The 288358-nt window shown below is 39.7% G+C and overlaps 2 protein-coding genes and 1 long non-coding RNA gene across 5 annotated transcripts; 1 reads left to right on the forward strand and 2 right to left on the reverse strand.

The window, feature by feature from the left end:
- Nucleotides 1-8050: 8050 nt before the first annotated feature.
- Nucleotides 8051-33655, reverse strand: HSPH1 (heat shock protein family H (Hsp110) member 1). Of its 2 annotated transcripts, XM_041766618.1 has the most exons (18): nt 33150-33655; nt 30659-30716; nt 28283-28423; nt 27456-27578; nt 25219-25318; nt 23920-24053; nt 23250-23494; nt 22259-22487; nt 20491-20597; nt 20098-20231; nt 17847-18055; nt 16067-16198; nt 13389-13526; nt 12398-12523; nt 11115-11222; nt 10899-11018; nt 10340-10501; nt 8051-8949 (listed from the first exon to the last, which is right to left on the reverse strand). In XM_041766618.1, exons 1-18 carry the CDS (start codon nt 33254-33256, stop codon nt 8743-8745), a joined length of 2580 nt encoding a protein of 859 aa, XP_041622552.1. In that variant the 5' UTR covers nt 33257-33655; the 3' UTR covers nt 8051-8742. The 2 variants fall into 2 exon arrangements, with proteins under 2 accessions (XP_041622552.1, XP_041622553.1); XM_041766619.1 differs by lacking the exon at nt 16067-16198.
- Nucleotides 33656-47460: 13805 nt separating this feature from the next.
- LOC121496934 lies at nt 47461-67405 on the reverse strand. The gene is made up of 4 exons (XR_005989373.1): nt 67228-67405; nt 50892-50970; nt 49174-49203; nt 47461-48372 (listed from the first exon to the last, which is right to left on the reverse strand). It is a non-coding gene; the product is annotated as an uncharacterized LOC121496934 (long non-coding RNA).
- B3GLCT (beta 3-glucosyltransferase) lies at nt 66913-193139 on the forward strand. Of its 2 annotated transcripts, XM_041765841.1 has the most exons (16): nt 67200-67238; nt 81561-81610; nt 91185-91224; nt 95186-95313; nt 97103-97212; nt 110531-110607; nt 111081-111192; nt 118846-118982; nt 131766-131829; nt 137072-137191; nt 138849-138918; nt 146118-146231; nt 148961-149060; nt 166454-166573; nt 173620-173764; nt 191009-193139. In XM_041765841.1, exons 4-16 carry the CDS (start codon nt 95205-95207, stop codon nt 191174-191176), a joined length of 1446 nt encoding a protein of 481 aa, XP_041621775.1. In that variant the 5' UTR covers nt 67200-67238; nt 81561-81610; nt 91185-91224; nt 95186-95204; the 3' UTR covers nt 191177-193139. The 2 variants fall into 2 exon arrangements, with proteins under 2 accessions (XP_041621776.1, XP_041621775.1); XM_041765842.1 differs by lacking the exon at nt 95186-95313 and having other exon boundaries at nt 66913-67238.
- Nucleotides 193140-288358: the final 95219 nt, after the last annotated feature.

Below are 288358 nucleotides of genomic sequence, written 5' to 3' on the forward strand. Positions count from 1 at the left end.
TTCTTTCTTTCTTTCTTTCTTTCTTTCTTTCTTTCTTTTCTTTCTTTCTTTCTTTCTTTTTTCTTTTTCTTTCTTTCTTTTTAAGATTTTATTTATTCATGAGAGACACAGAGAGAGAAAGAGGCAGAGATACAGACAGAGGGAGAAGCAGGCTCCATGCAGGGAACCAGATGTGGGACTCGGTCCCAGGACCCCGGGATCATGTCCTGAGCCTAAGGCAGACGCTCAACCGCTGAGTCACCCAGGCATCCCTCTGAAAATGGGATGGAAAATGGGACCATTTCCATTTTCAAACTCAACACGCACCACGGTGAAGTCAGCTCTCCTCATTTCCCCCTCTAGCCTGGTCTCCTCCTCTGGGCTTCATGTTGAGGAATGGCATCACTTCGCCCTGACACCAAAGTCAGAGACCTAGGAGTCAGCCTGGCCCTGCCCCTGCTGTTCATCTGGAGCCCACAGTGCACCAGGGCAGAGCGGAGCCCAGGCAACAGATGAGTGGGCTGAGATCGCAGGGGAGGTGAGCCTTCTGGGGCAAACCGTGAGGGCTGAGTTCAGAGAAAGGGACATTTATAACTAAGGAATTGCTTCGTTATTTCCCATGATTCCCAGTGACAGAGAAGAAGTAAGAGCTGTCTGCTTCCCTCTCGGCATGGCAGCCCATCTTTCCTGTGTACAACTTCAGGATTATCCGTGGGAGGTGGACTCCTAAGGCTGCCCAGCACGCACTGAAGAATCACTCTAGCCACTTCCCTCCGTGCCCTGTTAGGGTGCTGCATATCTGCTCTGAGCTGCTGGGGGGAGCCCAGGGAAAGCAAATTAGGAGCTGGCAGGCACTGGCTGGGTGTGCCAAGCATCCTCCCATTCTTCTGGGAGCAGCAGCTCCTGCCCTGAGAAGTGCTCCTCCCTCCACTTTGCCTGGGGCTTGAATGGAAGTGCTCATGTTCTTACAGAGCTCACCTGTGGGCACAGTTTGGTCCCCAGGATGGCCCCTGTCACAAGTTTCCCCACCCTCTGACTCCTTGACCCAGGGAGGTGTGTGTCAGCACAGTCTGCCAGGGGACTTCTCGCCCTGCCCAGGATGCAGGTGTGCATGCAGAAGGCAGAGCAGATATCAGCGAGGACAGAGGAGAGGCATGCCCTGCTCACACCAGGCCCCGCCTTCTGGAAGCCCAGTTGCCCCAGGTTATCCACACGCTGGTTATTCAGTGCCCTTTAATTATGTGCCATCACTCCTCCCATAAATTCCCTCCTTGAACCAAAGTTCTTTAGGTTGGGTGTCTGAGAGGACTGATTAGTACAGTGAAGGCAGCGCCTCCTCCTGAGGATCCAGCTCTCATACCCGGAATATATCAGCTGTGTGTGTGGAAAATGTAGCGACCAGCTGTGTGCAGGACACACCTATATCCCACCGAAACAATGATTATAAAGTGGAGATCTGCTATTCTGGATTTGTTGTTTATTTTATTTTATTTGTTTATTCATGAGCAGCACACAAAGAGAGGCAGAGACACAGGCAGAGGGAGAAGCAGGCTCCATGCAGGGAGCCTGGGATCATGACCTGAGCCAATGGCAGATGCTCCACCACTGAGCCACCCAGGTGCTCCTGGATTTGATTTTTGTAACTGTTAAGCAATGGGCCTCTTTACTCTTGGATGTGTCTTATCTACTAATGGAAGAATGTTATGACCCAACTCATGAGATCACCCCCAATTTCTTTTATAAAGATGCAGTTGATCTAAGTGAATACAAGTACTATCTAATTATTTGACTAATAAAGAACCATCTTCTAATTCTTCAATAAAGCTCTTCTTAGGCAAAACACAAACATTATTTCTGTAAAATATCCAAAGTTCTCATACAAATTTAATTTACATCATTTAAAAGAAGGTTGGCAGTATGACAATCAAGGTGTACAATCCTTGATTGTATCCTGGATCCAAAAAATAGCTCTAAAGGACATCTGGGAGACAAATGTACCTGATAATGCTATTGTGCCAGTGAGGGGTTCCTTGGGTGTGGCAACAAACTTGTGGTTTGGGAGAAGGAGGTCCCTGTTCTGAGGAGGAAGGTGGGGAAGAGAGAGGTGAGTGGAACCATGACTGGCCAAGTGTTCACTGCAACATTGTTAACTTTTCTAAATAAAAAGTTAAGGCACTTAAAAAGAATGCTACCTTGGTATTTATTGTTGTTTTAAGGAAAGGGATGTTATTTAGGCAACTCTTTCAGAGGTATTTGGTTTTTGTTTGTTTGTTTGTTTTTTAAGTAGTCTCCATGCCCAGAGTGGACCCCAGCATGAGGCTTGAACTCAAGACTGTGAGATCAAGACCTGAGCTGAGCTCAAGAGTCAGATGCTTAAGCATGTGAGTCACCCAGGCACACCCCTCTTTCAGAGGTTTTTATGATAGTAAACAGGATAATTCATAAATCCTGACAACCACCCCTTCTTCGGAACTGGGAAAATATTGTCCTCTGCTTATGGATTATAAAGCCATGGTTCCCAAGAGTGGTTTTGGGCACCATCTGTCTTTTAGAACATTCCTATCCTGAAGTGGTTAGCAAAAGGGTAGCCCTGGGCACCCAGCAATAATAAATAGACCGAATTCCCACTAACCCCACAGCAGCTGGTTGGTTCACTGAGCAGCAAGATGGGCATGCTTTGACTGCCTATGTCTATTTAAAGAGTCACGCTTTTCACAGAAAACATGAAAGGGAGGAAATTAAAAATATCAATGTGTTTGTGTGTGTGCAGTAATAACAGTAAGTAAACAGTATATGCTGATAGTAGAGAGGAAAAGTAGCAGAGGAAGTGATTCTCTACTCTTGGTGTGGCAAAGCCTTCACTGGGTGCCTGCACTGTGGCAAGATCACCAAATGCTTCATGTATAGAAATTCCTTTAATCCTCACAACCACTTTATAGAGGGAGAAACTGAGCTCGGAGGAAATTGGCTGGAGTGGGAGGGGTGGGTGTCAATGCCAAAACCATGCTGAATGTAAAAAGTGGAGCCAGAATGGAAACTGCAGTATGTTTGACTGAAAAGCTATGCAAACACTTAATTTACTATCCCTTACAACCCCCAACTGAGTTAGAGCCAGTACTGGGTAAGTAGGAGATTGTTTCCTGATTCTACTATACTTATTTGATTTTTAATAATAAAAGACCAAAGCATCTAAAAAGAACATATTTGTAGGAGAATATGCAGAGGATGTTGGGGTGAGGGGTGGTGGTGATGCTGGGAAGGACCCCCAAGAGCACTAGCACAAATAACTACTACCATTCATTCAGTTGGCTGCACAATTGGCTCATTCTCAATATGACTCAAGCCTTAAGGGATGAAAGCAGAAGCCATTAAAACGATGTACACAGCCCTATGGAAAAGCTCGGCAACCATTTCACATCAGTCCCCAAATTCTCCTACTGTGAAGTGACAGGACAGGTGTAAAGAAGTTGGAATTGAACATCCCTAGCCAATGAGAAAAGGCTAAGTACAGAAAAATGTAAATAGATGAACATATACCAGTTTACAGAACACAGTATCAATGCTTGGGAAATGGAACTTCAAATTCTTAGGGCTGAAATGTCGGTTAACATAGATGCCATATAGTCAACAGCCCAGTGGTTCTTGCACTTGTACATTAGCCTCATCTGGGAAGTGATGAAAATCCTGATGCCAGGGTCCCATCCCAGATCAACTAAATCAGAACTTCTGAGTGTGTGTGTATATATATATTTTTTATTTTAATTTTTAATTTGTTAATTAAATTAAAGTTTTTTTTTTTTTTTTTAAGCCTCTGAGATCTTTTAAGTTGCAGCCAGTGTTGCAAATCACTGCTTCTAGGGCAGAGTTTAATGAAAAAGGCAAGCTTGGTTTTTGTTTTTTGTTTTTTAAGGAACAATTGCAATAGCCTAACAAAAGCGTGATAAACAATTGCAATTGTCTCACAGAACCAATACTCATCTTGACTGTTTTAGATTCACTAATATTTTGCTTAATCCTTGTCCCCATCCCCTCTTCTTTTCTGTCTCTCTCTTGATCAGGGTCAAAAACACTGGATTAAGAGTCTGTATTTTGTAAAGAAAAGCTTTGGTGTTTCATATAAGCATGAGTTTAGGAAGCTATATACAGCCTGGTGAAAAAAAAACAGCAAATCTTAATATGGTTGAATTCAACATAATTTCAAAGAACAGAATGAGTCCTCTCATGAAGCATTTGCAATGATGCTAAAAGTGTATTTTGACAGTGCTGACCAACTTTTACACCTAAGTGCATGCTAACATTTATCACTCTACTGCCACAGAGAGAACAGAGGCTTTGAGTCCATCAGATCTAAGTTAGTTGGACTGTCTTCCACCCCATTTCTCCACTTGTAAAATGGGAAATAAACACCCCTCAAAGGATTGTGAAGCCTGAGTAAGAGCACCTGGCAGAGTGCTGGGTCACTTAGAGGCTGTTAAGTGCTAATTTCCATCCTTCACTTTTTGTAGGATTTTGAAGTTCACTTTCCTTAGAATGGATCTCAAGGTACAGGGGTCAGTTTTGGTTGTCACAACAGGGGCATCTAGTGGCAACTAGTGGATGAGGGATGCTGTTCAATGTTATACACGTACAGGGCAGCCCCCGACAACACATTATCCAGCCCCAAGGGTCAGTGGTGCTGAGGCTGAGAGATGCTGCCATCGAGGGATGCACAACATGAGAGACTTTGCCAAGGGTATGTGATGTAGCTTCGGATAAGGAAATGGGAGATTCAGGAAAGTCAGGTGATCTAAAAACCATAGTATTTGGGGAGGGGCCTGAGGGAAGCACAGTTTGAACCCTTGGAAGTGAAACTATATCCTTTTTTACCTAAAAAAATGTTCTTTCCACTATATCATAGTGCCACCTGTCCTTAAGCAGAATAAGAATTATTAAGGGACCCACACTATGCTACAATTCTGAGAAAATAAAACCAGTAGACACTGGAATAGCGAATTATTCTAAAGCTTTCAAATGTGTCACACATGCTCATATTATTTACAAAACACATGCAAATACAGATTCAAAAGTAATGAATTTTGGCTGGTCGTCCTTCAGGAAGTACCCCAGTCTAGCAAAGCTAGACAGTCATAGCACATTTGCCACTGATAGCAGCAATGGCATAGCAGAAACTTCCTCATCATCCTGCCCACTACAAGAGCTTAACCATGCCCAAATTACTCAGTTCTTTGGGAGAGTGAATTTATCTTGCCAAATACCTTTGAATCAAGACTCAATCTCTCCAGAAGAGTATGATATGGTTGTTTTGTGCTGATTACATAGAGATAGTGTGATATTCCTTCACAGAAAATACCACAGGCAAGACAACAATCTGGGTATAAATTGACAAATGGTTATGTCCAAAAAAAAAAAAAAATATATATATATATATATATATATATATATATATATATATATATATATATTGAACACTGCTGATAAAAGCAAGTCATCGACAAGAGCTAAAGTTTTTTTTTTTTTTTTTGGCCTTTCTAAAAGTAACCCTTGATAGATATTTTGTAAAGAAGCATATACTTTTTGATGAGAAATCAAGGACAAGAAAAATCAAGTAAATATTGAGGAATTTTACCCAAGAAAGTTAATCATTGCTCAGACTTCACCAATGTTCATGATGAACTAGACTTCAGGGGTCCATTAATGATTACTAAAGTCAGTATTTTTATTTTTTCAAGTTTTTATTTAAATTCTGATTAACATATACTGTAATATTGGTTTTAGGAGTAGAATGTAGTGATTCATCACTTACGTATAACACCCACTGCTCATCACAAGTGCCCTCTTAAATGCCCATCACCCATCTAGCCTGTCCCCCTGCCCACATCCCTATAGCAACCCCCAGTTCGTTTTGTACAGTTAACTGTTTCCTGGTTTGTCTGTTCATCTGTTTTCTTAAATTCCACTTATGAGTGAAATCATATGGTACTTGTCTCTGACTTATAATACCCTCTAAAGAGCTCCATATACATTGCTAATGGCAAGATCTCATTTTTTGATGGCTGAGTAATACTCCATTATATAGACCACATCTACTTTATTGGTCCATCAGTTGATGGACACTTGGGTCTCTCCATAGTTTGGTTATTGCTGATAATGTTGCTATAAACATCAGGGTGTTTATCTCTTTTCAAATCAGTATTTTTGTATTCTTTGGGTAAATACCTAATAGTGTGATTGCTGGATCATAGGGTAGTTCTATTTTTAACCTTTTGAGGAAACTCCATACTGTTTTCCAGAATGGCTGCACCAGTTTGTGTTCCCAACAGTCCAAAAGGGTTCCCCTTTCTTTGCATCCTCGCCAACACGTTTCCTGTGTTAATTTTCCATCCTGATAGGTGTATCTCATTGTAGTTTTTAGATTTCCCTGATGATGAGTGATGTTGAACATCTTCTCATGTGTCTTTAAGTCTTTTTTGGGAAAATGTCTATGTCTTCTGCCCATTTTTAAACTGGATTGTTTGGGTGTTCAGTTTTTTAAATTCTTTATATACTTTAGATACTAACCTCTCATCAGATAGGTTATTTGCAAATATCTTCTCCCATTCCAAAGGTTGCCTTTTCATTTGTTTCCTTGCTGTACAGAAGCTATTTAGCTTAATGAAGTCCCAAGAGTTTATTTTTGCTTTCGTTTTTCTTGCCTTGGGCCTATCTAGTAAGTTGTTACCACCAGTGCCAAAGAGGCTAGTTACTACCTATGTTCCCTAGAGAGTAGACATTTTTAAAAATAATTGTCATGAAGTTACAATTTAAGTGAAAATCAAATATAAAATTCAACGCTTTGTTAAAAAGAGCACTTACCCAAACTAGTCCATGTCCTGAGGATTCTAGGTGATTACTAGATATATCTAATGCAGGCTCACACAATTGTTAATATATACCACAAAGTAGTCAACATTGACATTGTGTTTTTCCCCCACATCCAAAAAAAAGGTCATTTTATAAAAGACTTTACAGAAAAGTGATACTACAGAAAATTTCTAACCTTTAATTACAACAACTTAGGCCAGATGATAGTTCCTTTATCATCACCAGGTACTTTTCTGGGGTGGAAGAAAAAGTTCTCCCATTCATATTTTTAAAAATCTTTCATTTTTTATGGGCTTCCCAATAGTACACAGATCACTAACCTATCTTCATGTCTCAATGGGGGCCACATACGCAATGAGTATATATTAATATGCACTAAGAAATAAGAAAAAGCACAAGAGACAGACTCTATATGGTTAAAAAAGGTGCAAAGAAATTACAAATTGGAATTGGGAAAATGTGTGAAGTATCGGCAAATGGTTAAGAGTGTTACTAAGAACATTTTCTAGAAGATCAACATTCAAACATTATCAATAAGAATAAGATATTTATGAACTACAAATAGGAACACTTACAATGCTAAAGTGCACATCACATACACAAAAACAAACTACTTAGTACTTAGTGGCCATTTTTGGAGTATGGGCTTTAAAATTTGAGTAACTGGAGTGCCTGGAGTATTTCAGGACTGTATCTAACCTAAGCATGCATGTCTTCCCCAGCAAGTCAACCCTTCTTGTCCTTAGAAAATAAGCAGATAGGATCCATTGCAGCCTCAGATAACAAAAACCTCTCCACCAACACTGGGACTGGTTAAATATGTCTTTATATTGGGACTCAGGAAAGCAGTGCAGTTGCAACACCTGACTATATTCACTTCTTTCCTTGGTTATACAGTTTTAAAAAACAGCCTACACAAACACGTAACATGCATACCTGTCCCAACACATCCCCATCATTAAGACAAGGCTTGAAGGATATGCAACAAGTTAATGTTCTTCTCCCCCCTCCCCGTGCTAGGGCTATATTCAACTTTATATATTTAAAAAATTTACTGTAATAAATATATGCTACTTTTCTATCAGGAGAAAGCACATGTAAGAACAGCAAAAAAGGAGAATCAGATTTTCATACTAAATAACTTCATTTCTGCTACAATTTATACACCTTCCCCTCCCCTGATTTCATTTTGGAGTTAGTGACAAAACCGTTTAGAAATAACACCATAAGATGAACTTTATTTTAAAGCTCATAAAAGGCTTCACAATATCAGTTACAAACAGAATCAACATTTCTTCCAATTTACACCTCCACATGACAATGTACTGTATAACAAGAGATATAGTTGAAAGTTTTTGTTCTGCATGCTAACATTTCACTAGCTTTTGCTTTACTCATTGATTTTTAATATCAAAGCAAAAAGTTGTATTCTATTTTTCAGAATTAATATTAGAAAGCCCTTATGAAGTCAGACTTAGTCTTGTTTATAAACATCCACACCCACACACATGCTGAAATGGGAGAGCAAAATGCAAGAAAACTACCTTGGCAGGAACAAATGCCTCAAGATTTTAATCACAGCCTTCTTGAACAAGCAGTACAGTTTTAGTTTCTCCAAAAGACAAAAGTCAATTTCATCCTTAGTGATGCAAATGGTAATACTGCACAGAAGCTTAGTATGAATTCACAATTCCACAGGAATCTGAAAGTTACCAAGGCAATTTTCCCTTTTAGGATCATAAAGACTACAGACTTAAGCTTTTTTCTCTTTCCATATAATACACAAAATTTCTAAACATCCTTAAAAAAAGAAAATATAAATAGTCTCAGTATGTTATGTAGAATCACATACTATGGCAAAAATATTTTATTCATTGAAGGACTAAGCCAACATAATAATATCTAGTCCAAGTCCATATTAATGGAACTCTTCTCATTAGGGTAACATTCCCCATTCTGATGTGGAGGCTCGGCACCAAAATTTTCTTTGCCTTCTAAATCTTCTTCCTTTTTATCAATATTTGGGCCATTTGGAGTTCTTTCCAGTTTGGGCGATTCAATTTTTGGCTTGGGTTGTGTTACGACGGGTTCACAAGTGTTATTCAACTCCTAAGCAAGGAAAAGAAAACCAGTAAATAGGTTAACTCTGATCCATCTAGTCATTTTCAATTACTTTCCTAACACACCTGAACTGTTATTTTTCTACCAATCCCAATTATACACATCTCAAGGAATTCAACTTTCCCATTACACTTGCCCAAACCTATGGCTTGAATTCTAATCAAAAGAGAAAAGAGCACTGAATATTTTTCTATGATGAGTCAGAAACCTGCAGAGTACTAAAAGTACTAACTCAAATGTTATTACTTCATTTAAACCTCACAACAATATTGAAAGGTAGAAATTATTATCCCCACCTGTGCAAGAGGAAAGATGGTTCAAGAGAGGTTGGGTAACTCAACCTCAAGATCAAGAAAACTAGTGAGTGAAGAACAGGGATTCAAGCTTATAGCCCTCTGACTTCAAAGGCTCATGATTCAAAGGCCAATGATTCTTGGAGGCACCTGGGTGGCTCCCTCCATGGGTTGAGCTTCAGGGTCTTGGATTTCAGCCAACGTCAAGATCTCAGGGTCCTGGAACCGAGCCCCATGTCTGCACGACTCCTGGGATACTCTCTCCCTCTCCCTCCCTCCCCCAAACTAGCATGCATGCTTGCTCACTATCTCTAAAATATGTAAGTAAAATCTAAAAACAAAACAAAAGGCTCACAACTCTTTCACTGTGTTTGAACATTTTTCCAGATGGAAAGCATTCTTTGGTTTTCTACTCAACTTTCTTCAAAGCCTCACACACTCAGCATGGCCTTTCTTGATAAAATACCATTCTGAGTCCTCCTCCAGTGTCCAGAATCTCCTAATCCTTTTGACTACTTTATTTTTGTCTTCAGCATGTGACACCATCTGATACACTTCCTCTCATACTTGTTGCTGACAAGCCTTCCTCGAACCAGATGACTGCTACAGGGGCAAGAACTGACTTTGTCTGAAATTAACCTGAGAACAATGGCTACCATGTGGTAGGGGCTCAACAAATATGTTTTTGAATGAATAATGAAGAAATGGAAATTTTGAATGAATAATGAAGAAATGGAAATTTAAGAAAAGCATATAAGGTCGTCAATATTTTGTAGTATCAATGATGAACTCAGAAATCTGGTCTCAATCAGGAGGAGGTAAAAGATTGATCAAAGAGCTTATTTAAGGTTCACATGATTGCAGGATGCCTGGGTGGCTCAGTGGTTGAGCATGATTCCAAGGTCCTGGGATCGAGTCCCATATCAGGCTCCCCACAGGGAGCCTGCTTCTCCCTTTGCCTGTGTCTCTGCCTCTTTCTATCTCTCTCATGAATAAATAAATGAAATCCTAAAAACAAAGTTCACATGATTGCAACTTGAGTCCCAAAGAATACACAGCAGTAAACATTAGACAGTAATGCCTACCTTTATTTTTGCTTTAATTTCCTGAGCACGTACAACTGGATCCTGATCAAGACTCTTTTTAGCCTGAGCATTCATGATATTATTCATCCATTCCATCACTTCATTAACAGACTTCTCCACCTTTTTCATCTCAGACTCATCAATATGATTGTATTTCTCATCCTGAACGGAAAAAGGCATGGTCATTCTGTAGACTTAATTACGTACAGTGGGGTGCCTGGGTAGCTCAGTTGGTTAAGCATCTGCCTTTGGGTCAGGTCATGATCTCAGGGTCCTGGGATCAAGTCCCGCATTTGGCTCCCTGCTCAGCAGGAAGTCTGCTTCTCTCTCTCCCTCTGGCCCTACCCCTGCTCATGCTCTCAAATAAATATTTTTTTTTAAAAAAAGATAAGTATTTAACAGTAACCTCTAATCTGGCCCAATTTTCCATGAAGTTCAAATCTACCTCTGGTCTGAAACACCAAATTTCTTATTTAAGAAGATGTGTTCACAGTGAAGGTTCCGCAACTTACTATTAGCTTATTAAAACCTAAGGTAACTTACAATATACAAGACTTACATTATTTCGGAAGTCTGCTGCAATCTTGGCATAGTGCTGCAGCCTCTGTCCCAATTCTTCAAACACTGTTGGTCGTTCCTCAGCTTCTTGAAACCGAACTTTAACTGGAGTGCCAATTTTCTAAAACAAAATGTAATAACTTAACATTTGTTTAACTGCATTTCCAAAGTCTGTAGTCTAAAACACAGTGCTTTCTAGGGGGAGAGAAGGGCCTACCATTAATTCTTCCAACTTGTCCACATAGGCTTGTTTAGCTTGGTCCTCTCCTTCTTCATAAAGCCAGTTTTCTGTCTCTGTAAGCAGTCTCAAAAAATTTTGGTGATCCTGTATATGTAACGTGAGAGTCAGTGTATCAGTGGTTACTTTGAAAGTTTTCATAACAAAACAGAGTCATCCTAGATGTGTTAAAAACGAAGTCACCAATCTTATTTCTCAGAAGGCACTCTGATTAGCTGGATTCTCTTTATGGAAAAGGATCAAGGAGCAATGAACACTAGTAGCTCCATACTTTTTACATGATGGATTAACAGTAATTCCGCTTACTGACTTAACAATAATATATCTCAGAAGTCCACTCTAGGACAATCTGTACATTGGAATCGGGGGGGGGGGGGGGTTATGGAAGAGCAACGATCTTGCTCTCCAAAGCAATTAGGTCTTAAGTAACTTTCTAATCACTCCCACAACTATCCAATACTGGAAAGGAAAGAGACAAGTTGACAATTCCATCACTGAAAAAAAATCATTCCGAACTAACTCCTGTAACGTATTTCTACTCTATCCTTAGGGGGCCTATCCTGCTTTGGGTCATCTCTCCTTCAGAATCCCGATTATAAGAAATCCAGGAAATGTCAGAGCAGAGCCAAAAACTAACATGTATTACAAGGTAGCCCAAGGATCCTAGAATTAAAATTGACCCTTAAGTTTCAATTCTTTTAACTCCAGAGTTAATCCCAAAACCATCCCAAATTTCTACCTGCCAATTGTTTTCCAAGCCCTATTTTCACAGTTGTGCTTTTGGGATTTACTCAGAGCCACACAACGACTGTGGGAGCTTAGAAAAGGCCTAAAGGGAATAATGTGCCCGATCAACTTTGGAATGACTGGAGGAATAAGTCTTATGGGATAAAACAATGACCATGACCAACCAAGGGAACCAGAATCATAACAAAAAAATAGAAACAAAAGGTCTGAGGTGTTTAAAACCAAGGATTTTCTCTTTTTCTCCTTCTAGCCCCCATACCTGTAGTGTCATGACTCTGAATAAATGTTTGATAGGTTCTCTCTGGATGGTAAAAACTAAAAAGTCATTGGGACGAGTTAGAGTAAAACCACACCTCACTAATTAGCCTCTCTTCAGGACTTTGTTTATACAATCTCTGTTTCAAGTTTTCTGTTCTCAGAAAGCTCATTAGATAATCTAGTAGAAACATACATGTCAAATTTGATGTGGAACACTTTATGAGATTATCTAAATAAGAACAGAGCTCCACACATACCTGCTCAGATATAAATTTTTCATATGGTCCACACAGCTTGTCCCTGAACTCATACACATATTCCTCCACTGCATTTTTAGCATCGTTCCTTTCCTTTTCCAATTTATCCTGCATTATCATCTTACCCTGTCAGAAAACAGAAAAGGTTAATTCCAGCCTTAATCTTCTATTGTCTGTAACTAAACGTTAACTAGACTCTAGTGTAAATCAACAATTATGCCAAAAAAACAAAAAAGTGTTAACAGTTCTAATTTATAACTCATGAAACTTATAACAAATCTTACAAAGTTCCTCATTTACTAAATACATAGTGGGTTTCGATTTTTTTAAAGTTATGTAATAAATTACATAGCTTTTGCATCTCAGGTTTAATACCAAGAAGGAAAAAACCCAATTCGTTTTAATTTTCTTTTAGATCATTCTATGGTTGTCTCATATTGGGATTAATATTGGCCAATATATAATGTTCACAGGATGCTGGAACCATATTTGAAATCAAGGACTATAAGTAAATTTATTTATTTATGAAATATTAACGAGCTATGATTATTAAATTTTAAACACATTGCCATCTCACTAAAACAAAACAAAACAACAAAAGCAAATCTCAAATTATTTCACACACTCTAGACTACAAAGAGGTACAATGTATTTTAACAGAAATATTTAGTGTGGCCTGAGATACCAACTGTATTGTGCCCTGTGCTAGGACATCCTGGCATCCAATTTCTTCCAAGAACTTGGGCTATCAATTATCTATCACACAGAATGATCTATGGTATACATCTCTCTCATAGGATGCAAAACTGTGATTAAAACTTGTTAAAAAAAATTAAAGAACCACTGGTTTTGGATTCATGTTATTCCTAAAACTGTATAAAACTTGGGGTATGAGAAAGAAGTACAGCTATTTCTCTATTACAAATATGGGTAATAGGGCCAAACTACTTAATAGATTCCAGAATGGAAAATATTTACCTGAAGTACTTACCTCTGTCTCAATATACATGTTAAGGAGGTCTTTTCCTAACTGCCAGACCAAGTTGGCTTCAATAGGCAGCTCAACATTCACCACCTTTATTTTGGGCTTTTTAGCTTCTGGAGGCTGGTCAACTTTCTTTTCATTTGCCTTAGAAAAGGGGTAAAAAAAAAAAAAACAAAAAAAAGGGAAAATTCTTAATCCTTAAAAACAACAACAGCAAAATCTCCCTATCATACTTACTAAAGACTTAGGCAAAAATAAAGCCCCTATAATCCTAAGTTAGAAGAGTCCAGATCATCTAATTCCCACCCACTCCTTTTAAGCTGGCCTGCAATTACAAGTGAAATAGGTCATATTTTTCCTCAAGAATTCACCAGGATATTTTTCTCTTTGCATGTTAAATTTAATCTCTCCTGCTAACACTTTTCTTTATAGGTCCTTAATTTTTAAGCCCCATAAGCAATGTTCAAGACTCCAAAAAAGCCGAAACTATTATTAAATTATCATATCTTTAAATACCAGTCTAGAATCTAACAGTAACTAAGATAGACTGTGACCAATGCTAAGCATAATAGAATCAATTCTATTCCTGTGATACAGTCCTGAGTCCCTATATCCCAGTATTATATCTGCTTCAATTACAATTAGCACTACACTGATGAGTGCCTTCTGAAGTTTCCTCCTGAATTTGGGGATTGTATATACACACGCATACATACATATATATGTATATACATACATATACGTATGTATACATATAAATATCCTTATTCCCACTATCTGCCTTTCAGTCATACCCCTTTTCACAAGCAATTCTGGGATGTAAAAAGAGATAAAAGAGCCTTAAAACAGAAAATGAAATGATGCAGCAAATTCTAATGGTTTACTGCAGATTTTTCAAAATACATAAATACAGGGCTAAAGAAGTAAGTATCTCCTATGGCTTTTAATTTTCCAAGACTTTTCTATGTATTTCCCATTTCTACAGGTTCCTACCAGCTGAGAGGACGAAGACCACAATTTAGGAAACTCAACTGCAGAACAGATCAGAAAATAACCGAGGGAATAAAACATACACCCTGACTGGCTGAACTGGTCAAGCAGGAGGGACTCATCATTATAATGAGCACCACCACTGGTTAATTCTGGCAAGTTAAAAGGTTGTTAGAACTCTAAGCAATTCATAGAAGAAACTGGAACTTGAAAGCGGTTCAGTGGCTTGCCTAAAATGACAAAGACAGATGTGGGACTAGAACTCCTTTTTCTCAGACTTCTAGTTCAGTATTCCTATAAGTCACAGGTCTCAGAAGTGTAGCCAGTTGTCTCACCAGCAAGGATCTAGTCAATCAGCAGCAGTCCCCATGTCTTCTTCACCCTAGAGCACCTGAGAACCCATCAATATACTGTGTATGCTCTGGGGGCACAGACCACAAGGAAAATGAATTAGAGGACACCTATACCTCGCAAAACACAGGCGTACGACGGATATTTGATAAACAAATGGATGACAGTACACATGTGGCAGTTAAAGTCAGCATAAGACTCTGACGGTACAACATTAGACCAACTACTGACTAAACCAACATTATTACAAAATGGCACTCGACAAGGCATGGATAAAGAACCCTCCAAAGGAGTGTGTGAGAACGTTCCAAAAGGCCTGACGCCAGCGGTCCCACTTACAACTAAGAACATTAGATAGTACCCAATGGCATGTTCCAGACAGGCACTGAGACTACCAGCACAAGTCAGTTAATACTCAACACTAAGTGAAGGGGAGGGATGGGACATTAAGCTGTTGTGGCAAAGAAAGCAATGCTGCTCTACCACCATCATTGTGGAGGACAGAAAGGCAGCTTTCAGAGTCAGGAACTAAAGCTCATAGGAGGATCCCCACAGGACCAGTCAGGGCACGGTAAAAACTGGAAACTTTACCAAGTGTAAAATGTATATTTGCCAATGAACAAGTCTGTAATTCATCTAAAGGTAAGAGAAATACAAACCACTAATGAAAGGCTAGTAATTTAACAAGCAACCTGTACAAAGAGTGAAGTTCTGCAAAGCACGGAATGATCTGGAGTAACAATAGGAACTTTCCAGTATCTGACTATGAATTTTAAAAGTCTGATTAGAAGCTGTTGTTTTTCAAGGGACAAAGCACAAATATTGAATTTTGCTTCCAATACATACTGTGGAAGCCTGGCAAAGAAAAAGGACTTTGAAGTACAATCTGGTTAACAGCAGACCATCATCATTAACTTAAATTTGACAGGTGATTTGACAGGAGAAAAAGTTTACTAGACTCCTATAGCCCATGTATTTATCATCAGACTAATTCAAGTGAAAACTCATCACACAGCACAGGGATGTATCGATTTCTGTCCCTCACATGCAGATACCTCTGGCATTAGAGAAGACAAGAAATAATATGCATTTGCCTCCTGGTGCTTGAAGTGGCAGTTAATCAAGAGAAGCTTTCATGTCTAAAGCAGGATATTCAATTCTCTTAGTTGAGTTTGAGCACCTCTAACTCATTTTAATTGAAAAACATGTAAAAAATTAGAAGAAAAACCCTATACAGAATAAGGTAACTTGGTGCTTGCTCTTGAAACTGCAGATTTAATGATATCATTAATGATCACATGTTGCAACATTGTCTAAAGGAATGAACTAGAAGAGTCACTCACTTTGTCAGCATCTGGGATTTTGTTTTCTTCTGAGGTAAGTTCAGGTGAAGGGGGAGACTGTGAGGTTTGTTGACCATCAGTTTGTACCTGGGGCTGTGTTCCAGCTTCACTGTTGTCTTGCTGGATATTTTTCTGAAATGAAAGCCCAGGCACAAAGGATGTAGAAAGCAGGTGTACTTATAGAAATTTAAAAGGTTATAGGGCACCAAAGACAGTACACTCAATTTCTGAAATCTTAGTAGGTGGAGGAGAACAGATACTGGATAAAAGCAAAATAAACACAAAATATTTGAAAACTCCTTATGAATCTTAAACCTGTAAGAAATTCTTTGAGTGATAGCAGTTAATATTGTTAAATAACCAAGCAGTAGGCATTTTGATGTGATGACAATCAAGAACTCTCCTTTAAGAAACTTTCACCTCACTTTACACAGCTATTAACTCTCAAAAGCAGAAGAAAGAGGTTAACTCCAGGCCTCTCTCCCAGAAACAAGATTCCAAAACTTAAGTTCACCAGCAACCATCAGCAGCTCGACTTACTGCCATTTCAATGAACTGAACAGTTGCATAAAGGAACCAGCTATCAGTAGTTCAGGGACTCATCATTTCAGCTTACAGATAGATACCCAAGACTCCTCTCTTTTCTCACCTTCTTTTTGTGATCCAGCTACTTCCAACTCAGAAGAACTCAGGATAAAGAATATGCACTACAACATGTTAGTAGACCTCAATCCCCAATAAATCAGTGCTTGCTATAGTCTTCTCATCTTTGGGAGAAGCCCAAAACATTCTAAGTTACCTACTTTCTGCCCACCCTGAAGTCTCTCAAATTTTTCTTTCAGAGCTTCAAGATTCTAAGGCAGGTACTGAGTATACTGAAACAAGGCACTCATGATGTAAATAGATCCAAAAGATACTAAGAGATTGATACAACAGGCATTAGAATAATGGTGTCTGTAGCCAAATGGAAAAGTACAAGGCACTGATCATTCAATGCATTATTTTGAAATTTTTAAAAATGAGAACACAACGAAGGCTCAGATTATTAATGTTCCTGAAATGTTCTAAAAATGATAATTAGGGATAAGAGTTGTCTGACCACAGGATACCATAATCATATTCAACTAGAACACTGTTCCACTTGCCTCTTCGTTTAAGCTACTTCTGATTATTATCCAGAAGTAAACTCTAAGAGCTAATTTATTTCAAAGTTTCTTTAAATTCTTCTGCACTCATGCTCACTGGAAACATATAAATGGTAACTTTCTATATTCCATGCAGATAATTCTCTCCCTTCCCTCTCACAATATATCTCCTTTCCCTCTCACAATATAACAAATCATGTAAATTTTTTAAAAAGTCTTAAAATACTAAAGTCAATTTTGCAATAGTTTTTTATGAATCAGCTTTAATATTTGGTATGTATTTCACCAAATTAATTTTTTAAGTCTTTTTCTTTTTTTCTTAATCATCAGTCAACACTGTTTTCTCAATATGTGGTCAATGCCTTATAAAAAATTCAGAGACACTTTATTATTTTGTGATCAATTATTACAGTCTTATTATATAATGTGCCTGTTCAAATTAAGCTATACAGAATTTAAGCAGAATTCACCAAATTCTGGGCTATACATTATCACCATCTAGCAACTGCTATCATCATTCCCCAAAATTCTAAATAAAATTAAGGAAAACATTTTTGAGAACCCTTCTCTAATTCTTTTCCTCTGGAGTTAAGTCAAATATATATTCAAACTCAAAGGCTTATACACAAACTTACATCAGTGTCCAAGTTTTCTGCTGGTCTCGGATTTGGACACTCCATGTCTCCTTCAACAGAAGACACTTCATTCTCCTCAGTTGGGATTTTCTCCACCATAGATGCTGTAGAGATGGTGAAAATGCCATGTGTATTGACTCGCACTTTGACTTTCACTCTAGATTTTTCTCCATCTTTCTGAGCAGAAACATTCTGAACTATGAAACGGCCTGGAACAAAAAGAAATTGACAATTTTTGAAGTGAATCTAAATGTCTGTAAAGAAGACAAAGGCCAAGAAATACAGTTGAAACTACGGCTATTCCCAAATCCTCCCATTTTCTCTACCAATTGAATTAAGACATAAACAACAAACATAAACTTAGTTGTATGGTATACTTCAATGCCTGGAATTATTCTCAATGTGCCAGAAAACCTTCAAAGGTAAAGCACTCTTGGAATTTTTATTTAATACATACTGTAAGACACTAATGATAAATAGTCCTTGCATTCTCCTACCCTATTTCTCCAGATGGGTAAGCACAAACTAGACATGAAAATCTGTTACACCAAGTAAAAGGCAGAGATCTCAGGCAGTATCAAGCACCAGATGCATTTTAAGCCTACAGGGTCTTTAGGGAATACTGTTTTTCTGACTGAATAATCAAAACATTTCTTATGCCTTCAATAGGAGAGGTTTGATAAAACCTATTATCAAAACCTGAAATAATTATGCAAAATACAATAGCTCCAGAGCATTACTGAGTAGGAGTTAAGAGTATGGACTCTGACCCAGAGTCTCTGGACTAGAATCCTAGCTGTGTAATCTACTGCAAGTTACTTAACCTACGTGTGCTTCTGTAGATAGAGTTGGTAAGTATTTACAGTGAGCACGTAAAACTACAGAACCAAGAGGTAGGTGTTAGCTATCATCTCCAATGGTCTTGTTATTCCAGAGGCTGCTAAACCAAAATGAAGTATTTGGAACATAGTATGTGCAAAGCACTATGTATGGGGGTTTGACATCTTCAAATTTCAGGTGCTGTCTACACAAGCACAGAAAGTTGCAGATCTAATTACCAGGTCAGTGAAAGATGCTGGAATAGGTATTCAGTAATGATCAAATCAATGGACCCTCAGGAAATAATTACTGTAAGACCCATCTAAAGTAACAGCATTTACTGTGGGGCTTCCAAGCGAAGATGAGTTAAAGGAGAGAGAGATGTAAGATCATTCTTCAGGTATGTGCAAGCTTTTCAGTTTTGGTGATAACCTATCGATTTAATGTCATACTGAAAAGTTTGGATTTCATTCTTTGCACAATGGAGAATTAATGCATAGAATCCAACCTATTAAAATTTTAGTTTCTATTCAACGATTTCTCTAATTTCTTAGCAATAAATTTGTAAAAATGGTTTAAAAACATAACAGCAAAAAACTCTTCTGCATCAGAATATTTTTAGTGTTAAGTAGTAAGAAAGAAAACGTAACTCTTCATGTTAGACTTCTTCAAATTATGAAAAGGTGTGGGGCAAGGGTGAGTCCTCAACAGATGTAGCAATACTGGCAAATTTTACCCTCAGCCTGGGAAAGACACATGGCCGCTGAGGAAGATATCTCCCATAAATTTTCAGTTACCAAGAGTCAAAACAGATGGATATTATCAAACCTCTCAAAGAAAAATGTACCAAAAAACCTGTACTTTTAAAAGGATTACAATAGAAAGGTACATTTGAGAAGTTGTCACAACGGTTTTAAACTGGAAGTAACAGTCTACCTAGAAGAAAGGTTAATATTAAAAATAGAGAGCGACTGCGTGGCTCAGTTGGTTAAGCATCTCCCTTCAGGTCGGGTCATGATCCCGGGGTCCTGGATCAAGCCCTGCACTGGGCTCCCTGGTCAGTTGGGAGTCTGTTTGTCCCTTTCCCTTTCCCCCTGCTCATATTGTCAAACAAATAAATAAAATCTTTAAAAAAAATGAATAAAAATAAGTGGTAATCCTTTAAGTAGAGACTGTATCAGAAGAGAAAAAGAATACTAATGTGTCTGTCCCTAAACACAAACACATGGAAGAAACAGCAGCACTATAAGCAAGCTGATCTCTACAGGCCAATTTATTCATGAATAAAAGGAAGAGATTTCTCCATCATCATTATTCTAAACTGACAATGCCTTTAACAAGGAATTATGTTCCATTCAACATCACTGAGGAGAAAAAATTTTACATTGGCACACCAAGTCTTTAAAAGTGTAAACACACAAAACTTACTTACCTATTTTTGCTTCGGGATATGGAACTCCCTGAGGATCAGAATAGAAAGCTTCTAACTCAAAAGGCCCCCTTCTCAAGAAAGTGAGAACTTTGGAGAAAGGAGCAGCATGGTTTCGACTAAACACTTCATGGACCCTAGAGGAAAGAAAAAGGCATTCAGTATTCCAAGCACTTAAGCTTATTATGCTACACAAAATGAAAGAAATGCTCTGAAATCTTCACCAATTCTACTTCACGATTTATTTACACCAAAAGGAGAGAGACATTGATAGGTTTGGTTGTTAAAGATCCCAAACAGATTAATCAGACCCTCAACTGCAAAAGCCATTTGTGTCAATTTTTCTTCTCCATATTAAAATACAGTATCTGAATAAAGTTATCTTCCATTACATACCCTTCAGTATCTTCTGAATCATGGTTCCACACCAGAGAGATTGGAAAAGGAACTGCATCTGTGATGGAAAATTCCCTAACTTTAAATGCCGGGGAAAGAATTGCACACTTTAAAAAAAAAAAAAAAAAAAAGAGAGAGAGAGAAGAGGAGAAAAGAAAAAGGATTACTGTAAGATTATGAAAAACTACATTCACCTTTTAATACAAAACTCAATTCAAATTAGATGGTATGTTTAAACTCAAATTCAGAATTGCTTACAGTAGAAGTCATTTTAAGTACAAAGGATTTTAATATCTAAGTACTAAGCCAATCAATAAATATAGGCAGATAATGTAATGACTCTTAGGGATCCCTGGGTGGCGCAGCGGTTTAGCGCCTGCCTTTGGCCCAGGGCGCCAATCCTGGAGACACAGAATCGAATCCCACGTCGGGCTCCCAGTGCATGGAGCCTGCTTCTCCCTCTGCCTGTGTCTCTCTGCCTCTCTCTCTCTCTCTGTGACTATCATAAATAAATTTTAAAAAATTAAAAAAATATATAATGACTCTTAGGACAATTATTAACTAATAGCAACTTTCATAAGAGCTTAGGAATAAATCACTGGCCTTGCCAAAAATGCCCTGATAACAATTTCAATCATAAGCTGTATCGCTTTTGAATCTCTGTATATACCCACAAACAGCTCTGCCCACATCACCTTTCAAATGTTTAAGAAAGTCAAAAAAAGATAAAACCCAAAATGTTCGTATTTTTAGGTAATTTTATAAAAGAAGCAATGGTAAATTCAAATCTGGGGTGGATAACACCCATCGACACATGCATTTAGATTAATCATATAAAACTGACTACACGACTAAACTAAAAGTTAATCTCTGATTAGCACAGGATCCTTCAAAAGAGAGGCCAAAATAGCTCTACATCTATAGACATACATTTCCAATGTTCTGGGGAATTAGAGAAAAAGGCATACTGCATTATCAAGGAAAAAGCAAAAAGGAAAACTCCATGATGCACCCCAAGGATCCAGTGGATTTATCAGCAGTCATGAGCATCAACATAGTCTTCCTTTTTTAAAGTACTAAGTATACTCCTTCCAAAGATCTTTGTGTACAAAGACTCTTGCTGTTTTGTATTAAAAATAACTGTGCTAACTAGATTAAAATTTAAGAAGTTACCTTGAAACTTTAGTTAAAACTACTTAGTGACTATATTATTATCCTAAATATAAGTAGTCATTTTCCTATCCGTAACTTCCAGTTTTGGTGCTTTTGCTTTGGCTGAACAAACTTAAACCTCTGAGTGGCCCTCTTACTTGATAAGGAAGTTACAATCAGTTTGGAGGAAAATGAGTTATTTTCTAGAATCACTTGTTAACAAATACTTTTAGCACTGCAAATCTTGTCCTAAATCATTTCCTTATTACACCATGTTGCAGTTCTCATTCTCCTCTCTGCGCTTGGGAACTACTGTCACCACCACATAGCTAATTCGTGCTTTACTGTTGTTTCCTGTGTGCCCTCAGAATCATGCCTATTCCTTAAGAAACATCAGCTGCCAATTTCCATTAATCAAAAATTTCCTCAATCCTCCAGATCTGAAGATCCTTTTTTCCCCACAGCCATGTGGATGTGCTTAGAAGTGAACTCCCTTGTGTTACCTAACTAGACACAGGGTCTTGCTTATTACTATATGACCCCACCACAATGATATAAAGTAGAAATGGGTTTAAAGAATTAGCCCCAAGAGAAAGAAGGGCCGAGAAAGCAGTACCTGTAGTGCACACCCTCTAGCTACTGCTTCATCTGCATTGAGTGTTGTGCTAATGTCCTTTCCGAAGAATCTGGCAATTTTTTCTTTCACAGCTGGAATTCGCGTAGTGCCTCCAACTATCTCCACAGCACTCACATCTTCAACTTTGAGCTGAGTTTGTTCCATCAGTGAGTGAAGGGGAACTTCTATCTTCTGCAGGAGGTCCGCACAGAGTTCTTCAAATTGTGCCCTTGGCAAACAAGACGAACACTATAAATCTTTAGAAACATGATCTTAAACCAGTATCCTATCCAAAATTTTTTAAAACAGTATTAACTCCGTGAATTGTTTTTTTTCCTTAGACAACCTTGATTCCAGATGGGCCAAGTTTAACGTATTATAATTTGTAACTTTAAAAAAATATATACATCTACAAAACAGGTACAGAAAAGAAATGGGGGAGAAAACTAGTTCTACTGGTATTACTGGAAAAAAAAATCACTTTTATATTAAGATGGCTGTTTTACTCCAAAAACTTTTATGAAACCATTATTCAATTACTGGCCTAAAAATACTAAGAGATGATAAATACAAAAAAACAACAAAAAAACAAAGAAACCTCCAACATGAGGGCACTTAGCAAAGATCTTTCTTAAAAACCTCTTTGCATGGGGCGCCTAAGTGGCTCAGTTGTTTAAGCATCCAACTCTTGATTTTGGCTCAGGTCATGATCTCAGGATTGTGGGATCAAGTCCCATGTCAGGCTCTGCGCTGGGCAAGGAGACTACTTGAGATTCTGTCTCTCCCTCTGCCCCTCCCTGCCCTAAAAAAAATAAATAAACCACTCCTTTGCAGAAGTGACCCTAGTTTCTAGTGATGTGAACAGTCCTAGTGTGTAGATACAATCTTGAAATGTGGGCCACGACACTCAACACCACAGCTAGATTAACACCTGGGCTGTAGTTTCAGCAAGAAGTTCCTTCTATTTAATCTAGCAGAATGCAAGACGCACCTGTTCATCTTTCCTGAAACATCTTTGTCATTCATAAAGCACTCGATATTCAGTGGTAGGTCCGTGCTGTTAGAGCTCATTAGCTTTTTCAATTTTTCACACTCTTGATACAGACGAAGAAGTGCTCGAATTTTAGATTTTGCATCTAACTTGTACTTAGTTTTAAATTCTGTACAAAAATGTTCCACTAATTTTGCATCAAAGTTTTTTCCTCCTAAGAAAGGATCAAAAGCTGTGCCCAGTACCTAATTTAGTTAAAACAACAAATAATCTGGTTATTTTCAATCATATTTTTAATTAGAATCTTAAATATTGCTACTCAAACACTAATAGAATCAAAACTTTTATCTAAATTACAACACGAAATCCAAGTCAAGAGAAATATTACTACCAAATCCAAACGAAACGCTAAATCGCTGATTTCTTTTTAATGATTACATACAAGACCATCTTAAAAAACTGCTCTTTCTTAAGCAAGTATACTTACAAATATGCTAAAATAATTACATCATCTTTATAGACAGCAACCTTAGGAATAATACCTTGTTGATATTACCCAAAACTCTTCATTACCAAGAACCACAAAGTCAAGAAGCTCAGTCGCTTAAAGTAATGACAAATACAACACATTTAATATGTTTTGGTCACTGAGTTCCAGTTTATAACTTACCTTCAATTTTCCCTTGTTAAAGGCACAGGCAGACACTTGAAAAGCGGAGTGTCCCATATCAACAAAAACCACTATCCGAGGTTTCTCATCCAGGCCTGGAAGATCCTGCTTATAAATTCCATAATTCAAAGCAACTACAAAAAAATAATTATTTCAATTCTTTGGCTCACATTTTCTCAGGAATTTCATCATTACCAAAATTATTATACATGCAGAAAACTTGACTATACTTCAAACACTTAAAGGTGAACACATTCCTTTTTTTACCTGACTTTGAACTAATTTTCATGGCATCAATACTTTTTCCCTTTCTGATTTTAGAACAATGCTCTATCACTTTCCAATGTATGAAGAGATGTGACAGAGAAAATGTACAAGGTGCAAATACAATGAAATGTAACCACAAACAGTAGCAGGCTCATTACACAATACTTACATTTGAACCACAACCTGCCAGGAGACTGCTTATCCAAAAAGATTAAGAATTTAATACACAAGCTACAGCAACTGCAGTTCCTATTAGTTTCTTTTTAGACCCAAGGCAAATAAATGATCTACCTTAAAGAGACTGTTAGCTTTTTCCAAACTCTGAAACCACTGAATTTTTAGATACATATACCTTGAGAACACATCTTTATTGATGCTTTGGGAGTTTTAAAAAACATATATATTAGATACACAACGGAAAAAAAGTCTTACTTGCTTTGTCTGAATACACTAAATTGTAACTGACTTTTTGTTCACCTATAATCATAAAAAGACAGTAAAGGCTCTAGGAGGAACAGTGATTGCTTTGCTTACCACTATATCTGTATACACAATACCTGGCAAATGATACAGTTTAAGTCAATATTTGACAGAAGATGAATGATCAAATGACTAACTGCATATATGCAGGAAATATAAGAGGGAAAAATTTTTTTAACTTAACTAATATTTATAGTGAAGGCAGTTGTGAAACCCCAAATTCTAAGGTTTTGAGAAAACTAAAGTATAAAAACCATGTAAGGAAATAAAAAACTAAATCCAAAACACGTAATTTAAAGGATTAAAATACATACATAAAAGAATTTCTTAATGAAAACAGATTCTCACATCTGGTAAAGTGACAATTTCTCATTAAACAAAAGCATTGGAAAAGTTAGAATTCTTTACTTTCAAATCTAACCCGTATTTTTTAATAGGCTAGGTTTTCTACAAATACATGAAAAAGTGTTTGGTGATGTACCTGATGTGTCTTAACTCTAATTTTGATAGTATAATTCATTACTACACAAAAATATAGTTTATTTTCCTTACCAGCTGTCATGTCATTCATAAGTCTTAGGCAGTTTAGGCCAACTATTTGTGCAGCATCTAATACAGATCGCCTCTCAGCATCTGTGAAGAAAGAGGGGACCTGGGAACAAGAAAGGAAAGAGTTTTAACTAGTCTAGAATACTCATACAAATTCCTCACAACCACTTACTTATAATAAATCAACAACAGTCCATCTAAATAGGTGCCTAGTGAAGCCATAAAACATTAGAACTTCAGACTTAGTCTCCAGTAAAAGCATCTTAACTTTCAGAAGAATAAAAAAAAAAATTGCCCCTTTGGGCAACCCCGGTGGCATAGTGGTTTAGCGCCGCCTGCAGCCCAGGGCGTGATCCTAGAGACCCTGGATCGAGTCCCACATCAGGCTCTCTGTATGATGCCTGCTTCTCCCTCTGCCTGTGTCTGTCTCTCTCTCTCTCTCTCTCTCTCTATGAATAAATAAATAAAATCTTAAAAAAAAAATTGCCCCCTAATTGTATTATTAAAGTAATCTTTACTGTAACCAAATTTTAACCCAAAATAAAAATTAATCAGGAGTATTTGCTAATATTGCCAATTCTATCTAATAGAAAAGTTTTTTGGGGCAGCCCCCCAGTGGCCCAGCGGTTTAGTGCCGCCTTTGGCCCAGGGCGTGATCCTGGAGACCCGGGATTGAGTCCCATGTCAGGCTCCCTGCATGGAGCCTGCTTCTCCCTCTGCCTGTGTCTCTGCCCCCGCCTCTCTCTCTCTCTATGTGTCTCTCATGAATAAATAAAATATTTTTAAAAAAGTTTTAAGTGTATGCAATACCATTTCTAAGCTAATCTTAAATTTCTGACAGCTGGAAATCACAATGCTAAGTCAAAATTTAATGTTAAATATATAACTGAACTACAGATAAATACTGCAGGACCTTAAAGATAATATGGAGCTAATTCTAGCATATGCCACTACCCTATAGTTTTGCTATTTATTGCATTCAAGCATTAATAAATGGTGGGGTACATTCTAATTCTGTAGACCTGTTAATATTACAAAAACATTTTTAGGCAAAGCCTGTGGATATTCTTAAAAGGAAAAAGAGCAAAAACAGCTCAAGGGATAGGATGTAGTTTCTTATGGTGCTGACTTGTGCTTACAGCTAGGTTAATACTTTTGATGACTTTCTAGGACAGCACTTTAACTAGGACACTCTTTAGGAGGAACATCTAACAATACAGCCACAGAATCACTTAACTAGAAAGTACCGAAGAGAAAACTTAGTATAGTGGCTTTCATTTTTTTCCCCAAAGTATTTGTAGCTGCTTCAGAAAGAGGCAAGAGCAGAAGTGGGTCTCTGCTCACCTTTCAAATCAGGAACACTGCTTTCATCAGTTTTCCACTTGCTTATTTAAACAAAGCAAAAAAGGAAGGAAGAACCACTGACTTATAATTCTTTAATTTTACCATATATTATTTTTTCCAAACAACAGCCAGATACTCCATTAGTAGAATACCTTCTGTCATGCACAGGCAATAGGAGAAATTTTTAAAGCCTCTGTCTCTATTCTTTCATATCCTAGGATACACTGCCGTAAAAGCTTCTGAATGGTCTGGGCAGGCCACCCTGCCTATGTTATAATACAAAGACCATGCATGATGTAGGTTAAGTCCAACACAGACGGCCTTAGCCCAGGGTATAATCACAGCGGATCAAAGAGTAACCACAGACATCTGGGAGAACAGAATTTACAGCTGCCTTTTTAGTGTCCAAATAAAAGATGACTTTTGTCCATTTCAAATACTCCTTGTTAACCTACCAACTGCCCATTGAGGGTAACAGGCTTGTCACTGTTAAAAACCTTAAGTTTTGTCACTACTGTTAGGGGACATTGTAAAGCTGCTAATCAACCTGTTCTCAACTGATGATTCTAATTTTGAAAATCTCCCATTAAGTATGCAAATTGTCTAACAATGTGTTAACTCAGTGTATTAGAACATCTCTTGATTCAACCAATCAGTCTTTTTTTCCAAAGAGCCTCACAGGAGATTCTGATTTGCAGCACATCCAGTCAAGAACCTCTGCAACTTCTGGCTAAAAACACCACTCAAACATTCTGAAATGCTCCTGAACACTATGGTAATATGGTCCAGTAGAATTCTGATCTCTAGTAATAGAACAGTTTCACACATTTGATACTTAAGAGTAGCAAAAAAGGCAAATTAAAATAAAACACATTGCCTTGCTGAATTCTACTTACTGAAATAACACAATCTGTTACTGGTTTCTTGAGGTTGTTTTCAGCAGTTTCCTTTAATTTAGTCAACAGCATGGCTGTGATCTGCTCCACACTAAAGAGATGTTCTTCATCCATGTACATTACCTACATTGAGGAAAGAAAACGTATAAAACATTATAGTACTTAAAGCTACATGCTAATACTAACTTCCAAATGTTATTACATATTCTGTTCCAGAAAATCTTTATTGTTGCAGTGGTTTAAAAAGAAAAAAGAAAAGGGAAACCAAAAGAACCCCCCAAAAACAATAAACTCTCTGAAAATGCAAAGGAGCAGAAGAAAAGCTAGGGCAGATTATTCCTCCACCCAAAGTACTAGTCAAAACATTATAGAAATCAGTAAATTTCTGCTCTAACTGAAGAAATGAATCACTATGACAAATACTATTTTGTGTAGATCCTTCTGCAAGTTTAAAAACAGATTTCTGGTTGCATTACACTACTGCTCTCCAAACAACCACAAATGGGCTGTCATGGAATAGACTTTAGTTTGATAAAACAACACAACTGAGATTTTTTTTTTTAACCACCACTAAGGTGACCTAAATTTTAACAGTTATAAAAGTTATGACACAAATTAAGTTACAGCAGTATATGCCACTTGAATAATTTTCAGACATTAGAACATACACCTACAGTTTACAAGAACTGGACAAAAACAAAAAAACAAAAAACAAAAACCTCACCTAATTAGGAAATTGAGTTAAATATTTATTAAGTATTAAGCGTTTTTTCTATAGGTGAATTCCATTGCCTACTAAGTATTCTAAGGTTGCTCGGTTATATTACCTTTATTCCAACTCCACCATTTTTCATTGGAACCAAATCGTAACTTAAGTTCTCCTTCTCCTTTTGAATGAAGGGGTCATTGAATGCTCGGCCATGAAATCTTTTGAAGTTAGACACTGTATTGTTTGCATGAGTGATTTGCTGCAAAAGAAATTAGAAATTTCATTTTTTTTCTAATTTGAACATCAGCAATTATAATTTTATAAAAAGTCAACTGTACAACTCAAACCATTAAGAATATAAATAACTTTCTCCACAACCCTGGGAAATGCCAGAAGGTAGGCAGTGAGAGTGAACAGGAGGCGATACTGTCACCAGACTTTTTAAAAATCTGCAAGATAAAATCTAAGATGGGGAAACTAGCACTAAAGCCCTGAACAAATCAACTGCATCTGTTTATTTCAGCCTTTCTCCCCACTAAGCTTGTAAACTTTATACCCAATGTATAAATGAATAAGGAGATCTAGAAGCACTACAAGTCAAATTACTTTTTTAAAAAAAGTTAATTGTGTGTGTGTTTTTTTAAGATCTTCTTTATTCATGAGAGACACAAAAAGAGGCAGAGACATAGGCAGAGGGAGAAGCAGGCTCCCTGCTAGGAGCCTGATGTGGAACTTGATCCCAGGACCCTGGAATCATGACCTGAGCCAAAGGCAGACACTCAACTACTGAGCCATCCAGGTGCCCCCAAAAAGGTAATTGTTAACAGCCTAATAAATTGCCAATTGGTCAAGATAAACATTTTGTGTAATAAAATACATAGATTGGGATAATAATTGGGAATGTTAATTATCTATACCAAAAAGCAAAAGAGGCAAGGAAAATTCAAGAAGTTTCTAAGTGAATGCCTTCAACTGCATATTTTTTATGATTAGGCTCTGGAATGAAAAGACCCATACTTCAAAGGATATTTTACTCGCAGAAGTCAGCAATGGGAACATTATTTAAAATACAGAAATAATTCAAAGATTAAAAGCTGAGACTTCTTAAGTAACGAAAATACCAAAACAATTTAGTATTTACTGTTTCCTCTGATCCACTTCTTTTAAAGGAAGACCACAAGCTGGCAGTGCTAGTTTTCCAAATAACATGGAATTGAAGCATATTTATACACTAAAATTCCCTGGAATTCTGAAACTGACTTGAAGTGTATCTAGTAACCTATAGACCGGATCTGAGCCTCAACTGACTCTCCTCATATAACCACAAAAAAATGCAAGAGAATTTTAGGTCTGGTTATCAATATTCTAAATGGCCATATTTAGGAAGAGTTACTTCACTAATGTGTCTCTATCCTTCTGAATATGTCATTTTGAGCATTCATAGCTATCTTTCTTTCCTTCCTTTTTTATCTTGTATCTCTCCCAACTAGCCTTATTATAGCATTCCAGGATTTAGAGTTTTGTTTCTGCTTCAGCAGTACTATTTTCTGTATCTAAAATAATTTTTTCAGGCTCTTTTCAAAAGCCTCTCAGGAGAGATTTCATACTTCGTGCTCTTTTAACTTTTATTTTTTCCTCCCCAACCGTAAGGGCCCACCAGTTATAACATGAGCATACATAAATTTTCTAATCATGTTAACTAGCAGGTGAAATTAATTTTAGTAGCCTATCTTAAAGCCTAATAGATCTAAAATACTGTCATTTCAATATGCACTAAATATAAAATATGAAGGAGATACTTATTTCCCTTTAAGACTTCAAAATCTCATGTGTACTTCATACGTACTTCACATTTGCACATTTCAAGTGTATCTGACAGATAACCCCTAAAGATAGCAAAGGTCTATATAGAAAGTTTTTCCAGTCTTACCCTAATTATTAAGTAACCTGAAAATGTTTTATTTATTTATTTATTTATTTATTTATTTATTTATTTATTTATTTATTTATGATAGTCACACAGAGAGAGAAAGAGAGGCAGAGACACAGGCAGAGGGAGAAGCAGGCTCCATGCACCGGGAGCCCGACGTGGGACTCAATCCCGGGTCTCCAGGATCGTGCCCTGGGCCAAAGGCAGGCGCTAAACCGCTGCGCCACCCAGGGATCCCTGAAAAGGTTTTTAAATACAGAACTTCTAGAAGGAATCTTTAACTCTTAAATGTGTATCATAAAAAAACCCATATGAAAGAACTTCAGAGGCCTTATTTATAATTTTTAAAAATCAAACTAGAAGGTAGTAAAATTACTAAAAATTAAAGTTGGCAGATTAGATAGTACGGCAGATCTTAGGAAGAGGAAGGGAACAGAAGGAAAAATATCTATCTAAGGGCTCATAAATACTTACATTACATTTCTAAAACTCAAATAAGCCAAGATATTTCATACTTTTGTATGCCTTTGAGATTTTACGTTGAAATTCTCTTAAAGAACATACCTGATTTTTGGCTGCAACTCCAATTGTTCTGTTTTTTGATCCAAATGAAATCACTGATCTAGAAGATATACAAACCACAATGTCTTAAAAACGTTAAAAGGCATAGACATAGTTACCTTTAAACTAACAAAATAGAAACTTCATCCATTGAGGAGGAGGGCAGCACAACTATAGCACAATTTTGAACTCTAAAGCTTTGGTCAGATACTCAGTGGAAGTCCACTTCATTGCCAATCCAGGTGGCCATCTTACCCAAGAACTCTGCTCATGGTTCAGGGGGCATTTGCGAATACTTCAAATACCAGTATAATTCTCCAGGTCCCCAATTATTAGGAAGTGGACACCAACTCTGAAAATACTCTGAATAAAAGATATTATTAACCTGTCCTTGGACACATAATTAACAAAATATATGTTATAATTCCACTTTTTGGTTGGCAACTCCACATAAATCTAAGTGTCACTGTCAAACCCACTGCTGTCTTGATACAGCATCAGCCTCTTTAGGATCAAAAGGTTTATATAAACCCAAAGAAGTGTGCCCAAGTGATGTTTCTAGAGTCTAAAAGCACAAGAGAGGGCCGGGCCTCTATGGAAGACTCTACTTAAGGAAGCCAAGTAAAAATGATGCAGAACAAGTACCACAGCAGAGCGGAGTTGAGGGAAAGCAGTGAATAATTAGTTACATTAAGTCAGCCTTGAAAAGATGAAAAATGACTTCTGTGAGACAGGCTTCTCTGCAATGGAAATGGAATGGTACCACAGAGCACACAGTCTTATCAGGAGAAGGTAAGCAAATCAGGTTTTAAATCAGAAAGTAGGTAGAAGTGATGAACAAAATGGGAATATGCTGAGGCTATTAAACATGAGACTAAATCAACTTCAAATCTGCTATAAAGGGAGATACCCTAGACCTAAATTATCTGAGCAGGTGCTAAATAGCATCCTAAAAGCCAGAGAAGTGTTCAAGCAAAGGCCAGAACCTTCCAAAAACAGTGAATCATTCCAGGCTCAGAATAACTATTCACTTGCAGAATGACTTAACTCATTTTCCACACTGAAATTAACAGTAGCCAAAGCAAATAAGTGAAACATCTATTATATCAAAAGATTAAAAGGAATTCCAATGCTGCCCCTGTTTACCTTTTATAGACATATCTGTCGTCTTTAGTTTCACAGTGGTCACTACAGCTACATACCCAATTTTTTCCTACTCTCATCTGAACAGCTTTTCTTCCTTTTATTGGATCAAAGAGAACAAAGATATAAACTGTACCTAAGCACAAAAGCCTGACATACTGCCTTTCCTACTACACTACAATTATAGAGCCCTTTACACAGCTAAAGAACAGACTGTAAATTTGCAAATAGATAAAATCACAGAATAAGTCTTTCCAATGCTACTCGTTGTCAAATATTTGCTTATTTTCCATGCACTTTCATAAATGGCCATCTGTACTCAAATAGTGATATAAATAGTCATTTTACCTTTAGGCTTACTCTCTCATTCTACGTTTTTTATCTTGGGTTTAAGGCATTTAAATACAAACATCTACATTAATTTTCCGGAGAAGTAAGCAATTATTTTCATCAATGTACACGCAGATATGTTTGCATGTATTATCTCCAGAAAACAAGCCCCTCGAAAAAGTTGCTTTAATAAAATGTTCTCTCTGTCCACCCCATGCCGCTGTAGAATATAACATTTAATTTAGTGACAACACTCCTCTCCGAGTTCTAACACAAAGCGTGCGATTTTCATTTTACCTCCTTTATTTAAACTGTGCAAAATTAACAAACTAGAACACGATTTAGGACGGCTCCCATAAAATGAGCAAAAGGACGTTTCCATCTTCACAAATGAGCCCAGGCACTAAGGCTGACACTAAGGATGGTGCGTTAGCAACCAAGAGGCATCAATGAAAGGAGAGATTCCGTGGTCGCTAACAACAATCCGCCTGCTCGCTGGGAAGCAGCAGCACAGAGGCTCTGGAAGCTTCCGTTCATTTCGAGATTCACAATGCGGAAGAAAAAACTCGCCAGCCCCGCATCTGCGGTGCGCAAAGATGTGCTCGGAGGGAGGGGGACAAGCTGGGGGCGGCACCGCGAGCTCAGAGAAGCCGCGTGGGGAAACGGGGGCGGCCGCGGAAAAAGCCAACCGAGGCTTGCCAAGGAAAGGAACCAAGTCGCGGGCTCGCCCGCAGCCCCGCGCCACGCCGCTCTAGGACTTCCGTGGACCCCGTGAACCGCCAAGACGCCCCCACCCCACTCCCGCTCGCGGCCCGACCGCAAGCCCCCGCCGCTCCTCCGGGGCGAGCGCCCGCGCCCGCGCCCGCGCCCGCACCCGCACCTCCGGAGGGGCGCGCCGCTCCCCCACACCGCCCTCCGCGCGGCCCGGCGCTCCGCAGCCACCCCGCAGGCTCCCCGGCCGCCGCCGGCCTCCTCCCCTCGCTCCAGAACCTCTCCCAGCGCCCCCGCAGGCTCCACTTACGGGGTGCACCGGTCGCTGAACTCGTTGGCGATGGTCTCGATGCCCCCGGCCCGGGCCACCGCGATGTAGCAGCTCTGCGAGCCCACGTCCAGCCCCACCACCGACATGGCCGGCTCGCGATCCGCCTCCGCCTCCGCCTCCGCCCGGGCTCTGGCTCTGGCTCTGCGTCCGCCGGGGGCCCGCCCGCTCCTTCGGCAGCCGCTTCTGCCCCGGCCGCTCCCTGTCACTCGGGCGGACGCACGGACTGTCGGCCTGGCTGGCGCCTCCGGCTCCCCGGGGACGGCGGCGGCTCTCGGAGGGGTAGGCGCGGGAGGGCGGCGATCGGCCTCCGCGGGTCGCTCCGCAGGCTCGGGCTGACTGCCGCGGTCTGCACCCACCGCTCACCCGCGCGGGGCTGAACTACAGACCCAAAAGGGGAGGTCCCAATGGCTCAGCCTTATGTATCGCGCTGATCAGAACTTTCCAGAATCTGCGGCATTTACTCACCGGCGCCTCCACCGGCCCCTCCACGTGCCACTTCCGCTTCCTTCTTCTCGAGCCTTCTCGAAAGATTCTACCCAATGGGTGGCTGGTCCCTCCGGGGACGGCCGCGGTTGCCATAGTGGCAGAGAAGCCGCTCCAGCGCCATTGGCTCGAGCCGACCAGGCTGGCTCACCTACGCCCCCGCCCGCCCGAGCCGCAGGCTCTGGGCCGTCCTAATAGAACGGACAATGGAGAACGACTGGGAAAATCGTAATCCTTACCACTGACTAGCGGGTGATGGTGTGCGGCCCTGAGAGGCCGGCCGGGGGGGCGGGGGGAACAAACCCCACGTCTGCGGAGACCCGAGACCCCGAGACCCCGAGACCCCGAGGGGGCCGACCCGCTGTCAACAGAGCATGTCGGGAACCGTAGTCCAACTGGCCGATGACGTGCGCCTTGCATGCCGGGATGTGTAGTCCCGGCCGCAGTGCGTGCCGGGACCGGGCTTTGTCTTGGGGGACCGCGGGAGAGGCCGCGCTCCCCGTAGTGGTTTTGCGCGCCTTGTCTGCGGGTGGTGTTTTGTTTGCTGTTTGTTCTGTGTTTGCTTCTGTTGTACAGATTCCGCATTAGAAGAGGGGATTTCGGCTTAAGCCGCTAATGCTAGGCATAGGGTGTGTGTTAAATGTTCCTGTATTCGTCAGAGGGCAGGATATTTTTTTGTGGAATAAATAGGGTTTTCGTTGTTTTGATTTGTTTTTAAAGAAATCGTTTTTAGATGTGGCGTGATTGCAGGGCTGTCCGCGGTATCACTTGCCGCTTATGTGTCATGTCTGTCTCGAGCGGACCTTGCTCTCCCCTGCCGCTTCTGGCCGTAAATTGTTAAGTTGTGCTTCTTGGTTTGATCAGAAAACAGCTTTTGTTTCTTTCCCTGAACAGTGATGTTGCTATCAACTTACTTTCAGTAAGGAGACAAGTATGAAAAGAAAATAAATAAATAAAAAGCGGAACTCTGTTGCTATGATCAGGTCTTTTTTTTTTCTCATGATAGTCACACACACACACAGAGAGAGAGAGGCAGAGGCACAGGCAGAGGGAGAGGCAGGCTCCATGCACCGGGAGCTCGACGTGGGACTCGACGTGGGACTCGACGTGGGACTCGATCTCGGGTCTCCAGGATCGCGCCCTGGGCCAAAGGCAGGCGCCAAACCGCTGCGCCACCCAGGGATCCCTGATAGGTCTTTTATACACTTCCTCTGTCTTAAGTTTTCCTAGAAACACAAGCAGGGTTCAGAGGTGTGTAACTGGTGAAGTTGGAGGAGCGGTGACCTGAGTCCGAAAATCTATCTTCTGAAGAGTATGACAATCATTAGAAGGTTGTATTAGAGGGCACCGGAGTGGCTCAGTAGTTGCCCATCTGCTGTCCGCCCAGGTGGTGATCCTGGGGCCCTGGGATCCAGTCCGCAAGGGACTCAGCACAGGGAGCCTGCTCCTCCCTCTCCCTCTCTCTCTGTGTTTCTCATGAGTAAATAAATAAAATCTTAAAAAAAAATTGTCTGCTAGAAGGTTGTATTAGAGGCAAGCTGGGAGGCCCAGCTTTTGTTAGATGTAAATTATACGTGCTTTATGATGGTTGGCCCGGCACTTAGACAAGCTACTGAAACTTTAGATGCTTCATCAGCTAAAAGTGATTGGATTCTTATGTTTGAAAATACTGGTAGCTGTAATTTTTGTTTTGCCTTGCAAAAACTTCTCTTGCCCCCATGTTGTTTTCATAACAAAATCTTATATTTTAAAATCCATGGAACCATAGCATTTTTGAGCAGAAATAGAACTTTGAGTTTTTTTGGCCTTCTCACTTTTTTTTTTTTTTAATTTTTTTTTATGAGGAAACCAAAAGGAGAAAGGAATGGTTCTTGGTCTTTTAGAACTAAACAGCTTTGAGTTGGGTTCAAATCCTAGGCAATACTAAAATATTTTATAGCTTAACCTCTACAAGTAGTACCAGCCTCCCAGAGTTAGACTTCATGGGCTTTAATTCTGGCTCTTTATATTTAGTAATTTTCCCGCTGTGAGATCTTGAGATAAATGCTAAGCCTTCTTGAGTTCTGCCTTATAAGTTGTATATAAGGACTGAAAATGTATATAAACCACTAAACATATGTCATTATTATGTGATAGCTGTGTAATCTTCCAATTCTTTTTTAGGCCTCTGTGTCCTCATATGTAAAAATGGAAATCATACTATCTCATTTGGAGTTTGGAAGGATTATACCTAAATAAAACATCTAATATGGTAGCAGGCACTCAATAAATTGTAGCAACAATAATATTTTTCAAGAAAAGCCATACCAGAACTTATATCTCAGCTCACACTGCTGTGAATTCTTAATTGTACATTTTGTAGTCCCCTTTTATTCAACATTAACTAATCTTTGGGACAGGTGAGTAAGTAGGGGCCATATGAACTACCACATTTATTGCCTAATTAGGTAATGCTACGTTTATTATCTAATTAGAATCCTTGTTTTTGTTACTTTATCATACTTTATTATTTTATTACATTCTTAATACACATAATCTCTCACTGTCATAGTGTCAGGAATTTGAGGATGAAACTAAGAACAGATAGAAATAATACCAACACATCATTATTATGTAATTATGGAGCCAAAGGTAAACAAGCAATTACGGTGACTTTACTGTAAATCTGCTAGCAGCTATCATTGCAGTTACTGGGTTTTTTTCCCCCATATTTGCTTTGGAGAATGAGACAGTCATCAAGATTGGAAGCAGAAACAGCTCCCAAAGAACAATAAAACAAAAATGCAAAGACAAAAGACGAAAAGCCCAAACCAAAATGCCATTCAAAGAGATAATGTGCAGTCAGTATAAAAAAGTTGTGATGGGCTTCCTTATAAGGAAGAGATGGTCAAAACAGTGGATATGTAGGTAGAATAATGAATATGAAAGTGCTCATGATCTTCAACTTCTGGTCTGAATCAGTATTATTGTGACCACCTCTGTATTCAGTACCGTGTCAGGTGGTAGGGGTTACAGAAGTAGGTAAAACTGGTTCTAAATCAAGATGAGTTTTGTATAGCTTCTCCAGAGTGCCCCTACATCTGAATACTCAACTATCTGAAATCCCGTCCACTTGAGTGTCTTTTTTTTTAAAGATTTTAGTTTATTCGTGAGACACACACACACACACACACAGAGGCAGAGACACAGGAATAGAGAAGCAGGCTCCATGCAGGGAGCCCAATGCAGACTAGATCTAGGGACTCAATTCCGGGACTCTATACCAGGACCCCAGGATCACGCCCTGAGCCGAAGGCAGATGCTCAACAGCTGAGCCACCCAGGTGTCCCCACTTGAGTGTCTTTCAATACTTGCTTTCTAAAGGATTTTTTCTTCTCATATATTAACTTGAAAATTATTTTTTGAAAGTTCTGATAAAACCTATTTTGTCTTACTTTTAAGTGACATTAGAAAGATTGATTACCTAAAAGTAGGAATGCATGGAAAAATGCTGAAGGAAATACTGTTGTTTTTCCAACCTAAAAAGGATCATCATATCTTATAACAAATGTGGTTAGCAAAAATCAAATTAGATGATACTGTTCATATCTGCCCTTCCAAGTTTACTGTGGACCACTTTCCCCTTGGAACACCATGGCCTCCTTTCCCCATCTCAAAACCTTTGTGCCCCATACTTCCCGCCTAGTTCCCATGCTCTTCCTTGGGCCCTTGACTACGCCAGCTCCTTCTCATTCTCCAAGGCTCAGTTTGAAGCTCATCTTCTACAGAGAAAATTTCTGAAAGCCACCCAGTAAGTAAGTCCCAAATTGACACCAAGTGTTTGTTTAGTTGTTGAGGAGAAACTGATTCCAGACCCCATGCCCAGGGTGAGCACTCTTTGGCTTAAGCCAATCAGCATATTCCATTCCCCTTGCCCACAGTCGTTGGTTCAGGGGTAGGTACGTGACCTATGCAGTCCAATCAGGTGATTCTCAGTGCTATTGCTTAAAGCGCTGGGATGAGACTGTTACCTGTGTGCACCATCCCATCTCCCTTGCCTTTCTGCAAGCACTATGATGTGAAGTTATGAGACCTAATGATTACAACCAATCTTACTACCATTCTGAAAAGGAAGCAGGATATAGACCCTTGGATAGACATCGGAGCCTAAGCATTAATTCAATCCTAAAACCCATCCTACTTCTGGATGTAAGAGAAAACCATATTTTTTCTTATGGTTTAAGCTGGCCTAAACTGGGAGTTTCTGTTATTCGCTGCTAAGAACATCCTAATTTCCTCAGCGATGTAGGTCTTCCTTGGTTATATTATCAAAAGCATCTTCTGGTTATTCTCTATTGGTATCCATTTATTTCCTTTACAATATATACCACATTCTGAAATTATACTGTTTATTTATTTAGTAAGTTTATTTATTTCCTCTCTTTAAATTGTATGGCTCAGGAAGGCAGTGACCTTGTCTTCTTTACAGTGCTGTAATGCTCAATAAATATTTGGTGAATGATTTGGATGATAGAAATATATCACAAATTTATTGGGGAAAAGGGGAAGCTTTGTCAAGCTTTTCTCAGACAGAGTTTCTCAAGCTTGGCACTGTTGACATACTAGGCCAGATCATTCTTTGTTATGTATGGGCTATCCTAGAGTGTTTAGCAAAACCCCCAGCCTTTACCCACTAGATACCAGTAGCAGAAAAAAGAAAAAGTGTCCCTGATTGAGAACCTCTGCTAGAATATTCCTAAGATGTTATTTAGGCTGAACTGGCACAAATAGAGCATAGATGTGTTTGAGAGAAAATAGAATAATGTTTGATTCCGAAACCAGAGGCTATATAAGAGATGAAAGAACAATAATAACACTATGAATAAGACAGACAACTCCATCCTGTATTACATTCAGTAGGTGAGGAGGGATGATGTGTCTCCCATTAGCTATAGGACCTGTTTGCTGTTTTGAACATGTGCCCTGCCCATTCCAAGGAGTTGATTTTGACAGTGATTGAGAAGTCCTCTTGTGATTATAAGACATTTCAAACAAATATATGTAATGTACCTATCTTCTTTGCCTTGGCTTTCTTACTTATGAACTAATCATTAGAATTCCTGCTCTGTTACTTAAAATTATTAAGCAATTCTTATATCATGGTTACCTTAACCATTCTATGATAGTAGATATAAGAGATTTTGTATTTGGATAACCAGGATCATTGTTGCTCTACATAATGTTCAGATTTCTCATCCCCAAAACTAAATTCATAGGCCAGAAACAGATTCCTCTTTTTGTTTTTCTTTTCTTTGTTTCTTCAGCACATGTGAGAGAAAGGAAAGGAAGGAGAGTTAGTATCCTGCATCTTCTCTTTTTTGAGCTATAATGGGGTAAGTTCAAGTCCTTGATCATAAAGATGAGTCGTTTCACTACAGACTATTTAGATTTGCCTTGTTGAAAGGATGCACCTTCATTTCAGTGGGAAACAACCACCAAAGTGTTAGTGTTTTTGTTTTTTTATGAATCAGGTAGATTCTGAGACCAGGATGTGTCTGAGTTCCAGAGATTTCAGCATTTTTATGGATGCTATTGTTAGATGGCACCTTAGAGTCATGGAACCAGAGTGTGTATATTCAGTTTCCCAAATGAATTAATAATCCAGTCAGGAGGGTAGGAGTGCTGACATGTTGAGGATTTCTTTTCATTGGGCAAGTTGGACTGTTACTTCATTTGTGCAGAGTGAAATGAAATCTCTCTTTCTAGATCCTTCAGGAAGAGTCGGCTACCTGATTACAAAATCAGATCTTGGAAAAATGGATATAATCACAAAAGATCAGTTGTCTAGCAGTGGACAGCTTGAATAGTTGGGAAAGAGAGACACATGAGAATTAAAATTGCTTTAATTCCCCAACAAAAAAGGAGAAATAGCAAAAAGGCAGCAGAAATTCTTGCCAACTCCAAATGGTGAGGCACTCCAAAATAATAGCACATGCTTTCCAACTGCTTTCTATATCAACAAACATAAGGTTTAAGGTATGTTATGAGTAAAGCATTAGAGAAGATAAATCCCTCCAACCTCCCAGAGAGGGAAAAACACAATTACTGTTAGGAACCTGATATTGCTAATGACCCTGAAACCAGCTATTTAAATTGTGAAATATTAAGTCTGTTTTTCCTGAGGAAGTTTGTGTGTTGTTATTTTTCATTAAAAAAAAAGTCCCCTCCACAAATATGTTCTTGTACTTTATTCTGTACTTGCAAAATCTCCCTTCTGAGGAGGTTTACCATTTGTCAACTGTTGATTGATTTTTTGACAATGTAAATTTCTCCTCCTTTGTCTCTCTTTTTTTTTTTAAAGATTTATTTATTTATGAGAGAGAAAGAGAGAGAGAGGAGCAGAGACACAGGAGGAGGGAGAAGCAGGCTCCATGCCGGGAGCCCTACGTGGGACTCGATACCGGGACTCGATACCGGGACTCGATACCGGGACTCCAGGATCGAGCCCTGGGCCAAAGGCAGGCGCCAAACCGCTGAGCCACCCAGGGATCCCCTCCTTTGTCTCTTAAGAAAGGAACAAGGTCAGCCCCAAAACAAAAGGTCGGGGAATGTCTATAGTTCCTGACTCCTGCCTTTTCATACCTGCCTCCAGCCTCCTCATTTGCTATTGATTGTGTTTCCTATGTGGCCCAGAATGCAAATCTCTGACCTGCCTCTGCTAAGGTTCTTAACATATGTATGTTCTGTTCCTACCTGATTTGTCTCTGACCTTCCAAGGCCTAAGAGGCTTACCTGCAAAAGGCAGCCCCAGTCCTGTTTTATATTATCAACTACATCAAAGCAGTGAAAAAGGGGCTTCTTTCTCCTAGAACAAACCACTACAGAACTTTATTTCCCCTGGCCCTGCACTGGTCTTGCTTTATCTTTCAATGGTAAGAACATCTCCTAAGGAGGAGGAAGTATTGACTATGGCTTGTTACCCTTGAGGGACAGAGATGAAAGAAAAGAACATTTTTGTTCCTCGGGAGTACAGGAAGCCCCACCCTTACTACTGTAACCTATGACCTGTCCTTGAGGATCACATCAGTCCTTGAACAGAACTCTTCCCTGGGGTAGGACTTATACATAAGAGAATGTGGAGGTGCTTGGCAGGGATGGTGGCAGGAAGACTGTAATATTGAGGAGTGTTAGGCTGTTTCCAAGAAGGATTGCAAGGATCTTGCTGACTTTTTTCAATAGCAGTGGGTCTTTAGGAAATTAATTACAATACAATAAAACTAATATGGCCAAAACTTTGTGCTTTAAATATGTCCTTACAGTTTACATAGTTAAAATGCCTATTGGCCTTCACCTTGAAATGCTCTTTTTCTAACTAGTCAACTTTGCACCTTGCTTATTTCAAAGTAGTCCTTACTATCACCTACAATGGATGAGCACCTTTGGTGTGCAAGGCCTTTGCTTTGTACTGAGACATGGTGGTGATCAGTCCACATCCACAGCAAACTGAAGAGGACAGAGCTCTTAGAACCAAGCTCTGGTAAGGTTCAGGGCCTGGCCAGCAGGGTTGTGAATTTTCCTTTACAGTGACAGTCACAAGACAATCCACCAGACTCTGTGTCTGGAATCAGATGGATCTGGGTGTAAATCTTTGCATCTGTAACATTTCTTGGGGAAATTTCTGAAATCTTATTGGTGAAATGTAGATAAGAAATCCTATTACATCATGGTATTGTGGGGACAGTTAATTCAATAATATAGCATAAGCAAAGGGAGCATAATGGACAGCAGCTATGATTGTTACTGCTTTGATTATTTAATCTCTTGGTTGCTCCAATTAGCTTCATCCTCCTCCTAATCCTCTCCTGGTAGGGGAACCTGAAACTCTTTACTTATCCTCACCTTTCACAGTGCGCTACTTATATAGCTTAGATGATCAACCATCCAGATTTCAAAATGTTAGATAGATCTGTGTTAATATCTCCACAGATAATTTAAAATCAGAGAGTCAGATTTTAGCAGGGACGTCAAAATGCCTCCTGTCATAAGAGATACTTAAGAATATTTTGAATACCACAGATTTTAACTTTGTCACTGTCCTGGAAAGATAAACTTTATTTTCTTTACCTTTACTTCTGTTAAATTGCTTTTAAAGCCCTTTACCCACTGTTATTTTATCATGCATTATTTTTCTGCTTAAGGGATTGCTACACTGATATTGTACATTTTCTAAAGGAGTAGTTTAATACCATGCACTAAATGGACCAGTCAGCCACCCGTGTTTATTCAGTACTGGAAGTTTCCCCTAGTCTAGTCATTCATCCACTCACCCAATAAATATTTGTGGAATTTTCCCATCGAAAGTCATTGTGTAAAAGTGTTACAGTTGATTCAAAGATCATGATCAACATAAAAAAAAAAAATTGCCTACCTGCTTGGGTGAGGAATATAGTGAGGCGTGGAAATGGAAGACTACAGGGAGGCATAGGTGGGGCCAGGGCATGGGGACCAGAGAGAGCTATGTTCAGATCTTAGCTCTCTCACTGTAACTGGGCGACTTCAGAAAGTAGCTCAAGCACTCTGAGCCTTCCTCTTCAGAATGTGGATCTACCATCATTCACTCAATATGCATGTCCATTTTGTGCTAGGTATGTCTGCAGGTCATTTATTTATGCTTTCTTGTTAAATTCTTACCACAGTGCTATAGGCATCTGGCCAGTAGGTCCTCACCAAATGCTATTTTATGTTTTCCTTTCCTTCTAAGTCATATATTCATTTAATAAACTTTGGGCCAAGCCCTGTGCTAGAAAGCACTTTTTAAAGAAAAAAAGATGGGGATCCCTGGGTGGCTCAGCTGTTTAGCGCCTGCCTTCGGTCCAGGGCGTGATACTGGAATCCTGGGATCGAGTCCCGTGTTGGGCTCCCTGCATGGAGCCTGCTTCTCCCTCTGCCTGTGTCTCTGCCTCTCTCTCTCTCTCTCAGTCTGTGTCTCTCATGAATAAATAAATGAAATATTTTTTAAAAATAAAAAAAGACATAAAGACCACACCTCAAGCTTCACAACCTCGTTGAGGAAACACAGTTTATAAGCAAGTAATTAATTATTCATGTAGTTGCTGTAATGACAGTGCTGCACATAGAACATCATTGAAAATAGAAGTGGGACACTTACCCCAACTTGGGCCAAGGGTGTACAATGGGGGGAGATAAGATAGATACACCTGAGCTGAGGTGAGGAGGATGGGGGAAGGATACTCCATTTCTCTATCAGAGTATGCAGATACGCAGGAGGTGAAGGATAACCTGTAAGGACAAGCAGGTTAGTGTTCCTGAAGTGCAAGAGTTGAAGTAAGGAAAGAGCAACAATTATGTAAAAAAATGTAAGCACAACAGAATGGTACATACCAAAGACATGTTTCCAGATGGTCTCTGAGTACTAAAAGGTTAGTGAGGGTTCCAAGAACGTTCTTGACTCTCCAGGAAATTGATCATAATAAAACCAGTACGACCAAACCTTTGTGTTTTTAAATGTGCCTTTACAAATTGTGTAATGAAAATGACTATCAGCTTGCACTTTTTTTCAATTCTGTACGTTCTTCATTCAGAGAAATTTGGATAAGGCCAATTCACACGGGCAGGGCTTTTAGAAGCTCAATAGAATCTGGGCTGGTTCACATAGTTGGTAGGTGAAACCTGTAATAATACCAAAATGGTGCCTTGTGTCCTGACTGTTTTTGGATGCTGGGGACCCTCTGCTCCCTTGACTTGGGTCGTTCACTAGGCAACTGACCCAAATCCAGTGGCCACCCCAAATAGGACCAGTGAGAGGATTTGACTTGCTCACTGCAGACACAGCACCAGCTCGTGGCGGTGAGGTGAGCGGGGAGTGGGGATCATGAAAAAGAAATCTCTGTCAAAGGATCTATGGGCCAAGAGTAAACCCAAATATGTCTGAGACAAGAGGCGCCATGTGAATAAACTGTAGAAATGAAAATGCTTATGTAGAGAGTAGGAATCCTAGAAACATGAATTTATTCTCTTTGCCACCCAGGGGAGCCAGAGACTCATGAAAATCTTATACGAAGCTGCCAAAGTTAAAAGTCAGGGCATGGAAAAGCAATTGCAGGCAACAGAAAAACCAACCAACCAAACAACAAAATAAAACTAAAGGGAATTTGTTGATTCACCTAACTTGGGAGTTTTGGGGTGCATCTGGTTTAGGCTTAGCCATATACAGGGGCTCCTTTGAGCTTATTAGGACATGTTCTGTGTTTCTCTATCCAACTCTCAGCTAAGCTCTGCTCTGTGCTCCTGTCGTCCTGTCCTGGGGATGAAGTCAGGCCCTTCAGCTCCAGGTCGAAATGCTGTTTACTGCTCAGAAGAAGAGAGCAAGTGTGTGTGTGTGTGTGTGTATGGGGTCACATGTGTTCTCCAGATTAGCTCCCAAGGCGCTTCTAAGATAGGTACCTTCTATTGCATCCTCATTTTACAGAGCACAGCCTCACTGGATTAAGTGATTTCCCAAAGGACAGCTGGTAAGTGGTGGAACCAGCTGTTATTTCGGGAAGTCCTTCCATGATCAAAAGGGGCGGGTAAGTGCAGAGGGTGGGTGGAGAAGAATAGGGGAAGGGTAGGGTAGAGGGCATTGCCTGGCAGGCTTGGGTGACAGAGGTAGTGGGCGTGGGTGCAAGGCAATAAGAGGAAGCAGAGCAAAGTGCTTCTAAGTAATTCCTTCCCTTTTCTTCAAGCACAGCCTAAGCCACAAACTTCCTCACAGGCGAATCCCAGAGAATGGAACAATGTTCCTCTCACTAAAAAGGCACAGGTTAATGTATCTGGTATTGTGCACTTTGTGGGTATAGAATAGGGTGAGGCCTCTGGAGTGTAGGTGGGGATTGTACTCCTCCTGTCTGAGCTCAGAGCAGATCCTAACCCTCCTCTAGGAAAGGGGCGCAGAGAGTCTGGAGCAGCTTTCAGATGGCAAGGCTGAGTTCTGAGGGGTCTCTTCTACGATTTGGGGCCAGAGAAGTGTATCTCTCCGAGCCAGTGAGGGCAGGGGAGGAGACTAACAGGAAGAACTGGGGATTAACTGCATTTAGAGAAACCATAAACTGAACTGAGGTCTCTAGCAAGCAAGGGTTTGTGGCTCAAAAAGTTGGCATTCCAGTTTCTCCTTGAATTGAGGGCAAAATTTAGGAGTGTACTGGGTAATAGGAAATGAGGGAACGCCCAGAGCACAAATGAGCTGGAGGCAGATGAAAGCTGAGGCTGGAGGGAGCCAGGCTTTACCCTTGAAAATTTAATCAATCTGTTCTGTGGCTCTAGTTATTGTAGGATCATAACCCAAGCCCTACGGTAATCGGTTTTATACTATTTGGATTTCTTTTCATTTTACCTAAGAATTTTAAAGCGCTGTATTCTGTTTTAATTCTGTTAAAAAAAAAAAAAAAAGGAAAGAAAAAAGGAAACACATACAAGAGATTTTTGTGAGCTATTTTAGGGTTGATAGTAATTGGATGGCACCTAGCATCCCCAGGTCCTGTCCTGTCCTTGAGTTTCTACAGAGAATAAAGTCAGGCAAAGGGGACCCCATTACTAAGAGGCTTTTGCCTGAAACCCCAGAGTAGAAATCTATTGGTGGGGAAGGAGATCCTTTTACTTAGGCTAGTGGCAAACCTCAGGGTCATCCTGAGCTTCTCCCCACTGAATCCACACACATTTACTGTTCTGATATTCATTCGTTCAATACATATCCATTAAGTGTTTACTACATGCCAGACACTGTTCTAGGCACTCGGTTGTCAGCAGTAGCAAATAGTCTTGCCCTATAAGTGGAGGAGCCCTATAAGTAAGTGGAGCTTACTTTCTAACAGAGGGAGACAGAAAACAGAAAAAAAAAAAAAAGAAAAGAAAAAGAAAAAATGATGACTTATGGTAAACCCTGAGGAAAACTAAAACAGAATAAGGAGGGAATAGGTGTCTCAGGAGATTGTGCATGTGTGTGCGTGTGGGTGCATGCATGCACTTCTACTCTGAACAGGGTGGTAAACAAAAGAGTAGAGACTTGAATGAAGTGAGGGAGTGGCATACCAATATCTGGAGAAAGGGATTCTGGACAGAGGGGAAAACACATGCAAAGGCCCTGGGGTAAAAGCGTGGTTGGCATGTTTACCAAGGAGACCAGTGTACCCTGAATGGAGTGGTAAAGGCAAAAGTGGTAGGAGAGGGGTTTAGAGCGGTAGCTGGGATCATCTATGATCACATAAGACCTTATAAGCCACAGTAAGATCTGTTCCTTGCCTCTGAGTGAAATGTAAAAAGCCTTTGGAGAGTTTTGAATAAAGGAGAAACATGATATTCATGATTACCAAAGAATGACTCTAGGTGCTGCATGAAGTCTAGAGCAGTGTTGTCTGATAGAAACATAACATGAGCCACAAAAATGAGTCATACATTTTTAAAAAATTTTTCCAAGCAGCCACTGTAAAAAGCAAAAAGAAACTGGTGAAAATAATTTTGGTATATTTAACTTAACCTTATGTCTAAATTATTAAAAGTATAACACCTATAATCAATGTAAAAATTATTAAGATAGAACATACCCATCTTTTAAAAACACTGAATCTTTGAAAACTGATGTATATTTCATACTTAAAGCAGAGTCACAGTTCAGAGGCTTAATAGCTCTATGTGGCTTGTGGTTGCCATAATGTGTAACACAGGTCTATGCTATAGAGGCCAAGGGTGGAAACAGAGTCACCAGTTTAGACATTCTTGCAATGGTACAGATAGGAGATAATGGTGAAGAAAGATGATGCTAAGGGCAAAAGTGCACCAAGCATAAGCAATCCCAAGAAATAATAGCTTCTTCTTAAGGCATAAGCTAGAACTTGCAGAATTGCTCACCCCTACCTCTTATAGGGAGAAGGAAGAACCACACTGGGAACAACTCCAGGCCTGACAAGACCTAATGGAAGAGAAGAATCCAGAAGTAGACTGTCTGTTCTGGCTTATTAGCATTGTAGCCTCTTCCTCATCACACTCTATCATGCAGCAAAGCTCCACTACCTCTTGCTTCTCAAATTATTATGTAGACCTTGAACATCTTTTTTTAACCCTCTTCCATATGTTATGCCTTGGGATAGGGAGCACGGGGACGCCCTATTTTCCCCCTGAGGCCAGAATTTCCTCATTTGTGTTCTTGGTTTATTAATCCCAATGTATTCAATGATTGGGTTGAGTCAACCATATTTCTATTGCTCTCCAGAGAGATTAGGGGAGAATTCTGGGATCCCCTTCCAGCATCACATTATGACTTTCATGTGTCTTAGCCACTTTTGTCTTCATGAGTGCCTACCTCCTAATAAAATAAAAATTATTTTACTAAAGCATTGGTAAAAAGATGAATATATTAATAGTATATGTGAAAACTTTTTCTTCAACATAGAAGCTCTCTTTTTTTACTTCTGATTTTAAAAGAACTTTCTGAAAGAACTAGGGGTCTCAGACTGCTGTGCCAAATGGAGAAGTTTACTCATGCCCTTCACAGAATTGTCCTATCTTCTCTGAATATCCCCCAAAGTCTGTAAGGTAAGTATTTGAGCCCCTCAGGCCTTTAGGAGGTGATTCCTACCATCCTCTAAACTGGATCAAGATGAGATATTGTTATACTCAGTGTCATACTGTATAATAGGCTGAAAAGTCATCCATAGTTTACTTCCTTGGCTAACTAGGTTTGTCTGGCAGGTTTATATAGTGAGCTCAGATAGGAACCCAGCCCACATAATGGAGGGCTAATATATAAAAATAATTCAAAATTTGCATCAACATATGAAACTTTAACCCTTTTATTTTTTCCCTACAGAGAAGTTAAAATTGAGGAGACATACAAAAGGTATACTTTTTTTTTTCATTGTCCCCTATTCTTTGCAATCTAGCCAAAGCAGTCACAGGTGGTCAGTAGATTCTGGAATCTTATTCCATTGCTCAACCCAGGGCAGCTTCAATACTTTCTGTGGTAGTCATCAGTTAGTTCAACTGTGGTTTGGTTCTCCTCCTTCCAAGCACATTGTGGGATAGTGCTTTCTCTTTAAATTTGGACATATTCATGTGATCTACTTTGGTCAACAGAATGGGAGTAGAAGTGTTATGTGTTACTTCTTGGTGAAAGTCTTTAGATAGAATGTACAAATTCTATGTTCTCGTTCCCTGCCATGGGTCCACCATGTTGCAGATGTGGGGGTGAAAGCCTCCGTCTTGGATGAGGACACCATAGATTAGACCACTTCTAATGGACCAGATGGACATATTGTGAGCAAAGATAAGCCTTTTAACTTTCTTTCTTCTTTCTTTCTTTCTTTCTTTCTTTCTTTCTTTCTTTCTTTCTTTCTTTCTTTCGAGTATTTGATAATGAAGCATATCTGGGGCTGGAATATGTCCTTAGTTGTATTTCTCCATTTCCAGATCTCCTATGAGTCTAACTTTTCTAAAGTTTTCCAGGGTTGATATAAAAAGAACGTAACAGCATGCATTAGACTATAATATAGTTTAATCATATTCAGTGACCTGCCTCTGGTGACCTCGCCTAGGAAGGATGACACATCCTATCACCCACATGTGTCTGCATAACTTCCTTTTCCCAGTGAAATGTGAGCAAAAGTGATGTATAGTTGGCTGTATTCTTCCCATCTTGCTATGGCAACTGCTAATGTCCCAGGTAGAAGCTGTTCTGTCACCTTGGGTCCTAGAGTCAAAACGACATAGTACAGAGGTACAGCTGACCTTTGATAGACACGTAATGTGAGAGATAAATAAATCTTTATCATGTAAACCTCTTAGGGTTTGGGGGTCATTTCTTACTGCATCATAACATGGCCTAACCTGACAGATACAACCTCAAACCCATGAAATTTAGAAAACCTCAGAAACTTATGGAACTGAATATTACCATTGAAGAAGAGGAATCTTCAGACCTTCTCATTGTGTTAGGCCTGCTTCTCCAGAGTGGATGGAATACTTTAACCGATTTTATCCTTATACTCAACTCTATTAGTACTTCTACAGAAAGAGGACTTGCTGGTCCAGTGGACTAGAATTCAGGGCATTACCTGGCCTATGATTTGCTTGTGAGCTGGTCTTAAAGGTCAGGCTGGACAAGAGGCACTGCCTTTTTTACATTTTGCCTCCACAGAACTAGGCTTTGGGAAGAGTATGTCAATCCTGCCCATTCAGTTGCTTGGGCAAGTGGACTCGCTGTGCTCTACAGATCCAGCCATCTAATAGTTGGAAGGAAAGCCTCCTGACCTCAACTTTACTCAGCTGTATTAACCATGGGTATATCCTCAACCGTATGCATCCAGCTTAATGATAGCTCAGCAATAGGGTTATTATTCAAGCAGTAGCTCATCTACTATTCCTCAGATGTGGGACAGTCAGGAATAAACCCCCATAGGAAAGGAGGAAATGAGTGGTCTCTTAACCCAAACATGAACTCAAACACTAAACAACTTCTTTCACTACTTTAAACTTACTATCAATTTCTTACCTGTAGGATTCAGCAGAAATTTAACATTGTCTTGAGGGAGAAGTAAACAGAAAAAAAATAAAGAATAAGTGCTCAATCAAGATTCTGTATAGACATATTTCAAATAAGCTTTTTTAAACGGAGTATTTGGAGGTTGGTTATTGGAACGATGCTGGGAAATGAAGCTATAGAACATCATGTGGAGTCAACATGCACTTACTGAGCCACCTTCCCATCAGGCAGGTGCATGCTGGCTTTCCTCCTAGAACTCATTTAATTATTAATACATAATATGTTGCCCACATAGCTTGGCCATCAGCATATAATTTAAACAAAGTAGGATGAACATTGGAGAGGACCACAACATAATAGTATTTTTTAAACATTCTATTTTTAAACAACTATTTCACAGTCAGATAATTCTCATAAGAAAAAGCACTGAGCCTTATGCCCAAAATGAATAGAATTTTCAAAAATGGGAATTGTGACTATTTAAAGTATATTCCTATTGGTTTTTTTCTTTGATTCAAGTCTTGCATGAATAACTGGGCTTTTGGCTTATTTGGGGAGACTTTCACATTTGTAAATTAATGACCCAGTACTAGCTGTGATGGTAATGTCCAAATACTTCATTTCAAAAACAAACTCAGATTCTGGAATTTTTAATAGCTCCAGATCCAGGATTGGATCATCATTTATTTGTGCTCTAAAGCATAAATCCAGGACTGACAGAAAGAAAACCTAACTGAACCCAAGATTGGGGCAGTTTAAATGAAGGAAGGTGATTCACTTGACTTTAAACTGTGGCTGTTTGGATAACTCAGTCAATATACCAATTTCTTCACTGTCATCCCTGAGAAATTATGGGAACTTGAAATAATTTATAAGAAGTGATTTCTTGTTATTAGGCTAATTCAACAGATATATATAAGCACCTAGTTTATGTGCAGATGGAAAGGCAAATTCAACAGGGTATTGAAACAGAATTGTAATAGGATACAATAGATGCTACACACGAGATAGAATTATGTACCAAGGGAAAAAAAGAATTGGGTACAAATGATGTGACTGGGCTGGGGGTGGGTTAGGGGCAAAGAAGAATACTAGAATTTGTTTTGTATTTTTTACCTCATATTTTACATTTTTCTGTTTTTGTGTGCTTTCAGATAATATATAGCTGGTATAGTGACACCCATGTAATTTATAAATAGATATAGATAAATATATTGCATAATTAATTGTTTAGAAAGCAGTGCTAAAGGAGAACAGGAACAGGAATCATTTGATCTGAAGTGTGGGAACTCGGGATGACTTCCCCAAATAAGCAATATTCAATCTGAGTCATACAGGAAGCCTGTGATTTTGCCAGGCAGAGAAGTGGGGGGGACCATCTTAGTCAGAAGAAAAATATAGCAGTGTTTTCTCCTATGTGTGAAAGAACATGTCACTTTTATGAATGGGAATGTGCTCTGAGAGAGTCCTGCTGCACTGGTGGGACATATGAGGCAAGGGAGAGGTGGAGCCAATGGTGGAAAGGTTGAGACCAGAGTATGAAGAACTGTGTATGCAAGTTCATGAACCCATCTTTTACCTCACAGGAAGCAGAGGAGGAGAATCAGATCTTTCTACTGCCCCCATTGGACCAATCTGTGGGATTCTCCTCTTGGTTGCGATCCTAAGAGTGGTCTCTCTCTGTTGGAGGAAGAAGGAAGGTGATTCAAAACACTCTCCAGCCTTACCTAATACATACGATGTAGCTCTGAACAAGAAAAGGTCTCAGGCTTTTCACAACTGGACTGTGATGAGTCCTCCAGCACTCTGTAACCAAATCAATATTGTTGGTTAGCACAACATCGATCTCAGACATGTGGTTAGGTAAGTATTATTATTGAACTCACTCTTTTTTCCACTGTTAATCATATTTTATTCCCATTACTAGATAGCCATCTAAAAATCACAAATAACCAAATCATGAAATTGAATGCAATAATCAGCAGTACATTGTTGGCAACTTTTTTATTAGCCATAGTTCATAGTTGCAAGCAGCAGAAGTCACTCTGGCTGATTTAAGAAGAAAAGGGACACAAAGGTATTGATTAGCTCAAATAATCTGGGGGGGAGGGTGATGGGATGCACATAGGGTGAGGGCATGGAGCCAGATTTGGAGGCCAGAAAGCCAAGAGTAAGTCCTCCAGTCATGCTGGAAATTGATCCATTGAATCTGCTGCCAGCCCTGGGTGTTGCTGCTTACATTGTTGGTGGTACCAACACTAGGGGAACCAGATGCTGCCCTCATTGTTCACTGCAGAGTGTATCCTGCAGCACCCCCAGCTTCTTGTTCAGAGCCTGGGGAATGAATGTCTAATTGGCAGAGTCTAGATTTTGCCCCTGCTTTCTAGCTGCAATGCAGCAGGGGAAAGTGATCAGGCTCTGCATATAGTATGATGAGGAATTTCTCAAATGGAGCAAAGGGACTCAGATGCTGGAAAGTAAAAGGGAAAGCTAAATGTCCACTTTCTTCCTCCATCTTATCTTCCTGGCACTGCCAAATCTGGTTCCTGCCCTACCTGTCAGATTGCTTTGTCACTAGCTTCTTTTCCTGCCCTTGACTCTTCTTTTTTTTTTTTTTTTTTTTTCTGCCCTTGACTCTTCAATGAGGACAACCCCGATGGTGTTATATAAAACAGCCATTTTGGTTTTCCTTGGTTCCTGGCACAGAGCTCCTAAAACCCTTGGAATTTCCTAGGTGATAAGGGTGACAGAAGTTTCTTTTGTTGAAGTGCTTCTTAGGGATCTCCTAGATAGCTTCAGGATAGAGGCTAGTTGCCAGAAAGATCAAGCCTTGATTAGAAGCTTGGAACTTTCAATCTCAATCCTTACTGCTGTGCCACCCCATCCCCTCCCCCCACCCCAGGAGAAAAGAGATTGAGGCTAGAGGCTGGAGATTGAATTAATCACCAATGGGCAGTTATTTTAATCCATCATACCTATGAAATGAAACCTCCATAAAAACCTATAAATGATGGTATTTGGAGAGCTTCCCTCAGTGAATGTATCTATGTGCTGGGAGGGTGGTGCACCCCAACTCCAAGAGGTCCAGAAGGATCCTGAGCACAAGTGTCTGCCTTCGGCTCATGGCATGATCCTGGGGTCCTGGGATCGAGTCCCACATCCGGTTCCCTGCATGGAGCCTGCTTCTCCCTCTGCCTGTGTCTCTGCCTCACTCTGTGTGTCTCTCATGAATAAATAAAATCTTAAAAAAAAACAAAAACAAAAACCTCTTGTGCTCAGGATCCTTCTGGACCTCACCTATATACCTCTTCATCTGGTTGTTCATTTGTACCCTTTATAATAAACCAGTAAACTTAGGCGAAGTGCCTGTATGGGTTCTGTGAGGTGTTCTAGCAAATTATTGAAACTGAAGAGGTTATAGGAACCTCAGATTTATATAGCCTATCAGTCAGAAATATGGGTGGCCCTGAACTTGCAATTTAGCATCTGAAGTGGGGACCATCTGTGGGAGCCTTTTAACCTACAAGATCTGACACATACTCCAAGTGAATGGTGTCAGAATTGAATTGAACTGATGGATACCCAGCTATTGTCAGAGACTGAAGGTGTTGCAAAAGACACCAAATATTTGGGATCAAGATGGAAAAAACCTAATAGCCAACAGGATGGTGCCCCTAACTTGGTGTCTTGCCATTCGCCCCTCTCTTTTCTTATTGACTCCTATGGATTTTTTCCAATTCTTTTATTTTTTTTTAAGATTTTATTTATTTATTCACGAGAGACACACAGAGAGAGGCAGAGACACAGGCAGAGAGAGAAGCAGGCTCCCTGTGGGCTGCCCAGTGCAGAACTGGATCCCGGGACCGGGATCATGACCTGAGCTGAAGGCAGATGCTTAACCACTGAGCCACCCAGGTGCCCCTTTTTCCCCCCAATTCTTTTGTGGTTCCTTTCAAATCTGTATTTCAGCCACTAACCCTTCTCTAAGTCCCAGTCCTCCCATCTATCTGCTTACTGAATGTTTCTATTTAGATGGCCCACCCTTACCTCACATACAGTTTGTCAGAAAACCAAAATCTTTTACATCAATGTGTTCTTTTCTCTCACTAATCTCCCCGTGGTACTTAGCAATGAGGATTCCCAACTTCAGAATCATGTTTAATTCCTTCTGGCTAATCCTAAATCTTTCTAATTTATCCTTCATGACAACTCTTGCATTCACTTTCCTTCCTAATTCTGCACCCGGGCTCCAGTTCGGCTCCTCTTTGACTTAAGCCTGGACTATTACAACAGTCTTCAACCCACCTCACTGTCGTCTGTACTCTTTCTCATGCATCCTACACTTTGCTACAAGAGTTTTCTTAATGGGCTACATCCATGAGTGTATCAGCCTCTTGACAATGCAATGGTTTCCTCCTGACTATTGGAGAAAGTCAGCCATCTTGATTCAACTCCTTTCCTCTGTTCTAGCTTTATTTGGTCTCTGATTTAACCTCAAACATTTAAACAAAGTAACAAATATTATCCTGCAGGAATCATGGAAAGAAGATGTTGATTTCAATCTTTCTGAGGTCCTCTAAATTCGATGCCTGCAGTATGTCTCCTTGCAGTCTCTTCTCTTCCACTACTGCTGCCCCATTTGATTTGTCCCCACTTTCAGCCAACCCCTGAGTGCTTCAGTGAGTCAGGGCAGCTTCCCTGAGCAGAGGCATAGCCTGCATCTCAAGTTTTGGGGTTTCCTTCCTTCTTCCCTTTCATTTTATATTCTTCCAAAGGAGACGTCAGTAGATGTCACAAAGCACGAAAACACACAAACAGGACTTGCCTATCTTTGAAAGCCACTGACAATTTAATTTAAGCAAGATACCCTGACATCCGCTTGACTTAAACTTACTGAAGCACTATTTCTGAAAATTGTATTTTCATTTGTGTAAGATAGTATCATGCCACAGCTATTTTATTATTCTAGAAGTTGAAGAATTACAAAGGAAGTACCTTTTTTTGGAAAAAAAAGAGATAAAAATTTGGTTCTATTTTGGCTCTAGTTTTTTCGATTAAAAATAAATGATGTCTGTATCTCTAAGCCTAACATTTCTCTTGTTGATTAATGAGAAGTAGTCAGGGCCCCATGGCCTACTTTCGTGGGGGCCTGGTCAGCTGTACCCTCCCTTCCTAGGGACTTAAGCCCTCAGTGGGGCCAGGGCTCCTCTCCTGGGCTTGATCCTATCCTCTCCAGACAACCGCCTGTCTGTTCTCCCCCTTGTGCCATCTTTGTGTACTACCAATACATTTTCTGACATGATCCCCTGTAGCCAATTAGTCTATTGGCTCTCTTGCTAATGTGTCTGTCACTTCCCTGGCTTTATGTCTTTTTCTCCCCCACCCCTTTTCCATTTCTACCGGTTTGGATCCTTCTCTCATTTCATGACTTCTATTCAAACCCTACCTTCTCCCTGAAATCATCCTTGATTATCCAACCCAGAACTTTCTTTTTCCCAAGAACACTCAAAACTCTTCAGTTCATCTGGACTTCCCTGCTAGCAGCCTCATTCAGCAATGATTTTCATGGTTATTTGATAAATAGTAAAGATCTGTACAAAGGTCAGCTACAGAGACATATTTGTAGTCTTTTCTTTCTATATAAATGGTGAGTTTCTGAAGGGCAGAGGCTAAGTACTGAGGACTGAACCTTACTCTTGCCCCCTAGCATCTAATGCAGCCTCTATTCAGAGCAGCTCCTGGGGTGATAGAAGATGGGCGGCTCACAGGGAGTGGATCCCGGACAGTCATTGGCAGGATCCAGCTCCCCTCTGTTCTGGCTATGAGGACGGCACCTGCCCCACCCTGCAGTAACGCAGAGATGACTGTTCACAGTTGCTGGAGGCCTTTGATGGCTGGTGTTTGGCTTTCCAGCAGGCGCCTCTACTACAACGATGACTGTGAAGGAGAACTCCAATTGAGATAGCAGGCAACCTGCCATCAGTGACAATGTAGCACAGCTGGCCTGGAGGGTCACCCGGGCCAGCAGCAGACTTGGCAGGACCAAGAAAGCCTTTGTAATTGTAAGCGACTGAAATGTTCAGGTTGCTTGTTACCACAATATAACTTGGCCCACCTAACTGATACTTATTTTAAATCCCTAATGATTAGGGGTTTAATTAGGCAACGGAAAGCCAAAGTGGTATCCTTGGAAATTAGGAACTTTTCACGCAATAAATCCAAAACCAAATGGAGCAATTTAGGGCAAGAGAAAGGATTTTGGAATCAGACCAGGGTCTGAGTAATGGCATCTACGGTTTACAAGGTGGTTTTCTTACCTTTTGGTCCCAGGACCACCTTAGACTCTTAAAAATTATTGAGGACCCTGAAGAACTTTTGTTTATGTGGGTCATTTCTATGAATACTTACTGCATTAGATATAAGACCCAAGAAATTATGATAAATAACTCTATTTTATATGATAAATAACTATATTTTCCAATAGAAAAAAGTCAGGAGGGGAGTGTCACTATTTCACATTTTTTAAAATAAATTATTTAATGTTTGGTTTAATAGATGAGTGGATTATTTTCATATTCGCTTCTTTACTGTATCCGGTGGGATATATTGTTTTGGATGAGAAAAGTGAAGAAAATCCAGCTTCACAGATACACAGTTGAGAAATGGAGGGATTTTAAGTAAACTTTTCATTTAATTGCAGACATTCTTTGATACTACACCAAAACTTGAGATAACTGGGAGTTTCTTAAACATTTGTTGTGACATGGAATCTGAAGCCATTATCAGTGAACTTTTATTTTATTTTGTTTATTTTTTTAAATGATAAATTTATTTTTTATTGGTGTTCAATTTGCCAACATACAGAATAACACCCAGTGCTCATCCCGTCAAGTGCCCACATCAGTGCCTGCCGCCCAGTCACCCCCACCCCCTGCCCTCCTCCCCTTCCACCACCCCTAGTTTGTTTTCCAGGGTTAGGAGTCTTCCATGTTCTGTCTCCCTTTCTGATATTTCCCACTTATTTTTTCTCCTTTCCCCTTTATTCCCTTTCACTATTATTTATATTCCCCAAATGAATGAGACCATATAATGTTTGTCCTTCTCCAATTGACTTATTTCACTCACCATAATACCCTCCAGTTCCATCCACGTTGAAGCAAATGGTGGGTATTTGTCATTTCTAATTGCTGAGTAATATTCCATTGTATACATAAACCACATCCTCTTTATCCATTCATCTTTCAATGGACACCGAGGCTCCTTCCACAGTTTGGCTATTGTGGACATTACTGATAGAAACATCGGGGTGCAGGTGTCCCAGCGTTTCACTGCATCTGTATCTTTGGGGTAAATCCCCAGCAGAGCAATTGCTGGGTCGTAGGGCAGGTCTATTTTTAACTCTTTGAGGAACCTCCACACAGTTTTCCAGAGTGGCTGCACCAGGTCACATTCCCACCAACAGTGCAAGAGGGTTCCCCTTTCTCCGCATCCTCTCCAACATTTGTGGTTTCCTGCCTTGTTAATTTTCCCCATTCTCACTGGTGTGAGGTGGTGTCTCATTGTGGTTTTGATTTGTATTTCCCTGATGGCAAGTGATGCAGAGCATTTTTTCATGTGCTTGTTGGCCATGTCTATGTCTTCCTCTGTGAGATTTCTCTTCATGTATTTTGCCCATTTCATGATTGGATTGTTTGTTTCTTTGCTGTTGAGTTTAATAAGTTCTTTATAGATCTTGGAAACTAGCCCTTTATCTGATACGTCATTTGCAAATATCTTCTCCCATTCTGTAGGTTGTCTTTGAGTTTTGTTGACTGTATCCTTTGCTGTGCAAAAGCTTCTTATTTTGATGAAGTCCCAATGGTTCATTTTTGCTTTTGTTTCTTTTGCCTTCTTGGATGTATCTTGCAAGAAGTTACTGTGGCCAAGTTCAAAAAGGGTGTTGCCTGTGTTCTCCTCTAGGATTTTGATGGAATCTTGTCTCACATTTAGATCTTTCATCCATTTTGAGTTTATCTTTGTGTATGGTGAAAGAGAGTGGTCCAGTTTCATTCTTCTGCATGTGGATGTCCAATTTTCCCAGCACCATTTATTGAAGAGACTGTCTTTCTTCCAGTGGATAGTTTTTCCTCCTTTGTCGAATATTAGTTGACCGTAATGTTGAGGGTCCACTTCTGGGTTCTCTATTCTGTTCCATTGATCTATGTGTCTGTTTTTGTGCCAGTACCACACTGTCTTGATGACCACAACTTTGTAGTACAACCTGACATCTGGCATTGTGATGCCCCCAGCCATGGTTTTCTTTTTTAAAATTCCCCTGGCTATTCAGGGTCTTTTCTGATTCCACACAAATCTTAAAATAATTTGTTCTAACTCTCTGAAGAAAGTCCATGGTATTTTGATAGGGATTGCATTAAACGTGTAAATTGCCCTGGGTAACAGTGACATTTTCACAGTATTAATTCTGCCAATCCATGAGCATGGAATATTTTTCCATCTCTTTGTGTCTTCCTCAATTTCTTTCAGAAGTGTTCTATAGTTTTTAGGGTATAGATCCTTTACCTCTTTGGTTAGGTTTATTCCTAGGTATCTTATGCTTTTGGGTGCAATTGTAAATGGGATTGACTCCTTATTTCTCTTTCTTCAGTCTCATTGTTAGTGTATAGAAATGCCACTGACTTCTGGGCATTGATTTTGTATCCTGCCACGCTACCAAATTGCTGTATGAGTTCTAGCAATCTTGGGGTGGAGTCTTTTGGGTTTTCTATGTAGAGTATCATGTCATCGGCGAAGAGGGAAAGTTTGACTTCTTCTTTGCCAATCTGAATGCCTTTTATATCTTTTTGTTGCCTGATTGCTGAGGCTGGGACTTCCAGTACTATGTTGAATAGCAGTGGTGAGAGTGGACATCCCTGTCTTGTTCCTGATCTTAGGGGAAAGGCTCCCAGTACTTCCCCATTGAGAATGATATTTGCTGTGGGCTTTTCGTAGATGGCTTTTAAGATGTTGAGGAATGTTTCCTGTATCCCTACACTCTGAAGAGTTTTGATCAGGAATGGATGCTGTATTTTGTCAAATGCTTTCTCTGCATCTGTTGAAAGGATCATATGGTTCTTGTTTTTTTATCTTGCTGATATGATGAATCACATTGATTGTTTTACGTCAGTGAACTTTTATATTCTGCTACATGGAATCCCATTGGTCTCTCTTTGAACACAACTTTCTAAAACCCTTTCATGATTTTGTAACATTATGCACAGGTCATTTGGAAAATATTGTTTAATAAAACTAACAGAACATCTTCCAAATATTGACACAGGTCAGTATATGATATAAAAAAATGACATTTTTTACTACCACCTTTGATTTCGTGGAAAAGTTTTTAAGGATTGGGAAGCTATTTAGCTCATGTTGCAGATACAAATTTTCCAAAATTCAAGTTTCATGCCAAAGCTTGAATTTTATTGTTGGCAACAAATACCATCCAGTTGTTTTCCTTGAAGTGATAGGCTCATTTTGTTTCTTTTTGAGAAAATGTATGCCCAGTCCCTAAGGTTGAAAAGCCATAGTTTGTCAGTCTGTCAACTAAAAATGGTCTTCTGTGAAAAAAGAAGCTAGTCCAGCTTGCAGCTTAAGCAATCACACAAGTGCTTTTTCTTGAGATGACATGATAGTTTGATGTACAGGAGGAGCACTTTTATGCCACACCTCAGTTTTGCCCACAAAATATAAAAAAGATATGTACTCAGTGTATAATTTAATAAAATGAGTAATTTGTAGTGCTTCACTAAGCAGTAACTTGGCTTTTATGTCATTGTTGCTACTGCCTTGATTAGTGCTAAGGCAATAGCACTTCTGCCCACACTGCTTTTGTACCAGTGGTAGAAACACAGAGATAAAAGCAAATAACATTTTAGTACCATCACAAAAAGTTTTGAGAATTGAAAGAAATATTGGCCTGTGTTAGATTTTGTAAGGGTATAGCTGTCATTAGTAATAGTAGTAATACTGATAATCTTCCATTTTTCCCCAACAAATACTTCCTCTGGCAGATCTCCATTTTAGTTAATTGCTTCATCTGTCTCCTGTGATCTCTTTTTCCAGCCGATGTCTGTTCAACCACAAGAACTGTACTATTGATCTGACCTCTGTCGTACTTTCACAGTGATCTCTTCTTTTCCTGCTGCTATCACCTTGGTTAAAGAGCATGACGTTGTGGACAGAATTGCCACCAAAGGCACTTCTGGCTCTTGGTATTTGACCTGCCTAAGACTCAGTTTACTACTCCATAACTTGGGAAGAAAAATAGTCCTTTTCCACACATTTTTTTGGGAAGGTTAAATGAAGTAACATATTTGAAAGTTAACTAGCTGAGTGCCCAGCTATAGTGTATGTTCCACAAATATTAGTTTCCCTTCCTTTATCCTTTTCTCAGGATTTTGTTTTGTTTTCTTTTTTAAAAAAGTTTTTATTTTAAATCTAGTTAGTTGCCTTACTGCATTATATTAGTTTCAGGGGTACTGCTTTGTTTTTGTAACCACTCTTTGCTTCTTTTCCTTCTTCTCTCCAATTCATCCAAAATGTCACCATTGAATTACTTTTTTATAGCAGAGCTCTGTCATGAAATTAGTACACAACACACATGAACTGGGTACACATTGCGTACTGGGGTTTTTGATAGTGGTTGCAGACTTAGGACAAAAGATATACCTTGAGAGCTACAGTCTTACGGTGGAGGGTTTGAAATATCTTTCCCATGTCTCCATTGTGGTCCCTGCCACACTCCACTGAAGGTCAGTCTCCTTAGCATGGCATTTAAAGTCTTCTGCGCGGTGGCCCAAACTGGCTTCTCTCTTCCTATTTCTTATGTGCTGGCCAAACTGAACTCCTCAGTCTTTGATCTCAGAGTTCTCGGCTTCCATGTTTCTGTGCCCCATGTTCTCTCTGTTGGAATGTCCTTCTCACCTCCTCTAGCTGTGAACAGCCTATCTGTTCCTTAACTCCAGTTCACCTACCCCATGTGTGAGACCTTCTCTGGTCCCCCAGGTGGAGGTGCTGTCCTCTGTGCACCTATTTCCTTCAAATGCATCTTAGGGTACTTGTCATATTCTACATGAGCTCATGCCATTTATGCACCTTTTAGTTCTCTCAACCAGATTGTGATCTTCGCAGAATATGCATTTCTCTTCCCAACCTTAGCAGGTCATATGAGGGCCTTATATCTACAGTTATACTCTATGACATGTTTATTGATGGATAAATGAAAACAAATTTTTCTTCATTTTGTTGAGTTTATTAACCAAGATCCTACACCTGGAAGTGGATATTATAAAACAAATGACTAGTTATTAGCAGCAGCACCAAAAACACCAATACATTTCCTGTAAGCTGCTGTGCATTCATGGCCCACAGCTTCTATTCTTAAAAAAAAAGTCTTAATAAAAGCACAATATGAATATTTATTTATTTATTTACTTACTTACTTATTTACATCCTCTTCATTTACTTTCATTACTTTCTGGTAGTTTCCAATATACAAGTCTTTCATCTCCTTGGTTAAATTCATCCCTAGGTATTTTCTACTTTATAATGCAATTGTAAATGGAATTCTTTCTTTCTCTCTCTCTCTTTTTTTTTTAAGATTTTATTTATTTATTCATGAGAGACACAGAGAGAGAGAGAGAGAGGCAGGGACACAAGCTGCAAGAAGCCCAATGTGGGACTTGATCCCAGATCCTGAGGTCACGCCCTGGGCTAAGGGCAGACGCTCAACTGCTGAGCCACCCAGGTGTCCCTCTTTCTCTTTCTGATAGTTAATTATTAGTATATTGAAACACAACAGATTTTTGTGTACTTTGTATCCTGCAACTTTACTGAATTTGTTTTATTAGTTCTAAGTATTCTGATGAATTCTTTAGGGTTTTCTTTTTCTTTTTGTTTTTAGGGTTTTCTATATTTAATATCATGTCATCTGAAAATAGTGCAGATCCCACTTTTGATGGGAATGTAAACTTGTGTAGCCACTACGGAAAACAGTATGGAGGTTCCTCAAAAAAATTCAAAATGGGTGAAAGACCTAAAAGTGAGATAGGAATACATCAAAATCTTAGAGAACACAGGCAGCAACATCTTTGACCTTGGCTGCAGAACTTCTTGCTAGAGACGTCTCCAGAGTTAAGGGAAACAAAAGCAAAAATGAACTATTGGGGCTTCATGACGATAAAGCTTTTGCACAGCAAAGGAGGCAATCAATAAAACTAAAAGGCAATCTATGGAATGGAAGAAGACATTTGCAAGTAACATATCACATAAAGGGCTAGTATCTGAAATTTATAAAGAACTTATCAAACTCAATACACGAAAAACAAAGAACCCAGTCAAGAAATGGGTAGAAGGCATAAACAGACATTTCTCCAAAGAAGACACACAAATGGCCAACAGATGCATAAGAAAGTGCTCAACATCACTCATGATCAGGGAAACACAAATCAAAACCGCACTGGTCAGAAGGGCTAAAATTAACAATTCAGGAAACAAAAGATGTTGGCAAGGATTTGGAGAAAGAGGAACCTCTTGCACGGTTGGTGGGTATGCAAACTGGTGCAGCCACTCCCTAGAACAGTATGGAATTTCCCCAAAAAGTTAAAAATAGAACGATCCTACAACCCAGGACTAGTACTACTAGATATTTGTCCGAAGGATGCAAACATAGTGCTTTGCATGGGGCACATGCACCCCAATGTTTATAGCAGCAATGTCCACAACAGCCAAACTATGGAAAGAGCCCAGATGTCTATTAACAGACAAATGGATAAAGATGTGTTATATACATACAATGGAATACTGCTCAGCCATTAAAAAGAATGAAATCTTGCCATTTGAAACAACATGGATGGAACTAGAGGGTATTACATTGAGTGGAATAAGTCAGTCAAAGAAAGAGAATTACCATATGATTCCACTCATGAGACATTTAAGAAACAAAACAGATGAACATAGGAGAAGGGAAGGAAAAATTAGATACAAACAGAGAGGAAGGCAAACCACAAAAGACTCTTAACTCTAGAAAACTGAAGGTTGGTGGAGGGCAAGTGGGTAGGAAGATGGGCTACCTGTGTGATGGGCCGTAAGCAGGGCTTGTGATGTAATGAGCACTGGGTATTATATGCAATTGATGAATCACTAAATTCTACCTGTGAAACTAATAATATGCTATATGTTAACCAACTTGAATTTAAATTAAATAAAAAGTAAAAATAGAACTAGGATATGATTCAGCAACTCTACTTCTGGGTATTTATCTGAAGGAAATGAGAACCAATTCAAAAAGATATCTGTACCCCAATGTCCATTCACTGCAGCATTATTTACAATAATCAAGCTGTGGGAACAACCTGTGTCCATTGATGGATGAATGGATAAAGAAAAAAGAAATAATAAAGAAATAAAAAAATAATAGTCTTAACATTTGCAATAATATGTATGGACCTGGGAGCTTTATGCTAAGTAAATAAGTCAGACAGAAAAAGACAAAAGCTGTATGATCTCTCGTATATGCAGAAAATTATATATATCAAGCTCATAGATGCAGAGAATAGCTTGGTTCCCAGAGGCTGGGCATGGGGGAGAGGGGATGGAAGATAGGAGATATGGATGAATTATGTGTTTGTTTTTAGTTTAAATAGTGTAACAGAGGGGAGGTAAAATATACTTAAATTGCTTTATTTTTTTATCTTTTTAAAGAATTTATTTATTTATTTATTTATTTATTTATGAGAGACACAGGGAGAGAGGCAGAGACCTAGGCAGAGAGAGAAGCAAGCTCCATACAGGGAGCCCAATGTGGGACTCAATTCTGGGACTCCAGGATCACGCTCTGGGCCAAAGGCAGATGCTTAATCACTGAGCCATCCAGGCATCCCCTTACATTGCTTTAAAAAAGAAGTCAAGTGCAGTTATTTCCTATTGCTCCTGTTGACACACCTATTAGGAGTAATTCCTGATCTTTACTGAAACAGGATATGTGATTCTAGAAAGGAGAACAAGACAGTCAAGTAGATGATCTGTTTCTGATCAGAAGTTTCTAGGATATAGCTTTCTGTGTTATTGTTTTGCAGAGAAGTATTTATACCATACAGTATCTTCAAAAGTACAGAAAACGAAATGGCAATAATTTTGGATTTCTGGACTTGTCCTGGGGCCTGCCAAGATGGTAACTTTTGTTTTATTTCCTGGACCTAGGTTCAGGGCTGTTAGTCTCTAAGAATCCTGTAGTTAAGCGTCTTAGGTAAAAGGACGGTTGCTTCTCTGTGTGCGAAGAGAAGTGCTCTCCTGAAGCCATGTGAGAGGGCCCTTAGAGAGTGGAGAGTTGAAATCTGTCTCTTAGTCTTTGCTGATAACAGAAACTTCCAAGTTGTGGGAGAGAGGTAGCAGGCTGGGAGGGGGCTGGATAAGAAGTCTGCGCTACTTCCCAGAACACCACACTTCTTTGGGCTGATTTGCTTTGTGTACGTTGTGCCTCCATATGGGATGCCTTTCCTCTTTTTCTCAGGCCAGGAACCTTTTTCTCCTTTAAGACCTTGCACAAGTCACTTCTGCCTTACTGATGGATTCCCATGGCCACCATTCTGTTTTTCCCTCTGTATGTTCCAAAGTGTTTCCAACCACCTGTCCTGTAGCATTTATCATGGAGCAATAAAATTACTTACGAAAATTAAAAAAATTATTTTAAAAAAAAGATTTATTTGAGAAATAGTGAGAGAGAAAGAGATGGGGAGAGACAGAGACAGAGACAGAGAGAGAGAGAGAGAGCAAGCACAGAGGGAGCTGGAGAAGCAGGCTCCCTGTTGAGCAGGGAGCCAAAGCAGGGCTTGATCCCAGGACCCTGAGATCATGACCTGAGCCAAAGGCAGACACTTAACTGAGCCACGCAGGCACCTCAGGAACATTTTTTAAAAGATTTATTTATTTGAGAGAGGGAGAGAGAGAGAATACATGCATGCAGGAGTATGGGCAGAGAGAGAGAATCTTCAAGCAAATTCCCTGTTGAGCTCGGAATCCACCCTAGCCCAACAGAGCCCAACACGGGACTCGATCCCACAACCCAGGAGACCATGACCTGAGCTGAAACCAAGAGTCAGTTGCTCAACTGGATGAGCCATCTAGAAATCTCTGAACATTTTTATCTCCCTAACTGGACTGTGCCCAGTGCCACGTTTTATGCTTCACTGTATTGGCTCCAGAGTCTAGTAATGGATACATCAGGTAGAAGCCATTCACTATCAATTGAATGAATGGAGTCCAGGCTTTTGGGTCTATAGTTTTTGTAAGCTCAGAAACCATCTGTTTGGAGCTTGCTTATTAGATTATTTGACTATCTATGGTTTTATGCATATGTCTTTATATTCTTTCTTGGCATTTAGAAGATTCTTTTATAAATTACCAAACTGTTTTAAGTATGTTGTAATAGGCCCTCCTCCCTCAGAAGAGGGGACTCCTTGCTCCAGGGGAGGGCCATACTTTCAGGGATCAGTATGGGGCTGGCATCTGAAATCAAGATGAGTGAATCCCAGGAAGAGAGAGTTAAGGCTTGCTCTTTTTTCAGATCACAGTCCTAGAGTTTATGAAATTTATTTTTTCCTGTTGAGAGCTGTCCCCCTTACGGCTGGTGTTTCAGATGGCAAAGGAGGCACTGAGGTAAGCAGTGCCTTACCATGAATCTGTTAGTGTCCTCATGAGCACAGTTTGTTCTCAGAAATCCTCAACTTGTTTTTGGGAGATGGAACTCCCAGGAAGTCCATTTATCATATGACTAGAGTAAGTGAAAGGTAATCCTTTTTAAAACGTGAGTTATGGAGCTTTGTAATGTGCCATTTATCTATGTCTAGCGTGGAGCGGAAGAAGGCCAGGGCAGGTTATTACATAGAGTGTACTGTCTGTTGTCTTGAGGTCTCCATTCCCCATACCTTGTTCCAGCACACAAAATACTCTCAGGGGATGAATTTTGATGAAAACATTGATTGAGCACTTAGAGTTGCTAGTTACCAAACATCAAGTAGGTATTTGAACACATACATGGTAAGTAAGCTGCTCAATTATTAGGCTTCTGTGTCTATTTACACATACCTTGGTTTAATATTCAATATCAATATAGGTGAGGAATAATTTTCTGGAAGCAAGCTAAACACCTTTGAAAATTGGAAATCTTCTAGAACTCTTTACCAGGCAGGTACATTTTGGAATATAAGAGGGATCAATGCAGTCAATCATAAATTTGAAAAGCTTCACACACACACACACACACACACACACACACACAAAGGATGGATTCTTACAATTCTTTTCCTGTTTTATAAAAATAATATTGACATGTAGCCACAAAACCTGGCTGAATGGAACAAGATGGTACTATTTGCATTCACGTAAAATGGCTAACACACAAGATATTTAGTTCCTAGTTTTAGGAAACCAGAGAGAGAAAACCCAGTCTCCAGACTTCCTTTTTTTTTTTAAAAAAAAAAAAAAGATTTTATTTTATTATTTATTCATGAGAGACACACACAGAGAGGCAGGGACACAGGCAGAGGGAGAAGCAGGCTCCATGCAGGGAGCCTGACGTGCGACTCAATCCCAGGTCTCCAGATCACACCCTGGGCTGAAAGTGGTGCTAAACCACTGAGCCACTAGGGCTGCCCTCCAGACTTCCTTTTTAAAAACACTTGCAGATGTTGTACCAAATCTGTTTGGTACAACATTTGTTGTAGCAAATGACAATACTACCCTAACGTATTCAAGGTTAAACCCCTTAATGGTCTTCACGTTTATAAGGCTCAAGACAACCTTTATTCAGCACCTGCTTTGCTGTTATCCCAACATCTTGTATTCCTACCACCTGACACTGGTCTTCACTTAATATTTAGCAAGTGGGTGAATGCTGCATGTCCATGTGAAAGACAATGGTATTGTGCTTAGCACAATCCTAGGTAAAAAGTAGGCATCCAAAAAACGTGATAAAGTATGAACGAACACACGGACACAACCTGCAGGAGGTCATATTCTAATCTCAGGAAAGTGATTGGCGCTTGGTTCCATACAGTTTCTATGGGAGAGACAGGAGTCAAGCTGGGGGCAGGCGCAAGGCAGTGGAGAACCATCAGAGGTTCCTAGTCCTTTTGTCAGCGCTCTCCCCTGGCCTCCGGCGGGGCTGGGAGCCCCTTGACAGTCCCACGGGGACAAGAGGGACCCTGCACAGGAGCTCACTCCCTTTCTCTGTATTCCAAGTTAATTAATTTTTATCAGACGTTTTGAATAAAATTACACCCTCCCTCTTCCATTATGAACACTTAAAATCACATTTATACGAAATCACATTTACACAAACTTCTATTGAAAGCCAAATTCCAGGCCTAAGCTATTGGCCAAATCCCATTAAAAAAAGAGGATATTAAGTCAATTAGTTGAGCTGATTAAAAACACCTTCATCAACGCAGAGCATGGGTGCCAACAGTATTAAGCTGAATTACTGATTTTTTTTTTTTAAAGCAGATGGCACATGAGCGGGGAGGAGAAGGGACTCCGGTTTCTGTGCCGTGTCCTCCACCCCCCAGTCCCGCAGTTTGGGAGTAAGCACGGGACCTACGGCTGTAGGTGCTCCAGGAGACCTGGAAAGGGAGGTGGCGGAGGAAGGTGGCAGGACGCGGGGGCAGAAGCCCGGGCCTAGGTGAGGGACGAGGAGGAGAGGAGGGGCGACTACCGGCCGAGGGGGCCGCCTCTGCCCGGTCGGGCGCGGGAGCCCGGCGCCGCCGCGAGCCCCGCAGGACGCTCCCGAGGCCGGCCGCCAGGGGGCGCGGCCGGAGCCGGCGCGGCGGAGCCGAGGAGGGAGGAGGGGAGGGGAGCCGGCGGAGAAGGGTCAGCGGCGGCGGCAGGGGCGGCAGCGGCGCAGCTCCGCTCCCCGAGCGTCTCCCGTCCCGGCGCCCCAGGAGGGCGCGCGGCTCCCGCCGCAGGGATGCTGCCGCCCGCCCGCCGCGGCCGCCGCCTCGCGCTCCCGGCGCTGCTCTCGCTCCTCACCTGCTCGCTGGGTAAGTAGCGGGCGGCCGGGCGCGCACGGGAGAGGCGTGCGCTTCCCGGCGCTGCCGCCCGCGTCCCGGGTCCCGGGTCCCGGGTCCCGGGTCCCGCGTCCCGCGTCCCGCGGCCGCGCGCGGAGGGAGCTGCCGGGCGGCCCACCCTGCCCGCGGGCGCCCGTGTCCCGCCGTCCCGTCCCCGCCGCGCCGGCGGCAGCGCCCTCTCGCGGCGTCCGGGAGGGGACCCGGCTCTCCGGGACCCCGGGGCGCGCCGCGCCCGCCCCCTCGGCTGCCGGGTCCCGCCGCCGCCGCGGCCCCCCCTGGCGGCCGCCCGCCTCCTGCCTCCTTCCGCCGCGAGCTGGCGGCCGGCCGAGCCGGGAGGGCGAGGCGCTCACCCCCACAGGAAGCGCCGACTGAATGTGCAACTGCGAGAAACTTTGAGCGCGGGGACGCGGCGGCCGCGGCCCGCCCCCTGCCTGCCGCCGGCGCCCCGCCCCCCCGGCGCCCCGCGCCCCCCGCCCTCCCCCGTGCCCCCCCCGCGCCCCGCGGCCCCCCCGCGCCCCGCGGCCCCCGCGCCCCCGGGCTGGAGGGGCCGGGCCCTGGGGCCGGGGCCTTGCGCTCGCCCCGCGCCGCCCCGTCCCGCAGGCGGGCCCCGCGCCCCCAGGGCTCTCCGCGAGGTCTTCCGGCGGCGCCCGGGCTGGGGGCTCGGGGCTCGGGGCTCGGGGCTCGGGGCTCCGGGGCCGAGGTGCCAACTTGGCGGAGCCCTCGGCCGGGAGGGGAGGCTCGGGCGGGGCGGGCGGCCCCAGGCTCGGGCGGCCGCGGCGCAGTCGGAGGACACTTGTGGAAACCGCGTGCCTGCGGGCTGCCGCCGCCGTCAGGCCCCTTTCCTTTCTTTTTTTTTTTTCTTCCTTTCTCCTCACGAGCGTTTTCTCCTCTTTATCGTCACAGGATGTGGCAAAAGTTTTTTTTTTTTTTTAAGTCATTCTGATTGACATTTATGATGAGATTTGTTGAAGTCTGAAACCGCGGGGGCCCCGTGACTCCCTTTCCAGGTTCTCGGGGTTATTTTGCTCTAACCCGGACTGCTGTGCTTCCAGTCCGTCCAAAGGCAGTAATTTCAGATTTTTAGAGGTGGCAGAACGGTGCAGTTCAGGAACGGATGCGGCGTTCGAGCGCGCTGCTTTCTGGTGGCCCACCGGAACCTTTGCAGCTCAGTTTTATTTGGATTCAAACTCCCCGAATAAGGACGTTGTTTGCGTTCCCCCTTAGCATTTCGGTAGGTGCTCAGTGTGGGAAAATCGAGTGAGATTAATTGTTAATTAATTGTCCACACGCATGATTAAGTAAGCAACAGTGTAATTAAAAATTTCCGGGCACCTTGGGCACAGAGAACTATGATTGACGGCGAGAGCTTCTGAACTTGGGATCTGCTGCGGGGAGGGGAGCCGGCATCGCCGGGAGGGGTCAGCCCTGGAGGAAGGGAGGGAGGAGGGGCGGGAAGTGGGGGAGGCGGCTCTCGGTAGCCTTGGCTGGCTTGCTGCCCGGGAGCTTTGCACCTAATCCAAACGGGGTGGGTGGTAGCTGAAAGTGGCCTTCTATTTATAGCGTTGCGCCGTAGAGTGGTGTACTGGGGCTACGATATTTGTACATGATATATTCCAGATATGGGCTGAAATACATATTTGTATTGCCATGTGCATCTCCCCCCCCCTCTTATTGCGCTTAAGGGAATATCTGTACTGCCCAAACTTGATAATACATTAAAGGACTGTCAGAATGAACCAAAATGTCAACACATTTTTAGAGACGTCTATTAACATTGTGAAGTTGTCAGATAAGCACAATAAATAAGACATAAAACCTCTTAACAGGTCTCTGTGAGACATTTGGCTTTGTGAACTGGCTTTCATGGGTTGGTACAGGCACGAAGCTGTATTCTTTGACGTCTGAAGTAAATCATGAGCTCAGTTGATGGGGCTCTGCTTTGGTGATGGTGGGGGAGCACCAAGATGTAAAAAGATGTGGTACCCACTCTCTATATCTCCAAACCAAATATCTTAGAATCCGGCTAGAACAGAGATTATGATACAGGTTCTGAGGCATGTGAACAATGTTGATTGCTTAAAAATACTCTTAATATACCCTTATAAGTTTGACTCGGGTATGTATAGTTTTAGCTTTTTTACCACAAACTGTAGCATACCCATTGAGTTTTTGGAGGACAGTCAATATAGAAAATTTATTTTAAGTCCATATGATTATACAGACCAAATTCACTGCAACTTCAGTTCTTTAAAGTCCAATGCCAGTTCTAGAATCAGATTTATTCACACCTCTACGTCAGCCACCGTGTGGCTTCTAGTGGGTTGGAGCTTGGTTTTCTCCTATAAAACAGGAGGCATAGACTAGATAAAATACCAGAACTTTGCCATTTCTTACAGTTTTAACATACTGATTCTATTGTGGTAGAGACTGCTCTCTGCCAACTCAATAACCTGTAGTTCCTTCTTTTCCAGACTAAAAAACCTCTTAGATAATCAGGAGTGTTGGGTGACTGTATTTGGAGATAGAGCCTCCAAGGAGATAATTAAGGGTTAATGAGGCCTTAAGGGTAGGGCCCTAATCCAGCAGGACCTATGTCCTTATCCTTCTCTGAAGTGGAAGAAATGCCAGGGATGCATGTGAACAGAGAAAGGACACAAAAAAGAAGACTTCTACCTATAAGCCAAGGAAAGGGGACTCAGCAGAAGCCAGCCCTGTTGGCCCCTTGATCTTGGACTAATAGCTTCCAGAACTGTGAGGAATACATTTCCATTGTTTAAATCACTCAGTCTGTGGTTGCTGTTAAGGCAACGCTAGCTGACAAATTCATATAGGGAGTGAGGGGAAGGATGCAGGAATGTCATGGTGGTGGTAGCAGTGTGTCCAGTGAGAAAACATTTCCCAGTGGTCCTTGAAAGCCGGGGTAGCCACTGAGTTATCTGTAGAGATTTTTGGGTGGGTCTCTTGGTAAAGCTTATTAAAGGTAGCTGACCCAGTTGGGGTGCATCCTTTTTTTTTTTTTTTTTTTTTTTGGTCTTTGTTTCATCTTCTTTCCCATTGTCTGTAAACCTGATGGCTGGAGCCATGGCAGTTATCTTGTGACCATGAGGTGACCTTGAAGAAAGAAGCAAGTGGTAAGGATGGTAGAACAGAAGGGATAGCACCACCCAGGTGCCAGATGGATGTGGGAAACCATGCCAGCCCTAGGTCACTTATTTCTGACTTCTATTGCAAGAGATTAAAAATAAACCTCTATCTTGTTTAATAAGCCTCAATTGTTTCGGTTTTCTATTACATTCAGCAGCTAATGTATATATCTGTGAAGAAGCTCATTTGAACCAATGGTACAATAATAAGATACTTTTATCGTTCTTATCCCTGTTTCTGCTCTGTATGTGTCAAGATTGAATTTGTTAGCATCTTCCAAAGTTAGGGTTGATTTTTCATTCTGGTCCAGTTCTTGCTCAGATTCTTTTCATTGCAGTGAGTTAGACATTTTAGGACACCAAGAGCCAGACCTGATCCCCGGTTATTTTGTGTGTGTGTGTGTGTGTGTGTGTGTGTGTGTGTGTGTGTGTTTGTTTTGTTTTTTGTTTTAAACCCTGTTTATTTCTTAAGCAAATATGACTGATACAGATTTCACCCATCTGGATAGATTCTTATCCAGGTAGCCTGGGGTCCCCAAGTTGGTATGGGTCATGGGCTTGACCCAAAGGAGTTTGCCTTTAACCAACCTTCAAGCTCTTTATGGAGGGGCATCTGTTTCAGATAGGATAGTGGGGGGTGGGGAGGAGCTATCCCGACCCTTTTGTTAACTTGCTCTAAGGCAAACATTGTGAGCAGAGTTCTTGAGCCAAGTTCTAGTAACTGACCTCATTTGGATGACTAAGGGCCAGGTTTTTTTGTTTTTGTTTGCTTTTGGGGTTTTTTTTTGTTTTTGTTTTTGTTTTGTTTTGCTTTGCTTTTCATTAGAAACACGCATAATTTCTAGGCACAAAGGGATTATTTATGGGGAATTTGCAAATGTATGTTTTGCTTCTTTGTAGCATTATGGGTAATCTACCTTTGGTGTTGCCAGATTCTTGCTTTATAAAGGTATATGGGAGTGTTAATTCCATCTTTCCCAACACAAAGGAAAAATTCTAGTGAGTGTCAGGGGTTCATCAGATCTATTATTGATTGAGAGTTTCCCTTAATTCCATGTTTCAAAGCTCTATTCACTAAGCCACTCCCCAGAGAAACCCAATTCAGTGTAGGCGCTGATTTGCACTCCTAGGAAATGTTAACAGTTCAAAAATAGTATTAAAAGAAAGAAAGAACTGTACTTGGAATTTTTTTCATTTATTCAAAAAGTGTTGAGTATCTACATGTGTTAGGCACTGGGAGTATGCAGGAAGAAGACAGATCTAGTCTAGCTTTTCCCTATGGAGCATGCAGTCTCGAGGGGAAGGTGATATTAAACACCACACAGAAACAAATTGCATTGTGCTCAGTGCCTGGCCGGGGAGTTTGGGGATACTGTGAGAATGCTTGGCAGCGAGATAAAGGGCTTTAGCCTGGAGTCTGGAATGGTGGTTCTCTACTGGGGGGTTGATCTTGCCCCTCAGGGAACATTGGACAATGGCTAGAGACTTTTTGGTTGTCAGGGGGATGATTTGGCAGGGAATTGCTACTAGCATCTGGGGCTGGGGTGCTGCTGAACATCCTTCCAGTGTACAGAACAACCTCTCCTCCAAAGAATCAGAGATCTGGTCTAGTGTCAATAGTGTTGGGTTCCGGGTTGAGAAATCTTGGAGTAGGGGCTCAAGGAAGGGATCTTGGAGGAAGGGATATGGGAACTCAGACCTGAAAGAGAAGCAGAAATCAGTTAGGGGAGGACGGGCATATGCCCAGCAGGGGCAGGAAGTTTTTGCAGGAGGGATACAATGGAGAAAAGACAGGACTGGAGAGGTCCAGAGAGGGGCAGAGAAGTTTAGTAGGGCTCAGGCAAAGCAGGGTCTCCCAGAGAAGCATAAGGCTCTTGGACTTTGTCCTTAGAGCAGTGGGAAGTGGCTGAAGGGCTATAATAGGACAGTGACATGATTTAACTTCCCGTTTTAGAAACTCACTCTGATTGTCCTGTAGAGAACAGGGATTAGAGGGGGCCAGTGTGGATGCGTGGGACCAGTGAGGAGGCTGCTAGAACTAACTACGCGAGAGATGATTAAGAGTCTCTGAGACATGGCAGTTGATGGGTACAGTGGGCCGAGAGAAAGGAGGGGGTCACGGATGAATCAGGCTTTTCTCATGAGCTGTGGGTGGCTACTGGTGCTGTTTACTGATACAGGCGCTAATGGAGAAGGACCAGATTTAAACATTTTTAAAAAATTGTAGTTAAGTAACCTAAAATTTCTTTTAACCATTTAGAGGTATACAGTTCAGTGGCATGAAGTACCCAGACACTGTTTCTAAAGTTTACTTTTAATTTGAGGTGAGGATGAGGAATTCAATTTGGACAAATTGAGTTTGGGGGGATGTGAGATGTTAAGGTGCCATTTCAGGTGGGCAGTTAGATTTGTGGGTCTGGAGCTCATTGGAGAGGTCGACTGCAGAGATATTTGGGAGCAATTTGAGTAGATTTTTAAGTTTTTTTTTTTTTAAAGAGTAGAGTCTTAATTGTCAAAGTAAATCCATTTGAGCTCTTATTCAAAATTTGTGTGTACACAAGATTTGGTAGAAGCTGGGGCAGAAAATAGTTTTTATCTGTATGATATAAAGCTATAGGTTTTACACACACAAAAACACGAGTAAAGGTACCATCGAATAAGATTTGAATGTATCTCAATTATAGCAATGCTATTTTCTCCTAGGGATATGACTTATTTTCACTTCTAAAAGAATATTTTATGGTCTGTAAAGGTGATATGTTTTAGTTTACATCATTGCTTGCTCTAGGATGCTCGAGGCTCTTTACACATCATGCTGAATTTATCTTCTCTAGATCCTTGAGGGTGGCTCTTCATTTATGAGGTGAATGAAGTAAAGGAAGGTTAATGGCCAAGGCCTGTTGGATAAATAGCTCTGTTCCCTTCCCTTGAGCATCTGGCTAGTTATGCACCCCAGTGTGTCAGCACACAGGAGAATCACCTTAGTGTCTTGAAGAATTCCCTTTGTTAAGGGCCGCTTTGTTAAAATGTAGATTAGGGCATCCTAGCTCTAGATTTTTCTGGCTCAAAAGATCTGAGAGGAGGCCTGTGGATTTGCATTTTTGTAAGGCCCCACGTGGGTCTTGTGTGCTGGCAGGTGCAGGAACCCTGCCTGGGCCACCCGAGGCCCAGGTATAAACTGGGACTCTTGCTAGATATTTCCTTATGTATCTGTACAATGTAAAGATGATTGCTGGTTGCTTTGTCTTTAAAATGAAATAAGGAGATGTTTTGGAGACAGCAAAGCGTGGATTTGAGACCTGATGTGTCCTGCTCAGATATTTCATCTCCTTGGGAAAGGAACCAGAAACCCCAGAATTCAAACTAAGCAGTTTTTCTCTGGTTCCAGCATCCTTTTGGAACTGGCAGGTTTTCAAATGCTACTGGAGGGGGTGTAGCAGGGGCAGCAGGAGTCTCAAGAACTAGAGATTAAGTCGTTAGAGCAAAGGTGTTTGGACAGTTGACAAGTTCCTAACAGCATTAGGACATCTCAGACTGTGGCTCCCATGGATTCAGTGGTACTGACAGGGAGAGCTTCTAAAACCACTTTTTGTGTTGCAGAAATAAGATACCCCAAATTTAAGCATAGATTGTATTTTTTAAGTTAGTTTGACACCTAATTATTGAGTACTACTCTTACAATGCAAAGGAATTATATGAAGTGCTGATTTTTTTTGTGGTTGAGTTTGTTCTGGAGTGGGTTGGGTGGCCAGGGATTCTTCTGCCCCTTACCTATGACTCAGCCTATGAAACATGCTTATGAGGGTGGTGTTTTGCATCTCTCCCCCGAACCTCTGTTTCAGTTGGCATATGGGTCTTCATAGTATTTGTTTAAATGAGATATGAACCAAAGAAGCAAAAATGACCTTTTTCTTTCTAAAATACACAATTATTTCCTATTTCTTTATATTTTCTATTTACTGCCCTTCCTATAAGTACATTTACCCTCCGGCACAGAGAATATATTGGTCCTGGCCAAGTTTGTTTACCAAGTGAAGAAAAATTTGTATTCCAACCTCTTTTTTCCCATTGACTTTTTTTGATAAAACAGAGGATGTGTTTCAGGTGGAGTAGGATCAATAGGGGTAGATACTGAGCGGCTCAAAAGAGGACTATCATGTCTGTGCGCTCACTGCCACACTTGAGGAGAGGCCCGCCCCCGCCCCCCCGCCAAAAAAAAAAAAACAACAAAAACAAAACCCGCCATCACTTCTCTTGGTGGATCACCTAGTAAATGGTGCAGAACCCATGGAATGGGGCATAGCAGTTCCCTGGCCCTAAATGATGTTCAGCTGTCTCCTTGCGGAATTGTGGGGCATCCTCCCCAGTGCAGCACATCACTTCCTGAATTTGCTCTTTGGTACCTGAGCAAAACTCTTTCTTCCCATAGGCTGGGTACTGTCCTGAACCTGTACATGCACCAACTTACTTCATTCTTGTTTTGTTACCCCGTTTTACAGGGATGGAGGCAAAGACCCTGAGAGCTCAAGTCACTGGCCCTATGGCACCTAGCTACTAAGTGGCAGAGCCTAGATTTGATGGCACGAGGTGTGAGTCTAGATTCTGTGTACCTGACCAGCGTGCTGTGCTAGTCCTCCTAGTGCAGTGGGGCCTGGAGGCCAGGTCTCCTGTACTGCAGCCCCTTCCCATTGCACTTAAGAAGCTTTAGGGAGAGAACGCCTTAAAAGAAAATCTTATAAACTCCTTAAACTACTGCCATCTTTCTAGCTTCTCTCTGCCTGGCCATTCATTTTTGTCATCTTTTTTTTTTATAAATTTATTTTTTATTGGTCTTGAATTTGCCAACATATAGAAAACACCCAGTGCTCATCCCCTCAAGTGCCCCCCTCAGTGCCCGTCACCCAGTCACCCCCACCCCCCCGCCCACCTCCCCTTCCACCACCCCTAGTTCGTTTCCCAGAGTTAGGAGTCTCTCATGTTCTGTCTCCCTTTCTGATATTTCCCACTCATTTTTTCTCCTTTCCCCTTTATTCCCTTTCACTATTTTTTATATCTTTACAGTTGTGTCCTGAAATGTTGGAGTTCCCTCGCTCCTGTCTTTCCATCTAGTCTTGTGGCTTTGGTTCCCTTGGACTGTGGGGACACTGTTGGCACCTCTCCTCTTGACCTGGGTACAGGCTAGGGCTGGATATATCGCCTTGAATGTCCCCAGCATCTCAGGATATTGGGAACTAAGCTGACTTTTCTGCTCCCCTTACTTCATTCTCCAGCTTGTGAAGGGCCCTGGTGCATACCTAGCCACTCCCTCTGAAACCCCAACTCACCCACACTGCTCTCTCTGCCTCACCGGCCCCTCCGGACTTTCCCTTCCCCACCCCATCACTGGTAGGGTCTGCTCATAGCCTGTAGGTTCTGCTGCTTTAATGGCTCAACACCTGCTTTTGCTCACAACCTGCTGTGCCCCGGCAGTGCCTCACCTGAATTCCTTCTCTTACCTCATTACCTGGCTCCATGAGCTTCCCAGGTGGCATGTTTATGCCTTGTTTTTTTGTCCCTCCACAGCCCACCCGATGCTACTCTACAAACCTGTCTAAGACACACATTTCAGCATGGCATTGGTTTTCTTAGAAGCTTTTCATGGCCCTCACAATAAAAACAGACTCTGACTAACACTGACCCCTTTCATAATACGGCCTCTATTGTCTCATCTCTAGCCCCAGTTACTCCACTTCCCCAAGTATCTGTGCCCTAGTCTCTCCCCTCCACCACAAGTGTCCGTGCCCCAGCACTTCCCTCCCCCATATATCTGTGCCTCCCTGTCTCTCCTGCCCCTAGGTGTCCATGTGCCAGTACTCTCTCCCTTCAGGTGTCAGTGCTCTGGGTATACTGGACTGTTAACCAAGCTTTGTTGCAGAAGCCTATTTCCAGGCCTCCTTGCTCTTGTAACCTGAAGTCTCTGCTGCCTAGAATATACTGCCCCAATCATGACGTTGAGCTTGGTACAAGTAGTGCTTAGGTCTCTGGAAGCCTCCCCTTCCCTCTGCTGCCCTGCCTTGGGTAAGATGCTCTCTGTTCCCACCCTAGGTGCTCCCTTAGGGACTTCCGTTAGAATGACAGTCATTAGAGTGGACACTTGAGGGCTTGGTTGTTGACCAAGGGACCTGTGTGTCACTTAGCTCCTTGGGCAGCTGCTGCTTCATCTTATCTAGCCCCTAGCATGACATGTGGCACTAGTAAACACAGCCACTCTCTGATTTTCTGTTGCACAAATGAAAATGTAAACTAATAGTAATGACAATAGCTGCTAAGGCCCAAAGCATTTAGCATGTGCCAGGCCCTGTTCTAGAAATGTAACGCATGCTAAATCATTTGATCTGTGGCTGCACGTCAGGGCTGGTTGTGTCCTGGGCCCATGTGGAGTGCGAGAAGGTGGGGGCTCCATCCTCAGATTGCGCAGTGGTGCCTCAAGGTACGTGGATGGAGCTGGTGCCCAGCATGTGCACCACCCCAGGGACAGCAGATTTGTCTGAAGAGGAGGAAGGAAAGGCAGGCTCGGTCCCCATCGCTGGGTCGATGCGTTTGTTGTTTCCCTGTAGCTCTGCTGCCATGGATTATCTTCAAAGCAGGTAATCAGAGCTAAGTAAATGGTCTGTGGGCTGTGCATCCTGGCGCTTTGGGCCTCCCCTCCTCTGGACCACCTGGAATTCAGCCTGGAAAGCTCTGGGGAGCTGGAGCCACTCGGGGAGGAGCTGTGCTGGGTGAAACATTTTGTAAGTAGGTCACAGGAAAGCGAGTGAAGCCCCACAGGCTCCCTCTCACAGTGTGTCAAAAGGAAATGTGGGGCAGAGCCAGTATGAGACCCTGGGCCTCGCAGGGGTCCTGGCTGCAAGCTTCCGGGGGGTGTGCTGGGGCTTTGTTCTGGATGGTGGGGCTGGGGACACCCACTTTCATTTCCTCCCTCCCGGCTTCAGCGTAGGGCCCGCGACCACCTAGACACCGCCCAGACTGACAGTGATCATTGCACCACCAGCGGCATCATTGCAGCATCTCCTGAGCTTTTAATATGCTGAGCTGCACGCTAAATGCTGTGTCCATTATCTCACTTAATCCTGGCAGCACCCCTCTGACTGAGGTTATTTAGTGTCTCAGTGGTTTTTTTTTTTTTTTTTTTTTGTGTTTAACACGGTTTCTATGATGGATGTTCCTGGGAGAATCTGGGAGGACATACCAGGGACTAGGAACAAAATGGAGTTAGGAGCTAGGAGGTACACTCATCTTTCCTGCATGGGCATGGGGTCCTTCGCTCCCTCCCAGGAAAAAGAAAAGAAACTTGATTAGTGTTGCTTAAATATGTTGCAATTAATTCCTCTCCAGTTTTCTGGCACTCTGGGGGCTTAGGCTGGCCTATAAATCTTAGTCCCAGGTTACTTGTAAAATCTTGATTTATCTCTTAGAATAGGTGTGCTAACACATTAGTTAGCTTGAATTATTTAAAGTTATCTCGGAAAGGTCTTATTTCTATTGCCCGTCCTGATTTGCACTTTAAATATAGTTCCCTGTAGCAATTCACAGGAATTCATGTTGAAAATAGAAAAGGGAAAATTACTTTTAAACAGCAGTTTGGCATATAAGAACATGATTTACCTTGGAATAGTTCTCCAAGTGCACATTAAGGCCAAGCTTTCAAGAATATTTTTTCCCCACTGACTCTGGAAATTAGTATGAAGCTAAACAGCAAACATCCAGCCCCAGGTGGCCACTCCCTTTGGCAGAGTTGGGGGATCATTTCCTCCCTCCTCCTTACCCCCACCTCTCAGGCACGCTGTGTTAAAGCCCCACTGTGTGTTCTTATTAGGGTCATTGAAGGTGACAGGTAATTTCTTCACTTGCTGATTTTTCTCACTTTCTTCTTTAATTTTACCATTTCTCCTGCATTTGCAGCAACTATGAAAGCCAGGATTTTGTTGGTGGGAATTTTGTAAAGGATTCATTATTTTAAGATTGGGTTTATTAGTGGCATAGCATATTCTGTGCCTTCAAAATGCACTTGGTTCCTTGGTGATTTGTTTTATTTAGATTGTAGAAACATAAAGATAAAACCAACTAGTATTTCTGTAAATATTAAATGAGGCTTATCTTGCCATATGATTTACTCTTATACCTAAAAGTAACTGATACATTTCTTACTTTATTGCTTTACTTGTTTATTTTTTAAGTAAGTTCCATGCTCAGTGTGGAACTTGAACTCATGACTCCAAGATCAAGAGTCACATGCTCTACTCACTGAGCCAGCCAGGCACCTCCTTGTTATTGCTTTAAATATTGTCTACTTTATTTCTGTCATGGGGAAAAAAGGAGTTCTTAATTTCACAGCAGAGTGTGATCGGGACAAATGACAGTTGTGTGTGTGTGTGTTTTAAAGATTGTATTTATTTATTCATCAGAGACACACAGAGAGAGGGGCAGAGACATAGGCAGAGGGAGAAGCAGGCTCCCTGTGGGGAGGCTGATGTGGGACTTGATCCCAGGACCCTAGGATCATGCCCTGAGCCAAAGGCAGACGCTCAACCACTGATCCACCCAGGCGTCCCTCTGTGTGTGTGTGTGTGTGTGTGTGTGTGTGTGTGTGTGTGTGTGTTTAAGGATATTTTAACTTTAGGCCTTTGTATTTTCAATGGGAACTAAACCTAGTTTACTCTTCATTTAAGTGTTGCATGGATTGGGGTATGCTATCTTGATTATGACAAGGAGGATTTGTGGAATTCACTTATTTTATTGGGAATGTCTTCCCTCCATATAATTCTTACATGAAACATTGTCAAATGACATTAGTTGCTTGCTTATGAAAGGCGATGTGTTAGTAACTCTCAGAACCAATACCAAATAAAGACATGTTTTCTTCAGTATAGAGTCTACATTCTAAAGGGCTTTCATGTTGACATACTCTTCTTTTTACATAGCCATCTGGCCTGCAAAAAAAGTGAGGAAAGACTAAATCCTGGTTATTAGATGATGAGTCACTGAACGTGTTAAACCGAGAAGGTTTTTTTATCTTGACGAAAGAAGGAATTCTAGCCCAGAGAGCTTTGACTGTCTGTTTGAAATTAAGAATTGATGGAGTCAGCAGAGAAGGATTTTGAACTTAGAGTTGTGTCTTACTTAGATTGACCACGGTTTTTGTATCCTGCAAGTTGTTGGAATGTTCTCTCTTGGAAATCTGTGGTGCTGAGTGATATTAATGTGTGGTGACTTCCCTATATACTATTCATTAATAGTTCTATTTTTGGTATCTTCTTGAGGGCTTTAAGTATGCATGCTAGTTTGGAGGAAATAAAATATGACAAAACCAAAGAATTAAATACCCAGAAGAATTTAAAATGGTGTTTGGGGTTAAATCTCTCCTTTCTTCTTAGAATTTAATGATGATTTGGGCTTTGTGGTTGCCTTATTTTGTCTGTGTGTCTCTCTCTCTATGTGTGTGTGTGTGTGTGTGTGTGTGTGTGTGTGTGTGTAAGTATAAAATGATAAAGCAGATCAGACACTCCTGAGAATAAGTTGGTGTTGGAGGACACACTAAATTCCTTTATTTTGCTTGGTGGATGCTACCTAGAAGAAGGAGTAAACAGCCTGTAAATAATGGGAATAATGGGATCCCAGCACCATTGTAAAGACTTGCATTTATTCATTCATTGATTCATTCATTTGATAAATATTTATTGATGTCCTCTGTGTGCTGGCTGTGTTCTAGATATGGGGCAGATGGTAAATAAAATCACATTCCTGCCTTCATGGAGCTTACAATAAACTAATAAGTAAGACAAGCAAAAAACACATCAATACGTATTATATTAGTGGTGGTAAGTGCTCTGGAGGAAAAGAAAAAGTGGGGAAGGTAAGGAGGGGTGGAGTTGGGGATTTATTGTTTATATGAGGTGGTCTCAGGGAGGCCTCCTGTAACACCTGCTGTTAACTAAATTCTACACATAGAGGTTCCTTTGGCTTACATTTCAGTTCCACCCTGCCTTTTGAAATGTCATCCCAGAAATGGAAATGATTAAATGACGTCAGTCATTTGCTTCTTAGTGTGAATGTTTTCGATTATTTCCTTTGAGCATGTGTTATGTGGAGAGAGAATTTGAGGCAGTGGCTGTCTGGGCTTCAGGGTGGGGAGGGACCAGAGGGGGGTTCTGAATGGGGGAGGTGGTCTGTTGCTTCTCAGGAGGGTCTCTTCTGTTACATGGGGGAAACCTACTGCTGAAACTCCTTGTATGATACTACTGTTTCATGGAATCAGCTGTCCTGCACTTTTAGTACATTACTGCCCTATGCCATTGCCCATTTTCTCCTGGGGATGCTAATTAGAGAAAGCAGACTCTATGAGGTGTTTTCCTCTTAGCCCTTCAGGAGGCATGCACTATAAAATTAAAGTATGTTATTTTTTTGTCCACTTAACCTTCCTGACTATTGGGTTTATTTTGCTTTGTATTTTCCAAGTGTTTCTGTCATGTTGTTTTGTTTTTCTTGTTCTTCTTCTAAATGTAGAGCCCAGGTGTGTCTGTAGGGATATCTTTATCTGTTTATGGGCTCCAACTCAAAACATTAAATCATTCTAAATAGAGAATGATTTTAACTCCCTGACTCTCTTGGCTACATCGCCGTAGTGGGCTCTGTTACCTCCTGCCTGCATGTGGCAGCATTATCTGCACCCCACTCCTAACCTGGCCGCCCCTGAAACTGAAAGCTTGCCCCAGATTTAGCTCTGTTGCCTGCCAGGCTCTGGCAGTGATTATGTGAGTAGGAATTGTACTGCTTCCCTCTGGATTCTCGGGAATTCCCCTTCCCAGAATCGAGGTTGCGAAGAAGGTGTACTTTGTACCCGTAGACACAAAACAGTATATAGATTCTAATTTCTTTGATGTAGTATTTTTTAAGCTGGTAGCCTAAGCACGTTGGCTCCCCACCGACGAATAATTTCAGGTCCAGTGATGAAGGTGGCCTGCGGTGCTGGTTTGTAGCAATGCAGCTGCTTTTAAAAATGAGCAAAGTGTGTCTTATTGAAGTACTCCTTTTTCCTTATTTTAAGCACCAGTATTGAATGTGAGAATGAATCCTGATTGATAATTTTCATGTAAAAATGTTTTCTCTTTTCCAGCTTTTGCTTTGGTTTCTGAAGATACAAAGAAAGAGGTCAAGCAATCTAAGGTACTTTTCTCATCAAATTTACTCTTCCTGTCGGAGATTCATTCGTATTTTTTTTAATGGGAGCTATAATAATTTCATCTTTCAATAGTTACCAATTTTTTTAATGAATTAATGAAATGTTGGTCAACATAGATTTTTAATCCCTAGTGGCAACCTACAGATAAGGTTGATGAAAAAAAAAAACCCTTTAATAGTTAAAGCAAAAAAAAAAAAAAAAAAAAAAGAAAAAAATAGTTAAAGCAGACCAAGTAGGTTTCATATTTCATTTTAAGAAAAAGTATTTTGAAATGGAGTAAGACATTTTAGAAGCTTGCTTGGATACTGTGGTTTTCTCTAGTCTGATTGCATCTAAACTTGGGCTTCATTTTCCCAGTCTGAGAAAGTAGTCTTAGGCTATGTCCCCGGGGTCACAAGAGCCTGAGTATCCTTCTCCCTGAAGGTGGCACTGTGTAAGAGACCCCAAAGGTGACTTCCAGGCTCCTTGCACAGTTGTACCCAGCAACCTCGGATGGACCCTAGGAGACCAATGGAGATAGGACAACACTTACCCAGATCTCAGAGCTGCTGCTTTTTCATCATTGATTATGTTCAAGAACTTCACCTAGAGTTTACCATTTAGGCTTTGCATTAGATGAGTTTAGTAGGTGAGAAAGAGAAACAATATATTTTTTTAAATGAGAAACGGTAGTTAAAGAATATCAATTGTCTTGGGATGCCTGTGTGGCTCATTGGTTTAGCGTCCGCCTTTGGCCCAGGGCTTGATCCTGGAGTCCCGGGATCGAGTCCCACATTGGGCTCCCTGAAAGGGACCTGCTTCCCCACTCTGTGTTTCTGCTTCTGCCTCTCTCTCTGTCTCTCATGAATAAATAAATAAAATATTTTATTAAAAAAAAGAATAACAGTTGTCTTTATCATATTAGTTAAGGCTCAGTTGACTTTATTTTTTTTATCCCACAATTAGTGTAAAAACATTTTTTAATAGGAAGTCTCTTTTGTCAACAGAGTATTATCTGTTCTAACTGTATTGTAGGTTTCCTATACAGGAACAATAATAATGATTTCCTTTGGTTTTAAGATCCTTTGTGTTTAATAAAACATTTTCCGACATTTCACTTAATTTGATTTTCCCAGTGATCCTCAATGATCTCAATTGCTAAGCAAACAAATATTCCCATGTATAGGCATACCTCGGGGCTAGTGGGTTTGGTTCCAGACCACTCCAGTAAAGTGAATACTGCAATAAAGCGAGTCAAATGAATTTTTTGGTTTTCACTGCATAATGAAAGTTGTGTTGATACTATATTGTAGCTTGTCAAGTGTGCAATAGCATGGTTAAAGCATATACCTCAAATGTAAAGTACTTTATTGCTAACAAAAAAATGCTAACCATCACTCCACCACTTTTGCTTTTAGCGAGTCATAATCTTTTTGCTGGTGCCTCCACCAGCTCTTGCCTCAGTGTCAGTAGCTACTGACTGAGCTGTGTGGTGGTTGCTGAAGGCTGGGGTGGCAGTGGCAATTTCTTAAAATGGACAACAATAAAGTTTGCCCCATCAATTCACTCTTCCTTTCACCAATGATTTCTCTGTAATGTGTGATGTTGTTTGATAGCCTTCCGCAATAGGACTTCTTTCAAAACTGGAGTCAGTCCTCTCAGACATCTGCTGTTGTTTTATATCCTAAGTTGATGTACTTTCTAAACCCTTTGTTGTCATTTCAACAATCTTTACTGTGTCTTCACCAGGAGTAGATTCCATCTCAAGAAGCCACTTTCTTTGCTCATCCATGAGAAGCAACTCCTCATCTGTTCAAGTTTGATCATGAGATGGGCCCATTTTTTAAAAAAAATGAATTAGAGTTGACACATACTGTTACATTACTTTCAAGTGTACAACATACTGAGTAGACAAGTCTGTACATTCTGCTGTGCTCCCCACAAGTGTAGCTCCCATCTGTCACCATACAACACTACTGTAATACCATTGACTCTATTCCCTGTGCTGTGCCTTTTATCCCTATGACTTATTCATTGTATAACTGGAAGCCCGTACCTCTCACTCCCCTTCATCCATTTTGCCCATCTCCCCCACCAGTGCCACTTCTAATTTTAGTCCTCTTGCTATTTCCTTGACAAATGTAGTTAGTTACTGCCTCTGCTGAAGTTTTGAATCCCTTAAAGTCACCCACAAGGGTTAGCATCAACTTCTTGCAAACTCCTGCTAACGTTCATATTTTGACCTCTTATCATGAATCCTGAGTATTCTTTATAACAGGTAGAATCTTCTTTGCCCAGATCCATCAGAGAATCATTACGAGGTCATTAGCCTTATGAAATGTGTTTCTTTTTATTTATTTATCTTTAATTTTAAAGAATTTTCATTCCAGTTTAGTTAATATACAGAAGTCATATGGTTTCACATGTACAATGTAGCAATTCAACGATTCCATGTATTACTCAGTGCTCATCAAGATAAGTATACTCTTAATCTCATTCACCCATTTCCCCTATCTCCCTACCCATCTCCCCTCTGGTAACCATCTGTTTGTTCTCTATAGTGAAGACTTTTTTCTGTTTCTTGTTTTGTCTCTTTTTTCCCCTTTGTTCATTTGTTCTTAAATTCCACATATGAATGAAATCATATGGTATTTGTCTTTCTCTGACTAGCTTATTTTGCTTACCATCATACACTCTGGCTCCATCCATGTTGTTGCAAATGGAAAGATTTCATTCTTTTTATGGCTTAATGTTCCATTGAATATATACACCACATCTTTATTCATTTAATGATGGCACTTGGGTTGCTTCCATAATTTGGCTATTGTGAGTAATGCTGCAGTAAGCATAGGGATATCTATCTATCTATCTATCTATCTATCTATCTATCTATCTATCTATCGTCCTCCTTTTGAATTAGTGTTTTTTATTCTCTGGGTAAATACCCAGTGGTGCGGTTGCTGGATCATAAGGTAATTGTATTTTTAGTTTTTTGAGGAACCTCCATACTGTTTTCAATAGTGGCTGTAAACAGTTTGCATTTCCACTAACGGTGCATGAGGGTTCCTTTTTCTCTTCATCCTTGCCAACATTTGTTTCTTGAGTTTTTGATTTTAGCCATGAAATGTGTTTCTTAGATAAGACTTGAAAGTCAAAAACTCTTTGATTCATTGGCTGTAGAATGGATGTTGTGTCAGCATGCATGAAAATAACATTCATCTCATTGTCTCCATCAGAACTCTTGGGTGACCAGGTGCATTGTCAATGAGCAGTAATATTTTGAAAGGAAAATTTTTTTTGAGCAGTAGGTCTCAACAGTGTGCTTCAAATATTTAGTAAACCATGTTGTAAACAGATGAGCTGTTATCCAGGCTTTGTTGTTCCATTTATAGAGCACAGGCAGAGTAGGTTTAGCATAATTCTTAAGAGCCCTTGGATTTTCAGAATGGTCAGTGAGCATTGGATTCAGCTTCAAGTCATCAGCTGCATTTGCCCCTAAAAAAGAGAGTCAGTCAGTCCTTTGAAACCTTACAGCCAAGCATTGACTTCTCCTCTGTAGCTATGAAAGTCCTCAATGGCATTTTCTTCCACTAGAAGGCTGTTTTTTCTATGAAGAACCTCTTATGTAGTGTAGCCATCTCCATTAATTAACTTAGCTAGATAATTCTGGATAACTTGCTATTGCTTCTATACCAACATTTGCTGCTTCACCTTGTACTTTATGTTCTAGAGCTGGCTTCTTCCCTTAAACCTTGTGAGCCAACCTCTGCCAGCTTCAGACTTTTCTTCTACAGTATCCTTATGTCTCTCAGCCCTCACAGAATGACAAAGTTAGGGCCTTGCTCTGGATTAGGCTTGGGTTTAAGGGAATGTTGTGGTTGCTTTGTTCTTCTGTTCAGACCACTCAGAATTTCTCCATACCAGCAAGGTTTCTCTTTCTTATCATTCATGTGTTCAGTGGAGTAGCACTGTTAATTTTTTCCAAGAACTTTTCCTTTGCATTTACAACTTGGATAATGTTTGGTACAAGAGGTCTAGCTTTCAGCCTATCTAGGCTTTCAACATGCCTTCCTTCCTAAGCTTAATTTAAAGTGATTTAAATTACTTAAATCATTTAAATCACATGTGACTTTTCCTTTCACTTGAACACTCAGAGACCACTGTAGGATTACCAGTTGGTTTATTTCAGTATTGTTGTGTCTCAGGGGCTAGGGACCCAGAGAAGAGGGAAGGAGATGGGGAGCAGCCAGTTAGTGGAATGGAACACACACAACATTTGTCATTGATGTTATCATCTTATATGGATGCAGTTCGTGGCTCCTCAAAACAAATACAATACTGACATTAAAGATCATCATAACCACATGTAATCATAATGAAAAATTTGAAATATTATGAGAATCATTAAATTTTAACACAGAGACACAAAGGGAGCAAATGCCATTGGAAAAATGACACTGATGGACTTGCTCGACAAAGGGCTGCCACAAACCTTCAATTCCTAAAAAACACAGTATCTGCAAAGCATGCTAAAGCAAAGTGCAATAAAATGAGGTATGCCTTTATAGCAGAGAAAACTCACCCTCAAAGAAGTTACATGATTTGAGTGGGGTCATGTGGCAATTAAAAGGTGAAGTCAGATTCTAAATTTCCTGAATCCTTGTATTTTTTCACACTGTAATTTTATATTATGCAGCTTTGTGCATTATAACATGTATGTGTGTTTGGCAGTAATAAAGCTAATTTGTAATGAATTTAAAGGGCTACCTAAGTGATATTAATAGGGAATTAAAACTTTGCACAGTGAATTGAGAATTGTAGCATATACTTTCAAGCATAGGTTCTAACTCACCTTTTTAAATAGGGAAATATATATATCTGTCTTCTTAAATATATATACACATACAAACACATATATGCACACACACACACACACACACATATATATATAAATATATATAGAAATAAGGTGAGTCTTGTATCTTAGTGTCATCTTTCATGTAAAGGTATTAAAGTCCTTGAAAAATGTCCTTAACCCCACCTGCAATTAGGCCATGGAGCCAAAAAAAAAAAAAAAAAAGCCATTAATCCCCTGAGGAGAGACAGCGATAAAACGTCTACTATAGACCATACCTGAGATTGGGAGCTAGAGAAGAATTAATTTGTCTAAGGTCGCCCAAGGTCTGTAGATGAACCTGGAGATAGGAGTTAAGGCTTTTAACAACAACCATGGTAATTTGGGATTATCATTAGTTGATTGTCCATGAGGGCTGGTCTCCCCCATGCTGCTCAGGAAGAGCCACCTTCTGTCCCCCTCACCTCACTGCTGGCTTTAGGGGCCCAGGCAGGGCTCTCTCTAGAAGGCAGGCAGCCCCGCTCAGGGAGGGGGGCCCACCCCATGTAATGTTCAGACTCCCTGGTTGGCATCAGGGCTTCACATCCAAATTTTGGGTGCGGCCAGTGCCCTGTTGTACCTCCTGGGGCCTGCCCTCTGGGCCAAGGTTCCTCTCCTAGGTTCCTGGTCCCTGGCACTGACCTGGACTCTGACCTAGCTCAGCTCTCAGGGGAACCTGCTCCCCACCCCCCGGCCCCCCGCCACCCCCTGGCTTATGCTTCAGGCTTTGATGCTGCCTCAACCATGGCCATGTATATGCTTCAGCTTGCACTTTTGCACTTTTGCCTGTGGTGGCTTATGACGTTGTGCCCTGGGTGATGGAGGGATAGAGTTGGACACTGTGGTTCACTTCCCTTCTCTAACACTGATATGCTGTGGGATTGACTCACCTTCACTGCCTTGGTTTCCTCATCTATGAGATGGGGTGATCTAATTCAAAAAAGCTGTTTTGAAGATTATGTGTGTGTGTCCATCCCTTTAAACAGTGCCACACCCTATTTAAATGTGTACCTGATACAACAACAAGAAGTATGTTACTCAGCCTTGCAAGAGGAACTTTAAAAAAATCAAAAGTAAAAAGAAGGACAATAGACCTTATTGCTTTTTATCAGTTAAATTTCTTTTATGGTGTTAGTTGACTTCATATGAAATAGATGATGTTCATGATGAAACAGAGTTGGATTTAACAACTATCGAGCATTTTCTTCAGGTAGATTCTATCTATGCTCAACATTTTATTACCAAATGAAACTCCCACAGCAATCTTGTGATGTAGGTCTTCTAATTATTATTCCCGTTTTACAGAAGAGAAACTGAGGTGCTAGTTAGTAAGTGGTGGGGGGAGAATTAAAACAAGGACCAGCTTATAGCTGAGTCCATTGATGAACACATCTTGATCAATTCTCTTTTTTTAAAGACTTTATTTATTTATTCAGGAGAGAGAGAGAGAGAGAGAGAGAGAGAGGCAGAAACACAGAGGGAGAAGCAGGCTCCATGCAGGGAGCCCGATGTGTGACTCCATCCCAGGACTCCAGAATCACGCCCTGGGCCGAAGGCAGGCGCTAAACCACTGAGCCACCTAGGAATCCCCTGATCAATTCATTTTATTCAACATCGGGGGGCGGGGGGCAGTTGGTTGTTTGCGACTGGGTACAAGATGCCATTTTACTTCTCTTCCTAAAAGATTTTTTTAAAAAAGATTTTTATTTACTCATCAGAGAGAGAGAGAGAGAGAGAGAGAGGCAGAGGCAGAGACATAGGCGGAGGGAGAAGCAGGCTCCATGTGGGGAGCCCCACGTGGGACTCGATAGCAGGTCTCCAGGATCACGCCCCAGGGCCAGAGGCAGGCACTAAACCGCTGAGCCACCCAGGCGTCCCTTAAAAGATTTCATATCAAATTCTTTTGAGGATGTCTTGTCTTCTTTTCATGGAGCATTTGTAAATGAGGCAGTACATATGTGGATTGTGAATGTTGAAATCTATCGTGCCTTAATAAATAAAACCTGTACCAAAGGGTGATTTGGATTTGTCTTTTCTCAGCTAGGGTAAGAGCTGTTTGTGGGGTGGATACATGAGTAAGAAATCTCTTTCCTATCTGAATAACAATTCAGTTGACTCACAAAACTTTGACAGTGAGCACATTTTGACTGAAACTGATAGTCTGTGTAAGAAACATGTGGCAGCAGAGATAATAAAACAAACCACGTGTTTCTTCTTAGGAAGAGCTAAGCATTTTCACGAGGGAAGCTGGAGACAGAATTTTAAATGTCCTGTCAATTCGTTCATTTAGTCTAATTTTCTTTCTCAAAGGGGAAATTGCCCAAGACCATTTTGGTTCCATTCAGTTCACTTAACCATTCTAGGATGTTTTATTTTTACAGTTTACAAATTGAGCCATTCGCAATTGTTAATCATTTCTGAGCTATTGTTTTCAGCCAGTTGGAGCTGCAGGGCTTAATAACAAATGGAAAGATTTGTAATTTTGGTTAATTTTCTTTGGTTTCACAAAGAGATGTGGTAGGAAGTCCAGTTGATTTCCAGCGTAAATTGAGAAACAAGGAGTTGAGGGTATTTTGTAAAAATCTTTCAGCTTATTGCTAAAGGAGACTTTTGTTGTGGGTATCACTTGGAGCTCACTCTCAAGTGTGCTTTCTTCTGATGCATATTTTCTGAAGAATACCTCTGGAGAAAGACGGCATACATTATCACTTGGATGTGCAAAAAGAACATTGGAAGGAACTCAGAAGACCTAGATTTTTATCCTGGTTCTGTGGCTAGAATGACTATTGGACTTTAGGCAAATCCTTTCCCTGTTCTGAGTCTCCATTGTCTCATTTGTAAAAGGGGAGCATTGGTTTACATAATCTCTAATGCTCTCTCTTTTTAAAAACATTATGGTAAAATAAACATAACATTAACCATAACCATAACAATTTCTAAGTGTACAGTTCAGCAGTATTAAGTATATTCATACTGTTGTGCGAACAATCTCCAGGACTCTTTTCGTCTCACAAAACTGAAACTGTCCCTATTAAACAGCTCTCAATTCTCCTTCCCCAGCCCCTGGCAACCACCCTCTACTTTGTTTTTATGAATCACATTGTGCTGTAAGTAGAATCATACAGTATTTGTTTTTTTGTGTCTGGCTTATTTCACTTAGCTTGAGGTCTTCAAGGTACATTGGTGTCATAGCATGTGCCAGAATTTCCTTCCTTTTTAAAGCTGAATAATATTCCATTGTGTATACACTATATTTTCTTTACCCACTCCAATGCTATTTTTAAATCTAAGCTTTCAAATTTTCCATGATCCTCACTTCCCAGCCAAAGCTGTGGCCTTGAAAGGAGTGGGCAGCTTGGCCAAGGGGTGGGCAGCAGGTTAACGGTGACTGCTCAGTGGCATTTCTGGTTTCTGAGGCTGGCGCTTCTTCTCCGAGGGCAGACAGTTAGACTGTGGAAGATGCAGTGAGTCGATCTGTGCTAACTTATGATGGTAACCTGACTTTGGTTCAGCACAAAGAAGTGGCTAGAGCATTCCAGTATTTTTTAGTGGGCTTTTCCAAAAAGTCCATGTTTCATTAGGATTAAGTAAAATGTCACTTGATCCTGAGGCACAACAGATCAGTACACCACAATGAGGTTCTCCTCTGCTCCGTGGTATTTCTACTCTTGAGACAAAGATAATGGCAAGAAATGCTGCCAAAGGTAGACGGTGCCCTATGTTTCCCTCTCCTCCCTGTCTACCGTCATGATCCCTTTGGCATTCTGATAATTTACATCTCTGTGTGGCTGTATCTTGGCTTGGAAGCTGTTCTCCATTTTGTTGGTAAAGGCTCATGAATGCATTTCTTGTTGCAGCCTGTGAAGAAAACTGAAGGATATTTGCCACTGTCCAGTTGTTATAATTATAGTGAATGGCAGTCAGAAGCAGAAAAGGGCAATTAGAGGGAAAATTCTTTTCCTCGTTTGCTGGAGAAGACAGGGAGGATGGCAGATTTAGTGGCTGACACTTTGCACTTTGGCAGAGAAATCTTTTATGAGCCCCTCCCCTAATCTACTCAGGATCAGGACCAGGTATTTCTGTGCCCACGTCTGGATTTCTGTCTTCCAAGCTCTGCAGCTGTGAGATGCTTTTTCTGTGCTCGTGAGTGCTCCTGAGCCACAGGCTGCCTGCTTCCTCGGGCTCTGCTGAGGCCCCCAGTACTGCTCCTCAGGTGGAGGAGCACATCATGGTGATGTTCTGGATGACAGTGTGTCTGAGCCCACAAGATGATAAATACCATAATTAGTGGAGCTCATCTTCATGAGAAACACACTGCCAGCATTGATACTGTTTGTTTTGTTTACCATGCTTTTGAATTCACAGGATTTTTAAATGAACTCACCCCAGAACATTGTGAACCAGTTAAGAGTTAGCTTTAGCTCCATCTTATCCAGGAGGAAAGAGGCTCAGTTCAATTAAGTGACTTGTCCAAGATCACATAAGAAAGGGGCAGCCCCATAGGAGGGGTCATCTCTGCTCGCTCCCCCATACATTTTGGTTTGTTTCTTTAGGGAAGCATTGCCAAACTCTCCTCTTCACCGTTTTCCCCTAAATGTTACTGTGTACCATGCATATTTATTTGGTGTTTTGCTACCTTTGTTACATGGAGAGATTTATCTTTTTCTCTTTTGTCCAAAATACAGAATTTGGAGAAAAGTGGTGTCTCAAGGAAAAGTGACATAGGTAAGTAATGTTTTTTTTTTTTTTTTGACTTATGAGTATATACCCAGGTATATATTTCTTATAAATTATATTTCAGTGAAGTGAGTTTCTGTTTCTTATTTTATTTATGAGGTAAATATCCTTGGGCAAATACATGTTCCATCTTGGGCCTGACCCAGCATCTACCCTCATGAAGACATGGGGAGAACACTTTTCAGATTGACATGGTGGCATGTGATTTGTACCGGACACAACTGCCAATATTGTTAGATTGAATTCATTGACTCTCATTTATTGAGTTTCCAATTAGGGTGGATGACTGTGCCAGGTTGCCACTGTAGGGGCGATGCGGATGAGTAAGACACAGTCTCTGTCATTAGAGGCCCACACTTAGTGGGAGAAAAGGACTAACCTCTGCCTGGAGCCAGATTTTCTACATGTTGACTTGCAGTCATCACTTTCCCTAGAGATCAGCTTACCAATCATATCAGTCAAACTCATCTTGAGAACCCTAGTACAGAAGCAGCTTCTTGGATCCTTGTAGACATCCTGTAGTTTCCCTGGCCCCTCTGTACCCTTACTCATACTCCTTTTCAGAAGATTGTAAGCATCCTCAAAAATGTGACCATGAAGTCACAGTTGTTGTTACTATTGTCATTTTCTTATGAGAAAAATGCCCCAGTGTGATGAGAGGATAAAGCTGGTGTCTCCTTGGACAGTAGAGAAAGGGCACATTTTCTTTTGTTGGCTTTCCTTTCATAGGCCTGGGTTCTGTGGAGTCTAGAAGGCAGGAGAATGACCCTGGGTTTTTTTGGGAGGATAGCTTGTGCTGGGGCACCAGGCATGCATGCATTCAGCTCTGAGACTGGCAGATTGAAGGAGCCTTGTTGGTTCATTGTTTTTTCTTCTTTATATTATGACATCCTGGATGCTCAGCCACTCCTCCCCATGTGGAGATGTTCTCTATGCAGCCAACATTTGTGATTTTGGGTGTTTGTATATTTATTTTATGGGAGCTTATGGGGTTTCTGGGGCTCCTTATAGGAAATGATTATATTTTACTTTTAAGGAGGGGGTGGAGGGGGGAACTAAAGAGAGAATCTTAAGCAGGCTCCACCTCTAGCATGGAACCCAATGTGAAGCTTGATCTCACCACCCTGAGATTGTGACCTCAGCCAAAATTGAGAGTCAGACACTAACCAACTGAGCCATCCAGGTGTCCTGAAAAATCTGAAAATGGTGATTAAATGAACTAATGTTGCTAGTCTGGGATATGGGCTTTAAAGTACCAAGGGGAAGTTACCGGAATAAGTAAATCAACATTCTTACAATTACAAATGGCAAATCTAATCATATGTGATCACATATGTGATCATATGTGATCAGCCTATCCAGAGAAGACCCAGGGGCCTTATTTGCCACAGTGTTAACATGGGTCTGCAGGACGGGGATGAGCTACCAAAGCAGTCCTCTTAGAAGATCAGTCTCACCACACTCAGGTTGGGGCGGCCTTTTTTCTGTTTTGGCTCACTGCCTAGTCAGTAGGTTCATGGGTGACAATTATTTTCACCAAGTAGAACACAATTGAAGTGGTCTGTCGTGTGTGTGTGTGTGTGTGTGTGTGTGTGTGTGTGTATTTATCCCTCAGCCTCAAGTCCTAAGGCCTCTTGCTATTTGACTTTTATCAGAAGAACTGCACACTGATTCCTCATCAGAAAGACAGCAGCAGGATGGAATCCATGTTTGTAAATTACCTCTGACCGGGAAGGATTAGCACTTAGTAGGGCATTTGGCACATGATAGGTGCTCAACACCTGAGAAATAGAGGACCTTTGATTTCTTTCTCCTTCAAAGAATTATTATTTCTGCTTTAGGGATCTTTCCTAACCACTTCCTTGGTTCTGTCCTTGGTTCTTCCTTGGTTTCTTGTTCTTTTCTTAATACTCTGCTGCTTACTGTTGGCCTCAGAACCATACGGGTTCTTTCCCAGCCTTGACTGATTTCTTTACCTTCCCCTTCTGGCCCATCATGTGCCTGATTGTTGTCAGGCACTCAAGGTATGACCCATTTATTGTCCATTCCTGGAGAAGAAACAATGACCATCTGTCTTGAGTTTTTATAGTGTTTTCGTTGGCAAATTGCAGTGTGTTCAGAGAGGTGTGACCGACGTGATAAGGAAATAGGGGGATTGTCTTATTTTGCTCAGTTGACTGGGCAGCAGGAGCTTGAGAATCAGAGGCTGGAACAGCATAGGCAGAGAAGACTGCCACTAAGGTCAGTCCTGGGGTCTAGACTCAGCCAGAATGTGATCAGTTAGGGAGAGTTCAGGATGTCTGTTAGACAAGTCTTTCTTGGAGCTGAGATGACGAACATCAGGAGTTTGAATATATAAACAGTTTCTAGCACCTAACTGTGCTAACTTGTCCCTCCCAGTCACCACCCCGCCAACCCCCCAGAATGGAGGTGGGGCTGGATGGCTTCTCAGTGATATTGTGTCATTCATTATTAATAGGGTTTTAGGAACTGGGTTGGGTACACCCTTCCTCTTTTGCCTTATCACCAGTAACTGCCCCATATGGATCTTATTTCTTAGCCATATGTTACTGTTTTCAGAGCCCTAATTTCACTACTCTCCCAAACCTTCACTGTTCCCTCTGTCCATCAGACTCCTCTCACCTCTTCTCTGGGCATCCCCAGGACAGCGTCCTCATGGCTTCTTCTGGGAACTCCCCACTCTTTGGGGTCCCAGATGGCTCTGTGGCCCTACCCCAGTTTGAAAGCTTTTAATCTATAGATCCATTCTCTTAGTGTGGCACTTAAATCCTTCACAATCTGATCTGGCTGAGGCAGCCTCCCTCTCTAACTTTATCACTGACTGTTCCCTTCATCTTTTTCTCAGAAATGCCTGACAGACTCCCCCGGTCATCTACTCCTGATGCTGCAGAGAGAAGGCAGGCTGTGGGCTCTGTGATAACCCTGCTTCCTTCTCTGCCACCCTCTGTGTCTGCAGATAATTGCTGCATTTTAAAGGAAACTCAGGAAATGCCCCTTTCCAGAAACCCTCCTTACATTTGCTCCCCCTCTGTGCTTCTCTAGTTCCTCTGCTTGGCTTTGTGTTGTGAGGGCTGCCTTCTGAACTAGGCTCAGGCTCTTACTTGCTGGGACTGTGCAGCCTTGCACAGAGCTTTGAACTCAACGCAGATTTAGAGATGTTTGCTGGACGAGTGCTCATAGCTCACGTGATCAAGGCATGATGATTTCTTAGTAGCAGAAAAAACAAATACAGCTTATAGCATGCGACTCCGGTCTAAGCAAAGGGGAAGAATTGACTTTTTTCCTTCTTGTAAAGCCTCTTCCCCATGTGGAAGAACTGTTGTTTTTGTGGGATCGGTGAGAGTTTTGCTTATCTGGTAAAAGAAAGGCAGAAGTTGATTGCTGCAGAATTAACCTTTTGACAGATGGATTTGCTCTTTTAAAAACTCTATTATGAATTATTTTGAACATACAGGAAGCTACAAAGAGTAATGGGCATCCACGTATCTACCACCAAGTTTAAGAAATATAACATTCCTAACATAGCTGAAGCCTTTTAACTATATGATCTTAGTTTGGTGTTTATATCATTCTCATGTAATCTTTTATATTTTCTGGTCACATATGATATGGTATGTATATATATATATTTTTTTCGCATTTATATAGTATATATCCATCTTACATATATTTGTGCTTATCTTCTCACAGACCATTGATTTATATGGTTATTCCTTTGTAGCTTGTTTTTTTTTTTTTTTTTTTTTCAATCTGTAGGATTCATCTATAATATCCACCTGGACTGATGCATCAAGTGCTAGTTGATTTCCATTGCTGCGTAGTAATCCAATTGTGTATGTTGTTAGTGGATATTTGAGTTGCTTCAAATTTTTTCCTTTTACACAATCCTGCTGTGAGCACTCTTGTTATATATCCTTTTTTTTTACAGGTATGCAAGTTTCTCAAGGATGATTAGTAGGAGTGGAGTTTCTGGGTCATTGGGAATGTGTGTCTTCAGCTTTATTAAATTTTGCAAAAATTATTCTCTGAGGTTTATTTATTTCATTTCTAACAAAAGTAAGTCTTTATAACTCCTCTTGTGATATGTCACTTAACAGCAATGTTTCAGATAGTAGATAGGCTATTACATTTCTGTTGAAATTTTAAGATACTTGTTTAAGTCTTATCTGTGTGTCCTATTTATAGAGCCAAGAAACTGATTTGAATTAGGTAGGTAGGTAGGTACATGGAATGTTCATATTTATATAAACTCCTACAGGAAAAGAATTAGGTCATATTCAGTAGGTTGTTGAGCATTTCCTTTTAAATTTTTTATTAAATTTTAACCAAAGAGCATTTTGGATTATTTTTAGGATCTAGATGGCTCACTGTGGAGCTATTTGTTGTATGAATATTTGAGTGAGTGAATAAATGAATGGAACTATGGAACTGAACATAGGAACAATAAAATTTAAGGAATAAAATTAAAACCAGGTTACGTCTCTGAATCGAAGTATTAAAGGGAAAGGCACATGGTAGGGGGCAGGTCCCCACCATTGCTGTAAGCCTGCCTGGAAGCTACAGTTTATATGAAGTCTGCCTTCTGCCAATGCCCCTGTCTGGTGGCAGGCTGCTGACACGATGGCTGTTTCTATCTGTTGCTTTATTGTAAGCTCAGGACCTAATGTGTTTCTCCATTGTGGGGACTGAGCAACCATCTTTGCTGTCAAGCAAGTAGTCTTCCCTGGTCAGGTGGGCCTAACATACGAGGGTTTACTTTCTGCTAGCCATTGTGAGAAAGCTGGCCACCCTGAGGTGAGTCCCTAGGGGGCTAGTAAATACTGCCAGTGTTGTTGTAGATGGGCTTTTATGCAACACTTCATGTTGAAGCCCTGCTCCTATAGAATTGTGGCTGTTTTCCTGGAGATAACACTTAATTCTGGCTAGGTGCCATGGTAAGTAGAGTAGAGGTTATTGAGTTATTTATTTGCAAGTACTTGTGACCTAATGGGTCAGAAACAGTCCCTGTTGAGTGTCATCTTAAAGAGCCATCCAGAACATTCTTGAAGTCATGTATTAGTTTGCTAGGGCTGCTGAAATAAACTACCACAAATTGTGTGCTTAAACAATAGAAATGTGTCTCACAGTTCTGACGGGCAGAAGTCAGATCAAGGTGTGGGCAGGGTTGATTTCTTCTGAGGCCTTTCACCGTGGCTTGTAGATGGCTGTCTTCAGTGCATGGCTTCACATCATCTTCCCTCAGTGTATCTGTGTCTAGATTTCTCTTTTTGTAAGGATACCAAGTATACTGGGTTAGGTCCCCCACTAACAACCTCACTTGAACTTGAGTGCCTCTCTGTAAAGACCCAGCTTCAAGTAAGGTCACATGCTGAGGCCCTAGATGTTAGGACATGAACATATGACATTTGTGGGGTAGGGGCGGGGGACACACTTCAACTCATAGCAGGTAATAGTGCAGTGTAGGATTATGTGTGAGTTGTTAGGCGGCTAGTTGCAAACAAGATTTTCAGCTACTGGGGAGACTAGCATTGTAGACACTTTCCTACTTTCTCACATTTACAGTCATCTTTCGACAGATGTAGGAGCGGATTCACAGTTTGCTACCACAGATTTGATCTAGTACAGTGAGCTTATTTACTTGCTAACTTCTAGGAAGGATGTTTCAGAGATCAGTTTAAAAAGAGATTTTTGTTGCTATGATTACATTTACATTGATTTTTTTTTTCCCTCAAGAGTTTATGGCCTGAAGGCTTGCCTTACAGCTTTTTTTTTTTAAATCCATTTTTAAGTTTATTTCAGTTGTTGAAAAATAAATACCTGAAAGCTTTTTTTCCTTTGGTTCTAGATTTAAAAGGAATTGTATTTGTCATCCAGAGTCAAAGTAATTCTTTTCATGCAAAGAGAGCGGAACAGTTAAAAAAAAGCATCTTAAAGCAAGCAACAAATCTCACACAGGTATGTAGTGATGGCTGGGATGTCTGCTAGTTACTTATTTGTTGTTACTTTCACGTTTTCTAAAGTCCTCCGTCTGTAGATAAAATCCATTTTATTTAGATGAGAGTAACTCTTCTGACTTGTTTGCTTATTTAATACTGACTTTTTCAAAATGCTCTTGTTTATTCCTGATGCTCAAAGCATTGTCTTCTAAATTCTTCCTATTTTTTTTAAGAGACTTGCATAATTCTGTAGGACTCTTGTGGTTTTGTCATAAAGTATAAAAAAAAGTGGAAGGAATAACATTTTAAAAGCAAGGCTTAAAATAGCAGGGATAATTAATGTTCAAAATTTAGTACCAGGTTCTAAGGCAATTTTCATGTTGAAATAACATTTTCATTAACCTTAGTGTGGTGTTTCCTCCATGAGTCTCTTAATCAGTTTTTTAATTGGATATCATTAATTGAACTTTTGAGTTGATTTGTAATGTAATATCCAAGAAGGATTATGGAGAGAAAAATCGACACATGCACGTACATTTTAATAATGTTTAAAATAGGCATGAACTGAATCTACAGCTGCTATGAATAATGCTGAAGGTCTGAGTAAAGGAAGGTCTACCTTCTTGTCCTGCCATAGAGGTGCTTTCCTCTTTAGCTGAGCAGAAGAAACATCTCTCCCAGCGCGCTTGCTACACTGCATTGCTATGGCCTTTAAGACAGAAGTGCTTGTCTGTAGATGAATTCTATCCCTTAGCTCTCGGCAAGAACTCTTTGACAGGAGATGTGTATCTCTGACCGATTGCTTTCTTTCTGCAATGACTTAAGGAAGGTGGAGATTTACTTCCCCTCACAAATAGTCCTGTTGGTGGATGGGCTAGGGGTTGGCAACTCTGCTCCAGGATCCTTCTGTTTTATTTCATGGGCTGAAATGTCTTGTCCTCGTTGGCATGGTTGGAACTGGTTTACTACCACTACATGGGCATTCCCATTTGTGGAGGACAACCAGGTTCCTTTTAAGGATATGACCTTGAAGTAGTATACATATTTCCATCATTTCCCCCTATATACCATTGTCATGTGGGCACACCTAGGCTGGGAAAGGTAATATCTAGTTGGGTAGCCTATGGATCCAGCCAAAACGCCAGGAGTTCTGGTCATTGAAAGGAAGAAGAGACCAATTGACATCTCTGCTAAAGTCAGGATTTTGTTTACACATCAAGGACTCACCTAGTCAGTAGAATTTATCTATGAACCTCTCATTCATTCATTCAATATTTACAGAGCAAAGCACTGAGCACACAGGTAGCAGCAAAGTATAGTCCTTATACTTAAAGAACTCAAGTCCAGGAGAGGAGAGAGGCCCATTAAACAGGCAATTTCAAAGCAAAGTGGCAGTGAAGAAAGACAGTTACTGCATGATTCCACTTACATGAGGTATCTAAAATAATCAAATTCATAAATCAAAGACCAGGGTGGTTGTAACCAGGGGAAGGGGAAATGAGTAATTATTACCTGGCATAAAGTTTCAATTAAGTAAGATGAATAAGCTCTGGGATCTGCATTCCAGCATTGAACTCTGTTGGACACTAAATACTTATTGAGAGGACAGAGCTCATGTTAGGTGTTCTTATCACAATACAATAAAAATAAAAAATAAGGTACTATTTCCTAAAATAAGGAAAATAGGTGAGGGGATAGGAGGATAGGAGCAGGGGATAGGAGCAGGGGAGGGTTTCTCTGTAGACAGCCAGGTGAGAAGCAGAAGCATGTTGCATAGGAGGCGGGCAGTGTGGATACCTGGAAGGTTAGGTAGGGACCTGATGGCCAGAGTAGCCATGAGCCCTCTTAAGGCCCCAGGGCCTTTCTCAAGGCCTCTAAGGGGGCATTCTGAGCATTTGAGAAATATTTGAGATCCGAGACATTTAGCATCGCTGGCTCTTGGCAATACATGTCGGACGAACCAACAGTCACTGTTACCAAAAGCATGGCCAGTTGAAAATGACTGCTAGGGAGAGCCATTAGGGCCTCAGCATGTCAACTCTATATTTTAAAACCATCACTCTGGTATTTGTGAGGAAAGCAGCTGAACTGACCCAAGACTGCGGCAAGGAGTCGTTGGGGGTTGCCTGGGGGTAATGCTGCTCAAAATGAGGGTACAGACTTCTGCTAGTGCTTCATCACAGGCAGTGTGAGAAGCGCTGGACCAGGGGCCAGAGGCAGAGCTGGTGGTGGCGGCGGCCTTAGAGGGGATGTGAGGCCAGAACCAGGGCAGTTTGGGTGAAGGGCTGGAAAGTCAGGACCAGTGCCCAGCAAGGACTGAGGTGGGGTAGGTTGGGGCCACCATCTGAGGCTGAGGATGGGTTTGTAGGTACAGATGACTTTTGGTTTCTATAGGTGATGTCTGAGGTGGAGGTGTCAGCTGCTGGAGGCTGGATATTTGTTTGCTTTAGACTCAGGAGAGCAGTTTGTCCAGAAGGTGGTGGATTTGGGATCAGGAACATACACATAGGTAGTGGCTGAAAGCTTGAAGGTGCTGCTTCCAAGGGGAACAGTGGAACCCTGGTGAAAAGTAGGGTTTGGGGGCTGGGCAGAGCAGAAGCAGCCTTCTGGGGACACAGGAGTGTGTGAGACACAGAGAAAGTGTGTTGTCTGATTTCAGGAAAACTGAAAAGTCTTGCGGGGACCCCTGCCTGTGCGCTTACCTCAGGACGTGTTGCCACCCAGAGGGCTTTGCTGTTGTTATTGTTATTGTTATTTTTATTCTTAATTGTGGTTAAAAAAAAAAAGAAAGCAAGCATGTAAAATTTGCCCTCAGCCATTTTTAAGTGTAAGTACTGTAAAGTACATTCACGTTGTATGCCAATTTCCAGAACTTTTTGTCTTCCCAACTGAAACTGGATCCATACCCATCACACAACCCTACTTTTCCTTTTCCTTCAGCCCTTGGCAACCAGCGTTCTGCTTGTCTCTATGAATCTGACTATTCTATGTACCTCATATAAGTGGCATCACATAGTATTTTTTTTTCTTTTTTTGACTGGCTTATTTTACTTAGTGTAACATCCTCAAGGTTCATCCATGTGGTAGCCTATGACAAGATTTCCTTCAGTTTTATGGTTGAATGCTTATCATCATTACTTGGACAGCCTTTCCTCTGGGTCCTGGGGGTAGCCTTGGTCTACCATGATGGCCGTTTTCATCCACAGGCACTACTTTCCTGGAATGCTTCTTTGGTATTTCACATGGGACCCCCTGCAGTGCCCTTTCTCCTACAGGGCCTCTGGCCTGCTTTCAGAATCCAAAGGGAAGCAAGACCTGTTCTGTCCTCTTTGTACCCTCTGACCTGTGGCATCCAGGGTAACGCCACACACTGACATTAGAAACCGCATTTTTAACTGATACATTTTCTCAGCTTTTAAGTCTTAGAAAACAGTTCCATTTCACTGAAGTATTTACCTTCTCTAGAACTTTATTTCATGCTTCTAATTTTAGGTTTTACATATACTGAATTTTTATTGTCCTTCCTGTTTATCGTTTGTGGTTTAGACAGCCTGTTTAGTAGGTGTCTTAGATTGCCACTAGGTGGCAATATTGGTTTTACATTTAAAGACACGTAATTAAGCAACATCATTAAGCAAACCCTTAATTTCTGTGATAATAAATGGAGTCTAGACTAAAGCAATAAGGAAACTTCCTTTTAATTATAAGATAGTCTATTTTTCTTATTCTGAAATTCTTTCCTGGGATGGAAGCCAGCTATGAATACTGAGGTAGTTATGACAAAACTTTAACACTTGGATTTGATTTGCTCACAAGATCCAGCTCTTTGGTAGTTGAAATGGCCAGAAAGATTTTAGTGTCTGAAACTATGCTTGATACTAGTTAATTTTTTCTCCTTATAGAGTTTTTTATGCTATGTATGTGATTAAAAGTCAAATTTTAAAGATCCAAAGGCAGTTGACAGCTAACATAGGGTCTGTGGACAATACTTGGGGTGGTATTGAGATACCCTGACCTAGAACTATGTGAAAATAGGGCAACAAGGTTGACTTCGGAGAATTAAATGAGATGCACAAAACATGGAGAGTGGGGCCAAGTCCCTTTAAGAGGCAGGTATGGCTCCCTACTGAAAATTTAACTGGAACTTGTTTTGAGAGGTTGACATATTCTTGAGAAAGAATTGACAACTCATTCATCAGCCATGGAAGTGGAGAAAGGGAGAATCTAAGGTAGAAGTTGTCAGGGCATCCCCAGCACTGTGATGGGGAGCATGCTCACTCCTTCGAGGAGGGGTCAATCCCATGGTTTGGCAAGTGTGCGCTTTAGCTCTAATTGAACAAATATCTGAGGCCCTCACATTATTTGGGACCTGAACCATGAAGTGTTCAGGTTTCAGTTTTGCATTTCCCCATAGATTTGCCCACCATGAGCATTCACCAAAGTTGCTTGCCAAGGGAGGAATCAACAGTGTTTTACCATTTGAATATTTATTTGATAGGCCAAAATATCTATTCCTCCCACACTACCAGATGTCTAGAACTGCTGTTTATTTATTCATTACTCTTGTCAGGTTGCACTTGACTACAAAATCTGCCAAAAATTAAGGTGCAAAAATTTAATGGTTTCTCTGATTATGCATTTCGTTCTAGCTGTTCTCTTTGCTTTGGCAAGTCATTATGTATGCCTGCTTTGCCTCAAGGTGCTAAGATGCGGTCTTATTAAGAACGCAAACATTTTTATCCTTCTAAATGTGAATATAAAGACAGGAGGCTAAACTAACTTTCTGTCTGAAACCTAGCTCTGTACTGGGAGTTGTGGCTAGAATGGTAAATCTTTTTCTCTTGTTTCTAAAATAATTTGGCTCACTGTGAGTTGTCATGCCCATTTCCAGTTTTGAAGCTTATAATGCAGCTTCTAATGGCTCTGTAGTTTATAGTTATATGCTTTTTCTAATCAGAAAGCCAGGAGACTTTACCAAGTGCTCTTCAGTGTGCAGAGTACTGTTCTTGATTGCTATGGAATAAAGGGTTAGAAAAGATGCTCTAGCTGTTTGAGTTCCTTATGAGGTAGACGGTAACTGTTTCATAATGGAAATGGAAATGACTGTATCATTAAGTAGATTGGCTGTTTAGAGTTTCACAAACAAAAAAGCCACATGGAGGGCAGCCCAGGTGGCTCAGCGATTTAACACCACCTTCGGCCCAGGGCCTGATCCTGGAGACCCGGGATTGAGTCCCACGTCAGGCTCCCTGCATGGAGCCTGCTTCTCCCTCTGCCTGTGTCTCTGCCTCTCTCTCTCTCTCTGTATGTCTCACATGAATAAATAAATAACATCTTTAAAAGAAAAAGCCACATGGAGCTGAGGCTAACAGAAACCCATAAGAGTCTGTGCAACAATCTCTTAAATAATCAGGCACTTGAGTGTATTTTGTTTGTTTGTTTGTTTGTTTATTTATTTATATTGTATTATTTATTTATTCATGAAATTAACAGAGAGAGGTAGAAACACAGGCAGAGGGAGAAGCAAGCTCCCTGAGGGGAGCCTGATGTGGGACTCGATTCTAGGACCCTGGGATAGTATTCTCAGCCAAAGGCAGACGCTCAACCACTGAGCCACCCAGGTGCCCCATGTATTTCATTTTCAATGCTTACTATGTGCATAGCATCTGTGGGTCTGTTATGATTTGACTTCCCTTTTTTTGAACCTAAGAAAACTCCTTCTTGAATGGATGTTTCTGTGAAAATACTTGTGAATATATATATTTTGTGTGTGTGACAAGAAGTGGGAGCAAACAGGTTGGCCTCTGGTGAAGATACAATGGGAGTATCTTATGCTTATGTTGTTGATAGAGAGGCCGTACTCTGAGGGTTGTACCTTCCCTCCTGGTACCTGGGATCCAGTAACCAAGGGGAACCCAGACTGTGAAGTATTAGATATTAACACTTGCCTGAAGTTACAGAAACTAGTATTGTTCTCCAAAGGAACTTCAAAATAAGATTAAATTGGAAACAATAAAGGGAAGAATATAAAGGATCATGGTTTTTTGGGGGGGTGGTTTGTATTTTTAGTAGGTTCTGGTAAAACAAAAATTCTGGCACCATTTTGAAGACTCTAAAATGTGAGCTTCAACCATAGTACAGGGCAAGGGTCATACTTGTTTGGGGAACCACTTCGCATGGGGAAGTCAGCCCTTATAGGAGTGAGTGCAGCAGGGAGGGAAGGCCCAAGCTCACAGTGGACACAGGACCTGAGAAAAATATGGGTAGAAGCACAGACAACTTAACGGTTCTGTTTTTCAGGCAACCTGCAAATACAGAAAAGAAAGTTCAGAAGTGGGATATTATGAGTTTTTTGGGGGGTGAGCAGCTGTATACATTACATTTGGTACATTTTCTGCTTTGGGCCAAATGGAGCTGAACTGGCTGCTTAGGAACTCCAGCACTCTCCCCACCTGCAACTAAATAGCTTTTGAAAAGAACAGACACTTCTAATTTACTGTCTTCTTTGGTGGTGTGAACTTTATCTGAAACCTAGAAGAATCTTGGGCAGCCTGGGTGGCTCAGCGGTTTAGTGCCACCTTCCGCCCAGGGCCTGATCCTGAAGACTGGGAATCGGGAATCGAGTCCCCCGTCGGGCTTCCTGCATGGAGCCTGCTTCTCTCTCTGCCTGTGTCTCTGCCTCTCTCTCTCTCTCTCTCTCTGTCTCTCATGAATAAATAAATAAAATCTTAAATAAATAAATAAATAAATAAATAAATAAATAAATAAATACTTAGAAGAATCTCAACCTTAACAAATAAATGCATTTTTTTCTTATTGATAGAAAGTTTTGTAAATCACTATTTTCTTGAGGAGACTTAGTCCACAGGCTTTGGTTCATAAGTTAAAAAAAAAAACAACACACTTGTTTCTGTGAGATAAGCCAGGAAAGCCAGAGCAAAACCTTTTGTAAATCAGTATGAAGAAGCTTGAGAAAGATGGTTTTCTGTTTTTAGAAATTTTTTTTTATTGTCAAGGAGACTGTGTGAGGCACTCCACTGAAAGGTTAGCTTTGACAGTGTGTCACTGGCTATCACTAAAATCTTTTTAGGTGAGAACAATTGGATGCCTAATTACTTACTAAAGATTCACGTTTTGTAGTAACTGATAGGTGTTAAGACATCACATTAATTCATTAAACTTGGAGACTTTATTACATTGCTGTTGAGTAAGAATTTATTCATCTATCCCCTCATTTAATAAATCCTTATTGAATATTTATTTTAAACAAGGACCTGGGCAAGATGCTGTAGGAGAAAATAGGACATTGAGACCCACATTGCTCCAAGGGCGGTTGCTCAGCAATAATGAGTTCATCCATACTGTGGAAAAGGCCCTGTTGTGAGCATTTATCTCTTTTTGACAGAACCCCTTTCCTGTTCTGGAGAACTCTATCCCTGTGAGTCTGTTGGGAGCTGGGTCTTGGCCCAGTAAGAATGTCAGAGGCCAGATGCTGGGTTCAGGGGGAGGCAACCTGTGATGGAGTGTGGCCAGGCAGACCTTGCCACATAGAATTGAGTCTGGAGCCAGGGGTCCACAGAAGCCAGTCACTTGAGAGAGCTCACTGTTTGGGTAGTGACACCCATACCCGGTGGCTAGAGGTGGCCTTTTCCTGGTGAGTGGCTGTGCCCGTCCTCCAGCAGGCTCATCCTAGTAGGGGAGACACCAGACGTTGCTGCGTGAAGCAATAGTGGCTTTGCACTCTGAGAACACACACAAGAAGGCACCCAACCCTGCCTGGAAATGTCAGCAAAGGCTTTGTTAGGGCATTTGAACTGAGCCTTGAACAAATGGTAAAGATTTTGCCAGACTCCTGCTGGAACAGGTGTGAGGACTCTCATGGATGGAGGCAGTAATCATGTGTCTCACTGGGTATCAGGGAAAGGGTGACTGAAAGGAAAGTGAGGTGCTCTGTGAGCTAGTGTATGAGCTTATGTTTAGAGAGGTGGGCTTGCGGGGACTAGTGAGACATCTGGTCGGTGAAGCCAGGGGCTGGAGTGCAGAAATCAGCTCATTTAACTCTGTGAGGTAGTTCCTGTTATTCTACCCATTTTGCAGAGAGGAAATCGAGGCTCAGAGAGATCGAGGGATTGTGTAATAAGACTAGAAAAATGCATTTGTTCTAGAATTTTTTTAAACCTTTACCAAGGAGAAAAAAAGGATATTACCAACTGAGATTGATCAGTTCATCTAATCACAGATCATCAAAACAGTAGTGTTCCTGCCTAGGAGTTTTAGGAAGTTGTTTTGTACTGCAAGCAGAAAAACTGAGCTCCAAATGAGCACATTCAGCTTTGGAAAACTATATTATTTAACCTAGGCTATTTTGTTTTCAAATTTAGACGTTGAAAAATAAAATACTTTGCATTGTAAAAAAAAAATGCTCATGCTGGCATCACTGATAAGTAGTGCAATACCATGCACCTTGGTGCCAGTGGGCTCCAGAGCCTCTGCTGTCTGCCTGCTGCCTTCTGACACACAGATTAGGCTTTGGTGCTGCAGCTGTTGTGCAGAAGTGGTTCCTGTGGCCTCTTCTCTCTATCCATTTACCTGGCTTCATTTTTTTTTATACCATGTATCCCCGACATGATATTCTGGATTTATTTGCTTCTTGCCTTTCTCCTTAATTGGAACGTGAGATCCAAGACGGCAGGGATGCAGCCCTGTCTTTCTACAGCTGTTTACTGTGTTCTTAGAACAGTGCCTATGACACAGTAGTTGCTCAATAAACACTGTAAGATCAGTACTGATCTTAATAACCATCACATGTGTAGCATGTGCCAAATGTGTGGCATGTACTGGCTTTCTCGATCCCCAGGGCTAATGTTGTCCCCACATTAGAGATGAGATAGTAACAGCCAAAGACAGCAAGGAACTTGCTCAAGTTTGCATGGCTCAGAGGAGCCAGAGTGAGGGTTCTTTTTTTTTTTTTAAAGTAGGCTCCATACCCAGCATGGAGCCCATTGTGGGGCTTGAACTCATGAGCCTGAGATCAAGACCTGAGCAGAGATCAAGAGTTGGATGCTTAACCAACTGAGCTACCCAAGGCACCCCCAGAGTAAGGATTCTGATACAAGTACCTTGGCTCCAGAAATCAGATCCTTAAACACTGAGCTGTATGGCCTTTCATGAATGAATGAATGATTAGTTAAAACAGATTTATATGTACTATAAAAATGTACTTAGTAGCGTATTTCAAGGTAAATAGTTAATAAAAATAAATGTTATAAATAATGAGGTAATAGCTTTCTCTTATTAGGAGACTGGTATCTGGGAAAAAATATATTTTAATATATAGGGTCAGGTTTCTGGGAGATATGTTATTATAGCATCACATGTAATCTACTGGTTCATAAATGAATACTGGATTTTTAGACTAGTAAATCTGTCTGATATGTGTTCCAAACAGCATATCAGACATCTTTATCATCATCCTCATAAGATATACTTCCTTCTTAGGGGAGAAATTATAACAATAAACAGATGTTACTTTTCATCATAATTCATGTATTGGCCTAAGAGCTCAGTTCAATGGATAAGACTTATATACAGTTGGAATTTGGAAACACAGTTGAACTGGAATCTTCCAGAGCCATTACTTCACACTGAACAAATGTTTTGGCTTTTGCTTTCAAATTTAGTACTTGGTCTGAATGATGAGGTTGAATTAGACCATAAACTCATATACTGCTAGGTTTATACTTTGAATTAAGGTACAGGCAAGTTACAAGTATTGGGAAACAGTCTGCAGAGAAGGAAAAAGGCCAGCAGCATGAAGTTAAATTTGTTGAATTCTTCCCAGACAGAGATACAAAGAGTAAAGTGATCCAAAACCAAATTTGCCTAATAATTAAAGTTACTTATGATATTTAAAATATTAATCTGTCTTCATCCATGTTCAAGTGTTGGTTCTTTCATTTATACTTTTTCCTTCTGTATGCTCAGCTGTGGAATCAAACCCCTTTGCCAAATGCTGGTGGTGGATTTGTGTGAGAACCAGGGAGCCAATTAGAGTGTTGATTTTGAAGGTGTTTATTCTTCATAATTTTTAGTGGCTTTAAGTGTGAACATATGCCTTGATACAAAATGTGTTCAAAGGAAGTACTGAATGCATGTCCAGTAGGCTTTCTGACCTCACAGTGCTTGTTAGGGGATCAGTAGATGCTGATGATGGAAGTGAAGGTAGACTGGTTCAATGAGATAAATAGAGTTGACATAAAAGTTTAATTACTGTTCAACTTATTCATTTTCTTTTCCTCTTCTGTCATATGCCCATAGTAAGCCCTTTGTATTTTTAGCCCGTTTATGCTTGCCTCTGTTATGGCATGATCACATTATTGATAGAATTTTGCCTTAACCTTTTCAGTTTGAAATAATAGTCTTGTTGGGTGAATAGGCATCATTTAGATTGCCACCAGACTGTGCTCTATGCATGGGTGCCTTTACTATAGCTTTTATTCCAAATGGCTCTTATAAGGAGGCCTAAATCTGGTGGTGGTAGATAGAGCAATTTTATATAATTCCAAGTAGTAAAAAACTGAGATGAGATCGTTTGATGGAAAATTTTATTGTGACCTTTTAGATTATTTTAGAAGTGGTAGTATATATGTACATGAATTATTTATATGTAGTATATATGTACATTTATACACATGTATATAAATACACATATATACACACATACATATATATATACATATATATAAAAAACAAGAATAAAAGCTCTTGGGCCTTTTTGAGTATTAGGGGATGAAAATTTATCTACAATGAAATGACCTTGGGTTAATCAAGAGTTAAGACCAGGTTTTGTAAATTTTTTTTTTTTTAATTTTTATTTATTTATGATAGTCACAGAGAGAGAGAGAGAGAGAGAGGCAGAGACACAGGCAGAGGGAGAAGCAGGCTCCATGCACCGGGAGCCCGATGTGGGATTCGATCCCGGGTCTCCAGGATCGCGCCCTGGGCCAAAGGCAGGCGCCAAACCGCTGCGCCACCCAGGGATCCCAAGACCAGGTTTTGAATGCCAAGGTAGGCATATTTTTGAGATAAAGGTATTCACACACCTTTGGAGATAGTTATCAACACAGCCCACTAGTTTTGAAATGTTTCTATTTGGAGATAAATGGGTACAGAAAACTTGATTGCCGTTTTGTGTTCACTGACTGAAGCAAATATGAAACCCAGGCATATGATTTAGTAAACAGAAAGGAATGGAGATAGGGATGATTATAATTCCTTAGTAATCCACAGAGTTTATTTTAGACTAGAATTTAACTCCTTTGTGCTAAGACTTTTCCTTTTTACTTTTATTGTCATGACAAGTTATTCATTAAGTGTGTCTTGGCATCCTTGCCAGGAAGGTGCCCTCACAGCCTTTCTGTGATACCTGTTGACATCACTTACATACTTCTTACAGCCAGGAAGGGTAGGATTTGTATGGAAGAAGAATTCTGAAGTCTATTTATTTTTCTGCAAGAAGCTTTAAAACTAAACTGTTTTAAAACTAAATGTTTTAACTACATTAAAGAATTTTAAAAGCATAGATATAATACTTTGGTCATCTTGACATAAATATTTTCATTTTTCTGATTTCTTTCCAGTCTCTGTTCATATATGAATTTTACAAATTGGGAATCATGTGTTTTTCCACTTAACATAAAGACATTTCCATGGTTAAAAAGTCTTCATTATTATACTTTCAATTGTTACAGAATAGGTCATTTTTTTTTTTTTTTAAGTAGTCCCCATGCCCAGCACCCAGTGTGGAGCCCAGTGCAAGGCTTCAACTCACAAACCTGAGATCAAGACCTGAGCTGAAATCAAGAGTCAGACGCTCAATGGACTGAGTCACCCAGGCACCTCTTACTTATTTTCTTGTAAAACCTTTTAAAGTATTTTGCTATGTTTCATTTCTAGCTAGTTCATATTAGCGTGCCATAATTATTTGAAAATTTTATGCAACTATTAATATTATTAGTTTTCTTCATACATGAATTTTGTTAATATTATTAGTTTTCTTCACACGTGTTTTGTTCTCATATAATCCCTTATGAATATACATGTATCTATGTATGTATATATACACAGATACATATATATATGTATATATATATATATATATAGCCATTTCTTAAAAGTCAGTGAAAATTACTGCATAATTCATAGTCAACAGCAAGAAAGCCTGGAATTATATTGAGTATACCGAGTAACTAACTGTTAATTCAGCCTTTCAGCTTTTTTTCTCTTTGACGTGTCATACTGTTAGTCTGATTTAACCTTTGATTACTATTCTTGCATTTCATATTTATACATGAAAGTTAAATACTACATAAAATAAAGACATGAGGCTTTATTTGATAGTTCCCAAGATTTATATTGAAAACCATTCTCCTGAAATAATGAGCTTATACAAACTTAAAGGCTGGTATGTAATCTACATTAGTATAGTAATGGTTCAGATATTTAGGCACTTATTCTTAATGTCTTTTGTCTGCATCAGTTACCAAGAAATAGAATAAAACACAGAATATACTAAAGTTTGTTAGGGTGATATTCAAGCATATTACTATATATCTGACTCTGGGCTTGTAATAATGTGAAATATATTGAATAGTGCTTCAAAGCTAACATTCATAGCCTTAAACATATTAATCTCTCTCTTTGTGTATATGTATGCATATTTATTTAACTATAGATGTGTATTATTTTTGAATATTAGTTCATCCTATATTTATAAATTTTGAATTTTCTATTATTACTATCATTGTTTGAATACCTAAGGGTTATATTTCTAGTATTTAGAACCGAAACTCTTCATTACTATAGTGTTTTAGTTTTTTAAGGGCACTTAAATTTCTTTTTACAGGAGATAAATTAGACATTCTATATACCCTCTTGTTTAGCTGAAGTGTTTTATTTTCCATCTGCTACCTGTGGTGTGTAAACAGTGAAAGTTGTTTCTGTGCCTCTGCATTATCTCTGACTACTTCTGGGCTCTTCCCTTCATATCACCTTTGCAAGTCTGCAAATTTCAGGTCATCTACTGGTATCACCGAAGGCCATTCTTGGAGGCCCTCAGTACTGTTTCATGCCTGGGTGATACAGAGATTCTGTGGATTCAGCCAACATCCCACATTTCTAGTAGCTCCTGAGAAGGAAAAAGAGAGTAGTTAGGAGAGTAAAATGCCAGGTCTCTGAAAATACCTGCATTTAAAAATTGAGTCCTTTTTTTTTTTCTTTAATTGAAGTGATCGTATTGTATTTTTATTTATTTCTCCCCTTTGATAATGTTTCTTTAGGAACTCCCTAGAGTCCTCCTTCTTCATCAGCTGTCTAAGCAGGAAGGTGCATGGACGATACTTCCACTGTTACCACAGTATGTTTAATTTGAAATGTGTGAATTTTGATGTTTCTACCTGAACACTTCTCTGTTCCCTACCTTTCTTACTAAGAGTCAATAAGTAAATTTGAACTCTGTTTTTATGATTACTACATTACCCAAATTTCTTGATTCTTTTAATCATGAATGGCTTCTATTTTTAAATATGTTGCTTTCTTAAAAGCTAAAATGTTGATAGGTTTGATATTTATATTTGAAAATAATCTACTTTTTGGGACTGGTGTCATTATGGAGAGAATTAACTTTAAGAACACTAATTGTTTTTTAAACCATTAATATCTTGCTTTCCCATAATCTGAAACTATCCATTGAAGAAAAATGTAGGGGAAATTAATCTAGATTTCTTACAATCTTCTATGTCTTTCATCTGTTTCTTGTCTGTCAGTTTTAAACCTTATTATAAAATCATTTTACAGAAGTGATTACTATAACCTGTTTCTCTTTGTCAGCTTTTCTGTAACATATAGCAGAAATTCATCATGGATTTTCTTCTGTGAAGAAGAAACAAGGATACAAATTCCAGAACTCTTAGAAACACTCAGAAGATATGACCCATCAAAGGTGAATACAGTTTTAATACCTGTATTTATCCTTTGGGGGAAAGGCTTAAAAGAAGATTTAATTTTGATTAAGAGGTTTTCCAATCTAATAAAAACATTTAATTTAAAACTAAAAAGAATGAAATAATAGTTGAATATCTAGAAGCAATGTTAAAATAATTCCTTTTGAGGTTTTTATAGCTTTTGGAGGGATAGAACCTAAAATGAATCATTTTTAAATGACAGTCTATTTACATGTGTTAGCAATTTCAGAGAGGTAAAAAGCTATAATGCAGAATTAAGAAATAAGTTTAAATTGCTTGTCTCTCTTTATCAACAATAACCACATATTATTTTAGATGAGAAGTGTTTCTTGGTTGCCAACTGTTTATCAAGCACTATGATAGCAGAGGCTAGGACAGACAAGGATCTTGATGATGTGGATGGAACAGAATGGCAGGGATAAAACAGACCATTAAGGGAGCAATGAAAAGTGAGAGGTCTTATAGTAAGGGAAACATAGGGTGCTGTCAAAGCACATAGCAGGGCATTAAACCTTACCTCTTGAGGGTCACGATAGGAGGTGATCTTTAATCTGAGTCCTGTAGGATGAGTAAAAGTTAATAGGAAAGAGTGTTTTAAGCAGAGGGAACAAAGTTTGAAGAGGTGTGGGGGTAAGTGGTGCATCTCATATTAGAAGTTCAGTGCTACTTTCTGTATCCTTATCTTTCATATTTTCAGATTTTATTTTGGGCAGATGTGATGTAGCAATTGGATCTTTTATTTCTAAGTTTCTAGCACTGAACAGAGTACTTAACACTTAATATGTGGTCAATGAGTTTTTGTGAATGACTGATTAACCCTGTAATGTCTGCTTTTTTGCTGGGCTAGCCCGTGTCTCAGGAGGATGCCCTAGAGATATGTCGAGAATAATCAGGCTATTCATTTCTCTTGGAGAAGCCCAGGTTATACCCTGATCACCATATGGAATACTTTAAGCTTGAAATAAGTAGACTTGGGCCCTTTCAGGTACCACTGGACACCTGCCCTACCCCTATTCTGGTGTCCACTCCAGAACTAAATCAGGTTTATTGAGAATGTGGGGAAGGAAAGGTGGCTTCTGGGTGCCTGCTTGGTTGTTTGTTGATGTAGATAAATAATGTTGAGTAACAGTGATCATTCTCAAATACTGGAAAGTGTGTTACCTTAACAAAGCCACTGGTTTTGATGTTCTTTAAAAACTGTTAAGAGTCCATTATGATTTCTCTTTATGCTTTTGCTTTCTAGAAAGATATAGATATAATTGAATGAGAAGGTTGTTAGGTTAAAAAGAAAAATCCTTCAAAGGAGAGAAGAATTATGAATGTGTCTTATCCCATCTTTTCAGATGATGCTAACCAGCATCTATGTACTTTGGCCATGTTTTGTGTAAAACATTTGTTAGGCTGTTATGTTTCCTTTTGACTTGAGAAAAACTCCCAAATCCTTTTTACAATGTAGGAGTTTTAATCTCCTTCTAGTGTTCATTTCACCTGGAGATTATTTTTCCATTATCCATATAGCTCTAATTCTCTGCAGAAGATGGTGACTCACTGTGCTTTTTAATGAAAATTGGAATGATAAATTTAAAAGTTCAAAGCAAGTTCATGAAAAGCAAGTACTGAATAGAGGTAAAATGAGATGTTTTCCCCTCCTTTCTGAGCTCAACCTTTAAAAAAAAATCAAGGATGCTTTATTTCTTTTGAAACTAGCATTAGGAAATAAAGATTACATAATGTTCAAGTTAGCTCAAACTAGTGTGCTTCCCCCCCACCCCCCACCATTTGAAATTTTAGAAAAAAGGTATAAAGTAAAACTGGCTTTGATAGTGATACAATAAACTATATTCAAATAATAATAGTGTAGTGTGTTAGAATATCAATCTTTTTTTTGGATTCTGATTTTTTTTCCCTTCAGTTTGTCGTTCTTACTAATGCAAATTTACATTGTTACACAGTATTTTACATGGAAAATTTAAATCCTTATTAAAGTAGTCATCTTTGTTAAACTGCCTTTCTAGGTGATTTCTATAAATTTCTTATCTTGCTGAAGTCTTTCTTTTTTTCCCCCACTGTATGCTTTTAATATAAGTGTGCATTTGCTGAAATGTATTGACATTTTAATAGAGGTAAAACACAGGTGCTAGTAAAGAGTATTCTAAGATACTAGTAGAACATTGTCTGAATTGTTATTTTACAGTTTATCTTGATTGTAATTGTCTTAATTACAATTATGTAATTGCTTTTATTATATATTAAGAAAATTGTTAAGAAGGATGAGGGAATGCCTCTTTCCATAGATTTTGTATAAATTTCTCCCTTAGTTTATTTTTTTATTTTTATTTTTATTTTTTTAAAAAAAGATTTTATTTATTCATGAGAGACACACAGAGAGAGAGAGAGAGAGAGAGAGACAGAGACAGAGACAGAGACAGAGACAGAAACATAGAGAGAGAAGCAGGCTTCCTGCAGAGAGCTGGATGTGGGACTTGATTCCAGACCCCAGGACCATGCCCTGAGCCAAAGGCAGACGGACGCTCAACCGTTGAGCCACCCAGGCATCCCTCTCCCTTAGTTTAGATAATAACCCCTTCCCCTCCAAATATTGGAAAACAATCTTAACAATTTTAAACAATCTATTCCTTGGGTAATAGCTGGACACTGCCACTAGGAGTTAAAACGTAGAAACAGGTTCTGCATAAAATTATGTTTGCAGCAGGAAATTATAACAGTGAAGGATTAGCAAGCAATGTACTGAAAATCTCCTGAGGCATTTTTTTTAAACAAGCTATATTGATATGGTATGTTAAATGTGATGATTTTCATATTCGGTAATGTTTAGCAGTTTGATAAAGTCCTATCTTACTGATTTTTTAAAAAGATCTTGAATTTCTCTCTTAAGCCAAAGCCATTTACCTTATAATTATCCCCCTTGCCCAGTGATGATTTAAAATATCCATAAAATATCAAGAGAATTATGATGTAGCTCTATACCTTAAGTGCACAGTTGTATTGATGGGTTGCACACAGGTTCAGTTATGACCTCTTGGTGAATTGACCAAAACCAAGGGTCTGGGAGGTATTTGGGACAATTTCACAATCAGAAGAGAGAATATGTTGTCCTGCCTGTTTTTTTATTTTCTGATCAGGAACAGGGAGTTTGTTGGTGATGGTTGGATAACAGAGAAAATATGCAAAACTTTTAGAATTTAGGAAGCTTGATTGAAATTACTTATTAGAGAAACTTCTCTAACAGGATGGTTGCCATTTGAAGCTCTCCTGGACTTGCTCCATTCATTTAACTAGTGAGCACTTATTACATGTTAGTTATTCTGGTGGGGATATAGCATTGATCAAAATGGACAGTTTCCCTCATAAGGAGGGGGATGTTCTCGTGACAGGGGAGATAGGCAAGGAGCAAAAATGCAAACAGTGTCTGATGGTAGTAAGAGTGGAGCACAAAAAGAATGAGAGGGATAAGGGATAGATTGGGGGTGGGCTTACTATTCTGTACAGGGTATCAGGTCACTTTTGAGCAGAGTATGAAGGAACCCAGGGAGTGAGCCATGTGCTCCCTACTCCTGTACCAGATGGCTTACTCCATACCTCTACTTGTCTAATCAGAACCCCACATTCAACATATACAAGACTGAACTCTTAATGCGCCTTTCAAACCTCTCTCATCATTAGTCTTCTTCATCTCAGAAATGGCAGCACGGTCTATCCAGTTGCTCAGAGAAAAAAACCTACGACTCATGATTGATTCTAATTTTTCTCTCAGTCCTATGTTGGCATATCTCATTGACTCCACCTCCAAAATATACCTTCTTCCATCCTCTCTCCATGTTTATTACTGCCTCTCTGGTCCAGGCTACCATCATCTCTTGCCTTGACAATTATTAGAGTCGTCTCCTTGCTGGTCTCTTGGTTTCTACTCTTGCCATCCTAGTAATCTAGCCTCTTGGTAATTCAAATCATACCACTCATCTGTTCAGAAACTTCCACTGGTTTCCCATTGCAACTAAGATAGTTTCACTAGATTCAGCATTTTAGGTTGGCAGTGATTTTCTTCTGTCACTGTAGTTAAAATGTTTTTGTTAAAATTCTTTAGAAAGTAATAACCCATGCTAATTCTATATCACCCAGAGTACTTAATTAGTTCCATTGCCTTTTACATTCTATTGTTTCCATTGAAAATCCAACCATATGTCTTATTTTAATTCCTTTAAAAGAAATGTGTACACCCCTCTCCCCTCAAGCTACTGTTAAGATTTTCTTTGTCTTTGTCTTTGGTCTTTTCAACCAACATATGCCGCTATGTGGTTTCCTCTGTACTTTATTGGTATTTATAGAGCTTTTTGAATCTATGGCTTGGTGAATTTTGTTAGTTCTGGAAGATTCTAAGCCTCTATTTTTTCAAATGTTGATTCAGTTCCATTCTCTTTCTCTTCCTATTCTGGCCTCCTAATTTCATATGTTTTAGACCTGATTCTCACTGTTTCTCATATTGCTTTAGTGCTCTTTTCTCAATTTTCCTCCTTTTGTTTTCTTTTTTTGTGTGTGTGTGTATCACACAATAGTGTTTACTGACTTACTACCTTCCAAGTCACTTAGCTTTCCTTGTTCTGTGCCTAATATCCTATTGAATTCCTAAGTTTGGTTATCACATTGGTCAGTTTTATAATTTCCATTTGACTTTTTTTATTTTTATAGATCTTTGATAAAATTCTTCATCTTTTTACCAATTTCCTTAAATATATGAATTCTACTTATTTTTTAAATAACTGCAGTACTTATCTGTGTATCTCTTTCTATTTCTCATTTTTCTCTTTGCCTTTGTTCTGGTGCTGTTTCTTGGCATGCCTGGTAATTTTTTGCTAAATGCCAGATAGTTTACATGAAAAAATCAAAGAGGTTGTGGATGATATCAGTGCCTACAGGAGGATTTAATATTCTTCTAAATTGTAGACCTTGTTTAGGTAGGTTTATTTACAGACTGCCCTTACTTCTAGACCCCTTTCTTCCAGCAGACCCTGTACATGGGCCTTGGGCTCCCCAGTACCCCTGCTGAAGACTTTGGTCAGCAGTTAGCCTCTCTCCTGCTCCTTTCCACTTGGTTCTTGATTCTTTTCTATTTTTTTTTCCTTCCCAGGCTAGGAGTTGAAAAGAAATCACATGCAGGATTTGGGGCTCACTTTTCTGGATCCTCTTAAATCTGGATCCTTCTAAGCCTCTTAAATCCTTAAATATCTTCTTGGCAGCCTCCAGCTCCAACCCTTCTCTCAGTCCAGCAAGGCTGTGGAGTCCCAGATGCTGCTTTCTGTGGTGTGCCATTCTCTGCTATGGGAACAACTGGTAAATTCCTTGAAGGTAAAAGGAGGTGATTACAGTGTTCTCATAGATGGGCTTCTCTTCTCTCTTGGATATTTGCCCTCATCTACTATTTGTTTTTGTTTTCTGATGCCCTTAATTATTTGGTTTAAGTATTTTTCTCCAGCTTTAGTGCTTGTTCTCAGTGGGAGAGCCGGTCTGATCCAGGCTATTCTGTTGTGGCCAGAAGTGGCAGTCTTCCACTGCATTTGGAGTAAAGTCTACATTGCTCCCCACTGGCATCTGAAATCCACCCTGGGCCGTCTCCTGTCTGTCTCTTTTATACCATGTTTCCCCATATCCAGTATATTCTACCTCATTGGACTTCTTTTTTCATCAAATGTATCAAGCTTGTTTTCACCTTGGGACTTTGTAGTAACTGCCTTGATGGCTCTTCCCCAGATTTGTACCTAGCTGTCTCCTTGGTATTGTTTATTCTCAGTTCAGTTGTTAGCTCACGAGAGGTTTCTCTCTCTTTCCAGGGAAGTCCCCAGGCACTTGGTTTTATTTTTATCCTAGCATATTGCAGTCACCATCTGACCCTACTTTACTGATTTTCTATTTCCCTGCTGTTATGTAAGCTGCGTTCCCACCTGGTGTGGGATAAATGTCAAATGTGAATTGATAACAATAATAAATGTTAATCGAGGGATCCCTGGGTGGCGCAGCGGTTTGGCGCCTGCCTTTGGCCCAGGGCGCGATCCTGGAGACCCGGGATCGAATCCCACGTCAGGCTCCCGGTGCATGGAGCCTGCTTCTCCCTCTGCCTGTATCTCTGCCTTGTCTCTGCCTCTCTCTCTGTGTGACTATCATAAATAAATAATAATAAAAAAAATTTAAAAAAATAAAATAAAATAAATGTTAATCGAATGAATGAATAAATGAATAAGATAGACACTAATTCTGGAAAGAATTTTTCAGATTCTCCTTTGTAAACCTCAGTAGGGCATAAAGGAACACTTGTTTTCTTTGCCTTAATAGCATTTTGGTATGGAATTTTCTGTAAAATACACTTTTATATGTGTATGGCATAATGATGACTAATATTTTACTCATCTTGTTGATAAACTAATTTACTCTCTTTGTAAAGATTATGTCATGTTCATTATCATAGAGCATTAATTATGTTTTTGTTAAAATTCTTTAGAAAGTAATAACCCATGCTAATTCTGTATCACCCAGAGTACTTAATTAGCTAAAATTAATGATATGACTTTGTTTTGGGTCATATGTGAAATGGCTTTTTAAAGAAAGTGACATTTATTTATTTTCAGTTTTTATTTTTTTGGATATACATTTAAAATACATTTTACTTTTATTTATTTTATTTAGGGATCCCTGGGTGGCACAGCGGTTTGGCGCCTGCCTTTGGCCCAGGGTGCGATCCTGGAGACCCGGGATCGAATCCCACATCGGGCTCCCGGTGCATGGAGCCTGCTTCGCCCTCTGCCTGTGTCTCTGCCTCTCTCTCTCTCTCTGTATGACTATCATAAATAAATTAAAAAAAAATTATTTTATTTAAATTCAATTAATTAACATATAGTGTATTATTCATTTCAGAGGTAGAGTGCCACTGAGTGATTCATCGGTGTTTATTTATTTATTTATTTTTAAATATTTTTTATTTATTTATTCATGAGAGACACAGAGACAGAGAGAGACAGAGACACAGGCAGAGGGAGAAGCAGGCTCCATGCAGGGACCCTGACACAGGACTCGATTCCAGGTCTCCAGGATCACACCCTGGGCTGAAGGTGGCGCTAAACCGCTGGGCCACTGGGGCTGCCCACACTCAGTGTTTATCACATCACGTGCCCTCCTTAATGTCCATTACCCAGTTACCTCATCCCCTACACCCACCTCTCCAGCAACCCCAGTTTGTTTCTGTTTGTTTGTTTGTTTGTTTGTTTGTTTATTTTACTTATTTATTTATTTAATTATTTTTTTCCCCCCAGTTTGTTTCTTATAGTTAAGAGTCTCTTATGGTCTGTCTCCCTCTCTAATTTTGTCTTATTTTCCGCCCCCCCTTCCCCTATGATCTTCTGTTTTGTTTCTTAAATTCCACATATGAGTGAAATCATAAAATTGTCTTTCTCTGATTATTTTACTTAGCATAATACCCTCTAGTTCCATCCAGGTTGTTGCAAATGGTAAGATTTCATTTTTTTGATGGTGAAGTGATATTCCAGTGTGTGTGTGTGTGTGTTGTGTGTGTGAGATCACGTCTTCTTTATAAGAGAGTGACATTTTATATCTTTATTTAACAGGAATGGTTTTTAGGAAAAGCATTACATGATGAAGAATCTACAATAATTCACCATTATGCCTTTTCTGAAAATCCTACAATTTTTAAATATCCAGACTTTGCTGCTGGCTGGGCCCTTAGTATTCCACTTGTAAACAAGTAAGAACTTATTATAGACTTTGTGTGTGTGTGTGTGTGTGTGTGCGCGCACGCGCATGCACATACAGGTCAACGTTTATTTCACGGAGTACGGTAATTGATGGATCTCAAGTGAGCTTTGCTGCTGGAGGCAGTGTGTGGTAGAGTGGGAAGACCTGGAGCAGGAGTCAATATCTGAGATTCTTGGTTCTGCTCTGTCACTTACTAGTTTCCTCAGACAGATTACTCAACCATTCTTTATTTTCTTTTCCTCACCTGCAATACAGTGAATAAGAAATTGGGGGCCCAATGGGAGGGCATATAAGTACTCTGAGAACTCTACCTCCAGAGGTGTTATTACTATTATTAATGGATCTAGTTAGCTATAAGTATGCCTTTGATCATCAGCAAGAAAATGAATCAGTAAACATGTCCAGGGTGGGAGTTGATGGCAAATTATGTATGTTGATGTATATGTTTCAACAGAGGCCAGACAAGAAGGACAGTTACCAGAGTCTCTGTAGATATCCATACCTAGCTATTTGTGTGTATAATTGCAATAATGCTTTTTTCAATGTGAAAAGTAAAGGTAATTAAGTTGTAATTCAGGAGAAATATGATTGTTGACAGACTCTTAATTCAAATGCTTCAGGTTAATTATTATGTTTTTTTTTTCTTTAGGGAATGGAAAGTTGATAAAACATTTGTGGCCTTTATATCATCAGAGATGGAAGGGCTTCTGTTATTTATTACATTAGATACACTGTTTCTAGGGTTTTGAGTCTTGAGAAACTTTATAGCCGATTGTAGAAATACAGCATAGTCGTACCTTGTCATTTGTGACTGGCCAACACTTATTGACTACTCCTTTGACATTTGAAAGTTTTTACAATGTAAGACCCTGCTTCCCAATGTAGAATCCAGAAAAGGAAAACAATAACACCTCCATGTTGTGTAGCCTTCCTTCCCAGTAGACAGCAGCTACATAAGGTAAGCTCTAACAGGTTGTGGAAAATCGTTTTTGGGAACTGAGTTATATGGAGAAAGGACAACATATGCTGGTCCATTTGACTTGAGAGGTCATATTAGAGGAGGGGTCATTTGGAGGCTGGCAGCTGAGAATAGCTTCCTGATGATGGCAGAGGCCACAGCTCCTCGGCTACCCATTTCTGTAGTATAAATCTGGAGGTTGTCCTTGGAGTCTTAGCCTAGAATATCTTTATTCTGATTTTCCAGTAATCTGTGAGATATTATATGTATTAATGAGTCTACTTTGTGCTTGAACTGGCCAGAGTGGATTCTGTTATCTCCAACTAAAATGTGTGTTGGACCCATGGACCCATCCTGAGAATACCAGGCAGGGATGCCCTGCCCCCAGCCTATGCCAGACATGCCTAGGAGGGCAACACACTCTCTCTGCTCCATTCTTGGAAGGGTTGGGCAGGAGGGGAAGGGGAACTAGAAGAGAGTTGTTATTCCCTTCTTACCCTACACTGATTTGCCTGGCTCTGCTCTGCTGGAGTGAAGGGAAGATAATTCTGTTTCAGTAGCCCAGCGTCATCTTTATTCTCAAATTAATTAAGCTTGGGTTTGCTGCAGCTTGAAGACCAGGAGCCCCCAGGATGCTCTCTTCCCATTATGTCCAGAAGCCTTATGTTTGGGCCCAGTTCAGCTACCTCTGTTCTGTCTGGACTCTCCAGAGCCATGAGTGGCACATCCCAGCCCTGGGTTGTTCCTTGTGCCTTACAGATTCTCACCCTGGCAGTAGTCTTCCTCTGGTCTTCATAGCCTGGAATTATGTGAGCTCACTTCTCTACAGAAGTTCTGGCGGTTCTGGTTTCTCTCACTTGGGGGTTATAAGCTCTTCCTAAGTCTACTTGTCTTCCATTTTCTGGAGAAACAAGTCCCTTGATAGAGGGACAGGTACAGCTATAATTTGTCTTGTGCAGTACTCTGAGCACAGATCCCACCTTCTTCTCCCAAGGTGGAAGAGAAACCCACGGACCTGCAAAGACCCCATTCAGTAAGCCTGGAATATAACTGTCTCTCTGAAGCCAGCATAACCCCTTTCTCCATTCTTCCCTTCTGATATAGGAGGCCACTCATCCAGGAAACAAATCCTGTAGTTTAGAAAGTTTCACTTTTTCCATCCCGCATCCAGCAAAGACCTTGGAGGCTCCCTAATGCTGGATACAATTCACCTTTTACTGAGTTCAGTGTGATAAGGAACTTAATTATTGCTTTCCTTTTGACTTTAAAACCAAGTGGATGGAAGTAATCTGTGTTGGACAGATCTTTGACTCCTAGCATCCACTTAAAGGACAGTGTAGCCTAACTCATTGCTTGGCAGACAGGCAGTTCTCTTCTACAAAACCTCTTGGGTCTGTGAATTCTGCCTTCTGGCTTCACGGCTTATAAGCTGGAGAGGCAGCCAAAGTTCTGGCAGGTTCTGTTGGCTCTGGCTTATGCTTGTCTTATAACTACCTCATGTTCACTATATGACTAACTGCCAGGGGCTTTGTGAATTGGGGCTGCAGTTTCTGTACTAGCCAAGGTATTCGTCTTACTGAGGGGAGACTGTGTTATGGATGACTTGGTGTTCCAGAGATGTTACACCAGCACATGCCTCTCTTCTTGTCATCTTTACGAAGTCATTGAAAACATCTATTGATAAGTGCTGCTTACTGTCTTTATGGTCAAGCTTAGCAATATTTTCTACTGAGATATGGGAGAGGACTGAGGGCTTCATGTCATTGTGGTATGGTATGTAAGGAACTTCATATGGGAATTGGGGCCAAAAGACTAATCTTTTGTATAAGTTTAAAAAATTTCCAGCAGTTCACCCATAACTCTGGCATGATAGAGGAATAAGGCACCAGTTAACCTTCTGCATTCAGTGTCATCTGATTTCATAACACTGAATGATTGCCAACAAACTGCACAATGTTTGTAGTTAATTAATATCCATGGTCTTCTCTGTGCTTCTCCTCCCTTTTTCTGCAAGCAAAAACAATCCTGTTGTTGAAGATGCTGGTTCTCAATCTCTCATGCTTAGTACACAGCCTCCTGAAACCACATACAGCATCAGTTCATCCTAAATTTGTTTCCCCTTATTGATTTAAGGCAAAAAGGGCTACATGTTTTGTTTGTTTTTTGTTTCTTTGTTTATGTTCAGCAGTGGAGAACCTCTCTAACCATGGAATGTAAGTGCTATTCCTCAGTCACTAGTTGGATCTTATCTGATTGAAGTTGGTTGGGTCAACTTCAGGTATATACTAAATCCTGAACCATTAATGGTTGCAGGGAATTTCAGTGCTTTGGTTAGGATCAAACTAATTCTGACCCTGAAGCCCATTTGTTGGGCTTAGTAATTAATCAAAATAAAAAGTCTCTTTTAGGGCAGCCCGGGTGGCTCAGCGGTTTGGTGCGGCCTTCAGCCCGGGGTGTGATCCTGGAGACCCAGGATCGAGTCCCTCATCGGGCTCCCTGTATGGAGCCTGCTTCTCCCTCTGCCTGTGTCTTTGCCTCTCTCTATCTTTCATGAATAAATAAATAAATAATCTTTAAAAAAGTCTCTTTTAAAAAATTTTTTATTTAAATTCAATTAGCCAACCTATAGTACATCATTAGTTTCAGATGTAGTGTTCAGTAATTCATCAGTTGCATATAACACCCAGTGTTCATCACATCTCATGCCCTCCTTAATGCCCATCACCCAATTACCCCATCTCCTCACCCACTTCCCCTCCAAGAACCCTCAGCTTGTTTCCTAGAGTTAAGAGTCTCTCATGGTTTTTCTCTCTCTCTGATGACTTCTCCTTCAGTTTTCCCTTCCTTCCCCTATGATCGATCCTCTGTGCTGTTTTATACTCCACGTATGAGTAACACCATATGATAATTATCTTTCCTGGTTTGACTTATTTTGCTTAGCATGATACCCTCTAGTTCCATCCACATTGATGTAAGTGGTAAGTATTCATCCTTTCTGATGGCTGAGTAGTATTCCATTTTATATGTGTATGTATACACACACACACACACCACATCTTCTATATCCATTCATCTGTCCATGGACATCTTGGCTCTTTCCAGTTTGGCTATTGTGGACGTTGCTGCTTGGACATTGGGGGTGCAAGTGCCCCTTTGGATCACTACTTTTGTGTCTTTGGGGCCTGGTAGTGCATTGTTGGGTCACAAGGTAATTCTATTTTTAAGTTCTTGAGGAATCTCCATACCATTTTCCAGAGTGGCTGCACCAGCTTGCATTCCCACCAACAGTGTAAAAGGATTTCCCTTTCTCTACACCCTCACTGTTTGTTGTTTCCTGTCTTGTTAATTTTAGCCATTTTGACTGGTGTAAGGTGATATTTCATCGTGGTTTTGATTTATATTTCCCTGATGAGAAGTGATGCTGAGCATTTTTTTCATGTGTCTGTTGGCCAGGTGTAGGTATTCTTTGAAGACATGACTGTTCATATCTTCTGCCCATTTCTTGACTGGATTCTTAGGGGTTTTTTTGGTGTTTGAGTTTGAAAAGTGCTTTATAGATCTTTGATACTAGCCCTTTATCTGATATGTCATTTGCAAATATCCTCTCCCATTCTGTAGGTTTCCTTTTAGTTTTTTTAGTTATTTCCTTTGCTGTGCAGAAGTTTTTTTTATCTTGATGAAGTCCTAATAGTTCATTTTTGCTTTTGTTTCCCTTGCCTTTGGAGATGTGTCTTACGAGAAGTTGCTATGGCTGAAGTCACAAAAGTTGCTGCCTGTGTTCTCCTCTAGGATTTTGATAGATTCCATCTCACATTTAGGTCTTTCATACATTTTGAGTTTATCTTTGTGTATGGAGTAAGAAAAAGGTCCAGTTTCATTCTTCTACACGTGGCTGTCCAATTTTCCCAGCACCAGCACCATTTACTGAAGAGACTGTCTTTTTTGCCATTGGATATTCTTTCCTGCTTTGTTGAAGATTAGTTGACAATAAATTTGAGGGTCCATTTATGGTTTTCTATTCTGTTCTAATGATCTGTGTGTCTGTTTTTGTGACAGAACCATACTGTCTTGATGATCACAGCTTTGTAATACAGCTTGAAATCAGGCATTGTAATGCCTTCAGCTTTGGTTTTCTTTTTCAACATTCCTTTGGCTACTTGGGGTCTTTTCTGGTTCCATACAAATTTTAGGATTATTTGTTCCAGCTCTGTGAAAAATGTTGATGGTATTTTGATAGGGATTACATTGAACATATAGATTGCTCTGAGTAGCATAGACATTTTCACAATATTTATTTTTCCAATCCATGAGCATGGAATGTTTTTCCATCTCTTTGTGTCTTACTCAATTTCTTTCATATGCATTCTGTAGTTTTTAGAGTACAGATCCTTTACCCCTTTGATTAGGTTTATTCCTATGTATCTTATGGGTTTTGGTGCAATTGTAAATAGGATCGATTCCTTAATTTCTCTTCCGTCTTGTTAGTATATAGAAATGCAACTGATTTCTGTGCATTGATTTTGTATCCTGCCATGTTGCTGAATTCTTGTATGAGTTCTAGTAATTTTGGAGTGGAGTCTTTCAGGTTTTCCACATAAAGTATCATGTCATCTGTGAAGAGTAAGAGTTTGACTTGTTTTCTAATTTGTTTTTTAAGATTTTATTTATTTATTCATGAGAGACACACACACACAAACACACAGAGTCAGAGACATAGGCAGAGGGACAAGCGAGCTCCATGTAGGAAGCCCCATGAGGGACTCAATCCTGGGACTCCGGGATCACGCCCTGAGTCAAAGGCAGATGCTCAGCTGCTGAGCCACTCAGGCATCCCTTCTTTTCCAATTTGAATGCCCTTTATTTCTTTTGATTGTCTGATTGCTGAAGCTAGGATTTCTAGTACTATGTTGAATAGCAGCAGTGAGAGTAGACATCTCTGTCGTGTTTCTGACCTTAAGGGGAAAGCTCTGTTTTTCCCCATTGAGAATGGTACTCACTGTGGGCTTTTCATAGATGGCTTTTATGATATTGAGGTATGTTCCTTCTATCCCTATACTGTGGAGAGTTATAACCACAGGATGCTGTATTTTGTCAAATGCTTTCTCTGCATCAATTGAGAGGATCATATGGTTCTTGCCCTTTCTTTTTTTAATGTGGTGTATCATGCTGATTGATTTGCAAATGTTGAACCACCCATGCAGCCCAGGAATAAGTCCCACCCAATCATGGTGAATAGTCCTTTTAATGTACTATTGGATCCTATTTGTAGTATCTTGGTAAGCATATTGGCGTCCATGTTTATCAGGGGTATTGGTCTGTAATTCTCCTTTTTAATGGGGTCTTTGTCTGATTTTGAGATCATAAGTTAATGCTCACTTCACAGAACAAGTTTGGAAGTTTTCCTTCCATTTATATTTTTTGAAACAGCATCAAAAGAATAGGTATTATTTCTTCCTTAAATGTTTGGTAGAATTCCCTTGGGAAGCCATCTAGCCCTGGACTCTTGTTTTTTGGTAGGTTTTTGATTATTGCTTTAATTTCCTTGTTGGTTATGGGTCTGTTAAGATTTTCTCTTTCTGGGCAGATGGGGTGGCTCAGTGGTTTACCGCTACCTTCAGCCCAGGCCTGATCCTGGAGACCCGGGATTGAATCCCACATCAGGCTCCTTGCATGGAGCCTGCTTGTCCCTCTGCCTGTGTCTCTGCCTCCCTCTCTCTCTCTCTCTCTCTCTCTGTCTCTCTCATGAATAAGTAAAATCTTTAAAAAAACAAAAAGATTTTCTCTTTCTTCCTGTTTCAGTTTTGGAGGTTTATAAGTTTCCAGGAATGCATCCATTTCTTTCAGGTTGCCTAATTTGTTGGCATATAGTTGCTCATAATATATTCTTAAAATCCTTTGTATTTTCTTGGTGTTGGTTGTGCTCTCTCCTCTTTCATTCATGATTTTATTTGGATCCTTTCCCTTTTTTTTTTAACGATTTTATTTATTTATTCATGAGAGACACAGATAGAGAGGGAGGCAGAGACACAGGCAGAGGGAGAAGCAGGCTCCATGCAGGGAGCCAGATGTGGGACTTGATCCCTGGTCCCAGGATCACTCCTTGGGCTGAAGGCAGGTGCTAAACCTCTGAGCCACACAGGGATCCCCCTTTCCCTTTTTTTTGATACATATGGCTGGGGGTTTATAGGTCTTATTAATTCAAAGAACCAGCTTATAGTTTTGTTGATCTGTTCTATTGTTCTGGTTTCTATTTCATTGATTTCTGCTCTAATCTTTATTACTTTTCTTCTTCTGCTTGGTTCAGGCTAGATTTTCTATTCTTTATCCAGCTCCTTTCAGTATAAGGTTAGCTTGTGTATTTGAGATTTTTCTAATTTTTTGAGAGAGGCTTGTATTGCAAAGTACTGCCCTCTTAGGACTGCCTTTGCTGTATACCAGAGGTTTTGAACAGTTGTGTTTTCATTATCATTAGTTTCCATGAATCTTTTTATACCTAAAGGATATTAATCTTTTTAATTCTTCTCTAGTTTCCTGGTTGACCCATTCATCTTTTAATAGGGCACTCTTTAACCTCCATGTGTTTGAGTTTCTTCCAAATTTCCTCTCGTAATTGAGTTCAAGTTTCAAAGCATTGTGGTCTGAAAATATGCAGGGTATAATCCCAATCTTTTGGTATTGGTTGAGGCCTGATTTGTGACCCAGTATGTGGTCTGTTCTGGAGAATTTTCCATGTGAACTTGAGAATAATGTGTATTCTGTTTTTTTAGGTTGGAATGCTGTGTATATGCCTGTGAAGTCCCTCTGGTCCAGTGTCTCATTTGCCTGGGTGGAGTTGATCTGCCCTTGTTTCCTTATTGATCATCTACTTATATGATCTGTCCATTGTTTATATGATCTGTCCATTGCTTTGAGTGGGATGTTGAAGTCCCCTACTATAAATATGTTATTTTCAATGTGTTTCTTTATTTGGTTATGAAATTTTGGTTATGAAATTAATTTGGTTGATTAAAATTAAATTGATTTGGCTGTTCCTAAATTAGGAACACAAATATTTATAATTGTTAGATCTTGTTGAGCTCACCCTATAAGTATGATATAGTGTCACTCTTCATCTCTTACTAGTCTTTGGTTTAAAATCTAATTTGTCTGATATGAGGATTGCTACTCTAGCTTTCTTTTGAGGTCCTTTAGCATAGTAAATGCTTATCCACCCCCTTACTTTCAGTCTGGAGGTGACTTTACGTCTAAAATGACTCTTGTACACAGCATTGATGGGTCTTCCTTTTTTATCCAATATGTCTTTATGTCTTTTGATTGGAGCATTTAGCCCATTTACAGTCAGAGCAACTATTGAAAGGTATGAATTTAGTGGTATTGTATTACCTGTAATACAATACAGGTTTTATTAAACAATACCCTGTTTCTGTAGATTGTCTCTGTTTCTTTCTGGTTGATATTACTCTTGGGCTCTCTCTTCAGTTACAGGATCCCCCTTAATATAGGATCCCCCTTAATGTAGGGCTGGCTTGGTGGTGACAGATTCTTTCAGTTTCTGTCCTAGAAGCCCTGTATCTCTCCTTCCATTCTGAATGACAGCCTTGCTGGATAAAGTATTGGATAAAGTATCCAATACTTTATCCAAGCTAGATAAACATGGCTGCATGTTTTTTTCATTTATTACCCTGTATGTTATCATGCCAGCCCTTTCTGGCCTGTCAGGTCTCTGTGGATAGGTCTGATGCTGGTCTAATGTTCCTACCTTGTAGGATAGGAACCTCTTGTCTCAAGCTGGTTTCAAGATTTTCTCTTTATCTCTGAAATTTGCAAGCTTCACTATTATATGTTGGGGTGTTGATCTATTTTTATTGATTTTGGGAGGAGTCCTCTCTACCTCTTTAGCATGAATGCCTGTCTCCTTCCCCAGGTTAAGGAAATTCTCAGCTATGATTTGCTCAAATATACCTGTGGTCCTCTCTCTTTTCATCTCCCTCAGGGTTTCCAGTAATTCAAATATTTTTCATTTTATGGCATTGCTGATTTCTTGAAGCCTCCCCTCAGGGTTCATTAGTTGTTTTTCTCTCTTTCCTCAGCTTCCTTCTTATGCATCAACTTGTCTTCTATGTTACTTAATTCTGCCTCATTTACCTTAGCTGTTAGAGCATCCAGTTTAGACTGTATCTCAAAGCATTTATAATTTTGCCTTGATTAGGTATCATTTCTGCACTAAGAGATTCTCTAGTGGGTTTTTTTTTTTTTGCTTTTTCCAAACCCAACTATTAATTTTATACTTATCCTGAATTCCATCTCTGACATTTGACTTATATCCATATTGATCAGATCTGTGGCAGAGTATTACCTCTGGTTCTTTCTTTTGTTGTGAATTCCTCTTTCATTTTGTCCAGAGAAGAATGGATGATGAACAAGTAAGTACTATCAAGAATATCAACTAAGACCCAAGTGAAATACACTAGACAAATCCCAAGAGGTCAGAAACCAGAAAAAAAAATAAAAAAAACAAAAAGAGAAAAAAAGGTGTATATGGGGGTAATAGAGAATATCATCCCACAGGGTGGACAGAATAGGGTGATCCACTAGATCCTGAGTGAATTTTGGTCTGTGTGTTAGAAGATACTACATACCAAATTGTAAAGAAAGCAAAACTTATGTATATATACAAAATTAAAATTGAACAGTGAAAGGAAGCCAAAATGAAGAATATATCTATAAAATGTAAATGTAAAAAACAAAGAGTTGATAAAATAAGAAACTAGTTGAAATGGGAAAAAAGAAAAAAAAAGGAAAATTTTAAACCAAAAGATAAGTGAATTGTGAGAAAAAACCCTATGAATTTTATATATTATTTTCCCCTAGTACTGGAGTTTTACAATCCTATGTGGCCTGTACATTTGCTGTTCACCTGTTCTTCCAGTTGGTCTTCTTGAGGAGGGGCCTGCTGTGCTGATTCTCAGGTGTCTGTGCCTGGGTGGATTTGCCCTGCCCTTTGCCAGAGGCCTGGGCTCAGTGTAAGCAGTTTTTGGTTGCTCTGTGTGGCTTTTGTTTCCTCAAAGGTTTCTGTGCCTCTTTTAGAGGATCGAAATAAAAATGGCTGCATCCTGATCTCCAGCCCCAGAGCTGAAAGATTGCAGTCCTGTCTCTTCAGTGAACCCTCAGGAATAGATGGTCTTCACTGGCTTACAAATGGGGCTGTAAAACTCAGTGAAACTTCTCCTAATGTGGAGTCGAAGGGGTCCCCTGTCTGTTGCAAGTTTCCAGGCTTGCTGATTGTGTCTTTAGAGCTTGTGTTTTGGGACATGACTTAATGTCCTCTAAAAATAGAAAAGCTGAATATCAAGTGCCATATTTGCCAGGAACTGAATATTTGATGAGGAAATATTTTATCTGAGTAATTAGAATTTCTGACCTTATTTTTTATTTATTTTTTTTTTTGGCATTGTTGGTTACTGAAATTAGCATTTGGAGAACCCTTGTGCTATCTTGTTGTATAGAAAAGAGAAACCTAGTGCCCACTTTTAGGACTTGCTTTTTAATTTTTTTTTAATTTTATTTATGATAGTCACACACAGAGAGAGAGAGAGAGAGAGAGAGAGAGAGGCAGAGACACAGGCAGAGGGAGAAGCAGGCTCCATGTACCGGGAGCCCGATGTGGGATTCGATCCCGGGTCTCCAGGATCGCGCCCTGGGCCAAAGGCAGGCGCCAAACCGCTGTACCACCCAGGGATCCCAGGACTTGCTTTTTAAATTCGGTAGACGCCCTGCACACTTTTAGGACTTGACCACATTTGTAAGTTGACTGACTTAGGCTCAGGGTGTTAGAGGCAGACTTGTCCACGTGACCTTCTTGATGCTAAGGTAACCATCACTTAATGTTATAGTAGACCTCATGGGCTGCCAGGCACATCCACTTAAAAATGTCAGTGTATGTCCTTGTGTGTCTTTGAATTAGTCATTGTCCATCTTAATGAAATTCTGTCTGTGTCCCTCTGAGGTCTCCCTCAAATACAAATGTTTAAGAATTGAATGAAAAAGAAACTTAGAGTCAAAAAATTAGAAAGCATGTTGAGGGTAACAAGGCAGAAGTATTTATTGCCTAGTAAAAAGGGGGCCTGCGATGCACGGCCATCTAACAACGGATGCCAAAACCACTGGTTTCCCATCACAACTCCGTGCCCCTGGCCTGTGGCAGGAGGTGCAGGTTTATGATTTTCTCTGTCTTTGGTATCTGAATGTGGTCTGATCAGATTTTGAAGACACTTGGCATAAGTCCAGATTCCAAAATTACCTTGATTCTGTTTATTTATAAAAACTGGCTCTAACTGAGCAGGCTTCAAATGGGATGAGAATCCACGCCAGGGCAGATTTTTTTTCTCTTAACATATATTGGAAGTGTGTCTGAGAACGTTGTCTCTTTATGTATCCTCACCCACTCCTCCTGAAAAATCTGTGGGCTGGTATTGAGCAGGAATGTGACTGCGGTTACCTGGGCTGCTTTTGGAGCTACCTGCCCCCAAGCTTCATTAATAATCTACACCTGGACAAATACTTTAATACTAAACTTAAGTGATAACCTGTGTCTTTCTTCCTTTCCTCTAATTAAAAGTAAATTTTAAAAGAAATCTTTGTGGTTCAACTAGGCTGAAAACTCAGTAAAGAGTTTGAAACTTATTACTACATTTCCTTTTAAAACCACTATTATATCTTTATAGTTAAAATATGGGCTAGGGGGTTTGTAATAGAAACCAATGGTCTAGACTGTAGCCCTGTGATGGATATAGAACCGTATGGCATTTCAGTGGTCTTGGTATGTAAGTCTACCTCCTGCAGCTTGGAATCAAAGAATATCTTGCCCTCATTTATTCAGGCAGCTCATTGAGTGCTCCTTTTGGCTAGGCACGGTGGCAGTGCTGGCGATACAAAGACTCCATAGCACAGAGAGGCACGTGTACACAACAGGATGTAACATGTTTGATAAAGTTAATGGGGCTTGCTTCCTATTCTAGGAGCAAAGGAATTTTCCATTTATGCCGGTGGGCAAGTCTGGCAACCTTCTCCAGGAGAGGCACCCTTGAGTTTGATCTTGACCAAAGGTTTGCCTCCAGGAGAGGCACCCTTGAGTTTGATCTTTAAAGGTTGGGTGTGAGTGTACTAGGCAGATGTATAGCAAGAGATACCAGTGGGCAGGTATGTGCTGTGGGTATAGCATAAGTAGGTAGGGTAAGTATGGAGGAGTTAGGGGACAGTGGAAGGACTCTCATTGGCATGGCAAGAAGCCAGTGAAGATTTCTTTAAGCAAGAAAAGGACTTGAAATGTTTTTTCTTTCCAGAAATCATATGCTTTCTTCCCCTAAAAACACAAACTATAGTTCATTTGGATTATGAAAAGGAGGAGACTAAAAAGTAGCAACTTTTGTTTCAGTGTCATGCAAGCTTTTTTTTTTTTTTTTTAATCTTTTCTGTCTTCTTTCTCTGTCAGGAGTCAATATACTTTCAGGAGTCAGTAAACTTTGTGGCTTTGTTTTTAAGGCATTTACTATATTGTGTTGTAGTTTATCTTATTTGCCAGATGTTGAAACAATGCTACATTTGCAAAAAAGGCTTGCCTTCATTTCCTGCTCAACAAATAACTCCATTTTCACAGGGCTTTGCCTCAAGGAAATGTGAAACTCTTAATTTTATCTTAAAATGTGTGCTTTTAATCTGTTTTCAAACATTAGAAAGTCTCAATGTGTTATTCTTGTTCAATGCTTCTTCTGATTAAGAAAAAAAAAACCACCTCAAATTGTATCTATTTTCTAGGCTTACCAAGAGGTTAAAGAGTGAATCCCTGAAATCCGACTTTACAATAGACTTAAAACATGAGGTACGTCATGGCTTCTTTGTTAAAAGTCTTAGTAATCAAGAATCCATGTATTTTGATATAAAAGGTGTTTTTTATTCCCTAACAGTGTGCCCTCCCCCAGTGCATCTATACATCTTCTCCCCACCAAGGTAATTCTTCTCCCGAAAATTAGGTCTTTCTCTGTAAGCTCATTTTAATCGTGTAGGTGGAGAAGGAGCAGTGCAAGAGATTGCATCTGTGATTCTTAATATTTGTATTTTTTTAAAGCTAGGTAGACTGGGTGCAAAGGTGGATTTCTAAAAACATGCAAAACTGCCACTTAAAGGATATTTGCTCTTTTTTGGTACTTTGGTTGTACACATGTCTTGGTCATGTTTCTGTGCTTGACCTTCTGGGGCAGAATTGGGCCAGTTGGTCCCAAGAGGCAGCCATGGCATACCAGTTGAGACCCGAGCATCCTTGGTATTTAGTGGACATCTGTGAGCCACCATCCTGAAGGCAGGTGGCAGGTGTCCCATCATTAATCATTACTGAATCATTGTTAAGAAGATTTCTTTGTGGGTTTCATTCACAAGCATAACTGACTGCCTAAAACAGCCCCACCTTTCTCTGCAAGAATCTGTATCTTAGGACAGCTAGATCAGTCTTGACATGTAACTCAGTCCAGCAGTGCTGGCAGCCTGCCAGGAACAAAAAGGGCATGCACAAGGCTTTACCTTCTTGGATGTTTGCATGTAATGAAATAGTTCATTGGAGGAGAAATAGACATGTAAAAATCATTCTTCCTCTCCATAGAGAGGAAAGAATGACTAATCAAAAGCACAGGTCTGCCTAGATATTTTTGAAGAAGATTGAACTTTTTGGTATAGATACCCAGGTTCAGGAATCTATTAGACACTAAATACATAGAAAGAGTATTTCTAATTTATGTGAAAGGTATGAAGATCAGTCAAAATATCTATGATGTAATCACCTGGCTTAAGAGCTGGAACATCACCTTACGTTGAAGCTACCTGAATGTGACTTTCCTTGTCCCTTTCACTCTTACTAGTAAACATTTTCTTGAAATCTCTCTTCTTTTTCTTCATATTTTATAGCATATGACTGTATCTCTGAATAACACATTATGCAATTTTGCATCCTTCTGGACTTCATATAAACAGAATTGTACCATGAGTATTGTTCTAACTTGAAGCTCATCCATGTTTATCTGTGCAGCAGCTCTAACAAACTTATTTCCACTTTCTGCTTCAGTCTCTCCTATGGCTATGCCAGTTTACTTATCCATTCTCCTGGTGATGGGCTTCTGCATTGCTATGGGTTTCCTGCAATTACAGTCATTACTTTTATGAGGTGTTTTTTTTTTTTTTTATGTGCATCATGATCATTGGCAGAGGCTTTTAAACTTTTTTTTTTGTACTGTGATCCACTTTAAAAACTACATTTTTCTTTGTGACCCAGTATATTTGCATCTGTTGTTACTGTGTTACTGATTTCTAGCTTAGTATTATTGTATCTATATAACAGTAATTAGGAATATTTTTAGGTTTATGTGGTGGCCTGGTTCATGTTAAATTTTCGTGAGTAGAGAAAAAGATATATATGCTATAATTGGGGGGTGTAATATTCTCTTTATTAAAGAAGAAACAGATTTAATTGAATAAGTTAATCTTCCTTCTCCTTGTTCCCTCCTTCTTTCTCTCTCTCCCTCCCTCCCTTCTTTCTACTTTTGTCTGCTTGATCTATCATTTATTAAGAGAGGAATGGGAAAATCTTCCATAATAATGGTGCATTTGACAGTGCTTCCCCTTGTAACTACCAACTCTTGTTTTTTCTAGTCTGACATTGTATTTTTTTTTCCGACATTGTATTAATTAGATGCATATAAGTTTAGAATCTTTACGTCTTCGTATGAAATCATCTTTATCTCTTGTCATGCTCTTTGCCCTTGCATGTATTTTGTTGCGGTGATTATTCTATGCTAGCTTTCTTTTAGTATTTGCTTCATAATTGTCTCTCATCTTTTTCTTGCAACCCTTTTGTGTCCTCTTTTAGATGAATTTCTCTAAGGACTATCTTTTTTTTTTTTTTTCTCTCATTTTGCCAGTCTTTGTCTTTAAACCCAGTAGCAAAATTTACACTTACATTGAACACAATTACCATTATATTTGAACTGATTTCTAACACTTCATTTTATCCTTCCCCCCATTTTCTCTCTGGAACTTTTTTTAAAAAACTTCCATACTTTCTATATAGATTATTTTTTGTTCTTTCTTTTTCCATTTTTTCCTCCCCTGCTATTTTGGAAGTTCAGTCCCCATGTTTGTACCTTACTGGTTATTTTAAATATTTTAACATGCATTCTTAACCTGACAATGGCCAATTAATTGATGTCCTAAAAATTTGGCAGATGTAGAATAGTTGAACTCTGATTATTCCCCTCACAATTTATATGCTCTTTGTTGTCTAGTATTTTTGTTCTCTTTTTTTTAACTCCTCCAATATTACCTTTATTTTATGCAGTTCATAGTCTGTATTAGCTTAACCATATATTTCCCAGTGTCTTTGCTTGGTATGCCATCTAACTTCTAAGACCTGCTGGCTGGGATAATGTTTTTGGACATTTTTAAAATTCAAATTCAGTTAGTTAACATATATTGTATTACTCATTTCCGAGGTAGAGTGCAACTCAGTGATTCATCAGTTGCATATAACAGCCAGTGCTCATGACATCAAGTACCCTCCCCCTTAATGCCCATCACCCAGTTACCCCATCCCCTCACCCCTACTCCCCTCCAGCAACCCTCAGTTTGCTTTCTAGAGGTAAGAGTCTCTTATGGTTTGTCTCCCTCTCTGATTTCATCTTATTTTACTTTTCCCCTATGATCTTCTGTTTTATTTCTTAAATTCCACATGAGTGAAATAATATGATTTGTCTTTTCTGAATGACTTATTTCACTCAGCATAATACTGTCTAGTTTCATCTAGGTCATTGCAAATGGTAAGATTTAATTTTTTTTAATGATGGCTGAGTAATATTCCATTGTATTCCATACACACACACACACACACACACACACACACATACAGTATCTTCTTAATCCATTCATCTGTTGATGGACATCTGGATTCTTTCCTTAGTTTGGCTACTGTGGACATTGTTGCTATAAACACTGGGGTGCATGTGCCCCTTTGGATCACTGTTTGTAACCTTTGGATAAATACCTAGTAGTACAATTGCTGGGTTGTTGGGTAGCTCTATTTTTAACTTTTTGAGACACATCCATAGTGCTTTCCAGAGTGGCTAAACCCAGATGGGATCATTTTTATTCTTCTGAGGCACATCTTTTAGCGTTTCCTTCAATGAGGTGGTAAATTCTCATCTTTTTTCCTTTAAAAACATTTATGTTAATTTTGTTCTTGAAACATAGTTACCATGTGTTTACAACTCTGGGTTGTCAGTCATTTTCTGTCATCACAGTGGCCTTACTGCACTGTGTTCTGGCTTCTGTTATTGTTGTGGGAAATAAAAATGGTCTTACATGGCTTCTTTGTAGGTATTCTGGCATTCTCTCTGTCTGCTTTTGAGATTGTTTGTCTTTGGTGTTCTGCAGTTTCACTATGAGATGTCTAGATGTAAATTTTTTTTTTTTTTTACCATCTGCATAGGATTCGCTGATTTTTTGTAAAGATTATATTTATTTATTCACGAGAGACAGAGAGAGGCAGAGGAAGAAGCAGGCTCCTGATATGGGACTCCAAGATCACGCCCTGAGCTGAATGAAGGCAGACTCTTAACAGCTGAGCCACCCAGCATCCCACTGACCTTTTGTATAATAGAATTGTTATGTAATTTTCAGAAATTCTCAGCCATTGTCTTCTCAAGTATATTCTCACCCCCATTCTTTCTGTTATCTCCTCCTGGATCCTTCCAACAGTGTGCTTACATTCTGAATTTTTCTCTTACGTTTCCCACCTCTGTTTTTGTTGCGCTGCATCTCAGACAGTTTAAGAGCTTTCATCTTTTAGTTCACTATTTTTTATTTACCTGTGTCTAATATGCAGGTAAATAAATTTAATTTTTAATTTAAATTTAATGGTTATCCTAACCATTAATTTTTTTCATTTTAATTATTTTTTATTTTTAGAAGTTTAGTCCTTTCTTTCTCAAATTTGCTTATTTTATATAATCTTTGAAAAGAATTTTTTTGCTGAAGCTTGAAAGTTTTCTCTTCTTTATGAAACCATATTAAACATAGTAATTTTATAATCTGTGTTTGATAATTCCAAGACCTGCAGTCTTTTGGGTCTGATTATGTTGTGTCTGCTGGCTCTTGATTGTTAGCTCACATCTTTGTGCTTTTTGTGATTTTTCTCTGAGTAGTCTTGCTTAGAACTGTATCTGTGGTAATCTTTTGAGCCCTACAGTATAGTGGGAGTTCCCCAGGAAGGGTTTACATTTGCTTTTCCTGCTGCTACAGGGTTATGTTGACTTGGGGCTTCTTTGAATTACTGTTTGAAGTGTTTTGGACCATGTTGGTGACACAAATTAGGGAAGCTTGGGTTTTGATTACAAAATCTCAGAGAAAATTTAGAGATGATTTTTCCCCTCCATCTAGCTCCAAAGTCCCAGCTTTATGTGGGGTTCGCTCTTAGACATCTCTCATCTTGGGTACATCATAGGCTTTATTTTCTTAACTCTTATCAGAAACTCAGCATCACCAGAGTTCATCTTCTATCTACTGAGTAAAACTACCCTCGATGCCCTTTTTCCCAGGCTCTTCCTTTTGCATATTCTTCCTCATAAGTTCTATACTTCTGTGGCACTTTAGCAATCCAATTAAAATCATTTTAAAGATATTTTATCCAACAGTTTTAGATGTTTTCAGCAAGTCAGTTAGTCAAGGTATGTAGGTACTGTACTGTAGAAAACCAAAATCATGGTAGTATTTTCTTTTATCTTTCACTGCAACGCTTTAGAAACCTTAAAATAGCTTCCCTGAAATTGCTTATGACAACTCTGGAATTGTTTGGCAGTCAGAATATGGATTCTTGTTAATGAAAGATTAGATTGATCAATGTGAAGTTACTATTTTTATAAGTAAAAAAAATCTGTTGAATATTGTCAGATTGATATGCTTCAGTCTAAATGCCCTATATATAGAAGACGTGATCTGCTTTTCTTTGAGATATTTTGTACCTTCTTACACTTGTGGTATTGGCAGTGAGTTCTTTCATTTGCTGCTGGCTCCTGTCCTGACAGATTGCCCTCTACATCTGGGACAAAGGTGATGGGCCTCCCCTCACTCCAGTGCCTGAGTTTTGTACAGATGCTGTGGACTTCTACTGTGCTACCACCTTCCATTCTTTTCTACCACTTTGTGTAAGTAATAGAAGAAAAACTTTTGTGCATATCAAAGGAAAATCTACCTGCTGTGCATAACGTTGTCCTGGCACTTTAAGTATATACTGAAGAGAACTCAAGATTTCTTATGTGCCAGGTAAGAAGTTTTTGTCACATTTCTACTAATAATAGTCCTAATCAGGGAAGCACTGTTGTTATCCTATTTATACACAAGAAGAGAGGGGCACTGAGAAGTGCTTGTTCAAGGTCACACAGTGAGTCTGGGGGAAGGGGGAGTGAGGACTACAATGGCAGAGACTCACTCCAGAGCCTCTGTGCAGAGCTGCCTGCCACAATTCTTTAGAGTCAGTGTGCCTGGAATCATTTCTCTTGTTGATGATACAGCATGTGTCTACTGGAATATCTATTTCATTTCCTAGAAGAGTGATTTCAGACATTTCCTGTTATATCTAAGCTTTCTCCTCAAGCCCCTCTCTGCTCAGCTGGAGACCTTGGTTTGATCTCATCTGACACTGTCCAGCAGAACTTTCAGGATGAATGTACTTCTTATGGCATAACCTTGGTCCAGTCCCCAGGATGAGCCTGAAGACCCCTGAAACTCACTAGGTTGTTAACAGTTCGTCCTCAGAAGGGAAAATATATTCATCACCCTCAAAGATTGTCTGTTCTTCTCAAGGCAGTCATACAGAAGTCTGTGGGTTGCATTTTCAAAGATGAATATATGTACACACACACACACAAACACACTGCAGTAATTGGAGAGAATCTGTAATGTTTGATAAGTTCCTGAGGGGGAAAGCCTGTCTCTCTAGATATGATACTTACTTGTTCTTTAATGCTCATCTTGACCCCTAGTGGGGTCAACCTCCTAGTGTCTTGAGTAACATGACAAAGCTGTGGTTAGATGTCACTATAAACTGGCTCTAGATGTTTGAGTCATGACGGAATGTTATTAGAGGCCCAAGACAGATGATAAAGGGGTCAGAACACCCCATGAAGCAGTCTGTGGCCTCATGTATAGGCTGTCCACAGGCTGTCTGCCCCTTTCATGTGCGTAGTCAGCTGGGGCTAGGCCAGCACAGGGCTCCTAATTGCCCTGCACCCAAATGTTTGAAATAATCCTATTTTTGTCAGAAAATAGAATGTTACTGTAGGCTAGACTTGGGTAGACAATAAAGGAGCCATAGAAATACTTTCAACATCAAAGTAAGACTGGCCCCACAAAAGGGAGTCTGCTCCTGTTTTACACTGAAACATCCCCTGGTTCTCTCCCCTTGTCAAAATCTTCAACAGCTGGGAAGAGGAGGGGAAGGTGACTAACATTTACTGGGCAATTATAATGTGCTAAAAAAAAATGTAGTAATAAAAGCAGCTTCAATGGTGGCTATTCTGACCATTTTCTAAATGAGCAGACTGAAGTCAAGAGCTGAAGAATGTTGTCTGGATGACACAGTGTGTACAGGGCAGGGCTGGGATTTGGGCCCAAGTCTGGCTGATGTCCGAGGCCTTGTCAGCCTAACAACAGTTCCTGTTTTTGCTTAAAACTTAATCTTGGAAACAGATTTGATGTCCTTGACATTGGGAAATGTCACCCCTACAGTATGTGAGATCTAATATGGGTGTGGATGTGGGTGTTAATATGACATAGACTCATATATGTTTTCTTGTTTTCTAGGGAAATCCAGTGAAGAAAGAGGATATATTTTTTGCAGTAAAAACGTGCAAGAAATTTCATGGTGATAGAAGTATGTTTTGTGTTACTCATTTCTGTTGAGCTTTTAAAATCCCAACTGCCTTTTTTAAAAAAGTGCAAACCAGATAGGAACTCAAGTGATAATGATACATATATTGTTGAAATGAAAGCAGTTACTTAGTTAGTATTCCTCATTGTACCACTTCAATCACCAAGATCAATTAGAAGGGACCATTTGTATCAAAACATGAGTGGCCCTAGCCCTTCTGAATACTGTTCAGAGTAGTGTTTTAAATTGGAAATGGGAAAGCGCAGCTGTGACAATCTTGGACACGATGTATGAATAACAATCCATTCTGCAGAACAGTGTCCTGTTATGTCCATGTGCCATCTCTGAATTGTATGAAGAATGTTAGAAGGGATTTCAAGGTGAGAGACTGCCAAAAAAGGATGTTTTCTTTGAAGACTAATCCTTCTTTTTGCATTATGGCAGATGTGCACATTGGAACTTTGAAAGATACCTATTTGCTCATGAGTAGATTATACTGCAGAAAAGGCAACAGGTGGCTTATACACAGTGGTCCCTTAAGGAAATCTTGGCGTGCAGATGAATGTTTTTATTCAAGTTTTTGGTGTCATTACAGAATTCTACTAAGTTATGGTGATAATGTAAAAAAAAAAAAAGCCCATCCTAAATATAAGTAGACATAATTTCTTTCTTTTTTCGCCTTATTTCAAGCTGCACTTTTCTCAAATTGAAAATTAGACAGTCTTTTGCATTTTCTAATTTTAGCATATATTTTAATTTTTTTCCGTGAAAAGACTGTCGATTTCATCAAGAGTGTGATATTTATGTAAAAGAGATTTCTAAACCAGCTGTCGTTTTCATGGGATTGGAGCTATGGGGGACGTTCATTTATATAATTTTTTGATAATATAATACTTACAAATTAACTTTAAAGGGGAATATTTTCCAAATAAAATAATATTATGATTTGGGATTGAAGTGTTAAGATGTTGACATCAATTAAAATCTGGTTATGATGTACAGTATCTTAAAAGTACATAACTATAAACCTTCATGTTTACCTAAAATAGTCACAGAAAGTACCAAGTCCTATTAAATCAGCCTAATATATGCACTCATTATATAAGGAGTCCTAAGGACTATTAGAAATCAATATAGCAGTTACAATTTTCATCATTCACAAAATTGACCTAGTTTTAATATCCTTTTGCTTATTTTAAAATCTGGAAGGGTGTTTGGGGACAATTTTTAACATATAAAAAAGCATCAAAGGAAATGAATGAGGGGACTTTTTTTTTTAACAAACAGCAGAAGTATTCAAATTGATATATTTGATCTTGAAGCTGCACTTGGGAGTAGAGACTGTTTTTATGATGTTAAGAATGGTGGTGGTATTTTCTCTTTTGAAACCTTTTTCAGGTGACGGTGAGGCAGTAAAATGAGGGACCAATCCTGTTGTATTTTTCAAATTCTACAGAAATGAAAAATAAGTTTGCTAATTTTAATTTAGTAATTTTGAATGATCTAGTTTAATGCTTTATTTGCATAATGTTGAGATAACCATTTTAGATATCTGTGAAACGCTTTTATATTTGAATTTTGAGTCAAACGTCTTTAAAAATTACAAATCTTTTTTTTAAATAAATTTATTTTTTATTGGTGTTCAATTTACCAACATACAGAATAACACCCAGTGCTCATCCCGTCAAGTGCCCCCGTCAGTGCCCGTCACCCATTCACCCCCACCCCCCGCCCTCCTCCCCTTCCACTACCCCTAGTTCGTTTCCCAGAGTTAGGAGTCTTTATGTTCTGTCTCCCTTTCTGATATTTCCCACACATTTCTTCTCCCTTCCCTTATATTCCCTTTCACACTATTATTTATATTCCCCAAATGAATGAGAACATACACTGTTTGTCCTTCTCCAATTGACTTACTTCACTCAGCATAATACCCTCCAGTTCCATCCACGTTGAAGCAAATGGTGGGTAAAATATTACAAATCTTAAGAGCCTGTTAGGAACATTAAAACCAAACCTCCCAAAGCTGGATGCATTGATTTGCTGCTGTGAATTTGGATCTGGGGTCTTTGAAGACTGAGACTTAATTAAAAGGTATTAGGAGGCTTTCACAGTTGGGTTTCTGTGGCAAGCTGTCTTTAAACTTGGATGTTTGTTTGCAAAGATAGTCTGGGGCAGCAGGATTTTAGGCACTTTGATGTCCATGTTGCTTGATGGAAATGAGCCTGCCAGGCCACTGGGCTCCTCTCCTCCTTTTGGAAGGTAGTCTAACCACCAGATGGTCCAGAAAATTAACCAGTAATCCTATCGGTTAAATTGACAACACCGTATTAACTGCTTCTATACTTATCTTCTTTACGTTTTCTGGTGTGTTTTTTTATATACGTTGTATTATCTGCCTTCATGTTGACAGTTCCTTATGATGTGATAATTAATGTTGTTCCCTTGGTAGTGTAGAGAAAACTGAGTGTGGGACAAGATACAACTGGCCCATGTTCTTGTAGACTATTGAGTAGGTGAACTAGGACTCAGGTTTTCTGGCTCCAAATCCCAAATTCTTTCTGCCACAGCAGACCTGTAGTGTAATCTCCTTGGATGTATTACAATCTTAACACTTGATAAATGGTATTTGATATTCATGTTGACGTTCTGCTAGGCTCAAGGTCACTTTTAACTTGGCCAGAAGGTAGGAAAGTAGGCTTTTTATTTTCAGTAGGAATGGCAATAGCCAGAAACTGAAATCACAGAGGACCTAAAATATAAACCTAGCTGGGCATTTAGACTGCCACCCCTGTCCAAACATGTAACTGCTATAGTCAAGCAGAATACATGAACCGGGGTGGGTTTTTTCTTTTTTCTTTCCCTGTACACTTTGTGGTAGAAACACTTTAAGTTACAAAAGCCAAATGACAATGAAGGAAAAAAACCCAAAGATAAGATTGTATATTTTACCTTTGAAAAACTGAGAGCTGGCTATACTGTTCATTATATATCTGGTGGCAGGTTCTCATTGTGGATGCACTGCCCCTGGGTACAGCAGAGGACCCCCATCAATGCCTCTTACTCCTTATAATGTTGGCCATGTCCAGGGTGAGAGTGAGGGATGGAACTTCTGTTAAAGGCTCCAGTCAAGGCAAGGGAAAGTATACATTGAACTCATTTTTCTTTTTTTATTTTCAATGAAGAATTGATAAAAAGGCAAGTTCCAAAATTAAACGATTTTACCTCTTGTACCTTTTTTGCCTAACAGTGAAACAAATGCTTATGTAACTGCTTTATGTCTGGATTCTGATTTAAATGAAATAAAGTATTCTCAGGACACAGCAAAAATATATTCTATCTTTTGGCTTAAGAAGGAAATACATATTGACACCATCGAAATAGCAACACACTCTTGAAATGCAAGCAGTTAGTAGGATTTTAAAGAAACTTTAAAAGTATTATATAAAGCAAAATAGGCATAGCATGTAACATATTTAAGCAAGGAGAAGGTCTCTGGAGTTTTAATATTCAGCTTGTTCACTTCCTCTTGGGTTATGTGTTTTTCCACTGTGTGACGTGAGCTGTCAGAAAATGTTAAGAATTTTTTTTTGCACCATTTTGCCATGCTGTTCCTGTGCGTCTCTCAAGTATCTTGTGGCAGCCACAGTTTTGTTCATCAAGTGGTGGTGGGTCGTGAGATGTTCTCCTGCTGCAGTCTCCTCTGATTAAAGAGGTAAAATTGCTATTTGCTCAGCATTTAGTTCCTTTTTCACAGCTTCCTGAGCACCTAAAAATGAACACTTTATTCCTTTCAGACTGAAAAAACAAAATACCATGTTATCTTTACAGCAGTCATCTTGTCTGGAAGAGGCAAATCTGAACAAACTTATTGAAAGGAGTCTGTGGTAGCTGGGTGCTCTTTGGTTAGAGAGGCTTACAGGTACTGTGGTGCAGTCTGCTTATTTCAGACATGAAATGGATTACAAGGCAGCCAGGTAGAAGGGTACACTCTATGTCAAATGATGTGATCAGATTAATTATTAAGGAGAGGGAGGGAGTCAGGTGCTGCCTCGTTCAGTTCTCCTCCTGGCTGTTGAACAGATAAAGACATTCCTGATTGCCCAAAAATGTTGTTTTAGACCAGCCCCAAGGGTTGCTTTTCAGGCTTCTGTATACCTCATCTTTAAAATCAGAGGGTGTGTTTCTAACCCTCTCCTGTGGAGAGAGGAGCAGCCACGGTTCTGTCATTGATATGCATACATAGACTAGAGGTCTATTTGTCAATTGAAAATAGCAGATTTCTTAAAATCAAGAGTTATTCACATTCGATTGCATGGTAGTTTCTGTACAGTGCTTGTGTCTATTTCATTTTCATATGTAATCATTTTTGCAAGTAAACTCACCAGGGGTGAAAATGTGTGTTCTGTGCCTTGTAGCAAGACACATCTCCTGCTTCAGTCTGTAAAGCCATGTGGAAGATTTATACCATCTGTGCAGTGGGGTATTTTTTTTTAATAGTACAAGTTTTACTTTGCTCCAATTATAAGTTATCTTGTGGCAGACCTTCTTGAAAGAGGCATTCACTAGTGTTTTATTAGGTGGTAGAAAGTATGCTTCTCTGTATTGAAAATGAGATAATAGATCATGTAACTATATTGAAATATTTTCTTGAAGTTTAATATCCTTAGGAACATGGTCCCTCAATATAAAATATTTTACAAATAGAATGAATTCAACTTAGAATTCAAGCATTGTTAATAAAATAGTAAAATACACTAGTCTTTTAAAAGTTTTAGGTAATTTTGAGTCAACCCCAGATGAAGATAAAGGCTTTACCTGCTGTCCCGGAAGATTTAGCATTAGCTTTAAATTCTTTATAGCTGGCAGATATGACAAATGCCTTGGGAATTACAGTAATTAGGGGACAGATATTAAAAACTGCTGAATGCTTTTGGGATTATAGAATCATAGCACCTTACTCTATTAAAATGGCTGGTGTGTTTTTATACAATTGGTAATGGTGGCAACAGTCTTGTAGCAAATGACAAATTGCCTTTATGAATAAAACCTTCCTTTAAACTAGTTCCAAAAATAGCCCTAAGCCTTTTGTTAGCACTTCTGCAAAAGCCAGTCCTTCTTCAACTATTTATTGAACACTTATTGCATCCCAGACACTGGGCCAGGTGTGGGGAGCGAGGCACACAGTAATTCTTACCTTGAGGGAAACTTCCGTTTCAGCTGTTTCAAACGAAAACTGAAAGCAAATAGTTAGGTACAGCAAAGAACTCACTCACAACTTGATTTTAATGTCATTTAAATCAGCCAAGAAGAAACATCTCCCCTGCTTAATAAAGCTATTAGAGCAAACAGAAACTGGAGGCTAAAGGCTGAGGACAGTAAAAGCAGACGTTTGCACAGGTTGCATGGCTGGGTGCTGGGGACTGAAGAAGATTCTTGACATTTCCTCACAGCTTCTGCCAGCATCATGCAAGGGAGGACATTTTACCCAAGAGTGAATTAGGGGCAGCAAGCTGCAGGGAGCCCTTTCAGGGGTAAGTCCTCCTGCGTGTTATATGCAAAGCGAACTGCCACTGCAGTGCCAAGGTGGAGATTTTCATTGTGCTACGACATGAAAGTATATTATTATTTTTTCTTTTTTCTGCCCTTCCCCCAGCAGTCTTATCTGTTATTTATGCACCTTTATCCGTTTTGACATGAAGAAATCTCTGCTTTTTTATGATTGCAGAAGTACGTCTTAAGGTCTAAAAGTTTAATGCGTTAAAATAGGTAATTTAGATTATAACAAATGTCCAGAATTCATGGGTCTTTCTTAAAAGCTAGTGAATAATAGATAAAATGGTGCACTTTTGTATTTTATAGACAAAGGCTGTCTGAGTTTGACTGAGTTTGTTGGCTTGCATAGCCAAACACTTAGAGGTAATATTGCATTGGGAGTTTTTGTATATGTTTTTATTTGGGCTGGAGGAAAAGGAAAAAGATGAAGGATCTGATAAAATCTCTAAATACTGACCTGAAGATCTAGTTCACTTGTGTTCTGAATCTTTACTCAGATTCTTAAATTGCCAGGGCTGATCAATTTTTTTTCTGTTAAAACAGCAGAAACCTCTTTTCAAAATTTAGAGATGCACAGAGAGTGGCTTAAAAAAAGTATATGAGAAATAATTATGCAGATATTTGGTCAGGTGAATTAATATCAAAGAGTAGTCAGGCAGAGTTCTGATCAAGTGTGGAGACTGGAGATGCTTAAAGATAGCTTTAAATTACAGAAAACCGGGGAAGTTTTCTGTTGTTTGTGTTTCTTTTTTTTTTTTTTTTTAATAATAAATTTATTTTTTATTGGTGTTCAATTTGCCAACATACAGAATAACACCCAGTGCTCATCCTGTCAAGTGCCCCCCTCAGTGCCCGTCACCCAGTCACCCCCACCCCACGCCCTCTGCCCCCTCCACCACCCCAAGTTCGTTTCCCAGAGTTAGAAGTCTTTATGTTCTGTCTCCCTTTCTGATATTTCCCACCCATCTCTTCTCCCTTCCCTTGTTTCTTTTATTAAAACAATTTATCTCTTAATGGTAGAGGTAAAAAATCTGCAGTGGTTATCAGTCTTTCTTCTTCCACATTTTTCAGAAGTGCAGCACAAGAATATGCAGTGGTCTCAGGGTCCTGCCCTGGATAGGATTGTGTGGTGCTGTTGGAATCATTGAGTGCAGACGTGTGTAGTATGAGAAGCTCCCTACACCTATTGTATGGGAGATAAATTTGTATCTCAGCCAGAAACACAGAACATTCCTATTCTTTAGAACTAATTATATTCCCCACTCCTCTAAGAAGCATTTTAAAAATCCGGTAGTGAATTTTAAATGCAATAGCCCATGGTGGGGGGGAGAGGAAAATTAAGCACAACAGTATAAACAGACTAGAAAATGTATCATTACATGGACGTGGAATGAGGAATCACCAGGAATGGAAAGTGTTGGGCTCTAACGTACATTGAAAATGGCTCAAGAAGAGGGTTGGTTCCACTCATGTGCTGTCATCAACTAACAGCCTGACATTTCTTAGGGTAGGAAAAGCTAGCAGGTGAAAACACCTGGAGAAGAACAAATAATGGTTCTCTTCCTTTATAGGTGATTGTGCTGCCCTTCAGAATGCTAAGCCTCCCTGCATGACTATGTCAGTGACAGTCACTCCTCTTATTTTTTCAGTTCCCATTGTAAAGCAGACCTGGGCGGGCCAGGCAAGTCTCATTGAATACTACAGTGATCATGCAGAAAATTCCATTCCTACAGTAGATCTGGGGATTCCCAATACAGATAGAGGTGAGTCCTTAATTCATACTACTCTTACTCAAAATGTCTATTCTGAAATGTAGTAAATAAGGATACAAATGAAATGTATTATAAATAGTATGATTTTTGCCTTATGTAAATTTTACTTCCTCCCCTCCCCAACATCTTTACCCATGGATTTGGACCAATTCTCTTGGATTAAGAGCTGCTTTATAAGTACTAAGAAAAGATTCTGAGTTCTTAGGCCATATTGATATGACCAAGCACATGACAATTAGGATTATTTAATGGATCCTTTTATACCTTAATGATTCATTATGACCATAATGGAGTGTCCAAAGTTAATATTATCTTCCCACACAAAAGTTGTCCTCATTTAATTTTAGTAGTTTACCCAGCCAGGATTGTTCTGTGACTGCTGTTTGCCAGCTGCCAAAGCCCTGGAAGTAGGGAAGATAGGAATGAAGCCTATGGTGTCTATCCTCATGAAGTTTATGGTCTCACATTTTGTACCTACCTTTTGAGTAGCACTTACCCACATTCTACATGGTTATGTGTGACATAAGCTCCATGATATTCATGTATTTTGTTAATATTTTAATTAGTAATTGATGGTAATATACCTGTTTTTCTCTTCAGATTGCAGGTTTTCTAATTAAAACATTTTTTATTTAAAAAAAATGGAAGTAGGGGCACCTGGGTGGCTCAGTGGTTGAGTGTCTGCCTTTGGCTCAGGTTGTGATCCCAGAGTCTTGGGATTGAGTCCTGCATCAGGCTCCCCACAGGGAGCTTGCTTCTCCCTCTGCCTATGTCTCTGCCTCTGTCTGTGTCTCTCATGAATAAATAAATAAAATCTTAAAAAAATAAAAATTTAAAAAATGGAAGTAGAAATTTGGCCACTTTGGGCAGCCCGGGTGGCTCAGTGGTTTAGCGTCTGCCTTCGGCCCAGGGCATGATCCTGGAGACTCAGGACCGAGTCCCATGTTGGGCTCCCTGCATGGAGCCTGCTTCTCCCTCTGCCTGTGTCTCTGCCTCTCTCTCTGTGTCTCTCATGAATAAATAAATAAAAATCTTTAAAAAAAACAAACAAACTAGAAATTTGGCCACTTCACTTTCAGATGCTTTTTATCTTAATTTTTTTCTAGTATTTCCACCACATTATTTTCTTTAGTTTTCTGGTTCCCCATACTCTTTGATGAATAGAAAAAGAAGTAGTAAGTTGATTGTCTTGTTCTCTCGGGTATTTATCTGGATTGATTCATGGTCACGTGTCTCTAAGGCCTTGATTGATAATGTACAATGTAGAATTAGATATGCATTCCTGTAGTTATCAATTCTTCTGACAAGGTTAAATATATTACTGAGTCTGTCTATTGCTTTTGCTTTGGAAAAATGATTTTAGATTGAGGTTTTTTTTTTTTATTAAGTTTGCTTTTTATTTTTTTTTTTATAGATTTTATTTATTTATGAGAGACACAGAGAGAGAGAAGGCAGAGACATAGGCAGAGGGAGAGGCAGGCTCCTTGTGGGAGGCTGATGTGGAACTTGATCCCAGAACCCCGAGATCACGACCTGAGCCAAAGGCAGACCCTCAACAGCTGAGCTACCCAGGTGTCCCAAGTTTGCTTTTTAGATTTCAATTTAGGTTGCCTTTAAAAATCATTCATTCATGTATTCCTCATTTGATTTCTTAATTGGTGTTTAGTCTAATATTATTATTGCTATTTATATTCTACCTTGTTCCAAATGGAGTTTGAGATGGCTTTCAAATAATGGTTAAAAATTCATAAAGAGATCAAGAAAAATGAAAATAAAGGTCAAATTGAGTGGTTTAATATTAGCTTGTTCTCTATTGTGTCAGCAAATATCTTGTTGAAATCAGGGGTATATTACTATTTATTGATTTGAGTACTATTTCCAAGCATTGTATTCTTATCTTGGGCCCCAGCATCTTCCATTAAAGCACTGACCTTTATCTGTTGGCATCCAAAGAGCTGTAACTCTTGACCACCAAGAACACTGTGCTTTGAGAGCAGAACTTGCCAGGGTATCTGGCATATGGGAAATTAATAGTAAGTGTTTACAGAGTAAATGAATGAAGGTATAATCTCCTCCTTTTGTACTACTGTTCTGTTACCCTATTAATGTGTGCTTGGGGTTCTAACAGTTCTTTCAGAGTAAGAATATCTAAGGAAAGGTGCCAAGCTTCTGTAATTTCTATGAGACTTAGAACTTTGGAGTGAAGATACTAGTCCTAGTTCTACCTCAGATTATCTAAGTGACCTCCTTTCTCTCTCTGGGCCTCCCATTTCCCCGTGTGTGAAATAAATGGCTTAGACTTCATGATCTCTTAAGTCCCCACCCCTTCACTATGTCTATAAAAATTGTAAAAGGATAATTTTAAAAATTCCTACTTGTGCATGTGTCAGCACATAAGATTTTACTTTTAAAACTTTAAAAAATGTTTTAAAATGATTTAAGTATGTATTTTTTTAACTTTTAAAGAAGATTTATTTATTTGTTTTAGAGAGAAAGGGATAATGTGGTGGGGAAGGCAGAGGAAGAGAGAGAAACTCAGTTTCCCCACTGAGTGCAGAGCCCAGTGTGGGGCTCAATCTCATGACCCTGAGATCATGACCTGAGCTGAAACTAAAAGTCAGATGCTTAACCACCTGTACCACTTAGGTTCCCCTAAAATGAGTTATATATGCATTTTAAAGAAAATATTTCACTGTAAGTTTTCTTCTTGCCTTTCCTAGGTCACTGTGGAAAGACATTTGCCATTTTGGAAAAATTTTTGAATCACAGCTATGACAAAATAGCATGGTTGGTCATCGTGGATGATGATACATTAATAAGGTAAGGAGTCCTTCTCACCCTAGGGTGGCTTTAGATTCTACATGTATTCATATTCAGAAACTATGATGGGTACTTCTGCTTCTAGCCAAGATTTTCCAACAGGAAATAGATTTACCCTCACATCTGAAACAACTCCCCCAAAAGGACAAAATACATGAAATGAGGGTTTTTAAGACAAGACATTGGACATTAGGGAACAAAGGACAATGACCCATGAGACATATGAAACATAGGAAGTAGGTTCTATGACAGCCTTACCTAATTGCCTTAAGAACATGTAAATAGCTGCTGAAGAAGGGGAGCCTAGGTTGAACCTGGCCAAACCTTGAGTTGAAGAGATGACACCAAGATCCTGGAGTGACTGAGGCCATTAGTTTATAAGACAGAGCACCAGAGAGGGAGAACTGCATAGAAGGGGAACACTGGAGATCTGTGGGGGGCTCCCTTCAAGTATTCAGTAAAGTATTAATTGGTACACATATGCATGAGCCTCCAGTAGGAGGCTAGGGAGAGAACCAGCCAAAATGATGAGAGGGGATGGTGGCCAACACACAGGGCTGAGTATAGTACCTGTTCTCACTAGCCAGACTGGGAAATCCTGGATTCATAAGTGGGTAGAGCATATAGAAGTGTTTTGCTTTAATAGTGGGAAACAGTTAAGGCTGGACTAAGTAAGTACTGATCCAGTCCTGCCTAAGGAATCTTAAAAGAACCCAAAAGAATAAATTGTTTTCAAGTAACTAGTCTGCATCCAAGAACAAAGCTCAAGATTTCTAGAAATACCAAAATATCCATAACCCAAAAAAGATTCACAATGTTTGGCATTCAGTCAAAAGTTACCAGACGTGCAAAGCAACAGGAAAATGAACCCATAATAAGAAAAGTTAGTTGATTGAAATTGCCCTAGAAATGGCAGTGTTAACTAGTTATTTTAATTACCAGCTCTGTTAATTATAGCTTAATAATTCTTCCATTTATTCAAAAAAGGAACATGGAAGGTGTAGCAAAACTGAACTGCTCTATGTTGTCTGAGGTGAAAAATCTATTGGATGGGATTTTTCTTAGATTTTATTTATTTATTTGAGGGAAAGAGTATGAGAGAGAGCATGAGTAGGGGGAAAGGCAGAGAGAGAAGGAGAAGCAGATTCCCTGCTGAGCAGGGAGCCCACTGTCGGACTCAATCCCAAAACATTTAAAGGAATATTTTCCAAATTTGATAAAAACTATAAATCAACTTATCCAGACACTGATTCCAGATCAGTGAACCCCAGACATAACTGTGAACATCTAAGCAGAGCACAATCACCTTCAAAAACAGGGTCTTTTATAATAACATCTTGTATAGCATTATTACATTTGTAACCACTTCACTTGGTTCATTTGTATATCAATCTTCAGTAATCTACATTAAAAGTTTTGCCACATTTTCTTCATATTTAGCAGCAATAATATATAATTGACCAATAAGGTCATAAATGTGTTTTTTAGTGTGAGCTTGTCTCCTTTTCTTTGCAAGATTCTGACATCATTCTTGATCACATGAACTTTGACTACTCCTAAGTCATGAGGCTGAATAATTGCAAGAGTTAGAGGCAGATAGGAAATTCAAAAACGGAGGGACACCTGCATGGCTCAGTTGGTCAAGTGTCTAACTCTTGATCTCAGCTCAGATCTTGATCTCAGGGTCATGAGCTCAAGCCCACTTTGGGCTCCATTGGGCATAGAGTCTAGTTAAGAAAAAAAATTCAGGGGATCTCTGGGTGGCTCAGCGGTTTGGCGCCTGCCTTTGGCCCAGGGCGCGATCCTGGAGTCCCGGGATCGAGTCCCACGTCGGGCTCCCGGCATGGAGCCTGCTTCTTCCTCTGCCTGTGTCTCTGCCTCTCTCTCTTTCTCTATATCTATCATAAATAAATAAATAAATAAATAAATAAATAAATAAATAAATAAATAAATCTTTAAAAAAGAAAAAAAATTCAAAAAATGGAAAAAGAAAGTGGCCAATAAAGGGAAAAAGTAAAACTAGAACAAGAGAGAAAAAGGAAAGTTCATATCTGGAGTTATGAATAAACACCCCAAAGTAAATAAATTCAAATAAAAATTTAATAAGGGACATGGCTGAAAATTAGGAAAGCAATCCAGAAAATGGGGTCAAGTAGTTAAAAAGGTTAGAAAAAAAGTGGTTAAAATGAAGAGGCAATGAAGTCCAACACATGCATAATTGGAGTCCCTGATTGAAGAAAAAGCAAAAGAACAGAAATAAAACTTAAGTTACCAGAAATAAAAGAGGACTTTAATGTATATGTTGAAAGGTCCTACCTAGTGGGTGCCATGGAAAATTGACTTGGGATCTTCAACTGCACATAGCTGGGTAAAACTACTATATTTTGATGATAACTTCCTCTGAGTCTTGAGGCAAAATGATGGAATAACCTATAGAGCAAGAAAGTAAGACTCGCATCAGACTTCTCAGAATAACACAAATATGGAAACAATAGAGGAATGTGTTAAACTCAAAAAACTGAATCCCAAATTTTTTTTTTTAATTTATTTATGATAGTCACACACACAGAGAGAGAGAGAGGCAGAGACACAGGCAGAGGGAGAAGCAGGCTCCACGAGCTCGATGTGGGATTCGATCCCGCAAAGACCTGGATCCCAGGTCTCCAGGATCGCGCCCTGGGCCAAAGGCAGGCGCTAAACCGCTGTGCCACCCAGGGATCCCTGAATCCCAAATATTATATGTAGCTATGATTCTCTTAAGTATCAAGGCTATGGAAAATGAATGTCCATGAAATAAAGGAGTAGTATGTGCATACATCCTTCTTGGGGAATATATTAGAGAACTTCATGCAAACAATACAGATGAAATTTGGGCAAGAGGACTGATGGTGAACATGACATAGATTTAACTGTAAAGCAAAAACAGGGTTGGGGAGGTGGTAGAGGAATAGGATATAAATGTAATATGTTTTGACAAAGCAGGAAGTATGCAACTTTAAAAAATGGAAAGAGGAGCATTTGGGTGGCCCAGTGGTTGAGCATCTGCCTTTGGCTCATGTCATGATCCCAGAGTGCTGGGATGGAGTCTGGCATCAGGCTCCCTGTGGTGATCCTGCTTCTCCCTCTGCCTGTGTCTCTGCCTCTCTCTGTGTGTCTCTCATGAATAAATAAAATCTACATATATTTTTAGAAGTAAAGAAAAGGGGAAGTAGAATAAGATCATGGCTTATTGTATACCTAGTAGATGGGATTCAAAAGATACAATGTAAAGCTGACAGATCTAATACTGTTAAATAAGAAAAAAAGCCTAAGAAGGCCTAAAAAGTTAAATACAGGATAATGGGAAAAACTTTCTCAGCACACGGAATGTTTTTTTAAAGGAAAAACTAAAGAAATACAGTAAACAGTGTATGTATAATTAAAACCCAGAGTAATTTCTGTATTATTTCAAATATCAGTCGTGTCACTAAATGCAAATGGGTTTAACTCACCAAAGAACTTTTCAAATTGGCTCATAAAGCAAACCCCAACTCTATTTTTATATAAGAGACACATAAACAGTCCTTCACAAAGCCTAAAAATAAAGGGATGGATAAAAATTTGGCAAACCAAAGAGAATAAAAAAAAATCAATTCCCAACTCAGAAAGTTGGAAAAGAATCACAAAGCCCATGCAAAAAAAGACAAGGAAGGAAATAATAAAGATACATGCAGACATGATGAGGTAGAGAAAAAGATCAAATTAATGAAAATTCTGTCTCCTTGAAAAATTGTATTAAATGCTTTTCTCATTTATTGGTATCTCATGGAAATCAAAGTGCACAATATATTTAGTATGCCAGTCTCTGAGAATGAAAGGGAAATAAAGCATACCTATGTCTCCTTATCTTTACAAAAACAAGTGAGGGCCAGATGAACCAGTAAACCATGAAGTTGGTTTCTAGAAGGGTTGGGTGGGAGAAGAAGATAGATGGTGTGACACTTCTGAATTTATCTTTTAACTTAGTTGGGTTGGGGAAGTATGCTCATATTTTACATATTTGAAAATCAGTAAGGACTGGAGAAAAGTCAGTAAGGATAGAGAGAAAACTGAAGCAAATGAACTCAACTGTGTTTCAAATGAAAACATCATCACACCAAAGGAAAAATGCAACTGATGTAAGTAATGGGGGAGACAGTATTTAGAAGGTGTGGGAAGAGGTAAGGAACGTCAGAGAAATCCTGAATTTTCAGTTGGTCTGATTATTTTTTGGAGTGGTGTGGTAAAACCATTCTGAGGATTTTAGGTACACTGGAGGCACACTGGAGGATTGAGTAAATGGGATTAGAAGCCAGGGTTCTCACTGTGGGAGAAGGGAAATATGGACATCGATTGGGACAGGTCAATGGGGGGTAGATTGGAAGTAGAGAAATTTCTAACAACTCGTAATTTTTGTCAGACTCATGATTTCTAAAGTACATGTATGTGCACTTGTATGTTTCCTAGTTCTTTCTCCTAAAGGAGACTACAAGCAGATATCCCCGTAGCACTGGCCAACTAGAGAGCAGAACTGTGGTGCTGGCTGCCCCACTGATGCAGAGAAATAGCAGGTTCTAAGGCTTGGGCAAGAAGATATAAAGACATTTGGAACATTTTTTTTTTTTTTTTAAGACTTCCTTACTTTCTGGTATAAAAAGAAAAGTGCAGTTTAGGAGGACAAAGAAACAATGGTTTCCCAATGGCCAAGTCTTAGACAAACATCATATAATTAAGGGCAAAAACGAATTATGAACCATTAAAATTGGGAATCAGTGAGTTCATGATTATAAAAAGTAGAAAATAGATAAATAAATGGGGGGAAGGATGGTATATTAAATACCATAGAGTGGGTAGTTTAAAACAACAGACATTTTTTTTTTTTTCTCTCACAGTTCTAGATGCTGGGAGGTCCAAGATCCAGGTGGTGGTAGGGTAGGTTTCCAGGGCCTCTTCTCTTGGTTTGAAGGCAGCCACCATCTCTGTGTCCTTTGTGTTCTGTGGAGAGAACTCTGGGGCATCTGTTCTTAGAAGGTCATTGAATCTGTTGGATCAGAGTCCTCCTACCTTATGATCTTATTTAACTTTGATTACCTCCTTAGAGTCCCCATCTCCAAATATAACCACACTGGGGGTTCTGGCTTCAATGTATAAATTTGGAGAGGGACAAAATTCCATCCGTAGTGGGTAGACTCTTGCTTCCAGGATAATGAGAAGTTCTGACTGGTAAATGTGGAGATAGTGATGGAGTGGGAAAAGCCATCACTTTGTAACCATCATAGTAAAGATTAAGATAACAATCATTAATGGATGTTAAACTAGGGGTACTTTTTAATAGGGCCAAGGATATTTGCTGGTGTTAAAGTACCTGCCCAGAGTCTCAGAGTTAGCAATAGAAAGGTATAAGATGTGCAGGTGGCGGAAGAGGGCCCTAAGTTTACCTCATCCCGTGGAAATACCTACATAACAACTACATTAGTGTAAATAATCCAGAAAATGACCCAAAGACTGGTAGAACAGAATCTCTATGGCTAAATATAAAGGGGCCATGTCAAAAATGGTAGAAAGGGCAGAGAAGCAGTCAGGAACCAGGCTGACCTATGGAACTGTCCATGGGAGGGCCACTACAAGTACGGAGAAGGGAGAGGAGCAGACCCCACACTGGGCACCTTCCCAGGACCTGCACTGGGAAGACAAATCCTTATAATATTTAGCTTTGAAAACTAAAGGAGATTAACATTACCAGTTTTTACAATCAGTGGAGCTTAACACCTAGAACTTCAAAAAATCATTGTCTCAGCTCTGGGAGAGCTAGAGGGCCACAGGAAACTTGAGTTCCCACTCATAAAGAGATAGTATAAAGGATAGCATAGTCCACTGAGATACAGAATAGAAGTAGCAGTTTTAAAAAACCTGAGGTATAGGGAAAGGAGTTTTGTTTATTATCTCATAATATATGCTGGAAGGGCAGGGTTCTTTAGGAGACTTCTCCAAGAACAAAAGAGCTGGCAGGCACCATTTCCCTCCCCCACCCCCTAGCCTACATGGACATGTGTAGCAATCAGCACAGTGCTAACACTCTCCATGTAGTTTGCTAACCATCTGCCACCTTCCCAGCCCTGCCCCCTTTTCCCCCACCCCTATACTTTTCTGCAGACTGCCCCCTTCAACCAGGCCTTGGCAGGAGTTCTCTAAAGCAGCACCAGATCTCCTTCCACAGCAAACTGGGGCAAAGTTTGCTGACGCTATACACCCCATCCCCTCCAACCAGCCTTCAGCAAGAATGCATCCAGAATGGTGCCACAAGCCTGGAAATGTGCAGGCATCCCCAGGAAGGGGGGTCACTCTGGGGTGACTCCTGCCCCTGGGAGAGGGTAAGATAACCACACACACCAGTTCTACTGCAGCTCCAGCAGTAACCTGGGGGCAGACATATGGTCTGACTTTGGGCCCCACCCACCAACAGCTTCTCAGTGGATGATGCAGGGAGAATGACCTGCAGTCCGATACTAATGCATCTCTGGTGAATAGCTGGTCTTACCCAACTCATCCCCACGGCAGTCCCAGACTAGCCCACTAATAACACAGGGGCCAAATCCTGCCGCAACAAAGAGAGCAACTGCAGACAACTGGTCTGAAGGCAAAAGCAGCCTAGCCAAACAATAGGGCACACTCAACACACATAGGAGACATCCCAAAGTTTAAGATTCTGGTGAATAGGGGATATTGTACTATAGGGCACCACAGGACCTATTCTTCATAAGGCAACTACTTTCAAGAGCAAGAGCTATGACTGTCTCCTAGTACATAGAAATAGACACAGAAACTTAGACAAAATGAGAAGACAGAGGAATATGTCCCAAATGGGTAGGACAAAATCACAGTAAGAGAGCTAAATGAAACAGAGATAAATAATATGGCTAAGGAATTTAAAGTAATGGTCATAAAGGTATCCACTGGACTAGAGAAATGAGTGGAGGGTCCTACAGAGACCCTCTACAGAGATAGAAAACAACTGGAGATGAATAATTCAGTAACAAAATAAAGATACACTAGATCAAATAGTAGACTAGCAGATATTTGCATCTATGTTCATTGGGTATACTGACCTATAGTTCTTTTTTGTAGTGTCTTTATCGGTTTTGATATCAGAGTAATGCTGGTCTCATAGAATGAATATGGAAGAAAAGCTTTTCTTCCTCTTCTATTTTTTGGAATATTGAGAATAGGTATTAGCTCTTCTTTAATATTTGATAGAATTCACCTTTGTGAAGCCTTCTGGTTTTGGACTTTCGTTTGTTGGTGTTCAATTTCCTTGCTGGTAATCAGTCTGTTCAGATTTTCTGTTTCTTCCTGATTCAGTTCTGGGAGGTTGTATGTTTCTAGGAATTTATTTCTTCTAGGTTACCTGAAACTAACATGACACTACATTGATTGCACTGGAATTAAAAAATAGCAATGGAAAAATAGTAACTGTCCAGTAGAGAAACGAGACAACAACACTGACTGGCTGGTCAGAATGAGTACCACCAGTGAAGAACAGAAGGACATCATGTATCAGACACAACATCACATAAATAATACTGTGACTGGGAATGTATATGCTGGACTTTATCACGAGGAAACACCAGATAAACCCAAGATTATGATCATTCCATTAAAAAACTGGGGAGGTTCTTTTCTTATTTAAAATACCAGTGTCCCGAAAGACAAAGAGAAGCTGAATAACTATTGTAGATTATGGGAGGATAAGGTGATATGAAAAATAAATGCAATAAGGGATCCTGGGCTGCATCCTGTACTGGAGGGAAAATGTGCTATGATAGACACGGGGTCAACTGATAAAATTGGAATATAGGTGGTAGATTAGATATAAGCATTTGTTTTAAATTTTGGAATTCTAATTAAGGCTGCTATGAACCTTTGTGTACATATCTTTGTATAGATATATGTTCATTTATCTTGACTAAATACCTATGAGTGGAATGGCTAGAACATATAATAGGTATAGGCTTAGCTTTTTAATAAAATTACCCTATTAATGTTAAAGTTCTTGAAGTTCTTAACTTTTCCTGTTCTTAGGAGATATACATTGATGTATTGAGGGGAAAGGGATATAATGTATGAGGCTTACTCCCAATATTTTAGAAAAGAGAAAATATATGTATATATACATGTATATGCACATGTGCATACACATTGGTGCATATATACATACATATGTACATATATACACAGATATATGAATATCTATATAGAGAGAAAGATTGAGAGAATGATAAGGCAAATAGGGTAAAGTTAACAACTGGTGAATCTGGATAAAGGATATATGAGAGTTCTTTCCATTGTACTACTCTTGGAATTTTTCTATCATTTTTTTTAACAGTATCTTTTTTTTTTTAAAAAGATTTTTATTTATTTATTCATGAGAGTCACAGAGAGAGAGAGAGAGAGGCAGAGACACAGGCAGAGGGAGAAGCAAGCTCCATGCAGGGAGCCTGACATGGGACTCGATCCCGGATCTCCAGGATCAGGCCCTGGACCGAAGGCAGTGCTAAACCACTGAGCCACCTGGGCTGCCCTATCATCTTTTTTTTTTTTTTTTTTTTTAAGATTTTATTTATTTATTCCTGAGAGACACACAGAGAGTGGCAGAGACATAGGCAGAGGAAGAAGCAGGCTCCATGCAGGGAGCCCAATGTGGGACTCCATCCCTGGACTCCAGGAAAATGCCCTGAGCCAAAGGCAGATGCTCAACTGCTGAGCTACCCAGGCATCCCTGGAATTTTTCTGTAATCTTGATGTTATTTCCTAATAAAATGTTAAAAAACAAAATCCATAGTAGATTAGAGTAGAATTTCATCTGGATTTTTAAAAAATCATTATTCTAACAAGGCAAAAGATAAATAATATAATCATCTCAATAGATGCATAAAAAGTATTTGACAAGATTCCATTCATGAAAAAACTCTCAACAAAATAAGTATGTTCCTTCTAAACCCAAACATAATAAAGGCCATAAATGAAAAACACACAGATAATCCTCAAATGATGAAAAACAGAGCTTTTCCCCTAAGATCAGAAACAACACAAGAATAGTCCACTCTTTGCTACTTTTATTCATCATAGTACTAGTCACAGTAGTCAGACAAGAAATAAGAGGCATCCATATTGGTAAAGAAGTTCAACTGTCACTATTTGTAGATGACATGATATTATACATAGACAAACCTAAATATTCTGCCAAAAAAACCCTACTAAAATAAATGAATTCACTAAAGTTGCAAGATTCAAAATTGATACCCAGGAATTGGTAGTGTTTCTATACACTAACAACAACATCACAGAAAGAGAAATTAAGAATACAGAACTTAAAATTTCACCAAAAAGAATAAAATACCTAGGAATTAACTTAACCAAAGAGGTCAAAGACCTGTACTCTGAAAACAAGAAAACACTGATGAAAGAATTTGAAGATAACATAAACAAATGGAAAGTTATTCCATCCTCATGGATCAGAATATTGTCAAAGTGTCCTGTTACCCAAAGCAATCTACAGATTCAATGCAATCCCTATCAAAATATCAGCAGCATTTTTCTTAAAATTAGAATAATCCTATAATTTATATAGAACCACAGTAGCCAAAGCAATGCTGATTAAAAAAAAAAAAAAAAGCTAGGGGCACTTGGGTGGCTCAGTCAGTTAAGCATCTGTGTTCAGTTCAGGTCATGATCCCAGGGTCCTGGGGCCGAGCCCCACATCAAGCTCCCTGCTCAGCAGGGAGTTGGCTTCTCTCTCTCCCCTGCCCCTTTACCCACTCATATTCTCTCTCTCTCTCTCACTTTCTCTTAAATAAATAAAAAAATAAAATCTTAAAAAAAAAAAAGAACAAAGCTGGAGGTACCAGAATTTTAGATTTCAAGATATATTACAAAGCTGTAGTAGTCAAAACTGTATGGTACTGATGCAAAGACTGACACATAGATCAGTGGAAAAGGTTAGAGATCCCAGAAATAAACCCCCATTAATATGGTCAATCTATGACAAAGGAGGAAAGAATGTACAATGGGGAAAAGATAGTCTTTTTAATAAATGATCCTGGGAAAACTGAACAGCTACATTTAAAACAAGGAAAATAGACTGTTTCCTAATACCCTACACAAAAATGAACTCAAAATGAATTAAAGACCTAAATGTGAAACCTGAAACCATAAAAATCTATAGAGGCACAGGCAATAATTTCTCTGACATCAACCATAGTAACATTTTTTCTAGGTATGTCTCCTAAGACAAGGAAAACAAAAGTAAAAATAAATTATTGGGACTACATTGAAATGCAAGGTTTTGCACAATGAAGGAAACCATCAACAAAGCAAAAAGACAACCTACTGAATGGGAGAAGATATTTGCAAATGACATATCCAACAAGATATATAAAGTTAATATCCAAGATGCAAAACATCTGAATAGACATTTCTCCAGAGAAGACCTACAGATGGCCAACAAGGACATGGAAAGATGCTCAATATCAATAATTTTGAGGGAAGTCAAAACCAAAACTACAATGAGATATCACTACACACCTGTCAGAATGGCTAAAGTCAAATGCAAGAAACAAGAAGTGTTGGCAAGGATGTGGCTGAAAAGGAACCCTCCTGCACTGCTAGTGCTAATGCAAACTGGTATAGCCCCTGTGGAAAATAGTATGGAGGTTCCTCAAAAAGTTAAAAGTAGGAATAACATAGGATCTGATAATTCCATTATTGGGTAATTACTCGAGGAAAAGGAAAACACTAATTTGAAAAGATATATACACCTCTATGTTTATTGCAACATTATCTGCAATAGCCAAGACATGGAAGCAACCCAAGTGTCCATCGATAGATAAAGAGGTGGTATCTATCTATCTATCTATCTATCTATCTATCTATCTATCTATCCCACACACATACATACAGTGAAATATTACTTTAGCTATGAGAGAAAGATCTTGCCATTTGTGACAACATGGATGGACCTGGAGGGTGTTAAGTGAAATAACTCTTTCTCAGTTTGACTTATGATTCCACTAATGAACAGAATATTAAAAAAAAAAAAAAGCAGAATCAGAATATAAATACGGAAAACTGATGATTGCCAGAGAGAAGGGAAGTGGGGGGGGGGGGGGGACACAGACTTCCAGTTATGGAATGAGTAAGTCTTGGGAATAAAAAGGAGAACGTAAGGAATACCATCAATGATATTGTAATAGCAATGTCATGAGACTGATGGTAGCTATACTTGTGGTGAACGTAACATCATGTGTAAACTTGTCACCTAAGTTGTACACCTGAAACTTATATAACATGTGTCCACCACACACACACACAGATCAGTATTATGCAGTTAAAAATCTATATGCAACACTAAGCTGTGTTAATATAATTTTGATAACACATAATCTTTAGTGTTGCCATATTGTTTTTCTTCATTTCTGTGCCTCAAAATTGTCTGAAATGGTAACATATTGTTAAATAAAGTTCCTTTCCTGGGTGAACAGCCAGTCTGCTTGGACAGAATTGGAGATTCATCTGCTTTATTCACATTTCTAGTTTTTACCAAAATGAACCATATGATGGTTGTCAGACCCAGTTTATGATTCTCCAGCTTTAAAATGATATTGTGAGTAGGGAAGTGATTGACGTTATAAGGAAAAGAAACCCAGATGAGATATTAAGTACCAGTTATTTTAACCTCAGGAATTACAAGTTGGGGGCTGAATCGACATTTTTATAGTATGCAGGAGGAAGAGAAATATTTCTCATTTCTTCTCAGGTCAAGAATGTGATGTAAATTTGCCCCAGAGGTCTTTGAGGTTTTTTGTTTGTCTTTTGGTGGTGGTGGTTTTGTATTTTTACATACAGACTTTTACTAGCCAAAAGTCACAGTTTCCTTAGAAATCTTTAAGAATGTATTTTCCATAGCCGAATGCTGTCTTACTGGGTATCTGTACACTTTCTTATCTCCCCCTGCCAAGTTATTAGCTGACTTTCTGAAGATAGATTCCAAACTAGGTGCCTAGAATGTTTACCTTGTGTGCCTAAAATATGACAGTTTCAAAGATAACGTTTTTCTGGTCACTCAGAAATTATCTACATTGTCAGAGGCCTTGACCTCTAGGCAGATATAAACATGATTAACAAACTTATAAACTCTCAGCACCACATTTTTAAGTGATATTTTCATGCATTAAATTTATTTTCTTCATTTTAAGTTTTAGGCTTATTAGCTGGGGTATTTGTGTAAGTTGCATGAATGTGGATTGGAATGGTGTCCTCTTTCTTCTCTACTTCATACATCTCCACTTTGACTTCTTAAGACTCTACCTATCCCCCAAAAGAGGAAAGTGAAATTCTAGAACAGAAGAATTTATGATTAACAATTTAGAGAGGTGCTTGCTATCTCCACCTCTTGCACATGCATGGTGCTCATCAGGCTTGAGAAAGATTGAAATTTATTTAACCAATTAAAAAGAATCCAAAATTGACCAAGAAACAACTTTTCAGGGAACACTGATTAATATCATTAGTGTACTGAGGATTTTTGTGGAGACCTGGCAAGCTCTAGTTTAGAACACACAGTGGAAGGACTTTATAATGCATTTGTAAGTGATATAAGTTCTTCAAACATGGAAAAACTAGCCTTTTCAACATCAACCTTTGTCTCACCCTTGAAAAATATTTCTATGTTTTATTTTCCTATGAAGTCTTTTTCTTCCTTCATCCTTATGGCAGCTGTAGTTGTAGGTGTTTTTGACTAGCTCCTGGATATTCTCATTGCCCTTTGTAAGCTATCTCGTTGACATATAACAAGGAAGTATGGGTTCCAGAGGTATAAATAGACATAAAAAGACAACTCATGTGCCCTTACTCAGGAGAAAACTGTGCATGGCTGTATGCAATAATTGGAAGGTTTCCTGGAAATCCTCACTGCCTAAATTCACATTCCCCACCTGCCAGCCATGTGCCTGACATGGATCTCATTTGCACCTCAAATATTCCATTTGTGGGGGTAAACTGGGTGGCACAGTCTGTTAAGTGCCTGACTCTTGGTTTCAGCTCAAGTCATGATCTCAGAGTCATGGGATCGAGCCCTGAGTCATGCTCTGCACTCAGCCCAGAGTCTACTAAAAGTTTCTCTTTCCCTCTCCCTCTGTCCCCCTCCCGATTCCCCATGTGCTCACATGTGCACTCTCTCTAAAATCTTGAAAAAATTCCTTTTGGAATCCATTAAAAATTAAAAGATACTAAATGTTAGAAAGTGGCAGAGGGTCAGTAATGTATTCTCCAGACTGAGAAGGTACTATAAAACCAAAAATGAAGCAAGCTTCTTCAAACCAGTCACAGTTTTATTCCTAGGGTAACTTACTGAGAGGCTGATGGACAGATGATCCAGGCTGAAACATGCTTTTATTCTCCACCCCTATTCTCAGCCTCTGTCTGGACTTTTCCCCTGCTCTTATGGAGTGAGGGACATGGTGGGGAGGTCGTGGGTAATTATCTTAAGTGGTACCATCTGTGCACTAGAGGGGGCGAACAAGGTGAAGTCCTCAAAATGGAGTCAGTGTTGTCAGCACTCCTTCTCTCTCCACCCTTGACATCTTTATGGCCTAATCTTTGCACACCATTCTTTCACAGTGACCTTAGTACCAGACAGCAGGAGGTGACTTGTATCCTGGTGCCAGCAACAATATAGGAGCTTAACCAGTACTACTCCTTGATTTTTCAGGATTTCTCATTCTTGAGGGGGTTGGGGTGATGACCAGTCTAACTACTTCCTGCTGAAAAGGGGTGCAGATCAAGATTTGAGGAATGAAACTGCCTTGCATCCAACTGCAGAGATTCTATTAGTACTAAGTTGAGCCCCCATCGTTTATGGAGCCATTATTTTGGAAGTCTTGCATATAGTCTTAGCATCTTTTTCTATTTTATAACAAGGGCAATTAGGTAAGTTCATTTGAAGAGCGGTTCTCATTTCAGGAGGTGGTCCTGCTGGTGGGCTTTCAAAGTCAGGCCTATAGTGTGCAATCTGTCAGGTAGAAAATAAGCCATATATGCAAGGAAACCAAAAGAATGCAGGGTCCAGCCTAGTTTTAGAGGCAAACAATCAGCATTCAAAGATAATCAGAACTAGAATCTAACACCCATAAAGACAAATTACTGAAAGAATTTTTTTTCTCTCTAAAATCATACTCATTTTTTTAAAGATTTTATTTATTTGAGAGAGAGGGAGAGAGCAGGAGAACACAAGCACTGGAGAGGGAGAAGCAGGCTGCCCATCCAGCAGGGACCCTGATGCAGGGCTGGACCCCAGGATTATGACTTGAGCCAACAGCAGCCACTTAACCTATTGAGCCACCCAGGTGCCCCTAAAATCACCTTCATTTCTATCAAAGGTAGCCAAATTCAGATTAACTTGTTTGTGGGGCACCTGGGTGGCTCAGATGGTTGGTTAAGCATCTAACTCTTGATTTTGATTCAGGTCATGCTCTCAGGCTCTACGCTCAGTGTGGAGTCTGTTTGAGATTCTCTATTTCCCCTTTGCTTCTCCCTGCCCGCCTCCCCTTCAGCGCCCCTTGCCGCCAAAAACAAGATTAAGCTATTTGTAAAACAAGTCCAATTTTAACAAGCTTGCCTTAATTATTATTTTTAAGCCCAATTATTTACATAAATGCAGTAAGAATAGCAGCTGGTCATTAGGTTCTTTTAAGTCTGCTTTACTGGGACTTCTCATAAGGAATTTCAGATTGAGCCTTTAACAGCCTTTGGAGACTGCAAGCCAAGCCAAATACCTCCCATCAGACTCACCTGCAATCCGTTTAGTTTGGGTTACTTCCTCTCTTCTTCGAGTTCCCCCAAATACCTGTGGTTCCTGAGACTGACAGGAAATGATCTTCCTTAATCTCCTGGTAAGGCTCTGAGGAAGCCTGTAAGCAAGGGACCAGGCTGATTTTTTTCCAAGGGGCTTCCTTGGCTCCCTAAAACCAATCTTAGTTCCTTAAAGCTGTCTGGCCATATCAGAATCTATGCAGGTCTCTCTTAAATAGGACCTTCTAGTCACAGCCTTGATAATATAACCACCGTTTCAGTGATGTCCTGTTACAAGAACCATATTCTTATTGAACTTATATAAAAAACTATAATTGATTTCCCATTTTGTTGTTGCCACGGCTTCAGCCAAACCCTTCTGGATGTGAAATTACATTCAACTTACATTTGGCATTAATATTTCTAAGGCCTTTTACTACCATTTTTGCCTTTATTTCTCCCAAAAAATTTAAGGTGTTTCTGTAGACAAGTGTGCATTCAGCCAGTGACTGTTAGAGCTAGTACAGTCTGTTGGTTAGTGCAAGATCAATAAATGATTAATTCCATATGGGGTCCTCTGGTTGGCCCCTCCTGCATGCATGAGAGGGCAACACTGGCCTAACTCCTGTCTCTAGGGGTAGGTGGTATCCACCCCTGAAATTCTGCCATTAGCAGAGGGGCCCTTGACAACACACCTGGCTTTTTAGAGCCTTCAAGGAAGTAAACTGCTTTCCCTTAGGCAATGCCTTCTAGAGGCTTAGCAAGACCCAACTGAGTTGTCTATATTTTCTCTTGGGGTCCCAGACAATATTAGATCTTGCTACCATTGTTTACAAGATCTTGATAGGCTTCTTTTCCACCACTTCATCATTGAGGGGATCCTTTATTTTTCCCTATTTTTCAATCTATTTCCGTTTCAGTTTTGTGTAAGTTGGCTACTATAGTGGCTATCATAGCAGTGGGCTGTTTAGCCACAGGGACAAGAACAGACACTAAAGTCTGATACCTGCCCTTGGGGCTGACTGTGAGATATGAACATTGATGTAAGAGAAAAATAATTCTTCATTTGGGCCACCAAAATACTGGGTGTAAATGGTATGTTCCATCCTCGGTTCTTCCACAGGGGTCCAGTGCAATGGAGGGGAGGGAGTGTCCTCCTTGTTAAGCCAGGTTTTAAGTGCCTGCAGGTCTCACCCATGCCTGCAGTATACAGTCTTGGTCACAAGGCAGGTTGAGCAGTGGCCTAGGCCATTTTTGACATCTTAGGAGTCCATTTACAATAATACCACCTCCTCCAGCATCCCACAGTCATAACACTCAAGCTGCCACCGCTTCTCGGCCCATTTGCTTCTCCACAATCTCAGGCATTTTTAGGGCATCTCCATATTCACACACTGGCCTGAAGTGCTCAAAATACATGGCCAAGTCTCCCCACAGGGTCGTGGCTAGCCAGCCTGGGATTTCCCCTGCATGGACCATGGGCTTCCCCCAGCTTGGCCGTTTCACCCATGGCTTGTTTCATTGTCGGTATCCTGCCCACTACTCCAAGCATTAGTAGGTGCAGGAGGGTCAGTAAAGTATCTTCCAAGACTGAGAGGGCACTTTCATACCGAAAAAGGAAGCAAGCCACTCCATTCTGCTTACACAGTTTTATTTAGGGTAACTTACTGATTGATGGTCAGTTGATAGGTCAGGACAGTAATATGTAGCCATTCTGTGCCACTCTCCAGCCCTGCATCCCTCAGGGCATGGCGGTGCTATCTCAGGGTGGGTATTTAAAGTGGCGCCACTTGTGCACTACAGGTGAGGGTGAGATGGAGAGCCAAAGATGGAGTCAGTGTTGTTAGCACTCCTACACCAAGTACACCTGAAAAGATGTGGCACTTAGTTCACACTCACTGGGAAACAGGACTGGTACACTGGCCACCTTTACTTCATTAATCTGCCACCCTGTTCACCCAACCTAGGCAGCTGTGTTCTGGCAGGAGCTTTTTAAAACTGAGCCTGGGGGCACCTGGGTGGCTGAGCAGCTGAGCATCTGCCTTCAGCCCAGGATGTGATCCTGGAGTCCCGGAATTGAGTCCCACATTGGGCTCCCTGCATGGAGCCTGCTTCTCCCTCTGCCTGTGTCTCTGCCTCTCTCTCTCTCTCTGTCTCGAATGAATGAATGAATGAATGAATGAATGAATAATAAATAAATAAATAAATAAATAAATAAATAAATAAATAAATAAAATCTTAAAAAATAAAACTGAGGAGTAAGCCCCACGTTTTTTAGTTTTCCTCCTGTTTCTGGGAATATACAGCTTCCATCAATTTTTCTTTCCTTTTTTTTTTAAATGCATTTCTTCTGTAAATCACTTAAATTTCATTTCTAAGTGATTTCAGTAAAGTATTATACTATCAGTATATCTATATACAGACAATTATACATATGGTATAACCAGTGGGATGTAAGAATCACAGACTATTTACCATGAAAAGAGATTTTGAATTAAGTCCTTATTGCTTATGTTCCCTTTGGAATTTAGCATCTCCAGACTCCAGCACTTGCTTAGCTGTTACGACTCCAGTGAACCGGTGTTTCTGGGAGAGCGGTACGGCTATGGCCTGGGCACTGGCGGCTACAGCTACATCACGGGAGGAGGAGGGTAACTATGACCATAGTTTTCTGCAGATACTCTCAACATTAACTTCTGTTTCCATGATGTAGGGCTGGGTCTGTGGTGGTGGGATCTGTCCTGATACCTAAGTGCTCTGTAAATGGCAGTTGTTTGTTTAACAGGAAAGTGAACAAACATTAAATTTACTAAATACAAAAAAAAAATCCATGGTAAAGACTATTTCACACCATGAAGAAATATAAATGGGTGTCAAGGTACTTGGTAGAAATGTCCCTATAGGAATGATTGCTTCTAGGTAGCCAATTCGTTTTGATTGTTTAAATGAAAAAGAAATTTGGATATAGATTTTATTGCCAGAAAATAAGCCATTAGACTTTCAAATCATCTAGTGCTAATAAATCACATTTAGGAAGAGTAGTATAGAAGTTTAGACTTAAGCAATTAAGTGATATTTGTATAGGATTTATAGGTTTTGAATAATAGTGAAAAGTCAATGTTTTTAAATGAAGCATCTGCCTAATCTCTTGTGGGAAAAGATTTTAATTTGATTTATATGGGTAAATCAATTGAGCAATTAGTCTGTTATTTCTGTAGTCTTTGCTATAGGGGTATGTACAGAGAACCCTAACTTGGTATCAATTATAGTGATTTAAAGTCCATCAACAGGTATTTGTTGCATGCCCACTCTGTGCCAAAGCAACATTCTTGGCACTGGTGTATAAACCTCTGAAGGGTTGGGACTTGGTATTCTTACTTGGTAATCCCCTAGAGCATAATGGTTCCTGCTGCAGGACCTCAAAAATCACGTTCCAGATGTTCTGGTTTGGTCTAGCTAATTCAGGGGTTAATATAGCTTGGATGTGGCTCTTTCCTAGTGATAACTAAGCCTGGGCAGGAGTACTCATCTTTTTGAGCAGTGCCATGCCTCTACCTGAGCTCATTAGCAATAGGGATGGGTGTCCATGTCTTTGATAAGACACCAAAGGGGAAGGCTATGGAGTACTGATCTCTTCATTTAAAAAAAAAAAAAGAAAAAAAAAAAGGCTCAAGCTATGTGCAGCCTTATGGTAATGCATTTTGTTTTCAGTGGGTAAGGCTCTGGTGTTGTTCTTGGATCAGGGCGTGGTATCTGTTGAGTAAGAACTCCTTACCTTTGAAAGGGATATTATTTGAATATGGGTTTATATATTTTGTAGCACATGGGTGTTTGTGTACTTTTAACACAGAAGTGACTTGTGTCAAGAAAACTATTTTGCTGTCTTCCTTGCCTGTTGGATTTCAGTGTTATTTCTGAGACTGGCCTGTGATGCCTGAAGTGGCACTTGACCTCGCCTAGCCAGTATTGTCTCATCACTCCAGTTGGTTGCTCATTCACTCCACAAGCCTAGTGAGTGCAGGAATAGGGGATGCAAACAAAAGCCATGGGAGCTCCTTCCTTCCCTCTGATCAGGCTAGGCCAGATCAGCAAATACCCTGCATGAGAGTCACTGATCCCTTTCCTAGGCCTGTGGTGGCTAAAGACAGCATCTTTAGCCTTTTATACGTTCAACTTCTTTCTACCTTGCCTACCATGGACTTTCTACTGCCTCCAGTTTTCCCATCTTAAAACTCCTTCCTGCCACCACACCCTCCCTCTTCTTCCCCTCGGATCATCTTAAGAACTCATCTTTTCTGCTTCCCCAGCCCACACTTCCATCTGGCCCCCACACTTGGCCTTCCACCTAAACTATCCTGCTGGGGTCTCTGGCGGTGTCCATGGAGCCAAATCCAGTGGCTCAATTCCAGTTTTTCTCAGCAGCCTTTGACAAAGGTGACTGCTTACTCCTTGAAATGCTCCTTTCTCTTGCTTTCCAGAACAGTGTCCTATCCTTGTGTATTCCTGCCGTTCCCATTATTCCTTCTCAGTTCCCTTTTCCTATCCCTTAAATGACTGTGTTTTCCAGGCATCTTCTCCAGTGTCTCTTCTTTTCTTGATCTGTATTCTCCTTGGTGATCTTATCCACCCCTATGACTGTGCTGAAAGCCCCCAAACTTCTCTCCACCTACCAGAGGCCGTGTCCACTGGGGTGAGTCACAGAACATGAGACCCAGCACTGCCATCCTGACCTCATCTTTTGACTCTGACCCCTGATTTAGTGTTTTTCTGGTAGTCTCACCTCAGGGAAGACATGCAGTCACAAGTTCCTGCCCCAGAGACCTGTGAGTCTGCTTTATGTTTCTCCTCCTTATCCCCCAGGACCTTGCAGTCAATCTAGTCACTTTTGTCTCCTAAATACCACTTCTGTCCCCACTTCTCCAGGTCTAGTCTGGGTCACACCACCTCTCCCACATGTGCTCCTGCCACAGTTCCTCATCTCCTCCACTGCTTGCTGTTGACCGCACTGCAGCCACAGAAACCCTTCTACAAGTACATCTGATCCTGTGGCCCTCTGGCTCAGAGGCCTTCACTCGCTTCCATTGCTTTTATTCTTCCCCAAGAATGTGAACTCTTTCCTACCTTTGGCATCTAAGATGGTCTTTCAGATTCCAACAGGAGTCATGCTGGTCTGGGAACAGGCCTCACTTTAATCACTGTCAGTTTGCTGGGTCCACAGCCTGCTTAGATGCTGCTGAGGCCACTGCCATGGGGCCGATGTCTCTAGCTGGTCTCCTTCCTCCTGCCCTTTGACCCACCTTGTCCTGAAAGTTGCCACTGCTTGCTGCCCACTGAGAAGGATTCCTCTCTCTAGAAATTAGTTCTTCCAGATTTCATACCATCCATCTCTTCAATAATTCCATAGGTTAATGTGATTTTAATTTTATTTGGATTTTTTTTTTTTTTTTTTTTTTTGGTATTACCATGGGAAATGAAAGTCTTTTGCATTCTTTTATAACCTCCTGTTACCTTTAGGATAAAGTCCAAATTCCTCATCTGGACTTACCAGGCCTCTCATGACCTTGGCAGATGCTGTTTTACTTTTCTAGCCTCGTTTGTGTGCACTGTCATCTTAAAGAGTTCCTGAACTTACTTCAGCTCCTCAGAGGCATTTCTTCTTTTCTCTTCCTCCAAGACTGGCATCTGCTGGTCTCTACATAGCACTGTGTCCCCTCCCCAACCTTCTGTCCTTGTCACCCGGCTCATCCTTCTCTTTTTTTGGACATAATATAGATATCATTTGTTCCTGGAAGCCGTTGGCCTAGTCTGGCTTCTCAAATCTGGGTTTGATGCCTTTCAAATGTACTTTCATAGCATATTATGCAAACCATTATCATTTAATTGCCTATTTACCTTTCTATTTTCCACCTAAATTATGAATTATTTGAAGGCAGCACCTGTGTCTCATTTCTCATTATATCCTCACTTCCTAGCATAGAGACTCATTTTTTACAAGATACAATCAATAAATGAATAAACAAATGCATGAACACAGACTTGATCTGTATATAACTAACGACCAGTATAATGTTTTGTTTTTAATAGCATTTTTACAAAGATGCAGAAACATTCATCATGAGATCATCTCATATCAACCTTTGAAAAAAGCTGCAGATATCATGTTAAATGATTTCTCAGTAGACTTATGATTTTTTTTGTAAACAGCAAGCCAGGATCAATTAATGGCTTATAAAATCTATGAATGGATCATGACCATCATTTAAAAATGATAACATATAAAATGGAATAGAATAAAATAGAAATATCATAGTGTATCACATGTAGCAAGGATATGTATTGTGAAATTTTGTTTCAGTTTTATACACACAGCACATATAAATGGTTGTAGTATGAAATGTGTTTGTGTTCTCTCTCTGGTTCACAGTCAAGTTAAGTTTTTGTAAAGCCTTGCCTTGAACCATCTCTCTTAAGCCCCACTAAGCAGAGCTGAATTGGGAGTATAGACTCCATAGTGCTTTACATGTAGGTACTCTATATTGTTTGGAAAATGAGACCTTTGCATTATTTGAAGCCAGTTGTCTGGTGTTCACTTCTTTGCTTCTTCCTTGGATATTTGGGTGTCTGCAGATAGTTTATTCAATAACTGCTTTCCTTTTTGCAATACTTACCTCTGTCTGAGTAGGAAGCTGGCTCTGGATGTCATTATTATTCTCTCTGGCAGCCTCCTTGGAAGAGGCTGAAGGCAGTGTTCTCTAGAGAGAGCCCTGGCTTGCTCATCTTGTGGAAGACCAAGAGCAGTGGGCATGTTTGTTTGTCTTTCTTTCTTTCTTTCTTTCTTTCTTTCTTTCTTTCTTTTTTCTTTCTTTTTTTCTTTTCATTTCTTTTCTTTCTTCTTTTTTCTTTCTTTCTTTCTTTCTTTCTTTCTTTCTTTCTTTCTTTCTTTCTTTCTTCTTTCTTTCTTTCTTTTCTTTTTTTAGTGGGCGTGTCTCTGATGCAGTTTATCTTCTGTATGTGCTCTTGATCCGCATGCATGGCCTTAGGCAAGCTCCAGTCTCCCGTTTCAGTCTTTCTTATGCTTAAAATTAGTGTGTTGTATATTAAAAGAAATCACTTAGAGCCTCTCAACATCTTTTTAATATTTAAAAGTTGGCATATGAACAGACATACCATGATGTGTCTAGTAAAAAAACCATCTTCCATTTTGTGGGACAACTCTTCATTTTGAAATAACTCATCAGCATAGTTATAACCAGGTGTTATTAGAGGCTCTTGTGTATTTATTCTGTGTGCATAACTGATGTAAGACTGTTCTGTGTATGGAAAAACAGAAAAAAATTACTAATAAAGATTTTATGCTTCCATTTTATCTTCCTATAAAGCTAACTTTTTAGAGAGTGGGCCAAAATAAAAGATTGGGCTCTCCCTTTCTTTCTCATTCTATTAGATGGTGACGAAAGAAAAAAAAAAGTAAACTCTTTTTATTTAAATTTAGTTCAAGATAAACAAGATTACAGCTCTGAAATACAAGTACAGCAGCCCTTGAACAGTTGGGTTTGAATTGGGTAGGTTGGCTTACATGCAGGTTTTTTTTTTCCGATAAATACAGTACTATAAATGTATTTTCTCTTCCTTATGATTTTCTTAATAACACTTTCTTTTCCATACTTCACTTTATTGGTAGGAATACAGTTTATAATACATGTAACATACAGTGTGTTAACTGAGTATGTTATCAGTAAGGCAAATAGTAGGCTATTGGTAGGTAACTTTTAGGGGAGTCAAAAGTTAGCATCAGATTTTTTTTTTTTTTTTTTTTTAGCATCAGATTTTAAACTGCACATGAGGCTGGCCCTTCACAGTGCATTGTTCAAGGTCAACTGCAATATACTTAGGAAATTCCCCTGTAGTACCAGATGGATGTGGCAAGGGCAGTGTCTGTCTCCTGTCCCCTTACATAGATCCTTTTCTATGAGGTAGATGAGCCAGATTTTGACTTAGCACAAAGGTGCTATCCAGTTGCTGGGAGGCACTGAGACTCTGAGAGAAAGAGGATTTCTGGTGAGTTTTCAAATGTGCAGGTTTCCTTTTGGGACAGTTCATAAGAACTGTTTCTTCTTTTGGTACAGACCCATTCTCTTATATCAGCTTAAATAAAGAGCTTCTTTTTCCTCTAGTCTGGTCTTGTTTCATCGTGTCCTCTGGCATCTTAGCCAGGGCAGAGCAACTGCCATGTATGTGGTTGTCCTGCCAGCACTTGCCCACTAATGTTAAACTACACTGACCTGAGCCCAGCTGAGTGTGGAACTAACATTTTGCATCAGGGATTGTACTCAAGGTCTTTGTCCTGTTTTCCTTCACACTAGACTGATTCATATAGAACTCCTTCCCCCCCCCCCCCCACAGGAAGAAGATCTTTATAAAGGCAGCTTAATTCTCACTTATTTGATGCATCAAATTCTAGTGAGTGCTTGCTGTATGCAAGGCCCTGCATTTGGCTCTGGGAACATGTGGATAAACTGTAGACAGTTTTGCCTTCAAGGAAGTCATGGCTTATTGGGGATGAATTTGTGAACCATATTAGTCATTTTAGCCCTATCGGCTATTGGATTATTCAAAATTTGAGAAAATCCATTACTTCCATAGGGCCAGAATGGTCCTATATTTTAGTACCAAGCCTTTTAAAAAGAGGATTTATTGCAGGTACTTGGTACAAAAAGTGTTGGAAAGGGCCTAAGGAATAAAACAGTGCAGGTGGCTCTACCTAGAGCTTGGTAATTCTAGAAAGCTACTACTGCCCCAAAGGCTGGAAGAGCAAAGCAAAGGCTGTATCCTGCAGCCCATTCATGTGGGTTGCTGTGGCTGCTCATGCTGTTAGGACACCACACTGCATTTGAGGCAGTCACAGGACTGGCTCTCCACTGCTACTCTGTTTCTGCCATTAACACTCTGCTGCCCACCATCTTCTGCCTCTGCCAGAGACTGCCAGAGCCAGAAGTAGATGGCTTCGCCCAGTGTAGTCCTCTCATTGTCAGATTGAAACCAGGTCTTAGCTGGCAAGAGAGTCTGAAAAATACTGTTTTAAAATTTCTAGCCTCTTGCAAATCTGAGGAGGGTACAGAAAGGCAGGACCGTGCATGAGTTCCACCAGAAAGTACCGAACATACCAGGTCAAGTATCATCATAGTACTGTTTGAGGTAGATCAGTCTCTCCTTCTGTCTCCTTTTTCTTTCTGAAAATCACCTAAGTAAGCTTCTGTAGACTGGAATCACTTGGACAATGCACAGTGGTTTCAGTTAGATTTGCTCTCAATGTTAGTCATCACCTGTATGAGTGAGGTTTACCTGGGCCCATCTACGTGCTGGGATTGTTGGTGGATGTTGTTACTGATCTCACTAAGAGTGTGAAAACTAAAAAACTATTCTAATTTTCCATTGACATGTTAGGAAAAGAACATTGTATAGAACATTGTATAGTATTCATTTGTAAGAAATATGCAAAAAATAAAATTACCTATTAGATAGTAAACACATCTTCAAAGTAAATTTTCCTTTCACAGAAAGCACAGAACACTTCCCCAGAATAACTATTAACATCTTTACCAAGAATGTATCCTTTGAACTATATTTCTTTATGTAGATTAAAGGTCTTGAGATGCTGCTTACTGTAACCCTTTGCTCTGCTCTGGCTTCCCATTAGAATGGTCTTCAGCAGAGAAGCAATCAGGAGACTTCTTGCCAGTAAATGTCGCTGCTACAGCAATGATGCTCCCGACGATATGGTCCTAGGCATGTGCTTTAGCGGGTTGGGAATCCCTGTGACACACAGCCCTCTCTTCCATCAGGTGAGAACAATGTTTTTATTCCTACCTCAGAGGGAGAGAGGGGGATTTTCTTTTCACTTTAAGGTCCTATTTCATTTCCTTCACATATTCTCTGGAAACAATCTTAAAAACAATGTGGAAATGTTCAAGGGGGGCATCCTTAACAGACCTCTTGGTCCAGAGGATTGATGCTGTACCATGCACAGCAGGAAGATGGAAGGCAGAAATCTTTAGAAAACAAAATGGGGTTTGACTGGTGTCCTTGAATACAGGGCCAAGGGAAAGCTGTTCTTTTCCCCCTTTATTTTTGAGTTAAAAAATTGATGGCATTTAAAAATTATTAAATGCTATCTGGAAATATACAGGAATGACCTAATATTTCTTGCTATATATATACCACCACATGTATGTAATTCTATACTGTCCACAGTTTTTTTTTTTTTTAAGATTTATTTATTTATTCAGAGAGAGAGATTGAGGCAGAGACACAGGCAGAGGGAGAAGCAGGCTCCATGCAGGGAGCCTAACGTGGAACTTGATCCTGGGTCTGCAGAATCACACCCTGGGCTGAAGGCGGCGCTAAACCGCTGCGCCACCGGGGCTGCCCCTGTCCGCAGTTTTTACGCTGTCCGTTGATTGCCTTTTTATTGGGCTTTCTCCCCGTTGGTTGCTATTAAGCTGAGTGGCTAAGCTCTTTTAAGCTTTAATTTAGTATCTCAATGAGCATATAATCTGGGGGTGGTTGTAGTCTAAGACGATGTGTACCAGAGATGGTTGGTACTAATAACTTCACCATACTGCACTTTGGAGAAGGGAATCCTCTGAACTATTTTTTGTAGTTTTTAAGAATCATGTCAGTGAATGTTCTGATGTGTAAGGATAAATAATGTCTTATTTAGTAACCAGCAGCAAATGCTATCATGGCAATATAGAAAATTGAACATGACATAAATAGCACTCTAGGAAATAAATTGAACAATGCAAAGAAAGTATGTGCATTATCAAAAAAGGCAGGATCCATTTCTGCATCTCAACCACAAGAGAAGATGGAAACAGACCTTTCATAATAAGACGTCTATGAGAAACCTTCATGGGTACCAGTCAGGAGTACTTGTCCATCTTTTAGAACCTTGAGAGATCTTACCCGTTTTAAGCCTATGTGTTGTGTTACAGGATGACTTAGAGAAGCAAGTTATTTTCTCTTGCTCTCTCTCTTGCTCTTATAGTGTTTCACTTCTAGAAAAGGAAGGGTAATTAAAACTATTGGTGTATAAGGGGAATGATTGTTAATAAGGCAGTGTTAGATTTTTATAGTGGCCTTTTTCACTAAGAGAAGAATAAACTAGTAAAGAAAATGATAAAGAGAAAAGAAAAAAGGAAAATACTCTCTAAGCAAAAATCCTTTGAAGATAATTTAAAAATGAAAAAAGGTGTCATTTCCCAGACTTAAAAACTCTTGATTTCTCTATTTTGCATAATAAATTTTAAATCTTTCCAAAATCGTAAAATATGCTTAAAACTTATGCTCCCCAACAGATACCACTATATCTTCTAATTCTTAAGCCTCTTTTAGGGAGTTTGCTATGATTTCAAAATTATTTCCCATGTATAATGCTGAACAGTGATCCAAACAGTGTATTTGTTCATATTGAGAAACACATTTGAGGCAAAAAGATAAAAATCTAAGAATCCTGAAGAGTTAGAGATAGAGTGGGCCTTGGGAAACAATCTCAGATACAAAAAGTTGCCTGGGACACTTTCCTTATCTTTTTAGTCAGGGAAAGTTACTGTGAAATCATAGGCTTAGAAGGGGATTTAAGGAATGTGTAGTATGTCCTTTTATTAAAAACAAAGGATCTAGCGCATGTGATTTTCTGTTCTTCCAAAATTATGTGCCACCAATTCATTCATATGGCAGCATGCCATGGCTAGTGAATCCTCTGTGCAAAATTGTCAAAATACTTATTTCAGGAGAAGCATTTATTACTGAAAAACTGCTATAGTTTCAGTAAGTCCAACAGAGTAGGAGGCTTTCGGAAGCCTTTCTGCCTGAAGCCCTCCCAGCCTCCACCTCCCCATCCATCCCACCTTGGAGAGAGGAACAACAATTTGGCTTGGCTGAGGAAAATGGCAGCTTTGCTGTCAGAGGGGGTGGGGGTGTCAATGTGGGTAGGGAGAGATAAAAACCTATAGATATGTCAGCTAAAATAGTCAAACTTGGTAGGAAACAATTAAGAAAAACCTGTACCTTTATGGGCCTGAGGTTGCAGTCTCAGATATGGTAAAGGGTATCTACACCAGAAATTTAATACATAGTACCCTGGAAATAAGAGAGAAATAGAAAGGCTATAAAGCTCTCCACAATTCTCTGACCTGGTGGGAAACCATGTGCATGCACATGGACCACTGGATGAGTCTAGCAGAAAGTAAAAGTAAAATCCAAGCCATGTTTGAGAACCCACCGAAGCTTTGAATGCACTTTCCAGCCCAGGTAGAAGCCTGATGGGCTTGAGCGTAACCTCTTCCTATATCATAAGTTGGCCACAAACTATTTAAGCACAGGGTGACCTCTAGTAAGCTAAGCTACAAGATAAAAGTAAGAACTAAAAGTTGAGTGGAGATATCAGTAGCCACACATTGCAGTGAGAATGATCCCACAGTGTAAATCCAGGCAAGTTACTTTTTATAAGGAATTAAAAAAAATTTTTTTTAAATTTATTTACAATAGTCACACACACACACACACACACACACACAGAGAGAGAGAGAGAGAGGCAGAGACATAGGCAGAGGGAGAAGCAGGCTCCATGCACCGGGAGCCTGATGTGGGACTCGATCCCGGGTCTCCAGGATCGCGCCCTGAGCCAAAGGCAGGCGCCAAACTGCTGTGCCACCCAGGGATCCCTACTTTTTAAAATGTAGTAAAAATAGATTTGTTGTTAGAATACATTTTCAAAATAATCAACTTCCAACAAATTATCATGAGACAAAGCAGAGAGATATACTGAGGCAAAAATATAGAAATAGAAATGGACTCTGAGTGGGACCAGATATTGGAGTTGATAGACAAAGGCTTCAAGAAGCTAATAAAATTAAAGTCCTAGATCAAAGGGCAATATGAGGAGAATGACTCAACAAATGGTAAATCTTAATAAAAAATAGGAACTATGATTAAAAGCTAATGAATGGTTATGGAATAACATGGGAATGGTTGTAAAACCAAATAATTGAGACATTATCTGGGCAGACATAATAGTAGATTTAAGATGGCAGAAGAAACAATGAATTTGAAGGCAGATCAATAGAAATTACCCAGTCCAGAGAATGGAGACAAAAATAACTAAATAAAAATGAACAGAGCATTAAAATACTTTAAAGTATACCAACATACATTTGATGGGAGTTCTAAAAAGTGACTAGAGAGAGAATTGGATTGAAAATTTTTTTCAAAGAAATAAGGTTGAAGTTTCCCAAATGTGATGAAAAACATTAATGTATAGCTCTAGAAGGCTCAACAAAGCTCAAGTAGGATAATCATGAAAAGAATCATACACTGACATGTTATAGTCAAACTGTTGAAAGATGGTGAAAAGTGAAAGTCTTAAAAACAATAGAAAACCTAATGAAAAGGGAAAGAAAAAATATAGTTACTGGCTAATTTCTCATTAAAAATAATAGAAGCCCAAAGGCAGAAGTCCCAAAAGAAACCAATCAACTAATGATTCTATATCCAATGAAAGTGGAATAAAGATATCTGCAAGTAAACGAAAAGTGAGATAAATCTTTGCTAGTAAAACTTCCCTACACAAGAAAACTAAAGGAAATCCTTTGGGCTGAGAGGAAACAGCACATGGTAATTCGAATATATAGAATGAATGGAAGAATACTGGATAGGGTTAATATGGAGGAAAATATAAAAGACTGTGTTTCTGTATACATATATATATGTACACATATATATATGTGCATATATATAATTAAAAGAAGAAAAGTGTGTGTATAAGCACACATAAACATACATATTTTCTCTCTTAATTTCTTTAACAGACATAACATTGTTTAAAGCAATAATTATAACCCTATTGTTGGGTTTATAACATATAAATGCAATATATATGATGATAATAGTGCAAAGGCAGGGGAAGGAAATGAAGCTATATTATAGCAGTTGATTTTATTGATTCAATTCAATTTTTTAAAGATTTTATTTATTTATTCATGAGAGACATGGCGGGGGGGGGGGTGGGGAGAGAGAGAGAGAGAGAGAGAGACAGGCAGAGGGAGAAGCAGGCTTCCTGCAAGGAGGCCAACGTGGGACTTGAGCCCAGATCCCAGGATCACTCCCTGAGCCAAAGGCAGATGCTCAACTGCTGAGCCACCCAAGGCATCCCTGATTCAATTCAATAGTAACCTAAGTTAAAATGCATATTGTATCCTTGGAGCAATCTCTGAGAAAATGATTTTCAATATATAGCTTAAAATATCAATACAGGGATTTAAATGTACACTAAAAGATTTTGTTTAACAAAAAAGTCGATAAAGGAGAAACAGAGGGACAAAACAAATGAAGACATATGGAAAATAAATGGCAAAATGACTGATAAAAATATAGATATATCAATTATTACATTAAATATCAATGGACTAAACTCCTTTAGTCAAAGGCAGATATTGTCAGATTGTATAAAAAGCAAGATTTGACTATATGTTGTCTATAAGAGTCAAGTACACTTTAGATTCATAGACACAATAGGTTGAATGTATAAGGATGGGAAACACAATATGTTACGCTATGTTAAACACAATAGACTTTAAGAAGAGGACTATTATTAGAGAGACATTTCATGACCAAATGTGAGTACATTAAGAAGATACAATAATTATAAATGTATATATATATACACCTAACAGACCTTCAAATACATGAAACACAAATGGACAGAATTGAAATGAGAAATGGACAAATACTAACTACTTACCTGACACAGAATGTTTTATCTGACAATAGCAGAATGCACATTCTTTCCAGGTGTTCATGGAATGTTCTAAAGGATAGGTCATATGCTAGATAATAAAACAATCTCAATAAATTTTAAAGGATTAAAACATACAAAATATATCCTCCCAGCAATGCAATGAAATTAGAAATCAACAGAAAAAAATAGAATTTCCAAATATTTGGAAATTATACAACACATTAAAATAACCCTGGGTCAAAAAAGAAATCATAAGGAAAATTGGAAAATATCTTGAATAAAAATGAAAAAAAAAAAAAAACAAAAGTATTCAGCATAGCTATATAGGGAAAATGGAAGGAAATTTATAGTTTTTATTTTATTTTTTTTATAGTTTTTAAACATACTAGAAATGGATAATGGTATTAAATCATTAAATATCTACAGTAAAAAATGAATATTATCACTCAAATAGCTATATAGGGATTTGAGGGAAATTTATAGTTTTAAACATACTAGAAATGGATGTTCTTAGCAGGGTGGAGGTGGGAGGCAAGATGGCAGAGGAGTAGGGTCCCCAAGTCATCTGGCCCCATGCAAGTTACCTAGATAACTTTCAAATCATCCTGAAAACCTATGAATTTGACCTGAAATTTAAAAAAAGAACAGCTGGAATGCTATAGAGAGAAGAGTTTGCACTTCTAACAAGGTAGGAAGATGGGAAAAAAAACCAATCAAGTTGGGGAGGCCCCCACCCCCCATCCTGCGAGTCGCTGGGCTAAGAGGGGCGGCGAGAACCTCCCGGACAGGAGAGCCCAGCCCCGGAGAAGCAGGAGCTTTAAAAATCCGTACTGGATTCTTCCTGGACGGAAAGGCACTCGCAAGGAGCTCGGGCAGGATTCCAGGAGGGGCGGTGGAGCCCCCAGGTTCCCGGGGTCACTGACAGAGGAAGTGCGCCTGGGGAAGAGCATGTCACACACCACAGGCCGAGCTCGGTAAAGGGCTGAAGCATGCCCGGTGAGGCCTCGGGAGCAGCTCAGGCAGTGGCTCCATTTGGAGGGGGCTGCACGGCCCCAGGAGCACAATTCCAGCAGCACAGGCTCCGGATCCCCCGGTGCCAGGGGACACAGCCCAGGATCTTGCGCTCCCCCGGGACAGACAGGCGGAGAGGGCACAGGACACTGAGGACGCTCCTACCGCCATATGCCCCCGAGCTGTGCAGGTCAGTGCCCCCTCGCCCCGGAGAGCATCCAAGCCAGTGCAGACTGGGAGACTAGTAGTTACTGCGGGAGCTGACTCCAGAGATGGAGAGCTGGCCGCCAGTGGTGTTGTTTCTCCTGGTGTCACCTGTGCCTGGGAGAGGCGGGGCTGCCAGGGGACAGGGGCCTCACAGCTCCCACTGAGCCCACCACCTGGCACAGGGCGGGGCAGCACCCCCAGGTGCACATACCTGAGAATCAGTGCAGCAGGCCCCTCCCCCAGAAGACCAGCTGGAAGGACAGGGGAAGAGCAAGCAAGTTCTTGACCGAGCAGCACTGGAAAGCTCCAGGGGAAGTCAAGGGATTTCCAGTATATAGAACAAGAGGATATCCTTCCTAGTTTTTTTGTTTCTTTGTTTGTTTTTTTCTTAGTTTTTTCTTCCTTTTTCCAGTACAACTCGTTTTTAGCCACTCTGCACTGAACAAAATGACTAGAAAGAAGAACTCCCCACAAAAGAAAGAATCAGAAACAGTACTCTCTGCCATAGAGTTACAGAATTTGGATTACAATTTGATGTCAGAAAACCAATTCAGAAACACAATTATAAAGCTTCTGGTGGCTCTGGAAAAAAGCATAAAGGATTGAAGAGATTTCATGACTGCAGAATTTAGATCTAATCAGGCTGAAATTAAAAATCGATTAAATGAGATGCAGTCCAAACTGGAGGTCCTAACGACAAGGGTTAATGAGGTAGAAGAAAGAGTGAGTGACATAGAAGATAAGTTGATGGCAAGGAAGGAAGCTGAGGAAAAAAGAGAAAAACAATTGAAAGACCATGAGGAAAGGTTAAGGGAAATAAATGACAGCCTAAGAAGAAAAAATCTACATTTAATTGGGGTTCCAGAGGATGCTGGAAGGGACAGAGGACCAGAAAGCATATTTGAACAAATCATAGCTGAGAATTTCCCCTAACTTGGGGAGGGAAACAGGCATTCAGATCCAGGAGATAGACCCCCCCCCCCAAAATCAATAAAAACCGTTCAACACCTCGACATTTAATAGTGAAACTTGCAAAGATAAAGAGAAAATCCTTAAAGCAGCAAGAGACAAGAGATCCCAAACTTATATGGGGAGAAATATTAGATTAACAGCAGACCTCTCCACAAAGACCTGGCAGGCAAGAAGGGGCTGGCAGGATATATTCAGGGTCCTAAATGAGAAGAACATGCAGCCAAGAATACTCTATCCAGCAAGGCTCTCATTCAGAATAGAAGGAGAGATAAAGAGCTTCCTGGATAGGCAGAAACTGAAAGAATACGTGACCACCAAACCAGCTCTGCAAGAAATAATAAGGGGGACTCTGTAAAAGAAAGAGGAAGCCCAAAGAAATAAGCCACAAAAACAGGGGCTGAATAGGTATTATGATGATACTAAATGCGTATCTTTCAATAGTAACTCTGAATGTGAATGGCTTAATGATCCCATCAAAAGATGCAGGGTTTCAGACTGGATAAAAAAGCAAGACCCATCTATTTGCTGTCTACAAGAGACTCATTTTAGACCTAAGGACACCTACAGCCTGACAATGAAAGGTTGGAGAGCCATTTACCATTCAAATGGTCCTCAAAAGAAAGCAGGGGTAGCCATCCTCATATCAGTTAAATTAAAGTTTATCCCAAAGACTGTACTAAGAGATGAAGATGGACACTATGTAATGCTTCAAGGATCTATCTAACAAGAGGACCTACAAATCATGAATACTTATGCCCCTAATGAGGGAGCTGCCAAGCATATCAATCAATTAATAACCAAAGTAAAGACATACTTAGATAATAATACACTAATACTGGGAGACTTCAACACGGTGCTTTCTGCAAATGACAGATATTCTAAGCACAACATCTCCAAAGAAACAAAAGCTTTAAATGATACACTGGACTAGATGGATTTCACAGATATTTATAGAACTTTACATCCAAATGCAACTGAATGCATTTTTCTCAAGTGCACATGGAACTTTCTCCAGAATAGACCACATACTGTGTCACAAATTAGATCTTAACTGATACCAAAAGATTGGGATTGTCCCCCGCATATTTTCAGACCATAATGCTTTGAAACTTGAACGGAATCACAAGAAGAAATTTGGAAGAAATTCAAACATGTGGAGGTTAAAGACTATCCTGCTAAAAGATGAAAGGGTCAACCAGGAAATTACAGAAGTATTAAAAAGATTCATGGAAATGAATTAGAATGAAGATAAAACCGTTCAAAATCTTTGGGATACAGCAAGAGCAGTCCTAAGAGGGAAATACATCGCCATACAAGCATCCCTCAAAAAACTGAAAAAAACCTCAAATACACAAGCTAACCTTGCACCTAAAGGAACTGGAAAAAGAACAGCAAATAAAACCTACACCCTGCAGAAGAAGAGAGTTAAAAGATTCGAGCAGAACTCAATGAAATAGAGACGAGAAGAACTGTAGAACAGATAAACAAAACCAGGAGTTGGTTCTTGGAAAGAATTAATAGGATAGATAAACCATTAGCCAGGCTTTTAAAAACAAAAGAGAAAAGACTCTAATAAAATCATGAATGAAAAAAGGAGAGATCACCACCAATACCAAGGAAATACAAACGATTTTAAAAACATATTATGAGCAGCTATACGCCAGTAAGTTAGGCAATCTAGAAGAAATGGACGCATTTCTGGAAAACCACAAACTACCAAAACTGGAACAGGAGGAAATAGAAAACCTGAACAGGCCAACAACCAGGGAAGAAATTGAAGCAGTCCTCAAAAACCTCCCAAGACACAAAAGTCCAGGGGCAGATGGCTTCCCAGGGGAATTCTGTCAAATGCTTAAAGAAGAAACAATACCTATTCTAAAGCTGTTCCGAAAGAGAAAGGGATGGAATACTTCCAAACTCTTTCTGTGAGGCCAGCATCACCTTAATTCCAAAACCAGACAAGGACCCCACCAAAAAGGAGAATTATAGATCAATATCCCTGATGAACAGAGATGCAAAAATTCTCAACAAGATACTAGCCAATAGGATCCAACAGTACATTAAGATTACTCACCATGACCAAGTGGGATTTATCCCCGGGATGCAAAGCTGGTTCAACACTCATAAAGCAATCAACGTGATAGATCATATCAACAAGAGAAAAAACAAGAACCATATGATCCTCTCAATAGATGCAGAGAAAGCATGTGACAAAATACAGCATCCATTCCTGATCAAAACTCATATTGAGAGTGTAGGGATAGAGGGAACATTCCTCAGAATCTTAAAAGCCATCTACGAAAAGCCCACAGCAAATATCATTCTCAATGGGGAAACACTGGGAGCCTTTCCCCTAAGATCAGGAACACGGCAGGAATGTCCACTCTCACCACTGCTATTCCACATAGTACCAGAAGTCCTAGCCTCAGCAATCAGACAACAAAAAGAAATAAAAGGCACTCAAATTGGCAAAGAAGAAGTCAAACTCTCCCTCTTTGCAGATTACATGATACTGTACATAGAAAATCCAAAAGACTCCACCCCAAGATTGCTAGAACTCATACAGCAATATGGCAGTGTGGCAGGATACATAATCAATGCCCAGAAATCAGTGGCATTTCTATACACTAACAATGAGACTGAAGAAAGAGAAATTAAGGAGTCAATCCAATGTACAATTGCATCCAAAAGCATAAGCTAGGAATAAAGCTAACCAAAGAGGTAAAAGACCTATCCCTAAAAACTACAGAACACTTCTGAAAGAAATTGAGGAACACACAAAGAGATGGGAAAATACTCCATGCTCATGGATTGGAAGAATTAATATCATGAAAATGTCAATGCTACCCAGGGCAATTTATACATTTAATGCAGTCTCTATCAAAATACCATGGACTTTCTTCAGAGAGTTGGAACAAATTATTTTAAGATTTGTGTGGAATCAAAAAGACCCTGAATAGCCAGAGGAATATTCAAAAAAACGAGAGCCTGGAGCATCACAATGCCAGATTTCAGGTTGTACTACAAAGCTGTGATCATCAAGACAGTGTGGTACTGGCACAAAAACACACATAGATCAATGGAACAGAATAGAGAATCCAGAAATGGCCCTTCAACTCTATGGTCAACTAATATTTGACAAAGCAGAACAGGCTATCCACTGGAAAAAAGTCTCTTCAATAAATGGTGCTGGGAGAATTGGACTGCCATGGGCAGAAGAATGAAACTAAGACCATTCTCTTACACCATACACAAAGATGAACTCAAAATGAATGAAAGATCTAAATGTGAGACAAGAATCCATCAAAATCCTAGAGGAGAACACAGGCAACACCCTTTTTGAACTTGGCCACAGCAACTTCTTGCAAGATACATCTATGAAGGCGAGAGACAAAAGCAAAAATGAACTATTGGGACTTAAGATGAAAAGCTTCTGCACAGCAAAAGAAACAGTCAACAAAAGTAAAAGACAACATACAGAGTGAGAGAAGATATTTGCAAATGACTTATCAGATAAAGGGCGAGTATCCAAGATCTACCAAGAACTTATTAAACTCAACAGCAAAGAAACAAACAATCCAGTCATGAAATGGGCAAAAGACATGAACAGCAATCTCACAGAGGAAGACATAGACATGGCCAACAAGCACATGAGAAAATGCTCCGCCTCACTTGCCATCAGGGAAATACAAATCAAAACCACAATGAGATACCACCTCACACCAGTGAGAATGGGGAAAATTAACAAGACAAGTAACAACAAATGTTGGAGAGGATGTGGAGACAGGGGAACCCTCTTACACTGTTGGTGGGAATGTGAACTGGTGCAGCCACTCTGGAAAACTGTGTGGAGGTTCCTCAAAGAGTTAAAAATAGACCTGCCCTACGACCCAGCAATTGCACTGCTGAGGATTTACCCCAAAGATACAGATGCAGTGAAATGCCGGGACACCTGTACCCCAATGTTTATAGCAGCAATGTCCACAATAGCCAAACTGTGGAAGGAGCCTCGGTGTCCATCAAAAGATGAATGGATAAAGAAGATACGGTATATGTATACAATGGAATATTACTCAGCCATTAGAAATGACGAATACTCACCATTTGCTTCAGTATGGATGGAACTGGAGGGTATTAGGCTGACTGAAGTAAGTCAATCAGAAGAGGACAAACATTATATGGTCTCATGCATTTGGGGAATATAAAAAATAGTGAAAGAGGAGAGGAGAGAAAATGAGTGGGAAATATCAGTGAGGGTGACAGAACATGAGAGACACCTAACTCTGGGAACAAGGGGTGATAGAAAGGGAAGTGAGTGGGGGCTTGGGGTGACTGGGTGATGGGCAATGAGGGGGGCACTTGACAGGATGAGCACTGGATGTTATGCTATATGTTGGCAAATTGAACTCCAATAAAAAATATTTTTAAAAAAACATACTAGAAATGGTACTGATATTAAATCATTAAACATCTGCATTGAAAGCAAAAGAATATTATACAAATCTGAATTAAGTGGAATAAAAGAAATATTAAAGGTTAGAGCACAAGTCAATGTAGAAAACAGAAAAAAAGCAGAGAAAATTAGTTAAGTCAAAAATGAGTTTTTTTGGAAAGATCAGCTAATTTGGTAAACGTTAAGCTAGATTGCTCAAGAGAAAAGGAAAGAAGACAGACATTACCAAGGTTGATAATGAAAGAAGGGACATCACTGCAAGTCATACCAAAATTGTGCCAACAACTTAGACAATTTAAATAATATGCGAGAAATTTCTAGGATCATGCTCATTAGCAAAACTTTTTAAAAGTATTTGAACCTACATACATTGATGGAATGGAATTAAAGGAGTGAGAATACTTCCCAATTCATTTTATGAGGCCAATATTAGTCTAATATGTCAAAGACACATATTGTTGAGGCGCTTGTGTAGTGCAGTCAGTTAAGCATCTGATTCTTGGTTTTGGCTAAGGTCCCCACATCAGGGGACCCTGCACCAGGGCTCCACACTCAGTGGGGAGTCTGCTTGGGTTCTGTCTCCCTCTCCTGCTCCCCTCCCCACCACACATGCATGCTCTCTTTTTCTCTCTCTCAAATATATCTTTAAAAAAGATGCATATTGTATCCCTAGAGCAAGAATTTAGAAAATCACTCCAAAATATTGCTAAAAAAGTAACAGAGGGATTAAAATGGTATATCACAAAAGTAAACTACCAGCTGATATTACTCTTGAGCATAGATGGAAAAATCCTTAAGAAAATATTAGCAAATTGAATCCAGCAATGTATAAAAGAGGTTATATGCCATAACCAAGTGGGATTTATCACAAGAATGCAACAAAATTTGTGTAGTGATTTGGCAACAAAATAATTGAAAATGAAGAAAATAATGTTATTCAAAGTAGCATCCAAATGAATAAAATATCAGGGATAAATCTAAAAAGGAAGTTACACTGTACAATAAAATTCTGAGAGAAATTAAGATATAATTAAATGAAGAGATATATACCATATTTATGGATTAGAAGACTCAATATTGCTATGATGGCATCGACTTTTTAATATTCATTTAAAGTGAACTATATTATTTCATCTTTTTCATTTAAAATTAACTTATCCTGAGTGCCTAAATGAAGTGTTCTGGATCAGAGATAGATTTTTACATTAAGTACCTCACAATAAATAATAAGCCCATCTTGCCCTCACTGCCACTCCCACTGCCTGGAGGTAGTTTTTACCTTCAGGGAAGCATATGAGGGCCAATTCACTTTCCCTACACAAGTGACTAGATACCTCATAGGCAAGGGACAAAGAAAAATTGTTTTCTCTGCTTCTAAAGGTGAAGCCCTCCTTACTTTAGCATTTTGGTATGCAAATAAATACATCATTCTTCCTTGAAATGTAACTGTATCCCCAGGTGAAAGTGTTCAGGTCTCTCTGGCGCCTTGGTGCACTTACCCTCTGGACCTGGTTCAGGGATACAACCATTGGCTTCTCCAAGAGATAAGGTCGGTTTTACTCTCTTTGGGGATCAGATCAGTTTAGACAAATGGAATGTGAAATGTTTCTTGTAGGCTTTAGGGCTTTTTTACAGGAAATTTTATTTCCCTGCATCCCCCAATCAAAGTCATAGCAGGCTTCTTTGTAAAGATAGACAAGCTGATCCTAAAATTTATATGGAAATACAAATGATTCTTAAAAAAGAGAGCAAGATTTGAAGATTTACCCTCCTGTGATTTCAAAACCTACTATAAAGCTATGATAATAAAGACAATGCATAATTAGTATAAGGATATACTTATACACACGCATACACACACATCAGTGGAACAGGATAGATTCTAGAAATAAATCCTCTCATTTATGGTAAACTGGTTTTTGACAAAGATACCAAGGCAATCCAGTGGAGAAGTAGAACAGATGGTCAGATGGTGCTGAACAATTATATATTCTACACAAAAAATTGAACCTGAAACTTGACCTCATAACACAAAAATTAACTCAAAATGGATCATAGTACAAAATATAAGTACAAAATATGCTAAAACTATACACTGCTGGAAAAAAACCATAAGGATAATTCTTTGTGACCTCAGTTCAGGCAAAGATTTATGGCATCAGCAGCATGACCCATAGAAGGAAAAATTCATAAATTGAACTCATAAAACTTAAAAAAATCCTTGCTCTTTAAAATATATCCTTAGGAGAATGAAAAAAATCATAATCTGGGAGCAATATTTATAAATTATGTATCTGGTAAAGGTCTTGAATCCAGAATATATAACAATCTTTTACAACCCAATAAGAAAATAGAATTTAAGCTGGGTAAGAGATTGAATAGACATTTCACTAAAGAGGATACATAAACGGCTACTAAGCACATGGGGATATGCTCAACATTATTAGTCATTAGGTAAATGCAAACTAAAATCACATCTATAGAACAGCTATAAGCAAACAGATCATTCCCAGTGCTGATGAGGATATAGAAACCTGGACCTCTAGTGGCAATATAAAATACAGTTTCTTTGGAAATGTTTTGGCAGTTTTTAAAAAGTTAAATATACATGTGGCAGGCACTTTATGACATAGATCTCATTGGTTCCCTCCTGCTGGTATTCATACCCCGTGTTTCCTTTCCTGAGTATGAGCCAGTCGCACATGGCAAAGGTGATGGGATGTCTCTTCTGTACTTAAATTACAAGGGATTGTGACTTCCGTCTTCCTTGTAGACTCTCCCTACTTCCTTCCTGGCTTGCAGGTTTTGTTGGAGCAAGCTGTAAGGGGGCAGGGCATGAGAGTGAAGCCTTCAGCTCAGTAGCCCACCATGAACTGAATAAGCCCACCAGAAACTAGTAATCACCCAGTGAGCTTGGAAGTGGATCTTTTCCTAGTTGAGCCTTCAAATGAGATCATAGAGCCTGGGCTGACATCCTGATTATGATCTTGTTGGACACCTTGAAGCAAAGGTTGTAGCTAAGTTCTGCCAAGACTCCTGACCCATGGAAGCTATGTGCTAATAACTGTGTATTGTTTGAATGGTATATCCACTCAACGTAATACTGCTCAGCAGTAAAAGTAATGATGCAGCAATGCTAAGTGAAGGAAGCCAGGCACAAAACATTCACAGTTTATGATTCCACTGATAAAGAAATTTCTAGAAAAAGCAATACTATAGAGAAAATGCAAACCAGTGATTTCTTGGGACAGTGAGGGTGGGGATTGACTGAAAGTGCCTGGCAGGGAATTTTGGGGAAATGACTATAATCTTTTAAAACTGGATTTGTGGTTGCTTAATATGGAAATCTATTAGAAATTTTCAAACTACCATGACTGTGTGTGAATTATATGGTATGTAAATCAAATGTCAATACAGCTAGAAAAAATATTTTTGTCTAAGGAAATACAGATTTAATCTCCATTTGTTGCAGTGTTCAATGTGCTCTAATATTTACAGATTAATTTTAATTTCACCTAATGGATGTACTTCTCATGCAGTTTATGCCACCTCTCTCTTTCTGTACACAGCTTCCCATCATGCTCCATGTCTGTTCCTAAGGCCACCTCCCTCACCCCGACCCTGCCTGTTTGGTACTTCCTTTTGGCATTTTGGGCACAGAAATGTGATGACCAGAGTCCATTTAGACTTCTGGTATTATGGACACCTCTGTGAATCCATTTCACTTCTCCAGTTTTGTCTTCTTCTTTTCCAAAACTGCATTTTCCAGAAACAATGAGCACATTCTAATACTAAACCAGCTCTTCACTCATCCATGGCTTCTAACATTCAACTATAATCATTTCTGGAATCTGCATCAATAAAGGGAAAGATATTATGGATTTCTTTTTTTCCCTGTGAAATGCATTTGTGTCTCTAAGAGTTCATTTTTAAATATGAAAAACAAGCCAAGATTTGTTTCCATGCTTTTCTTTCTTTCTCCTGGGAGCATTGTGGAATTATCTGAGAACTGAATTGAGAGTATATTTTCCCTGGGGTTTCTTCCAAGCCAGTAGACTCCCAGAGGGCCTTACAAGTAGACACCATATATGAATCCCCTCAGCTAATACTCAGAACTTTCTCAACTCTGTTAGACTTTATTCTAGTGTGTATTTTTGGTCTTTGTTTCACTCTCTTCCTTTAAAATTGTCTTCTTAGATTTTTAACTCCGTGAGCACTTAGAATTTTTAAAGGACGATAAATGGTTGGTATGGAAGTTCTCCCCCTACATTACTTTGAAGTATTCTGAGCAGATATTATTGTGAACACTTATCAGAGCAGAATATTTGTACCATCGATGGATAAAGCCTCCGAAGGAGGCTAGGGCAGCCAGGATACTGCTGTTGTGCCAGGCTTGTGCCACACAGAATCAGGACCAGCTTCAGGTGTCCCTGTAGAACACTGGACTCTAGGGGCTAGGTACCTGCTCTTGTCCCCATTCCAATATGTGCTAGTCACGTTACCCTAAGGAAGTTATAACTTCTGTGAGCTCCAGTTACCTCCTATATAAATTGAAGATGAATCAGGATACTCTGACCATCTTGCAAAGTTGTTTTAAGGGTTGAATGAGATAAAATTTAATAAAGGTATTTTGTAAACCAAGAGAGTTTATAGTATTCTTATTAAACATTTAAGCATAATGTAATAAAGTAGTAGCCTAGAGAAGACTTTTTAAAAAAATATCCTATCCAGCTTTAATAAAGCCAAGACTATTTTAGTATTGATAACCCAGTGAATTACTATAGAACACAGACAGTCTATATAAATCTGTAAACAAGATAAACATTGAAAGTGTGTGGATGCTTTGTTTAGAGTAAAAAAAAATATCTGGTTTCTGTTTCCTTTTATACCCTGAAGGATATTTCAATCTCGGTCATCCTAGGTTATGTCTGATTCTGCTTAAACTTCATTTTGTAAATTCTAGAAAATATTGAAATTACTGTGGAAAAACTTTTTAGGCTCTCTTTAACTACTTCTAGTTACTTAATGTTTCCCTTGCCATTTCTGGAGTCAGACTAAGTATCTGGGTAGGAAGAGAGTGTGTCGCGTTACTCACATTTCTCCCTCACCTTTGATGAGCTCCACATTTTCCTTCTCTGAGAGACATACACCTAATTACACGTCAGGGCAGTGGGCAGGCAAGGTGAACCCCAAGAACTCTTCACCCCATTCCACACACACACACACACACACACACACACAATGTATAGTCAGAGTTTCTTTAGACAGGCCTGGGAAATAGCAATTTTTCTGCCCTTTACAGAAGTTGTAATAGTCACTTAAATAACTTACAAGGAAGGCTTTTTAGATTTATTACCATGGTTGAGGAATTTCCTGGAGGTATGACTATAGATCATGGAAGCAAAAAGTGGTACATATGGATATTAAATTTAATTAAATCTCCAATCTCCAATTGGAGGTACAAAAGCCAAAGCCTCACGTCAGCAGGAAGAGGGCGGAAAAGATTTTCCTTTTTGCCTTTAGATTCCCATAACCCATATCAAATATTGAAGAAAATCAGTCATTTCGTAAATTCAAATGCTATTCTGAAGCAAAATTGTTTTCAGCGAATAAAGGAACATAATTCTCTGTTCCTTCTTCCTGCAGGCTCGGCCCGTGGATTATCCTAGGGACTACCTTTCTCACCAGGTTCCCATATCCTTTCACAAACACTGGAACATTGATCCAGTAAAAGTGTATTTCACGTGGCTGGCACCTGGTGAGGAAGACAAAGCCAGGCAGGAGACACAGAAGGGCTTTAAGGAAGAGTTATAAAGCGTGCTAGCCTGGGAGCACAGTTTGGGTCGGAGACTGGCATCATCCTGCTGAGCGGTGAGCATACTGTTGCCACATGCTACATGGCATTGGAAGCCTTTTGACTTTAGGTTGAAATTACATATACGGTATTTTTTGAGGCGGGGGGCAGGGAACAGAGTCATAGGGAAAACCCTGGGATTTTTTTTTTCTGGGGAAAAAAGCATTTGCTTTTGCATTATGCAGTTATTGTTAATATACAATGATTACTGTGTATTTTTTCAAGTTGTGGTAGAGCAGCTTTATTACTGTCACAGAAAAATAAATGGTACCAGAAGTCTCCCTCCTATTTTCTCTCTTCATTATAAAGTGTCAGATGGGTATGAGACTGGAAAGACATGACTGTATTTATATATGTGCTAGATACATATATGTGTGTGTGTGTGTATATATATATATATATATGTAGTACATATAGAATATATACTTTATACATACAGTATATATTCTATACTTTAGATAGAAGAAGCAACATCTGTTGACATGGATATTGCCATGGTGTAAACTTTTTGACTGTATTATTGATGATGAAAATTATTTTCTGGTTATTCAGTAGGAATAATGCTGTAGTAAATATCATTCATAAAACATCATAAAAGTCTAGGTATGAAGTCCCCCATAGTCTGTAATCAAGGTTGTTATGTTTTATCTATTTTTCTGTTTTTTGCCTCATAAAAAGAGAATAAGAAGTCTTCTGTTAGAACTTTCTATTTCTTTAGAGGTTCATCTGTGTTCTATTTCTCCCCGAAGCCCTATCTTTATGACCTCCTTGTAACACAAAAGTGTACTGGATGCTGCCAGAAAATAGTGTTTTCAATATTTAAAGACAATGTTGTCATGCTTTATTCAAGTCAGTGAGCTCTGTGTAAGTCTCAGGAAGTGAATTAAATTAATTTGTACCTGATGTTTTACTCTTATTTTTTCTTGAATGTTACTTAATGACTCCCTGTTGGCTCATAATAGACCCTCCAGTGTACCATGAAACCCTCATGGAAAGACAGCATGGTGATTTGGCAATTACCCTGGTTCTTACAGAATGAGATTTAAACACAGTATTTTTTATTTTCAAATCATATCTTTAATATATAGTAATTTAACACATTATTAATTTGTAAAAAGTACTCTGATGTTTTAATTATAGAATTCAGTTTTTCTAAGAGTGTTTGCATAAAATTTGATTTTCGTATGTCTTAAACTAATTTTGGTCTAGTAAAATACTTTCCTTTTTTTAAAAAAATAAAAATTGCTATTTGTTAACTTTGCTTATAAGGCTCATAATTATAGTGAAGCGAGGGTTTCAAAGCCATACCACCAAAAGTACCCATGTGTGTTTTTTTTAAGAATATTTTTTTCTTGTAGCTTAGACTGGACTCATTTCCAAAATGATGCAATAGTATTTTTACCATTGTTCCAAATTAGCAAATACCAGGACTGGTGTGTTTTCAGTGGTACCTGAATGCACTAAATTTGTTTCTGTGAAAGTGGATTTTTGTGGCCTGTGCAAGGAATGGATCGGAGACGATGAACTGGATGTGAAGCACCCTAAGGATTTATAGATCTATCAAACTATTGGTGGTGACATCAGCATCGTTGTCATAGCTGGGCTGGCTGTCATGGCTACTGTTGCAGAGGCCTCCGTGTCACCTGTGATAATACCCCTGGAGGGCCTGGCTGCCTGATCCAGTGGAGAAGAGGCTTTGGTTCTTCCTGCTCCTGCTCCCACTTGTCACACTCAGAATACAGCATATTCGTTTGACAGGACTGAACCGGCATCTGTATGTGAAGATCCACGTCAAGCTTTCTTATGATCAGTGCCTTCTACTGATACCGGAGCACCTCCTCTGGTACTTGTTGGTGTTTTGTTAATTATGTTTAGTTTCTGGAACTATGTAAGCCTAACCACAAATAAAAGGTCTTTGCCTAAGTTACTCTTTCCTCCAATGTATTCATTAGTCCAACCTAGAGTGGGAAGGGCAAGGGGAAAAAGAATTAATGGAGTCAGTGGGAAAAGCCAGTGTCTTGGTAAACAGTTTTCAGAGAGAAAAATTAATAAGCTATCCTTTTTTTAATATTTTATTTATTTATTAATGAAAGACACACACACACACACACAGAGAGAGGCAGAGACACAGGCAGAGGGAGAAGCAGGCTCCATGCAGGAAGCCCGATGCAGGACTCGATCCTGGGACTCCAGGATCACGCCCTGGGCTTAAGGCAGGCGCTAAACTGCTGAGCCACCCAGGGATCCCTCAATAAGCTATCCTTTTAAGAGAAAACCATCAGACATTGAAGATATATTTATACTAAGTCCATGAAATGATCATCTATCTTATTATTTAAAAGTGGGCATGTTATTTTGGAATGGATTCCCATACAGTTCCTATCTTAAGAAATACATTTTGAATCTGAACTTCCCAGGACAGATACTGTCCTAGTCACATTTCTTTTGCCTTTTTTTTTTTTTTTTTTTTTTTTTATAAGCAGAGGGAGAAGCAGGCTCCATGCACCAGGAGCCTGACGTGGGATTCGATCCCGGGTCTCCAGGATCGTGCCCTGGGCCAAAGGCAGGCGCTAAACCGCTGCACCACCCAGGGATCCCCTCTTTTGCCTTTTTAATAGGCATTTACTCCCAGATGGTTATTTTTATCCTAGGGATGTCAATAGCTGGAATGCTATTTCTGCTTTTAAGGCACTTCTGATATAACTAAAGCCACATTGTCTGACTATGTAGGATTTTTACATCTTGTAGCTAAATTAGAAATTTAGACACAAACATAGCCCTTATGGAATGTTCGGGAACATAAAACAGCACAAAGTGATTATTTGCACAGGTTTATCAATGTTTTCTGAATTTCCTGATTATTGAATACCTTAAGGGTTTCCACATCCGTATCCATTAAAATTGTTTGTTTTTCCTCAAAAATCCAATAGAAGAATGCTTTAAGAATTTTAAGAATGTTTCTATTGTCTTTTATTCATAATCAGAGATGTAATTTCAGGGCACCTGGGTGGCTCAGTCAGTTAAATGTCTGCCTTCAGCTCAGGTCATTATCTCTAGGCCCTGGGATTGAGCTCCACATGGGGGGTGGGGGTCCCTGCTCAGCAGGAGTCTGCTTCTCTGTCTGCTCCTCCCCGACTCATGCTCTCATTCTCCCTCTCAAAAAAATAAATGTTTTTTAAAAATCAGAGGTATAATTTCTGTGGACTAAAATGAATCAATCAATAGATTCATTCAGCAGCTGTTTATTAAACACCTGCTATGTAGCAGACATTCCAGGATGCCCTTTATCTGTCCTCTTCATCACTCTGCCCCTGGCATCTTTGAATGCCTGGCACACAGTAGGTAGTGTTGTTTTATATTCCCATGAATTCTATAAACATGTCACCAGCAAAATGTGTTTTCCTCCTCTCTGTAGAAAGTGAAGTGTTTGTATCTCATGTTGTCTTTTAGTGCATGTCTTCCCTTAAGAGGCATTTATATTCCTTGTAGGAGTAAGGGTAGGTAGAAGGAGAAGGAATGTAAAGTAGTAAACAAGTGAAGGAACAAGATAATTTCTCATAATGATAAATGTTATCATAAATTTTAAGATAGAAGGTTCTAGGGAATGTCCTATGTGATGAGAATGATCACATAGAGAGTGAGGTTGGCACAAACAGGATACCATGTTAGATCTGGAGACTACATTGGGTGGGAGTGGTCAGAGAAGGCCTCTTTGAGAAGGTGATGTTTGAGCAAAGATCCAAAGGACTGGAAGGGATCAGGAATGCAAGGTATATTCATGGATTGTTCTAGGCAGAGGGAACAGGAAATGTGAAGGTTCAAAGGTAGGAACAAGATAGTTGTGGGAAAAGACACAACTTTGTGTGTGTGGCACTGCTTAGCTATCATCATTGTGTGACCATTGCTTAGCTATCATCATTACCTGACATCCATGTGATGTTAAATAAATAATTGATAGGGAAATCTGGAGATCAGCCAGAGGAGTCAAGCCTGGAGATATAATTTTGGAACTCATCAGCATGTTACAGGTTTTGAAAATCACAAGATTGAATGAGGTCGTCTAGGGAGAAAGTACAGGAGAGAACAGAACAAGGAGGTCATCTAGGGAGAAAGTATAGGAGAGAACAGAACAAGGGCAGCCTGAGCAGGTCAGTCAGTGAGGTGGGAGGGACCCCCAGTGATGTATAAAGGAAGCCAAATAAATATTTTTTTTTAAGAAGCAGATGGTAGGTGTGTCCCATGTTGCCAAGGGGTTCATTAGAGAGGATGGAGAAGTGACTATGTGATTCAGCAGCATGGAGGTGACCTTGATAAGTTCACTCCCAGTGAATGGGGTAACATGGGGGAAGGAATAGATTCTGAGACTGCAGAGAGCAATTATAAACATTTTTTGGGGGGGGGATGAGTTCAAGACAAGGGGAAGCAGCTTAAGTGGGGGCATGGAGACTAGGTAGTTTGCATTTTAAGATAGAAGATTCTAGGGAATGTCCACATGTGATGAGAATGATCACATAGAGAGTAAGGCTGGTACAATGACTACATGGGCAGTCTTGGCACAACAGGACAGAATCCAGAGTTCAGTGGAGGAATCCACTCTGTCGAATGGGAGAAAGTGTAGGAACAGAGAAAGAGTTTTAGATTTGCTGACAAGAAAATGTGAGTGTTTGAATCTGATCATTTTTTGGTTTTAAGATTTTATTATTTGACAGAAAGAGAGAGAGGGAGCCTGCACAGGTAGGGTGAAGGGCAGAGGGAGAGGGAAAAGCAGACTCCCCGCTGAGCAGGGAGCCCAATGTGGGGCTCATCATGCCTTAAACTTAAGGCAGAGGCATAACTGTCTGAATCACCCAGGCACCCTGAATTTGATCACTTCTATTGTGAGACAGGTAACCTGCTGGGAGTGACTTTTCACATATGTTTGTTCCTATGAAGAGCTGTGATGTGAATAATACATAGAGCTTACTCTGCTTGGCACTGTTCTAAGGGCTTCACACATCAGCTTATTTAATCCTCACAATAACTCTTCAAAGTGAATACTATAGTTTTTCCCAGTTTACTCTGGGGGTAACTGAAGCACAGAGAGATTGAGTAACCAATTAAAAGTCACACAGCTAGCTGGTAAGTGACACAGCTGGGTTTTAAGCCCATTTTGGCTCCAGAGTCTATTCATTGAATATCTGTGGACTTTGACCTCTAAGAAGAACATGTAACACTAGCACAGGTAAAGATGACCGAGAACCCAAGAGTCAATCATAAGTAACCCTATATTAGAGAGATTCAAGGCCAATGTGATTATATATCAGATAAATTATAGAAGCGAGATGTGTTGGGTGGTTAAAAAAAAAATGAGGAATCGGCTACCTGAGATTGAATTTTAAACTCTGTACCAGCACTATGGACAACAGTACATCTAGAAGGGATGAAGGTACTCCTGCACTGTGACTCCACAGTTCTACTCTGAGGCATATGCCCTAGTGACACCCGTACGCCAATGCACTGAAAAGCATGTACAACAATATTCATAGCAGAATACACAGTTCAGGAGAGCCAAAAGCTGCAACCAGTTTATGTGTCCCTTTCTTGAAGAACTAATAAGTTGTGGTATGTCTTTATAATATCACGTCATGCAGCAATTAGTATGAATGTACTACCGCTACATGAGACCTCTCCATGTAGCAAATTTAAAAAGTCACAGAACAAAACTTGTAGTAGGATTTCCTTTGAATAATTTAAAACCATGCAAAATGAAACAGTAAACCCAGAGATACATACCTAAACAAATAAGGAATACGAGAATGATAAACACAGAATTCAAGACAGTAATGACCTCTTGGGGAAAGTGAGAGGGATATGCTGTCAGACACATGGGGGCCTCAACAGTAACCTTAATTTCTATTTCTTAAACAAGTTGGTGTGTATATGGGTGTTTATTTCATAAGTAGTCTTTATGCCTGATACATGTTATAAATACTCCCTGTTCAACATTTAATTTTAATGTAATTAATGACAAACTATTTAATTAATTAATTAATTAATTTATAAAGATTTTATTTATTCATGAGAGATACACATACACAGAGAGAGAGAGGTAGAGACACAGGCAGAGGGAGAAGCAGGCTCCATGCAGGGAGCCCGACATGGGACTTGATCCCAGGACTCCAGAATTACGCCCTGGGCCGAAGGCAGGCACTAAACCACTGAGCCACCCAGGAATCCCCCAAACTTGATTTAATTAAAAAACCCAAGAGTGTCTTGTTAAGCATCTAATGTGTATTAATTTCTGGTGGCAGCAGAAACAATTTGTCACAAACTGGGTGGCCTAACAAAAGCAAAAATGATTATCCTCTGTCCTGCCTGTGGAATTCTGGGAGTCTAGCAACCTTCTTTCATTTTGTCCTGTGTCTGTCCCTTTGGGTCAAACAGGCATCATTTCTGCTTGTGTAACAATCTCAAAAACCCTGTGGGTCTCCTGTGTATGTCAAGGGGACTCATGCAATGGGACGAGGGGCTCCTCCACAGATCCTTCCTGACGGTCTCATCTCTACCCTTGGCTTCTGCTCCAATGGCTACGCCCTTGGCTTTCTCTTCATGGCATTCCTTCCTCAGCATCAATCTCCTAATTTGGGCATCCTTTACAGTCTGAATTGGCTAAAAATCTCCCAGTCTGAATTGTCAAGTTCAGTTTCCTTTTTGCTTCACGGTTTTTCTATTTATCTCTGTCGTCTCAAATGTTACTACAGGTTACAAGAAGAAACCAGAGCACGTTCAATACTTTACTTGGAAATCTCAGCAAAATATTCAAGTTCTTTGCTTCCAAGTTCTACTTTCCATGTAACTAACTATAGAACATAATTTAGCTAGGCTTTCTGCTATTACAGACCAAGGATCCTCTTTCCTCCAGTTTCCAAAAATATTTTCCTTATTCCCTCCTGAGTCCTCACCAGCAGGGCCTTGAAAGCTCAAATTTCTACCAACATTTTGTTTATAACAAGGTATGTATTCTCTAATGTGACATAGGTTTTCCTTCCCGTGCTCCTTGCTTCCTCCTGAGTACTGGCTGGCAGAACCTTTAACATCCATTTCTACCAATAGGATATTTAGGGTAATGTTTGCTTTTTCATCATACATGTAAAAGTTCTTCCAGCTTCCACCCATTACCCATTCCAAAGCCACTTCCACATTTTTAGCTATGTATCATAGCAGCATCTTGCTTCCAGGGCCAAAATTTGTACTTGTGGCTGCTTTAATTAATTACCACAAACCTGGTGGCTCAAAACAACTGAAATTTATACATTTATAGTTCTGGAGGCCAGAAAGCTGAAATTAATATTGCTGGGTGAAAATCAGAGTGCTGGCAGGGCAACGCTTCCTTCAGAGGGGAGAAATCCATGCTTTGCCTCTTCTAGCTTCTGGTGGCGGCTGTATTCCTTGGTTTGTGGTGCATCACTCCAATTTCTGCCTCTCTGGTCACACTGACTTCTCTCTTGTCTATATGTCAAATATCCATGTCTCCACCTCCCTCTCATAAGGACACATGTAATTGTATTTAGAGCTCACCTAGATAACCCAACATAACCTTCCCATCTCTAATCATACCTGCAAAATCCCTTTCTTGCCCTATCAGCTAACGCTCAGAGGTTCTAGGAATTAGGACATGGTTATCTTTTTGAGGGAGAGCATTATTCAGCCTACTTCAGTGTGCTAACATTCACTGATAGGTGATGACATGAGCAAGCAAGTGGGCAAATTGGGGGAGTCTATGGGTGACATGCCCATTCATTCATTCATTCATTCACTCATTACTTACTTAACAAATATTTTTAGTGACTATGTTGTGCCAGGCATTGTTGCTAGATGTCAGAAGGCACTGGGTTCTCAATGGTGCTACTTAGATCATCCCACATCAGGAAACACACCCACCCACACACATACCAGATTTTTCTTTTTTTAAAGGCATTCTTTATATGGAGAAGAAATTAGTTTAGAGGCCTGCATACCAGTCTACCGGACCTTTTCAGACATGTCTATATCTAGAATTTCTTTTCACTATTTTTACCTTCCTGCTTTATTCCTCCTCTGAGTTTCTTCTGATTCCACAGCTGGAACTGGGAATTACTCTGTTCCTTTATGTTTAGGTAGAATAAGCACTAGATTAAAAGGTCCTAGCTCTGCCTTCACTGTGCAATCTTGGGTGATTCACTGTGTGTCTCTGGACTTCAGCTTTGTAATAAAATGAAGCAGATTGAACTTGAAAATGTTATGATTCTACTGTCTAAATATAGGGCCTATATTACTAAATATTCCATTACTAAATATTCCCGGTGGATGCTATTTCTACATTTTTATGTTCCATTATGAAAAGAATTTTAAGACTTCAAAGTTTTCTAATTAAAATGAATTATCTGCTCTATCAATCTGGAAAATTGTGTCCTATTAAATTGAATCAATTTGAAATATACTTGGCTTTCATTCATGGATTTAGAAATATAGGAAAACTAGGTAATGAGACAGTTTTAAGGTAATTTTTTTCCTAGATGTGAAAATTAACTTTGTGTCATTAAAAAATATATGTTTCTATTATGTTCCAGATTCTGGACATGGAATGGTGAGCAAAAGCAGACAGATTTTCTGTCCTTATAGACTTTATAATCTAGGGCACAGATTCCTACTATTTTACTAAAACAATATTCATAATAAATGCTGAGAAGGACTTGGTCTTTGATTTAAGATATAAAAATAAAAAGTGGCTAATCCTATGAAGGAGTCAAAAGGAGACCATTTCAGGAAGAAGAAACTGCATATGCAAGGGCCCAGTGATGGTGGCATTACATCTTCTTTAAGAAACTGGAAAAAGTTGGAATGCTCTAGGATCACAAAGAATAGCCCTTTGTAGCTTGCTTTCTTCATATATAATATATCATGGACATCCTACATACTGTTAAATATTCTATAATAAAATCCCCATATGGTATTTCACTGCATATTTATACTATATTCTAAAAAATTCTCATTATTGGTTATTTGCTATTTTCACACTTTAAAAAAATATTTATATATTTGAGGGACAGAGCAAGCACAGAAGGAGAGGGAGAGGCAGACTCCCTGCTGAGCAGAAAGCCCAATGTGGGGCTCAATCTAGCACCCTGAGATCATGACCTGAGCCAAAGGCAGATGCTTAACTGACTGAGCTATCCAGGCACCCTGTTTTCACACTTTTTAAAACATTTATTTATTTGAGAGAGAGAGTGCACGAGCACGTGAGTGGAGGTGGGAGGGTGGGGGGAGTTGAAGGGGAGAGAATCTCAAGCAGACTCCCTGCTGAGGGCAGAGCCTGAGGCAGGACTGTATCCTATGACCCTGCGATCATGACTTGAGCCAGAATCAAGAGTAGATGCTCAAATGACTGAGCCATCCATGTGCCCCTGTTGTTTTTACACTTTCATTTAATTTTTAGAAGAGATTAAATGAAATAAAAGTAGGATGATTTGACTAAGATTAGACATTAAGGCAAAGATTCTGGGTTAGATTAGTTATGTTGGTCAAAGCAAGTAGGTGGGTTGCAGGACTTTAACTTTTTAAATGAAAAGCGTTATTTTGAAGAAAGTGAAAAAAAATAACAACCATCTCTAAAACAATTTCCAACTCTTCCTCTCCATCTTTCCTTCCCTTCTTTCTCCTTTCATTCTCCTGTTTAATTATATATACATCTGTATCCCCTATTTATAAACAGTACTGTGGTGCACAGCCTAATAGCTAGATGTTGGTACACATTCAAGAGTTCAAGACTACTTCTTTAAGCTAAATTCCTACCTGTGAAACATTTGATACGATAAGATATTGTAATTTGAATGCATTTACTATGTATTATCAAAGAGTACTCTAGCAATGTGCCAAGTTATACTTCCACCAGTCCCAGAGAACTTTTCATATTTCATAACATTTTTATTTTTTATGGGAGCCTTCTATTTTCTTGAATGTCTCCTTTCCATTTTGATTCAAATCTACTTACTAGTCTATTATTCTCTAGGATTTCCTGATAAATGGGCTTCTGCTTACTATCCTTGTGTCCTTTACAGAGCCCAGCACAGAGCTCATGCTCAATAAATACTTGTTGAAGAGCATTAACCTATAGTTGAGTCAGGAATGGTTAACACAGGATAGACTATCTTGATTCTTCTTCTGAGAAGGTACTTTCCTCACTCTGTGCTTTAACTTTTTAGTTGGTGTGTGTGTATCTGTTTTTTTTTTTTAATTTCACAGATTTCTGCACTATATGATCTAAAGACTTTCTGACTCCCAGATGCTAAAGGTGTTATGAATCTACTGAATTTGAAAAGGCAGTTTATAAAAGTACTTTCTAAAAGTAAGTAGAGAATTTTGTTTTTTATTGTCCTTTGTAACAAAAGGACCTTATTCTAGCACATGGTAGACATGATTCATTGGCCATGGCCCAGTGGGAAGGTGGGCATGAGAGGATCCTATTCCCTTCATCATTACCATCATTACCTACTCTGGGCAAGCCAGCTGCTCCTTGTCTTTCATCAACTGTTGGGTTCCTTTCAGGTTTTTAATAACCTGTGGTGTGATGAGATAAGCAAACAGGGCAGAGGAGATGGCTTGCTGTCTACTAATCACCTTCAAGGCTGCTGCCCACTGTGACAGCTTTGGTTTCCCTTTGTTGGTGGGCCTTGCCCTTCTTCTTGTGACTCTTCAGGGTTAGTAATTTACATACAACCTTTTCCCTTTGGTCTTTACCCCCTGTGGATGCCCAGATTGTTAGGGGATGGAGTATCTGTATTAATCTAGAAAGAATTCTGCCTCTTATATCCTGCCAACATTATTTGCCTTGGATTAGATAAAATGTACGCATTTTGTATTACCATGTGTTGTGATAGTCCAGCTCAGGGAACACAGCCTGACCCGCATTTTGGACTCAGCAAATATGTTTAAAGAGGGTATAAAATGAGGGACTGAAATTACTTCACATTTTGGCTCAGCAAAAAGAGAGACAAAGAGAGACTTGAGTCCTGCACTGTCAGATTCAAATACACTTTTCGCTTCCTGCAGGCCAAGGCAGTCTGGTTGCAGCAGGAGGCAGGTGAAAAGGGCAAAGAAGCCTCCCATGATCTGCAGGTTTGACCAAGGAGGTAACATATCCATCACCACATGAAACTAGCCTACAAAGAGCTCCTTGGTAAGATGATTTGTCTCCATGGCCTCCCACTTTTCTGAGTATCTTTAACACCCATAGATACCAGGAACCTTCCACAAACTATCACATCCTGGTGTACAGATCCCTAGACACAGTTTTGGGAGTCTGACAGTTCTTTGTGATGATTCTGATTTTTCTTTTAGATAATATGATGAAAGTAATCTCAGCATTTTGATGACCAACTATCATCTTTGTGTCTATGATTGTGTTGGCAACAAGCAGTCACCAATGTCAAAATGACAACTGCCATTACATTCTCTTACCAACTCTAAAAGTAACTTTCCCTTTCTAGAGAAAAGTAACCAATGAAAGTCATTTTCACAAGAATTTAATTAACATATTAAGGGTTTGATTTTGATGTGAAAACAACGATTTGGGACAAATAATGTGCTACTTAATCATTAAGTCAGAAAAGAGTGGAGACAGACCTGGTTCACAGATGGCACTTTTGTGCGCCACCAAGGCCAAATGATGTCAGGGCATGCTAGGGAAAGATACTTTCCATATGTTTATGTAACCTGCATTGAGGCAAAGTGGAAGCAATAACAACAAACTTTGATATACTATTAGAAATGAAGTGAATAAGCCATTTACTGTTTTCCTTCTGGAATCTGTTTTTTTTTTTTTTTTTTCATTATTTGCAAGACTGCAAATGAATTTCAGATATTTTCAGGTTCTAATTCCAGCAATAATTGGATTAGATATCCATTTAAAGTAGATTTCAATAATGCCATAATACTAACCTTGTTTTCAAAAGGCCAAACTGATGTAATAGTGTTGCCATATTCTACTATCAGCATTGTTTTGGTTACCTTAATTGGTTTATTTACTTAATTATCATGAATCAGCAAAGTGTTTGTGGATAAATGGGATTGTCAGCAAAATGACCTCAGAGGCTCTGGCCAGGTACACTGGATAATTTATGTTTGCCCCTCAGATCTACTCTCTTCCCTTCTTTGTGACATGGGGAGGCCCACTGGCTTCCAATCCGGGTTAGCCAACGGGAGACACTTGTAGGAGACCAAAAGTGGAGGAGGGTGAGCTATTTTACTTCCTACCTTACTGTTGGGCCACTGTGGCTTGGGATGCCCCTCCATTAAAGCTTCTGCTCCTGCTGGAGAACTTTTCCCGTGCAGCCCCTCTGTGTGTGGTCCCGGGAACAGTTCTCTTGCCTGACCCTTTCCGGGGTGGGGGTGGTAGTGGTGGTGGTGGTGGTAATAGCTTCGTACAATTGCTAGTGTTGAGATACTACTGCAAGATTGGTTTTGGTTTCTCTAAACCCTACCCACTCCTTTGCTTTTTAAACTCTTCTCAATTACCCAATTTGAGTGTGTGATCTGAGTCCTATCAGAGCTGTGACACCCCTTTCAGAGTTGGCAGTGAGTTAGCTGGGACAAGGTGCCCCCACCTCTCAGGAAGACTGGTTTCAGGGGAAGGCAGCCTCCCTCTTTGGGAGCACAGCCTCATGATGCTAAAAGCATCCACTGTGTCCTGCACAAGCATATGGCCCATGCACGCCAGGAGAACAGGGAGAAACGTATGGATCTATGAGCCTACGGTTTCCAGCTAGCACCACGGGACAGTCATTGGTGTCACCTGAGTCCTTTTGATCAAAGTATTGAGGTCATTAATAACCTGTTCAATATGCTTCTGTGAGCAAGGATCTTAGGCAATTGGGTTATTGAAGTCAAAATGCAGATAGAGTCAAAACAGAACCAGACCTTGGGTTCCACTTTTTTTAGTGTTTTTTTTTTTTTAAAGATTTTATTTATTTATTCATGAGAGATGCAGAGAGAGAGAGAGAGAGAGAGAGAGAGGCAGAGACAGGCAGACGGAGAAGCAGGCTCCATGCAGGGAGCCCGACGCGGAACTCGATCCTGGGACTCCAGAATCACACCCTGGGCTGAAGGCGGCACTAAACCGCTAGGCCACCAGGGCTGCCCCACTTTTTTAGTATTAAACCTAATCCTGGCAATTTAGTTTTAGGGAACAAAAATCCATCACGCTAAACTAATTAGTTTTCTTGGCTTGGGAATGTTGTTTGTATTTACTTTGTATATTAGTTTTGCTTTTATAGTTGTATAAGAGCAATAACAAGAAATTGTTATGGACTGAATAGTTTCCCCACCAGATTCATATGTAAAGCTCTAACCCTCTGTGTGATTGTATTTGGAGACAGGGCCTCCAAGGAGATAACTGAGTTTAAATGAGATCATTAGGGTGGGACCCTTACCTGATAGGACTGGTATCCTAATAAGAAAAGAAACTAATGATCTCTTTCACTCTACACATACATACAGAAAAATGACCATGTGGGGAGGCGGTGAGAAGGTGGCTGTTTACAGGCCAGGAAGAGAGGCCACACCAGAAACTGAGCTTGCTGGCACCTTGATCATGGACACCTAGCCTCCAGAACTGTGAGGGAAAAAATTCTGTTCTCCTAGGCCCAGGTCTATGGTATTTTGTTGTGATAGCCCACACAGACTAATACAGAAATGTGCAATCAGTTTTGTTTGTACATGCTTAAGTAACATTACAATGAAAATAATTAAAGATGATGGCCAGATTCTAAGAGCAATGTTACCTGAGAAAGGGCTTTATATTTTTCAGATTTAATGAAAAGGGCTTTGTACTTAAAATCTGAGAGTGCTGGAAGCCATGATAACCGGATTTTAACTTTGGCTCTACAATTTACTGTGTGATGCTGGACAGGCTAATTAACCTCTTTCTCATTTTTCTCTTTTGTAAAATGGGTATAATAATACTTCCTGTCTTTTATGGTTGTTGTAAGGAATAAAGGATTTAGATAATATAATGCATCAAAATACCTAGCATTGTATATGCAAACCTACGATAAAGCCCTGTCTTGTGTTTTAAAATTATCCATGCCATTTTGCCCCTAGTCTTCTTAATTCTGGTAAAATTTCCTAGTCAAACAAAAAGTTACTGATAGAGCCATGTATCTAACTTATAATCCTTGTGTGCTATTAGTAAATAGCTCTTATTATTGAAAAATTTTTTAGCAGAAATAAAGGATGCAGGCCATTCTATAATTCCTAAGCAATGGGGATTTAGTAATGTTTTCACTAAGTAAGAAATCCTGAAATAAAAAAAAGACAGTGAAAGATATTCTAGGCAGGATTCAGGTTGGGCTGCTGGATCTAACAAAAGTGTAAATTATTTTCTTGCACAGTTGCTTGCTTGCTCCTTTGGTATAGAGGTGCACTGGGCATTGCTTAACTGATAACTTTTCCAAGGACCCAAAGAATTAATTAAAAATGTAGATTTCTTCCTTTCTCTTATAATCCTTTTCACTATTGCTTATATTCTGGATGGGAAAAATTAGAGAGGGAGACAAACCATGAGATACTCCTAACTCTGGGAAACAAACAAAGGGTTGGGGGGAAGGGGAAGTGGGTGGGGGATGGGGTAACTGAATGACAGGCAATGAGGAGGGCACTTGATGAGATGAGCACTGGGTGTTATACTATATGTTGACAAATTGAATTTAAATTAAAAAATGTAAAAAAAAATACAGATTTCTTTTCATATTAGGCAACAGAATCATGAAACTCTCTGAAAGTAGGTCACTTAAATCCGGAAAACTGTGTGGAGGTTCCTCAAAGAATTAAAAATAGATCTGCCCTACAACCCAGCAATTGCACTGCTGGGGATTTACCCCAAAGATACAGATGCAGTGAAATGCCAGGACATCTGCACCCCGATGTTTATAGCAGCAATGTCCACAATAGCCAAACTGTGGAAGGAGCCTCGGTGTCCATCGAAAGATGAATGGATAAAGAAGATGTGGTCTATGTACACAATGGAATATTACTCAGCCATTAGAAACGACAAATACCCACCATTTGCTTCAGCGTGGATGGAACTGGAGGGTATTATGCTGAGTGAAGTAAGTCAATCAAAGAAGGACAAACATTATATGGTCTCATTCATTTGGGGAATATAAAAAATAGTGAAAGGGAATAAAGGGGAAAGGAGAGAAAATGAGTGGGAAATATCAGAAAGGGAGACAGAACATGAGAGACTCCTAACTCTGGGAAACGAACAAGGGGTGGTTGAAGGGGAGGTGGGCGGGGGGAGGTTGGGGTGACTGGGTGATGGGCACTGACGGGGGCACTTGATGGGATGAGCACTGGGTGTTATGCTGTATGTTGGCAAATTGAACTCCAATAAAAATAAATTTAAAAAAAAAAGTAGATCACTTAAAGATGCACGCTTAGACTTTTTGGGCACTTTGTATCTCTGAGGTATATACCCAAAGTTTCAATTTTCAATAGGGAAGAATATGAGACAGAACATGGAAACCATAGGCAGGGATTTCCATACACCTTCCATATTAGTTTTCTTTGGCTGCTGTAGCAAATTGCCACAACCTAGTAGTTTAACACAACATAAATTTATTATCTTGTAGGTCTGGAGGTCAGAAATCTGCAATGGGAAGATGGCGGAGGAGTAGGGTCTCCAGGTCACCTGTCCTCAGCAAATTACCTAGAAAACCATCCAATCATCCTGAAAACCTACGAATTCAGCCTGAGATTTAAAGAGAGACCAGCTGGAACGCTACAGTGAGAAGAGTTCGCGCTTCTATCAAGGTAGGAAGACGGGGAAAAGAAATAAAGACACAAAAGGCCTCCAAGGGGGAGGGGCCCCGCGAGGAGCCGGGCTGAGGCCGGGGCGAGTGTCCCCAGGACAGGAGAGCCCCGTCCCGGAGGAGCAGGAGCTGCACCAACCTTCCCCGCGGAAAGGGGCTCCCCGGGAATTGGAGCAGGATCCCCAGAAAGGCGGGGACGCCCTCGGGCTCCCTGGGACAGTAACAGAGGAACTGCGCCCCGGAGAGTGCGCCGAGCTCCCTAAGGGCTGCAGCGCGCAGGGCGGGACCCGGAGCAGCTGGAGGGGCTCGGGCGGCGGCTCCGCGGAGGGGGCTGCGCGGCTCCGGGAACAGCTCAGCGGCGGCGGCTCGCGCGGAGGAAGAAGCTCCGCGCGGAGGGGGCTGCGCGGCTCCGGGAACAGCTCGGAGGGGCTCGGGCGGCGGCTCCGCGGAGGGGGCTGCACCGCCGGGAGCTCGAATCCAACAGCGCAGACCCCGGAGCACAGGGCGCCGGGACACAGCCCAGGATCCGGCCTCCCCCGGGACAGGCAGAGGCCGGGAGGGCCCAGGACAGCAAGGACGCTCCTGCCTGGAACTGAGCAGATCAGCGGCCCCGCCCCGGAGCCCCCAGGCCCTGCAGACGGAGAGCCCCGGAGCTACTGCGGGGGCTGACTCCAGGGTCCCAGAGCTGCTCCTGCCACTGTGGCTTCCTCCCGGGGCCTCACGGGGTGAACAACCCCCACTGAGCCCTGCACCAGGCAGGGGCAGAGCATCTCCCCCAAGTGCTAACACCTGAGAATCAGCACAGCAGGCCCCTCCCCCAGACCAGCGAGACGGACCAGTTCCAAGGGAAGTCAAGGGACTTAAACTACACAGAATCGGAAGATACTCCCCCGTGGTTTTTTTTGTTTTTGTTTTTGTTTTTTTTTTGTTTTGTTTTGTGCTTTTTTTTTTTTCTCTCTTTCTTCTTGATTTCTGATTGCTTCCCCCACCCCCCCTTTTTTTCTTTTTTCTCCTTTCTTTCTTTTTCTTTTTCTTCTCTTTTTCCCCTATTTTTTTCTTCTTTCTCTTTTTTCTTTTTCTCTTTTTTTCCTTCTCTCTCTTTTTCTCCTTTTCCCAATACAACTTGTTTTTGGCCACTCTGCACTGAGCAAAATGACTAGAAGGAAAACCTCACCTCAAAAAAAAGAATCAGAAACAGCCCACTCTCCCACAGAGTTACAAAATATGGATTACAATTCAATGTCAGAAAGCCAATTCAGAAGCACTATTTTACAGCTACTGGTGGCTCTAGAAAAAACCATAAAGGACTCAAGAGACTTCATGACTGCAGAATTTAGATCCAATCAGGCAGAAATTAAAAATCAATTAAATGAGATGCAATCCAAGCTAGAAGTCCTAACGACGAGGCTTGACGAGGTGGAAGAACGAGTGAGTGACATAGAAGACAAGTTGATGGCAAAGAGGGAAACTGAGGAAAAAAGAGACAGGCAATTAAAAGACCATGAGGATAGATTAAGGGAAATAAATGATAGCCTGAGGAAGAAAAACCTACGTTTAATTGGGGTTCCTGAGGGCGCGGAAAGGGACAGAGGGCCAGAATATGTATTTGAATAAATCCTAGCTGAAAACTTTCCGAATCTGGGAAGGGAAACAGGCATTCAGATCCAGGAAATAGAGAGATCCCCCCCTAAATTCAACAAAAACCGTTCAACACCTCGACATTTAATAGTGAAGCTTGCAAATTCCAAAGATAAGGAGAAGATCCTTAAAGCAGCAAGAGAAAAAAAGTCCCTGACTTTTATGGGGAGGAATATTAGGGTAACAGCAGACCTCTCCACAGAGACCTGGCAGGCCAGAAAGGGCTGGCAGGATATATTCAGGGTCCTAAATGAAAAGAACATGCAACCAAGAATACTTTACCCAGCAAGGCTTTCATTCAAAATGGAAGGAGAGATAAAGAGCTTCCAAGACAGGCAGGAACTGAAAGAATATGTAACCTCCAAACCAGCTCTGCAAGAAATTTTAAGGGGGACTCTTAAAATTCCCCTTTAAGAAGAAGTTCAGTGGAACAATCCACAAAAACAAGGACTGAATAGATATGATGACACTAAACTCATATCTATCAATAGTAACTCTGAATGTGAATGGGCTTAATGACCCCATCAAAAGGCGCAGGGTTTCAGACTGGATAAAAAAGCAGGACCCATCTATTTGCTGTCTACAAGAGACTCATTTTAGACAGAAGGACACCTACAACCTGAAAATAAAAGGTTGGAGAACCATTTACCATTCAAATGGTCCTCAAAAGAAAGCAGGGGTTGCCATCCTTATATCAGATAAATTAAAATTTACCCCGAAGACTATAGTGAGAGATGAAGAGGGACACTATCTCATACTCAAAGGATCTATCCAACAAGAGGACTTAACACTCCTCAATATATATGCCCCGAATGTGGGAGCTGCCAAATATTTAAACCAATTAATAACCAAACTCAAGAAATACCTTGATAATAATACACTTATACTTGGTGACTTCAATCTAGCTCTTTCTACCCTGGATAGATCTTCTAAGCACAACATCTCCAAAGAAACGAGAGCTTTAAATGATACACTGGACCAGATGGATTTCACAGATATCTACAGAACTTTACATCCAAACTCAACTGAATACACATTCTTCTCAAGTGCACATGGAACTTTCTCCAGAATAGACCACATACTGGGTCACAAATCGGGTCTGAACCCATACCAAAAGATCGGGATAGTCCCCTGTATATTCTCAGACCATAATGCCTTGAAATTAGAACTTAATCACAACAAGAAATATGGAAGGACCACAAACACGTGGAGGTTAAGGACCATCCTGCTAAAAGATGAAAAGGTCAACCAGGAAATTAAGGAAGAATTAAAAAGATTCATGGAAACTAATGAAAATGAAGATACAACCGTTCAAAATCTTTGGGATGCAGCAAAAGCAGTCCTGAGGGGGAAATACATCGCAATACAAGCATACATTCAAAAACTGGAAAGATCTCAAATTCAAAAGCTCACCTTACACATAAAGGAACTAGAGAAAAAGCAACAAATAGACCCCACCCCCAGCAGAAGAAGAGAGTTAATTAAAATTCGAGCAGAACTCAATGATATCGAGACCAAAAGAACTGTGGAACAGATCAACAGAACCAGGAGTTGGTTCTTTGAAAGAATTAATAAGATAGATAAACCATTAGCCAACCTTATTAAAAAGAAGAGAGAGAAGACTCAAATTAATAAAATCATGAATGAGAAAGGGGACATCACTACCAACACCAAGGAAATACAAACGATTTTAAAAACATATTATGAACAGCTGTACGCCAATAAATTAGGAAATCTAGAAGAAATGGACGCATTCCTGGAAAGCCACAAACTACCAAAACTGGAGCAGGAAGAAATAGAAAACCTGAACAGGCCAATAACCAGGGAGGAAATTGAAGCAGTCATCAAAAACCTCCCAAGACACAAGAGTCCAGGGCCAGATGGCTTCCCAGGGGAATTCTATCAAACGTTTAAAGAAGAAATCATACCTATTCTCCTAAAGCTGTTTGGAAAGATAGAAAGAGATGGAGTACTTCCAAATTCGTTCTATGAGGCCAGCATCACCTTAATTCCGAAACCAGACAAAGACCCCACCAAAAAGGAGAATTACAGACCAATATCCCTGATGAACATGGATGCAAAAATTCTCAACAAGATACTAGCCAATAGGATCCAACAACACATTAAGAAAATTATTCACCATGACCAAGTAGGATTTATCCCTGGGACACAAGGCTGGTTCAACACTCGTAAAACCATCAATGTGATTCATCATATCAGCAAGAGAAAAACCAAGAACCATATGATACTCTCATTAGATGCAGAGAAAGCATTTGACAAAATACAGCATCCATTCCTGATCAAAACCCTTCAGAATGTTGGGATAGAGGGAACTTTCCTCAACATCTTAAAAGCCATCTACGAAAAGCCCACAGCAAATATCATTCTCAATGGGGAAGCACTGGGAGCCTTTCCCCTAAGATCAGGAACAAGACAGGGATGTCCACTCTCACCACTGCTGTTCAACATAGTTCTGGAAGTCCTCGCCTCAGCAATCAGACAACAAAAAGACATTAAAGGCATTCAAATTGGCAAAGAAGAAGTCAAACTCTCCCTCTTCGCCGATGACATGATACTCTACATAGAAAACCCAAAAGCCTCCACCCCCAGATTGCTAGAACTCATACAGCAATTTGGTAGCGTGGCAGGATACAAAATCAATGCCCAGAAATCAATGGCATTTCTATACACTAACAATGAGACTGAAGAAAGAGAAATTAAGGAGTCAATCCCATTTACAATTGCACCCAAAAGCATAAGATACCTAGGAATAAACCTAACCAAAGAGGTAAAAGATCTATACCCTAAAAACTATAGAACACTTCTGAAAGAAATTGAGGAAGACACAAAGAGATGGAAAAATATTCCATGCTCATGGATTGGCAGAATTAATATTGTAAAAATGTCAATGTTACCCAGGGCAATTTACACGTTTAATGCAATCCCTATCAAAATACCATGGGCTTTCTTCAGAGAGTTAGAACAAATTATTTTAAGATTTGTGTGGAATCAGAAAAGACCCCGAATAGCCAGGGGAATTTTAAAAAAGAAAACCTTAGCTGGGGGCATCACAATGCCAGATTTCAGGTTGTATTACAAAGCTGTGGTCATCAAGACAGTGTGGTACTGGCACAAAAACAGACACATAGATCAATGGAACAGAATAGAGAACCCAGAAGTGGACCCTGAAATGTACGGTCATCTAATATTCGATAAAGGAGGAAAGACTATCCATTGGAAGAAAGACAGTCTCTTCAATAAATGGTGCTGGGAAAATTGGACATCCACATGCAGAAGAATGAAACTGGACCACTCTCTTTCACCATACACAAAGATAAACTCAAAATGGATGAGAGATCTAAATGTGAGACAAGATTCCATCAAAATCCTAGAGGAGAACACAGGCAACACCCTTTTTGAACTTGGCCACAGTAACTTCTTGCAAGATACATCCACGAAGGCAAAAGAAACAAAAGCAAAAATGAACTATTGGGACTTCATCAAGATAAGAAGCTTTTGCACAGCAAAGGATACAGTCAACAAAACTAAAAGACAACCTACAGAATGGGAGAAGATATTTGCAAATGACATATCAGATAAAGGGCTAGTTTCCAAAATCTATAAAGAACTTATTAAACTCAACACCAAAGAAACAAACAATCCAATCATGAAATGGGCAAAAGACATGAAGAGAAATCTCACAGAGGAAGACATGGACATGGCCAACAAGCACATGAGAAAATGCTCTGCATCACTTGCCATCAGGGAAATACAAATCAAAACCACAATGAGATACCACCTCACACCAGTGAGAATGGGGAAAATTAACAAGGCAGGAAACAACAAATGTTGGAGAGGATGCGGAGAAAAGGGAACCCTCTTACACTGTTGGTGGGAATGTGAACTGGTGCAGCCACTCTGGAAAACTGTGTGGAGGTTCCTCAAAGAGTTAAAAATAGACCTGCCCTACGACCCAGCAATTGCACTGTTGGGGATTTACCCCAAAGATTCAGATGCAGTGAAACGTCGGGACACCTGCACCCCGATGTTTCTATCAGCAATGGCCACAATAGCCAAACTGTGGAAGGAGCCTCGGTGTCCATCGAAAGATGAATGGATAAAGAAGATGTGGTTTATGTATACAATGGAATATTACTCAGCAATTAGAAACGACAAATACCCACCATTTGCTTCAATGTGGATGGAACTGGAGGGTATTATGCTGAGTGAAATAAGTCAATCGGAGAAGGACAAACAGTGTATGTTCTCATTCATTTGGGGAATATGAATAATAGTGAAAGGGAATATAAAGGAAGGGAAAAGAAATGTTGGGAAATATCAGAAAGGGAGACAGAACATAAAGACTCCTAACTCAGGGAAACGAACTAGGGGTGGTGGAAGGGGAGGAGGGCGGGTGTTGGAGGGGAATGGGTGACGGGCACTGAGGTGGACACTTGACGGGATGAGCACTGGGTGTTTTTCTGTATGTTGGTAAATTAAACACCAATAAAAGTTAATTAAAAAAAAATCAAAAAAAAAAAAAAAAAGAAATCTGCAATGGACCTCACCATGTTAATCACCAAGGTGTCAATAGGGCTGCTTTTTTTCTGGGGTTCCTAGGAGAGAATCTATTTCCTTGTAGCTTCTGGAGGCAACCTGCATTCCCTGGGTCCTGGTTCTTTCTTCCATCTGCAAAGATAGCAGCACATGGTATTCAAATCTTACTCTAACTCTGACCTTCCTGCTTCCCTCTTATAAGCACTTTTGTGATTACACTGGACCAACCTGAATAATCCAGGATAACCTCCCAATCTCAAAATGTTTAACTTAATCATACCTGCGTACCTTTTGCCATCTAAGGTAACATACTCATAGGTATGTTAGGACATAGGAGGATTAGGACATAGACATCTCTGGGGGGCCATTACTCTACCTACCACACCATTTTAGGCTCTGTCTTACCTGGCTGGAAGTCAAACATGCTTCTATTGAGTACTACTTTGGGCTACATGTATGCTTACATTCAATGTGTGGCCAGTGCTTTTTCTGCCAAATCAATTCCACAGGCATTCATGTATACCTTGAATGTAACTGGTATTGTTCTGAAATGCTTTTAGTGACAGCTATACACATTTCTCCCTGTCATCACACAAAAGGTTTAAAATCTACAGACTGTAGAGGCCCATTGACCTATGTGTAACACCTCCTCACCATGGCTGTTTACACATGATTATCACTTCTGGGTGTTCTCACACCTCATCAGGGAAAGCAGAGTAACTTGGACAAATGAGCCACTTAGAGCAGCTCAGAGAAATGTTGTGCACAATGTGAAGTAAGAACTGCTTAATGATAAAGCTGGAAGCTAGGCTCTTGCATCATACTAATGCTTACTACTTTCAAATGATAAGATCTCTGCACTGACACTTAAAATGCTCAGCATCTGCCAATTTCCAAAATTTCCAGAGTGGCTCCTTAAGAACCAAAGGCAAGGAAAAATAACCTTGAGAAGTCACAGCAAATTTAAATGAAGTTCTGACAAATAGTTTTAGAAGCCTGTGGAAAATAGAGCTTGTTGCTGCTTTTGAGAGGATTGCATTCCAAGAGATGATGAATCCAACTGCATTTCCTCCAGACAGTGAAAAATGAATTATGATTTGAACAGGAATATTCTGCAAAGTACAAATTAATACGGTTCTGCTTTTATAGCATGTGTCACTATTAATACATGCCCTTGGTCCAAGACCAATTAGTACATTTTACTGGAAGGAAAACCTGGGACCTCTGAAGAAGAAGAAGTTGTATACCTGTTTTCAAATCATCTTGTATTAAGTTTTACTACTTGCACTTTGAGAGAGCAGAGAACTAAGTGCATGTTTGAAGAAACTGATAAGCTTACATGGGCAACGTGACAGTCCACATCAGATCAAACAAGCCTACAGACAGGTAGTAAGGTCTAGTCCGTAACAGTGGATGGTTAAGATGAGGGAAGGTCATAAAACACTGCAACAGCTCAGAACCATTCCTGGAATTTCATTCCATGAAACTGAGGCCCTGGAACCTCACAATGACTGATGTGGAAAGAATGGAGCGGATCAGGATCTCCCGATCTGGGCCCTGGCATTTGTCTCCAGGATGTGCCATGACAGCAAACTTCAACTTAATCCAGTTTGTCCAATACCTTCAACACAAAACAAGCCTTCACCATCCCACCTACTTCTTTGGTTCCCATCTCAAGTTTGTTTTTCCCTTGTGTATTCTTATTTCCAGTTCAGCTTTTTGATTTTTAGTTGTTTTCAGCAGTAGGGTAGATACGAGTCCACCACACCTCTGAAAACAGAAGACCTAATTTTCTTGAATATTGAAAAGACCTTAAATAATAAACACAAGTAGATTGATACAATGTTTCTGAAATGTAAAGAGAAAATCTATTGTCACTTTTATTCTCTAGTTATTAACATAGTTTCTTGGTGTGATAATGGCATTTACAGAGCTAGGGGAAGCAGATTGCCATCACAGGATGGCTGAACTTACTGTTAGAAGATTAGGACTGAGAGCTGATTACTTATCGCACACAGATTCAAGACTGAGACACAAGAATTCTATGAGCTGCAGGTGAATATTCTGAGAATCTAGTCATGCCTACCATGTCAGTGAAGAACCCCAAATAGACAAATGCCCTTTTGCTCAGGTAAGTTTTGCCCCCAGTGTATCATGCTTTTTTGAGTTTCAGCCTCATTCAATTTTACTATAACCTCTTTCATCTTTTTTATCTCCTGATTTGGTTAGATAAAATTTTGTAGTCTGCACTCAGATTTCAGCTCCTCTTTTTGATATGTAGGTAGAGGAAATGATTTCTGCACATCCAATTGAGGATTAACCCTCTTCATATTTTATGTCATTTTTTCAAGCCAGATAAGAAAATATTCACAAAACATCTATCTAGCAAGTTACTTATATTCCCAATATATGATAAATGATAGGACAAACAATTTGATTTATAAATGGACAAAAGATGTGAATAGACACTTCCCAAAGAATATATATGAACAGCCAATAAGCACATAAAAAGAAGCTCAATGTAATAAGTTATCAGTGTTAAACTCTCAGGTCAGAGACTGTGAAAACTCTGAGCTTTATTCTCTTTGCAAGTTAAGAAGTAAGCCTATTACAGTTCGATGGATACTGGCAGAAGAACATGAAGCATCTGGGTCAGAAAAAATGAGGAGCCTCGGTGTCCATCGAAAGATGAATGGATAAAGAAGATGTGGTTTATGTATACAATGGAATATTACTCAGCAATTAGAAATGACAAATACCCACCATTTGCTTCAACGTGGATGGAACTGGAGGGTATTATGCTGAGTGAAGTAAGTCAATCGGAGAAGGACAAACAGTGTATGTTCTCATTCATTTGGGGAATATGAATAATAGTGAAAGGGAATATAAAGGAAGGGAAAAGAAATGTTGGGAAATATCAGGAAGGGAGACAGAACATAAAGACTCCTAACTCGGGGAAACGAACTAGGGGTGGTGGAAGGGGAGGAGGGCGGGTGTTGGAGGGGAATGGGTGACGGGCACTGAGGTGGACACTTGACGGGATGAGCACTGGGTGTTTTTCTGTATGTTGGTAAATTGAACACCAATAAAAATTAATTAAAAAAATAAATAAAAAAGATGTAATAAAAAAAATGATTACTTTTAGCAATAATTGTAGCCAGAGGTAAACTTTTGTCTCTGTTCCCTGAGCCTCAACTCTCGAAGGACCATGTGCTCAAAGTTAAGGTGTTTCCTACACATAGAGTGGGAGGCATTTCTGGAGTAGAACCCAGAGATTAGGAAATTTCTTGTGGTCTTATTCAGGGGCTACTAGAAAACTTGCTTATCCTCTCCTCCATGGAGAGGCATTTTCTTATTACCCTGCATTATAAGCAAATTTGCTCTGTGTAGAGGAAGGAGACAGCTCTATCTTTACCATAATAGTAATGTAATGTATATAAGGAATCTAAGTGAATCTGCTCCAGGAGGAGTCACTTCGTCTGTCCAAGGCTCTTTGTTTATACAAATGTTCTTGCAAAGATTGCTCAAAGCAAATGGGCTGTTAATGCCTACACATTTAGAAATTTAAGATTTGAGAGGAATGGTCTCACACACTAAAACATAATTTTAGGTCACTCACCAAATAGGTTGGCGTAGCACTATTTTGGGTCACAGAAGGAGCCAGATGCAACTATTTATTCCTTACCTTAGGAGTGATATTTTGACATGCTCTATATCACTAGGCCTCTAGAAACATCACTGAGGTGGAAGGCCCCTGGAAATCTGTAAGATTTACTTTCCGCTTTCTGACATGCAGTGTCTTACCAATATATCTAGTATAGTTGTTACTTCCTGATCACCAGACACAATCAGCATAACATCAGCAATGCAATGGGCCAGCATGATGTCTTGTGGAGGGGAAAGGTGATCAAAGTCTCTGGGGTAAGACTTATGACAAAGAGATGGAGAGTTGACATATCCCTGAGGTAGGGCAGTGCGGGTGAATTGCTGGCCTTGACAGATGAAAACAAATTACTTCTGGTGGTCTTTACTAATATGAACAAAGGAAAAAGCATTTGCTAGGTCAATAGTTGTATACTAGGTACCAGGGTATGTGTTCATTCGCTCAAGCAATGAAATCCTTATGTGGAACAGCAGTTATATTTAGAGTGACCACCTGATAATCCATTGTTGTTCTTCAAGATCCATCTGTCTACTACACAGGCAAAATAGTCAAGTTGAATATGGATGTGGTGAAAATCACCACCCCTGCATCTTCAAATATAATGGCATTTTCTCTGTAGTCCCTTCAGAAATGCAGTATTGTTTTTGATTTACTCTCTTCATATGTAGAGGCAATTCTAGTGACTTCCATTTGGCCTTTCCTATCTTAATAATGCCTACTCTGTGGACCAGGTAACCAGTGGTTGATTTTGCCAGTTCCTAAGTAGGTCTACTCCAATTATGCAGTCTGGAACTGGGTAGGTTTGAGGATCTACTAAGTCCAATGTGGGACTGATCTGAACTAAATCTATTGATCACCTGCCCTCCAAAAGCCCCTGTTCTCACTGGTGGTTGATAATGCCACTGGTGGTGGCATTTTGGGTCCCCAGGAATTAATGTCAGTTCAAAGCCAGTGTCAAGTTATCCCCGAGAAATCAAATTATTTCCCTTTTCCCAATTCACAGGCTCCATAGGCCCCTTAGGGGGAATGTCTGAAAGACAGTACAGATTTTTTGGCAGTTCAGTGGGTTGCTTTCTTCAGGGGGGTTGTCCCCTTACCTTCATCCATGGTCTGGTTTTGAAGGCTGCAAATTAAGTGAGTAACTATTTTAGTGATTCAAGTCAGACTTCTATTTACTTGACCTGGATTTTTTTTACTTACATAGATCAGGTAGGAATTTAGTAGGCTGCCCATCTATTTCTTTTCTAGAGACACTGAGATCAACTAGACAATGCCATTGGTCTCGGCCAGTTAGACTATTTTGATTATTGTTTTGGTCCCACTGTCTATTACAGTAACCACACCCACATTGTTTTTGGCAGTTGAGTGCCACCTCTTAGCCCCTGCCACCCTGAGACTTCATAATTCACATTGCATTTAGAGATCTCAATTTAGTGGTAGCAATTCCCCCTGTAATTACTGACCTACAGAGAAGGGCAACCATAGAGCTATTCAAGGATGCTGGGGCTCCCCTCCCAAATCTGTCTCTCACAATCGTAGTAAAAAGTGTGTTCTCTGGTCTCTCCCAGGGTGGGTGAGCAGGATTTATATGGTAAATCCGTATTAACATTCTAATGTCCCTAAATCTTTAATTAACTTCCTCTGTAACGTACCAAGGCAGTTCTAACATTTGGCTACTTTGGTCCATATTTCAGTTAAACGAACAGAGCTCTTCCTACCCTCTCATGCTGAAACACTGAATTCAGAATTCTGCTTAGCGAGCCCATCTTCATAATTTTAGCCTCACTCAACTTTTTATTTCTTCCAACTTCATCCCACATCTTTAAGATCCATTCCCACACACACTCCCATTCCCTATCTATGTAAATTAGAAAGATCACACAGTTCTCTTGGCATGTATCATACCTCCTCACATTTTGGACTCCAGGTAGGAAAAAAAATAGGTATAAAGGACTCCCCTGGGATGACTGATGGAATTTGAGTATGAATTGTGGATTAGGCGCTAGAATTCTATATTATATATTCTGAGTTTGACCTTTGGGCTGCAATTATTTGTGTTCTTGTTCTTAGGACATACACACAAATCTGGGCAAAAATAGCCTACCAATTCTTTAAAACATAGCCAACAGTGAATTTCATTCCCAGGCTTCAATCATACCATTATTATGTAGCTCCTGATTTTTTTTTTCCAAAAAAATTGTTTCCTTTCTTACCTTTTAAACCTGACATTTAAAATGTTTCATCATATGTTTTACTGAGGAGAACTATACAGATCTGGTAAATAAAATGAAAAATTGATTATTTGAACTTTTAATATCTTGCTAGGAGCATTTTCTAATCATCCAGTCAGAGGATAATCTGACACTTCAGGGACTAGAAGTCTGACTTAGTTTTGTGCTTGATGGGGGCCAAGTCATTTTATAATTCTGTCAAGTTACAAGTTAGCTGGTAGAAAAATGATAAGGTATGTGAACTTTTTCTAGTCTGTCTGCCACAGCAGATAACCTTATGGGTTATGATCTTATTGCCCCATAGTATATTAGCCAATTTTGTTTCTAATATACCTATGCTGTTTAATTGTTCCTTTCTTCACTGACTACATTAAATCCCAGTTTCTCATTTCCTGTTTAAAACAGACTTGTCTCATGATAGTTCCTTCTGTAATGGGTTAACTAAAACTTTGACTCATCTATTTATATGGTTTTTAACTTCTATTTGTATAATAATTACATTTTTGACATTTTGTGAGTTGTGCTTTGACAGTTCAAGTAGTCATAAAATATGTAATTATAAAAATTAAAGTAAAACTGCTAAATCACTCTTTTGATCTATCTAGATGAATCCAAATACCATGGCAATTTAATAACTACCATCATTCATTTTAAAAATACAGGAATGATCTATTCTTCAACAATCAGAAGCTTTAAATCGTTGCTTTTCCTCCTTAAATTCATGCCCAGAATTCTCAGAAGTCATTTATTGATAATTCATCATACCTCTTGGCAAATAAGTGTATATATATATAATATGTATATATGTATATAAAGATATATATGCAAATATATATATATTTTTTTTACTTACATACATATAAAATTGTTATAAAATTTTTCCTCTGACTCTGAGGCTTTAAATTTTAAAAAATCAATTTATCATTATAATCATTATGACCAAAACAATAGCTACATGTTACATTTTTTAAAGATTTTATTTATTTATTCATGAGAGACACACAGAGAGGCAGAGACATAGGCAGAGGGATAAACATGCTCCCTTTGGGGAGCCAATGCAGGACTTGATCCCAGGACCCCAGGTTCACAATCTGAGCCAAAGACAGACAGTTAACCACAGAGTCACCCAGGCGCCCATATGTACTACATTTTAAAAAAATTATTAAATATAAGAAACTATTTTATTGGAAATGCAACTCAGTGAGATTGGTGGAGTGTGTTTATATGACCTTTATATATCAATGGATGAATATTTATTGCTATTTTAATTTTTATTGACCAATAAGTAGATAAAAATGGAGGAGATATTATAGCATCTTAATTCTTTGAAATCCTGAGTTACATGCCAAAAATTACATAGCAATTTATTCTTCCAAAATGATGTTTAGTGATCTACTAGCTAGTACTAATTCCACTATATCATCTTTCAATTTTGTTGACAGCAAAGAACTAGAAACCACCTCACCTATATAAGGACTTTTACTTAGTCATTTCCAATTGCTGACACCAAGATTTTGAATGGATCCTTCACTTTGCCTACCCAGAGCAACATATCATAGTTAAATCAGGGATAGGAGAGTGATAGGCCTTCCTTTCACAAGAGTAAAAGGAGGGATGGGGAAGAAGAAGCTAAGCCTGCGCTACCAAGGGTACACGTGCAAGTGCAGATCTGGAAACTGATCCTGTAAACATCATAACCACTTATGTAGTTTGAAGGCTGCTACTCTAAATAATTTAGCTTATGACTTTGTGATGCTGCCAAGTAGGACTCCCTCAGGCACCAATGCCAATTTTTCAATGGGTGTAAATGACTTCCCAGTACAGGTGCACTGAACCCACCATATTGGTTGTGTAATTAACCTCAGATAACCTGCGAATATAGTTTCAAAAAGAAATTTACAAAATGAAGAAAACACAACCTACAGATTTATATCAGAATTTGACAAAATTTTTTGATGGAAAAGCAATTTAAGGGGGGGGAGGGGCAAGATGGCGGAAGAGCAGGGTCTCCAAGTCACCTGTCCTCAACAAATTACCTAGAAAACCATCCAATCATCCTGAAAATCTACGAATTCGGCCTGAGATTTAAAGAGAGACCATCTGGAACGCTACAGTGAGAAGAGTTCGCGCCTCTATCAAGGTAGGAAGACGGGGAAAAAGAAATAAAGACACAAAAGGCCTCCAAGGGGGAGGGGCCCCGCGAGGAGCCGGGCTGAGGCCGGGGCGAGTGTCCCCAGGACAGGAGAGCCCCGTCCCGGAGGAGCAGGAGCTGCACCAACTTTCCCGCGGAAAGGCCTCCCGGGGAATTGGAGCAGGATCCCCAGGAGGGCGGGGATGCCCTCGGGCTCCCGGGGACAGTAACAGGCACCTGCGCCCCGGGAGAGTGCGCCGAGCTCCCTAAGGGCTGCAGCGCTCGGCGGGACCCGGAGCAGCTCGGAGGGGCTCGGGCGGCGGCTCCGCGGAGGGGGCTGCGCGGCTCCGGGAACAGCTCGGCGGCGGCTCGGGCGGAGGAAGAAGCTCCGCGCGGAGGGGGCGGCGCGGCTCCGGGAACAGCTCGGAGGGGCTCGGGCGGCGGCTCCGCGGAGGGGGCTGCGGGGCGGGAGCGCGAATCCAACAGCGCAGGCGCCGGAGCACAGGGCGCCGGGACACAGCCCAGGATCCGGCCTCCCCGGGGACAGGCAGAGGCCGGGAGGGCCCAGGACAGCGAGGACGCTCCTGCCTGGAACTGAGCAGATCAGCGGCCCCGCCCGGGAGCCTCCAGGCCCTGCAGACGGAGAGCCCCGGAGCTACTGCGGGAGCTGACTCCGGGGTCCCAGAGCGGCCCCCGCCACTGTGGCTTCCTCCCGGGGCCTCACGGGGTGAACAACCCCCACTGAGCCCTGCACCAGGCAGGGACACAGCAGCTCCCCCAAGTGCTAACACCTGAGAATCAGCACAGCAGGCCCCTCCCCCAGAAGACCAGCGACACGGACCAGTTCCAGGGGAAGTCAAGGGACTTAAAGTATACAGAATCGGAAGATACTCCCCGTGGTTTTTGTTTTTGGTTTTTTTTGTTTTTGGTTTTGGTTTTTTTGTGTTTTTGTTTGTTTGTTTGTTTTGTTTTGTGCTTTTTTTTTTCTTTCTTCTTGATTTCTGATTGCTTACCCCGCCCCACCCCCCTTTTTTTTCTTTTTTCTCCTTTCTTTCTTTTTCTTCTCTTTTTCCCCTTTTTTTCTTCTTTCTCTTTTTTCTTTTTCTCTTTTCTTTCCTTCTCTCTCTTTTTCTCCTTTTCCCAATACAACTTGTTTTTGGCCACTCTGCACTGAGCAAAATGACTAGAAGAAAAACCTCACCTCAAAAAAAAGAATCAGAAACAGCCCACTCTCCCACAGAGTTACAAAATATGGATTACAATTCAATGTCAGAAAGCCAATTCAGAAGCACTATTTTACAGCTACTGGTGGCTCTAGAAAAAACCATAAAGGACTCAAGAGACTTCATGACTGCAGAATTTAGATCCAATCAGACAGAAATTAAAAATCAATTAAATGAGATGCAATCCAAGCTAGAAGTCCTAACGACGAGGGTTAACGAGGTGGAAGAACGAGTGAGTGACATAGAAGACAAGTTGATGGCAAAGAGGGAAACTGAGGAAAAAAGAGACAAGCAATTAAAAGACCATGAGGATAGATTAAGGGAAATAAATGACAGCCTGAGGAAGAAAAACCTACGTTTAATTGGGGTTCCTGAGGGCGCCGAAAGGGACAGAGGGCCAGAATATGTATTTGAACAAATCCTAGCTGAAAACTTTCCTAATCTGGGAAGGGAAACAGGCATTCAGATCCAGGAAATAGAGAGATCCCCCCCTAAAATCAACAAAAACCGTTCAACACCTCGACATTTAATAGTGAAGCTTGCAAATTCCAAAGATAAGGAGAAGATCCTTAAAGCAGCAAGAGGAAAAGCAATTTAAGATGAAAAATATTCTGTATCATTAGAAGCTAATAGTGATATTTTATTCTGACATATTAATGCAGAAAGTTGCACTGACTCACTTGCCTGGAATTGAGAGCAGAAATATCCTGTCATGTCCCCAGTGCAGTGACATGAAGAAAGGCAGTCAACCAAAGAAAGTTAGCAGAACACACTAGTGTTTGAATAGTCTAACCAGAGATATCATTATTTGCTGGATAATCAGTTCAAACAACATAAGAGGGGAAAACTATATTTTCCCCTTCTCCTCCCAATAAGCTTTTAAGGAATTTATACTCATGGGCAGCCCGGATAGCTCAGCGGTTTAGCGCCGCCTTCCACCCAGGGCCTGATCCTGGAGATCCGGGATCGAGTCCCACATCAGGCTCCCTGCATGGAGCTGCTTCTCCCTCTGCCTCTCTCTCTCTCTGTCTCTCATAAATAATAAAATCTTTAAAAAAAAAGGAATTTATACTTAAATTTCAGCAAGTTATCAGTTTCTATTCACCTTGTTAGATTCACATATTGGTTCTAAAATTATTACCAAAGATTTTTTTTTTTTAATAGGCTCCATGCTGGGCATGGAGCCCAATGAGGACTTTGAACTCACTACCCTGAGATGGAGACCTGAGCTGAGATCAGCAGTCCAACGCTTAACCACCAGTCTGTTCTCTGTATCTGTGAGGTGTTTTTTTTTTTTTTAATTTCTGCATATCAGTGAGATCATACTATATTTAGTTTTCTCTTATTTCACTTAGCATAATGCCCTCAAGGTCCATCCATATCATTGGAAATGACAATATTTCCTTTTTTATTACAGCTGAATAATATTCAATAGTATATATACCATGATTTTCTTAAAGATTTTATTTATTCATTCATGAGAGACACAGAGAGAGAGAGAGAGGCAGAGACACAGGCAGAGGAAGAAGCAGGCTCCATGCTGGGAGCCTGACGTGGGACTCGATCCCGGGTCTGGCTTCATAATTTATGTTGGTAAGTCAGTTGTTGTCCTTGTTTCTCTCTGGAATTAAGACTTATTTTTTTCTGTTTTTAAAATTTACTCTTTTCCTTGGTTTCCAGGAATGTTATTAGTGTGTGTAGTTGTGGTTTTACTAATATTTTTAAGGTCTTGTGTTTATAGAGATTCTTGAATCTGTGGCTAATATCTTTCATCAGTTTTAGGAAATTATCTGTCATTTGTCCCTTCAAATATATTTTTGTCACATTCTCTCTTTTCTTTCCTTATAATACTCCAGGTATATATATATTACAGCATTCACTCCACCAATTCTAGTTTATTTTTGTGTTTTCCATCCTTATTTTTTGTGGTTTGAATTGTGGATCATTTCAAATGGCTTGACGTTCCAGTTCTTTTTTCTTTTTTTCTGCCGTGAATTTTTTCTTATTCTTAAAATCAGTAAAAGGAATTTTAAGATATAGAATTTCCATTTTACTTTAGATTCCAGTATTATGGCAAAATTCTCTATTCTTCATCTATCTTCTGGATTATCTGTTTCTGTTGTTTTATCTTTTGATAATCAGTTATTTTTCCTGTTTCCTGCCATGCCTGGTATTCTTTGATTGAATGCTGGGCATTTTATATGAAATACTATATCAACTGTGGTTGATTTTATCTCCCCTAGAGATGATTTAATTTCCTTTTAGGAGATAAACTGGAGGCAAAAATTTGATCTAATCAGGGCTTGAGATGATTCAAGCAGGATTCCAGGCTTTCTGAGAACTGGTCATTCTGTTCATCTAGGTCTTGGCAGTTTATAAGAGTCTCAGCTGAAAACATGAAATATTTACCAGGATCCCTCTTCCTTGTCTTATCCTTACCTGCAATTTTACCTCCCCTAAACTCTTGTTCCATCATGTAACCACTTAGTAACTATTTTCTGCTTAATTTCTTGGCCTCTTGACCCAGAGTAGTTTATGATGTGGCAAATTCTTTGAGGAAAAATGTAGAATAGAATGATGCAGAATGTTGGACTCACTTTTCTGTGGCTTCCTTTACTTTAGGATCTTAGTCCTTCAAGTTTGGCTGCCTTATTAATCTTGCATTCATTTTTGACTTCTAACTGGAAAAATTTCTAGGCAGTTATTTTCTGCTCAGCCTCAATCTTTTGCATTAAAAACAAGCAATTCCCTGAGGGAAGGGGGACAAAGACAGTCCAGCTCACCTAGTATATTGTCCTTTACTTTGTCCTTTACTCTTAATTATTTATTGCTGTGTAATAAATTATCATAAACTTAGAGACTTAAAAGACAGATTATGTCAGTTCTCAGGGTCAGGAGTCCAGACATGGCTTAGCTGAGTCCTCTGCTTCCAGCTTTCTCATGAGACTGCAACTAAGGTATCAGCTAGGGGTAGAATTTCATCTCAAGGTTTGATCAGGAAAGAATCTACTTCAAACTCATTTAAGGTTGTTAGAAGGTTTTAGTTCCTTGCAGGCTATTAGAAAGAGGGCTTTACTTACTGGCTAGCTTTTGTCCATAGAATGTCCTCAGTTCCTTGCCTTATGGGCTAATGCAACACTTTCTTCAAAGTATACAAGCTGAGAGCATTAATAGACTCAGCTGGTAGGATGATAAGTTATAGTCCTATGTAATAGAATCACAGAAAGGACAGCCTTTGCAATATACTAGTTATTGGCAAATCACAAGTCACACTTGAGAGGATTACTCAAAGGCATGAATACCATGAAACAAGGATCATTGGGATTCATCTGAAAGTCTATCATACCTACCCTGCCTCATGTTCTGCCTGCCTTAGCCAATTTTTGATGACCAGATTCAAAAGCTTCCTCCCCTCCCCCCCACCAAAAGTACATGTACACTATTTTTATAGTTTTCCTTGATGGAAAATTTGGTCTAGTATGTTACCTCATCAGTGCTGCAAGTGGAAAAACAGTATATATGCACTTAGTTTTTTTGTGGGAAAATATAGATAACACAAAATTTACCATTTTAACCATGTTATGTCATATGCAATTCAGTAGCATTTAGTGTTGTGCAACCATTATTGCTACCTAATTCTAGAAAATTTTTATCACCCCATGCCAGAAACTTTATATCCATTAATCAGTCACTCTGATTCCCTCTCCTCCAGGCCCTGGAAATGGCAAATCTTCTGTGTCTATGAATTTCTCTATTCTTAATCATTCTTTTGTATCTGGCTACTTTCATTTTGTATAATTGAAAACAAGTTTCATCCATGTCATAGCATGAGTCAATACTTTTTTCTATTTATGGCTGAATGATAGTCAATTTCTGAGTATGCTATATTTACTTTTTATTTTTTAATAATACATTTATTTTTTATTGGTGTTCAATTTGCCAACATACAGAATAACACCCAGTGCTCATCCTGTCAAGTGCCCCCCTCAGTGCCCGTCACCCATTCACCCCCACCCCCCGCCCTCCTCCCCTTCCACCACCCCTAGTTCATTTCCCAGAGTTAGGAGTCTTTATGTTCTGTCTCCCTTTCTGATATTTCCTACCCATTTCTTCTCCCTTCCCTTATATTCCCTTTCACTATTATTTATATTCCCCAAGTGAATGAGAACATATGTTTGTCCTTCTCCAATTGACTCATTTCACTCAGCATAATACCCTCCAGTTCCATCCACGCTGAAGCAAATGGTGGGTATTTGTCGTTTCTAATGGCTGAGTAATATTCCATTGTATACATAAACCACATCTTCTTTATCCATTCATCTCTCGATGGACACCGAGGCTCCTTCCACAGTTTGGCTATTGTGGACATTGCTGCTAGAAACATCGAGGTGCAGGTGTCCCGGCGCTTCATTGCATCTGAATCTTTGGGGTAAATCCCCAGCAGAGCAATTGCTGGGTCTAGGGCGGATCTATTTTTAATTCTAGGGCGGATCTATTTTTAATTCTTTGAGGAACCTCCACACAGTTTTCCAGAGTGGCTGCACCAGGTCACATTCCCACCAACAGTGCAAGAGGGTTCCCTTTTCTCCGCATCCTCTCCAACATTTGTGGTTTCCTGCCTTGTTAATGTTCCCCATTCTCACTGGTGTGAGGTGGTATCTCATTGTGGTTTTGATTTGTATTTCCCTGATGGCAAGTGATGCAGAGCATTTTTTCATGTGCTTGTTGGCCATGTCTATGTCTTCCTCTGTGAGATTTCTCTTCATGTCTTTTGCCCATTTCATGATTGGATTGTTTGTTTCTCTGCTGTTGAGTTTAATAAGTTCTTTATAGATCTTGGAAACTAGCCCTTTATCTGATACGTCATTTGCAAATATCTTCTCCCATTCTGTAGGGTGTCTTTTAGTTTTGTTGACTGTATCCTTTGCTGTGCAAAAGCTTCTTATCTTGATGAAGTCCCAATAGTTCAGTTTTGCTTTTGTTTCTTTTGCTTTCATGGATGTATCTTGCAAGAAGTTACTGTGGCCGAGTTCGAAAAGGGTATTGCCTGTGTTCTCCTCTAGGATTTTGATGGAATCTTGTCTCACATTTAGATCTTTCATCCATTTTGAGTTTATCTTTGTGTATGGGGAAAGAGAATGGTCTAGTTTCATTCTTCTGCATGTGGATGTCCAATTTCCCCAGCACCATTTATTGAAGAGACTGTCTTTCTTCCAGTGGGTAGTCTTTCCTCCTTTATCAAATTTACTTTTAATTTACACCGATATCATGCTGTAGATCTCATTATGCTTCTTACTCTGTTTTGACTCATCTCCTTTCTTAAAAGGCTATTTTCCTTGAGTTATAATGTACCTTAAAATTTCCTAATATTAAGTGCACAGTTAGATGAACTCTGAAAAATACATGCATTTATGAAACTACCACCATCATCATTATATAAAACATTTTCATCTTTCAAAATGTTCCCTCATATCCCCTTATTGTCAATCCCATCTGCTACCGGGGCCCTAAGTGTCCACTGATCTGCTTTTTGTCATGATAGTTTTGCTTTTTCTAGAATTTCATATAAATGAAATCAGAAGTACAACATCCAAAGAATGGGGTTTACATAGATAATATAGAAATTAGAGATCAGAAATTATCAAAGAAACAATTTTCTCCAATCTTCTAATTGAAAGGCTCTATTCTATGTCTAGCATAATAAAAAAAATGCAACAAGCAAAACATAAGAACCTCCTACACTTACACACAACAATGTGAAATTTAATAGAACCAAGGATAAAGGGATAATCCAAAAGATCCATGAAGAAAACTATAGAACTCTTACACAAAAGGAAGAATAAGATGGGATTTAAGCAATTCTAAATGTCTGAATCAGGGGGATCAATACCATTAATGTGCTAGGAAATTTATTTAGGACTTGGAATGTTATACAAGCCACACTATCAGTCAAGTATGAGGAACCAGTAAATATGTTAGTAAATATGCCAGGATGCAGAAATTCTATTTCTCATGCACTATGTACTACTTCTTAGGAAGTTGCTCCTGTTCCAGCCAAATGAGATAGTAAACAAAGGAAGAGATCCAGAAAACAATGGCTCCTACTAAGTTGAACAATAAAGGTTCCAGAGTGACAGAATGCAGCAGGCCTAGAGAAAAGCAGTCCAGACTGCAGCAGGAAAATGGGACAACCCAGAAGGGAGATCTGGAGAAAAAGAATATCCATAGACCACACAGTACTGTTGAGATGCTGGATGAACTTAAGAATGTGATAAAGGGAGGAAATGCTAGCAAGGCAATTAGTATTTTGGAAAATAAAAGCTGTAAAGGAAAGAAACATCATAACACAGCCCTGCAGTAAATATTCACATGGGCATGATAATGTAAATATGTCATTGATATTTAAAACTTGAAAAATCTCCCTACAGGAAAGGAACAAAACAGTTATTATTACAGACTAGCATATACAAATAGTAATAGTAAAAGCACATTTGACAAAATTTGGGAAGGCGAGAGAAATGGAGAGAAGAGAAAGAAAGGGTAGGAAGACTATTATCCTTATAGTCTGAAGGGTGGAAAGGAAATATCTAGAATTGATTTTATAAGAAATAGTTTAATTACTTGAAGTTAAAAAAAGGTAGAGGTACACATAGGTGATGTGACTGTATGAGGAGGAGGTGGGGAATGCAGGTAACAGGATCCCTAAAGTTGCTAAGCAAAAAAATGATAGTGAAAGTGTATTTTCTAAATATACACAGGTGAACACCAGAAGAATTAGAAACTAGTGCTGACCTGGGGATCTGGACTGGGGGAGGACAGGATCAGGGAAAGAACATTTGCTTTTAATTATAAGACCTTCTGTACTACTTGATTCTGAAAACTATATGTATGTGTTTTTTTAATAAAATGTGAAAGCACTAACATTTTAAAAGCAGTGCAATTAAGAAGATGGTGCTGATTTGAGAACTAAGGTTTAAATTTATGCAGAATTTGGTGGACTGTAAATAGAGTTAGATTTTTGTCCTAGGTGATGGTAAGATCTTGAAGAATTTTTATCAAGGAAAAAGCTTATAGCAATATGCACACTAGAGAGAGATTTTGAGGGATTGATTAGTGTGGTGTAAGATTAGAGACAGGGAATTAGTAAGGATGCCATTGCAGTAGATCAAGTAAGAGATGCCAAGGGCCTTAGCTAAAGCAATGGAGTAGAATGCAAGGAAGAAGGCTGGTTTGGACACTGGGAGTTTGGTGGAGCCATTCCCAGAGGCAAAGGATAAGAGAAGGCAAGCTGATTTAGGAAAGAGGAAGGTAGAGTTTAGATTTGGTCATATTGCATTTGAAGTGCCTAAAGTGGCCTCTGGAAGGCCATTGGGCCAGTTAGGAATGTGAGTGTATAGCTCTGCCAGGATGTTTGGGGGAAAAACCACAAAACTACCTATGATCCACAGAACCCATGATTGTGGGTTAAATCACTCAAATAATACAGAAGGAGGATCCATGAGCCATAATAAAAAATGTCAAAGTTAATGTAGTAGGCAGAGGAATAGAAGCATCTGGGGACTGCCTCAGAGAACATTAGCCCATCCTGATCAGGACACACTTCTCTTAACCTAAGCACCACTTTTGAGGTTAAGATTTACCCTTTATTTTTCAGAACTCCTGGTATAGACACTGTATGAAACCCACTTTATTTTCACACTCCCTATCACAACTGTCTTGTTACGTGGCAAAAAAGTGGCAGTTATTTAGTGACAAACATAACTGTAGGAAATAACCAGAAAACCTAATGAAATTTTCATCTCTCACTTAATTGTTATGTGGTATACAATTTTAGTTGGATAAGTAAGAGTAGTTGGCACTTGGTCAGTACATTTACTGGTACTTATTTTTCATGTAGTTCTTGGCTATCCTGTCTTGGTTATCTATTTCAATACAAGCAAGTTAGCTCCTTTCCTCTTATAATATTACAAGCAACTAAATCTTTGGGAAAAGTAACAACAATCTGGACATGAAGTCCATTTGGGAAAAGGTAATCTAAACAATTTACTGATGCATTTAAACATGAAAACAAGGGTTTAAAGGGTTCAGCTGCACTATAACATGCAAAAAGTGATAATATCTCCATGGAAACCAATTATGCTTCACTTTCTCACGGCCACCAAGATTGGAAGAACTGGGAACATAAAAACCAAAGTAAACTCTTGAGTTGACAGATGGGTCATAAATATCAAGTGTTTGCTCTCAGTGGAGGCATGAAGTCTCCTGCAAGATGATCTATATCACAAACACTTGAGCACACAGCTTCCATATGTCGCATATGCTATAAGACAGTTCTATTCCTCTTAACCTAAACTCAGCATCCTGCCTCATTACTGCACACTAACAGTGTGATGAATGATGTTTCTTTTATTATTTCACAGCACTTGATTTATATGTTTTCATCTTAAATGGGTCCACAGAAATAGTAATTTAAATCACTTTGTTGACCTGAGGTTGAATGATAGGTCATTCAATCAATACATTCACACCCACACACAGGCACACATACGTACAGAAGGAGAGAGAGAAGGAGAGAGAGAGAGGAGAGAGAGAGAGAGAGAGAGAAACGGATAATAATGATTAATATGGAAATCCATCCAAACTCAGCACAAAGAAAGAACCCTAGTAGATAGATGTTCATTGCCATTAACTCAGCCAGGTTTTCCTAGAACAATCATTTTTTCAAATCAACATATACAGAAAGAAACATTCTGACTGCAGTTTTAAGTGGAAAAACCAAATGAGAAAGTCCAAGAGATAGTGGGAGGTACAATCTTGTATTAGAATTTGGCCTTGTTTAGCATTGATTTAGGAGTCCCCATTGGGCTAACCAGGTTAGCTAATGAATTTTGGAGAATGCAGAAGTAGTAGTAGTATGAGGGTTTCTCTAAGACTGAATAATAAACACTTCATAATTTTGCTATTATGAGGAGAACTGATCTGTGTCATGGTCTGGAATAGAGAGTGATAATTTTGTTTAGATAGTAAAACAACCAGAAATCAAAGAATTTATTTTAGAGATCCACAAATATTGAATTTATTTCCTCGTGAAGCCAGGAACCATTTCAGATGAGTGAAATGATGTATTTGGAAAAAGAATGCAAAAGATTTAGCAAGATAACAGAATTTTCTGTAAATATCTGTCTACTATTAATTCATTAAATGTGGTCACATCTACTGACTTTTATTAACAGATAAGCAGTGACAGCTTCCACATGCATGAACACTATTTACGGGAGAAAAATATTAAAATTAAGAAAATAGTTCATCTACTTTCCCCCCACATAATTTTATGGGAAAATACTACTGTTAAAAGTTGAGCACTAGAATACGTTAGCCCATTTCATTGGTAAACTACTCTGTAGGAATACCTTTTTGAGAATCACTGTTTTAACTAATATGGAAATTAATTCCAAGGCACCAGAAGTGCATAGCTCACATTTGCCCTTCATTACTGAAGTAAACATTTGCCTAATTAGTTCATTTCAAGAAAAGAAATTGATTCTTCCATTTGTCACATTGATTCAAAAGCCAACAAATTCTTCTGTCTGTATTAAGTGGTTGAATTAATAAAACAATACATCACCTTGCTCTAGAAATTCAAGACCTTTTGAACTATTGCTGCAATTTGAAGTAAATAAGTAAAAATTGTCATTCTCCCCAATCCAGTTTGCAAGACCTAAAATTCAAGTAAGAAAAGAGATATTGAAAATGTCAACAGTCAGGGTAATGCTATTTCAGGTGAAATCCCAAAGAAAGCTGGCAATGTGAAAAGCAAAAGGAGAAAAGGATGAGAACACCAAGAGAGCAGAAGAGAACAAAAATAAACAGGAGAAACTGAATTTTGGAAGGAGATAATAGTAATTAGAACAAAACCACATATTTTTACAAGAATGGCCCTTTTTGTCTCCCCTCTAAATGTGGCAGGGCAAGGAGAGGTAGATGTGTGACTTTTCACCTAAAAATTGTCAAGAGTCACTAGATTGGAAATAAAATCCACAGAAAGTACAGACTGAGGGAACCTTACAAAAGCCATGCTAAGAGAGAGAGGCAAATTAAAGACAAACTGCCTGCCTCCATCCTCCCTAACCTGTCAAAGCTGATACCCGGGCCTTTTCCTTGTATTGTCAGGATTGGCTTTGCCATGCAGGCTGAAAGGGCTCCAGCAAAGGACCAGCCAAGATCTATATCCATACCTGTCCATTCAAGGGAGAAACTTTTAGCTCTATTCAGGGATACAGTTCAGCATGCAAGTGTTCTTGTTCTGATGGAAAAAGATCTCTACATCTGGATTAGCTCTCATTGGCTAACCTTTCCTGAAGGCTAGGCTTCGCTGTCCCTTTGGCCAACCCCTCTGAATACATTTTGATTCTGGAGTTTGAGAGAAGTACTCAGACCTGTTGTAGATAGGGGACACCCACATTAATTTTCTTTCTCTCTTCCATCCTCTCTTCCTTCAATGTAGCCATTGTGCCAGACCACTGTTCTTGGCACTGAAGATGGTGATGTCAACTTTTAGGAAGCTTACATTCAAGAGAAGGGAAATGGACAATTAAGACAGAATTTGTTTCAAATTTTTATAACATCTAAGAAGGAATTGGGATAATGTGGTAGAGAATAACTTATAGGGAAGTTTAAGAAAGACCTTTATGATAAAGTGCCAAGAATAAAATTGGCCCCACTCTTATATAAGGCCCATGAGGATGAGGACCTTCTTTGTTTTCTGACTTAGCCTGCTATGGTTTCATGGGTGCTGACAGAAGACATAAGATTTTGGGTCGGGAACAAAGCACTTTATTTCTCAGGACACAGAAAGCCATGGGAACTTCATGTTCACTCGGTCCCTTCTGCCCCCAAATCCAATGGGGGTGATATATAGTTGTTGCACACACAATGGGATTGTATCATAGGTGAGGAACTCAGATCAGAGCTTAGGGAATATTTTTAATGGGTTCCAAGTAAACTAGCCCATCTGTTGTCTCGGAAACACATTATTATATTGAACAGTAAACAAACTATGCTCCAGAATGAGGCATAGCTTCTATCTTTCATGGCTTTTTGCTATAAAGACATCTTTGCAAAGGTGGTCTAGAACAAAAGCTGTCAGTGCTCTGCTTGTAAGACATGCAGAAATAGGAGAGACCTATGGAGAACTGCCTTCCAAAAATGTGACTCTGATTAGTGATGTTCACCATCAGGGCTGAATTTCAGAGCCTTCTTATGGTTGGGTGGGCCATGTGACTACTTCCAGCCAATGAGTTATGAATCAGCACTGCTGATATGGAACATTCCAGAACCCTCATTTCACCCCTTCTGGCATAGTGACTATCATGTTTGAGATGGTGGATATTCAATAAGCCTGAATCCAGAGTCACTAAAATGAGCAGAACCCTCACCTGACCCATGATTAAGGTAAAACATAAGCAAGAATTAAATGTTTGTTGTTTAAGCCAGGGATTGGTAAACTATAACCCATAGGCCAAATCTGGTCTGTAGTCTGTTTTTTTATGCTGCCCATGAACTAAGAATGATTTTTTATATTTTTTAAAGTGCTATTTAAAAAAAAAAACCTAAACATACAGAAAAGAACATGGGACAGAGTCCTGTGTGGACTGCAAAGCCTAAAATATTACTATTTGGAATCTAGAAAATGTTTCCCAATCCATGGTCTATGTAGCCAGTCGGGCTGATATGAAGGAAAACCAAGAGAATGTGCTATCAGGGAAACTAAGATAGGAAAAGGATTTGAAAAAGTAGCCAATGACAAAGGTCACTAAGTTAAATGAATAAGTTTCGGCAAATAAGCCACTGGATTTGAAAAATGCGGAATTTACTGGGGACTTGACTAGTTCAGTTTCATTTAGAGATTGTAGGACAAAAGAAAACTGGACTGCGTGAGCATGTCAAGTGACGAAGTGAATATAGTCTTTTCCAGAAGGTTTGCTGTGGATGAGAACAGAGCAATGGAATGGGCTATAGGGTCAAAATAGAATCTCTTTGTTAAGATGTGAGATACTACAGCATATGAAATACTGATGGCATCAATCAAGCAGAGAGAGAACATTGCTACAGGAATACAGAAAAAAGAGGGAAGATTGAAAGAGTGAACTCCTGACACAGCAGAGAGTGGATATGACCTGAGTACGGTGGAAGAACCCACCATTGTTAGAAGGAAGACCTTTCTCCCATTGTGATAGGAAGAAAACGTGTTTGCAAATCCAGGAAGGCCTTTGGATTCCACTGTGGGAAGATAAGGTTCTTATCTGATGACTTCTACTTTTCAGTTAAAAATGAGGCAAGGTAGGGGGGAAGACGGCTGTTGAGAAGATGGTGGGAGAAGTTTGAGGGATGAAGAGAAAGTTGAAATGCCTCAGAATATGAGAATGTGAGCTTATGATGAAGAAAACAGTAGAGGGGGAGGGTTCTGTGTCCCTTTGAGATTGATGATCATGAGTTTAAATTCTGTATGACAGTCTGGTTTTGTGATATCTCTAACATTTTAGTGTTTGGATGCCAAGTGAAGAAAGTGGATATTTGGGTTCAATAAGTTTTGGGTTGTAGTGTAATGAAAAACAATAGTTAAGCTACTATGGGGTTTGTTTTGCTTTGTTTTGTTTTGTTTTTAAGGGCTGTCTTGAGGAATTCCCTCCAAAGGGACACTCTAAGCTTAACCACCAAGTTCATTACTTTAGCACAGTTGGTTAAGAGTATATGTTCTACAGCCAGAATATCCTGGTTGAAATCCAAGCTCTGCCATTTGTAGACCTCAACCGAGTTATTCAACCTCATTTAGAACAAGGCTAATAGTTGGAGACTGTCCTCATATGGTGGTGGTGAGAATTAAATGATTGTTCTAGTAATCTTTAAAACAGTGCCTGATTCATAAAAAGTGTTCCTAACTGATCTTGGCATCTAGATAGGTGCCAGAATCTTCAGGTATCCTAAGAGCCAGATTAATAATCAATTTGCCAAGCTCTACCTTGGCAGCATGTGCCACCCTGCCTTCATTTCTCCTAGTCTTTCTTCCTCTGGGGAATAAAAATGGTGCAAATATGTTGAGAAATGTAAGTGTTCCCTAAAGCTCATTTCTATTTTTCCCTTTTTAAACCATTTGCAGAATTTCTGCAGACCGAAAATGTTCATACAATGAGTGCTGTAAGTTTAGCATTAGAAAATGAGGATTTGCTAACATTTTTGGAAAGTGAACTCTAGAGGTCCAAAGGAGAGTGATCTGGGGGGAAGCCTGTAATAGAAAGGACCCCCACCAGAGGCATTCTGCTGCACAGCTTTCTGAGATAGGTAAGGGGAGAGTCTCACTAGCAGATGGCACATGTTACTGGCCCACTGGGCACAGCAGGAAAAACCATGCACATGCAATTGTCTAATGAGGTGAACACACTGGCACCGGGAAGAGAAGCCCCTTCCCTCCTGCAATGTCCCTCTACAGAACTTTACTGACAAAACTTAACATCATGCTTGCTGCAAAGGAGAAATGCTTAAATGGTCTCTCTCCAATATGGCAGAACAGGTAAAGGGTAGATTGGAGCTGAAAGGTAATCAACTGATAACTAGCCTTGTGTCCAAAAGCCACAAGGGCACCAAAAACACTGATGTACCAGTCCAATGAAGTCCTAGAAATGACCCACTAAGAACTGCCTAGCTGCTTTTTCAACTGCATCTGTCTTATAAGAGGAGAGACTGCTCTACAGTTTAACTCTCAAGATTAGGACTAGGGGGGAAAAAAGATTAGGACTAGGGGGCTGTTTATAGAGCAATGAATAAGTACCCAGACATCTGACATGTGATTAACGCTAAAGAACTCAGCATTCAGTAATTTTAAGTCATGAGATTCACTTTCATTTATTGTCCTTAGTGTTATTTAAAAGAAACAAAGGCTCATAAAGGTTCTGAATTGCTTTTCCTTTTCCCAAAGATTGAGTAATCTTCTAGCTGCCAGGATTTCCCCTTTTGGAACCCTTCCATTAATTCTTATCTACTTTGATTCCTCTAATTTCTTAACCAGATATAGTGTCAGACAAAGTGTAACTAACATAGGTATGCCTCTTTCTAGAGCTACCCTCAGGGTACATGGGCCTTGGGAAAATTTTTTTGTAGGTTGCCTGTCTATATAAGCAGTTCAATTAGAAATTGTATTGCAAAATTCATGGACCCATGGGAATTAGAGATTTACTGATGAAGACTTAAAATAATGGGGGTACTTGTTTATCTTCCAATCAGTGGATGTGAAGATTCTTTGTCCTGTGTCCTATATAAGTGAGAGTCAGCCCAAATTTAGTGTTTCAGTACTATTTTGGTGGCCCAATCTCATGTGATCCTGTAAAAGAATCACTGTGGCAGGCAGTGGTAGTAACCTGCTCTTCAAGCTGCTTCCTGTGACTTTGTACCTCTATGAGGCCCCAGGCTGACTCCTGATTATGAATTCCAGAGCTCCATAGGGCTTCTAGTCTACCCTACATGTGAGGAGGAGGGCTGGAAAGTGCTCCCAGAAAAGAAAATGGCCATATCTGGGGTTGGCACACCAAGTACAGATGGCATGGCTAGTCCCAACAAGTGCCAGGCTTAGGGCGGGTCGGCGGGGGGTGGGGGGGGATTCCTTGAAGGAAGGCATTCCAGGGCCCTGAGTCCTGAGGCATGGGGCCAGTGCCAGGGATCTGTTTCCCTGATCTAAGAGCCATACTACCTCTTTCCACATGTACCTCATTATATGTTTGACTGTAGAGATCTCCCACTTGCTTTTTTCATTTTAACTGAAGATACGCAAAGCAGTTGAACCACACAGCCCAGGACACAACAAGTTGGTGGTAAGGCTTTGACCAGAACCCTAGGCTCCAAGTCAGTGACCATGTCTTCATGTCACATGGCTTCTGTATGATTTTTCTCTTGCTCCTTCCCTTCAACATTTAGCACCTCATTCTGTTTCCTGGTGTCATGGAATGAATGTGTCCTTCCCCCCAATATTCATATATTGAAGCCCTAATACCCATGTGGCTGATTTTGTTGATAGGGCCTATAAGGAAGTAATTAAGGCTAAATGAGGTCATTAAAGGGGGCCCTGATCCAAGAGGATTAGTGCCCTTATAAGAGAGACACCAGAGAGCCTGCTCTCCATCTCTCCCATTGCATAGGCACCAAGGAAAGACTATGTGAGGACATAGTGACAAAGTGGCCATCTACAAGCCAGGAAAAGTTCACCAGAAAGTGAATTTGCCAGTATCTTGATCATGGACTTCCACTCTTCACAACTGTGAGAAAATAAGTTTCTGTCATTTAAACCACCCGATCTGTGGTATTTTGTTATGGCAGCCCGAGTAGACAAGTATACTTGGCTTCCCAGGGAATGTCCTAAACCTTTCAAAATTCCTTCTAAGCCTCTCTTTGCAAATCTCCCTCAAATTCTACCTTTTTGTCACCTCAATCCTTCAGAAGCTTGCTTTCAGGTAGCACTATGGCACATAAACTACAATGATGATTATTAATATTACACGTTCTGGCTAAGATATTTACTTTAATCAGGACCACTCCAGGATAATTCCCTAATTCCAAAGAAGTGTTTTAGCAGTGGGCTTTTTAAAACATGAAGAAATGTGACTAAGTAATTTAACTTCGCTTACACAGGCCTTTAGGAGCTCTTAAATCTCTCCATGAGAGTAGCTGCCTTTCACTTGTGAATGGCATCAACCTCAATCTTTAGACTGAAGCAGTCTTCTCCTTTTCAATATCCAGGCAAGAAATATTTATTTTCCCACAAAGAATAGAGAAAATAATTATATTTAGAAATATCAATTGGTCACTATCATATCATTTATTTGAAATGGGATGGTTATGTATCATGTGTTCATTTTTTAATACTGATACATTTCTCTATTTACTTTGAAAGATACTATAGTTCAAGTGGGAATCATGTTGTGAACTCCTTTTAATACTCAGCGAAACAAAAGCAGAACAGAATCATAGTGTATCCAAGTATTCATCAAATCTGTGTTAGTTTGTTGAATAACTGAAGCTGAATTAAAATATCTATTAGCAACGCATTAAGTTACCAGTAAAAAATTAAACTCACAGAATCTTAATAGGGTTTTATTTTTATCACATATAAATTATTTTTGAAGTAGGTAGTTTCTGGCTTTGGTTTAGCTGCTCAAAAATGCCATCAGAGACTAATTTCTATTTTTATATTTTGCCCTGTCATCCTTAGTATGTTGCCTTTGTCCTCATGCTTGTACTTCATGATCAAAAATAACTGCAACAACAACAAAAACAAAAATAACTGCAACAAATGCAGATACCAGAGCAGCATCCAGAGCGCATCCAGAGGCAACTTACAAGTATCTAAGAAGGCTTGGAAAATGCGTATTGTCTGTGGCAGAGTTGACTAGTTAAGACAGAATGTATGGCTTGCAAGTCCTAAAATACTATCTGGTTATTTACAGAAAAGGTTTGCTGACCACTGGTCTATACCACATCTAAGCAATTCCTCTCCTAAGTGCATGGTTCCACAAAATGAAATGTTCAAAAGAGTTCACAGAAGTTTTATTACAATAGCTCCAAACTGGAAAAACAACTCTCACCAAGAAGAAAGGGAATAAATTGAGATCTATTCAAATAATGGAATATTTCCTAGCATTTAAAAGAAGTAAACTATTGGTAGATATAACATGAATGATGGTCACAGGTATATTGAGCAAAATATGCCAGACACAAAAGAGAATGTAATTTTGTGGCTCTATTTATATGAAATTCAAGAGCTGGTAAAATATCAGAAGTTAGAATAATGGAAACTTCTGGTGATGGTCTATAAACAGGGAAGCCACCTAGAGGAAACTTCCATCATGCTGCAAATGTTCTGTCTCACCCAGTATGTATACACAAGTAAGAAATCAAGTGAGTATACTTTATGTACTCTGATGCCTCATCGACGAAAAAAAATGTATGTTTATTATAGAATACCTGGAAAGTATAGCAAAATTTAACAAAACATTTAAAAAACCAGGCATAATCTTGGTATTCAGAGGGCAGCTGCTCTTACCATTTTGCTTTATTTTCTTCCAGCCTTTTGTTTTGTTTTTAATAGTTTTAAATCTACCAAAAATTGCAAGCACACAACAAAGAACTTCCTCATCCCTTAAACCCAGATTTCCCCTTACCACTAATATTGTGGGATATACTTCTCCCAAACAATACTATTTATTCCCTTACATTGCCACTGTGCAGACCTCTGAAAATCAGGAAATCAATACTGGTACATTACCCTCCCCTCTATAAACCATTCAAATTTTAACAACTGTCCACCAAATGTCTTATTTTCCTTTCTGGCTCAGCATCCAACCTAGGAACATGTGTTATATTTAGTGATCATGTCATATCAACTTCCTTCAGTCTGGAACAGTCTTTTCCTGTCCTCATGTCGTTACAAAGCTTAAAAAATACAGTGGTCTATAGCATGGCCACCAGCCAGAGTTGGTCTTATGTTTCCTCCTCACCAGATGTGGGCCATATATTCTAGGCAGAGATAGCACAGAAATGATGCTGGACTCTTCTCAGTGCATCATGTCAATGGCCACACAATGTTTACTGGTCCCACTAAGACGTTGATCATGATCACCTGGCAAGTTAGTGTCTGCCAGCTTTCCTCACGTAAAGCTGCTATCTCTCCCTTTGTATTTAATCCATCTTTTGTGAAAAGATGGTCTGAAATTATCCTCTTACTCAAATCTCCATCCACCAAACCTCATATTCATTGACAACTCCTGCTGGCATCAAGTGCTGCTGTGATGGTTTGACTGTCAAGTGGTGATTATTTTCACCATTGCTTCTATACACGTTAGCTGGTATTCTATTTTAAGGATGAGCTTTCTCTTTTTCCCTTTGTATTTATTAACTTTGGGTTAATATGGGCTCCGTGGTTATGATTTTATGTAATGGGTTGCAATCCCACATTTTGTGCATATTTCTAAACAGGGAAGTAATTAAGAACTGAATCCATTTGGATTATTTCAGAAGGTGCAATATTTTTCTCTCCTTATCAGTGAAAGAGGTCAGAAAACAACTTCAAGAAAAACACATGGCAGACAAATTTCCTTGCCAGTCATAGTCACATATATGGTGCATCAAAGTTCCATCCATTCTTATAAGTCACAATAAGTTCCATAAAATACTGGACCCACTCAAGGAGAGAAAAGGCAACTTTCAAAAAGGATTATGTGTTATTAAATGAGACATTTACTCCATTATATTACTTCCTAATAGCACTACATGGGATTATGTTTTCCAAATTAGGTCCAGGAAGTGGAATAAGTAATTAATCTATACTCCTCTACTCAAGGGCTATCCACTGGTTAATTAAAAACAAGACCAAATAAAAACTGCTCCATACATATCCTCAAAGGAAAAAGAAGAAAACAAAAAACAAAAAACAAAAAAAGTTCACTAAGATGTGCCAAATTACTCTCCAGAGTGTAACCAGGAAGGAGTCTCAACAATTAGAGCCAAGAATTTTTCAGTCATGGCAAGCATGCCTTCCTTTTAAATGAACAAAACTTTTTGAAATAAAAGACCAAAGAATGGTACTGATCACTTTTCTTATCATGCACAGCACTTAACATTAACTAGTATTTAAATTGAGTTAGACCATACCTATGGGCCTTGTCTCACAAGAGTACATGTGGTTGGATGCAGCAGGGCATTTGTCATTATTGCAAAAGCATATTTTAATTCTTAATCTTTAGTTCAATTTAAACATTGTGTAGACACCACTTTAAGTGTCCTGCTTTTCAGCAGTCTTCAGTGTTATAGGCTTTATTCTTAGAGAATGTCTCAGTAGTAGAGAGATCATTTGAGGTCAGTGTTGGTCCCAACAAGCAAGAAAGGAGACTGTGGAGAGTAGTGTCTCAAATACCCATTGTTCTTTCATATTTATGAATAAAGACAGAGAGCACTGAAAAACAGACTCTGGATGCATCTGTTGTGGACTGGTGATAGGTCATATTTTATTATAAGCATCTTGCTCTGTAGAATCAAAAAGTTCAAGAGCATATGGCTCTCTATACGTTAACCATACCTGCCCAGCTGTCAGGCATGTCTGGTATATGTTCAGATGGGAATTTGGATAGGCTGTAAGGTGATTTTTTTTTTTTAACTAATGGCTCTTTCACTGACAATACAACTGTTTATGTTGCTAAAGTATCTCAGCACTTATCTATTTGAAGTATTTTAAATATTTCAAATTTAATGTTGGCCTCAAATTCCCTATCAAGGCATTGACAGAATCATATGGAGTCTCTGCAGTTGCTAGACAGTGGTATGCCCACTATATATGCTAAAATTTTTCTAGATTTGGTCAGTGGGGGCCCCTTCAAGCTGGCTCTTACTCTTTTGTTCCAGTAATTCTTTTGAGTATCTTTGTATTTTCTGGCAAAAAAAAAAAAAAAAAGTGGGTGGGTGGGTGCTATTCCTAATCCAGTGATGGAAACAGCTATTCCACTGAGGAGCTCTGGTTCCTTTTAGTAAAAATGACATTTAGATGCCAAGTTTTATTTGAGCAATATGCTCATTTCTACTGGGCAGTCATTGCTCTCAGGCCCCTTCAGCAGACAAAGTTATGTATATACACATACATACATATATATTAATATACACACATATATAACATCTGTAACCATTCCCATATCTGTGTATACATATTAAAAATCCCCACAGTAATCAATGCATCTAATTCTAATTCAATAGTAGAATTTTTTCTAGCCTTTCCCTTTTCTACATTGGCGAATCCCTTCTCAGACCTAATCAGAAGGTTCTTTTCAACTGGGATTTAAATTGAAGGAAGAGGGGATCCCTGGGTAGCTCAGTGGTTTAGCACCTGCCTTTGGCCCAGGGCGTGATCCTGGAGTCCCGGGATCGAATCCCACGTGGGGCTCCTGGCATGGAGCCTGCTTCTCCCTCTGCCTGTGTCTCTGCCTCTCTCTCTCTAGTCTATGAATAAATAATAAAATCTTTATCTTTAAAAAATAAATTGGAGGAAGAAAAGTCAAGATTGTAAGCCTAGATGTCATAGATGCAGTATCACATGGCAATAAAGCATTATTGGCTTTCTGAAATTTGTTTATATATGGGTCCACTTCTCTAAGTACTTGGTGAGATCATAATGGCTCAGAGTGGCATTACTTCCCAGAATAAATTGGGGTATGATGGACCCCAGATGTGGGACAGAGTTTGGCAATAGCATGCCAGGATCCCAGAGGTAATGTGAGGTAGAGGTTCCCCTGAGGAAGATTTCTTTATACCCAATCTCTAGCCTAACCTAGAAATGTTCTAAACTACATGCATCTAGAAGGCGCATCCTCTTTCTGGCACTATGGGCATCATTGGCATACCAGCATCTGGTAGGCTGTTTCAAAGTCAGGTTTATCAGTGGTTCTTCTTCAGAATGCATTTTCCCCCTGCCCCCAGTTCCCTCCCTCCTTATGATACTGGTTATTCAAGAGTGCCAGAGGTCTTCTGATTGCTCTATGAGTGGCATAATGGGGCCTAGTGGTGAGGAGGTTAGAGTCCCTGGAGTCACATTGCAGAATCTAGAGACAGAAAATGGTTTGCCTATTGGCTGAACTTGTCCCATGGGTGTTTTGTTTGATCTTTTTTTTTTAATTATGATTTTTCAAATAAAAATCCAGATTTCTGACTTTTCTTGAAAAATGTGAAGATCTGGCAACAAGGGACCCATATTCCTAAGCCCTGCAATCAGCTAGAAGTTTAGGAGGAGCAAGTATTCTCTAGGGGACCCACTGTTCCCTGTCTCCCCTATTCATTCACATTTACCAAGTAATGTAGCCTTCCCTGGAACTGTCAGCACAGTGAATGGGATTTTCTTTTCCTCTGTATTTGCTTTGATCCCTCCATCACTTCTCTTATTTCAGGGCCAGCTTAGGGCCACCAGTCTCCTTGGAAGTAGAAGTCTAGCACTGCAGGCAGAGGCCAACTCTGGGCCAGTCAGGAGAGATGAGGCAGGAGAGGATGGCAGCCTATAGCAAGACTGGACTTCAAGTTCATTTTTGAAATGAAAAGTAGAAAAGAAACTAGGGTTTGTAAGCATCTCAACCTATCTCTTCACTGTACCATGTAGCTAGTAAGCAGAGGAAGAACAGAGTTGTAGCAGAGGAGCTCAGAGAGAGAGGCTAAAGGCAAGCTGCTTGCTTTTCTTCCTGGCGACACACCTATAGCACATATCCTAGATAGCCCTCTGGTCAGAGTGGGGTCATGTGAACATGTGATAGTTGGACACATGTAATGTAAATGTATGTACATCACTTCTCTTTTTAAATTTTTTAAAGATTTTATTTATTCATGATAGAGAGAGAGAGAGAGAGAGAGAGGCACAGGGACACAGGGCAGAGGGAGAAGCAGGCTCCATGCGGGGAGCCTGATGCGGGACTTGATTCTGGGTCTCCAGGATCACGCCCTGGGCCAAAGGCAGGCGCTAAACTGCTGGGCCACCCAGGGATCCCCCGTACATCACTTCTAAGCCTAGCCATTAGTCATCTCTCCCTTTCTCCCTCTTTCATTTATAAACTCTTTCCTAATTTTAAGAGTCACAGATTGAGTAGAGGATTCTGAGGTCTTAAAGGATGACCCACATGCTAGGAGCTTAGGTTCCTGAAGGACTACCTGGAACAGAGTGCTCCTCCTTCATAAACCTAACTGGACTCTAATGAAAACAAGAAATAAACTTCTCTGGTTTTAGGCTACGGAGATTTGGGGGTTGTTAAAGCAACTACTGTATTCTGAGTAGTATACTGGCCTCAATGGATTAAGGGCTTACTAAGTTACCTCCAGAAAGTTCAGTTTCCTTTGAGGTCAGATTTCTTACATAAATGCTACATATCCAACTACTTCTAACTTCTTTCCATCCAATCACTATCTCATTACCAATAATCTGGCTTCTGTTTCTGTGACTCTCTTCTTTTGGAATGTGCACTTTCCAAAATTTATAACTGCCAAATCTAAAATCCTTCCCAGTTTCACTTGTGTCCTTGTGGTATTTGGCACTGTTACCCAAACTGTTTTTTCTAAAGTTCTTCCTCCACCTTGCTGGGTGGGGGGTGGGGGTGGGAACTTCCCCATCTCTACATATGGGCTCTAGGAGTAGACTGTTTCATATTCCAACTCTACCACCACTTACTAGCTGGGTGACTTTGGGCAATTTCTTAACTTTAGCAAGCTCACTGGGGCTCTTGTGAGGATTCAATAATATAAAGTTCACTGAATGAATGCAATGAATAACTACAACAGCTCACTGAATGTTAGCCAATGTTACTACTATTAATAATGCAGTATCTTGATTTTCTTCTTTCTTCTCTGGCTTCCCCTCTGTAATATTTTTTGGCTCTTCTTTCTCTCCCTTCTCATTGATTGTTGGTTTTTCCAAAGGTTATTGTCTTGGAACTCTTCACATCTCATTTTTCCTCTATGACTGACAAACCTTTCTGTCAGGTTCTGAGTGTTCTAACAAGATTTATTTCCAATGTGTGTCCTCTATACCTCTTCCCTGACACATCATCAAAGCAATCATATATATATATATATATATATATATATATATATATATATGCAATTATATATTAATTTTTTTTTTTTTATTTATGATAGTCACAGAGAGAGAGAGAGAGGCAGAGACACAGGCGGAGGGAGAAGCAGGCTCCATGCACCGGGAGCCTGATGTGGGATTCGATCCCGGGTCTCCAGGATCACGCCCTGGGCCAAAGGCAGGCGCCAAACCGCTGCGCCACCCAGGGATCCCTGCAATTATATATTAAAAGTATAATTAAAAGTATATATATATATATATATATAAAAGCAATTTTTATATATATATAAAAGAATAGACTAACTGAGCTCTTTCCCTGAGGTTTTGTGGCACACCCAGGCAGGCTGCATCAAAAAAGAACTCATCAAGGACATGAATTATGTCCGATGCTCTGCTCACTAGAACTAAGTGACTAACCAGGTGACTTGGTAGAGATTTCTTGAAGGAATCATGACTGCCCACTGAGTAGTTATAAAGACCTTTGAAGGTCAAGAAGTATGGCCCTTCACTCATTACTTCATTTGGATGTCCTACATACATCCTAATCTAGGATTATTTTAGTTGGCTTATTTTTCTTTAGAATGGGCTTCCCAGGATGTGACCCACAGAATATTTGACCTTTAGAATACTTGTAAGAAGGAGGTTTTCAGAGTTAAGTAATTTTTAAAAATTTTCTTAGAAATTCTCAGAACATGTTAGTATGTTCTTTATCTTTCTAAAACCCTAGGAAGCCCTGATCAAAAGAAACATGAGACTTAAGTCAGCCTAGCATCTTCCAAGCTTATATGAACCCTGAACCCTATTGACATTGCTTTTGGGTTGAGTCCAGTTTGTGGGAGTCCTTCAGCTGTGCAGGAAGGTGCAGCAGGGATATAGAAATAAGAGCCCCAGTTACCTAACAGTTACATAAGTGATAGCTAAGAGCAAACAGACCAGAGAGGGAAGATCCAGCACTGTGAGAAGCAAGGAGATATATGCTGTGTTCCAGAAGTCAAGGTATCTGAGATTTAAAAAAAGATGGTATGGTCAGCTACATAAAATGACATAATGTCAATGAATTTGTTCACTCCTACATTGAGTCATTCTAAAATAATTTTTCAGATGACTGGCACCTACCTAGGGATTTATATTAGATACCTGGCCAAGATTAGTTTAGTAGCAGTGAACAAGACAGACATATTCTAGCCCTTGTGATGGAGGAGACTGTATGGACAGCCAAGACTGATGTGAGCCACTGGGTTGAGCAGTCCTTGGAGCTCCAGGAATGGAGCATCATGGAGCAGAGGGTTGCATGAAATTAGGTTGTTCTGAGTCTTTTATGATAGTTTGGGAAACAGAAGAAGAATGTAAGAGAAATTGGTGAAGACAAAGAACCAGGCACACTGGATACACTTGAACAAGTTGGAGAAGCTTCAGAGAAATCTTGCTTTTTGATTATTGGTTCAAGGGAGTGACTGGGAAACATTATGCAGTGTACTGTTTATTTCCTCTCAGACTCCACAGGAATAAGTAAGGCTGGCACTTCTAAAGAAGTCCTTTCAAAATGTTTTGAAAGAAATTCCAGAGAGGAAAAGAGAAGTCTCCGGGCTGATTGCAGCTCAGCATAAGGAGCATGACTTGCACGTAAGTTGGAGTCCTTGACAGGATTCTCTGTTTCTTATAAGGACATTCCTCATGTGGTCATGGCACAAAGGCCATGGAACAGATATGGTAAAATGGATGACCAAGATCCAGAAGAGACTAGCAGATGTGCTTCATTAACCTATATAGTGTTACAAAAATTGAATTAGCTGCCAACATGTGAAAATAGGGAAATTTAGCATAAAATATGGATTTCTAGCTTCTCTTGAAAAAATGGAGAGTCTGAGCAAATTGACTAGATCTGATAAGCTGTTTCCTCCTTTATATGGGGCAGACACCATATTTCTACACCTGAGTAGATTCATTCACTTACGTTTTATGCCTGGTCCTTGCAGAGATCTGACTTGGTGACCTTTGCTAGAAAGTATTGTTGGAGTTGATACGAGGATATTACTTTTAATCATGTTTTCAGGCAACATGATGAAATCTGGGCTTCATAAATCCCTGGGACCAATAAAATAAATAAATAGGCTAATCTAGTTCCTTAAAATTCTCCCCAAATATACTTGGAATACCTTTGGAGGTGTGTCTCATAGTTGTATGGCTTACTGCATTCACTTTGTCCCTCATTTTTGTTCCGATTTGTAGGACCCAGTGCTATAGTAGCTACTAATACACAATGAAGTGAATATTATGGGCATTATGAAATGGCTGAAAATCCCCACCTGAAGTGAAGATAAAGATAATATTTACTTTTTCAATGTCACAGAGTCATTATGACAGTTAAATGGATATTTGCAAAGTGTTTCAAAACAAGACCTGATAAATAGTAAGTAGCTATAGCTATATTTAATTAAAAAAATTTAAATGCTATCAATATTTAATTTGATTGCCAACTCATATTTACTTTTTCCTACTATTCTCTCTCTAGCCTGGGGTTCATGCAGAAAAATGATTTATTCCTCAGGTCCCCTATGTCTGTTCTTGGTCCTAATGAGAAAAAGAAGGACTTGCCACCCTTGCATATTTTATTCTCTGTATTCACAAGCTGCATAAGACTACACCCCTGAGTCCTCAAAGCCTTACAGTGATTTTTAGTGAAAGAGATCTTTTAGTTTTTATTTGCTCTTGATTGTACCCTCTCCTCCTGCCCTATATACCCCAGATATGAGAAGGACATGGTGCCTGGACAGAAAGAAACTAAGTCACAGAGGTTGAATAACATTCAAATTTATATCTCTCATCCCAATGTATAAACTTTATTCCCACCTTTCTCTTCCTATAGGAAGGGTTTTAGGACCTTGCAGCTAGGTCCTGTAGCTAGCTCAGGGTACTTCAGAGAGCCTGGCTCCTCAGAATCCATCAATGAGCACAATTTAGGGCCCTAGGATGGCTCTAGGACACAGCTCTCTGGGTTAAAACTAGGAGTCATCTTCCAGTGGCTTCTGTGCCCTAGTCATCTTCACAGCCACAGCTGCACATATTTCTCATTTTCAGGGTGGCAATTCTCTCTGGGGTAGTAGTGGCCATCTCTACCTTTGAGTACCAGTTAATAAGCTGGAATAGTCTTCAGCAAGGACAGTTAGTATAATCTCTATTTTCTGTCATCCCTTCCTTGCCATCTCTACTCACAACCAACTAATGACCAAATACAAAAATAAGATTTCATCATTACTCATTAAAGGTTGTTTGAAGAAGTGATACTACTGCTGAATACACCACACTATGTGTATATATATATATATACACACTATGTGTATATATATATATATATATATATACATACACACACACACACACATACACTTTATTGGAGTTCAATTTGCCAACATATAACACCCAGTGCTCATCCTGTCAAGTGCCCTCCTCAGTGCCCATCACCCAGTGACCCCATCCCCCCGCCTCCCCTTCCACTACCCCTTGTTCGTTTCCCAGAGTTACGAGTCTCTCATGTTTTGTCACCCTCTCTAATTTTTCTCACTCATTTTCTCTCCTTTCTCTTATAATCCCTTTCCCTATTTCTTATAATCCCCATATGAGTGAAACCATATGATTGTCCTTCTCCAATTGACTTACTTCACTCAGCATAATAACCTCCAGTTCCATCCATGTCAAAGCAAATGGTGAGTATTCATCCTTTCTTATGGCTGAGTAATATTCCATTGTATATATAGACCACATCATTTGTTTGTCAATGGACATTGAGGCTCCTTCCACAGTTTGACTATTGTGGACATTGCTGCTATGAACATTGGGGTGCAGGTGTCCCAGCGACCACACAAAATATTAAACCAGTCAAGTGTTTTCTACTTTCAGACACTAGTTTTTTTCTTTTTTCTTTCCTTTTTCTTTCTTGAGAAAAGGAGTTTTCTTTTTTCTTTTTTTAATTAATTTTTATTGGTGTTCAATTTACCAACATACAGAAAAACACCCAGTGCTCATCCCGTCAAGTGTCCACCTCAGTGCCCGTCACCCATTCCCCTCCAACACCCACCCTCCTCCCCCCTTCCACCACCCCTAGTTCGTTTCCCCGAGTTAGGAGTCTTTATGTTCTGTCTCCCTTCCTGATATTTCCCAACATTTCTTCTCCCTTCCTTTATATTCCCTTTCACTATTATTTATATTCCCCAAATGAATGAGAACATACACTGTTTGTCCTTCTCCGATTGACTTACTGCACTCAGCATAATACCCTCCAGTTCCATCCACGTTGAAGCAAATGGTGGGTATTTGTCGTTTCTAATGGCTGAGTAATATTCCATTGTATACATAAACCACATCTTCTTTATCCATTCATCTTTCGATGGACACCGAGACTCCTTCCACAGTTTGGCTATTGTGGCCATTGCTGATAGAAACATCGGGGTGCAGGTGTCCCGACGTTTCATTGCATCTGAATCTTTGGGGTAAATCTTTCTTTTTTTTTACATTCTTGAGAGATTTATTCATTGCTTTCCTTAAAGTATTATGTTTACTACTTTAGACATCACCACAATAAAAGGATACATATATGTACATATTACATAATATATTACTTATATATAACTTTTTAATATAACAGTATGTTTATGTAATGCTTTTAAAGCAATGATATCTGTAACCTCATACACATGCACAGGTAGCACTATGTCAACACCAATCATTGTCAACACAGCTGTGATGAAATGAATGCCCACAGGTATTTTATTTAACTCAGATACTCCCCCTTTGAGACAGATAACAATATTTTCATTTTATAGATGAAGAACCTTCTTCAGCAAACTTGGCAACTTGCTCAAAGTCACACTATTGTATTGGTTAAGTACCAAGTGCAGATCCAGCCTCCGGTCTGTTAAGTCCCAAATCCTTGTACTTCCAACATTTTTGCTCTCAACTCTGAGGGGTAAAAGGCTCTGAGAGAGAAGACAAGTGTTTACAAAACACACTTGGGATGAGTCTTCATAACACCCAGAAGTTTCTTGGGCTGGGTCTCTGCTTTATTTCCTGACAATTATGGGGAAGCTACATTGTCAGATTATAGGAAAGATCTGCTGCCAATGATGCAATATAGCAGTTGATATCAGGGAGAGAAAAAATAAATTTGCTAGTTCTTTTACAATTAGAAAAATGGATTTTTATAGAATTTGACATAAATGAAAGCATTTTCCAAGAGGATTGGGAAGCAAGACTAGTAATATTCTTTAAAAAGGTCAGTTGAGTTTCAATACTTTGAGTGATTTGTATGGAAGCTCTCTGAGTGAGGTCAAGAACACAGTTACAGACTCTAGGACACAATGGGCCAAGGGTCCCAGCCATTGATAGAAAGACAATTATGCAGGTCCTGGCCAGAGAGGAAACTTAGCTCCATTTAGGGCATTATGAAAATTGTTATGAATAGCTATTACTGTGAGAAAGGACATCCTGGTCTCCAAGATGTCCTAATGATGTTAAGAACAACACACTGCTCCAACTTAAATATCAGGAAACTATTCAGAAATCCTCAGAAATAGGTTTCTGAACCAAAATGGCCCTTGCACTTCTTGCCTACTTTAGTCTATGGCATCTTTGGGGCACTTTAACTTTGGTTCTCTATATAAGTCTTATAATAGGGGACAGCAAACTAAATAATGCCCTTGATATTAGTGATGTATACTTTCAGTAATAAATATGCAATGGTATTCATACAGTTGTTTCTTCTTATGACTGATAATACAAAGTCATATTAAATGAATTTTTAATGAAGACAGTTTTGAGAGGGAGCTAAGCTAAGATGATCCAAACATACAAGTTTCTGAAGGCCTCACTGGATTGCATTTCATCACTTTTATCACATTATTTTATCTCCCTTAAACCAAAGTAATTCTAACTAAGCCCTCTCCTGTAAGGCTGACAGAAAACTTAATGTTCATAATAATTGGGATTCCCTGCAGGTTGGTGCAACGGTTCTCCCATCCCCTTACACAAAACAGAATGTTCGGGATGTCTTTGTCCACACTGGTTCCTTGTGACATCCGGAGCCTCTGTTGCTTCCCACGATGACTTTGCCATATGCCCACTTGGCTAAACTGAACTACATTTCCCAGAATTCCCTTTCTCTCTGTGTTTCCTGTTAGCATGACCCACCAGGGGGATTCTCCTGAGAGTTGGAGAAGGTAATGAAGACAGTGGCTATTTTACTGCACATTCACATCAGTCCTGATCTGTTGATTCATTTAATTGGAAAGCAGCAGCAACTTGTCCTGTAATTGGTCTCCCTTCCCTTTGGAACTTCTTTCAGTTTGTTTCTCTGACTCCTGATCTGGTTAGGTCCTCAACAGAGGACCCTGGCCTCTGCAAGTCACTCTTGTTATGAAGGGCACAGGCAACAAGAATTGATGTGTATTACCCTAGCTTCTTGGGGTTCCAGATCATGCTTCTGGGGTTCCAACCTGTTCATGACCTTCTTTCCTGTCAGCCAGACTGTAGGTTCTGGGTTCCAGCATTAGATGTGGAGACAGCTCCCATGAGTGCTTAAGCCAATTCCCTTTAATAAGTCCAAATATTTTAATCTCCTACAGTTTATACTTCTCTGAGTGAACCTTGACAAATGCACTTCCACACTGCTCACTGAGGTTCTGTAGAAGCCTTTGTCAACATTGGAATCCCATGGTCTAGGGTTTGGTCCTTCCTACATATATATCTACATCCTCTCCTTATGACACCCTGTCACTGTCCCAGATATGTGCCATGTGGTTCAGCATAATTCTCTACCATGGTATGTACAATCTTTCTTAGTCTGCATGACTTTGCTTCATCATCTTCCTCTGGGTATTTATGACATTTTTTTCAATAGATAGGCTTTGAATAGATAGGCTTCCCGCCATTTCTGCTTTCAACCCCAGTAAAAACTTACTGTGAGGCAAGCTAGTACAACCCCTTACCTTCTTGGAGTTGCAGAGATCAGTGTAGGGGAAAAAAATAAAGGAAAACAAGCATAAAGATTGTAACAGTGATCCCACTATAGGAGGACACAGCTGAAGATGTGCATAGAGATCTACTCCTTAGTAGATCCAAAAGTAGATCCAGGAGTTCCAAAAGCCAGCTGTTCCTAAATTCTATGCTTACCAAATCAGGAACTTCTAGGGTGGGGTACAGGGAATTTGTATTTTTAATTAAAATTCTCTCAAGCAATTCTCATGTATAGCTAAATTAAGAATTGTCTTATGCCATTTTCTCTATATTGAATGTCAGTTCTCTGAGTGGAGCATTTGATGGTGGTGGATAGCAAATAGTAATAATCCTCCTATATAAGGATCTGGTGTGTAGGCTACTCCATATGGCTAAATATGCATTTGTGTGTTAAGTTAGAAGAGACAGGGATAGGGTTGACATTCTATTATAAAAGTTAAGAAATTTTCTTATTCACTATTCTTATGCACTTGGGAGACAACCCATCTGAGAAAACATGAGCAGGGGGATTATAATCAAATAAAAACACATGTTTTGAGGTCAGGATTGGACATTCAGTGTGGCTGCAGCTCATGGACTGGGGGTTGGGCAGGCCAGAGATGGGTGCAGCCTCCACATTTGTCTGAGTTCCATGGAGGCAGATAGGTTGAGGTGTCCTATCGGCTATGGCTCAGACTGCAGTAGCTAGATTCTAGAGACCTGAGGAGTTTTAGTTTACTGAGGAAAGAAACACAGGCAAAAGCATAATGATGATGGAGACTGTCCAATAAGAAAACAAAGCCTGACTGGTGCAATGCTCTGTGCTGGGTCCCAATGGCAGCATTCTTGATGGACATGAGAATATGAGGGCTCCATGTACTGGTGACCTTTCTCTTTTGGCATGAGAGATCTTTGTGAAGCAATGGATCAGGTAACTGGAGAGTTACCATTGGAGGCTGCCCAGAGGAGGCTGCAGGACACTGAAGACAGAATAATTGATGAAGATGAAGGAATTGAAGCTGACAGAAATATTAACAACCCTTGTCTTGCCCTAAAACAGAATTGAAGAGGAATATGATGAAGACTTTACAAAAAAAATAATTCAATCTATGAGCTGTTCTTCCAAAGTAGTTTGTATTCTGGGAACTTTTCCCCAAACTTCTTTCTGATAAGCCAAAGCTGTCACCTAGTAAGAAGAGAAAAAACTCTACAGGAGAGAGTCCAGCAAACACACAGCTGCTAGAACCTCAGCAAGGAAGGATACCTTCACATGGTTTGGAGAGAACTGCTTGCACAGAAGAGATGGAACCCAGGAAACTAGTTTCCAAACTAATGGTGTCAGATTTTAGAAGGCTCCTGTGTCCATGAGCTTACTAGACTCATAGAGAGACTTGACAGTTTTATGAAATGGGTGTAGTAATTAACTTTGTCTGTGATTGGGGGTGGGAATCTCATTTGGGTAGACAATTTGTTGAATTCAATTTCTTGCCAAGAAAGCTTGTCTCAGGAGCAAAGCCATGTTTTACTAAAAAACACAGATTACTGCAAATATTATTTGTGATAGCAACAGTAGAAGCGGTATGTAAGGGCAGCTTCAATCATTTGTACACTGTCTAAGCCCCTAAGACTCATTCAGAATGTTCTCTTTACAATGAAAGACACGCCCTGAGAAAGAAGTCTTGTCCTGCTCTAATAGTCCCCTGGTGGCTGAATCACAGCTTAGTTCATACTCAGGGACTCTTGTTTATAGCAGTTGAGTATCAATATAATGGTGAGAAGGTGAGAAGAAATTAAGAACTTAATTTCTAAGAAATATAATGGAGGCCCTGGAGCTTTTATATTGTCAATTAATACAGCTCTGTTGGTCCAATAGCCAGTAGAATCATGGCTCACCTCTTTGATTCTGAAAGTGTGCTGCAAATACAGAGAAAAGTCTCCCTCCCTCCCACTGCAATGCTTACTTTATGCCAGTGGTGTCCCTTGGTCTTCCTTGTATAACTGACAAGCCAAGCTATTCAGTGAGTTTGCAAGTTAATGTTGAGTGATGGTACAAAGATTAGGAGGCAAATCAGGTACAATTTAATTTAACTATGGGAGAGTGGCCAGTTGATTCTGAGGAAGAAGCTGATGCTAAGTCAGTCAAATGCAGCATCAACAACTTCTGCAGTTAACAAAAAGTTACACCTCCGTTAGCAAGGTGAGTTTTATTAATGGTTAATTTAGAACATGATGAATGAATTTCTTCACTGAGCAAGTGGCACTGAGATTTAGCTTGAGATTGATAGTCAATTTGCCTGGTACTTAAAGTATTGTGCAGTAGACAAATATTAGTGGAGAGTAATTTCCTGCCAGCAGGGATTCATCATGGGGCATCTAAGCCAGATTATAAGACACCGTTAGGGGTACACGGGATTGAAGTTTTTCATTTCTCAGGAAGAGCTCTTCTGTGTGGCAAGAACTGAAGCAAAAGTGAAATAATCCCTTTACGGCAACAGAGTGCACACTACAACTCAGAAAAGTATATGTGGAACTGGCTCTTCTATCACACAACAGAAGATAGTCATTTTTTTTTTTTTGTCCTAGTTCTTCCCCTTAGTAAGAGTTGAATGTTTGTGCAGAAAAAAAAATGGTTTATTCCAAAGAGAGATGAATTTTTAGAAAGCATCCCCAGGCCTTTTTGAAACCCATGCTGAAATCTCCTTGCTGCACATGGTATAAATGAGGCACAAGCCTCTTCTAGTTCTCTGAGCCTTTCCCAATGCCCCTGCTCTAGTTCTGTCTGCAGCCAGGAAGACTTCTAATGATTAATATTTAAATATTTGATGAATGCACAGTAAAGCTATTCAGATTTAAACCAGTACTGAAATGAGGCGTAAACCAGCTAATGGTTTCTTAATTTCAGACTTGGGAGATGCAAACTGTACTTTTCTGAAATGTATTTGAAAAGATCCTGCTCTCAAGATCATGGTTAATAAGATCAATTTTCAAAGTTGTTTCTAAGCTAAAAAATTTATTCTAGTACAAAACCAGAATGAGAGAGAGAGAATACTTATCCAGTTAGGGGATAAGGTATGATGGTGGCTTTCTAAAACATGGCTAAAATTGTATTTTAGAATATATACGTGTGTGTGTGTATGATACAATATATATGATACTATTACTATAGAATCTATAGGAATGACTGGGTAGCCTTTGAACAAATGTCTGTGCAATGAAAAGGAAGCAAAATGGGCCCAAAGCAAGTCTCTCAAATTGTTGGTAAATATAGGAGAGAATTAAGATTCTGTTAAGAACCGAATAGAACCTGTTTGAGAAGTCTTTATCTGACACCATACCTATTTTTCAATTTTTTTAAATTTTTATTTATTTATGATAGTCACAGAGAGAGAGAGAGAGAGGCAGAGACATAGGCAGAGGGAGAAGCAGGCTCCATGCACCGGGAGCCCGACGTGGGATTCGATCCCGGGTCTCCAGGATCATGCCCTGGGCCAAAGACAAGCGCCAAACCGCTGCGCCACCCAGGGATCCCCATACCTATTTTTCTGGGTAAAAAAAGATACTGAATATTCCTTTTTGAACTCTATCTTCTTGCATATATTTTTACAAAGATGGTTTCCCTCATCGTTGTGATATTTTACTATTTCTGTTGCATTTAGTATGACTTCTGCATCATGGATTAGATGTTAGTTTACTATGTTAATACATGAGAAAAAATGATACAAAGCAGTTGGACTTTAATGAACAAATGTATATTTTCTTTAAATTCTGAAGTAGAATTTTGTTTGGTGTTTTCGACTGTTGGCAACATAAGGAAATGAGACCAGTTTTCAAATATTAAAGAGAAAAACTGCTACTTATTCTTACAGTACAGCTGTAAACTTTAGAGAAATAACTACAGTGGGTCCAGAGCCACAAGAAAAATGTTTACTAGCAAGGCATATTTATTAATTGGGATCAGAAACTTGTTGGTTTTTAATAGTTTGAAGAATTATGCAGTACTAGGAAAGTCCTGAAATATGCTGTCAATTTTATTTTAAAATGATAATGTGATGTTTGATATATTATCTTTTTTGATGAGACTTAAGTAATTTTCGGGAAGAAAATCTAGTTTCAGTTCCCATGACCTTTACCAATTATTCCAGCCACACATAAGGGATAGCTGGGATCAATGTCCAAGTGTAAGTGAAAGCTGGAGTATTTTAGACTCAAGACATGGAGGTGTGGATCAGATTGAGATGCCAGACAGGGAGAGAACCTACCTTAGGAGTGTGTGAACCATTCCTCATCTCCAAGTGATCCTGCATTGTTTACTTTTTAAAGTATTATGATTATTATACAGATTTATAGATTCAATGTATTTTAATCAATCCCAGTCCTTTTTTTTTTGACGCTTAAAGTGTCCCAGATTTAACCAGTGAGACCCCTTAAATTGGCTATTTTGTTCTTTTGATGTGACCCACTAGTATCTGGATACTTTTGTGCTTTCCAGAACAAGGTTGGTTGACCTTCTTTGTCCTCCATCTCAGATCCGGAAATCAGTCAAGTTTTGTCAGTAGCATGATTAGGATGATATTTTGAAACCAAAATCTTGATACTAATGGGATGTGATACAAGGGATATGGCATCATGAATGACATATGCTCATCAGAATGTTAAACTCGAATCTGATCAAGTTTTTATTTTTTTAATTTTTTATTTATTTTTATTTTTTAAGATTTTATTTATTCATGAGAGACAGAGAGGGAGAGAGAGAGAGAGAGAGAGAGAGAGAGAGAGAAGAGACAGAGAAACCGCTGTGCCACCCAGGGATCCCCATACCTATTTTTCAATTTTTTTAAATTTTTATTTATTTTTATTTTTTAAGATTTTATTTATTCATGAGAGACAGAGAGGGAGAGAGAGAGAGAGAGAAAGAGACACAGAGAGAGGCAGAGACATAGGCAGAGGGAGAAGCAGGCTCCATGCACCGGGAGCCCGACGTGGGATTCGATCCCGGGTCTCCAGGATCATGCCCTGGGCCAAAGACAAGCGCCAAACCGCTGTGCCACCCAGGGATCCCCATACCTATTTTTCAATTTTTTTAAATTTTTATTTATTTAACCACTTTCAAAAAGTATTGCACTGATCAGGCTGACTTTTTATTTTAAATGAGGCTAGAAGTTTACATTTCTTTGCTTTAGAAGAAGAGTCATTTGTTTCAAACATATATTCAAACTGAATATAGGTCACAGTCTACGTTCAATTATGACAATATACTCTGCATTTTTCATGTTTGTTGGTAGTATATATTTTATTTAAAAGTTTTTGATTATATATACATATATTATGTACATACATACATATATATTTTTTGTATTATGTGTATATATATACACACACACACACACACACACATATATATATATATATTTGACTTAAAAAGAGCTGCCATACTCAGGATATGTGAAGTATGGGGAAAAAAAGTTGTTCTTCTAAAAGAATAACTTTTATTTTTTTAATTTTTTATTTATTTTTATTTTTTAAGATTTTATTTATTCATGAGAGACAGAGAGGGAGAGAGAGAGAGAGAAAGAGACACAGAGAGAGGCAGAGACATAGGCAGAGGGAGAAGCAGGCTCCATGCACCGGGAGCCCGACGTGGGATTCGATCCCGGGTCTCCAGGATCATGCCCTGGGCCAAAGACAAGCGCCAAACCGCTGTGCCACCCAGGGATCCCCATACCTATTTTTCAATTTTTTTAAATTTTTATTTATTTAACCACTTTCAAAAAGTATTGCACTGATCAGGCTGACTTTTTATTTTAAATGAGGCTAGAAGTTTACATTTCTTTGCTTTAGAAGAAGAGTCATTTGTTTCAAACATATATTCAAACTGAATATAGGTCACAGTCTACGTTCAATACACAATATACTCTGCATTTTTCATGTTTGTTGGTAGTATATATTTTATTTAAAAGTTTTTGATTATATATACATATATTATGTACATACATACATATATATTTTTTGTATTATGTGTATATATATACACACACACACACACACACACACACACACACACACACACACACACACACACACACACACACACACACACACACACACACACACATATATATATATATATTTGACTTAAAAAGAGCTGCCATACTCAGGATATGTGAAGTATGGGGAAAAAAAGTTGTTCTTCTAAAAGAATAACTTTTATTTTTTTAATTTTTTATTTATTTTTATTTTTTAAGATTTTATTTATTCATGAGAGACAGAGAGGGAGAGAGAGAGAGAGAGGGAGAAGCAGGCTCCATGCACCGGGAGCGGGACGTGGGACTCCATCTCTGGTCTCTAGGATCACGCCCTGGGCCAAAGGCGGCGCTAAACCGCTGGGCCACCCCGGTTGCCCTGATCAAGCTTTTAGAACTTTCTTTCAGTTTGCTAGGAATGCAGGGAGTAGAGGAACAAGTTAAAAGACATAGTGATGAAACCAGCAGACAAGACCAGAAAATGAGGCATCCTATCAGACATTTTTTGGGTTCATAAAAAAGTCAACGTCATAAAAAATGTGGGTGGATGGTTACAGATTTGAAGAGACTTCAAAGACATAGCAAAAGCAATATGAGAACATTACTTCAATCTTGTTTTGAAAAAAAAAAAACCTATAAAATAATTCCAGAAATTACTAGGGAAATTTTAATGTAGATTCATTATGAGATGATACTATGTAATTAATTTTTTGAGCTGTGGCAATGGTATTGTGATTGTTTAGTTAAGTACTTTTTGATGATACAGTATACAGTGTTTAAGGGTAAATGTAATGATATCAAATGATATCAAACAAACAAATGTAGTTTGTTTAAAATGATTTGATAATAATAAAAAGCAAAATAAAAGAGTATATAATTATAAAAAATATATATGTACATATGACACACACACACACACACACACACACACACACACACACACACACACACACACACACACACACACACACACACACACACACACACACACACACACACACACACACACACACACACACACACACACACACACACACACACACACACACACACACACACACACACACACACACACACACACACACACATATATATATATATATTTGACTTAAAAAGAGCTGCCATACTCAGGATATGTGAAGTATGGGGAAAAAAAGTTGTTCTTCTAAAAGAATAACTTTTATTTTTTTAAATTTTTATTTATTTAACCACTTTCAAAAAGTATTGCACTGATCAGGCTGACTTTTTATTTTAAATGAGGCTAGAAGTTTACATTTCTTTGCTTTAGAAGAAGAGTCATTTGTTTCAAACATATATTCAAACTGAATATAGGTCACAGTCTACGTTCATTATGACAATTTACTCTGCATTTTTCATGTTTGTTGGTAGTATATATTTTATTTAAAAGTTTTTGATTATATATACATATATTATGTACATACATACATATATATTTTTTGTATTATGTGTATATATATACACACACACACACACACACACACACACACACACACACACACACACACACACACACACACACACATATATATATATATATTTGACTTAAAAAGAGCTGCCATACTCAGGATATGTGAAGTATGGGGAAAAAAAGTTGTTCTTCTAAAAGAATAACTTTTATTTTTTTAATTTTTTATTTATTTTTATTTTTTAAGATTTTATTTATTCATGAGAGACAGAGAGGGAGAGAGAGAGAGAGAGAGAGAGAGAGAGAAAGAGACACAGAGAGAGGCAGAGACATAGGCAGAGGGAGAAGCAGGCTCCATGCACCGGGAGCCCGACGTGGGATTCGATCCCGGGTCTCCAGGATCATGCCCTGGGCCAAAGACAAGCGCCAAACCGCTGTGCCACCCAGGGATCCCCATACCTATTTTTCAATTTTTTTTCTGCATTTTTCCCATGTATTGTTGGTAATGTTTAGTTATTTTATGATTAAAAAGTTTTGATTATATATACATATATTATGTCATACATACATATATATTTTTTGTATTATGTGTATTTATATACACACACACACACACACACACATATATATATATATATTTGACTTAAAAAGAGCTGCCATACTCAGGATATGTGAAGTATGGGGAAAAAAGTTGTTCTTCTAAAAGAATAACTTTTATTTTTTTAAAGAACAACTTTTAGTATAAAAAACAATATTCTCACCTATTAACCAGATTTGAGAATATTAAGTGCTTACTTCTAAAATGACATTCATGCATGTTATTTAGGATACTGTGCCTGAAGTATCTACCAAGAATAAGCATGTAATTTATGAAGTTCTTTTAAAAAATTATCTTACACGTCCACCATCACCTCCTTCTCCTCCATATGGACTTCTTTAATCCTTGCTTTATGGCTTCCTCTACCCTCATAAACACTCCCCTTCTATGTCCTTCCCTCATCCTTGCAAATCCCATCGTTTTCCATCACTCCCCCACTCCTAAGCCACCTCTTTTCCTTCTCACCACCTCCCCCAACTGCAGACCACTATCCAGCATGAGGGCATTTCCTTAGATGTTGAGTCAGTGCCACTCTTCTTCCCCTGCTGGGTAAGCTTCTAACTAACTCTTTGCTAATAGTGTGTGGAGTCTTCTGGCTAGAGCCACTGCATGTTCTAGTGATTGTCCTGAAAAGCACACAAATGGGCCAGCAGAATGGTTCTCTTAGTTGTCAAAACTCAGGCTAGTAAATTTTTTCCACGTCATTTATTAATTTTACCTGTGCTCTAGTTCAAAGGACTATGCTGTCACATCTAATTATTTTATTAATATCTGCAAGTGGTATTCATTTTCATTTAAAAAGAAAAAAGGAAATCATTGGTTTCTCCCACTTGTTTCATCTGTTTCAGATGTAGAGAAAAAAAAATTTGCAAGATAGCATTCCTGGACTTTTGAGAAAGATTCACCATTGATTCCACATGGTTTAGCATGAGAGGAATGTCAGAAATAGGTGATTTTGGTATGTCAAAGGTATCACCCAAATGCTGAAATACTTTGTTGCATTTCATTATTTTTATCAAATTATTTTGTTTCTTATTCCACATTGTGCAAGGGATAAGGCTTTGTTCTTAAAAACAACAGAAGTTTAAAACATCACCTTAAAGAAATGGTCTCTAATATCTTCTGATATGAGATCAGAATATGGAAATACCATTTCTTTTCAAAAACCAATTGAGCTTGAGTTTGAGCTTGGAGCTTTCTGTATTATCTCCTCCAGCTAAAGCAATCCTTTCTTCCAAGTCATGCAACAGGTTTATTTGGGACACTGATCAAATGTATGTTTTGAGATCCAGGGGACAGCCCCTCTCTGTTGCTCTGACAAGGGTTATTCTTTGATAGTGGCCTCTTACATGCTGGCACCTGTGTAGCGTGACCCCATGCATTATAGATTCAGCACTGGGCTCTGCCAAATTGTGGGGAGACATTTTTCATGAAAAAGGATATGGTATGGGCGGCTGAGGAAGGCAGTTCTGTTAACACATAAGGGTTCATTTGAACCACCACAAACATCGTCACATCCTTCTATCAATGCACAAAGGTGGACGACTTCAAGCTGAATTGAGGTTTCTGATATTTTTTTTCCTGGGCACTACCCCTGTGACAATGTAAGATGAATGTATTCCAATCCACCTGAGGCCTGGGTCCAAAAAAGTAGAAATTTCAAAGTAAGAAATCTATGACCAGGGCAGCCCAGGTGGCTCAAGGCAGCCCCCGTGGCTCAGCAATTTAGCGCCACCTTCAGCCCAGGGTGTGATCCAGGAGACCCGGGATCGAGTCCCAAGTCAGGCTCTCTGCATGGAACCTGCTTCTCCCCCTGCCTGTGTCTCTGCCTCTCTCTCTCTGTGTCTCTCATGAATAAATAAAATCTTTAAAAAAAAAAAAAGAAATTAATGACCATTAGGTTTCCATGAGAATATGTAGAAGGCTTATCAAGTGATGCATATAAATGTTTCAAAATGAAGGAGTGTGAACAGGAAGCCACTAGCAAAACTAAATCAGGACATGTGCCATTTCCAATTAGCAGAATAAAAACTAGCTACTTTAATTTCAAGTCTAAGCGCCCATCATCTAATCTCTTCTACATGTGCAGGTACATTTCTTTTAAAAAAAATGGTGTCAGTGCCATGCCATCCTAAAGAGATGATTTGATAGTCCTCTCCATAGTATGCTCTTCCCTGCCCATGCCCATTGATTAAAGCAAGTCAGGGCCTTCCAAAGATCTTCTGAAATATAACCTCATCCTGTTATTCCACTGGCTAAAATCTTTTCCACAGTTCTTCATTGCCTACTGGATAAAGTCCAAGCTTTTTTCCCCAACAGGCCCAGGCTTTCACTATCTGCCCGATCTCTGCTCCGACTTTAGGATGTATTACAATGGCCTAGAATCTGGGTTTTTCTCATGGATCATGCTGACTTCCTCAACCTGCACCTTTATCACTGTAACCATTTATCACGGCATTGTCATGTCTATTCTTTTGTCTGTCTACTTTGGAAGCCTGCAAGTCCCATGAGAGCAAGAACTGAATTTTAATTCGTTATATCCAGTATCTGGCACAAAAATATTTGTTGAATGGATAAACTATTAGATGATATATAGGCATGCTGGGCTTAATACCTCCAGAGTCTCTGGAGAATAAAAAGGAGGTGAACATGAATAGGTGAGGCTATGGGACAAGCTGAGTACAAGTTTGGTTGATACAAGTTCCCATCCTAGTGTGGCAAATTATAGAATATTCAAGAAAATAGGACTCAGACAAGTTACCATGCTGGGATTAAAGAAAGACTCAGTGGGCCAGTGGATATCCCAGAATGCACTGGAGGAAATTCATCAAATACCATGCTTAGGAAGGTGAAGAAATGGCATGGAGCTGATTTCACAGCTTGGTGTTCTCCTGTCTCTGCATCTGAGTAGAGCTGGAGGAGACCAGCAGGGAGGATAGAAATCTTGGAGAACTCTCCAAACACATATCCTTGGAGGATTGCATGGGGGAGAGTTTCATTAATCCATTTTGTTTGTGATTGGGGATCCTTTTAGTGGCCCATGTAGTAAGATAAAAAGAGGACAGAGATTTATACAGGTCTAGAAACCAGAGTAAGGTTAGTACTGAATGTTATCCACCTCCTAAGGAGAAGAATGGCCATGGAGAACATTTGAAAACAATCTAAAGTATGGATCTATCCCGTTTGGGGGCCACTATAAGCAAAGGGCACACTATAGCCCTGGAATAATTCTCAGGCTACTTGGTTTGTATGTTGGCCATATTTCTCTAAAGAGATTCTTGGAGAGTTCAGCATTTGAAGTTCAAAGGAAATGCTGAAAAAGTGAAAGTCTCACAGGAACAGCAGGGCTGGGGACTCTCCAAAAGGCTGCATTTACCCCCCTCATAGTTCTCGCCATTCTACGTTTACTGTCATGCTAATTTATATGTTCTTATCAAAATCAGGGGAGTGGTAGGAGAAAAACAAAAACAAAATCCCATCTTGGCTGGTGGCTCAGTAAGAGAGGCTACAGCAACCCCCAGCTCATCTAGAATCATGCAACCATAGAAGAGAGAGGAAATGCAGAAACGTAACTCAGAGCCTTTGACTCTAAAGTTGCGAGCTAATTTACCAGGCTCCTCTGCGAATCTGACCCAACTGCCCACTCCCTCTTGAAAACCTCCATTCATTTCCCTGAACCTACTCTCTCCTCTCACTTCCTGGACTTCTGGCTGTCATGGCCAGGGCTCACTATGGGCTCTTTTTACTCTGCCCAAATGTCCACCCTCCCTACTCTCTGCCCCTGGGCCCTTTTTCTCTTTTCACTCTATGACTGGCCACTGGGCAGTCTCACACATGGCATGACTTCAGCTACCATCTCTATGTTGGTAACTCCCAAATACTCCTTTCTAGGTCTCTGTGGACAGTTCCTGGCTAGCAGAACTTGCCAACTGAATGTTGCACAGGTGCTTCAAGTTTAGTATCGCCCTTATTCCCTCACCACCCAAACTTCTGTCTCCTTAGCCCTTGCCTTCCCTGGTGAAACTACTGAATGCCACTCTCATACAGTTGTTCAAAGGAGCTGGCTCTAATCTACCCTGGATCCTTTACCATCCTTTGCCCTCTCCTTAGCCAAGCATCAGACAGCAAGGTCTAAATCTCTCTGAAATCCATCCCTTCTTCTCAACTTTGTCACTTCTATCTCCTGGACTGGTAAATGCCAACTTCCCTCTGGCTTTCTACCTCTAACACTGCACTCCCTGCTCTATCTGTATTGCTACCTTTGTGAACTTTCTAATGTGATTTTAAACTTAAGAGGCTTTCTAGCTTAATGCAATGTTTCCTTGCTATAACCCCTCTTGCAGTACCACATCTCCTTGCATGTGGACTGCTATGACTATAACTGCCTGCTGCTTTCCCACTTATTTTTTTCCTAGAACACTCCTGCAATACTACTTGTATTCTCCTGGGCATGTAATGTGAGTTTATATCAGACCATAGTAAATTTGAATGTGAGCAAAGATGATATTATTTTCGAATGCTGAATTCAACTTTGCTCTTGAGAACAGATAACTCATTCCTTCCCATTTTGACATATTCAATCTAATCCCAGAATTTTTTTTCAATACACTCAAAAGTTGTTTTCTCAACCACTGCAAAGTTCAGAGCTTACCATGGTGAAGTAAGTGTTCTGCTTCCTAGGGTTTCTTTTTTCTCCACTTTCACCAGCCTTCCTTTTTGGAGGTGACATTAAGTGCCTAGGGGAGGGGGGAAGTGGACTAATGTACTTTCTAGCACTAGGAAAGGGATGTCTTGTCTCCAGTGAGCATAGCTAGCTGTCCCTGCAGTATCTGTTGAACGTGTCAGTGGTCTGGGCATCAGATGTCTGGTCCTGGGATCCATTAGGTTATGGTTCTCTTGCCACCTACTGATGACCTTACCATTGTCTTCTTAACTTCTAGACCTCAGACCCCTTCTTGGCCACTCTTCCTCTCAGAATTCCAAAATCTCCTTGAAGATCTAGGAACATTTGTTGACTTTCTCCCTACCCTATGGTGAAGCAGTGGGCCTAAGAGGTTCCTCAGCTTGGTTGTACTTGTGGCTACTCACCATTCTCCTACCATGGCATGGACAGTGCTGCACCAAATGTGGGATAAGCCCTCAGAATAATAAACTCTCAACAAATTTTACTTATTTTCTATAAGGTTTATAAATATTTCATTTGAAGAGATGTCTTTGGTAGTGATAATGCAGACTCAATTATTTGCACACTATATTTTGTATTATTTTAGGATGCATGTATATCTAAATGGCCAGATATCTCAGAAATATATCTTCGAAGCTGTCAATCTGATAAGACAATGGAAAAATAATCCTAGTCAAATCAGGAATTCTCACATTTGGCTCTGGATCTTGGCTAAATTCCAGGACTTTACAAAAGGGTCACCTATCTGCACAGTGTCCACTGTGATGTTCATTGTTGCATTGGGCCTACAGTTGTTGGACCACACAGGGTGCTACAGGGTGCTACAATCTTCTGATTGATACGCCATGTCTCTAGCACAAAGGAACCAGCTTCAGGTTTTCAACCAGTCTGAACTGCTTGGAAGTTTTGGAGGCCATGTAAGGTCCCATCTTTCTGACACCTCCCTTACCTTATTCATCTAATTTTTTGGAGTCTGCCCATTTCTCTAGGAATTTCCCTGGGAACCATGGCACAGGCTCTCTCTTTATATGGTCCCCACAGACCTCCCACAGCTTCACTTGAAGAGCAGGATCTCTTCCAGAGAACCACAAACATCAGCCCTTGTATCCTTCCTCTCTCTTCCACTCCAGTGGGGAGGAATCTTCTATCATTAGGTATGGAGAAACATGGGGAGTCTTGCTCTTACCCACCTGGCTTTCTCCCAAATCTTTTAAAGCCAAAAACTTTAAGGAAATTTCCATAAAGGTCTAAGCTTTTGAAACTTAAAAGGCAGGAAGACACTTCTTTTCAGCTCTCTGTGGTCACTTCTCTTTGCTGTGTGGTTTGGGTTACACCCAGTCTTCCAACCCGAGGCCGGGAAAGGTCCCCATGCTGTAAACCAGAAGTCTGGGTGGGCCAGCGTTCTGCACCCTGGTCCTTTGCTGCTGCTGTACGTTGACACTAATATATTAAATGGGGAGTGTGCTTGAAAAGCATATGTGAAATCTGGGGAGGGATACATTTCCTACTCTAATTGGTCAATGCTTAGTTACACCGTTGAACGAGAACAATGTAGCCTCTGTCCAGCATTTAAGGAAAATGTTTCAGGAACCAATCGAAAGGCAGAATTTGTTCTCTCTCCCCTCCCTCCCTCCCTCCCTCCCTCCCTCCCTCCCTCCCTCCCTCCCTCTCTCTGTCTTTCTCTTTTGTTTGGCGTCGAAAAGCCTCTGAGGTGTGGATCTGGATGAAAGGCAATATTAATAGAAAACAGGATCAAGTGGCATCCAGAGGCCAGGATTTCCCTTGCAGCGTGACCTTTGCTCTGTACCCCAGGGAAAAATGAATATGGAAATCATGTACTTCTCTGAGGAGAAAGGAGTAGCAGCAACAGTCGCAGGGGAGCTGAAGAATGTCTCTCAGAAGTCCCTGCAATTGCTCATGGATTTAAAAACACGGGCGATAGATGATGCTATAAGCCACTGACAGCACACAGAGGACGGATGACAGGGAGAACTTCAGGTGAAAATAACCAGCTTTCCCCAGAACCAGGCTGAGATCTCCGGTGAGGGCTGCTTTTCCTCCTCCTGCTGCTCCTATGCATCCTGCCATTGCTGCTAGCTAACACTTACTGAGCGCTCACTCTCTGCCAGACACTTTCTAAGAGCCTCACACACATTAACCCATTTAATCTTCACAACAACTCTGTGAGGTAGGTCCTATTAGTACCATCTCCAGAGGAGAATGAGAAGCCAAGATATAATTTACTAGAGGTAGCACAGGTGGTGGCGGAGCTGGGACACAACCCCACACAGGAGCAGCCCACAGTCCTGGTCTAAACTCTAGGACAATGCTGCCCACAACTTTTATTCATGTGCAGCACAGGAGACCACAGACGGCCTGTCCTGATCATTTATTCCTGAGAGGTAGCTGTCAGCCTGGACTTGATGAATGTGCTCTGCAAGCTACCTATGCCTAAGGGCAGAGGAGAATGAATTTATATTATTCCACCTCCCCTGGTAGCAACCACACCCTACCAAATCTTACTCTGGGCCAGCCCAAAGCTACCCCAGCCCAAAGCTACCCTGAAGCATTGATGCTATTTTTGAAATATCACATTTTGTCTGAAAATTCAGGCTATTTTGTACTTGCTACCTAGTATATTCATGTTTACTTTTATACCCCTCCCCGCCCCAAGCCAGGCCCCATATTGATAAATGGCAATAATAGGTTCTGATTGATAGACTGGGCATAGGTCTGTCAACAAAATCTGCTTCTCTAAAGGATAAAGAAGTCTGGGCAAATAGGGTAGACAGCAGAGAGAACAGCTACATACCCCCAGTGACAGATGGAGATCTGAGATTCCAGGACCCCAGGGTAGGCTCATGGAAGCAGATACACAGAAGTTGATCACTTTTCCCTCTCAGGCCAGGCCTTGTAGACTGGGAACACATGCTGGAGGCCCTCCTCTGTGCAAAGTGCATGCCACTGCTCTCATGTTGTGCCAGGTACAATATGAGGGGCCAGCACATTTGGGCATGCACATTCTCCTGACTTAGTGCCCCCCACCTCTTCAGGCCAACACCACCTGCACCTTTCCGAATCTTAGAGCTGTGAACTTGAATAAGACTGACATCCAGGGGCCTCTTACAATTAGACTACAGGGACAATGCTGCAACTATAATGTTTACTTGAATGCTTTAGGAAAATATACACATTTTATTGAGTGGCTTATGTACCCAACACCACCACCCCCCAACCTTCTGCCACTTATATCCAGGCCTAAGCACCCTCTTTTTGGGGAAGCATGGCAATGGCATTATAGTACCAGGGTTATGAACATAGGGGCTTGGGGAACCAGATGGGACACTGTGGAGTAACAATTTCCACAGGACCCAAGGGCTTGGCTCAAGCACAGAGTCAGTGACAGTCACCCATGTCCCCAAAGTCCCGGACCTCGACCCCATGTCTTGGTGTATTGCCTCGACCCCATGCCTTGGTATTGTCTGTGCGGTGGGAGCCTGTGATTAGAGAAATGGTTCAACGGCCTTTGGTCCCCATGTGCTCATTTTTTTCCCAGGTTGGGGAGGGCCATGTTCCTCTAGTTGGAGGCTGGGGCTCTCCGGGGTCACCTGAACCCAGTGACTATCCAAGTCACTGCTCCTCAGGGGCAGAAGGACTACGGCGCAGGAACCAGAGGCTAAACCAGGGACACTACAGGGAAAGCTAATCATGTAACTGTATTTTGATATGCCATTTAACAGAAGTAAAACCCCTTGAAGTATTTAAGCTCTTTCATCCATTTTCCTTTGCACAACGCAGCAGAAACATCATGTCGAATCAAAACTCTGATTCGACTCTTATAAGCATTTAAAAAATCTTATAAGTAATTTAAAAAATCACATTATGTGTATCTTGGCAGCACATTCTTTAAAGTACGCTGTCAAGACCACATCTTTGGATTACAATTTCATAAAATGACCTTACTCTCCAGGAATAGCATGACAGCATGGTTTTGTTTGAGTGGCTGTGCCAGCAGCAAGCTGGCCTTGGAAGATATCTTCCCGTGTCTTGGCAGGACAGCAGGGTCTGGGTAGACCTATAAGAGGACCTTGTGTCTCAACCTGGCCCTGCCTTTCAAGGTGTATGGAATTTTGAGCAGACTCCTTTACCTTGCTAAGGTAGTTTCATCTGTAGAATGAGCACAATAATTTCTAACCTATGGGACTGCTGCATAATGCAAGTTTAGTACAAGGACACAACCAGCGACTAATAGTTTTGATTCTTATTTTTACTGCCCAAAATCCTACAGTTACTAAGGTGCCAGGAAAAGGACTGCTTTTACAATATCCTCGTGCCCTGTTCTTTTTTCATTTTAACATTTTTAATGTTGTAAAATAAAGCTACAGAAAAGTGCATAAATCCATGCAGTTTAACAAATATTTGTAAAGCTGACAGTCACATAAGTACTGCTGAGGTCAAGGGAAGGCTGCTAATGGTGCCACAGGAGTTTCTCATAGGGTTCATCCCTTCCTATCCTTCCCTCCCAGAGGTTAGTCTGTCACATGGCTCCCAAACAAACCTGGTGTGGCTTGCTGAGAGTAAAACTTCCTCTAGCAATGCACAGCTCACCCTGCATCACAGCATACTGAGCTTTAGAGGGATCTGAAAGACCCAACAGACAGCCTCCCTTCTCCCATCCCCACATCCCATAAGGAAGACAGGTGAGTTGGCACTCACAGGCAGCTTCTCTTTTCCAGGACAGAGGGATGGCTGCCCACACTGATGGTAATGAGCACACCAGAGAAGTTATACTCCAATTATTTTTTATTTCCATGTCTTCTGCCCATCTTTCCCCACCATAGGCCAAGTTCTATTGATTCTTTTACTTATCATGTCTTCAGACTCTTCTGTGCATTCCCAGCACCATACTTACTGAGAGAGGCACTGGTGACTTGTTTCTTGGGAGATTGCCTAAGTTTTCAATATTACGGCCAGGAAGGATATTATTTTCTACCAAATCTTAACACTCTTTCATTTGCTCTTTCCCCTTAAATGTATTAATTCTTGAGTTTGGTTTAATCCTATGTTTGACTTTGTTCTCAAGCACTAAAAAAGACTGGTTTGATTAGGATAAACTTCTGCATTTTGAAAAGCTTCCCACTTCATTCTCTGATTCACTGTCAAGTGCCTCTATTAACTTCAGGGCAGGGTAGGAGGCGCAGGCTCAGTCCCTGCCATTTGGATGTAAGATTTTCTTGTGTGGGGGATGCAAGGGCAGTGGGTGCCCTATCTAGGCCACCCCAGCTCCAGCTGCATGCACAGCTCTAGCCATCACTTATGTGAAGACTTGCTGAACTCATTCTAGGAACTCTTGGGCTGCTGGAAATGGGGATCCTGGGTAAACTGTGACTGGGTAAAGACCCTGGTTATACAAATCTTGATTTATGGAATTATTTAAGAATTTATTATCATAAATATCTCATTTTCCAGACGCATTCTAGTGGTATTCTGTAACACCATGTATGATAGATGAAGTCACCTATCTAGGAGTAATCACAAACCCTCTGAGGGGCAAGCAGCAGCAAGGGGTGCTATCAGTACATAAAGCATCAGGAGGCTTTAGGAAGGCCTGCCCCTTAGAGAGTCTCATCACTTAGGGAGGTCCTAGAGTTAATGTCAATATTTGAACATTTGCTTCTCTACACAATCACTCATGTAAGTTGGTATAAAATAAGGGCTTTTTCAAGGAGCAAAGCCTTGAAATATAGTAAATGTTTAGTAAAAGCTTCCTGGATTAAAGTTAGGTTATATAAAGCTATGGTTTCTTGCCATTAAAACAACTTAAACTTGAATTCAGATCATAAACCATTTTGGCAGTAACCAACAACCAGCAAAAATTGTGAATGCTTACTATATATGGTCCTGAATGTCAATAGTTGAAAGTAAAAGCTTAGAGGTTGAGAGAAGTAATGATTCCAAATGCATAATTTTCCTATGGAACTACAGAAAGTACTAAGATATTTTTTTCTAAGGATCTCTAGGAACTATAAAATCTAGTAAAAATTGGGCAAGTGAACTCTATTTCATCATTCCCCTAGATTATCTATTGTACTGTTATTTTATTTATTTTTGTTATATATATATATATTTTATTGGAGTTGGATTTGCCAACATATAGTATAACACCCAGTGCTCATCCCATCAAGTGCCCCCCCATGCCTGTCACCTAGTCACCCCATCCCCTGCCCACCTCCCCTTTCACTACCCCTTGTTTTTTCCCAGAGTTAGGAGTCTCTCATGTTTGCCACCCTCTCTAATTTTTCTCACTCATTTTCTCTCTCCTATAATCCCCTAGATTAACTATTGTACTGTCAATTTAGCAAAATGAGAAAATTAAACACCTCTTTGATGAATTAGATATCTTATTAATGTCACTGTATACTCTTAGTCAAGACCAAACCAAATGAAACACAGACAGCTGGAGTGATTACATCTAATCTCATTAGAGTACAATTACAGGTGTCAAGAGAGATGGCCAGAACACTCCACATATTAGAGTTGCTTTTAATTTGAAACAGAACTTATTCCATAACATGTCAAACATTTAAACCAACTTGGTGGGGTGTGGGAGAGGTAATCAAGACAAAAAGGATATGACTATGTTTAAAAGAATAAGTTACATGTTGGCCTGTAAAATTACCGTAGAATTCGTAGTGTGTAACATTTAAGAAATCTTACTCTTCACACCACTAGGGCATTCATTCTTACATGCATTTGTGCAAACATGTACATGTGAAGTCAAGTCTAAATTAAAGGAGCACAGAGGGTAGAAGCAGGCATAGGAGGGAACAACATGTTCAAGACATGGAGACCACAGAGCACAGAGAAGTAAGGTATTTTCTATATCGTTGGGAAGCAGAGATGTGTACTGATGGTGGGGGTGAGGATGGAAAGATAAAGAGAGTTGGATAAACAAGGGCTGACCCAGCAGAGTCTGTAAAAGCCAAGATAAGGAATTTGGACTTCATCCTAAGAGCAATGGAGGTCTTTTGAGGGATTTTAAACAGGAAAGTGACATGATCATGTTTGCATTTTAGAGATACTTTGACCTGTGTGTGCAAAACAGATTAGAAGGCAAGAGTTATGGAGTTATTAGAGAGGGTGCTGAGGACAGTTTTACAGGTAAAAATAAAATGCAAGCTATCCTTCAATGTCTACAATTTTGAAAATCATATGCTCATAAGATGAAAAATCAGATGGAAATTATAGATTTGGAAGTTCTCTTATAATTTATATCTTATCCAGTGGAACTTGATTTCAGGATTAAAAACCCTCTCTTCAGGGACTATATATATCTACAATGGTGTCCAGTGTCTGTCCAGAAGAGAAGAGATTTAGTGTGTGAGTATCATGGGAATAACTACCTCTCAAAGTGTTTTTGCATCAAAATGATTTTAATTATGTTAAGGATAGTGAAAACTGATGTCCTTTTGGTTTTTCTGAGAAACGAGTAATAGCCCAAGAGCCAAGAATCTTCATAATCCCCAGATCTTGATGAAAGATTGAATTCATGGCTTATTTTTGTTTTGCAAATATTTTTATTTCTCAGCATGATGAACTTATCCTATCTAGGACAGTTTGGTTTTTGTCCTATCTTGAAAGACTAAAGAATGCCAGGAGAGAATATGAGTAAAAGTCACGCCAATATATAGTGTTGATGGTTTTGTAGAATGTTGTGGTTTGGGCTTGAAGGTTTTCTTCAGACAAGAAAGTATAGCATTCATTTCAAGTCTATTTTTTTTTTCCAATTTAAGGGCATACACTGTGTATTTATGTTCTGGTATACACCACTACCTATGTTATATGAATACTTGTGATATATGTTTTGGAAATAGTTGGGAAGAAGATCTAAAATGCTATAAATAGCTTCTTTAATACTTTAAAAATCATTCTTCAGTAACCCATAATAAATCTTTCTCCTCACTTAATCCTGAGGGAAATCACTAGAAAACTCAGTTGGATTTGAGAAGGTAGATACACCAAAACTCCTAAGACATAATTTGTCACTTAAAAGACATTAAGAAAAAAAAATAAAAGTTTTATTGTATTATCTGCTTTGTCAAATTTCTTAAAAACCCCATTTTAATCTTTGAATAATACAGTTTATCTCTCTAAAGTATGATTAAGTAGATAGATTCTAACTCGACCTCATCCTCTATAGGCATAGCTTCAGGGCATTCACTTTTTTTTTTCCTTTCATGACATTTTAGTCTAATCTCAATGTGACAGATTCAGATATCCTAAAAGCAATGTTGAGAAGATTTCTGCTCTCCTTGGTTTACGCCTGGGAACCTGGCTTCTGTGTGTGCGTTGGACATGCAAGAGCATCATCAATGTTAATCAACTGACTTCAACACTGAAGGCAGTGAAGACATGTAACAATAGAAAAGTGCTCAGCCAAGAGACAAATGTGGCAGGTTTAGAAGGAAAACTTCAGGTTGGCACATCCTCAAAGGGGTTTGGTTGGTATGCTTTCTTTCCCTATATTTTAGTTCAACATTTATTGTTGATTTACATGTGTGTACTAAGTTAGGCAACATGGGGAGTATAAAAGAAATGAAAGAACTATCTCTATTGCCCTAAAACTTATAACAGTTGGGAAGATGAGACACATATACAAGTTAAATAAGGCTGTATACAAACAAGAAAATGAATGAAGTAGACTTTGGGAGTATGGAGCAAGGAGAACAGGTGGCTTTCAAGGAGGAAGGAGGTAAGGGTAGGTAGCAAGGTAATATTGAGAAGAATTTGGTAGAGGTATGGTCTAGAGGTAGAGGAGAGAGAAGGATCAGCAACATAAGTAAAAATGCAGAGACATGGCGCTATTTAGCATGTTCTAGGCTCTCTAGGCTCACTCTGAAGGAATCAGAGTGATTAGGATGGGAGAAAGTGACAGATTACATTGGAAAGGAAAGTTTGGGTCAGATTGTGAAGAATTGTGAATTTCATTCCAAGGAGTTTGATTTGACTTGTTGACAATGGGGCATCATCTAAATAAAGTTTTAAGTGGGAGAGTACAAGTCACCTCATAAAATATACATTTTAAAGTTAAAATCCTTTTAGAATTAAAAATAATCAAAGCAGAGAAAAAAAAGACAACAAAATGAGGCTGCTCTTGCATCAGACCTTAATGTCTTTTTTATAGCTGGGGAGATCTCTACTCAATGCTGTTCAACATGCTAGGGGATATGATGATAAAACATATGGATAAAGTAGAGGAATCTCAAGATTCTTTTAGGGATCCTGAGAGTCTTAGAAGCAAGCAGCCTAGTGAGCTACAGGAGTCAGGAGACACAGAAAAACATCTGCCTCAAGAGGGTTCCCAGACCACATAGCTGGGGCAGGTATTACAAAAACAAGAGCAGAGCCTGAGCCATCTGAGCATCTTCTTCTACTGGTGTCAGTCTCTCCTGCCTTCACTCTGGATCTGCAGATCCGCAAGATTCTTGGTAATTGCCCTCTAGCTTTTTCCCATCCTCCCCAAAATCTGGATAAAGAACCAAGGTTAAAAAGTAGGTGACCTGCCCAAATTCACCCAACCAACCCAGCACAAAAGAACTGGAAGCTGTGTGCTTTTCTTAGTATCATGGGACCGTTGCCAAAGGTGTCAACTTCCACCCCAGGGGATTCAATGGCTCCAGAAACCCGGATTTCCAAACTCCAGACATATTTATATAGTTTTATGGTGGCTACTTTTCCCTTAAGTTCAACAGACTTCTAGAGTTCAACACTTTGCCTACACCATCCAGACCCTTCTTCCTGTGAAGCCAGACTCTTGCAACCTGGGTCCTGCTGGCCCTCTGAAAGAGACAACAGTGAGGGGCAGCAAGAATATAGATCATGTAGGTAACCTGGTTATCTATAGGTTAGGTATTAGGGTACTGGGTGGCAAGTTAAGAAACAAAGAAGCAAAATGACCAGAGGTGGGCAGCAAAGTCTGAGGACCTGCTCTATGGAGGTTTACATTAATTACAGGCACAAAATTGGCAAAATATACTTGCTATCAGCTACTTTGGCAAGAGGATGGGGTGGGAGGCTGGAGAGTGCAGCTTACTGCCTCCTGCATAAGCAATAGATTGCTGTCCATGTTTTGGACTAGTGGGGAACACTTTTCACCTCTAATTTCAAACAGGAACTGACCTTTTATGTTGAAACTGTAGCCCATCCACATTGTTTTTAATCTAATGGTGATACATTTGAGCTAATATTCAGCTGCTGAGCTGGATTTAAAACACCTATCTGATTACCATAGCATGTAGGAAGAAGCTGGGTCCCACAGAGAGAATGCAATTGCCAAAGAGAACACAGAAACAGGCACAGCAGGATTGGACTCTTAGGGCCATAGCAAACCTCATAGGGCATAGTTCAGGGAAGCAGAGCCTGCCATAAAACAAATGGGAAGGACAGTGTCATTGGAAGCTATTTTGTGAGCAACTTCCTAAGCATAAATTCCAGTTATAAGGGCACCAAATCAAGAAGGGGATACACAAAGAAGATATTCTGTGGAACATGGACATTTGGGACATGAGGAAGAGGACCCAGACTAGACCAGGATGGTCCCCTAATCCACCCTGGATAAGGATTGTCATTGATCCCTTTAGTAGGGAAGAATTCCAGATTCATACCATCCCCCACTGTATACACATTGAGTTTATAGCCAGTTTCATCTGCCCCTGAGTATATACATGGCCCATTTGTAGTGCCCCTACCTTTCTCCCTATTCTGGATTCCCACGTCTCTTCCCAGCAAAAATTTTTTCCCCCCCTTTAAGATCCCTCTTCCAAAAACATTCCTCAGGATTTCTAATTGTATTTTCATTGGTAATCTGAATATCCCTACTTCTAGGAAGGTAGAAGTTCATTTTCTTCCTGAAGCCCCTGGAAGGAGGCACAGTGACTTACATCCTAAAAACAAAGCTCACATGCTTTACAACCTCTCTGGCCTCATCTCCATGCTCTGGCCACCTCCCACACAGGCCACTCCCCACACGGCTACTCATCTCCTCTGGACCACCACTCCACCAGTATTAGAGCACAAGTGACATGGTTTTGTTCCTTTGGACCACAGCCCCCTCCTTTCTGGAGCATACTACTCCCTATGGGAGGGAGAGCATGTTGTGGGTAGGTGGGCAGAAAAGTTGGCTTAGGGACACACAGGATATCCCTCCTGTCTGGCACATCTGCTTCACCATGCCCTGTCAGATCCAATGGGCTAAGCTTCCTTATTCACAGGAATTTTTCTCTTAGGACCCTACTTCTCTTTAGTCTGGCTTCCTCTGGGGACACTCAGTCCAGCAGATTGGATTGTATATTCAGCAGATATACATTGATTTCACATGTCCCCACAGGGTTCCTGCTCCATCAGGTACATCAAAAGATATGTCTAGACATTGCTATCAGTGACAGTTAAGAATTTTCCCAATGTTCCACGACAGTTAAGAACGGTCTGCCTGGAGCATCACAGCTGACCTCTGGGTCAGAGGTCATGAGTTCTAAGGTTTCTCAGGTGTGGCCTGGATAAAAATGCCCTTTTACATGCATATAAAAACCTATATAATTTTCATTTTGATGTATGTGTTCTAGTCATATTAAGTGTGTTGTTTTGCTCTATTTTCATATAAAATCCTAACTTAAAGAATTCTAGGTATTTTTCTATGCTCATAAATGGATTGGGTAGGCCCGAAGACTAGGCTCCCAGAGTTTAGGAGCCCGTTGGGCAGCATTCTTGCTAATGAGGCTGATTTCTGCAGGGGATGGAGTACTGACGTAGGGTGGGGTAGGAGCAGAGAGGGAAGTTGAACAGGCATCAGGAACCTAGGAAAAATTTGGGTCAATTTTCCAAAAATTTGGAACTTGGTCAAAGTTCTGTCATGATCTGCTAACAGTCAAGGGCAAGAAAAGGACATGATATTTAAAACCCTAAGTTAACCATTTTTTTCATCGTAGAACTATTTTTACTTTGTTTGAGATATTAAAGCAGAAGGATACATAAACCACCGTTTAAAGAATAATTATTAAGCAAACACCTATATGGCCTAATAATGTGTTTCCTATAAAGGCAGAATATAGTCCTTGAACTTGACTGATGTGAGAGCTTGTAGGGCAAATAGGGGAAAAGGCTTGGTAGAACATGTAAAAGAATAGCGGGGAGTGTTGGAGGTGAGCAGGAAGGAGGTGGGGATGATGGCGTATGATTGCTTCATGGTACATACACACCAAGGTCTGAAAAGACATTGATCAGGAAGGCATGAAACCAGGAACAGTAAACCAGGAGCGGCAGATCTGGGCTTTTGTCCCCCCACCACCTGGGTCTTATTGGACATGTAGAGCACTTAATCCCATTGAGCCCTGCTTTCTGCATCTATAAAACAGAGTAATTGTACTATCTCTTCATGTTCCATGAGATTGTTGTGAAAACAAAAAATGTAAGTTTACTTAAGTCCTTCAACAACTGAAATAGTATTAAGTTTAAATTCTATTGCTTCTTCTTATTTTCTTCTATGTTGTTTGACAGTATATGAAGGTGAGTTTTAGCATCTGATTATAGCTCCTAATTATTTTGAGGAACTGGGCTAGGTTTTGGGAAATGTTCTCAATCTCTCAAAACATCTGGTGAGGATTAGCTGAGGAGTAGCCATGGTGACAATTTGTGAGAATCAGAACAGCTGTCAAGATGGAAGTCTGGCTCTGAACTAGTCAACCCACTGCAAACATACCTCCTACCTACTCTAGAAAAGGCTCTGCTTGCTCTTTGACATTGGAGTTGTTGTTTTTTTCAAACACAGTTTTGAGACACTTGTTGGTTAGTTTTGTTATTGTAAGAGCTGTTTGTTCTTATTCTACCAGGGGTATTGGATTTTGTGGTCTCTGCCTTTGCCTAAGGGAAGATAATTCCAGCTCACCACTTTGGCAGACATTTTGTTAGAGTTAAGAAGTACCTTGGTTATATTCCCAGTTTTAAAATTAAATAGGGTGTATCGATATAAGACAAAGACGACACTGCAACTCCAATTAGTTGGCTTTTTAAAAATATATTTTAGAAATAAGTTAGCAAAACATATATAATTTCAGTGTAGCTTTCTGGGTCAAGATTTAGAGTACCTTCCACGGGCTTCCATCCCAGTCTAGTTGAGAACAGGCACACCTGACAGTTTAGTGGAGTGGCTAAGACCCTAGGCTTATGTGTTACGCAAATCAGGAGTAAAATGTTGGCATATATCTTTCCAACTATTTTTCAGAGTGCAATAGGCAAAATAAATTTCTTTTTTCTTTTTTTTTTAAAAAGGTAGGACAATATTTTATGTGTCAGTAAATTGTGTTTCTAACTTAATTTATAGAAATCAATAGTCTACATTATTTAATATCAATCTGTAGCTTATAATGTCTGCGTAGTATTTTACTGTATATATTTAACCAGCCCTCTTAATCTTTATTTAGATTGCTTTCAACTCTTTGTTTTTGTCTAAGTATAGTTGACACACATCTTATATTTGTTTCAGGTACAACATAGTGATTACATAAGTTTATATGTTATGCTGTGCTCACCACAACTGGAGTTCCCATCTATCACCATGATTACAATACCACTGACTACAATCCTTACACTGTACCTTTGCTCCTATGACTTACTTATTCCATAACTGCAAGCATGTGTCTCCCACTTCCCTTCACTCATTTTTTCTATTCTCCCCTCAGGCAACCACTAGTTTGTTCTCTGTATTTATGGTCTATCTGCTTTTTTACAATTGTTTCAATGGTTTTGGTTTTTAGATTTTACATATAAGTGAAATATGGTATTTGTTTCTGTCTTATTTCACTTAGCATAATACCCTCTAGATCCACCCTTGTTGCCTAAGATTTAATTGTTTGCTTTTATTAATACTGCTGCAATTAATAACCTCATAGAAACTACTTATTTCTGATGATTTCATTAGTATTAAGGATGGAGAGGAATTTTTTCCAAACCTGTATGATTATTTAAAAAGTTTTTCAGGGATCCCTGGGTGGCGCAGCGGTTTGGCGCCTGCCTTTGGCCCAGGGCGCGATCCTGGAGACCCGGGATCGAATCCCACGTCGGGCTCCCGGTGCATGGAGCCTGCTTCTCCCTCCGCCTGTGTCTCTGCCTCTCTCTCTCTCTCTCTGTGACTATCATAAATAAATAAAAAAATAAAAATAAAAATAAAATTAAAAAAAAAATAAAAATAAAAAGTTTTTCATAACACTGCAAAATAACTTCCAGAAAAGTTATCAAGAAAGAAGAGAGAACAATATTTCTGTACTGGTAGAAATGACCTAGGAGAGAGAAAAACTGATGTTTGGTAGTAAGGGCAGCATAGTCAAAACAATGTCCTTGAGGAAGAAAGAGAGTATGGGATCTTAGTGCCCAAATGGAGTGGGGGTGATTTTAAACAGAAACAAGGAGAACTTATCTTTGATAAAAAGCAGGAAGGTACAGTATGTGGGGGAAGATGCTAGAAGGTTGACAGTGTGGTGATGGGAGAGAAACTCTGATTGCTTCAAATTTCTTAGAGAAGTAAAAACCAAGGTCGTGAGTTAGAGTGAAGGCAGTAGAGAAGATGAAGGTTTAAAAGGAAAAGATGGTAAACTATAGTTGATTCTCATTATTTGTGGATTTAATATTTGCAAATTAACCCATTTGTTACAATTAACTTGGCACCCCCAGATCTGTACTCTCAGTGTTTTCAATTGCAGATACATGCACACTTAGAACTGTGAAAAATTGTTGTCACCCAAGATGTACACTCCTAGCTGAGACTGAACGAGATGACATTCTGCCTTTTTGTTTCAGCTCTCATACTATAAGAAAGTGTCTTTTTCACGGTCTACTTAGAGCCAGATTTTCAGCATTTTGTGCTTTTTATTGGTGATTTTGCTGTTTACAATGCTCCCTTCCAGGCATAGTGCTGAAATGCTGCCTAGTGTTCCTAAGAGCAAGGAGGCTGTGGCATGCCTCATGGAGAAAATATGTGTACTAGATAAGCTTTATTCAGGCATGAGTTATAAAGACATAATCTGTAAGCTCAATTCTAATGAATCAATAATATATATTAAATAAGATGTTTTTTAAATGAAAACTGACAAAAAAAGTGTTATATGCTACCAGTTGATGAAAATGTAGCCAAAAGCTTACAGGAACCTGACTCTGTATTTCTGCTAGGAGCACTGGTTCAGTATGCATTAGTTCACTGTTGCTGGTGACTTCAAAGGATGTAACTGTAGTGAATAACAAGAATTGACTGCACTTTTTTTAGAAGAACAGGAGAGTGAATGAAATAGAGAAGTATAAATGATTGGCATCATAAAGTAAGGGTCCAATTGACTTAAAATTATAAATTTGAAGTAAGATCAATCACTGTGATTTTGTGTTTTCCTCTAGTCATATTAGCTGTACAGATACATATGAAATATGCAGACAGTGGGTTTTGGCTAGGATTGTGATTTTGCCCAAAGAGTATGGTGATGCCAGGCAGAAGTTGAGGGGTTGAGAGTGTATGCAAGTGAGTGGTTATGATAGTGCCCCTTATGGCTTATGTCCTTGTGTGTGTATTTTATTTATATATATATTACTAATTTTTTCAGTGTAGAGGATGTCAAGCATATCTTTGCCTCAAGATGTGAGTTTCAAAAGGTACTTATTTCTAACATTCCTCCATAAGAATAAGGACTGCTTCCCAAGACACATAAACTATGATTAATGTATTTGATTAGGAGAGACCAGAATTTGACAGCAGCTACTGATGGACAGCCATCTTTCATTGCTTACTTTATACTCACTGAATACTTCCCAGAAAATCAGGCATCATACAGATTTATATCTTTTTCAGTGTGGAATTCAAGATTTTTAAGTTTTCTGAACTCAATTTATCAAGATTAGAATCCATGTTTCACCAAATACTAGCAAGATAAGCTCGTAAATCTGGTGGCTATGCTGTGGTTTATTAAACCCAGGTAAGACAACTATTGATATCATCAAATTTTATTTGTCATACTCAATGAAACTTTCTCCAGCAGACCACCACTACATTCATCAATTGAAGCTTTAAAAAACAAAACCTTCCCCAATCAAGAACTAGTAAATTGGAAGACTAGAACAATTTATGTTATCTAAAACCACCAAATTTTAAGTTGAATATATTGTTTAATATGCCATTGTAAAAAATTATTGTTAATGGTATATATGTGTTAGTTAAAACTTATTTTCCTCCAAATTTCAGAATTCTATTATTTATAAGTACAGCAACTTCATTTGGCATAAATTTTTCTAGAGAATAAAAAGAGGGTATATCCTGACTCATCTTTGAGGTTAGCCAAGTGTGGGACCAAATTCAGACAAGGATCATATAATAAAAGAAAATTGTATTATCTTTATCTATATATATCACTCATTTATCTACATAAAAAGTCCTAGGCATGGTAAAAGTATACTAAATTCAATAATATAAAGGACAGAAATTATACTCTGACCAAGTTGGGATAATCCTAGAGATGCAGGAGTGGTTACTATTAGAAAAATCTCTAAATGCCTGTGTTCTCCTCTAGGCTTTTGATAGAATCCTGCCTCACACTTAGGTCTTTTATCCCTTTTGATTTATATTTGTGTATGGTGTAAGAAAATGGTCCAGTCTCATTTTTCTGCATGTGGCTGTCCAATTTTCCCAGCACCATTTATTGAAGAGACTGCCTTTTCTCTTTCCTGCTTTGTTGAATATTAGTTGATCATAGAGTTGACACATGAGTGGCCCATTTCTGGGTTCTCTATTCTGTTCCACTGATCTATGTGTTGGTTTTTGTGCCAGTACCATACTGTCTTGATGATTACAGCTTTGTAATATAGCTTGAAGTCAGGCATTGTGATGCCTTCAGCTATGGTTTTCAACATTCCTTTGGCTATTTGCAGTCTTCTCTGGTTCCATACAAATTTTAGAATTATTTGTTCCAGCTCTGTGAAAAATGTCCATGGCATTTTGATAGGTATTGCACTGAATGTATAAATTGCTCTGGGTAGCATAGCCATTTTAACAATGTTTATTCTTCCAATCCATGAGCATGGAATGTTTTTACACCTCTCTTCCTCAATTTCTTCCATAAGTGTTCTGTAGTTTTTCGAGTACAGATCCTTTACCTCTTTGATTAGGTATATTCTTACATATCTTATGGTTTTTGGTTGCAGTTGTAAATGGGAACAATTCCTTAATTTCACTTTCTTTTGTCTCGTTAGTATATAGAAATGCAATTGATTTCTGTGCATTGATTTTATATCCTGCCACATTGCTGAATTGCTGTATGAGTTCTAGCAATTTTGGAGTGGAGTCTTTTGGTTTTCCACATGAAGTAGCATGTCATCTGCAAAGAGTGAGAGTTTGACTTCTTTGCCAATTTGAATGCCTTTTATTTTTGTTGTCTGTTTGCTAAGGCTAGGACTTCTCGTACTATGATGAACAACAGTGGTGAGAGTGGATATCCCTATGGTGTTCCTGACCTTAGGGGAAAAGCTCTCAGTTTTTCCCCATTAAGAAAGATACTCACTGTGGGTTTTTCATAGATGGCTTTTATGATACTGAGGTATGTTCCCTCTATCCCTGCACTATGGAGAGTTATAATCACAGGATGCTGTATTTTGTCAAATACTTTTGTCTGCATCAATTGGGAGGATAATACGGTTCGTGTCCTTTCTTTTACTAATGTGATGTATCATGCTGATTGATTTGTAAATGTTGAACCACTCTTGCAGCCCAGGAATAAATCCTATTTGTTTGAGGTTAAGATATGGGCAGAAGACATTTCTCCAAAGAAGACATACAAATAGCCAACAGACACATGAAAAAATGCTCCTCATCCCTTAGCATCAAGGAAATATAAATCAAAACCACAATGAGATGCCACCTTATACCAGTCAGAATGGCTAAAATTAACAAGACAGGAAACAATAAATATTGGCGAGGATGCAGAAAGACAGGAACTCTCTCATATTTTTTATGGGAATGCAAGCTGGTATAGCCACTCTGGAAAATGGTATGGAGGTTCCTCAAGAATTTAAAAATAGAACTAACCTATGACCCAGCAATTGGGTCAATAAATATTACTAAGTATTTATCCCAAAATACAAATGTAGTGATCTGAAGGCATACCTACATCCCAATGTCCAAAGGAGCAATTTCCACAATAGCCAAACTGTGGAAAGAGCTGAGATTTCCATTAACAGATGAATAGATAAAGATGTGGTATATATACAATGGAATATTACTCAGCCATTAGAAAGTACGAATACTTATCATTTACATTGACAGGGATGGAACTGGAGGCTATTATATTGAGTGAAATAAGCCAATCAGAGAAAGACAGTTATATGTTTTCACTCATATGTAGAATATAAGAAACAGTGTAGAGGATGTCGAATAAGGGAAGGAAAATTGAAGGGGAAGTCATCAGGGAGAAAAGCCATGAGAGACTCTTAGCTATAGGAAATAAACTGAGGGTTCCTGGAGGAGATGTGAGTGGGGGGATGGGGTAATTGGGTGATGGGCATTAAAGAGGTTATGTGATGTGATGAGCACTGGGTGTTATATGCAACTGACAAATTATTGAACACTACATCTGAAAGTAATGATGGCTAATAGTAATATGTTAGCTAATTGAATTTAAATTAAAACAAATCTCTAAATGTAGTCAACCATATTGATACAGAAGAAAAAAGTACAGACATCTCAATAGGGGCACAAAGAGAATTTGGGAAAATTCTATACTTATTCATGATTTTTTTTTTTTTACAAAAAGCTCTTGGTAAAGACATGGTAAGAGATAGAAGATAACTCCTTTAATATGACTGACGTTATCTTTTCAAAACCTCCACCAAACTTCATATGGGTGAAACTGTTGAATCATCCCATTAGAAAATCAAGAACCCATTACTACCATGTCCTTTCTACATTATGTGATGGTTCTGGACAAAGCAGTACATCAAGGAAAAGAATAATATAAGGATTAGAGAGGAGAAAATAAAATTGTCATTATTCACATCAGATTGTCTACATAGAAAACCCAAAACAATCTTATCTGCCTTAGCTGTAAGATATTCATTTAACTTCATTTTAAAAGCTTCTTACATTTCTTTCAAAGATATATTGTTTACTTCTGTGGGAAAATAAAAACAATAAAAATAAACTCAGTAAGAAAACAAAATTAAAGAGATAGTATTGTTGCAAATTCTCAATAGCATAATGGAATCATATTTATTTTCAAATGACCAAATATTGACATTTTACGTGGTACTCCTTTAATATATATTTGGAATAATCTGTTTCTTGGAAGTTTGACAGAATAACTGGTTTGAGCAAAAACTGGTGAAAACTGAGTAACATCTGTAATCTCATTAATAATAATGTGCCAGGGGATCCCTGGGTGGCTCAGCGGTTTAGCGCCTGCCTTTGGCCCACGGCGTGATCCTGGAGTCCCGGCATGGAGTCCCGTGTTGGGCTCCCTGCATGGAGCCTGCCTCTCCCTCTCTGCGTGTGTGTGTGTGTCTATCATTAATAAATAAAATCTTTAAAAAATAATAATGTGCCAATGTCAATTTACTGATTTGGATATTGTACTATAGTTATAAAAGGCGTCACCATTGGGGAAGGATGGGTAAAGGGTTCATGGGGTTCTATTCCATCCTTTTTTGCAACTTTTTGTAAATCTAAAATTATTTCAAGAGAGAAATTTAAAAAGAAAACACGTCTTGTTTACGACTTTCATTTAAAAAATTTTAATCAGATAAAAATCACGTAGCACTTATTTCTTAATCTAGCTCGTTGTTGCTCACATTAACTAGAAATGGAATCCCTTAAAAGGCCTATCTCCAAAAAGCAAAGTTTTCACATTTATGTTTCTCAAAGCTTGCGATATAGAATTTGATCTCTGCAGTAGTAAGGTCATGGGTATTAACAGTTGTTGGCTAAAAAAAATCCCAGGGAGGTCATTGTCACCTATAGTTTTCTGTCACCCATCCAGATTCTACATTAGTATAAACAATCTTCGCTTAATTGTCATTAAAGAGATAACCATGGATGGTATCGCCTACTGAGTGATGTGCATAAAACTTCATAAATATAGTTTAACCCATTGACAAGAGGTAATAATCGGCACATGATTGTAGCAATTCCTCTAACTAGTATGCATCCTTTGGTTTCTAATACCAATTTGAAATCACTTTGATTCAGTTGGCCATTGCTCCTCAATTCTGTTTCCAGTTTCTGGAGTTTCAAAGATCATTCTATGCTTTAACTTAGAAGTTCTCCCTCTGCTCCCAGGTGTGGAGGCATCTCTGTAGCTGACCAGAAGAAACAGTTTTGTCATGTCTCCTGTCAGAGTTGCACTAAATGTGCTCAGCCCACTATGTGGCCCTTAGCTTGTCATTTTAATGGATCACTGGGCAGCTGCTATAATGGGAGTCTATCTAAAAACACCACAATCAGAGGCCATCTTCAAGAGATGCTCAAAGAGGAATGAACAATGTGAGGCTTTTAGTTCTTATCAAATGTCAGCCTTTTTAAAGTTGAGAGTCAAAAAGGCTTTGAAAAAAGTCACCTTGTGAAATGACACAGTTCTATCCACTCTTTTTTTTTTTTTGAGGGTTAAAGGGTTCAGTTTCATTTATACAATTTATTAGAAAAACTAATAGCTAAGTATTTAAAGCCACTGGGCTACTTTCCATTTTAAAAGTCTATTTCTAATGTTCTAAAATTAAAGTGGCAGAAATATTTTTACACAACATGGCAATTTCTTTTTCTGCCATGGGTTTTCATGTGTGTCTCAGGCTGGCCCACCAGACATATATGCCTGAAATCTTTGTTCTGAAGAGATTTGCCCCAATGATGAGAGAAGAAATTCAAGCACCACTGGAGCATTTCAGGCTGCCAGAGGTCTCTGAGGTAGGAAAAATGAACATGCTTTCCTGTGCCTTTGTACAGTAGGAAAGTAGTAAGAGGAAGAGTTAACATAGTCTGAGGATGTGCCATGTTCTGAGGTAATCAATGCCCCTCTGGCTGAAAGCCTTTTCTCTATACAGCAAAGGGCCGATCCAATTTTTCTTCCTTCAGTCTTCCATGGAGCTTTTCTGGATTTTTAATTTTCTTCATACAGAGGTCATCTCCTTAGATTACTAAGAAGTGGGCCACTTGATGTAAGAAAATTGAGTCAATTTCCTCCTTCAGAGAGCATTTCAAGTAAATTGTTTTTTTTGTGTGTGTGTGTGTTGTCATATGCTTCATTGAAATTGATTTTATCTAAGTTAACATTAGGAAAATGAATTCTAATGATTTTCAGATATTTCCTACCTATATCCTGTAAATATCTTATTTCCAATGACTCATCCTTGAGAAATAGGTACATTTCATAGATAAAGTAATGCTCATAGAAGACGAGGATCCTTACTTTCAGTTGCCAAAGGTTCTCAGGTTCCGTTACCACCCTTGATTTGACTTGCATCATCTCCATCTTCTCAACTTTGAGGTTAAAGTAATCTCTAATGACCCTGATTCTGAATCACTTATTTGAAAACCAGTCATTTGAAGCTAAGGAAATAGAAGTAGAATCCCAGCTGACTTTTAAGAGTAACAAGCAGGCTGTTGTAGGCTCTATCTTTACTGGACTTCAATTTAATAAAGTGAGGATGTCTTTCTTACTATTGGAGGATTCTCTAACTGGTGTTTGAATCCCTCACCATTATCATTTTTTTAAAGTTATTATTTAAATTCCATTTAATTAACATACGTTATTGTACTCTGATGGCTTGACATGTAGTACTGAGTAAGGAGGTGGGCCACAGGGACAGAAATAAGTGTGACCCTGTATACATATCTCCTGTAGTCCCCTATAGATGCAGCTCCATATGATTATGCCAGGAGCCAGCCTCAGAACTCTTGCATCCATTATTCCAAGGAAGACACAACTATCCAGGGTTGATACTCCAGATGAAACCCACTTGCCATCCCAGAGCTAACAAAGGGATGAATTACAGATTCATAGAGGCTAAGAGAGGAAAATGATTTCAGAAATATAGAATATGATATTTTTAATGAAAGAAATAAAATGTACTGACATCTTACAGAATGAAAGACAATTTAGTAAAAGTGCTAGGAAAGTACATTTAGGAGGGGGAAATGCAGACAAGAACCCTCTCCATCTTGCTCTAGCATATTAGATAAGCCATATATAAATGATTTGCTATTACTTGTTGGATCTCTGTTTTTTCAGTTTAGGTAATTGAGAATTGATGACGTGACAGGTCAGCTAATCAATATTGCTGTGTGCCTACTGAGTGCTAGAGACTTTGGTAGACAGTTACAAATAACTAAATAGAAGTATTATATAATATTGGATAGTGAAAACTGTTGCTTGAACACAATGACTGTCATTTTTAGTGAGTGATTTGGATTTTTTTTCCTGTTAAAAGTTTATACTTAATCCCCAAAATAAGGCAGCAACGTGTAGTGGTTAAGAACACAGACTGTAGCTAGACTGTGCTCTTTGGGTCAAGTCTAACTCTGTCATATTATGGCCTTGTTACATTGGGTAAGTTATGCAAGCTTTAAAAATGAGGAAAATAATACCTAATTGTTGATTATTATTAGTATTAAATGAATTAATATTTGAACACTGCTCAGAACAATGGCTGGCAAATAGTACCATGCCAGTTTATTAAATAAACAAAAAAACCTCTCTTAGATTGTGTTAACATGAAACAACTGTAGATATTATCAAATCTAGTTGAATTGCAATAGATATGATTATCTCTGTCTTTTAGTTAAAGAAGCCAAGACCCAGAAATACAAAACATCTTAGCTAAGGGTCCAATAATTGGCAAAACTGATATTTATATCCATTTACACTGCATATGGAGGCATGTACAGCAACCATCAACATTGAGACAAGGTCCTCCATAAGCAAAAAGATTACAATTCATTGAAGGCTCAGATAATGATTAGCATTTTTTGACAATAAATTATTTTTAATTAAGTTATGTATATTTTTTTAGACATAATGCTATTGTACACTTAATATAGTACAGTATAAACATAATTTTTGCATGCACTGAGAAAACAGAAAAAACTTTTGACTTGCCATAGTCACTTTATTGCAGTGGTCTGGAATGAAATTCACAGTATCTCTTGAGGTATGCTTGTACAAAAAGCTTAACTGACATGATGGTGAAACCAGAGGGGAGAACTACTGGTTCCTTTGCCCTGGATAATGATACCCAACATTGTCAATAATTGAATTATTTTTTGTGTGGTATCATTCCACTGACTGAATTTGATTGTTTTGTCTCTAAATCATTTTACCCGCATGACCATAATTATCACAATAAAAATAGCAAACATTCATCATCAACAAAAGTTTCCATATATACCTTGTTTCAGGCAATCACTGATCTGCCTTCAATAAAGAAAGTAGTTTATAGATGAGCTTGTATTTTCTA

The sequence above is a fragment of the Vulpes lagopus genome, chromosome 8 (genome assembly GCF_018345385.1).
Source record: "Vulpes lagopus strain Blue_001 chromosome 8, ASM1834538v1, whole genome shotgun sequence".
NCBI classification, from domain to species: Eukaryota; Metazoa; Chordata; class Mammalia; order Carnivora; family Canidae; genus Vulpes; species Vulpes lagopus.

Excerpts from the sequence above, each read along its gene's own strand:
- B3GLCT (XM_041765842.1), top strand. The coding sequence starts at position 67,166 with ATGCTGCCGCCCGCCCGCCGCGGCCGCCGCCTCGCGCTCCCGGCGCTG. Across the intron at positions 81,611-91,184 it reads AAGAGGTCAAGCAATCTAAG|AATTTGGAGAAAAGTGGTGT; the intron begins GTACTTTTCTCA and ends TCCAAAATACAG. Across the intron at positions 97,213-110,530 it reads AAGCAACAAATCTCACACAG|GAACTCCCTAGAGTCCTCCT; the intron begins GTATGTAGTGAT and ends ATGTTTCTTTAG.
- HSPH1 (XM_041766618.1), bottom strand. The coding sequence starts at position 33,256 with ATGTCGGTGGTGGGGCTGGACGTGGGCTCGCAGAGCTGCTACATCGCG. Across the intron at positions 12,524-13,388 it reads ACATGTATATTGAGACAGAG|GGTAAGATGATAATGCAGGA; the intron begins GTAAGTACTTCA and ends GTTTTCTGACAG. Across the intron at positions 8,950-10,339 it reads AAATTAAAGCAAAAATAAAG|GAGTTGAATAACACTTGTGA; the intron begins GTAGGCATTACT and ends TTCCTTGCTTAG.